The 288,358-nt window shown below is 39.3% G+C and overlaps 12 protein-coding genes across 16 annotated transcripts; 7 read left to right on the forward strand and 5 right to left on the reverse strand.

The window, feature by feature from the left end:
* Nucleotides 1–1,848: 1,848 nt before the first annotated feature.
* LOC110159461 (receptor-type tyrosine-protein phosphatase eta) lies at nt 1,849–15,460 on the forward strand. Its single transcript, XM_055156426.1, has 9 exons — nt 1,849–2,693; nt 3,285–3,530; nt 4,941–5,189; nt 6,129–6,249; nt 6,337–6,482; nt 9,096–9,347; nt 10,918–11,184; nt 13,181–13,278; nt 13,376–15,460. Exons 1-9 carry the CDS (start codon nt 2,225–2,227, stop codon nt 13,457–13,459), a joined length of 1,932 nt encoding a protein of 643 aa, XP_055012401.1. The 5' UTR covers nt 1,849–2,224; the 3' UTR covers nt 13,460–15,460.
* A 768-nt stretch (nt 15,461–16,228) lies between these two features.
* si:dkey-219e21.2 (E3 ubiquitin-protein ligase TRIM21) lies at nt 16,229–25,009 on the reverse strand. Its single transcript, XM_020924019.2, has 10 exons — nt 24,984–25,009; nt 24,067–24,117; nt 23,813–23,958; nt 23,307–23,387; nt 21,646–21,774; nt 21,059–21,181; nt 20,248–20,376; nt 19,832–19,910; nt 19,732–19,758; nt 16,229–18,780 (listed from the first exon to the last, which is right to left on the reverse strand). The coding sequence occupies exons 2-10, from the start codon at nt 24,098–24,100 to the stop codon at nt 18,218–18,220; spliced, it is 1,311 nt and encodes a 436-aa protein (XP_020779678.1). The 5' UTR covers nt 24,101–24,117; nt 24,984–25,009; the 3' UTR covers nt 16,229–18,217.
* An 897-nt stretch (nt 25,010–25,906) lies between these two features.
* capgb (capping protein (actin filament), gelsolin-like b) lies at nt 25,907–42,501 on the reverse strand. 2 transcript variants are annotated; one of them, XM_020924026.2, is made up of 9 exons: nt 42,345–42,501; nt 35,142–35,335; nt 30,577–30,731; nt 29,480–29,638; nt 27,071–27,220; nt 26,901–26,987; nt 26,527–26,659; nt 26,342–26,433; nt 25,907–26,227 (listed from the first exon to the last, which is right to left on the reverse strand). In XM_020924026.2, exons 2-9 carry the CDS (start codon nt 35,332–35,334, stop codon nt 26,162–26,164), a joined length of 1,035 nt encoding a protein of 344 aa, XP_020779685.1. In that variant the 5' UTR covers nt 35,335; nt 42,345–42,501; the 3' UTR covers nt 25,907–26,161. The 2 variants fall into 2 exon arrangements, with proteins under 2 accessions (XP_020779685.1, XP_020779687.1); XM_020924028.2 differs by having other exon boundaries at nt 42,332–42,443.
* Nucleotides 42,502–45,765: 3,264 nt separating this feature from the next.
* Nucleotides 45,766–58,787, reverse strand: polr2a (RNA polymerase II subunit A). Its single transcript, XM_020924016.2, is given in 30 exon segments — nt 45,766–48,685; nt 48,765–48,914; nt 48,992–49,105; nt 49,226–49,412; nt 49,509–49,712; nt 49,783–49,965; nt 50,040–50,144; nt 50,223–50,323; nt 50,422–50,629; nt 51,514–51,777; nt 52,311–52,516; nt 52,924–53,029; nt 53,133–53,304; nt 53,379–53,562; nt 54,019–54,241; nt 54,676–54,879; nt 54,956–55,050; nt 55,132–55,300; nt 55,383–55,592; nt 55,667–55,877; nt 55,952–56,076; nt 56,152–56,284; nt 56,357–56,577; nt 56,657–56,818; nt 56,897–56,959; nt 56,961–57,179; nt 57,257–57,430; nt 57,512–57,648; nt 57,736–57,868; nt 58,466–58,787. Coding segments are annotated over 30 exon segments (5,904 nt in total). The 5' UTR covers nt 58,553–58,787; the 3' UTR covers nt 45,766–47,531.
* A 2,509-nt stretch (nt 58,788–61,296) lies between these two features.
* On the forward strand, nt 61,297–81,024 carry zbtb4 (zinc finger and BTB domain containing 4). Its single transcript, XM_055156464.1, is given in 6 exon segments — nt 61,297–61,468; nt 61,557–61,714; nt 64,947–65,079; nt 73,570–75,752; nt 75,754–77,135; nt 77,137–81,024. Coding segments are annotated over 3 exon segments (4,872 nt in total). The 5' UTR covers nt 61,297–61,468; nt 61,557–61,714; nt 64,947–65,079; nt 73,570–73,825; the 3' UTR covers nt 78,700–81,024.
* Nucleotides 81,025–82,031: 1,007 nt separating this feature from the next.
* On the forward strand, nt 82,032–84,859 carry shbg (sex hormone-binding globulin). Of its 2 annotated transcripts, none has more exons than XM_055156436.1 (8): nt 82,032–82,380; nt 82,489–82,586; nt 82,692–82,881; nt 82,956–83,117; nt 83,208–83,364; nt 83,550–83,686; nt 83,959–84,157; nt 84,230–84,859. In XM_055156436.1, the coding sequence occupies exons 1-8, from the start codon at nt 82,285–82,287 to the stop codon at nt 84,355–84,357; spliced, it is 1,167 nt and encodes a 388-aa protein (XP_055012411.1). In that variant the 5' UTR covers nt 82,032–82,284; the 3' UTR covers nt 84,358–84,859. The 2 variants fall into 2 exon arrangements, with proteins under 2 accessions (XP_055012411.1, XP_020779668.1); XM_020924009.2 differs by having other exon boundaries at nt 82,073–82,380; nt 83,956–84,157.
* Nucleotides 84,860–84,988: 129 nt separating this feature from the next.
* On the forward strand, nt 84,989–100,166 carry neurl4 (neuralized E3 ubiquitin protein ligase 4). The gene is given in 30 exon segments (XM_055156406.1): nt 84,989–85,180; nt 86,826–87,324; nt 87,414–87,479; nt 87,574–88,049; nt 88,557–88,668; nt 88,751–88,839; nt 88,958–89,030; nt 89,100–89,373; nt 89,466–89,647; nt 89,746–89,831; nt 89,898–89,980; nt 89,982–90,055; nt 90,143–90,353; nt 90,425–90,501; nt 90,768–90,846; nt 90,920–91,089; nt 91,176–91,304; nt 91,582–91,727; nt 92,961–93,179; nt 93,814–93,912; nt 94,008–94,160; nt 94,762–94,929; nt 96,189–96,347; nt 96,454–96,633; nt 97,184–97,277; nt 97,358–97,465; nt 97,560–97,704; nt 98,048–98,160; nt 98,243–98,402; nt 98,478–100,166. Coding segments are annotated over 30 exon segments (4,794 nt in total). The 5' UTR covers nt 84,989–85,015; the 3' UTR covers nt 98,683–100,166.
* A 168-nt stretch (nt 100,167–100,334) lies between these two features.
* On the reverse strand, nt 100,335–112,411 carry hdlbpb (high density lipoprotein binding protein b). 2 transcript variants are annotated; one of them, XM_020923984.2, is made up of 28 exons: nt 112,303–112,411; nt 111,308–111,387; nt 110,949–111,050; nt 110,675–110,826; nt 110,277–110,492; nt 109,994–110,200; nt 109,686–109,901; nt 108,953–109,159; nt 107,955–108,062; nt 107,587–107,691; nt 107,418–107,496; nt 106,615–106,754; nt 106,432–106,536; nt 106,239–106,352; nt 106,066–106,152; nt 105,812–105,943; nt 105,511–105,729; nt 105,184–105,405; nt 104,884–105,102; nt 104,670–104,811; nt 104,442–104,569; nt 104,259–104,363; nt 104,037–104,171; nt 103,795–103,938; nt 102,949–103,128; nt 102,754–102,870; nt 101,996–102,151; nt 100,335–101,908 (listed from the first exon to the last, which is right to left on the reverse strand). In XM_020923984.2, the coding sequence occupies exons 3-28, from the start codon at nt 111,022–111,024 to the stop codon at nt 101,816–101,818; spliced, it is 3,804 nt and encodes a 1,267-aa protein (XP_020779643.1). In that variant the 5' UTR covers nt 111,025–111,050; nt 111,308–111,387; nt 112,303–112,411; the 3' UTR covers nt 100,335–101,815. The 2 variants fall into 2 exon arrangements, with proteins under 2 accessions (XP_020779643.1, XP_055012382.1); XM_055156407.1 differs by having other exon boundaries at nt 112,308–112,349.
* Nucleotides 112,412–113,469: 1,058 nt separating this feature from the next.
* arhgef15b (Rho guanine nucleotide exchange factor 15b) lies at nt 113,470–129,873 on the forward strand. The gene is made up of 16 exons (XM_055156410.1): nt 113,470–113,791; nt 118,025–118,497; nt 121,850–122,884; nt 122,983–123,037; nt 123,139–123,218; nt 123,390–123,637; nt 125,119–125,279; nt 125,646–125,798; nt 125,888–126,017; nt 126,309–126,383; nt 126,498–126,590; nt 126,661–126,815; nt 127,379–127,546; nt 127,963–128,048; nt 128,422–128,526; nt 129,114–129,873. The coding sequence occupies exons 2-16, from the start codon at nt 118,116–118,118 to the stop codon at nt 129,281–129,283; spliced, it is 3,096 nt and encodes a 1,031-aa protein (XP_055012385.1). The 5' UTR covers nt 113,470–113,791; nt 118,025–118,115; the 3' UTR covers nt 129,284–129,873.
* Nucleotides 129,874–132,248: 2,375 nt separating this feature from the next.
* zpax4 (zona pellucida protein AX 4) lies at nt 132,249–137,399 on the reverse strand. Its single transcript, XM_055156417.1, is given in 20 exon segments — nt 132,249–132,386; nt 132,463–132,573; nt 132,642–132,710; nt 132,713–132,759; nt 133,313–133,386; nt 133,958–134,130; nt 134,289–134,406; nt 134,482–134,687; nt 134,760–134,874; nt 135,145–135,353; nt 135,414–135,564; nt 135,646–135,854; nt 135,932–136,028; nt 136,103–136,273; nt 136,351–136,419; nt 136,493–136,633; nt 136,703–136,830; nt 136,924–137,010; nt 137,085–137,140; nt 137,205–137,399. Coding segments are annotated over 20 exon segments (2,298 nt in total). The 5' UTR covers nt 137,228–137,399; the 3' UTR covers nt 132,249–132,342.
* Nucleotides 137,400–137,548: 149 nt separating this feature from the next.
* On the forward strand, nt 137,549–141,685 carry LOC110159451 (lecithin retinol acyltransferase-like). Of its 2 annotated transcripts, XM_055156453.1 has the most exons (6): nt 137,549–137,736; nt 138,818–138,948; nt 139,024–139,129; nt 139,585–139,659; nt 139,966–140,121; nt 141,527–141,685. In XM_055156453.1, exons 1-6 carry the CDS (start codon nt 137,695–137,697, stop codon nt 141,683–141,685), a joined length of 669 nt encoding a protein of 222 aa, XP_055012428.1. In that variant the 5' UTR covers nt 137,549–137,694. The 2 variants fall into 2 exon arrangements, with proteins under 2 accessions (XP_055012428.1, XP_020779669.1); XM_020924010.1 differs by lacking the exon at nt 137,549–137,736 and having other exon boundaries at nt 138,764–138,948.
* A 692-nt stretch (nt 141,686–142,377) lies between these two features.
* rbm46 (RNA binding motif protein 46) lies at nt 142,378–165,814 on the forward strand. The gene is made up of 11 exons (XM_055156833.1): nt 142,378–142,506; nt 143,161–143,382; nt 143,924–144,104; nt 144,893–145,049; nt 145,602–145,731; nt 148,826–148,923; nt 150,536–150,724; nt 151,062–151,323; nt 158,452–158,651; nt 164,687–164,789; nt 165,615–165,814. The coding sequence occupies exons 1-11, from the start codon at nt 142,488–142,490 to the stop codon at nt 165,812–165,814; spliced, it is 1,761 nt and encodes a 586-aa protein (XP_055012808.1). The 5' UTR covers nt 142,378–142,487.
* Nucleotides 165,815–288,358: the final 122,544 nt, after the last annotated feature.

The following is a 288,358-nucleotide window of genomic DNA, read 5'->3' on the forward strand; positions in this document are numbered from 1 at the left end:
GAAGCCCATAATGGCGAAAATGTCACCAGTGGACGTCTGTGTTTTCTTCATCTGGGGTAAGTTTTTGAGTTGATTTATAGTGTTAAAATGTTGTTTAAGAATTTTCAAAAATGAAAAATGCCATGTATGATTTCTTGTCTTTTGTGTGTGTTTTTTTTTTTTTGGGATATCCATTTATTATACTTTCCCTCCCCTTTTTTCAGTTATGGTGTTGACATGGGGCTCAGCAGAAAGAGAGTACTTTCATCAACTTAATTATCAGACCTGGGCTGGTGCGAGAAACCACTGCCAGGTACATTAAATATATATGACCAGACAGGCAGGGGTTAATAATGTTACTTGTAAATGTATTGTAACAAAGTTTGTTTTGGGGTGTTACCTTTTAAAAATGTTATCTTTGAGATAGCCCTTGGAACCAGTTTTCTTTTATTACCTCCGCCAAGGAGGTTATGTTTTTGCCGGCGTTTGTCTGTTTGTTTGTTTGTTTGTCTGTTAGCAACATAACTCAAAAAATGATGGACCGATTTTGATGAAATTTTCAGGATTTGTTGGAAATGTGAAAAGGAAGAACTGATTTCATTTTGGAGGTGATCCGGAAGAAATCCTGGATTCTGGATCACTTTGAAATTTTAGTTAACATTGTGGCAAATGGGGCCAAAAATTTTGTTTCTCAATATCTTGATTAATTATTGACCAAACCCCATGAAATTTCACTCAGGGATGGACAATCGGATCCTCTTTCATATTCCAAATTGAAAGATACGAGACAAATATTTATGGAAAACACAATTAATATGAGGGGGACTGTAGTCCTTGGCGGAGGTCTGCGCTCTCTGAGTGCTTTTCTAGTTTTTCCCTTTTTTCCCAAGAAATATAATCAATAGGTGATTTTCAGATGAATATGACAATGTCCTACTCCCAGATGGGGGTCAAGCCAGTTTGTTTTCTCTGTTAATTACACTTGACTTTGTCATGAAATGTCCAAAAAATAAATGCACAAATATTATACTTGATAATTTCTATCAATGACTAGATCCAATTTACTGTACTGCAAAAGAAAAAAAAATCTGTATTTTAACAATATTAATTTTAGCAGTCCCCAATCTGGATTAAATATTAAATGCCTATAGACAGGGTGGTCAAACTCAAATTCACACAGGGTCAAAATTAAAAACTGGGACTAAGTCATGGGCCAAAATAAGTATTTATTGAAAGATTTCAATAACATCTGCATGGTTTCTCTTCTTTTGAGATATGCAATGTTAAAAATGTTTCTTATTAAATAAATGTTCAATAATAGTTTTGCTTAAATTTTGAATCCAGAACAAGCATACAATAAAAATATGATGTGTCCTCGGGTGCGCCTCCTCCGAGTCAGAGAAAGAAAGAAAGAATAATATTCTGATACGAGAACAATGTTCTGCTCTTTTTTGGCCAACAAACTATACATTTTAGGAAACCTCTGGCGCATTGCTACGTCATGGCGAGGGACCTTGGTCACTATGGGCGAGTCACATTGCACCATTTCACTTTCTGGCCACTTGAAGCATCGCTTTGCCGTACCAATAGGCCCTCGCCAGCCTCTGGTGCTCGGGCCTAATAATAATAAAATTTTAAATAAATAATGTCTCTATAGTCTATCTGTAGCTGATGGCCCAGCTCTAATACATATCTGAAATTATCTCGCGAGCCAAACATAATTATATCACGGGCCAAATTTAGCCCCAAGGCCTGAGTTTGACATGTCTGCCTATAGAACATTGTGACATGATTGTGTCATCTGAAACCCAGCAATTGTGAAGCACCTTTGAGTTGCTATGAAAAGTGATTTCTCCAGTAAAATCCAAATTATTATTATCATTTGACACAGGTTTGTTTCAAGGAACTTGTAACTCTGACTCCTGAGAATATCCAGATTGTTGTGAAGAACCTTTCCTCTGAGTTCTGGACCGGCCTCCGCAAACGTGCCGTCAACTCCATCAACCAGTCCACGATCTACCCCTTTGACGACAACTCCACCTTCTGGTCTCGTTGGGCCAACGGAGACCCCCTGACCTTTCAGAACTGGTACCCTGGATACCCCGTGTTCAAATCCCCTGAGCCCAAACAGAACTGCTGCAGCTGCTCCTGTACCTGCCCTGCCCCGCCTACCCCGCCTACCCCACGTCCTACGACCGCCGTCACACAGAATGTTACACCTACGTACAACTCATCCCTCTTCAACATGACCATGACGACACAGAGAGGTGTTTTTAATAGTAGTGTAATGGCAAATAACTCTTTCCTAGGTACTACTACTTCCCTAGAAAACACAACTTTACCAGTAACAAGTGTGGGGACAAATGACTCTCAAAGTATTCCAAGTACTAGTGTAAATGGCTCAGTTGAAAATACTACTACAGTTACAAGTATGCGTTCTTTATATGTTCTAACTGCCACTACCCAAAAAGTTAGTGTACAATTAAATTACTCTGTTGTAGGTACAACTATACTGAGGACTGTTTCGCCCCCATTTACCTCTGCTGTAGTCAGTCCCATAGAAGCTGAGTGCATGAAAACACCAATGCAGTACCAAGATCCTGAGCCTGAGCTAAACAAGAACTACATAGAGGATCCCTGCGTGGCTATACTCAGCTTTGGAGCTTGGGTTGAAAAAAAATGTGAGGAGCGTCTGCCCTTCATCTGTTATGAAGGTAAAACTCACTGTCAAAATGCCTGTTCTAGTAATAATTACTTATATACAACCAACTTTGATTCAAAGTGATTAAAGGTCCTATATTACACAAAGTGGATTGTTGTGAGCTTTAAGCTATATTACAATGTTGTTACCTGGTAAAAACATACATGGAGTTGTGTTTTGTTTCATTCACACATGTTTAACACACAAACCCTGCATATTTAGGATGACTTTTTCTCTCAAATATAAAATGCTCCATACACCTTCAATGGAATGATTTGGACCATGGAATTGCCAATTTCTACTGAACAAAAGGTAAAGGATAGCTGCTAACTTGAAACTATACCACTTTGACTTGGAACAGAGCATTTGAGCTTTTGAGCTGTAGACAGACTATTATAAAGGATTACTCAAACACGTGTGAATGAAACAAACAAAAACACAACTCCAGGTATGTTTTTGATGAAGTAGCAGCATTATAACATGGCTAAAAGCTCAAAAGAGTATTTTTTGTGTAATATAGGACCTTTAAGCTAATTTACATTTCTATGGCATTCAGCTAAAGCCAAGGGCCTGTTTCTCACCATATGTTTTTATGAAATTACAGACAGGTTCTATGGCCATGTAAATGTGACGGAAATAACATCTGAAAGTGCTACCTTGACATGGGAGAGTGGACCCGGCGATATTGAACATTACCGTGTGAAATACAATAATAAAACAATTGAAGAAAACATCACAGCATTGAATACTTCCCTCAAAGATCTGAAAGCTGGGACCTTCTACTCAGTGAAAGTGTTTCCTGTGAAATGTGGGCGACCCCTCTATCCAGAGAATGGCACCTTCTACACAGGTATCAACTGGTCTTCACTCTGTTTCAGACTCAGGCCATAGACTGTATATATAAATGGACAAAGCTAACCCTCTAACCACCGCGTTCCAGATATTAAGTGTTCATGAGGCTGCTTTTGCCTCCATCGACTCTGGCTACAATTGACTTTGCTGATAAATTGTCACCCCTCTATCTCTGTAACTGCTGCGATGAGCCTCATCATTTTGGTCCTAAAATCTGCTTATTAACCTGCTCTACATCATCCTAGTGTTTTTATTCAGCTATTTTGCATGTAAATAAACTCGCTCCAAATTTGCCGCTATAACTGTTAGCCTCGTGAGCTTCATTTGACTGGAGCTGAACGCTATGAGTGACATAGCACCCCCTTAGTTAATTTCTTTATACTGTCTATACTCAGGCAAACATTTTTTGATCCAAAGAAGAAAACTACTCGAGCTGTAGTCGACTCAAGACATGCCCTGCTGATTGCTTAGTTGACTTAAAGGGGGCATGACAAAACTCTTAAAACATTTGCGTATTTCTATATATCTCACCCAAACTGGACTCACAAGACTACACCTGCAGGGGAGTTCATGCACACTTCACTGGAGTTCATGCAAATACAACTATGTATTAAAACAGATTAATTTGTATATCATGAGTTTAATCTGCCTTTTTTGGCTAACTCTCTCACTACCTTCTCCTCTTTGCTGTTGTCCACACAAATCCTCATAATCTATACATATAAAATCATTAGTTGACAAATTTTTGTCGACTAAGGCAAAATACAGCCCTAAAAATTCCTTTGCACTGTAGCATTTAATTAGAAAGAGATAGAGAGAAAAAAGCAATAAAATTCAGAAAGAAGCACAGCACATGAAAAAAAATACTACAAGTAGCATAAAACAGTAAATATAAATATATTTACTAAGAGGTAGCGGGGTAGAGAAAAAAAAGCAAAGATGAAATGGTGATTTGTAGTGACATAGTGTTATCTATTACAGGCTGAGTTGCACAGTTGTATGGACTACACTGTAAAACTAAAATCTAGCCAAGTTAATGATGATGACTTGAATTAAGAAACTTTTGTCATGATTTGAATAAATTTCACTTGACGAGTAAAATTACCAGTGGTGCAAGACTTTTTGTGCTCATGAAAATACATCTTGCTACACTTGAGATAAGAAAATCACAATTCTTGGCACTTAAAATAAGAAACTAAATCTAATGTTGCTTGAATTAAGGTAAACACACTTATTCTGTTAGTAGATAATTTAGATAATTTTACTTATCAAGGTTGAATCTCCTCAAATAAAGTAAAATTTTCTTCATTTAAATCATTTTAATCTACGATCTAATCTAAGATATTGCTTTTTGCAGTGAATGTTTTGAGTTTTGTACTGATTTGTTTTTGTGTGTGTTTTTCTTCAGTGCCAAACCCAGTATCAGATCTCCAGGTTGTAAACATGACTGAAAGATGTGTGTATCTGAGGTGGAACGCATCTGTGGACAAAGTGGACAAGTATTTGATCCACACAGAAAAAAAAACAACTGAAACTGAGAACACAGAAGTAAACATTTGTGATTTAACCCCAGGGAATTTGCACAACTTCAAAGTCCAAGCTGGAGTCAGTGACAACTCCCAGTGGAGTGCGAACAGCACCATCTCTGCATATACCAGTGAGTAAAACTGATCTTACTCATCTTTTTAAAAACATTTACAAAGGCAACTTTTTAGAGATGTACCACTGGGAAAGCAAACATTAATGAATTGTCATTTAAAAGTGATTACAGATAATATATTATAAACCTGTGTATATTTGTAATGCTCTGTTCATTGTAAAGAGACACGCAAGTGGAGACAAACAAAAGAATATCATGTGAAATATTGTAAATTGGGGTCATGTTTTGAATGTCTGATATGCATGACTATATGCTGTGCTTTCTTACATTTGTAAGAAGTGTTCAAATAAAGTAACTCTAATAAACTAACTACATGTTTCACAGTCTAAATATAGCATGAATATGGACTTAATTCAGAATGAACAAATAATTTATTAAGAAAGATTCACCTTCGTTACTAATTCATTAATATCCTAATTCCATGAATCATGAAAGGTGTCTGTCAAATACTTTTTTCCATGGAAATCTTACTGCTTTGGCTGGAATGTTTCACACTATGGCATTAAACCTTTCTCTCTTCATGGAGACCAAACCAGACCACGTTACAGGTCAGATCTGTGAAGAGGAGACCCCTGCTCTTTGTAAGAATGCTTGTTTCTTTAGGTATTTTTGAGCTACAAAACCAACTGTAATTCAATAAATGTAAGGTAAAGCTGTTTAAAGTCATATTGTGGAGTATTCCAAGCAGAGCAATGACATATCTGTAGAAACAATCAGGTGACAGACCCCCAGTCGAAAAGTTACACAGTACACCTTTAATAAACATCTGTTCCTTGCTTATCAAGTTGATGCTCATGTTGTGTTTAGGCTGTTAAATGTGTAGTTACTATAAAGAGATACCATATTTCATTTTGAATTGTTAATTGCTATGGCAACTGTGCTTACTCTGACACATTGTATTGTATTCCCTTTATAATTGCTTCATTTTCTCATCAGAGCCTGCAAAAGTGTCTAACCTACATACGTCAGAGATCAAGGATGCGACTATTACTCTTGAATGGGACAAACCTGAAGGAAATGTCTCAGATTATTTGGTAAATTGGTCTTACTACAATGGGTAGGTAGAGTTTATCTTGGTTATTTATGCATATCTCTTGTTATTTGGTTTATAACATTACAACGCTTTATTTTGTTTTTCTACCAGGACAGATATATCATGTGATAAGGAAGAGAAAAATACTATATTCATAATCAGTAATCTTCCCAGTGGCACCAGGATTAAAATGAGCGTAATCGCACGGGCAAATCACACTCTGAAAGGAGAGAGGGTGACCGTGGTCAACTTCACAGGTATAAGATTCACATCTGCCATCTACTGGTAAAAAAAAATTCAAACAAACAGAAATGGTAGATTTAATGCCATACAGAGGAACATTCTAGTTTTAAAAAATGCATTAAAGGTTCTATATAACACAGAGGTCTTCAACGGGGGGATCACAAAATCTTTTATTGATTAGACTTTTTTTTATATTTCTTAATTTTTGAAGGATGAGGATGCACTAGTTTTCAGTGGGTTCTGTCTGTGTGCTTCTTCATCATATCTGTCTCTCTCTCTTCATTCCCTTGTCTCTTGCTCCCTGTCAAACTGCAAACACGTCAGCCTGGATTTTCTTCTAGGCTACATGTGAAGAGGTCTGTTACAGCTTTACTTTTTCACACAGTAGAACTTATGCTCCGCACATACTACCGCGCATCGGGAAAGGGTCAGGCAACTTCACTCCATTCTGAATTCGCTTTGGTCAGAGGCTTATTTCTGTCATGGACTTGTCATGACTTGAGTCTTAAACTGGAGATGGTGCTAGTTTCAGCTCAGGATTTCAGGATAAACCTGAACTTGTTAAGCAACTTAGATGGAATACCCCCTTAGTATTGAATGTGCAATAAAAGAGTAGCTGTTTATACACGACACTAGGCCCAGTTTAGTATAAAACACAATTGTATGCATATATATATATATATATATATATATATATATATATATATATATATATATATATATATATATATATATATATATAGTATATATCATATTGATATATATATATATATAATATATAGTAGCCCTTTATGTCTACATTTCCAAAGCTCAAAATACCTATATAGTGCATATACCTTTATTTATATATGGCAATATATGAGCATTATAGTTATATATTATCATATGACATATATAATATAATATGCAATAAATGTGTTAATATATATGATCATATAACATTTCTCATATGGTTTCTCTTTCACTTTCATCCAGCTCGGGCCCTCTACCAGAGGCCTGAGAGTTCTGCGCAGTTGCTGTTCCCAGTACTGGACTTTTCTGGACTGAGATGTCTGTTGTTTTTCCCGGTATCTGTTGTAGCCACTCTTCCAGTTTGGGGGTTACAGCCCCAAGTGCTCTGATCACCACAGGCACCACTGATGCCTTTACTTTCCAGGCTCTCTCCAGCTCTTCCTTGAGCCCCTGGTATTTCTCTAGTTTCTCGTGTTCCTTTTTCCTGATATTACCATCGCTTGGTATTGCGATGTCCACCACCACGGCTCTGCTCTGTTTCTTATCCACCACCACTATGTCTGGTTGGTTCCCCATCACCATCCTGTCAGTCTGTATCTGGAAGTCCCACAGGATCTTGGCTCGGTCATTCTCCACAACCTTTGGAAGTGTTTCCCACCTTGATCCTGGGGTCTCCAGCCCGTACTCTGCACAGATGTTTCTGTACACTATGCCCGCCACTTGGTTATGTTGCTCCATGTATGCTTTCCCTGCCAGCATCTTACACCCTGCAGTTATGTGCTGGACTGTCTCAGGAGCCTCTTTGCACAGTCTACACTGTGGGTCTTGTCGGGTGTGGTAGATCTGGGCCTCTATTGCTCGAGTGCCCAGGGCCTGCTCCTGAGCAGCCAGGATCAGTGCCTCTGTGCTGTCTTTCAGACCAGCCCTCTCAAGCCATTGGTAGGATTTCTTGATATCAGGCACTTCAGTTATGTTCCGGTGGTACGCCCCATGTAGGGGCTTGTCCTGCCATGATGGTCCCTCCAGCACCTCTTCCTCTGGACCCCACTGTCTGAGACGTTCTCGGAGCACCTCATCTGTCGGGGCCTTGTCCTTGATGTACTCAAGGAGCTTGGATGTTTCATCCTGGACAGTGGTTCCCACACTCACTAGTCCTCGGCCTCCTTCCTTCCGGCCTGCGTACAGTCTCAGGGTGCTGGATTTGGGATGGAACCCTCCATGCATGATCAGGAGCTTTCGTGTCTTAACATCTGTGGTCTGTATCTCCTCCTTTGGCCAGCTTACAATCCCTGCAGGGTATCTGATCACTGGCAGGGCGCAGCTGTTGATTGCCTGCGCCTTGTTCTTGCCATTGAGCTGGCTTCTTAGGACTTGCCTCACTCTTTACAGGTATTTGGCTGTAGCCGCTTTCCTTGTTGCCTCTTCGAGGTTGCCATTTGCTTTTGGGATACCAAGGTACTTGTAACTGTCCTCAACGTCTGCTATTGTTCCCTCTGGGAGTGACACCCCCTCTGTGTGGACTACCTTCCCTCTCTTTGTCACCATCCTGCTACATTTCTCAAGCCCAAATGACATCCCAATGTCTGTACTGTAGATCCTTGTGGTGTGGATCAGTGAGTCGATGTCTCGCTCACTCTTAGCGTACAGCTTGATGTCATCCATGTAGAGGAGGTGACTGATGGTGGCCCCGTTTCTGAGTCAGTATCCATAGCCAGTGCGGTCGATTATTGTGCAAGTGTCCATCAAATGTATACATATATATATATATATATACATATATATATATATATATATATATATATATAATTTTTATTTTTTTTCACCTGAAAAGTTACACAGTGCACCTTTAAACATAACATAAAGCATAAATTTATTTCTAACCCTTTGCTTTGCAGCTCCAGAGAAAATTACAAACCTAAATCTTACTAGCACAGAAGACACCATCACTGCCGAGTGGAAATACCCTGCAGGGTCCCCTAATTTTACTATTGAACTGGAGCATGAAAATCAAGTAGTTAAAACAGAAAACATCAATAAAACCAGTGTGGAGTTTCGAAATCTGAATGGTGCAGCCAACTACACTGTGACGGTCCGCAGTGTGAGCGGAGGGGTACCAAGCGATGAAGTCAAAATGTCTATCTACACCTGTAAGTGACTCTGTCAGCTCGTGGTTTTCAGATTCTTGAATGTGATCATGTCATACTAGCAGGTGGAGAAAAGTAGCGAAGTAAAAGTAGTAAAGTACTGTGCTTAAGTGTACATTTTAGGTATCTGTACATTACTTGAGTACATTTTAAAGTGGACACTTTTTATTTTTACTTCACTACATTTGAAAGCAGGTATCTGTACTTTCTAGACCACTACATTTTCAGACAGAATTGAAAAGTAAAAGTATTTTTTATTATTGTATGAGACCTGGTCAAAGTTTATTTTTAACACATTAATACAGCTAGAAAAATCAAAACAAAACAAAAAACATTCAGTTGTTTCCACTGAACAAAATTCAGCACACCAGGTGGGGGATGAGAGCCAGTTTTCCTTATTGACACACAGCACAAACTAAAATTAAAACATTTATCTTGATTTAGTAAAAGTAAAATGATCTACCAGTGGAACAAGACGTTTTGTACTTGAATATAAAAATGCAACATTTTACATAAAGATTAAAAAAGTTAAAACAAGAAACTATAGCTTCATAGTCCAATGGGGTACATTTGGACTTTCAATAATTTATGTTATTAGTAACTGTTAGTTATGCATGTTGTGTAATTAATTCACCAAGTTATAAATGAGCAATTGAAACTGTCAGGTATGAAAACAAACTCTTGGTCTGAAAAAAGAACCTAATAACATAAACTATAGCTTCAGTAGTGTCATTATTCAACCCCAAAGACATGACTGTTTTCTGTTAAAAAGACATTAAGCCCTAAGATTAATATGAAATGTGTGATGGAAATGTATATTGTGGAAAGATTTCTCTCAATCAGTCTTTGTGTAAATGAATGTGATTTCTATCTGAGACCCAGACCAGTCATTAATATGTGTAAAGACACAACTGTCCCCACCCTCAGGAAGACATTTGTTGTACTACCTCTCCTCAAATGTTAATTAAGTTGATTAGCACAAGTCAAACAAAAAGCATCAAAATAGGTAGCAAAAATACCAAGAGATTGGTGTCAATTAAGTCATAATTATATAAATGTACATGTATAAGTAAAAACAAACTATATAGAATACTAATATAGCTCAGAAAAAAACTAAAATGTTGCTATTTGGTGCAGGTGTTCCAATCAGTGAGAGCAGGTAGAGGGTACTCATGGAAAAAGAATCAAAACTTTAAACACAACGGAATCCATTCAAAAATATAGTTAAAAGGACTTTATTTAGATGGCCAAAGTCAACATGTTTCAACCAAACTGGTCTTCATCAGGGCTTGAAGCCAAGCTTTGGCCATCTAAATAAAAGCCTTTTAACTATATTTTTCCTCATGTGATTTTTACTTTTTTGGAGTTCCTGGATTTTGTTGTGTTTAAACTAATAAATCTCAACTATACACAAGAGGTCATCAGGAGAAACAGTGATTGAAGAGTGAGAAACAAATGTTTTTAATCATTCTGAAACTCATATACAGGCCCCCATCTGACATCATTAAAATTGTGACACCACCCACCCATACTCGCTTTTAACACTGTGTCTTTTACATTTCTTCGTTTTTAGTGCCAGTTACTCCCCGTAATCCTCGACTCAAAACGAAAAATGAAACTCACCTCACCTTCACGTGGGACCCCCCTCCGAATACAATGACAGTTGTCTATAAGGTGACCCTGAACTCAAGCTTCTGGAGCTTTCATCAGGAGAAGATTTTGAACAATAAGACAATGTACACTTTTGAGGGTTTGAAATCAGGGACCAACTACACCTTTACGGTTCAGACCAAAGCTGCTAAAGAGCTGAGTGAAGCTGCAACACTGAGAGCTCCTACAGGTGGGAATCTTTTAATTACCCAGTCTATATGTGTGTATGACAGGTTTTGACGATTCTCTATTTTCTACTTAATTTGGTGCTATAATACCTGCTGTAAACATAAATTATAGTTTTAAACGAGAAGCAGTTTGTGAAGAAAAGTTTAAATATATGTTGAAAATTACTGTAAATTCTGTTTTAGAAAGTCTAATATTGATGGCATCACACTAGGGAGAATTCTGAACAAAATTACAAAACACATTTTTCTGATACTTTAAACATGATTACAACTAAATAAATGTCTTTTGTTATAATTTTATTTGTCAAATAATAATCTCTCTGGGTTTTGGCCTACTCTAAATAATGTTTGCTATGTAAAAGTTATTCCCTAGTATGATGTGATGATTTTCAGCCAGGAAGTAAAATTTTAAACCTTACATCAGACTGGGAAAGAATGTGTAAAACATTTTGTAAAATCCTAAATATAATGATTGTAACTGTGTTTTAGTAAAATTGTGTTGCCCAACCTGTCATATGCACTTTAATATGAAACAGAATAACTCAGTTTGTTGATTTATTTTGATCAGGGGTCTCCAACCTTTGAGCTACCTTTACAAAATGAAAATGCCTGATTTAGATGCTCATTAAATCTGATCCTGCCTAACCAGCCAGTCCCTTCTACATTCTGTCTGAATCCAAGCAGCCATGTTTGTTTTTGACATAAACGGACAATGCATCTCTCTGATTGGTTAATCAACCTGTCACTCACATCCTCAGCTCCAGATCCAGTCATCTTTGTTTTGTCAAAAACAGTATGAATGAATAGGAAAAGGATCAAATACTGGGCCCATAAAACCCTCGAGCACAACATTATAAACCCAGACAGGTGAAGTGATACAACTGTCTCACTAGTTAAGAAAGACTAGGCTGTCTCAATCCAGATAAACTAACTTATTTTCCGGGTTATTAGACGCGCTCTTAAGCCTCTAACCCTATCAAAAAACGACCACGCGCCCCACAATCCAGAGCGCCCTATACACAAATCCACTCGGGTGTCCCAGCACGACTTCAGTAAACAAAGCTACACCACCAGCAGTGCACACAAACACGCACGGAGCAGACAGCGACCGCGCAGCGAAAAACACCAACAGCCACACTCATCACTCCACACGGATGAGGAACAGAATGAAGGAATGAACCGAAAAAACCAATGCAATGTGCCGCTTCTAGCCACAACTGAACAACTGAGTCACTGCAAACACACCAACAATCCAGCGGTCCCAGACAGCACCCTCCCTACACGCCACAACTGAACAAAGCCCAGAGTCACCGTGAACGTGCCAAACAAAGTCCCACTGACCCATCAAACTGTTGTGTTTAGTTTAAAGTCCGGTGCGGTTTATTTGTGAAAAAAGTTTGAAAATAGACCATCTAATGACAGTGCGTCTTATAATCCAGAGCGCCTAATAGCCCGGAAATACAGTAATCACGTGTTTCAGCTTCCTGTTTATAGGTGACATTTTGAGGATTTTTCACCATTCAGAAGACAGAATATTAAATTTTTTAATTGTTGATTGCTATGGCACTTTTTTTCTTTTTTTTTTTTTTTTTATCACTCCAAAACCCTTGCACAGCTGAAGAGAACAAGATGAGCGTGATATGTGTAGATTCAATAAATCAATAAAACTCTGGCTCTGTTGGTAACACTTCCTGGAGTACATGCAAAACAATAGAGGCATTTATATGAGCAAAAACAGGGCTGGGGTTTTCCACTCGTAAATTATGTTCTTACTTATTATTATTATTCTTATGGATCTATTTCATGGTTATTTATCTGTTTTTACACTGTTGTTTTTAAATTATGCTTTCATTGTATTGAATTGTAGATTATTTATTTATTTTTTTGCTATATGCCGCATTTTGGAAACAGTTTTTGTTTATGAAATATGCTCTAGAAATAAAGTGCATTGGGTTGTATTGGATTACTTACTGCTTTGTATTTTACCTTCCTCTTTAGATCCTGTTCTGAAGGAGATCACTTTGTCCATGGTTTGCTCCTCTAAACAATCTTTGCTCTGTGATGCCAGTAACACGAGAGACATCGCGCTTGAGAAGGTACAGCTCTGAAGTGGTCAAGAGATTTACAATATTTAGATTTACAAGTTTAGATTTTTTTTTTAAACTCATCTTTACATTTTGGATTTTATTTCAGTTGAACTCCCTCTTTGAAGCTCTGCTGGGGGACAGTGTTGCCTGGAGTCTGAAAAAACAGGAGTCTGTAAACCCTGGAAACTAATATACAGTATGATTGTTTCCATGGGTATGTTTTTGCTTCGTCTATGTTCCATTGTGTGACACTAAACTTAAAGCATGTATCTCCGTGGAGACCAGCAGATAACACCATCAGGCCAAGGTTCTGTGAATGTATACGGGAGAGTAAATGGAAGTTTTTGTATGTTTCACTGTGACTGCGATTAGAGATGCACTGATTCATCTTTTTCTGTTCCTATACCGATGTTGATATTTTGGCAACTTCTCTGGTGGAGGGTCCCGCACCTGCTTGTCTCCATGTTATTGCTTTGCCTGGAATGTTCCATGGTATGACATTAAACATATTCATCTAGCATGTATTAATAATAGATGTTTCTATACATGCATTCAGAATTTTGGACATCTGGTCATCGCGTAATGCATACTGGGAAGGATCCTCTGAAAAAGTGAGCATCAAACCGCCATGTTTGTTTTCCCAGTGGGATGAGTCTATTGTCAAAGCTGATCTTTTCAAGTCTTTTGAACCATATCACTTTTGTTTCTGGTTCTGATATTGTCATATTTTAGTTATGGGATTCGGACATCGTAATTATGTGATTGTTGAATGTCCTAACAGTGGAAAATGGGCTTTGGAAGTTTTCTGAACTCCATAAATGCAAAAGGGAATCAGATCTGTGTGACTGCAAACCTCCATTCAAACTGTTTCCCTTCCCAACGGAATTGGAAAAATAGTGAAAGGTGAAGGTGATGGACAGTACTGATACAAAGGAAGGACGAAAAAGGTAACCTTTGGCTGCTTAAGAAATCATCCCGAGTTTGCAGCAAACATTTTGTTTGTGGAGCGTCATCAAAGCAAAATCCCGATCCCGGTTTGATGCACACTTTTTCGGAGGATCCTTCCCAGTATGCATTGTGCTATGACCGGAAGTCCGAAATTCAGAATGCATGTATTGCTCAAAAATACATTAATTCCTTCTGTGAACAGGGGTGACTCTCCACCGATCTGAACTGTAATGTAGTGTTGTGCTATAACCTGCTTGTCTCGCTCATGATAGATCTATCAGTACTGTGGAACATTCTACACAAGCAATAGCATTTCCATGGAGACATGCAGATAGCAGACCCTGCACTAGAAATGTTACACTGTGCACCTATATCTGCCCAAACCTGATATCAACCAGTACCAAAAATATACATTTTATTTCCTTAAAATGTTTCAAATTTAGAACTGTTATTTATCATTTAAAATAACAACAAAACCGCCTTGAAAAAAAAGTTAAATAATATGTATAATAAATTTACTCTGATTTATAGACCAAAATAGAAACTGAACCGATACTTTGGGACCAATATCTGATATCTGATTGATGCATTCCAAACTGGATGTAGTCTGGTGTTTCTTGGGATCCTTGCATGTCATATGTGGGCGATGTTTTGAGTAGATTTTTTGGTAAAATTTAATAACTAATTTAATAATTGTGAGATAAGTAAGTTTAGTGCCATATATTCCTGGCAATTTAATGGTTAAAAGTGGATGGCTTGCACTAGAATAGTTACACAGTACTCTTTTAAATTACATATAAGTGTGGTGAGTGTTTATCTATAAATAATTGTTCTGTTTTATACACAATATACATATGTTATCTCATTTTCCTTGTTATTTTTATTAGGCCTGTCACAAAAGCAAATTTTTAAGTGTGGTATTTTGAAATAAACATAGACGATAAACTTTAATACTGAAACAACGCTGTAACGCAGAATTATCCACAAAAATATTCAAAATGTACAATATTGTTAAAAAAGCTAAAAATCTGATGAATAAATAGCAGAATACAACACTTAAGTAGTTAGTTTGTGTCTATAATGACTCAGAAGTTAATGAGAAGTTCATAGTTTAAACTTCTAAAGATTAAATCTCATCATAGCACAGAAAATTGACCCCAAAAAGTTATTATCGTGACAGGCCTAGTTTTTATGTTGTGTCATTTTCAATTACATATTCCACAATAAATAGAACAGTCATAAAGCTTTGTATCTGAGGTTTCATCTTTCACCTTCACCTGATGCTCTGATAGTCACAAGATAAAAAACTGCCACAAAGATCAGATTATTGATAAAATAGTTTAGCAAAAGAAGAGAAGTACAGCCCTATTTAAATGAGGACTGTTACACAAGTTTGCAAATGCTATTATAATATATACTACAAAGAAAACAAAACTAATGTAAGTGATAGAAAACACAAGTCTAAACATAACTCACCAACTATTAATACTCTGCAGCTGATGGCTTCAGTGTTCCCTGGGGACTGTAGGCTATTCTCTGTCTTTTTAGACTTTAATCTGAGCTTTATTTAACAAAATTTGACCAGAAAGAGACAATTTAGCTGGAACTGAAACAAGTGAGCTGATTGGTGCTGTTAAACAAATCTCTTATGCTTGAAATGATTGCTTTAGCCAACAGTTTTTCAGTTAATCACTCTCACCGTTTGTTAAAAAAAAAAAAAAGTTTTCAGACTATAAACTATTTTAGACTTTCAGACTTTTTTTTTAAATGAATATGTGCATTGTGTTTCCATGGTAACCCTCAAACTACTGGAAATAGCCTTACATGAAGAACACCCCCAGCACCATGTGGTCTGCACAATACAACATCAATGTCCATTCAGAAATTTCAGTTTCACAGGTTATTTATTTATTTATTTATTTATTTATTTATTTATTTATTTATTTCAAAGAAAGGAAAACAATTACATGATTTCAGGCCTTTCTGAAACAAAAACATAGGCCCACCCAGGTGCACTCTGAATCAACAACAACAAAAATATAACAACAAAAAGACATAAAGAACAGAAAATTAGACAAACAAATGACCAACATATAATATGAAGATATCAAAAAGTATTTTAAATAATACAAGAATACAGAAATATGCAAATAACAAACAAAACAAAAACAAAACAGAAACAACAGAAATTAAGATAACATAAATATAAGTGTCAGCTGGTAATGCAAACACTAGGGGGGGCTAAAAAATAGTGATAGGCCTAAAGAAGAAAATAAATTCTGTTGCTACTGTTTTTGTTTTTTGTTTTTTTTAAATATATATAAATAATAAATATAAATAACTAAATAATAAATCATTATATAAAAATATTATTAGTAGGATATTATTTTGTAAAAAGAAACACTCACTGAGGCAAGACTAAACTGAATCTGAATTTATTACAAATTTTGTAACATGGTGAGTATAATTTTTTTTTCAGTACAGGTCCAATCAATACATTTGGGACTTTGGACATACTTTGGCTTTTGACTCAAAAAGACTGAATGAGTCTGTTTTGGATCAACAGAAACAGACAAAGGGGTAGAATGTACGTGTTTTCAGTTTGTTTACTTTGGGATTAACAGAGCATTGCATTTGAACTCAGCATTTGTTTTGTAGAAAAATAACACTTTTCCAACAATGTATAGCACAGCTGTATTTACCAATATGTAAAAGACAAATACAAGACAACATCTATTTGCTCCTTTATTTTCTACTATAGCAGTCACATGCTACAATCAGAAGCACAGGCAGAAACAGCTTTTTATTAGTTACAACTAAAATAGAATTAAGTGACGCATAGGCTACACTGCCCGTCACTTAACTCACTATTAAATAACATCTCTAGTTATTACAATATATATTTACTATAGGTTACATACAATATTTTAGTCTAAATATTAAATACAAAGTTTGTAAAAGTGCGTACATGCATTAACCAACTAAGAGAATATATAGCCTAGGTCTGTCACGATAATTACTATACCCATTTATTGTTCAATATATGAAAGATGGAGCATTATTTATTTTAGGTTTCAGGGTTTTTTTTTTTTGCCTCATGATTAAATTTGAACCACAGATTGAAGGTTGCAGCTCATGTTTTTACCAGTATTATAGATTTAGAATATTTTCTGTAGCTTAAATCTGCTCTTGGGTTCTTGTGCCAGAGTTATAAATGTTTTTCAATATGATTTAACAATTAATCAGCTATTTTTACTTCAGCAATATATCGTGCTTCAAAATTTTGTATCGTGACAGGCCTATGGATGTCCAGAGCTTTCTCATGTTTTACCACATTTACATAATTGTGGCATTTACTTCAAAAAGTCTGTTCACATATTACACTGAGCAGTTTGATCTTATCTGTTACTTGCCAGCGTTACATTATTAAAGGTGCCACTCAAAGGTCCTATATTACACAAAATTGGTTCTTAAGAGCTTTTAGCCATGTTATAATGTTGTTATCTCCTCAAAAACATACCTAGAGTTGTGTTTTGTTTCATTCACATGTTTGAGTAATCCACTATAATTAGCCTGTCTACATCTCCCAAGCTCAAAATGCTCTGTTCCACCTTGTGATGTCATGAAGCTGTAGTTTTCAAGATAACAGCTACTTTTTAAAATCTTTTGTTCAGTAACGATTAGCAATATAAAGACTGAAATTTTCCAAATAATTCTAGTGAAGGTGTATGAAAAAAAAAAAAAACACACACAGTGGAGCATCTCCAGTATTAAAACATGACATTACAAAGTGGAACAGACAGCTCAAGCTAAATATTTGTGTGTTGAACAAGCTTGATTGAAACAAAATACAACTCCAGGTATGTTTGTGATGAAGAAACATTACAGCATAGATCTGAAAATATTGTAATATGGACCCTTTAACATTTGTGGCTAAAGTAATTCTAGATGTATATTACTTTAATTTCTTTCTTTCTTTACTACAGGTTTACAGCTTGGATCATAATCTGTCCCATGATCCTTGAAAATTGCCCATTTTACTGAGACTCTGAGGTACAATTCTCATGAAGGTATTCCCATCCAGTGGCGCAAACAGCGGGTACAGCTTTCCGTTGAAGCTCCCGTTGTTAAAAGAGTAGATGTGTGATTTGGTCTCCGCATTGTAAAACGAAATCTGCCCTTCTTTGTAGTCTAGATAAATCCCAATCCGACGTGGAACCAGTTTGATCGGTAGCTCTGTCTCTGGTTTGGTGCATGCGTAAAAATTTTTAGAACTGCGCCAAAGCACCCAGTATCCCTCTTTCGGACTCATGGAGAACCGTCCCTGTCTTCTGGAGTCGGCTGTGGTCAGTCCCACTCTCCACAGGCCCTTGCTGCCTATGTCCACTTCCCAGTAATGGCGTCCGTAGCTGTATCCTTCCCACGCCAAGACGCAGGGTAACGTGTCAAAGCGCTGGGCGTTTTCAGAGACGTTGGACATGGACTGGGCTTCTTGAACTGTACGCTGGTCATCTGACAATTCCAGCCAGGGATTGTGGGTCAGAGGGTCGAGTACCACATCGGCTGTGAGGAGAGACACCGATGGTTAGTATGTGGACATGCATTTGAACATGCATTTGAACATTTCAGTGATAATATTTCAGCATTCATTTACCAATATATTAAAAGTCCCATATTACACTATTTTCTGATATATATATTATAATGTTTCCTCATCACAAACCTGAGTTGTGTTTTGTTTTATTCACACACACATATTTAACACACAAACCCTGCATATTTAGGATGATTTCTTCTCTCAAACAAAAAAAACTCTCAACACACCTTCACTAGAATTATTTGGACAATTTTAGCCCTGTCTCTACTGAACAAAAGGTAAAAAGGTAGCTGTTAACATGTAGGCAGACTAATAACAAAAGCTAACTCAAACAAGTGTGAATGAAACATGCCGCCGCTCCGTTCAATTTCATTTCTCTCCAGTGACTAGATCAGGAATCGGAATACACTAGACGATTTGCAAGAACCCCAGAAGTGTGAGTACAAGCACCAGCCAATCAGCGAAGAGCCTTATATTTTGTGTTGGCAACGATTCCCAAGATCGAGAATTTAAAGCCGGAACAAAGAGAATGTTTGGTGAATTTTATCAAGGGGAAAGACGTTATTGTCCTTCTTCCTATGGAATTTGGGAAAAGCTTAATATATCAGTTAACCCCGTTAGTGGTGCATTACATAGATCACGACCAAATAGTAGTGACTGGTTAAATAAAAAAGTACCCGCCTACTGTCGAGCGAACGAATTCTAATGCTGTGAGGTCAGACGGTTTCCACAAAGTGAAACCGGCTGATGAATCAGGCTAACATTACACAACCCAAGATATTTTTTTTTGAGGAAGTAACAACATTTTAACAGGGCTTAAAGCTCACAAGAGTTGATTTTGTGTAATATTAGTCTATTTTATTTACATTTTACATTTACAGTAAACTAATAAATAAATAAATACATCTGAGCCTCACCTGCCGCACTGCAAATCCACATCCACACTGTGAACACAAACATGCATTAGAAAAACTTGTTTGGAAAATCATTAATGGTTTCTATAAAAATGATTTATACCAGAATTGGGAATGTATCTTGGTATTCCAGCTTCCCAGATCTTTTGCTTTGCTGGCAGCCACAACTGAGGGATCATTTCCTGTAACAAGCAGATAGTGGGTTATCTTTAACCTTAAGTCACAGTTATTTACAGTAAAATGAATGTCAAGGATTCAATGAACTATAGTACTCTTAAAATCTGATTTACAACTGAACTTTGGGCATATAAACATCATTCATTGCCATTTTCTATCAGCCCACTCACTGTTATCAGTTGGCAGAAGCCCAGATCACAGTGGGATTCTGTGGCTTTATTAAAGGTTCGTATGTGAATATTGTCTTTATTGGGTCAAATGATGGGTTGGATAAGATGGTTAAAGGTAATTTTTTCAGTTTAAGCTTCACACATTTCAATAGGGCATTATATTAGCACTCACCATGCTGTCTTCTCTGAGCAGGGACCATGTAATAAACTCAAGCAGTGGAAGCAGGTTTCCCAGTCGTCTCTTTTTGAGGCCCAAGAGCCGAAGAACGCGGCCCAGCTCTTCACGGGGAACACCACAAGTCTGAAAAATGAATAAATAAATAAACATGCTATAATTTTGCTCTTGTTTCTTGGCTTTTTTATTTTGTTCTGTTCATTCATTTTTTTGTGGCTGCAACCTTACTCTGAAACTATGGGGATTAAATTGTATTGGTCAAATAAATACTGAGAATGTCAATAAAATTTATCACTAAAAAGGTTGATTCCTTATGGTGAATATTACACTGGATTTGGGAGAATGAAATACTGTGATTTGCTGCCAAGTGAGCATTAAAGGTCCTATATTACAACAACAACAACAACAACAACAACAACAACAACAACAAAAAGATTCTTAGCTCCTCAAAAACATAGCCAAAGTTGTGTTTTGTTTCATTCACACTTGTTTGAGTAATCCTTAATTATTAGTCTCCAAAGGTCAAAGTGATCTGTTCCATTTTGTGTTGTTATATAGTGGCAGTTTTCAAGTTAACAGCTATCTTTTACCTTTTGGGGATTTCTAGGACTGAAATCATCACATCACAAAGTAGAACAGAGTGTTTGAGAGAAGAACTCAGCCTAAATATGCAGGTTTGTGTGTTAAACATGTGTGAATGAAACACAAACACAAAACACAACAAAGGTATGTTTTTGGTGAGGAAACCACATTATAACAGAGATCAGGAAATACCCTAATATGGGCTCTGTAAAGCTGGAGTATTTACCTCTGTAGCCTCTTGGAGCTCCTTGGCCCATCCCATGATTCTGGTCTGAGATTCCTCTTTCGGGTTCACCTCCTTATCTTGTTTTCCTGGACCTTCACCTGCTTTACGGCTTTCCTTCAAAAACTAAAAACACAAACCTTTAAGCAACAGGACTTATTTTGATCTTAAAGGTTCTGTATTATGTAGAATTAACTCTTTTGAGCTTTTAGTCATGTTGCACTTTTGTTACCTCCTCAAAAACATACCTGGAGTTGTGTTTTATTTCATTCACACATATCTGAGTAATCCTGTATTATTAGTCTTAGGCTCAACATGCTCTGTTCCACCTTATGATGTCACGAAGCGATAGTTTTCAAGTTAACAGCTGAAGTTTAAAACCACAGCAGAGCACAAATGACAACACAAGGAGGAAGAGAGAGTTTTCAGTTTGAGCTTAACTAACTCTTAACTAACTAAATATGCAGGAATGAATGGCTGAAACAAAACACAACTCCTAATATGTCTGTGATGAGGAAACAACATCATAACATAGATCAGAAAATACTGTAATATGGACCCTTAAAAAGACAGATGTATTGAGCAGTTACCTTATCAACATGGCAAAGCTCGTCAGCCCACTCCAGGATCAACTTCCTGCTCTCCTCCAGACTTCTCTCTGTCCGCTGATCTGGTGTCTCTTCTTTTTGACTGGTGCCCTCACCTGGGTCAGGTGTACCCTGCCACACAACATACACTCATATTTACTTTAAAGGTCCCATGTTACACAAACTTGATTCTTGTGAGCTTTTAGCCATGTAAGAATGCTGTTACCTCGTCAAAAACAGACCCAAAGTTGTGTCTTGTTTATTTCGCACATATCTGAGTAATCCTGTGTTATTAGTCTGTCTGCATCTTTGAAGCTCAAAATGCTCTGTTCCACCTTGCAGAGATGGACAATACCAGAGCTAAAATTATCTAAATGATTCTAATGAAGATGTGTCTCCACTGCGTTTTAAAACACAGTGGAGCACTTCGTGTCTTACTTCATGACATCACAATGTGGAACAAAGTGTTTTCTGTTTTAGAGAAGAATACCCTAAATATGCAGGGTTGCGCTACTTGGGGTATGTTTTTGATGAGGAAACAACATTATAACAGATCAGAAAATAGCGTAAAATGGGCCCATTGAGCTGACTAATTATTATGCAATTTATTTCCTAATAATTCCCAGCAGACCAGCGCACTGTGGCAAGGGCATTGAACTTCATAACTGCTTTGCCACCCTAATTGTGTGAGGTCACTGAGCTGTAAATGGCAGTAAAATCATATCAGGATTACTCTCACGCACACCATTACACTGATTCCATGGCAACGCTAAGATTTACTTTGCAAATTATTAAGTACTAATGTAGTAGTCCCTCGTAGACCTGTCACAGTAACAAATTTTGATATATTGCTATACTGCGCTAAACAAAACTAATGAAAATACTTTATGCCACTGATACAATAACAATAAATTAAGATTATCCTTGTAAACTGTTTTAAATTGGCAATATCATTCAAAAGGCACAGGCTGCAGCAAATAAACAGTAGAACAAAGCAATAATTTGCAACAGAAGTTAGTTTTTCCACCCTCTACAGCTCAAATCATATTGTATTACAACAAAAATAGCTCAAATCTCCACAGTTTTACAAATAAATTGTACATACAATAAATACTGAGCCCCAAAATATGTTGTTCCAGCTTTCATATATTGTAAGAGAAATTCATGTAGTAAATATTGTGACAGGTCTAGTCCCACAAAGTGTTCAACCAAATCCAAATCCATGTTATTTTTATAGCACATTTTACAAACAAAGCAGTTTTCAAAGCGCTGCACAGAGATCATAAAAACAACAACAATGAAGTATAATTACTAAAAACATGATCATGCTAAAAACTATAAAACCAGAAACAATAAAAACAAACAAATGCAACTGTAACTTTATAAGTTAAATTCACCAAAACTAAAACTAAAAAAACTAAAAAAAAATTATAGTTTTACATGAATCAAGAAGCAATTTGCAAAGAAAAGTTGAAAAATATGTTGAAAATTTCAGGAAGAGTTCTAACACCACACTTTAGGGAGAATTCTATCCAAAAGTGTCCAAATTGTGAAAAGAAAAGTTAAATCTTTAGAAAAATCTTAAATTTAATTAAGTGTGATTTGAAGAAATGTGTGGTCCAAGTTCACAAACACATGTATAGTTAATAACATCATGGGCCTACCTTACAGACTTGGTCCACCTGCACCTTCCAGTGTTCGATGAATTGGACACACTCCTGGAGACTGCGTAGATCTCCCAGACTCTGTTGGTGTGAAAGGTGGTGTGACACAAAAACATTTAGACTTAGACTTAGACAAACTTTACTGATCCACAAGGGAAATGATTTGGACACAGTAGCTCACACATCACAAAACAATAACAAAGAGAAAAAATATAAAAAAGTAATATAAAAAAAATATCAAGAGTCTGGTGAAATAAGGCATAGTTATATAGATGTATGTGTAAAAGTGAAAATAAAATAAAATAGAAATAACTAATAAAAATTGATTGTAAGAAGAACAGTGCAAAGATGATACTGATTACTGACAGGACATAGGGTTATCTGTTACATAATGGTGAGATGTTGTACATGAACAATATATTAGCCTAAAACCATTATCATTATTATTATTATTATTATTCATGATTTTTTTATTTGTTTATTTTTTTGTGATTGACTGTAGTTACCTGTGAAGACTTGGAGAGGGTGCCTTGTTTTGTTCTGCTCGCTGGAGCGGAGCTGTGAGCCGGAGCACTGTCCTCAGGCAGTGACCACCGGACCACACAAATGGAGCTGTGTGCAGAGCCGTCGCCATTCAACGGCCCACGGAGTCCTGCACCAGACATATCATCAATCAACCACAGCAGCCAACTATTATTTAATCACAAACACAACATTTAAATGAAATGATATTATAATTATAGCAACTGGGCTTACTTACTTCTGTCAGACTTCAGAATGCCTTTTAGCGCCATGGCACTTGGTCCCAACACTTACAGATACAAAAAGATGAAAAAATACATTAGGTTTCATTTGAGTGTCAAAGTCTGGATCCTGCATCATTGTCCATAGCAATATATAATACATATAATATGGCTATAGCTTGCTTATATTTACTATATGTATATATATACATATATATAAAGACACAGAAAAAAACACAGATTATGTCAAATTACAGTCTTGTTTTACAAAGCACATACTACTACTACTACTACTAATACTACTACTACTACTACTAATAATAATGTTTATTCAGAAATAACAATTGAGGGAGATTCAGTTTTTTGGTGAGTTTAGTTTCCTCTATGCTGAAATATATTTTTTATGTTTCCTTTTTAATATTTATTTTGTTCAAATTTTTCTCAGATAAGGACATAAGGATCATCCCTTAAAGTGGCATCTACACACACAGAATTTTCCAGTGTTCCAATTTTACAAGATTTAATCAAAAAGAACATTTTAATATAAAGCAAGACATTTAAACATAGCTCTATTAATTTTAAATTTCAATTTCAATTTTGTCAATTTTTACACAAAATAGGTTTTTATATTTATGCAAATACACAGAAGAAGTTTGATAACTCTAAATTTAAGATTTTTTCCTGTTCACCTGCATCATCTCTTAATTAAACTACAGTAAATACAATACAAATTACATTCGCTGTCTTATGCCATATATAATATAAACCTAAGTAAATGAATGAACATAAAATAGGATAAGTCAGTGCCAATGTTTCTCTTTATATTTTATACTGGTCTTGTAAACTATTGTAAACATATGTATTCTAAGCTCCCGAGGTAATAAAAATCCAATCAGTTGTAAATTACGTAATGGTCAGTTGTTGTGGGCCTTACCTGGAGGTGCAGGTGGTGCAGCTCTGATGACTCCTTAGAACTGACAGCAGTCTGAGTGTCTCAAAGCGTTTTGTTCACCTCTGTGTCTCTCTTTCCCTCCCTCCCTCCCTCCCTCCCTCTCTCTCCCTCCTTCTTTTTCTCTTTCTATTTCCTCCTCTCTCCCTCCCTCTCTTTCTGGACTCTAGACTCTTTTATAGCTTTATGGATGAAATAAGGAAACCTTGGGCTGCCAGGGCATGTTTGCTGAGGGCATCCTACAGGAGGTAAACCTTTCAACGCTGATAAATCTTCATTTTCCAGAAGTTACACACTAGCAGTTAGTGCAAAACGTGTAATCACGCTAAAATAAACTATGAGCTACTTTGTGACTCACTGTTTCACATTTGGCACACATGGACTGTAAATATAAAATATACTCTAAATGTTGATATTATTGGATGAGAATGTTTATATTGTGCATTTTCTGTGATGTGCTTTATTTGAAAAGACATTTAACATACTCATAATATTTAATATATTATAATATTTATTTACAATTAACCCCTTAAATTGGTCATCATTAGGAGAGCGGTCCCACTGACCCGCAGGCTGGCAGTGTGATTCTAACTCCCACAGATGAATGCTGTATTTGTGTCCATGGGCAAGACACTTAACTCCCCTCACCCCAGTGTGCGTACAATGGTGTATGAATGCATGTGTGAATGGGTGAGAGGTTCCTTAATGTAAAGAGCTTTGAGAGCCTTGAAGGTGGAAAAGAGCTAAAAGAAAACTCCTCATTTGTGGAAAAAAAAAAAGCTACTAAAATAATTCCAAAAATGACACGTGTACTTATTTTTCTCCTGGTTTTGTCATTAAAAAAAAATAAAAAAAATCCTGATTTGGTAAGATCAAGGAAGCAGGAAACACAAAACACAAACGCACAATTGTCCAGTTTCAATTATGTTTATTGTAACCTGTGATAGTATTGCATCTAAGTAATAAAAAAATCCAAATCATTTACTCACACTTGGTTTTTGATTCATAGGAAATGGATTTTACAAAAGTGGCATTGGATCTTCTAGTCAAAAATCTGCCACAGTAACTTAAAAATATTTACATACAAGTATAAAAAAATGTTTTAATATTGTAACTTTTTGAGTAACTTTTTTAGTCCCCAGTCCAAAATTTCTTAAAGATTCTTAATTCCAGTTTTTGAAAAATTGCTTGAAGATAATGGTCTCTTTTCCTTGAGGCAGTATCTCAACCTATTAAAAAAAAATGTACTGTGTTTTTCTGTAAGCATTCCCAGTAAAATAAACCACATTATGTAAATGTAACTGAATGAAACACTATATTTAGAAAGCAAAAAATATTATTACCTGTGTTTTCATTCGGGGATAGTTCATGCGTTCAATAAAGTTATCAGCAATTTGGAGTGCCACTCTCTTTTCTTCAGCATTTGCACCATTACCTACAAGTCAAGTTTCAGAAAATAAAACACTGGATCATTAATCCAATCAGGTATTCAGAAGTCGTCTCGTATGTTAGCGCTGTGTAGTTTTACCTTTCCAAACAAAGATTTTTCCATTGGCTCCATTGTCCAGGATGAAGCAGTCATCACGCACAAGCAGCTCCTTGGCAAACGGGCTCTTCTCTGACACTTGAGTTGTTTTCATCGATCCTGTTGCATCTGACACCTGTAAACAAAAGGCAGCTGATGTCATCCACATTGCGATGCTGACTGGAGGCACTGATCCGTCTGAGGCTTTGTCAGATTTGTCAGATCTGTGCTTTATTTTAACACAATCTGATGACAAAGAGCTGATTTAGTTGGAACTACAATATGTGATGTGCGTAAGATCCCCATTCAAGTCCAAATGTTAAAACTGCAGTACCAGTAGATTCGATAGTTCCATTTATCTGTGATTGACACTGTACCTTGTAGAGAGAGGCAGAGTTGGAGACGTCGGCTTTGCTGTCCTCCTCTGGTGTGCTCTCGGCCAGCGGCGGCATCTTCCCCAAAACCTACACCACAAAATAACAAACTTTGGTAAAAACTAACTTCATACTTTTAAATGAACATCTGGGTGTGTTTTATTTAGTTTTACCTTGAGCATCTCCTCTGGCTCTTCCCCCTCGCAGCAGTCCACTATTTTGGCTTTTCCATGTCGATCTGTGTCACGGATGAGTGATGCAATTTCTCTCACTTTCTGCTTTTCGAAGATATTAGCCTGAGAGCCGATCCAGGAGATGATAGTCTGGAAAGTACATTATGTTAGGCTAAAACCTCTGAACGGAAACTTTAAATGTTTTTCAGTAAAAAACAGGTCACATGTTATTACAGGGCCCATATTGTGCTAGTTTCTGATCTATGTTATAATCTTGTTTCCTCAACAAACATACCTGCAGTTGTGTTTTGCTTCATTCACATGTTTAACACACAAACCCTGCATACTTAGCCTCAGTTCTTCTCTTTATCTGAAAACACGCCACAATAATCCATGCACTTTCACTAGAATTATTAGGATGATTTCAGACCTGGAATTGCTGATCTGAAGCTTAACTTAAAAACTACTGCTTCATAATATCACAAAGTGGAACAGAGCATTTTGAGCATTGGAGATATCAACAGACTAATAATAAAAGGTTACTGAAACATGTGTGAATGAAACAAAAAACTCCATTCATGTTTTAGAGGAGGAAACATGGGTAAAAGTTCACAATAGTCCATTTAGCGTAATATGGGACCTTTAATAACTCATTTGAATTATGTATTTTTTTGCTTGCATGACCACAGATAAAATACTTTGACATACATAGTAACAGTAATACATTCATCTTAAAAATGTGCTTTAAATAAATAAGACCCTGCCTAGACCAGTAACGCACTGAGTCACAGTGACCAGTAATACTGACGAAGGAACTGTGACATAAGAGTTAGCTGGCACACATCTCTACCAACTCTCTATGACGTACAGTGACTGGCTACAATTAGTTTTCAAGCAAGAGTAGAGCTTTAATAGCTGGCACAGTTGAATCAAGGATACTGTTTTTATCACATACATAAATGCTGAAAAGATAAAATTGTCAAAAACATATTGTTGCTTTGTGGCCTTTTCACTTTCACAGCATTATTATATTTTTGCTCTTTGTTATTATATTATATTGTGTAACAGGTGTAAATAGTCCATATGGTTTGATATAAAAAAAAGTCTGAGGAATGCAAAAGAAAGCTCATTATGTTAAATTAGAAGGTGGGAGTAGGCTTAAATACGTTTTTCTTCTTCCCACTCCATTTTGGTCAAAATCAAAAATAACGTACGTATTATTTCCATGCTTTTTATTTGTTGTACTTTTTATTTTTGTTGATATGACCGCACTGATATCAGTATTGATCTTATTATGTTCTACTGTAAAATTGTTCTAAAGTAAAATGTTTACCTAAATAAATAAATAATAAAATAATACTGTGACGTGCAAGTTACTAATTTCCCTTGTGGATCAGAACAGTTTGATTTAGTCTAAGTCTAACATCTCAGTTCATCATCGTTTACATGTCCTAATTTAAAACATCTCACTCTCCTCCACCCAATTACCAACTGCTTCTCTTTCTCTTTTCATCCATTACCGGACTTTAACCTCCTGAACTCAAAATGCGTCACAAACCCTGCAGTATCTGTAGTCTCTTCGATAAGTGGCTGATCATTTGCATCATTTGTCTCAGTCTGCTGGCTCAGAATTCCTATTGCTTAATACAGTGCGGCTTTCCACACTGGGTACATTTATGGCCAGTGAACAATAGATAACTAGTATAATAAGATGACCCAGTTGACACTTTACAGCTGATTCCATGGTAGTGAAAATCTGCGTGAACCACCTTCTCAGAGAGTTTGAGCTCCAAGCCTGACACAGTTCAGATACCAACTGCTAAAAACCGTAGACTTGAAAATTGTGGGGTTTTTTGTCCCGCAAATGATTGTGCAATATTGTACATGTATTAACAGCATTTACCTCATTGTCAAACCATCAAAACCACCAAAAACACTATGATAAGAGCCTCTGACTTTTAGGGACGTAGTGAGGACTACGTGCCTAAATGTCTGGAACCGTTTTCTGGCCAGAGTCTGGATGATGGTTACGTAAGTTTATAATTTTGATAACTATGATTCTGTTTATATTTGAACGATTATATCTGAAGTGCCCTTCTTTTATTTCTGCACTTGTTACATTATTTCACTTTTTTACATAATTTTCCTTGTCAAAACCTGCAGAGATGTGAACAATCAGAAAGAAAGGCAAAGGGATCTGTTGCCCTGGAGTTTTAGGGACCCAGAATTGGACCCTCGTCTTTTAATTTATATTACGGGGTGGCCCATGTGAGGCTTCTTGCCCCAGGCCTCCAAATTTCTATCGATAGGCCTGTAGATAATTATCATATTTTTGATGTGTGTTAAAGGCATGTACATGTAAAGCTTTGAAGCTTTTAATTTGAAGGTGACCACGTGCTGCATACTAACATCTCCGAGGTCGAGGATGAAGCAGTCCCCCTTGTTGAAGCTGACCCAGGAGAGCTCCACCTCCTTGGCACGGATGTTGCGTTTTCCTTTGATTTGGTACAACCTGTGTACCGGCCCCGAGCCCTGAGTCCTCCTGAAGCCGGACTCCACACCACCCTCCTGTGAACAAACCCATGCTGAGTTAACTTAAAGCTCCTTATATTACACAAAATTGACTCTTGTGAACTTTTAGACATGTTTCAATGCCGTTATTGCATCAAAAATGTACCTGGAGTTATGTTTTGTTTCATTTACCAATGTTTGAGTAATTCTGCACCTTAAAACGCTCGGTTCCTTCTGACATCACAAGTTGTTTTCTTTTGTTTGAGAGAAGAACTTACCCTAAATATGCAGGATTTGTGTGTGAAACATGTGTGAATAAAAACAAAACACAACTTCAGGTATGCTTTTGATGAAGAAACAACATTATAACATAGATCAGAAAACTATGTATATAGGGTTTGAATAGCATTACCTACAGTACCTTTTTTTTGGAAATTTTTGTGAAAATTAGGTGTATTTTCAGCTTTGTGTTAAAAAATATATATATATAAAAATGGGCATGTCCTGGCTCTTGTGGCCTCTGCAATTCCAGGTAGTTGGTGACATCACAAAAGACTGCATTGATTACAGCCTGCCGTTTCTGATTACAAACACTTAGCTGCAGGGGTGGAGTCTGAAATGTGCATAAGTTGTTCGACCGATCACATGGTTCCTTGTATGTCCACACTCCGCCCATCCTCCCCCCTCACTCTCCTGGTACTGGCAAAGTTAGCAGCTCTAACTAACTGTTTTGTGGGTGGAGTTTTGGTTGTTTAATCCCACTTTAAGGTCAAGGCTGATACAGGCCTCTCCACACTGCACTCTATGCCCGGTTAATAGTACTGTGGCACGGAGGCTGCACTATAAAGTAATAAATGGATTATAATGTATTATAAAGGAAGATAAAATCGACATATATCTGAATACGAGATTAGTGTGTGTTTGTTTGCATTTGTGTGTCTGTGTGTATATGCATGCGAGATCAAAACTATTAATAAACTCAAAATAATGCTGACCTTATAGCTGACTCCTCTGGGAAACAGGGCCATGAACTCTGGTGACTCGTAGCTCTGTACCTGCCTGTGCTGCACTGGGTCTCCCCCTAGGTAGTTATCCAGCTGAGTGGACAACATCGCACACGCCACCTGCTCATCACGGGATGACTTCTCACCTGCACACATGTTTATATTTACAAGTTTCCCACATTTAAAACCATGTGAGTGTTCAGATATCGGTGTACTAGTAGATATGGTTTGACATGACAATTGTCGGTTGTCCGATCATCTTTCACTCTGTTTAACTCGTGAGCTTTAAGCCATGCTAGAATGTTGTTACCTCATCTAAACATACCTGGAGTTGTGTTTTGTTTCATTCACACTTTTTTGTTAATCCAAAGAGCAGGAATCTGTTCCACCTTGTGATGTCACGAAGTGGTAGTTTTTAAGTTAAGATCTACCTATTACTTTTAGTTCGGTGGAGATTGGCAATTCCAGGATTGAAATTATCCAAATAATTCTAGTGAAGGTGTATGGAATTTAAAACACCCCATGACATCACAAGGTGGTGGAGATTTTACAGAAAAAAAACTAAATGAATAGCCTAAATGTGTAGTGTTTGTGTGTTAAACATGTGTGAATGAAACAAAACTCCAGGTATGTTTGTGATGAGGACACAACATTATAACATCTCAGAAACTAGCATAATATGAGCCCTTTAAATTGTAATAATTCAACAACGATTCTGTTGATTTTATGCGCCTGGAGGTCAATAAAAGATAATAAAATGTGACTAAAAAATAGGAATTATTATAAAAGTTAGATTATTTTGGTGCTAAAAATATCCTTGATTCCGTGTATGACCAGCCAGTACCACATGCTTTGAAAAAACGTTACAAAGACGAGTGGATCTGGAGCTGTATCCTGTCCCCTTGATTTCAGAAGGTTTGATTGACAGGTGGATTAACCAATCAGAGAGATGCATGCTCCGTTTGCCTTAAAAAGAAACATGGCTACTTACACATAAAAAAGAGAAAAATATACATAAAAGACTGAGAAACTGTGTGGATTTTTACAGAATTAACAATCGAAGCACCAAACTATCACTTATTTCAGGTAGAAGATTTTATATGTTTTGTTCCTAATGTTGATCGAACCTAGTGTTGGTTCAGATCATCCAAGCCATGAGCTGAATTTTGACACCGAAAGTTCCAGTGAAGCTGATCGATCATAGTGATGGATGAAGTGTTTAAATTTGAATCCTGTTGACGTGGAGCAGAGAGGTTAATCCGTCAGTCACACACATCACACTGACCCAACTCACAAAAGGTGAAAGGTCATGGAAAAACAGGCACAAAAACAGAGGGTCTTTGAAGAGGGGCCAAATAGAGCCCTCTCTGAGCAGTGACAATCATCTCAGTGTTACCTAAGCACCGGATACATGCTGGAAACAACAGGCCTGTGTGAGTACTGTAACAGAACTCATGTATTTTTAATGTGAGCCGCTTCCCTGTGTCATTCGGCCATCGTCCCACTCTCTGGAGCTAAGGGTCAGCTTTGTGTCTCGTGTGTCATCAGTGTTAATGTCACGCTCATTACCTGCTCACCTGAGGACTGGGGGCACGCGCTAAAGACCACTGGACCATGGCAGATCATTCTACTATCTATTACTATTAGACCTGTATCGATAACAAATTTCGAAGTGCGATATATTACTGAAGTAAATAGAGCAGATTTAAACCACAGTTCTAAATCTAAAATACTGGTACAAAAACAACCAAAAAAACTGACTACTGACTAATATTCCATTGACTTACATTGGAATATTGTCGCCTCTCTCTATAACTGCTGTCGTGAGCCTCGTCATTTTGGTCTTAAAATGTTAGTATTAATCTACTTTATGTGATCCTGTTTTGTTTTTTTTTTAAATTGTGCGTACAATTCATTTGAGTGGAGTTGAAAGCTAAGGGTGACATCACACTCGCTTAGTCCACTTTTTTATACAGTAAAAAGTACACACGATAAATATTTACCCCAAAAAATATTGTTCCAGCTTTCATATATGATAATAAGATGATATAGTAATTATTGTGATTGTGTAATTGCTCTGCATGGCTGTTATTTATAGACAGACAGATAGATAGATAGATAAGACCACTGATCCCATAGGCAACCCACACAAATTCTAATAAACTGGTCTTATGTTATTGACGAGACTACTGGTGTTTATTTTGTTCAAGCACATCTCTTCATCGATACGTAAGTTCTGCAGTGGTCCTTGGACATATACAAGTCTGTGTGCTTTTATACTTGTTCTGAAGATCATTCTAAAGCTATTCAGGAAAAGTTCATGTCTATTGTTTACTTACTGTTTACTTACTATTAGTATCTAGTTTTGATGCTACACAGCAAAAACTGGAGAGTTAAAATTTCAGGGTAAAATATTTCAGAGTTGTTAACACAGAAAGCGTTATTTAAACTATTTGAAAGTTAAATGGGAGTTAGAGTTGTTGTTATTTGCCAGAGTTGATATAGTTGAAGTTAATTTAGCTTCCCCGACTGTTAATTCAACTTCCCCGAGTGTTAATTCAACTTCCCCGAGTGTTAATTCAACTTCCCAGAGTGTTAACTCGGCACCGCCCACCCACCACTTCAAATTCCCGCCACAGAAGACCAGTTTGAACCAGTTTGAACCAGACAGACAGTGGATTTTTCACTTTTACATGCAGCTCTTTTTGGTAAGTGCAATTTGATTTAAACTATAGACAATATTTTTTATTTTCTTCACTAATTAGAATTACAATTATAACTGTATAGGTTGAATTCTTTATCAGAGAAATTGCTAGCAGACGTAACTATAACCCATGGTCTTTTAGCTCTTTGCTTATGTCAAGGACAGTATTCTATCCTGCATATTTTAAGTAAGCTATTAAATAGTTTTTTATTCGCTAAATTGGTGTCTGTCTGTCTGGTGTATGTTGTATGTTGTAGCTCTCGGTAACATATGTTTCTCTTTTTGACAGATAATAGAAGCAGCTTTAAAAGAAAAAGCTGGTGGTGAAGAAGTGCTAAAGGAATACCAAACAACAGAAACCCTAAGTCATACTACAAGAAGGAAGTTATTTAATATACTGGTTTCTCACATGATTCAACACCATGGGTATGTTTCTGTTTGTTCACAAAATTGAATAAATTATTCTTAATGTCTCTAATAAGTTGAATTCCTGTTTCAGTAACTTCCCCTCTAAGGCTACTCGGGAACAGTCTGCCCTTGGGATTGTGATGGCGTTTCCTTCTCTCAAAGATCCATATGCCAAGAAAGGCTATGTAAGAATTATTTTGCTTTCTAAGCAATGTAAATTGTGTAAACATTCAACATTAAGTTGTATGGCATCCTTTTTACTTTTAGGAGCACCTCTATGATGCTGCGGGTGGATCAGGGTACATCTCAAGGCTGAAGACAGTCCAAAGGCGGAAAAGGCAAGTGACTCCTCAGCCACCGGACAGCCCTGTTGACTATTCTCAAGGAGTCCCAACACATCAGAGGACTGTTCAGGTTGAACAACAGCTGAACGGTGATGCCAAGAGTCTTCAGATAATGATTTGTACATAATTTCATCTTTTACAGTGTTTTAAAGAAAATAAAGGCTTTACATGCAATTAATGCGTTTTTTACAGTGTACCTTAATTTACACCTCACAGTGTGTAGTTACAACTCTCCAAGATGTTAAATTAACTCAAATTAAGTGTAAAGTGTGTTGTTTAGCTAAAACAGTATAACCCTACAAAGTGTTAACGCTTTACTCTCAAAATGTTAATTTAACTCTTGATTTTGGGGTTAAACAGTAACTTTGGTCCAGTGTTACATAATTATCATTTCCAAAAGTGTTAAATTAACTCTAGAACAGATTGGACTCATATAGACTCTGAGAAAATGTTAAAATTAACTCTGTGAGAGTCAATTTTAACACTCCACTTTTTGCTGTGTAGTTTTAGTATCAATTAGTGTCTAATAGGGATGTAACAATAACTGAAATATCGTGATATTGTATCATCAAAGTTCTCACAATAATATCGTGGACCATCACAATATATTGAATTACAAGTCTCTTTGCTTAAATTAAGAGTTATGGTGCAGCAATAGCTAAAAAAAAAAAAAAGACAGAGGGAACTACATAGTCCATTTCAGTGCAGACTACATGAAGAAATAACAGTTCTAAGCACTTTTAAGTCTTAGTTCTTTGGATTAAGTCTTGTCAAGGCATTTTAAGAGGAAAAAGTAGCATATTCACAGTTTTGTTAGCCTCCACAAAATATCGCAATAAATATCATACCGTGAGATTTATAACATGAAAATATCATACTGAGATATTTGGATATTGTTACATGCCTAATCTTGAGCCTTGCCACCATATCGTGAGCTTTCCCACGATATCGCAATAAATATCGTACTGTGAGGTTCATACCATGACAATATCGTATCGTGAGACTTGGATATCGTTACACCTCTAGTATCTGATTTTGAAATCACCAGTACATCCTGACTTAATAGATTTTATACCTGGTTAATTTCATGAGTTTCTTACCGATCCACATGTGGAGATCGGCCCCGTTCTCGGCACGGTTTTGAAGCACCAGATAAGAGTCTCCATTATAAAAGGCTCCAATTTCGGTGGGGTCCAGCAGCACGGCCTTCATCTTCTCCACCCTCCACACCCACAGGCCCGGGGTCCGGACCTCTGGACCAAACTGACCTGGGACTGCCTGCATCGGGAGCATGCTGCACAGAAATATACAAACATTAAAGGTTAAAGTTACTCAAGTAGGCTATTATTGCACGGACTATTACACTATTTTCTCATCTTTGTTATAATGTTGTTTTCTAGTTGAATACAGATCTGGAGTTGGGCTTCGTTTCATTCACACATGTTTAACACACAAGTCCTGCGTATTTAGGCCAAATTCTTCTCTCAAATGGAAAACACTCTGTTCTACCTTGTGATGTCATGCAGTAATACAGGAATTGCTCCACAGTGTTCTTAATCAGTAAATTCACTAGCATTGTTTAGATCATTTCAACCCTGGAATTGCCAATCTCAGCTGAACTAAAGCTAAAAGGAGCTGCTAACTTGAAAACTACCACTTCATGACATCACAAGGTGGAACAGAGCTTGGAGACGTAGACAGACTAAAAAACTGGATTACTGAAACATGAGTGAATGAAACAAAACACAATTCCAGGTATGGTTTTGGGGAAGTAAGAACATTGTAACATGGCTTAAAGCTCACAGAACGGGAAGATGAATTAGGAAGTGCAAAAAAAGAAAGGGTATGAAGTGATACTGGGCCTGGCATGACAAAAAACAAAAACAAAAAAACCAACAACAACAATATATTACTACAGAAATATTGCAATAAATAGTAGTTCAGTAAGATAGTAAATCCTTTTAAACCATGTTGTAAAGAAAAAATATTATCTGAAATAATATCATAGCACACTGAAACACATCAGTACACAATTAGTACTAATAACAAGTATTATTCTACTTTCTGCACCTCAAATGTTACAAAAAAGGAGTAAGTACCCCAGTAGTGCAAATAAAAAGACCAAATACTGTATATTGTGTATCTTTTATTTATTGAATTGATAGTAATTGTCATAAGAGACGTAAGACACATAAATAAATAATATTATATTTAGGGGTGTCAAGTTATCGCGTTAATTGCGATCAATTAATTACAGTCATATTTAGCGTGTTATGTTTTTTAATGACGTTAATGTCATTTTTAATCTCTAACTTTAGTGTTTCTATATGCGAGTTGCTTTATTATAAAACCTGTTTTTATGTGTGTTGTTGGGACAACACACACACACACACACACACACACACACACACACACACTTCACACAGGGTAATTCCACTCATTGCCGGAAACCCACACAAAACGCGCGCAGTAAGAGCGATGTAAACATCATGTTAACGCTGGCGGCGTCAGTCACACAATGGACGAGGTCGAAGAGCCAGTAGAACAGAGGCAGCAGTGCACAGGTAAAAACGCATTCGTGTCTTGGAAATTATTCTCCCGACGTGAAATATAAAAGAAAATAATAAATATAAAATCGCCTACAACTTAAATGTCACTGGTGAAAACAACCTGCATAGGTTCATGATGTCTGCACTACTGTCCTATAGTGACCTGCCACATGAGGGGACACGCACACAAACACACACAAACATACAAACACAAACACACACCTTCATCATCGTCATTAACCTGAGAATGCGTGGACCACGTTTCCTTCCGTAGACACTGCACGGACACCGACGTGCTCCCGTGCGCCGCGTGTGGATCGTTTTCTCGCGTACGCTGCGAAAACCGCGCTTCCTCCTGTGCGCCTCTAAACCAGAACTAACACCAAGTCTAAAACCAGGACTAATCCAGGTCTAAACCAGGACTAAACCAGAACTAAAACCAGAACTAAAACCAGGTCTAAACCAGGTCTAAACCAGGACTAAACCAGGACTAAACCAGAACTAAAACCAGAACTAAAACCAGAACTAAAACCAGAACTAAAACCAGGTCTAAACCAGGACTAAACCAGAACTAAAACCAGAACTAAAACCAGGTCTAAACTAGGTCTAAACTAGGACTAAACCAGAACTAACACCAGGACTAAAACCAGGATTAATTCATTCCAGGACTAAACTAGGACTAAAGCAGGTCTAAACCAGGACTAAAACAAGGACTAAAACCAGTGATCTCATATATAAAGCATTTCTCTATGAATAATATTTTTAATATGGTTAAGGAAAGACTAGACTTTTTATTGTCTTTAAGGAGACAAAGGTTATTATGTTCAGATTTCCTCGTCTTTGCTACTTTACAGCAAACAGTTTCTTATTCATGGAGACTTGGGCTCAACAGCCAATTTGGAGAGATTTGTTAAACAATAAATGACTTTATAAAGTCACTTTTTTTAATCTATATCAGTCTTTTGATCTGCCACAATAATGTAATAATGAATTTAAATTAAAATACCTCAAATTGAAGGCTTTTCTCAGCAATTTTTAGGTGAGATTAAAATGAGATTAATTAGATTAATTAATTACAGATCATAATTAATTAATCTCTAATTTTTTTTAATCGCATGACAGCACTAATTATATTACCAGGACAGTTCTTAGCTCATCGAATTGTATTGTCTTAAATCACTCTCAATTTTGTGGGTTTTGTGAAGAGTGTAATTACACCAAGTCTTGACACATAATGAGGTCTTGTATTACGGGGTAGATTACATCACTTTTATGTAACTTGAACCCAAAATGTCTTGATCTCATTGCAAAAAACAAGGAGTGGCAATATACAAGCTGTATCATGCTACAACTATGAATGTGAGTTTAATATATGCACTTGACCTGTCACTATGACAAATTTTCAACTATGATATATCAATGAAGAAAATGTAGATGATACACAATAATATACTGAAATTAATTTATGCCACTGACACAAAAACTCAAGAGCAAATTTAAACCACAAAAACTATTCTAAATCTACAATATTGTTAAAAAACCTGAGCTGTAATAAATAAACAGCAGAATGACACACTTTAGTACTTAATTTGCATCTGTAATGAGTCATGGAAGTAATTACCGTATTTTCCGGGCTATTAGGCGCTCTGGATTATAAGGCACACTGTCATTAGATGGTCTATTTTCGAACTTTTTTCACAAACAAACCGCACTGGACTTTAAACAAAACACAACAGTTAGATGGGTCAGTGGGACTTTGTTTGGCGCGTTCACTGTGACTCTGGGTTTTGTTCAGTTGTGGCGTGTAGGGAGGGTGCTGTCTGGGACCGCTGGATTGTTGGCGTGTTCGCAGTGACTCAGTTGTTCAGTTGTGTCTAGAAGTGGCAAATTGCACTCACTTTTTCGGTTCGTTCCTCAGTTCTGTTCCTCCCCTTCCCCTTCCGTGTGGAGTGATGAGTGTGGCTGCGGGGTTTTTTCGCTGTGCGGTTGCTGTCTACTCTACTCGCTGTCTCTAGTGTGTGTTTGCGTGTTCTGCGGGTGATGCGCCTTTGTCGTGCTGGGACACCCGAGTGGATTCGTGTATAGGGCGCTCTGGATTGTGGGGCGTGCAGTCGTTTTCTGATGTAGTTGGAGGCTTAAGAGCGCGCCCTATGGTGCGGGAAATACGGTAATTCATCCTTCTATAGCGTAAACATGCATTATATAACTTTTTCACCTGCTTGTTTCTATGGAGATGTCACTGTTATGTCTGGAATGTTCCACAGTATGACATTAAACAGCTCTACTTTACATTTGTTCAATCACAAGTAGTTTTATAGCTCAAAACTACAGAGAAAAATAAGCATTCTGACTGTGAGCAGGGTCACCTCTCCACAGCTCTGTTCTGTAACTTGGTCTGGTTTGGTTTAATGCCATACTGTGAAACATTCCACACAAAGTAATAACATCAAGCACAGTAAACATTAAAATCTTATCAAATAGCCAAAAAATAACCAAATATTTCCCAGTAGTGCAAAGAAAAAGTATATATGATAAATACTGACCCCCCAAACTATATGAGTCCTTGATAGCTTTCATATATTGAACGATAAGTCGATATACTACAGTAGTAGTAATTATCGTGACAAGCCTATATGCAGGGTGACAAATTTATTCACAGAAGGAAATGTTCACAGTGAAACCAAACCACAAATTTTGTTTCCTCTTCATCCTGTCCCAGTTTGATTAAAGCTGGTTGAAAGAGTTAAAATGAGGTGATAGTTTATGTAGCACAACCAAGACCTTAAGATCTATTGCCTTGATTAGAGAGATGTAGATAGACAAAAGGCTTTAGACGGGGTTATCTCTGAGATACCTAGAAAAGCGCCAAGGCGTAACTGCGACCAATAAACAAATGCAGAAAGACAACCCCACATTAGCATGATTAGTGGATTAGTGGCACATGTGTTACTTAGCCTTAACAAGCTCTTGGGAAATGCTTATTCTTGGTTTAATTTATTTAATTTGCTCCAATTTTGAAATTTTACATAACAAAACCAAAACAAACAAACAAACAAAAAAACAAAAACAAACTCCCACACCCCTCTCTCCACACTCAATAAACACACACACACGCACAAAAACCAAACAAAGCAACTGTCACTCAAATCCGATCTCGTCAAGATGCTGAAAAAATTATCCGCTCAAATTCTCAGAAGTTATTCTAAGTGATACAAAGTCAGCAGTACACAGCAATTACAGCTCTAACTGTCACAAGTGTGAAAGTTCAACTATAGCTCCAGCTCCTTTCCTATGTTATTTCCCTTTCAGATAACATTATCAGTATAATTATCATTATCTAAATCCCTCTTGTAGGTGAGTTTACAAGAATACAAGCCAAGACCTGCCCAGTCCTCCTGTTAAAGTGCCCCGAGACCTTTGACTGAGACACAAAGGCAATTGAGAAGCGCAGTGTAAATGTTACTGTGTCAAAACTTTAATTTCATTTGAGATCAATAAAGCATCTCTCTCTCTCTCTCGCTGAAAATTTGAAGGCATCTTGTAGGAGAGGAGGAAGATAACAGAGCAAGAACCTGTAAGGTTAGAGTTACCGTGCTTTGACAGGCAGGGTAAAAGTAAATAAAGAATTGCAAATAAATAATTAAAATAAAATTCCTCCACTTAACTGCATAATCTCATCTGGTACTTGCACTTGAGGTAAGGTCCATTCTGACTCCATCCTGCGTCCCCACGGGTCTGTACTGGCGTTAGTGTTATTGTGAGAGTGTAGGGGCCTGGTTCGCAGTTGTGTTTGCGCTCACCTGTCCTGGTTAGCTTATATGCACCAGGTAACAAGAGCCGGTGTGATGAAAGCCAAACCCGCAGCCGTGGATACGAGGCGGGCGTTGGGGGGTGGGTAGAGTCGGATTCCTGGTTCCTGGCTAAAGCTAAACACCAGACTGATAATTACTGGGAGAGCCAATCTTTCCAATGACTTTTACTATAATGACTTAACTAGCTCCAATTGTGGTCCATCACTGCCAAAAAAAAAAAAACTTGTTCGATTTCACTTTTAAAAGCTCATCTTTGAAAATGAGGTAGTACAATGAAAGTGTTATTTCTATTTTAGCTCTGTACTATATCTGTTTGAGACACAGGTTCAGAGGCAGTTGAGTCATTTATACATCTGGATCAAGTGGTATAAATGCTTTTTAAACTAATATTTTTAATTCATTTTGACTTAAAGGTCCATTGTACAATTGCCACCTGCTTGTCTCTATGGAATTATTATGACTTTGTCTAGAATGTTCCACAGTATAGATTAAACCCATCTATCACGAGGGAGACAAGAAGGTTTCAGAACTACGCTACATTACAACTCAGATCTGTGGAGAGGCGCCCCTATTCACAGAAGGAATTACTGTATTTTTGAGCAACAAGAATACAATAATGGATATGTTTAATGTCATACAATGGAACATTCCAACACAAGACGAGACAAAGCAATAACATTTCCATGGAGACAAGCAGGTAGCGGAACCTCAGCCAGAAAAGTTACACAGTGTACCTTTTAGAGCAGACATGTCAAACCCTGGCCCGGGAACCAAATTTGGCCTGCGATATAATTATATTTGGCCTGCAAAATCATATGTGTATCAAATCAAATAATAATCAAATATGTATTAAAGATGCTACACATGGGCTATAGAGAGATTATTTATTTAGAATGTTGTTATTATTTTATATGCTTGTTCTGGATTCAGTGTTTAAGTAAAACTATTATTAAACATTTATTTGAATAAGAAAATGACATATCTAGAAAGAAGAGAAAACATGCAGATGTTGTTGAAATTTTTCAGTAAATATTTAGTTTGGCCCACGACTTAGTCCCAGTTTTCAATTTTGGCCCTCTGTGAATTTGAGTATGACACCCCTGATTTAGAGTTAAGTAAAAAATGATTTAAGCATTCCTATTACCTTTGGTCCAGATATATAAATGAGTCAAGTGCAGGAAGTAGAAATGCAAGTTAAATGACAGATAGATAAATTCACTTTGGTAGCTAGCAGGCAAAACATCTCCATGGATACAAACAAGTGGCAGATCCTCTACCGGGAAGGTCACATGGTGTACCTTTAATTGCACATATTAAAACGCCACACACTGAACCTCTTGAACCTGCTTCAGTGCTTTACCGTGATTATAAAAAAATAATGAAATTTGTACTTAGTTATTTATATTTTCATTTACTTTAAGACCAAGGTTTAACTCAGACTATTTTGTGAAATATAGGTGTAAATTATGAACTACACTACTACTACACTTATAATACCCTTTTAATCACCTCTCCCATCTGCAACACTTTTGCAACCGCACGACTCACAACCTCCACCCCAGGTTTGAGGAAGTAACTGTCAGCTTTCTAAATAACTACAGTTACTAAGACTGAGATGCTGCTCAGTGACAAAAATATGAAACAAAAAACTAACTAACCAAAAAGCAAAAGTACTGTCATGCTCCCTAGATTTCCCACACTTTGTTGTTGTTTTTTGTTGTTTTGCAAAAGTACGCCATGAGTACAAATGATTTTAAAAGGTAAAAAACTGACAAGAGTTGCATGAATGACTGACTTCATTGTGCTACTTACTGCCGCATTCTTTCACTGAATTCAAGAGGAATTTGACAAGTAAACAAAAGATTGAATGGGACAATGGCTGTAGGCAGAACAGAGAGCAGAAAGAGTAGAATATAGCATATGTTTTACCTTTCAGACTTACCTTACAGAGAAATGAAACAGATGTGCGAACGGTGAGCTGAGAGTGGAGCCTCTGGTACAAGATGTGACTTGTGTTGAGGACAAATTGTGTTTTTTGCAGACAGCCCCAGATGTGCTTCCTATAGATTTTGCTGTGGCCCTGCCCTCTGACTCTGAGTCACAGCGCAAAATGGAAAAAAGCGAGGAAATGTGGTTGAATCAGCTGATAATGACTTTACACTGTTATATTTAAACAGTGATTTTAAGGGTCCGTATTACTTAATTTTCTGATCTACGCTATAATGTTGTTTCCTCATCACAAACATACCTGGAGTTTTGTTTTGTTTCATTCACACATGTTTAAATCACAAACCCTGCATATTTCTCTTCTCTCAAACAGAAACACTTCTTATGATGTCATGTAGTGATACAGGAAGTGCTCCACTGTGTTTTTAAACTCCATAAACCTTCACTAGAATATTTTGGATAATTTCAGCCCTGAAATCTCTACTAAACAAAAGGTAAAAGGAGCTGTTAACCTGAAAACTACTGCTTCATGACACCACAAGTTGGAACAGAGCATTTTGAGCTTTGGAGATGTAAACAAACAAATAATAAAGTAATGCATGTGTGAATAAAACAAAGCACAACCCCAGGCATATCTTTGAGGTAACAACATTACAACATGGCTTAAAGCTCACAAGAGTAAATTTTTGCATAATACGGGACATTTAAATAAAACACACTGAGCACATTCTGGAGATGTTTTTGCTTTGCTTAAAATATTTCACAGTATGGCATTAAAAGTATCTATTTCCATGGATACAAGCAGACAGGGATGTAGTACAAAATTCTGGGCCCACCAAGATGATTAGTAATCATCTTGGTGGGCCCATATTATTAGCCTGATTCATCAGTTGGTTTCACTTTGTGGAAAACATCTGAACTTACAGAATTAGGATTCGTTCGCTTGACGGTCGGTGGGTACTTTTTTAATTTAACCAATCATTGCTATTTGGTTGTGACGTATGTAATGCGCTGGAACGCTCAGTGGTGTCCAAGTAATTGCCGGCACAAAAGCAAACAAAGCAGAGAGTGAAAATCCTTGATCTTGAGAATCGTTGCCAACACAGAATGTATGGCTCCGTCTACATCCATCCATGTGACGTCATGGCTTCACAGCTCTTTGCCGACTGGCCGGTACGAGGTCTACAGGCACTACTCCGGAACAATGGAGGCTGGCTTCTTTTAAGGCAATTGGGTTTAACTCAGGTGCTAATTACAAAAACAGTCCAAACATACATTACAAAAATATAATAATTTTAAATTAGCAGTGTCATTCTAAATAGAACAGTTATTCCTCCTCCAAACAATGACCTTCTTAGGTCTCTGACTGGAGAGAAAACCACACAGAGGGTAATACAGTCATTTTAGAATTCTTTTACAATTTAAATGACTTTACTTTTACTATTTCCTTTTCTTTTCAGGTAACTTCAATCTGCACCTAATTTTCAATAAACATTTCTAAAACTTAGAATTTATTGACTGGCTAATTACACAGCACTGACGAGGTCTACAACTTCCGGGGTTCTTGCAAACAATCTGGTGTATTCCGATTCCTGACCTAGTCCCTGGAGAGAAATGAAACTGAGTGGATGCATTAGGTGGCGCCAGCCTGGCTACCATATTATATGTTATATGTTGAAAATGGCATATTACAGATTTTGTGAAGGGCCCCTACCTGCTCTGGGCCCTGGGTAAAGAGTACCCTTACCCCCCAGTCCAATGTCCCTGCAAGCAGATAGTACTACCAGGCCAAGTAATAGGTTATATCTGTGGAAGGAGACCCACTCACACTAAGAATGGATGTTTTTGAGCAATAAAAATCTGGATAATGAAAAAAAAAAAAAGACATGTTTAAAGCCACATTCCAAGCCAAAATATAAACGGCATGGGGACTAGTAGGTAGCCACTCCCCCACTAGAAAAGTTACACAGTCTACAGTCTCACAGTGAGTTTATAAAGTTATGAATTGTGATTGACATCTCCTTCCTTTTGGCAGTAGATTAATGAATTGGATTGTCAAATAAATAAATAAATAAATAAGTAAAATATTATAAATCATTATAAAATGTGCCCTGTGTGTATTAATATGATTGCCAATAAAATAATTAGGCAATGAATTATTGTCATTATAATTCATTATAAACAGCGATTTCACAATTACTTGGGCAACCCTCCATAAAACAGTCATCAGGCTTCCCTCTGTCACACACACACACGCGCACACACGCACACTGAAGTAATGTATATAACACTTAGCCTGTGAGTCATATTTTCCACACAGAGGCCGTATTAGTGGGCATGTGTCATGGTTTGTGCTATTGCAACCATCTAACAGCCCTGAGGTATTCTGGGTAAATCATATTGCGTTTCATTACTAGTTTAGTGCATCAGTGATCAGCAAAACACTTTCATATGCTCAGATGAACTGGCCATGGGCTAAATATTATGCTTCTTAAAAGTAAATAATGGCAATATAAAATAAAATAAAGTTAGAAATTGATCTAAGTACAATACCTAAGTGAGTTGGTGACATTTAGGGACTGGAAATCTTTTGTCCATTTCCCAGATTAGTTTGTGCATTTGCACCAGCCCTGAGGCATTCTGGGTAAACCACATTGAGATTCATTACTACTTTAGTGCATCAGTGATCACCAAAGGACTTAGATATGCTCAGATAAACTTGTCATTGGCTAAATATTATAGTTCTTATAGGTAAATAATGGTAAGCTAAAATACCTGAGGGTTGGTGACATTGTTGGTACGACTGGAAATCTTTTGTCCACTTAGATTTGGGTCATTTTGGTACCAGTTTTGAAGTTGAGATGTCTATACTTTCTCCCAGAGCACTTGTCTTTGATTTAAATCACACTGGACTGTTATCTTGTTGCAGCATCTACTCAGACAGGCTCATCTCGTGGATTATTGCTGACTATGGTGATTTGTAAGGAATGAAATCACTCACGTGTGAAGAAAAGTACCCCCTACAGGTGAAGTTGAGGCAGTGCTATAAGTCTGCTCCGTGGCTTTGTAGTAAAGTCTATGGCAATGTCTGGTGGATCGTAATTATAATCTGTAAGAATAGGCATACTTGTATATACTAAATACTGTCTGACACTATCCGTTTTAAATAACCCATTTAGAAAAAAAAAAAAAAAAAGTTATTCACCTTTTGAGACGATTAAATGAATTACTCAGGAAACTCAACTTGTTCCGAAAAGGCCTAATGTCATTGTCAACAACTACTGATTTATAGGCTTTCTAGTCAGGTCGGACATTTTATTTGTGACTATTTATGGAATATTACACGAACGAGCAACAGCGACCTCTTCAGGCCAGACTCAATCATTTCATTTGAAAAAAAAAAAAAGTCAAAAAGATATAGTAAAACGTTTTTATTAATTTTTCCAAGTCCAAAAACAAACAGAACAGAGACACAAAGAATGAGATTATGAGCTGATTTCTATACAGTGGCAATTAAGTTAAACCTTCGTCTTTGCCGAGACATGTCAAGTCTTTCTTGAACCGTGCCTGGCCTGGCACTCTCACATTCACACTGCCAGGAGTCCCGATGTCCCAAACTCACTATAAACAGCGCACTTAAGACAGCAGCAGTGGGTGCAACTGGGGGAGACTATGGAAAACATCAACCCTCCAGTTTAGTAAGTGCAGTGACCGAACCAAACTGTCGATTTAAGGCAGTCTAACTGAAAATGAAAGGCTATTAAGAATTGGGTACCCAACTACAGGACTCCCAGTAACATCAGAAACACCCACCCCACGATTTCCCTAGTCACAGGTACAAACATTCGTAGAAAAAAAAACAAAAAACAAAAAAACACTGATTTCAGAAATTGGGACCAACAGTGGATGAAGGGGAAGAGGAGAACCAGCCAATACTTCATAAAAAAGGAAATAAATATGAGTCACTTTGCAGAGGTGTTTCATTCAGACAATGTTTTCTGATGGAAACTTGACTGTTACCCTGTTGTGTGGAAAAGACGATGAAATGGCCTTTGGCATTCTAAAAATGCAAGGCAAAATTAAATGTTTTGGAAAGAACATTAGAAAAGAGTTATCCTATGGTCCCCTGACCCTTCATTCACGGTAGAGAACATGGGCCTCTTGCCAACAGATTTACAAGTCACCAAAAGCAAACAAGAAAAACAAAATTCTTATTTTGCTCTATTTGTATTCACACAGAATAATAGTTATTTGTCTTAAATAAAGTGAATTTCCCAAATAAAACAAAATGAATACATGTCAGCTATCAGAAATGGGGCAACAATTATAAAGCAGAAGGATTTTGAAAAAGATCAACCTAAAGCTTGATTAAACTGTATTAACATTTGCTACTCATGCAAACAGTAACAGAAGCAGCAACTTTGTAATCCACAAGCCCCATTTCTTTCTAGAATCAAAATTAAAGACAGAACAATCATTCTGACTTCTATTTTCATATAAACTTTTTTATTCCCATTGTAAAGGGAAGAAATATATGGAAGTGTTTTGTTTTTGCTTTTGATGCAAGACAGGAGGATGCTGGTAGATGTAACGTGACATCTTGTAGGTGTTTTAAGGGTGAGAAGTAGGAAGAGCAATGCCTACATACACTCATGTAGTTTATATGGTCTGTATTGACAAGCCCAAGCCAGTGTCTCTCTCCAGTTACTCCTGAATCTGTCATCATTGAGTTGTTGAACGTATTCTTCAAAAGTAACAGACAAATATATACTTCTGAAAACTTCAAAAACGCAAAAGTTTGGATGTCTTATTTTACTGATTCTTGACTTGCATCAGGTTGGTTTGGCAACATAGAACACTGCTGGAGAACAGTAGAGAGACAGGCTGCCGTAAACTGTAAAGTTAGACACTTTGTGCATCTTCCTCTGCATTTCAAACCCTCCTGGGCCTGTAGTTTACAACTTCAACACCCCATGTGAAAATTGAAAAAACTAGTTTCAAAAGGCAGCCTTTTTTTCTCAGGCAAAGCAGTTCAAGTCTTTTTTTTTTTTTTACATTAAAGTTTCAACTACATTTTATTCTTCAGACTGGGCTTCTCGTCCTACAGCAGGCTCAAAGACGCTGTCCTATTTGTGGAGAGAGGCCAGGGAGGTGGGGGTCCCATCAACCATTTCGGCGCCACTCAGTTGTTCTCCTCATCGCTATCATCAGGGCTGATGGCCGGGCTGTAAGTGGGCGATGTGGGGCTGTATCCAGGCGATGTGGGGCTGTAGGTGGAGCCTTTAGGACTGGTGGGGGAGTAGGTGGGGGAGGTTGGGGAGTATTTGGGTGAGGTTGGCGAATAGGTAGGTGACGTAGGAGAATATTTGGGGCTGGTGGGGGTGTAGGTGGGAGATGTGGGCGAGTAGGTGGGAGAGGTGGGGCTGTATTTGGGTGTAGTCGGTGAGTAAGTCGGAGAGGTTGGTGAGTACTTGGGCGAAGTGGGGGAATATTTTGGTGATGTAGGCGAGTATTTCGGCGATGTGGGGGTGTACTCTGGAGAGCTGGGGCTGTAGGACGGAGAGGTGGGGGTGTATTTGGGAGATGTGGGTGAGTATGACGGGGAGCTCGGGCTGTATGACGGTGAGCTGGGGGTGTAAGTCGGAGACTGCGGCGTGTAGCGCGGGCTGGAGGGCGAGTAGGATGGTGAGGTGGGGGAGTAGGAAGGGGAGGTGGGGGAGTAGTTGGGGCTGGTCGGAGTATAGTTTGGAGAGGTGGGGGAGTAAGAGGGGGACGTGGGTGAGTAAGAGGGGGAAGTGGGAGAGTAACTGGGCGATGTTGGGGTGTAGTTGGGCGACGTAGGGCTGTAGCTGGGGCTGGTGGGGGAGTAGGAGGGGGAGGTGGGGGAGTAAGACGGAGAGGTGGGGGAGTACGAAGGGGACGTAGGGGAGTAAGAGGGGGACGTGGGAGAGTATGAAGGAGAGGTGGGGGAGTAACTGGGGGAGGTGGGGCTGCTGTAACTAGGCGACGTGGGGCTGTAACTAGGCGATGTGGGGGAATAAGAGGGGGAGGTGGGGGAGTAGGAGGGGGAGGTGGGCGAGTAGGAAGGGGACGTAGGGGAGTAAGAGGGAGACGTGGGTGAATACGAGGGAGAGGTTGGGGAGTAACTGGGGGAAGTGGGGGAGTAGGACGGGGATGTGGGGCTGTAGTTGGGGCTTGTGGGGGAGTAAGAGGGAGAAGTTGGGGAGTAGGAGGGAGAGGTCGGAGAATAGCCTGGACTCTGAGGCGTGTATCCACCAGGAGAACGTGGCTCGTAGGCAGGAGAAGTGGGAGAATAATTGGGAGACATGGCTCCTCCTGGAAAAGAAGGATTGTTAAAAAATGTGTGCATTTTTTAAAACTTTGCTGCATGTTTTTCATTTAACTTGAGCCTAACCTGGAGAAGGAATGTACGGGCTTGCAGGGCCTGGTGACCCTGGAGAGCCTGGAGTGGGGGACCAGGCGGGCGAGTACCCAGGAGAGTACCCACTGGCATCAGACGCTCCACTGGGTGAAAAGCCTGCTGCTCCTGGAGTCATGCCACTTCCTGTTACGGCACAAAAGGACAGAGCTGAGTAAATGAATCTGAGAACAGCATTACAGACGAGCTGGAGATCCACTTACCAACACTGGGAGACCAGGCTCCATAGGCCGGGGTGGCTCCTGTGTTCCAGGGGGTCATGGCAGGTGACATGCCGCTCATCGGACTAGGCACTGAGCCAAAGAACATTCCAGTGGCTGCAAATAGGATTGGTATCAGTACACAGATATAAGCAATGCATTGAGTGTACATCAGTACGCATATTAAATTCAATTAAATATGTGAACAATGTATGGAAATACATATATTTCACTTACGTCCAGCCACACTGATGCCAGGTATATTTGTGGGGATTTCCATGCCATATTTGCACTTCTCAGCATCCAACAGCAAGTCAAAGCAGCCTGTTCCTGCTGGAGCAAGCTGTCCAAGCATGATGTTCTCAGACACACCCTTCATTGGATCCACCTCACCATGAGACGAGGCCTCCATCAACACATCCACCTGAAAAACACAGAAACAATACAGAAACAATACAGTTACAACAGAGTCATTTCCAATGTGAGAATAGTTTGATTTAGTCTTAAATATTGAACTCACAGTTTCCTCAAAAGAGCATTTCATGAGTGGGCCTGTGTCCTGCCGATTGATACCGTGACGTGTGATGGCCATTAAATGCCCCCTGCAGGTCATGGTGTCACAAAGCAAAGCCAAGTGACGATAGTTCACATAAGAACCGTCGAAGGAGATGACGTGGTACAACTCTCTCTCCAGAGCCTTACGCACTGCTTCAATTCCCAAAACCTACACAAGAACAATCCAGCAGTTAAGAATTTGAACTCGATATAAACTTGTTTGTTTTTGTTTTTAATACCGTAAAGATCTCCACAATGTCGTTGGAGGTGGTTCTGACAGGGTCTACGTCCTTCTCACTCAGAACTCTCATCAGACTCACGCCGTCTGTCTCTAGGATCCACTCCTGCAGGGCCTTGAACTCTCCGTCCTCTGTGATGATGATCTTCTTCTTGTTGTCTGTCTGAGGCAGATGCATGTACACCTGGGGAACATGGACTTGAGTTTAGTTGCATTTAAAGTGAGTTATTTGTATTTGTGGTTTGTCGACTGCTGTACCTTGCTGATCTGTTCAATTCCCTGAAGAGTCATGTCCGTCAGCATGTTGGACTCAATGCATCTCAGAAAAACATCATCATCCATTTTATCCACCACCTCCTCATCCTTTAAGTAACACATTGGGTTAAATTTAGTGAAGATTATGGCATTTGTAAACCGTATTTTTTTTTAACAGTCACTTACGTCTTGGAACTTGTTTTCATCGCTGTTCATAATTCTTATTCGCAACACCAACTTCTCAGCATTGTCGTCATTGAAGATACAGTTCAAATCATCTCCAAAACCTTTTCATAAAATAACTATTGATCACCATTGCTTTAAAAACTAAAAATAATAAAACAAAATAATAAACATAATCTACACATTTTATTCAGACACCCACCTGCATTGATCTTTTCTGCGATCTGCTCCATGGTCAGCTTGCGATCAGTCATGTGTTTGCGATCGAGCTCAATGCGCAGCAGCCATGGTGAAATACGAGTCACATCAAAGTCGGGCATCTCATAGTACACGTTCACCCACTCCTGGTCCTCTGCCACCACCGTGTTCTGAGGGTTGGGGTCATAGTAGATGGCAGTATTTGCAGTCACCTGAAACAAATTGATTCATATCCATTTTAACATTAAGGCCAGAGGTGGGAGAATGTGTCTATAAATGGATAATATCACAAGAGCCATTTTGGAAACAATTACTTTAGATACAGTAGCCAGCATATTAAAAAACAGTTTAGGCTGCAAAAAAATCTATAAAACTATTTTGCTGTGTAAATTTTCAAATGAGGGTATAAGGTAGTACTTGTTCCAATATTGCACCAAAAACTAATGGTAAAATGGTCTTAGCAAGGACACCTCTAATTCATTGTTGACATTACTCTGTAGTTATCGCTGGCGTCATCCAAATATTACAGAACTTGTCCTTCTTTAATATTATCAGTTGCCTTGGTCAACTTGTCTCACAGAAGCCGGTGTGTTATGTACTTCTTATTTTAACTTGGCCAGTTGATCTCTACCACTGATGACAATATTTGTGCTAAAACGCAACATATAGAGGGACAGAAGAGCTCATTCTCAAACAGGCTCCGACAGCTCTGCTCAAACAGTGAGAGATACAAAACTATATTCATACCAAACTCCATACAACTATGCAACAACTCGGTTGTTGACATCACCTGCTTGTTTCTATGAATATGTCATTACTCTGCCTGGAATGTTCCATTAAACAAATCTATCTTACATTAAATTTCAGGTGCTTCTATAGCTCAAAAATACCTAAAAAACAGGTATTCTGACTGTGAGAACGATTGTCTCTCTACAGATCTGATCTGTAACTTGGTCTCCATGCAGACAGAAAGGTTTAATACCATACTGTGAAACATTCCAGACAAAATAAGAGCATCTCCATGACAAAAAGCATTTGACAGAACCTCCACCAGAAAAGTTACACAATGCACCTTTAAATATTATGGCACACTTACCTTTCTAAGTGTTGTGTGCTCTAGTCTGCAAAGAATGTCCTTGGCGCGCTCAGCATCTCTTGCTGCTTGTCCCAACAGGAACACAGTCAGTGAAGGAGTCTTGGGCCTCTTCGAGATGTTGATCAACTCTTTTAAACGAGGCACACCCAGAGTTACGTTCTTGGCGGACACACCAGCGTAATGGAAAGTGTTCAGTGTCATCTGAGTGGCAGGCTCTCCCAAAGACTGAGCAGCCAGGGCACCAACCATCTCTCCGGGATGAGCCTGGAAATAAGGGAAAATACATGTAGTTTTATATTTATTCACCCTCATAATAACTATATTGACTCATCGTTCAATATATGAATGCTGGGACAATCATTTTTAGGGCTTAATATTTATTGATTGTAGTTTCTTTGCACAAATGAATGTTTTCTGCCATTTTTATGTGTTATCATAAGATCTGAGTTGTAAAAAGTATAATAAATAACTTCTATGCCTTTTAATGACAGTGTCAATAAAAAAATGTTTACTGGGATTATCTATTATCTTTAATTTCGTTTCAAAAATTAGGAGTTTTCTTAAGACTTCTATTATTCAGATATTTGTTTTAATGATACGGGCCATATCAAAATAGTTTACTGGGATCATCCTGCTTTATTTTTTCTTGTGTCTGTGGCATTAATTAGTTTAAATATTATCACTTATTTAATATAATAAATAAAAAATTTATATTTCTCTGTAGCAATATATTGTGATTCAAAAATTTTTATTCTGACAGGCCTTACACTTAGAATACAGTAAAGTTGAGTACATACGATTGACTGGTTGAATTTGGTCTCGATCTCTCCCAGCAGCCAATCGAAAGCCTCGGTGGAGAGACGGAACTCCTCTGTCATTCGCCGGGAGCAGAGGGTGGAGCGCAGGTGGATGTTAAAAAGCAGAGTGGCATTTTCTTGGGCCTGTCTGCTCAGAGGGTCATCGCCGTTTACAATGATCAGCTTCTTACTGAGATCCTTCAGCCCTGAGAATATGAAAAAAATAGGATCAAGTATTCATAATTAATCACCTTGAGATGATTTGAAACAGTTTGTTTTTTTTGTGATGGGGGAATAGGGAGTGCATACATCAAGGTTTGAAGGGGGTGATGGGACAATAAGAATGGCCTCTGTTCTTATATGGGAGTGTATATTCCTGCATGTGTGTGGTGAGTATGAGTAGATAATAAAAACAGAAAAAATAAAAATAAAAAATAAGAGGGAAAGGGGCAAAAAATTAAGAAACAAAACTAAAAAATAATTGAGTGAGGTTTTAATTTTTTACGTTCATTTTTTACCATGCCCTTTTCTCCTTCTCTCCCTCTCCTTCCATTACCCCTTTGTATCTTTTGTATTTTTTGTTAATTATTTTTTTGCAGAAACAGTGTCTTACCGTCAACCACTCTCAATGGATGTAGATCTGTTGGGGTTCGTGTGTTAATACGGAAGATCTTCTGAGCATTCCAGATCATTCTAGCCAAATTGCAAGGAAGGACCACCTGTACAAAAATTTTTTTTTAATGAATATTACATTATTATATAACACATTATTTAGTATTTATTACAGTTTGACACAACACAGTAAATGATGACTGAACAAACCTTGCTGTCACCAGTAGGGAAAATGGCTCTGAGGACATCGCGATCTTCTCTCATCTTTTCAAACTCTCTTTCCAAGGCACTCTGAACATGGGCATTGGTCAACACATCTTTTACAATATCTTCCTGTAGTGTCCGCCTCAGTGCTCGCTCATTGGTACAATCAAATCTGAACCTTAATAAACAAAATTAAGTTAATTAAAGCAATAGTTATTTTTGTTCAAATAATCTATAACACCCTTTACTTACTTCTTTTCAAAGGCTTTGTGTGAGGGCTTAACTGTTGCTAAGTTTTGAAACTCCACATTCTCTCCAGCCAGTCCGTCCTCACCATAACGCAGCTGTACCACTTGGTTGATTGAATTTCTGACAGTGCCGTCGTACTTTACCATGACCGACTCCATAGATTTGATCAGACGACGCTGGATGTAACCTGGTATAACAAAACAAATTTTAACTAAATGTTTAAGAGACATATCAAATTGACACCATGGACTGTATAAAGTGGACCGAGGGAGTGTGGAGTCACTCCCGACAAATAAAGCTGACAGGGCTAGCAGTTATATGAGAAAGTTTGGAACAGACTTCCATATTAGGAATAGGAATTTATTTACGGACAAAATAGTGAAATAAAAACACCAGGATCACATAGGGCGGCTTAATAGGAACATTTTAAAACCAAAATGTCGAGCTCACTGCAGTAGTTGTAGAGAGAGAGGTGAGAATTTTTAATGTGAAGTCAATTGGATTTGAATTCACCCTCATGCTCACTTCCCATTTGGAACACTGTGGCTTTCAAGTTAGCCATGTCACAGATATACACGTACACGTACATGTTCAGGTACACGCACAAGCACAAGCACAAGCACACACACTCCCAAGTACCTACCTGTCTCAGCTGTTTTGACAGCTGTGTCGATCAGACCCTCTCTTCCTCCCATGGCGTGGAAGAAAAACTCAGTTGGTGTCAGTCCAGCCAGGTATGAGTTCTCTACAAAGCCTCTGCTCTCAGGACCATAATCATCCTTAATAAAGTGGGGCAGTGTGCGGTGTTTGAAGCCGAAGGGGATTCGTTTACCCTCCACGTTCTGTTGTCCCACCACAGCAATAACCTGACAAATGAGGAATTGTTTTAATGTTGAGATCCACAATTGTAAAAATGAGGTGTGGGTGTGTAAGTGGGCAATATGCAAAATAATTAATGTAAAATTTTTGTTAGTTGTTAATTTTCTTTGAGCCAGATCATGATTTTGAGATTTATCAGGATTCACGTAGACTTAGTATTTTTATATACAACAAACTTTATACTAAGTGTTAAATAAAGTCATCTTCTTGTTCTGAGTGTTCATACTTCAATATGATTGGTTCATTCCAACTGTCACTCAGAGCCTTAGAAAGTTTTACCCACCCACTCATAATGGTCAAAGGGTTTGTATTCAACTATAAAACTGTAACCGCTTTAAACAGGTAAGCACCGAATCAATAAATTTTTTCCCCCATATCACCGAGCCCTCATGAGATGTGTTTATGTTGACAGAGAATTTACCTGTGAGATGTTAATTTTGGAACCCTTTGAACCTGCCACCACCATGGACTTGAAGTTGTTGTACTCAGACAATGACTTCTGGGCAGAGGATCCAGTTTTGTCTCGAGCATCGTTGAGAATACGATTCACCTGGTTCTCAAACGTCTGCCTTAGTGTGTTACCAGGAGTTGGTTCCAGTTCGTTATTGTGAGCTTTTTCAATAACCTGGAAGAAGACAAATATATTTAAACCTTAGTGATAAACATTCAAAACAGGAACTATAACGGTGTGTTATACTTACTTCTATCACGTCCTGTTTGGCTTTCTTGATTGTATTCTGAATGTCAAGATATGTCTTTGCATCAGCAATGGAGTCACCAATACCGATTGAATGACCTGAGCACCAATAGATAATGTCAATACAGGAAATTGCTTATAGCAACAATCTCAGCACATAGTTCCCCTGGCCCCACTTACCCTCAATCAGAAGCCAATTGTTGACCACAGTTTGAATGTTGGAGTAGAACAGTCTGGTAATATCATGACCCATCTCCAGATATGAGATGTGGACGAGAGAACCAGCTGAAGTTCCCAAGGATTTCTTGCAAAGAATTCCCATTATCAACTCGCCGTTCTCCACAATAACCTAGATCAGAGGTTCATAATACAAGTCAGTTATACTTGTTTGTAGTTGATCAGCAGTAGGTTTTATGTAACATTTTATGTACCTTGGTGTCACCAGGTGAAATGTGCTTGTATGGACCACTATCTTCATCATCTGGATGAGTGCTGTGTGTACGGATGACATTGATGTGTCCAGGAATGATAAGGCTGAAGATCTGCTTTCCTGTCCACAGAGGACGAGGTTTGAGAATGGCAGGCTGGGGCATTTTACCATCCCAGGTGGACAAGAACATGAGAAGGTTCATGACTTCACCCTGAACAAAGAAATCAGAATTAACAATCAATTTTGTTGAGAGAGAACAGTAGGCAGGTTCATTCAGGTTCATACCCGCTCTAAGAAGACATCTCTTTTGGTAAATTTGCGCACTGCTGTGAGTGTGTCCTGCACAATACCCATGACGGGTCTGTTGGACTGAGGTGTCACAATCATACGGGGCACCATGGCCAGCTCCTGGATCTCTGCTCTTGTCTCCAGAGACTGGGGCAGGTGCAAGTTCATCTCATCACCATCAAAATCAGCATTATATGGTGTGGTGACACTGGAAGAAGAAAGTGGTGGTAAACCCTTTGTCCAACAAGATACTTCACAAAAGCCAAGACTTTTATTTAGTACCTGAGATTTAGTCGAAATGTTGACCACGGAAGAATTCGTACTCTGTGCCCCATCATGGACATTTTGTGAAGTGTAGGCTGACGATTAAAGATGACAATGTCTCCATCGCACATGTGTCTTTCAACCTATACAAAAATAATCATCATAATTAGGCACAATTGTATTGTAATGTACCACCACTGCTGCCAGTGGAAACTTACCTTATAGCCAATCTGCAAATGAAGGTCACTTGGTTTTGGGTGAAATCGCAAATCAATTCTGTCTCCATTGTCTCGAATTATGTATTTGGCTCCTGGGTACTGACTGTTTCCTCTTCGCACCAGCTCTTGTAATCTGTTAGATATTAAAATAATTGAGTCTAAAAAAGGACTTTTATGAAATTGTATTTCAAGAAATGGGACATACCTGTCAATGTTGAAGGGAGTAACAATTTCAGGAAAAGTCATGTTGGCTGCTATAGATCTTGGGACACCGACTTGGTCAATTTGCAGATTGGGATCAGGTGTAATAACAGTTCGAGCAGAGAAGTCCACACGCTTGCCCATAAGATTACCTCGGACTCTTCCTTCCTTTCCCTTTAGACGCTGCTTGATGGATTTTAGAGGGCGACCAGATTTTTGCATTGCCTACAATAAAAACAAACAAAAGTAAGCCATCACTACTAATTTTTCATACTGACAAAGTTTTGTATACAAGTGTACATACCCTGGGCAGTCCTGGGAGCTCATTGTCCACCATGGTGGCTACATGGAATTGGAGAAGTTTAACATCCTCAGCAATAACATGAGCTGCAGCACCACTCTGCTCATTTCTTCTAAGCTGATTATTAATTTTGACAATATCAGCCAGTTTATGGGTCAAATCATCCTTTAAGAAAGACACAATTCATTTAAATTCATTTCGACTTTTAGTTATATGAAAATATTTCGAATACTGTAACTGTACCTGGTTGCGTGCGGAACCCTGCATGACCACAGCAGGACGAACAGCCAGTGGAGGCACAGGCAACAACAGTCACAATCATCCATTCAGGGCGAGCAAACTTCGGATCCATACCCAAGATGATGTCCTCTTCATCTGAGATGCGTTTGAAGATTTCATGGACACGCTCTGGACTAAGAAGGATTTTTTTCTCCTGAGAATCTTCATTCACGTGCTTCCACTCAGCATACAGCTCCAGACCAGATCGCCTGATGCGTGGCTGGTAACGCCCACAGCCCCCATGACCCTATATGTAATGTAAAAATAAAAGTTTACATTTTGCTTTCAACTATAGATTTGGAGTCACTCGAGTGCAACAATTACCTTTTCCTTAGTAATGTCCTCTTCAGTCTCCTGCTGCTCCATCCCAAACTTGTTGTCCATCTCCTCTCCACCTTCACAGATATTTTTGCCTTTGCAGAGTTCATAAACGTGTGTCAGTCGTTTTCTGGGTTGCCCTTTAGACTTGGCAAGAATGTCTTTGATCTTTGGATTGTTCTGGAGCAGTGAAAGAGGACATGTCAGTACCAAACCCGAAAAACATTTTATTACCAGTGAAACAAGGGGAAAGCAACTTACTGCATCCACTAACAGCTTTGAGCAAAAGAAACAGACACAGCGTAAAACCTTCATTATCTTTGTTACAAAGCCAACATGAAAAACTGGTTTGGCCAATTCTATATGTCCAAAGTGGCCTGGACATTCTGTCATGTTCCCTGCAAAACACAGACATTCAAATATTACTTCATATGCAGGTTTCAGTTTGTGAATTAAGAATTAAAAGCCAAAGATCAGTACAAAACCTGCACAAGTCTGACATCTCCCACTCCGTTCAATAACACCTTGCCTGGGGTCCATAAGGCCACCAAGTTTAGGGCGCCCACCTTCTGTTGTTTCGGGGTACTTAATTCCCCCTTCTGTAACTGACATCCGTTTCTAAAAAGAGATGAACAAAAGTGTCCAATTCAATCATATACATGCTAATACAATCCAAATACATTGTCCTTTACTTCACAAAGTCAGCAACATTTCTTCTTCAGTGTAAAAACCACATACAACAAACTAAATTTGTAAGTTATTTTTATTTATATTTATTGACTACAACTTGGAGCCTATGTGGGGTAACGGCCTCACTTTTTATTTTGTATGAGAGAAGCAAAAAATATTTAAGCAAATTACATGCGTGCATCAGTAGTACAAGTTCACAACAGCATTAAACAGTAACGTAAAATAAGTAAAATTTGCCTTATTTATGGGCCATTGCATTCTTCAATAAAAAATAAAGTGTGTTTGATTCATGAGTTAACCAGATTTATAGTTGTGTTATTGCTGTGCTTATAGTTTACAAACTTCTAGCCTGATGCTAGTTGCTAACGGAAGAAACCGCTAGCATGCTAGGCTAACAGTTTGCTTTGCAAAATAAACAAGGTAAAGGCAAGTTTAACCTCTAAACAACATACAAGTGCACCGTTAATGTATGATCGGTATATCGGAATAGTTATACAAAACCCCATTATTCCCATAAAAACCTACAAGCTCATCTGGGCTGATGATGCCGAACTGAACTCTCTTGATCGTGCGCAATGGGCATGCGCTGTCGCCGGAGGGCGGTCCGTGCATCCTGTCTATTCAAAGAGACGCGTCCTTCGTCGGCACGCCGCTTTGTGAGCAGGAACAGCCTGTAAATTGTTGCCACGAGTCTGGTCAGGCCGCCAACGGTGACCGGAAAGTCTCCGAAGGCGATGTCCCTTGGACCTCAGTGGTAGGCTGACTTTATGCTCGATTTACTTTTCTTTACTCCTAAGTTGAACGGCCACCGACCGTTCCCCTCCCTTTTCCTGATCTACACTGTGGAGCGCTCTAAGCGCTTCTGAGAGTCTAGCTGGCCAACGCTTGCTTTTATAGAGTGAGTGGCTGCCACGGGGTTACAAAGCCGTGGAAGCAGGGACTGCCTCTTCGGGAGGAGGGACTTGTTACTCTGTAGTAAAACGCTCATTGGCCATTCAGGCCCGGTCTATGAATAAATAATTTTAATACACGTACAGCCAATCAACAGGCACGTTTGTAATTTGTGGCCAATGAAAATAGAAGGCGGGCATTAGTTTAACTTAGACTGATTTTTATTGGCCTCACGAAAACACAGTAGGCGGTTCTACTAACACTTTGCATATATTATATGAATATTCATTTTGAAAGCTTGGTATTGGCCACTTTACTCATAAATATGGAGTAAAAAGAAGCAGAGAGCCAATAACTACCTAGAACAGCATTCGTTTTGAATAATTTCAACAAAATCCGCCCACTTTCCGACAATTGCCGATGTTTGCCGAGGTGATTTTCTTCCCTCTGAGCAAAAATAAAAAAAATCTCTGTTCTGCCCTTCGTCTCGCGCTGCATCAGCCTGGGCTCTAAGAAAAGGGGCTCAGTACTGAGGCCTGTTAAGTTCTCAGACAAAACAACATATGTTTGTTAAAATACACGTAAGGATACGTTGAAAATAGTTTTGATAGAGTTGTTTTAATAGTCTTTTGCGATATACGTCGAAATTCTGAACCAGCAATTTTTGTATTTTTGCATCTTTGGGATTTTGCAGCAAGCCTCGGACTCGCCTACGGCCCTCACCGGGACAAAGAAGCGGAGTTTCCCCACGCGCCTTTAGGAAAGACTCGGATAAGCCTGATGTCTAGATATTGCGTGAATTTTCACGTTCTACTTTATTCTTTTGCTTGTATGTGTTGTATTTGTCATGTTTCCATGATTGAACGTGTTCTAAAATTCACATTTGACCAAATTTCTTACAAACAAGTACAATTGTTTAAGGCCATGTTTAGCACGCTAGCAACTAGCTGTTAGCTTAATACTGAAAACAACATTGTTGTGGCTTCTATCTTTATATAGGCTCGTTTTGTAGCCCAGTTGTCAAAATATTATTTTGTCCTTTAAAAATCTGGCAACTGCTTTTTAAGAAATTTATTGGGATTTTTACTGTTCGTTAAAACAATGGCTAGTGACTTTATTAATGTTTAAAATTTTTAGAGTTGTCACTTAAAACGTATATTAGAATTTAAAAAAATACATTGGTTAGTTTATTTTAGGTTTATAACGAATTTGCCATTTCGTAAGATGTTATTGATATGTTAGGCTAACCCAAACTGGCTCGTGTAACGTGACTAGATCTCTTAAGTCACAGCCTTTGAAACCTTTGCAGATTTCATATTTTGACAGCAATTCTTTGTTATGCTTTAAATCGAAGAGGCTCTTAATCTACATCGAGGTTTATGTGATTCAACTGTCAGTTTCACCGCTTTTCTAAAGGCTGTTCGAGCCACCACTAGTTGTTGGGAGACCATCAACATGGCGGCGAGTGGCGACGTGCTTCTTGTTGTAGACAAGAAAGATGGAGTCTGGAATATTCCTGCTACTTTTTAACTTTCCAGTCACTTCACCTGCAGCTCTCTACTCAGTGTAGCTGTAACACACTCTTCTCTTCCAACGAAATAACCTAGATTGGTCCATCGGCCGAAGTTATGAAAACTGATGTAAACTTTGTTGTCCCAATCCACGAATGGGATACGCCGGCAAATGAAGCTATTTGAAGTAATCCTACTAGTGTAGTGTAAGCCTTTTAGTTTAGTGAGCCACCATTTCAGACCTTTGGATATTTTCAAAAGGTCTTTTTTGTTGAAAATGGCAATTTTGACTGGTGTCTTTGTCAAGTTGTAACCACATTAAACCAGACGACCAATTTATATTGATAATTCACATAAAAATATTCAACAAATTTACATCGTTAATCCTGTCAATACATTGTCCTAAAAGATCTTGAATCTCACCCTGTCTAGATAATATAATCAATGTGATTTGTCGTACATGAACATTATACGATCTATGAGTCAAGTAGATCCAGACTGTTATGATCATGGTTATGAATTGCATAATAAATTGTGCTGTGTGTGACGGACTGTGCATGGTCTTTAAAATATGTGTAAACTTTGAAAGATCTTCTTTCTTTAAATAAAATTTAAGTAACTTTTAAATGGGTTTGTTTCTTTTTTATTAATGCTTTAATTACTCTATGAATACAAAGTCAGCTTGGCTTTTGGGAGGGATCCGTCGATGTACAAAATAAAAAAAATATTTTAACGGAAACTAACACCAATATAAGATCTCCAAACGCTAATGTTTTACAGTGTTCAACATGTGTCAAAATTCTTTATACAAAGTGATTCCGCTAAGTAATCATGTCAGCAGATGGCGCCCTCCTCTGGCCCGTGTTGAGAATACACTGAAATGGCATTGCACAACGAAAACGTCGGTACGGAAGCAACTCCAGCGGCAGGGCGGGCTCGGCGTGGAAGTAGGCTGCCATAGGCTGCTCCCAGCCAACTGCAGTTCTGGGAGGTCAGTTCAGAGGCCATAGAGTAAGATTAATAGTGTTCTCAAATTTACTGGTGCATACAATGCTTTTTGCTCCTTTTTTGCACGCGTAACATCAAATAACCATAATTTCACCAGCTGCAGGCTATCCATGAAAAGGTAGGCCCAGGCACGCTCAGTCTTTTTGACTACTGATCAGACTATTGCCCTGCATATACTTGTGTAGACGAACATTTTTTTTATTTAGGTGTCTGGTGGGTTTGCCTACCTGAGGGTTTTTACTTTATGGACTAGGGGGAGCTCTTGTCTGATGATGATGTCAGGACATGACGCTGACTGTGCTGCCCTGGCTGCTGATGGGGAACTGCTCATGAAACAGCCCAGTGAGGAGAGAGGAAGCGCAAGGTACACACAGCACAATAAGTCATGTTGGCTATTTGATTTTAAATAATGTTGTACTGTTATGTCACAGTACAACATTATGTTAACTCATTGACTTCAGTTACATGGGTGGAGTATGGGCAGACACAGTTGTAGGTCTAATAATATAAGAAAGCCATTTAATAATTAGGCCCCTACTTTAGTTTTATTGAATTATTCTGAATCTGAAAACCATCAATAATCCTAAAATGATCTTCAAAGGTAATGATAATACAAGTGGAAAAAAAGAAAATAAAAAAGTAAAGCATAAAGTAGCATTTTTGTTTGGTGGTGTTTAAGTAAAAAAACAAAAAACAAAATCCATGACACAATATCAGAGGCATGCTTTCTTTGAAAGAATGTCAGGCGAATGTCCTGTTCTCTTTTTGTTTGTTTTGGCAAATATAGATTCCTGCTTCTACATCTTTTAGTCTTTATTTATTCATACATTCCTGTAGTCTGTAAATTCTGTCTTTCTATCTTTCTCACTACTCCATCTTCTAAGCCGTAGATAATGTACACAGGAAGACAGACAGTCTTTTGTCGTCTGAAATAAATATTACCTGCTTACGTATAATAATCAGGGTGCTAAATAAATTGTTCTTAACCACTCCTCTCATGCCAATCCTCTTACAGAGCTAATCTAGGGTCTTCTTCAGGGCAGCTAGGTTTGGTCTGGGCAGAATGCCACAATGAGCACTTTTATTTTTGTAACCAGCTCTCAGCTTCTCTTTTCCTCTTTCTTTGAACTCAGTATTGCAGAATTGTGTGTGTGTGTGTGTATATATATATATATATATATATATATATATATATATATATATATATATATATATATATATATATATATATATATATATATATATATATACACAAACAACCTTTTATTGGATTGAGAAACATTTTACAATTTACAAGGTCCAATTTTTACTCATGTTTCATTATTATTGATTGATATACATAGTTTAGTCAAAGTCTGTTTTGTTCTTCTCACTGATAACTATTATGATACACATGCTTGATTAGTCTGACTCTGTAGCGTCTACCCCAGTTTCTATTTGACTACATCGTCAGTGTGCTATTTTAAATCCCAGTCTAAAAAGAGGGGTTGTTTACTGTGCTTTAAACTACAGGCTGTCTAGAAACAGGAAGCACTGAAGACCTGAAGCGCTACAGCACAACCAACATGCAGCCACTTCCTCCTCCTCACAGCAGAGCTACAGTTCAGCAAAACAACCCCATGCTTATCACAAAATTATGCACCCCTCCCTCTCTTCCCTGCTCGGGCTGCCCTGCTGAATGGCGCACATAGACAGCAAGCTTTTCACCCCTCCGCCATGTCCTATCTGGCGTTGTCCTATTCTTTTATAGCCACACACTCCCCCTCCACACTGTCTCCCTATGCCAGTACAGCATGCCTGAGTAGCTGCCTGGAGATGAAGGAGCTAATTAATTTGATTTAGCCCTTCTCTCCAGTTCTCTGGCAGTGGAAAAACCAGCCGCCTGTCCCTTTGCTTTGCCCCCACCTCCACACCATATCAAGCACCCCTCCCAAATGAATTTCCACCTAGTCTGTTTTTGGCAGAATACACTCAAATCGCCTTCCCTATCCCCCCTTTCTTCTTCTATAATGAATGCATTGTTTACAATAGACCTCATTACAAAAAGCATGCTCGCTGTGAGTTTTATGTCTCATTTTATTTCCATCTAAATCCATGTGCATTCCTATTATCTTCTATATGTGCCTTGGTGGACGGTGTGTGTGTGACTCAGCAAAGCTCCTCTGCTGCTCAAACAAACATGATTGTTATGGTTCAATGCGTTCATTTCGTTTCAGCATTATCCAGTGTAGACCTGTCAGACGCTGTGTGATTAAACCCACTTCTGTCATCTGATACTTGGTTAAATTTATCCATTATGTAAGGCTGAAAGACCAGAATAATTGTCAAGTCACAACCAGCCTTGTGCATATGGGGAATTATGATTATGGTACAGAATGACTGAGTGTCAAAACCAAAAATAGATTGAAAACACTACACTACGACACTACTGTATTAGTTTTCTTTTTCATATTATCAATGTAGCACATTTAGGGGTTACCATGATTATTTGTTTACACCTCTCATCAGTATTATGGGATGCATAAAGCAAGATATTAACTAGTAAGTACAGATCAGTGTGCTTTGAAAACAGAGGTTAATTGTCAATATGGTGTCAGGAAAATAAATGATTAAAGATTAATCAAACATGCACAAAGCACTCCAAATACAACTTTGCGAGGAATGGCGAAACAACTATAGCATGGTTGAAAGCTCCCAAAAGTTGATTTTGCACAATAAGTCTGCTATAAGTTACGCACTGAAATACTAATGCTTAAGTGTCCAGTAGTATAAGAAACCCTAAATGATGCATAATATTATAATATGAGACTATATAAATTGACAGAGTGGGACTGTTAAAGGAAATACAATCATATATTCAGATTTTGTGAAGATAAAATGATTGCACTTGTCATGGCAACTATATATGCACAGTAAAGAGCAACTGGTAATAATGTTAATAGTGTGAAATAAATGAAAATCAAGGTGATAAAAACAGTAACACATTTATAATTTTACCTTTGTCCACTCAGCTCCTTTAGCTTGAAGCACAAAAATAGACAAAACTGTTGTCACAGACTTCATCACAGACTTCCTCAATCATGTTGGCTTGGTTTTCCTCATCTGTGATCCATGTCATTTTACTGTAGTTTGAAAGAAATATGTCATTGCCTCTTGGCCTTAATCTTAGTGCGATCTTTTCTTGGTTAGTTAAAGATTAAATAAACAAAAATTTAAATAATGTAACAAAAAATATGATAAAATAAAGTGCAAAACATAAACAACTAAACGTCCTTATTACAAACTATATCTGTATTACAGGTTGGCACAGAACATGCCTCTTTACTTATACGTTAATTTTGTAATAGTTCTTTATTGCTATCCTTATAACTTGACAGTTCACAGTATTTCTCGGGCACACACTCTTACAGTCACTGCATTAGCTTCAGACATGCCATTGCAAGCTCCTCTTTCTTGAGAGGTGTCATCGTATTGACTGGGCCCTTTTAGATCCTGCAGTAAAGTCTAATCTGCATGTGGCTCTGAATGTAAACATTTGTCATGCTTATCTGTACTTGTACTTTCAGAAATGCTTTTGCTTTGGTGTCATTTTACAGCACCGTCCCCTCATGGCTGCTCCCACGCCGCAGAAACAGGAATCGCTGCTGCTGCTTCCTCTTTAAGAAACCACTGACATTTGACCTCTTCCACTCCCCACTTTGATCTGCGTCCAAGTCAGCTGGAGAGCAGGTTAGTCAGCCCTTCTGTGAGATCACCGGGGATGTTTACAGACACTCTGGCATAACTTCGGACATGTTCACCAGCCATTAATTAAATAGTGGTTTTCTCTTGTGATCGTTTATTTAAAGCTACACTATGTAACCTTTCTGGTGGAGGGCCTGTCAAATGCTTTTCTCCGTAGAAATATTATTGCTTTGGCTGGAATGTTTCACAGTATGATATTAAACCTTTCTATCTTCATGGAGACTAAACCAGACCAAGTTGCAGGTCAGATCTGTGGAGAGGCCACCTCACTCACAGTCAGAATATCTGTTTTTCTAGGTATTTTTGACCTATAAAACCACCTATCTGAATAAATGTAAAATTGTTTAATGTCATACTGTGGAACATTCCAGGCAAAGCAATGACATATACATAGAAACAAGCAGGTGATGGACCCCCAACCAATAAGTTACACAGTGCACCTTTAAAGCCACATTGTGTAAGCTTTCTGGTGGAGGGTATGCTATATTCTATCTAATGTTCTGCAGAAAGGCATTAAATGTTTCTTTCTAGCATTTATTTACAAATGTTTTTTTTCTATTAAAAAATCTCTTGTTTTCTTATTGTGAGTGGACTCACTTTTCCACAGATTTGACCTGTAATTTAGCCTGATGATGGCATCTAAAAAGTTTCTCAGTGTTCCTTTGACTCTCTTAATACAAATACAAAATAATCCATAATATTAAGCAGGTTGAAGGTCTTATATTATGTAAAATTGACTCATGTGAACTTTAAGCCATGTTATAATGTTGTTACCTCATCACACATGTTTGCGTAATCCTGCAGTGCTCTGTTCCTCCTTATGATGTTGTCACGAAGCAGTAGTTTTCAAGTCAACAGCTACGTTTTACCTTTTGTTCAGATGAGATTGACAGTTCCAGTGCTGAAATTATGCAAATGATTCTAGTGAAGAAATATGGAGTTTAAAAACACAGTGAAGCACTTCCTATTACCACATGACATCACAAGGTGGAACAGATTGTTTTCATTTTGAGTCTAAATATGCAGGATTTGTGTATTAAACATGTGTGAATGAAATTAAACACAACTCCAGGTCTGTTTGTGATGTGGAAACAGCATAACATAGATCAGAAAATAGCGCAGTATGGGCTCTTTACTAGTTTTATTTGTTGGTCTTGAATATCATAGTGCTGCCTCATACAATGCATTTGCAAAATATAAATTGCATCACTTACACAAAGGTCTTTGCAGCACAACCACAAAGTGTGAAGCCGACAAAACACTAGGTACCTGCACCAGTTGCATGCTCAGCAATCCATACTTGATCGGTAATGTCTTGGATACATATACATATTATTCGGCTAAGACTCTGCTTGTCACGATAACATATTTTGAAGCATGATATATTGCTACAGAGAAATACTGATAGAAACGATAATTGAAACTACTTTATGCCACTGACACAAAGCTGTAATCACAATAAACCAATTTTTAAATAGACAGTATCATTAAAAGGCCAGAGCTGCAACAAATAAATAGCAGAATGATCCAGAACATTTTCTACAGAAGATATTTATTCAACCCTCTACAACTCAAATTTCATCATAGTACAGAAAAATGGCTAAATCTCCCTACTAGCAAGAAATTTAATATTTTAAAATATATAGTTCCAGCTTTCATTAAGTATCATGACAGGCCAGCTAAGATATTTTATATTTGTCATATCTTGTAGCTATATTTTAAAATCTAAGACTTTTAACTCTACTTTAAATTGGAGTATTTATTCACCTAATTGCTTTTTTTTCTTGCTTTGGTGGTTAACAACCATTATCAAAACCATCATGTTTGACAAGGGACAGTACAAGAAGTAATTTGACCAACGGTGGACTCTTTGAAGTTACTAAACATCTGAATATCTTAGTCCTATCTCATTTTAATTTGTACTTTCGTCTACACTCGTCTAGTTCACTCTTTCACACTAGCACGCCTCAAAAACACACAGAAGGGCATGAGAGAGGAGGACAAGGAGGAGAGGGAATGGGAAAAAAAAAACTTTGGCCAACTCCAAGAACCACCCCAGAGGTCACAGGAGCAGCACCCAATCCCAGAGAGGTTCCCATGGCGACAAGTGTGGCAGCGTACAATGAGGGCGAGCGAGACGAGAAAGGGGGAAAGGCCGGGGGGGGGGGGGAGAGCTGGCGACAAGGTTCAGTTGGTGGGTCTAACTGGTTTGCATGTGTGTGTGTATGTGAAAGAGAGAGAGAGAAGTATTTATCACATTGTAGGGACTAAAATCTGTACACACACTGATTTTATGGGGCCTGTCTCGCTCATTGGCACTAACATTGCTCAAAAGGACAGTGGGACGTATGATGTTTTGTAGCAGAACTGGGCTAGAACCTTTAACCCTCCACTTACTTTGATTTGTCTGCTGTCTCGATGAAGGGGAGATGAATTGTCACTGACCGTGAAAAGTACATCTAACAGCTATATAATTGTCAAGTAGTTATTGATCATTACGTAGACTCAATTGTTTCTTTTACCAAGCATCTAATTCTTTAAGTAGCTTTTGTCCGTTTTTGTTATGTATGGCCACTTAAATAATTAACTACTGGAGAATTGAATCACTGAGCCTGCATTATCAAACTGACTGAGATTTTGACGATAGGACAGCAGTATAGAGCTGTGGATTGCCAAGTACCTCATGATATGATACATATCACAGTAAATGGATATTCCTAAAAATGGCACTAAATTGTAGAATACAAAAAATACTGTAAAATACAGTGTAGAATACAAAAATATAGCAGAATTTTATGTCTTCAATGTTGTTAATATCGGAACACAATAAGTCACATTTTCAGCCCAGTAGTAGTAGTAGTAGTTAGCAGGTAGTTATGTGTATAACTCAGCAATATATAATGAAATGGCATAGATTTGAAGTATAACAATACAGAACCTCGGATCCATACCACAGACTGTATATAGAAGCGGACTAAGCTAGTGTGGTGTCATCCATCGCATTTGGCCCCAGTCAAAAGAAACTCACGCAGTTATAGGAGACATTTTGGAGCTAAGTAACATATTAGGATTATGACTTTTATTTACAGACAAAACAGCAATAGAAATAAAAAACACCAGGATCATGTAGAGCGAGATAATACGGACATTTTAAAACCAAAATGATGAGGCTCACTGCAGCAGTTGCAAAGAGAGTGGAGCCAGAGTCAATAGAGCTGGAGGTGCCCCTATGCTCACTTCCTATTTGGAACGTGGCGGGTAGTGGGTTAGGTGTGTCCTTTTATATATACAGTCTATGATCCATACTCATATTGCCAAGAAGTCTGTGACGATATGATGCAATATTGATAGTTTGAATACATTTGCAATCAATGAAAATACACTTGTAATCAATGAAAGTTAGTTTCATAAAGGAAAAGCTGTTGCATACATGGTGTACTAGTAGACACTGTGAGTCTTAACTGAAGGATCTGGTTAAGCATGTTTGCAAAATTAGTCATTCTTAAGACTTCGGCCACACAGTATCTGAGCTTTGGCATACTTTGACGCATTCTCGATGTTGTGCTGCTAGGGCCCTTACTTTGTTGAAGTGCACTTTTCAACCCAGGCAAAGTCCCCTGTAATTTTTTCCTGAGCTGCACTTGTTCCACTCTGCTGCTCTCCGCCATTTGACTCCAGCTGTTTACCACTTTGTCTGTACTTTCCTGTATTCGTCCCAGCTCACTTGTTACTCACGCCTCTGTCCGCCCGTCCATCCTAACGCACAGAGTTTGTGAGTTGGCGTGGTTCCTGTTTGTTTTCAGCCATTTTGGGGACTTGCAGTGCTGGTAACAAACTGCTTAAATGGCGTCCTCTTGCTTGCTTGCTTGCCTGCCTGCCTGTCTGCTCTCCCATTCTCCCTCCCTCTCCCTATCACTGGGCTTTGTGTATATAAAGTACTGTGTGTATGTGTCCAGAAAGAGGGAACAACACTTCCAAATAAAAGGAAGATTGGATTCAGCAGCAGAGGGGTAGAAGAGTAGAGAGAAAGGGGGGTAAAGGAGAATCGTGTGTCAGAGGCAGAAAGTAGAAAGTGTGAGAGAGAGCAGGCAAGTTTGAGTGTGAGAATCGCTCCTGCCCTCTGTCTTCACACAGAGCTGTCCGCCTGCATGTGTGTGCCTGTGTATGCGTGCACCGCCTCTCCTTGTGCTCTCTCTCCCTGACACACTCGGCCGTGCGCATACACAGAGCGCGAGGGGGAGAGAGGGAGTGTGAGGGGAGCCACCACATCGCGGCAGAGATGCAGCAGGAGGGTTTCAGAGGTACGTTCTCTCCTATGCTTGCCTTCCTGAGAGAGAGACAGACAGAATAAGAGGACTAGAGGCTGTGCTCACTAGTTTTGCTGCTTGTTTTTCCTTGCTGCTGTGACGCTGTTTTCTGTACGGTCTTGTTAGAGAGTGCGTGAGCTCAGGCTGTGTTGGTGGGTGTGTGTTTTTATGCCCTTCGTGTTTGAGAAAGGCATTTGTGTGCGTGTTTGTGCCTACGCTGGATGTGCCGTGCCTCTGCGTGTGTGCCAATAACAGGCCTCTCCTGCCTCATCCTCCCCTCTGTCGCACCACGCACTTCTTTTTCAAAAGCAATGACTCGTTTGAGGATTGTAATGAAACTTTTAATTCATTAGAGCTTCTGGCGTCTGTTGATTCACAGAAAAGAGGGGTCCCACTGGAACAGAAATTAAGTGATTTTAGCCTTTGTTGGTTAGTGGACCATCTCCCTTACCCCTGTCCATCAACTCACTAACAGCCGCTTGACTATCTTAGACAAAAAGTTGTGGATTATAGTTAACATCTGTAAACAAAGTGTTTTTGCTGTGAGGGGCGGTTATGTCTCTCCTCCATTTTTACCAGCATGCTCTTTCGCTGGTGCTGCTCTCTTGTACAGCAGCAGAGGGCATATTGATGTCACCAACCCCGTTGTTCCTGCCCTAAGCCTTACTTTTTTTCTTTCCAAAACAACAGAGCATCTGCTGCCAACTACTCCACATTCCTGGTTTCCATGGATGCCATGCTGGGTCCCTGAGCTTAATGTATGGAAAATATGATCCACTGTGCCAAAGGGGTCATAGGTCAGACAATAGGAAGTGTAGGTTCATCTGACTGTTGCTTACGTAGAGTAGTTAGCAGCGTTAGTTTCGCCTTAACATGACAAGATGGAACCAGTGTTGATTGCATCTTATAGGTTATTTGCATACTGAAAAAAAGTACATCAGTAAGTCCCTGCCTCAGCTAAAGAAGCGTGGTATTAAAATTATTTGGTAGTTTCAAGATGAAACTCCCTCGAGAATTTCACTCGTCTATAGATGTAAATGTATACACGAAGTTACCGCAAAAGTATCACCAGTGTTGTATTTCTGCCCAGATACTTCTTTACAAATCTCCCTGTGCCTTTCTTCAGTACATCCCATGATTTTTTTCTTCCAGTGAGATAAATTATAGGAAATACGCCAAGCAGAGAACTATCAGACTGTGGAGAGTACGTGGTTTTAGACATGGCAGGTTCACTGGTGTATGAAGTAGCATGCAAAACACCATGATACGACCAATTACATGTGAGGAGAGGGCGTGAGAGGGGTACACACTGCAGGGGCAGTCATGCTGAGGTGATCTAAAAGACAAGGAAACCGTGAAACACGAACAAAGCTTAAATGTGTTCAAAGTTACCTCCTTGTTCACACTAAAGTACCTCAACCTTGCTCAGTATACCCAGGTTGGATCCAAGCTCTCCTTTCTTTCCTCCTATCCCATCTGGCTGGCGCCCCTACACTACTCTGGCCGGGGGGTTGCGTAGAGTTCACTAGCTTTTTCTTACTAACGATGCCCCCCCCAATCCACACACCAGTGCACTCTGGTCATATGGACCAACTGCTGCTGCATCGGCTGGGCCCCTCTGGCTGCCCCCTCTCAGGGACTAGGCAACACCTTCCCTTTCCCGTCATGCCTCTCGCAGCTGGCTCACAGGCTGGTAGACAATGGCCCCCCATGTTCAGCCCACATAGATGCCCTAGTTACTGCAAAATATACTGTAGTAGTGCTTCATAGGCCTGTCATGATAATAACTATATTGACTTATCGTTCAATACATGAAAGCTGGAACATTTGGGGGCCAGTATTTAATATTTTTGGCTATTTTGTGGCTATAAGAAAATGATTTAAGCTGTAAAAGGTTGAATTCGTAACTTCTATGACTCATTACAGGTGCAAACTAAGTAACTCATGATTTTTTCAACAATATTGTAGATTTAGAATAGTTTTTGTGGTTTATATCTGCTCTTGGGTTATTCTGGCAGTGGCACAAATTAAGTTTCCATATTATCGTTTATCATCTATATTTACTTCAATATATCACACTTCAAAAGGTGTTATCGTGACAGGCCTAGTGCTTCACAAACTCCACATTACTGCACAGTTTACTTTTCAAATAAATGTCTTAAAAAGGATGAAAGGTAAGGAAAGTTAGAATTCGAAATATACTTCTTTTATTAAATTAACACATTTGCCACACAGTTTCATAAGATGAATATTGTCATTTATTTGAGGCATTTTCAGTGACAGACCATCAGAAACTAACTGGCCAAAGTGTTCATGTGAAAAAGCGTGCAAACTGACTCCTAATTGTTATTTGTCAGGCAGCACCAGCCTCAGTGAGAAACAAACAGATTGCTCAAACGGCTGGTTCAAGGCCTCGAGCTGCGGCACCAGCCAACTCTGTGTATCCGTTGTACAAGGCAACTTTAGCTGTGCTGTTTCCAGTCATCCTCAGAATAGTGGATTTGTCTGTAGTTAGTCATCCAGTGGGTTATTAAAACTCTTAAGGATGGATTCAAGTGCAGTTTAGATTAATCTTTTTAGCTCTGTTTTGTCAGGTTTCGACAGAGTTGTGGGAATGTGGCTGCTTTCTTTATTAAGACATTTTAATAATATGTTTTTCCTTGTATAGCTCCAACCAATAGCACATTTTCATAGGCTTTAACGCTGCCCGTCTCATTTAGACAATGTCGTGTAGGCTCTGTAGCGTGTGTGCGTCACTGGGAGATACAGAACAACACTGAGGGGGCGTCATACGCACTTCCCTGTCCACGGCGCAGGCATCAGAGGAGATGGTGAAATCTTTAGTCTTAGCGCTGTCTCTCAGTGTGTCCACCCACTTGTAGCAGAGTGCTCTCTCCATAAGGGATTTCCTGCAAATCTATCTCAGACACTGCAGCTGACGATAGTTTGATTTCATAGCAAAGGAACAGTACGTGGCTAGTGCAACAGGACTATAATAGTCAAACATACTGTGGCCTAGCTAGACTACAACGTCATTACTTAAGCTCTTTCGACCTACTAGTTAGCACCTGTACACTGTGTTCAAAGACATCTTACACTCCTTTCGGATTTGAATGTGATTTCCAAGTAAAATGACCTGGCCGAAAATGCATGGCGGCTAATACGAATACAACAATAAGTAGATACAGTATGCACTAAATATGATTTTTGTCTATGTCATTTTCAGGGCTCCTATCTGTCTGACACCCACATTGTCTCCCTCATTTCCACACTTTCTCTCCCTTTTGCTCCACCACTATCTATCACTCTCTTCCTCACCCTTTTTCCTCCCTCCTCTTCTCCCTGCAATAACAGTGCTGACCTAGTTTCTGCCTGTTCAGGGCTGCCTGTGGAATTTTACAGCGGCCTGCCTTCCTGGCTGCTTTGCTGCTTGAAAACGTAGGCAGAAAAGCATGACTGAGGATTTTTCTTTTCATCACATCACTACGGCCTCATACTGTCTCTGTTCTGATCGCAGAACACAACAAAAATAAGCCCTTTGCATATGAACTATGTCAACCACAGTCATATTGAAATAGAAATGAGACTCTCCCGTAGCTTGTCCACAGCTCAGCTAAGCTTTCAGCTTCTATGTGCTGTGCACACGCATGCAATCCTCCTCTTCTGCTCCCCCGCTGCCTTTGCCTTCACAAATAATGGTCAGAGTCATGCATGGCAAATACATGCCAGGGCCAGCAATGCTAACGAGACTCTTGCACAAATAGTAAACAGGGTCAAACTATCCGGGGTATTATTTAGAATGTGGATGCTGGTGGATACCTTTATTGTAAAGGGAATCTTGATTAAATCTAAATGTTTTCTAATTAGGCATAAAGAATGCTATGGACGAGGGTGAGATAGATTTCTGGAATGTCATTCTGTAGACTTGGCTGTGGCACACTGAAATCTAAACCAGCACTGCCGCAGATTCATTCCTTCCCCTGCCCTCACCCTTCTCTCCCCTCTCACTCACCATTCCTGACAGTAAGAGCCACAAGAGTGCAGCCTTTTTTTGGGTGCATTAGGTTCTTTTGCTCCAAGTGCTCAATGAGTATCACATCTGTAAAACCTTTTGTTTTTCTATTACACTTACATAGTGATTAATACTATGGTTTTGCTTGTCTTTCAGATTGGGAAGGCTGGTCATGGTGTCGCCAGAGAAGGTGTGGGAGCCCATGCATGCGGGCCAGTCTTATGTAAGCCACGACCACCTGGATCCTACAGCCCTTCTGCCACATACAACACAGTGCAACAGAGGAAGTACCACAGACTGAAGCTGTCATCTGGGACTTTGCATACCTGTCCCACAGCTCAGGACATTGAGTTCCACTCAATTAAAAAACACATTCTGTTGCCAGGACAGGGAACAAGGAGGTGTTGTGGAGATGAAGGCTAAAAGACATGGGTCTCGGGGAGAGGTTGTTATGGAGGACAGACTGGAGGACATGCCCGATGGACCTAAAAATGCAAAAATCACCCTCAGCTTTCCACTTAGTGCTGCACCGCTCCCCCTGACTCTGACATCTCCCAACCACTGCCGTAGTTCCTCATCGTCCTCCTCTCCTTCTCCACAACGGCGTCGCCAAACCTCCAAATGCTCAGACGAGGGGGCGCTATGGAAACTGGATTCTACCACAGACGTTAAGCACAGGCCTTTTAAGCCTCCCAGGCGTGACAGCTCTCCGTCCTCCTCTCCTTCCTCCTCCTCTTCTCCAATGACTGCTCACACACTCATGAGAAAGGACATCAAATCCCCGCCTCCACTCAAGTGCTCTAAACTGAGCCCAGACACTCCGTTTCATAGATCACCACCAAGGTCTTCCAGTGGGGCTTTGGAAGGCTGTTACGGAGGGGATGTATGGGATGAACGACACAAGCTGCCCAGCACTGCAGCCTCTCAGACCGCTCAGATCCTCTTCAGCTTGGGCTCAGCTTATAACAGGCCTGGGGACACAGAGGGAAGAGAGAAAATAACCAAGAGACCAGCTGGCAAACCAGGGGGCTCTCATGGTCCAAGTCTTCACCCGCCCTCTCTGCATCTTCCTCCCCCTTTGCCCCCACCTCCTCCATCTGAAGGCCACACTGCACCATCCCATCCGTCCTCCTATTCCCCCTCAGACAGCCTAAAGCCTGAACTCATATGTGGCGTGTGCCACCGGCTCTTCAGCTCTGCCGCTTCCCTCACAGTCCACATGAGGCTGCACCGTGGCAGCCGCGCCCTCAGCTGTCGCTACTGTGGCAAAGTGTTCATCCACAGCAAGAGGCTGCAGTCTCACGAGGCCTCCTGCAGAGTGCCAGAGCTCCCCTCTAGCAGCCTGGGCCCTCCTGCCCTCACCATGCAGCCCAAAGAGGAGCCCCTGGAGGAGGGAGAGGTGAGGGTAGAAGGAGGGGTGATCGTGGCCCAGGCGGACATCACTAAAGCACGGCCGGGAAAGAAAGCACAGAATCTCCTGGCACGAATCCAAAGTGATGATGCAGCAGCCGCAGAGCTACTAGCGGGTGATGAGCACCATTTTGTAAAGGTTGTAGACGGCAATGTCATCTACTTCTGTTCTGTGTGCGAGCGCTCCTATATGACCCTGTCCAGTCTCAAACGCCACTCCAACGTGCACTCATGGCGGCGCAAATACCCGTGCCATTACTGTGATAAGGTTTTTGCTTTAGCCGAGTACCGCACAAAGCACGAGGTGTGGCACACAGGAGAGCGCCGCTACCAATGCATCTTCTGTTGGGATGCCTTTGCCACATACTATAATCTGAAAACACACCAGAAAACCATACATGGCATTAATCCCAGCCTCATCTCCAGTGAAAAGACAGCTAATGGAGGCTATAAGCAGAAGGCAAATGCCCTGAAGCTCTACCGTCTTCTTCCTATGCGCTCCCAAAAGAGACCATATAAGACCTACAGCGACAGTTTGCATAATGGATTGCTGCTGCAATCAGCTGAAAACCCTTCTCTTGCTGTGCCTGGCCTGGACTGTGCTCTGAGCCCTGGAGATCTGCAGAGTCTCCTGAGTGGGACCCATCCTCAGACTGTTAAGCCCGACCCCGATGACTTCCCCGACAGCTTCCCTGTTACTGTGCCTGCTGAGCAAAGAGACCACTCTGGATTACCACAACTCTCTCAGACAGACATGTCTCCCATTAGAAAACATGACAGTGAGGTGGCAGAAACTGAACAGGGCAGAGCAGGTGGCAGCTTTAAAATGTCCAGTAGCAGCAGAACCAAAATGTCCAAGACAGGTAGATGCCCAGATACTAACATGCCTTCTGTGATAACATATGGCCACACAAAACCCTCTGTAATAGTACATGGGACATCTGTGTCCTCCTCTGTCATTGTGCAGCAATCAGGTCACATCTGGAAATGACAAAACAGACTGCTCTTCTTCTTTAAGTAGTAGCCAAACTTTACACAAAAACAGCCCCAAATTGATGAAGAAAAGGGACAGTCTAGAAAATCACAGAAAGCGATCTAGAGACAGTTCAGATACAACAGACGATGGTTCAAGAAGCAGACGAGACACAGACACCGGCACAAAACCATTACACAAATCACGTAAGTCGCACAGTAAAAGTGAAATAAGCACTTCAAAACAGCAGTCGCCAACTATAAGTTCACAGGGCAAAGATGCAGGGCCATTGTGCCAGATAACAGTACGCATAGGGGAGGAGGCTATAGTGAAGCGCAGCATTTCAGAGACAGACCTTAGGAGAGACAAAAGCCTTTCTCCTCCTAAAAACAAACGCAGTGACACATCATCTGGGAAAGAGGTTAAAGATTCCAGACACTCACACTCCCACCATCACCACAAACACCGCAGGGCCAGTTTAGATGCACAGGAAACACGTGAGAAAGAGGAGGTGAGGAAGCAGTACAGCCCCGATGCAGTCAGAGAATACTACTTCCGTCAAGAGGTGCGCGAGCAACAAGAGAGTGATCATGACAATGAGGACAATTTATGGAGACCGTACTACTCTTACAAGCCTAAAAGAAAGGTCCAAGCACACCTGCAGAGAGTGAAGACCTGGCAAAGAAAACTCAAATTCAAACGCTCTTTGAGGCTTAAAAGGAGAGTAGACAGACTCAAGAACCTTTCAACTAAAGACACAGAAAAGTCAAATTATGAGGAAGAGGAAGGAATAAGTGATAGGGCTGATACAATGTCAAAAACTAAAAAGGAAAAAGGTAAAAAGAAAAAGTATGATTTCTCAGTTTCAAAGGAGAAGAAGATAGATTCAGATGAGCAAGTTAAGGAAGTCCAGGCTAAAACATCTCCTCCTATTCTTGACCCCCCAAAGTCTTCTCAGTCTACCTCAACTGCCCCCACTGCAATCAAAAGGCGACCCTGGACGAATGGGAACGCAGCAGAGTGTGGTACATGTGGACGCTGGTTCTCAAGTACCAGGAAGAGAGACAAACATGAGCTGAGCCATCTGCTGGAGTTTGTCTGTCTCTTCTGTAGAGCCACTTTCCCGTCCACCGAAAAGTTGGAAGACCACCAGAAAGCCCAGCATCCCAAGCCTGTCGAGTCCCCCTCCCAGTTAGTGGCCCCTAAAGTAGCACTTACTGATCCAACTGAAGGAGCCAGGCTTAAACAAGTGCCAGCTATCACAAAATATGATGAAGATAAAGCCTCTCATGCTGTAGATCGTATTTCCAGTCCAAGTCGGTTGAGCAGAAGCACTATCTCGGCACACTTGCCCACAATGTCATAAAGTGTGCAAGACCTCGTCAGCTTTAAACAGACATATCCGGCGCCATGAGTTAAGTAGTTCCCCCGAGAGAGATGACAAAGAACCTAAAACACAAATTACTAGCAGAGAATTGCACAGTGAGAAGGAGCAGGCACCTTTAGCCCTCTCGGTTTCAGTTATAAACTATACACCATCTGAGTTAGCTAGTTCAAATGAGCATGGTTTTCAAAGTGATACAAGCAAACAGTCTAATGAGCTTAAAGTTACTGAGAAAAATGTGTTTACAGAGCCCAAAGAAATAGCCAGAGAACCTACCCCTCAAAATGACCCTGTGTTAGATCAACCCATTAATCTTACACCTAGTAAACCAGACTTTTCCCCAGCAGCGCACAGTGTCTTGATCATGAACGGATCCGAATGCCTAGATTATCGTACTCCCAGTAAGAAAAACTTAGATGCTCAGTGCCACAGACTGCCCAGCCCTGTGCAATGTCCCAACAACACCAGAATCACCACTGCTTCTCTACCGCCTGTTTCCATGACAACAACTCCCACCCCTGAGGCGGGATACAGGAACCGGGATGGGGTCATTATAGACAGAGACAGACAAAAAGGGGGGGATAGGTATTTGCACTCCAGTTTTGAGGAACCACCCCTAGTGCACCATCTGAGAGTGCAGCCTCAGTCGAGATGTGAGTCCCCCAACGAAGCACAAGACTTAACCATGTCGTCCCTACGTGCCAGAGAGAGAGAGCTAGAAAAAGAAAGGGAAAGAGAGAAACAGAGAATGCAGCAGATTAGAATTATTAAGCACGCTCAGGACAACCACAATGCTTTACTGGTGCCTAAAGAGGAGCCTTTAAGCCCTGTGCAGTCCCCCCATCACATGCCCACTCCAAACAATGTAAATGGCAACTCTGCACACAGACACACTCCCAAGCCTCCCTGTCTAACTCCCTCTGCTATGGGACAACCAGCTGAGCCCACCCGCCACGCCTCTCAGCCAGATGGGGCAGCTGCTGCTGACCGCCCCTCTGCCCATGCTCTGCCCCTCCCCAGGGCTCCACAGGCTCCACATGACACTGACAACCAGGACAATTCAAGAGATTTCCAACAGGTGGAGGACTATCCTGACCAGGAATACCCTCTACCACTCACAGTACCAGACAGCTACCGCTCTGATAAAAAGCAGGATGATGGTCTACTCGTGCCCTCTTATCCTTCTGGAACACTTCCTTTTGGTACATTGGGGAAAGTGGTTGTTCCTAATGGAGCAGACTTGAGCAAAATTCCCTTCTACCCAGATCCCTACCCTCTGCTGTACGGACCCCAGCTGCTAGCATACCCCTACAACTTAGCTGCTCTTCCAGTTGCTCTTAACATGATGGCTCCTGGTGGAGACAAAGTAGAACCACTGCCTTTCCTCCCTGCCATATTTAACTACGCCACTGGGCCCTATATGGGTGCAGCGCCACACCCCCTTGTGGCCAATACTACCCTCTACAGTACTGGCAGCAGTGAAGGCAAGAAACAACGGGACAACACCAGCAAACCATAGGACAAGACACACTGAGCAGATGTAGGCCATTTTGGAGGGACGTGACTGGTGTGGGCTTACTGCAGCAGGACCCCTCCTCTCTTGTATTCAGTAGATCTGAGCTAGGCACTTAATTAGAGGAGTGAAACTTTACTCCTGCTCGCCCTTGCACCAGTCTCTCCTGTCATTCTGTAGTGTGTAATAGTCCTAGAGCTTGATGAATCTTCCCTCGCTGTATTATCTATATTATACAAATATGAACTGCTAACAGGGTGTGTGTTGTGTGAAACATTAGTTCAGTCAGCTTCCCTTTATAGTCACTGCATAATGAGGCTCTTCTAGAGTGGCATGTGTGGGCACGACTAGACAAAACACAAGTCTTCACTTAAAACAACGTGAGGCTTTAAGCAATGACAATACTTGTATGTGTACATGGACAAGTATAAAGGGATCTGTGCATACCGAGTGGGGCTTGTACAGGTTTAGTGCATAATAGAAGTGTGCATTACTGTGAATGAAGGGGGATTTCATGAATGAGTTTATCATTCCATGTGGTTTGAAGGCACACACAAATTCCTGCTTTAGTTGGAATGGTTACTGTGTTGTGCATAGGGCATCTAAATGTTAGTCTGAGTACAAGTACATGACAATGACGTCTCAGTGGAGCTGGACAGATGAGATCAATTCTAAAGCATTCACCATAGTTTATGTCATGTGCACCAAATAGTAAAAAGGTGCCTGCTTAAATGGGGCACTAGTAGCTGCTTTGGATATGTAGCTGGTCACTGGGTAAGAAATACGACTGATAGACCATTGCACTCCCATTTTTATCATCTCATTTCTATGACTTAAAATAGTATTTACAAGTCAGCCTTTATTTTGTGAGTAGCTTTCATTTTGCTGGAACGATCATTTTCCTTGGATGAAGTCAATGACAATAATTAAGGAAGGAGAAAAAGAATTCAGGGTATTGAGGTTTTTCTGCAGAGACAAGGGCACAAAACTGTAGGACAGGGACAAACTGCCTTCTTGTTGAGGGCAGTGTAGGGCGAGGCGGAGATCTGGGGCCAAAGTGCCCCACGCTCTTCTGTTTTGGGGCTTTTTGTTCCATGTTTTGTTCTGTTTATATTTGTTTTGTTAAACTGTTTGTTAATGTTGTTTAGTCCCCTGACCTGATGGAAAGGGGATGAACCTAAAATAATGAATGTAAATCTAGTCGTGAGGTTAATGAAGTACAGCACAGCTGCATTGTTGCTAGAATCAGTCTTTTATATTATTTGATACAAATAACCAGTTAAAGTCGTATAATATCTGGTATGCATATAAACAGTAGTTCTAGAAACTTTGGTTCTGTATCCACAAAGCATGAGCAACACTTGCTTCCTAAACATGTATATCCTCACCAAGGTTGACATAGTACGCTTTAGTTTCTTTTTTTTTTCAGACTTTCATATCTAAGTTCACTCACTGTTGTTTGATAAGTATACGGACATGTGTGACAGTACTGGGATGGCTTTTGGATTGAAAAGGAATTAAACACAGTGACCAAAGGGTGCACAAATGCCCTCTCTTTACAATGGTTACAAGCCTTTTGTGATTGAGTGACAAAAGTGAAATTATGATTGAGAAAACCAAAACAGACCTACTAAGGAGCATTATTACAGTAATACATGGTCCACGTGTGTTGTTCACTTTGAGGGTTTATCTCATTGTATAAAGCCTTGCTGTATCTAATATAATATCTCAAGCCATTCCTGTAGATGCACATGTTGTATTTTGGACCATTTCTTATGCCATAGTTCACCTGTTATCATACAGACCAAAAGCATGCAAAATGATGTATTGTAGTGACTGGATTGAAATCTGGTGGTCATATAAACTATTAATTGTATGTTTTAGTTGAAATGAATGTGCCTCTGCTTTGATAACTATCTATGGTGAGAAGATTTCCAGATTTCAAGTGTTAAGGTGCCTTGTTGTGGCAAAAGAAATTTCAAAAGTAAATGAACGTTTTCTTGAAAACGGATATTATAATATGGAGAGTTTATGGCTTTGCTCTGAAGCTGTAGATGTAGGGGTGTGTGGCATTGTGTACATGTCTAGGGTAATACTGTGCCATATAGAGCTCACAGAGTATGTTAATGTTATTTTTAAAGATGTTTTAATGTTGCCTGATAACTTTGTCTTTAGATTTGATACAAAGGCTTGTAGCCACAGCTCCCCAAAGTCTGTAGTCTCCTTTTCTGACATAACTGTTCTCTATCTCCCTCCTTGTTTATGTCTACTGTTTCAACTTGCTGCAATCAAACAAAATAAAGTATTAACCTGATGACCAATCAAAAATAAGCTTTTCTCTGTAACTCATCCAAATCACGTTAAAATATGTTTGATTAGATTGATATTTAAGACCATGTTTTGTAAATTAAGGTGACATCTTGGGTAATCCAATTTATTAATTTGCAATTCATCCTTCATCAGGAAATTATTTGCCAAAACATATTTCGCAAAATGTGTGCGTATCCAAATGTTGACTCTGGTGCTTATGGGCTAATATTATGGGTGTGTTGTACTGACACCTAGTGGCTTGAAGTAAAGTTCATGTCTTATCTCGTCTTGTATTGTGGCTGTACCTGCTTGTCGATGCCTGATCTCCTCAGATCTCAGAAGCTAAGCAAGATGTGGCCTGGTACTCAGATAGGAGACCACTGGAAATACAAGATGCCACAGAGTGTTGGCTGTGGCTAACTGGAAACTGCCGGTGTGTCCTTATGCAAGACACTTCACCTAGTTTGAATTTGGTACCACAGATTGACCGCCTCACTTTGGTAAGCTGTCCCATGGCAGCTGCAGCTACAGTAGTAGCTTACCACCACCGAGAGTGGAGTGAATGAATAATACACGGTAAAGCACTTTGGGTGCTTTGAAAAGTGCTATATAAATCCAATGCATTATTATTTTTATTATTAATGTGGACTTTGCATTGACAATTCAGTCAGTGACTCAGGAAATCAATACCTAAGATTTAATTTAAAAGGTTAAAATACAAAAAAGCAAAGTCTAACAAGTCTACCATGCTATATTTAAATGTTCAGTTCAAGTGTCTGTTTGTATTACTTTATGGGGAATACCACACATTATTTAAATATTTAAGTCCCCTATCTATTGATGTTTCTGCAACCTACTGCTCAAATAGACTGCACAGTGGTGATTCAAGGTTCTTGTGTCATGGGTAAACAGCGCTGCGGTTGGACTCAGGTCGCTCACCCAATCCACTGTTTTCTCCAGCTAAATGAGTAGACTGAGTCTCATATAGGCTACACTATTAATCCTCCTAGTTGCGTGTTTAAATGTCTAGTACATTTACAGTTTGCTCACACTGCATTTATTCATAGGCTTTTTCATCTATACACGTGGACAACAGTAAAGTAACATTACCACAAAAACATGACCTCATGACTTGAGATCAATACTTTGAATCGCCCATGCCCATGTGCCCTCTGTACTCCAGGACACAGTATCAATCCCACTCAGGGCTGCAGCAGCAGGACACCTAAAGGGTGGCTGAGTGGACACTAGGGACCAAAGTGTGGAAGAAAAGGCTCAAGAATGGGACAGAATGGGAAAACAATAGCTGGGAGTCTGCTGCTCATTCTGGGGATGTTGGGACAAGGAGTACATGCACAAGGGAATGGCCGGGGTAAGGTATGTTTTGAAAACACAAACAGAAGATGCACAAGGAGCTTCCCACTGAGCTGTAAAGAATGTTATGGAATCGATAATGGAAAAAAAGTGTAAATAAATCTGTTATAGAAAGAAATCTCTGGAGCAGGAGTTTTCCATCTTGGCCAAGACAGAGACATGTGGAGGCCTCTGATCCAAATGACAGTAAACCTCAGTGAAGTCACCAGGTATGTTTCAAGACTTCAAGACAACTTCAATTAAATTTTTATTACAAAAATAAAAACATATGTTTGGGGAGATAGCCCAAAATTCTAACAAGTCTTTTCTTTCAGTATAAAGTCAACATTTCAGCTGCGTACATTTGACCCAGAAGGTACCGTTTTTTATGGAGACACTAAGGGTGGGGAGGACTGGTTTGTTTTGTCCCTAAAAGAAGGGTTCCCACTGATGCAGATCAGCAAAGAAAACATGCTGCTCAGTGTGGCAGGAGGCCCCAAACTCAATGATGGCAAATGGCACACTGTACGTTTGTGGAACAATGGTACCAAGACAAGACTTGGTTATGACTTCATTTTGTTTTTTTCTTTTACTCTTAGCTGGAAGTGAGCAACCAAGGAAAGTTTGTGGTTTTGGTAGTTGACAGAACACAGCCCCTAGTAGTTGGCCTACAACCCAAAGTGAAAGAAGAATCCCTTGCTGGTGTACTCCGACTTGCTGTTGGTGGGATCCTGATTAATAAAGCAAAGCTGCTTGTTCAGGTACTCTGTAAATGTAATATCATCCTTAAAACACAATGAACTGTCTTAACACTTACATTAAAATTACCCATAATATTTGTCTCATCAAAGTATAAGCCACAGATAGATGGCTGTGTGCGGGAGGGCAACTGGCTCAATCTGAGTACACCTTGGGAGACAGAAGAGGAAGAGATGTGGCCCTGCCATGAAAATATCAAACCTGGCAGTTACTTTGTTGGCAAAGGCTTTGCTGTTTTTAACTATTCCGGTGGGTTTATTCAATACTATTGCTTTGTGTATGTGGACAGCAACACGTTTTTCATAGGTCATGGAGAAATTAAAATTAACTTAGTATAAAGAATTGGTGATTATAATGCTAGTGTAGTTCTGAGTCAGCTAGTAAAATATATGTAACTTTTATTGTCTAATCTATATCCATCTTATTTTTTTTAGTTCTCCCCAAACAAACAGAACAAGGGATTACCCTTGAATTTTGGGGAGATATGAATGAGATGGAGGGGACCATTTGCAGCATCAAAAACCCTGATCAAGAGCCAATTTTTCATATAGTAGCTGATAAAATTACAAAGGTATGCATCTAAATTAAAGTAGTTTTATTACATGTATGTTTTTATTGTAATGACAATTTAAAGCTACTGCACCATGATACTGTTTTATGTAATGGTTTTGTGTGTGTGTGTGTTTGTGTGTGTTTGTGTGTGTGTGTGTGTGTGTGTGTGTGCGTGTGTGTGCGTGTGTGTGTGTGTGTGTGTGTGTGTGTGTGTGCGTGTGTGTGTGTGTGTGTGTGTGTGGGTGGGTGTGCGTGCGTGTGTTTGTGTGTGTGTGTGTGTGTGTGTAGAAGCTCATTCTCACCCTTGGGTCTGACAAAATCACCATGAAGAGTTCTTCCAGGAGGCTGAGGGTCACCTTTCTGACTGATGTATTAACGGTGCATCTGGATGAAATTGTGTCCGAGGCCATGATATCAGTGAGTGAGGAGAGCCAGGCTGGTTATTCAGACATTTGGACAGTAGGTTCTCTTTCCATCGGAGGTCTCCTAGGTGAGATTTTAATTTTTAATTTAGTTCATTAAACTGATGGAGCTGTTTAGTGACATGCTGTTGTATTTGAAGGTGAAGATAACACTGGAAGTCATTTCTTGACTGGGTGCCTAGAAAAGATCCAGATTCAAGGGAAGAACTTGGATATGAATTTAGCTGACAAAGAGATGTCAATCAACTCTCACAGTTGTCCTGCCTGACATGTATTTTTTGTAGTCTTTTGTGAATTTCATATTCATAATTAATAATAATTGTTATATATATGTTTCAAGTACAGTCCCTTTAAGATAGATAGAAAATTGCACTCATTCATTTCCTGGAGACTGATCCTAATTTTAACCATAATTACTCTGTACGTTACCAACCAAACCTTAACCTATATTAACCCATATCTTAACTTTGAACATTGTTGTAGCAAATGTTGAAAGGTTTATCTCAGGGGGACGTGTTTCCAATAAATAAAAAAATAAAAATAAAAATAAAAATAAAGAGCTTTAGAGTTTTAGAGTTATTTTAATAGGTCCATGCTATAGGAGTCCCCATAAGAAACTGCGCAAACTCCGGTTGTTCTCCGTGACGTGACAGATACATACAGACTTTGTCGCCATCTAGTGGATGAATATAACACTTGTAAAAATACATTTTATTATCAAACCGTTTTGAGGCAATATTTTATTTCTGCTCCATTTTCATTATTCTGTTTTCAACAGTTGTAAAATACAATAAAATAAATAAATGTACAGGTCTCCTGGGGTTATCTGTAACTGGGTGTGGTTGAAAAATATTCGCATAGACCTGCCGTATGACAACCCTACTGTCGGAAACACAGAGTGTCGTGAAATTGGCCGTCCACTGAAGATGGCGGCGGAGCTGCATCCGCGGAGCGGAAAGCTGATCGGCCTGTCCAACTCGAACCGAACCGCCCGGAGAAATCAGCCTGTCCAAGAGTTCAACCATGGCCTGGTGCTAAGCAAGGAGCCACTGAGGGACCGGGATGTCTTCACTGTCCGCATTGACAAAAAGGTAAATAAGGCAGCAGGCCGCGACAACTGTCTCTGAGTCCGATCAGAGATGAGGGCAGCGGGAATTCGCGAGCAGAGCTACTGGGCCGGGCAGGGGTCTGCCCAAGTGTCCGCTATGGGGGGCACTGACTCACGGAGCAGATCATACTGGCTCTGACAACTGATATGTTGAGTACTGGTCATGAAGCGCTTAATTAGAGTAGTGTCATTGTGGATAGGGGGACTCTGATAAACACATAACCCGAGATTATTTAACCGAGCTGATGATATCGGTGCTCAGATGCCGCTGTTAGCCGCTAATAGACCGCTCCTGGAGCTAAAGGCTGTAGAGGTCCGATGACACTGACTCTGTGTATTTATGGCACTTATAGTATTTTGATCTTAAGTGGTTGGTGTTCATTTAATTGGTGTTGTGATTGGTGATCTTTAGTGCTAGGTCCATCAGTAATATTGGGGTTGTCTCTGGGTAGAGCGAGACCAACACCAACGATGCTGCCCTCCAGTCAGCTCTTTCTATCTGTCACACACATAGTTACTTTGGGTATTATAATGTAATACTGCTGATATCTGATGAGGGAACTGCTTTTGCCCTTCCTTTTGAAACGCTGTAATTACAGTTTTACTAAGTTATTGCCTCTGCATGTCCTGCTGCTTAGCCTGCTGTTTCCCACATGAATGTGTGGTTACCACTTAGGGAGAGTGGATCAACCACACGTACCATAAACATTTATTTTATAGCATAATTACAGAAATCTTTAAGAAATCAAGGACAGCCATTGTTTGCAGTGTTTACCCATCTCTTGTGGAATGCCTCCTCATACAATTATTGTAAAAGAGAAAAAAAATCAATAACATTCCATCAAAGCGCATGATAATGACATCCACTAAGCAGATCAGCATAGGAAATGAATGCAGGAGAGTGCAGGTAAATTAATACATTTATTAGAGATTAGTCTGGGTTAATGGTTGTGCTGAAGGTTCAATAGGGCAGGAGCTGAGCCCAGTCAGTACAAAATCACTGAAACATACATACTGACACTACATCAGAAATGGCTGTGAATGTTTTTTTTGTTTTTTTTTAAACAAACAAGGCTTATTTAGTGACCTCTAAATTCAAATGTGATTAATTTAAATATTATCCCACCAGCGATCAATGAGGTGTCATGTTATTATAAACTTATGTGGAGTTTAGCATTTCTGAGAAGAAATTGATATGGTTGGTTATGTGATAGGAGTTCAGCGTCATCCAGACACCAGGATTTTTCTGTAAGCTGCTGAGATGCAAAAATAGATTTTTCTTTTTTAATTTTGTGGATCAGTGGTTTAGTTAAAGGTTTTAGGAGCAAATTATTAGATGCATATCATACCATATATAAATTGCTTCTCAAAATATCTACAGTACCATATTTCACCTACTTTTCTCTGTCCTGTTTTAGTATCAAAGAGTCTGAACAGGAGTAAAAATAACTCTATTTCACAAAGCGAGTCAAATGTGTATGGTTATGGGCTGTTTATAGCACGGTAGGACACGTGACAGATGAGATGAATACCATTTACTTTCCTTTGTAACAGATCTCTTTGAGTTGCCAGTCTTTCTGTTTGTCAAATGTTTTTTGGACGACACAACATATTTGTTTGTTTGCCAGGTGAACTCATGGAGCGGTTCTATTGAGATTGGCGTGACTGCTCTGGATCCAGCTGCGCTGGACTTTCCTAGCAGTGCCACAGGACTGAAGGGAGGCTCGTGGATTGTGTCTGGCTGCTCTGTGTTACGAGACGGGCGCTCTGTTTTGGAAGAGTACGGGCGGGACCTGGATCAGTTGGCAGAAGGAGACCGTGTGGGCATTCAGCGTAACTCTCGGGGAGAGCTACACCTCTGGGTGAACGGACAGGACTGTGGTGCAGCAGCCAGTGGACTACCGCCCAAACTCTGGGCTGTAGTGGACTTGTATGGAAAGTGTACCCAAGTCACGGTGGTGAGCTGTGAGCCACCCCCAGCCTGCGCTGAGAGAGAGACTTTGGAACAGGAAGAGGAGGATGAAGAGGAGGAAGAGGAGGTGGTAGTTTGTGGCACACGTGAAGACACTGGGATCACAGCACTGATAAATGTGGCAGCAATGAATGGATTAATGAATGGAGACGAAGGTAGAAAAGGTTGTTTATACAGTTGTTAGTAATATCCTATTGTTGTTTATTCATGATTCTGAACCCTTGTACCATGTCTGTGTGCTTAGTGCCTGAGCTTTGCTGCAGTCACAACAGACCAGACAAATTTCCCAACAACCTTGAGCCAGAAACAGGTGAAATCGTACTTTATAAAAGACCTTAACCTTTGAACAAAAACAATTTTACAATATTGCCGGTTTTAATGCTTGCTGTTGGTTTGTATTGCAGTTTTAACAGAGCACCAGCTTTTTGACGTGTTCAACAACGCCATAGTATCGTTTTACCGCTCGGAGGATGAAGGTGGAGGCGAGGATGGAGGAGGTGGAGGCGGAGGGGCCGGGGATGGGGGAGGCGGGGGCGGCAGAGTGGGGCACACAGGTAGCGAGTCGTCCTCCAGGAATGAGCGAGGGAGCAGCAGTGGAGGGACCACAGCAAACAGTGACAGTGGCTCTACAGGAGGAGGGGGAGGAGGAGTAGATGGAGGGAGTGCTAATAACAGTCCTGCGGGGAATGGAGGGAGCGGACCTGCAGCTGTGACCGGAGGCATGACCACGAATGACGCACTTCTGTTTCACGAGAAATGTGGGACTCTGATCAAACTGAGCAACAACAACAAGACAGCAGAACGCAGAAGGCCACTGGATGAGTTCAACAATGGAGTCGTCATGACCAACCGGCCACTTAGACATAACGAGATGTTTGAGGTGATTGTTCTGTTTTATAAAATGTAAAGTTTAATCACATAATTTAATTATTATAGTGTCTATATTAAGTTATTTTCTGAACTATGTTATAATGTTGTTTCTTTGTCACAGACATACCTGGAGTTTTGTTTTATTTCATTCACACATGTCTTACATACAAATCCTGCATATTTATCTAAAATCACTAGAATTATTTGGACAATTTCAGCCCTAGAATTGTCAATATCTTCTGAGCAAAAGGTAAAATGCAGCTGCTAACTTGAAAACAATCACTACATGACATCATAAGGTGGAGCAGAGCATTTTGAGATTTGGAGATATAGACAGACTAATAATGGAGCATTATTAAAACACGTGTGAATGAAACAAAACATAACTCTGGGTATGTTCTTGATGAGGTGACAACCTCCTAACATGAGTTAAAGCTCACAAGAGTTAATTTTGTTTAATATAATTAATACTTCTTCTCCACACGCTTAGTGATGTGTAATTTTAATCTGTGTTTAGATACGTATTGACAAACTGGTGGACAAATGGTCGGGGTCCATTGAGATTGGGGTAACCACACACAACCCAAATAATCTAGACTATCCTGCAACTATGACTAATCTGCGCTCAGGTAATTTCTGTATTGATGATATACATGAATTATATTTTAGTCAAAGTTTTGTGCTGATAAACATTTATTTTCTTATTTCCAGGAACAATCATGATGAGTGGCTGTGGAATACTTACAAATGGGAAAGGGACACGTAGGGAATACTGTGAATTTAGCCTCGATGAACTTCAGGTTGGTCTCATATTTATTATATTTGTCTGACAGTCATTGAAGATTAGTCCATATAATACTTTGGTGGTTAAACAGCTAGTCTATTAATAACAGCTTTAATAATTGTCATTTTCTTTAGGAAGGGGATCATATTGGCTTAATGCGTAAGGCCAGTGGAGCATTGCATTTTTACATCAATGGCATAGATCAAGGTAAGAGGACTCCTAAATGTTTCTTTCTATATGTGACGAATGAAGTGTAGTCATGAAGTCTTGTTTCAGGTGTTGCGGCAGCTCAAACCCCTGGTGTGGTCTATGGTGTGGTGGACCTTTATGGTATGGCTGTCAAAGTCACTATTGTCCACAACCACAACCACAGTGACCGTCTGCGCCGCAACAATGCCATCATGAGAGCTTTATCTCCAGACGTAGGCCGACCCAGACCTGCCCTGGCCCTCACTCCAGACACAGAGGCACCAGACCGACTGCTGTTTCACCCAAACTGTGGCCAGAAAGCTGCCATCATCAGTGACGGCCGGACAGCTTTAAGACCATAGTGAGTCCACACAACGCAGTTCTACCTGACTATAGCATGTTTCTCAATTTGACTAATTTACTAACATATATGTGAATATGATGTGGTTTCAGTGCGATTGATGACTTCAATCATGGAGTGGTGCTAAGCAATCGGCCTCTGCGCTCCAATGAGGTGTTTCAAGTTCGTATTGATAAAATGGTTGACAAGTGGGCAGGATCTATTGAAATTGGGGTCACAACACATAATCCCGCCTACCTTCAGCTGCCCTCGACCATGACCAACTTGCGTTCAGGTAAAGTTTTCTGTAAAATTTAAGTTAAGATTATATTGTTGTATCAGTGATGTAAAACAATGCAGCAGACTGATTGAAATCAATTTGATCTTTTCTAGGGACATGGATGATGACTGGTAATGGTGTGATGCACAATGGGACGACAATTTTGGATGAATATGGGCACAACCTGGACAGGCTAAAAGTAAGTCATGTATTTAATACCGGTGGCATGTTTAATTATATTAACATGTACTTTTCAATATTTTAGGCTGGTGACACAGTCGGTGTAGTGCGTAAAGAAGATGGCAGCCTTCATTTCTTTGTAAACGGAGTGCCTCAAGGCCCAGCAGCCTGTACCCCCCAGTGTGTATGCAGTGGTGGACCTCTATGGTCAGGCAGCTCAGGCCACTATTATGGACGACATGGGTGAGGAAGTGGTTTTGTCATGTGTTTAAACAGATTAACTTAAACTCTCTTGGTTTAGTTTAAAGTCTTGTTATTTATCTCTCTCAGTGGACCTCCCTCCTCTCCCAGAGGACAGCTCAGATGGGCCCACAGCTTTGTCTCCAGGAAGCCCCTGTTCCATTGCTGGAGCCACTACTACCAGTGACCTGCGTTTTCATACACTTCATGGTAATAATGCTGTGATCACCAATGGGGGACGCACCGCTCTTCGTCAGAACAGTCGGAGCGAGTTCAATGATGCTATTGTCATTTCCAACAGGTACTGTACAGACTAAATAGTGATATATGGATTTCATGATTCAAAAAAGATGAGTTTTTTATGTTTTGCAGGTGCCTTCGTGATGGAGAACTGTTTGAGATTGTTATTCAGAAGATGGTGGACCGCTGGTCGGGTTCAATAGAAGCTGGTATATAAATTACTAGGAGTCCTCAATGCTGTGTATTTAAGCACAATATTAAAACGTCAAATGATACGCACTGTTGACTCAACAAACACTCTTTTAGAGCGGTGATTTTTACTGCCATTTTGTTTACATACCAGTGAATAAGTGAAGTACAGAACATCAGTTACGGTGTGAACTGACAGTGTACATTAAACACTGCATTACTCATATGAAACCTCACATACAGATACAAAGAAAAACATAACACTGTTGACTGCTTGTGTTTCCAGGAGTGACAGCCATCAGGCCAGAGGAACTGGAGTTTCCAAACACAATGACTGATATAGATTATGACACTTGGATGCTAAGGTAAAGAAACATTCATCTTAACATTGGTATGATCTATTATATTTCATTAATCTTTTCTTTTTATCTGTTACAGTGGGACTGCCATTATGCAGGATGGTAACACAATGCGCAACAACTATGGGTGTGACCTGGACTCGCTCACTACAGGCTCTCGTATTGGGATGATGCGCACCGCCACTGGGGACCTTCACTATTACATCAATGGGGTGGACCAGGGAGTTGCATGCTCTGGTCTTCCTTCAGGTAAAAAAATCAAAATCTGTTGACCTTAGTTTTAAATTCAATACATTGTCTTTATCTGTGTTCATTTTGTGCATTTCTTTCTACAGAGGTGTTTGCGGTGATTGACTTGTACGGCCAGTGTGTTCAAGTGTCTATTACCAGCTCTTCAGGCCCTCTGGACAATAGTTTGTGTACCAGCAATGTCACAGAAAACAGCTTCCCTATCCACTACCCAGGTCAGCTTGTACTGTAACTTTATACAATAGTCAGGTTTTGGTGTGTTTTTAATGTCTTGAGAAAAGCTTATGTTAATGGCAGTGTCACCAATATTGATTATCTGTTGACTTTAGTAGGGTTTGTCCAGACTTACCTGGTTTAATCCTGGTCTATTTAGGATTAGTTTTGGATTTAGTCACAGTCCAGTTCCAAGTTTGGTGTGGTGATTGTGTAAGCATGAATGCACCCTAAAAACCTAGAGTAAAACAATGTAACCTTTTGTTGATTTGTTTTCAGTAGCAGGTGTTGCCCATCGGTTTCACAGTAAGCATGGTAAAAACGTGGTGCTGCTCGGGGAGGGCTGGCAGGCCATCAGAGTTGGAGGCTACTCACATGGGATTGTGTTCAGCGCGAAGGAACTAAAAACTGATGAACTGTTTGAGGTAGGATGGATTTGTCAAAGTACACATAGTTGCATGGTGCAACTTTTCTGGTGGATGCTTGTCTCCATGGAGATGTTATTGCTTTCCCTTGAATGTTCCGTGGTATAACATTAAACATATCCATCTAGCACTTATTCATTATGGGTGTTTCACTGACACACATCCCTTAAGTCCCATTATTAGTTTGTCAACGTCTCCAAAGCTCAAAATGCTCTGTTCCACCTTGAAGTGGTAGTTTTCAACTTACAAGCTACTTTTTACCTTTTGTTTACATGCATCCCGAATTTTGGACTTCCGGTCATTGCGCAATGCATACTGGGAAGGATCCTCAGAAAAATTGAGCATCAAACCGCTATGTTTGCATGTTTGATTTCCCAGTGGGATGCATCTATTGTCAAAGCTGATCTTTTCTGATCTTTTGAACCATAATCGCTTTTGTTTCTGGTTCTGATATTGTCATATTATAGTTATGGGATTCGGACATCGTAATTGTGTAATTGTTGGATGTCCTACATGCTTTGATGACCCTCCACATACAAAATGTTCACTGCAAACTTGGGATGATTTCAGCCAAAGGTTACCTTTTTCGTCCTTCCTTTGTATCAGTGCTGCTCATCACCTTTGCTTTTCACTGTTTTTCTGTACCATTGGGAAGAGAAACAGTTTGAACGGAGGTTTGCAGTCACACAGATCTGATTCCCTTTTGCATTTATGGAGTTCGCAAACTTTCGAAGCCCATTTCTTGAGCTGTTTTCTGCTGTTTGGACATCCAACAACCACACAATTATGATGTCCGAATCCCATAACTAAAACATGACAATGTCAAAACCAGAAACCAAAGCGACATGGTTCAAAAGACTTGAAAAGATCGGCTTTGTCAATGGAAGCATCCCAAGGGGAAATCAAACATGGTGGTTTGATGCTCACTTTTTTGGAGGATCCTTCCCAGTATGCATTGCGTGATGACCGGAAGTCCGAAATTCCAAGGCTGAAATTATCCAAATGATGAGTTTTAAAACCCAGTGAAAAAAAATCTGTATTACCATATAACATCACAAGGTGAAATAGAGTGTTTTCTGTTAGGATTTATATGTTTAACATGTGTGAATGACAACAGCAAAACACAGCTCCAGGTCTGTGTGTGATGAGGAAACCATATTATAACACAGAATCAGAAAATAGTGTAATATGAGCTCTTTAAATCCCTTGCTCAACTGTTATTTCTGTTTTCAGGTGAGGATAGATGTAGTGGATGAGCAGTGGAGTGGTTCTCTGCACATAGGGCTGACCACACTGGCCCCTCCAGATCTCCCCTCCTGTCCCCTCTCGGGCCTTTCGCCCTCCCTCCCTCAGCTTCGGACCAAAGTCACCTGGCTTCTGAGTGGCAATGAAGTCAGACGCAATGGAGTTTTACAGAGGCAAAACTATGGCTGTTCACTGGACAGGCTCACCGTAAGCAGCTCTCACCCTCATCTTACTCACCAATTTATAGTTTTACTTGAAGTTACAAAAATAGTGAAAATGTGGAAATCAAAATAATTTTATCACCACAAATCTCAAAATTCGCAAATTTCTGCAGTTATCCGATTATCTTATTTGACTAATCTGATTTTTTTTTGACTGGTTTGACAAGGAAAGCCATGCAAAAAGGGCAAACTAATGTGATAAAAACAAAATAATAATTATTTTTTAAATTATTACATTGTCTTTCAATTATAACAGTTACTGACGTTACTGTGTTATTTTTAGAGTAACTCAAAAGTGAAAAAATGCAAGCACACTCAGATAGCCGATGTGCAAAAGCTTTTAAAAAAATTTTTAAATAACATCTCGGCAAAAAAGCCTTCATCAGATAATTTTTCTTGCTTTGGACCATTGGTATACTGTAGTCCAAACAAGGACAATTATCTGGGTGATTTGGTATGTTATCAGATGTTTTTGATGATCAGGTTTCTCTTATAATCAGATTTAATTATTGGGTTATTTGATTATTCTCATTATTTGTGTTAATATTTTTTATTGGCTTTTCCAATGATTGTTCTTTAAACAACTTCTGCACAGTAACCTTTTTATGCTTGTATTTCAGGTCGGAAACCGTGTTGGGGTGAAGAGGTGCAGTGATGACACAATGCATATTTTTATTGATGGTGAGGACATGGGCCCAGCTGCCACTGCGGTCGCCAAGGTAACACACAAAAACACACACACACACACACACAGATCAGTGAAGGTTGTCCTAATGTTGTACTGAAGTCCATCCCTGACTTTGTGCTGTTGCAGAATGTGTATGCGGTGTTGGACTTATATGGCAAGATCACAGCCGTGTGCATCGTCAGTTCATCGCTCACAGAAGACGCCGAGAGTGTTAAAGCGCCATCTTTGTCATCAGACAGCTGCAGCGAAGGAGAAGAAGACAGCAGCCCCGTGAGAGAGGTGTGATGTCAACAATATTACTTTAGTGTTTAGGGTTTAGTCGATTAATTGGTCAGCATTGTCTTAGTTGGCTCTTTTAGTATTAGATACATAGAGATGCGTAATAGTTTTGAGACCGCGTCTATCATAGCCGCCTGCACCAAAGGTCTGGAAGGGAGCGGGTCCTAACAACGCTGTCAATCAAAGTTATTGCTAACCTTAGTGGGGTGAGCTCGGTAAAAGAAGGTGTCTGATTTGTCTGTTATTCATGTTCATATCTTGATATACAGACAAAATAGCAGAATAAAAACACCAGGATTATATAGAGTGGTTAAAACGAATATTTTAAGACCGAAATGACGAAGCTCACTGCAGCAGTTACAGAGAGAGGGGTGACAATCTTTCAAATGTAAAGTGAGTTGGAGCCAGAGTAAATGGAGCCGGAAGCACACCCATGATCACTTCCTGTTTGGAACGCGGTGACTAGTGGGTTAGCTATGTCCATTTATATACGTCTATGGGCAGGACATGGCTTTAGTCGACGGACAATTTCTTTTAATTCACTAGTCTTTTTTTAGTGCAATTTTTTCTGCACTTTTTGGTCATAGTTTATGTTTTGCAGGTGGAAAGTGAGTCGTGCCCATTGGTGCCCACTGTCATGACATTTTTAGAGAATCATGGCAAAAACATCCAGCTGACCAACCAGAGCCTGTCAGCCTCACGAGTGTCCAGCTACAACCAAGGCCTGCTCGTCACTGCACAGTCTCTGCCCCGACAGCAGCTTTTCCAGGTAACCTCCAAATGTAAAAATGTTTACTTTTTTTTTTTCAAAGAATTTCCCGAATTGTTCCCATTTTTTTCACCTCTGGTTAGTGACAGCATATCAGAAATGTAATTTAAAAAGAGTTTAAGGAAATTTTTTATATTTCATGAATTTAATGAATCTTGTAAGACAGGGGTCTCCTCCTTACAAGTAGCTAGCCAAGAAATTTCTAAATGATATGTACTGTAGGCAACTGAATAACTCAGATTTGATTAATAAATGGATAATGGTTTATGTTTTATAGGCATGTAACTGTACAACATCTAAGGCTTGCCCTCTTATATCGACTCAGTTTCTTGTGACCGCTAAAATGAGTAGCTCGCTGGCATTTTCATTTTGTAAAGATAGCTCACTGGACACAAAATGTTGGAGATCCCTGTTGTAAGGTGTGTAAATACAGGTGTAAAGAAATATTGAAATATCGATATATTGTATCATTTAATGTGATGATACAGTATCTATATCGGGGGCTGCTGTATCGATATATCGCTAAGACTATTTTTTTGGTATATTTGACTAAATTATTTTGTTACAGCTGCAGTTTTGTTGCTTGTTTAGATGAAAGAAACTCATTTATGCGACACATTTGACATATTCACTGTCTTGAGGATTAAATTGTTTGTGTTTCATATGAATTTTGCACATGATAGTGGTTTATGAAAGACTTTTAGTGTCACAGCCATGAGTTAGCCTTTATTTTATAGAACCATATCAAATCGATTTAAAATGTATTGTATTGAATCGAAAGCACACTGTATCGAGATATGTATCGTATCATGGCCTCTGTATCAAGGTATGTATCATATCGGCAACTTCTTAATGATTCTCAGCCCTATGTGTAAATCTCATTTTTAAAGGTCCTATATTATGCAAAATTGACTCTCTTGAGCTTTAAGCCATGTTATAATGCTGTTACCTCCTCAAAAACATACCTAGTTGAATTCACATATGTTAGAGTAAACTTTTATTAGTAGTCTTTATACATCTCCAAATCTCCATCTCCATCTCAAAATGCTCTGTTCCAACTTGATGTCATGCAGTGTTCGTTTTCATGTTAACTACCTTTTACCTTTATTTCAGTAGAGACTGGAAATTTCAGGGCTGAAATTATCCAAGGTTCATGAAGTTTAAAAACAAAGTGCAAAATAAGAAATAAAAATAATTCCACTTATCTAATGTCTCATATTTTCAGCACCTCTTAATCATTATATGCTGTACTTTTCTAGTTTCAGATTGACCGCCTGAACCCATCATGGACATCATCTCTGTCATTAGGGGTGATAGGCCACGCCCCTGATCGTCTGAACTTCCCCTCCACCGCATGCTGCTTAAAACGATCCACCTGGCTGCTGCAAAGGGACTCTGTCTTCCACAACTCATTGAAGGTGCCAGTCTGTGCCATATTGTTTTGCTGTTAATTTTAAATTTAATTTTTATTTTTAAACCTGACAAAAATCTCTCTTTATGCATTTCTTTTTTGTTTATATACAGATATGTGAAAACTATGGTCCAAATCTTGACACTTGCCCAGAGGGAACAGTACTGGGCCTGCTTGTGGATGCAAACAACTGTCTACATCTTTATGTCAATGGAATGGACCAGGGAGTGGCAGCTCAGGACATCCCTTCACCCTGTTACCCCATCATTGACCTCTACGGGCAGTGTGAACAGGTCAGGCACCCACTTTTAGACAGAACATTCAAGGAGCTACCATTTCTATTCATGAAAAATGAGCCCGAGAGGGAAAACAAACCCGATCTGGAAGATGAATCCGAGATGGTGTTGTGTTGTTTTCAAGGGACTGTGCTCATTGGTATGAAATCCTGAAAAATATTTTTTCTTCCTCATTACTTTCTGAAATCAGAAATGTGCAGTTCTGACTAAATACAGAGCTAACTGCTAGAGGGAGGCTGACGCGGGGTCAGAGCGGGGCAAGGCTAAAACTTACAAAGCTAACTTTTAGGTGCTTTGACAGTTTAAAAATTCCAAAAAGTTGATATTGTTAAAAAAAACAGACGATTCAGAAGAATCCCTACAAAATCCAACCTTTGTGAAAGCTGTGAATGGCCTATCAGCTGAACACGGGCTTTTTGATTTAGCTAAAAAAGCAATGTGCTCTTGGTCAGGTACACTAACACTGACCCTCTGTTACACTGTACTCTATGGGAGGGGGATTGTGTTATTACAGATCCATCATTTTAATAGAAATGCATCTTCTTAGGTTACCATAGTAACAAACAATGTGCCAGCTGTTGGTGGAGAGAGCGCTGAGACCCGTTTTCAGGGCGATATGGAGAAAGCTGACATGGTTGATGGTAAAGGGGTTTTTGTCATTATTTTTAGTTTTGTGTGTGTTTTTTATACTCACACTTGTTCTGTGACTTCTTGAATAAAGGAATCAAAGAGAGTGTGTGCTGGACGCCACCTCCAGAAGTCAACCCCAATAAAACGTGTGAATACCAGGCTCTGTGCTCCCGATTCAAAGACCTCCTCACTCTCCCAGGTGAGCTACTGTCAACTTTCAACTTTATTATTTATTACTGTGGAGTTGGTTTAGATTTTTGATAAATTATATTAACTCGTTTGTTGTTTTCTAGATGGCTACTTCAGTGAAGATGCCAAGTACAATCTGTGCTACTGTGAGTCGTGTCATAAACTTCGGGGAGATGAGGCATATTATAAGAGAGGAGAACCTCCAAGAGACTATGCACTGCCCTTTGGGTGGTGCCGCTTCGCCCTCAGGTAAAACAGCTTGAATATAACTTAAAGGACCCATTTTATGCTATTTATGTTGTTTCCTCATCAAAAACATACCTGGAGTTGTGTTTTGTTGATTTCACACATGTTTAACACACAAACCCTGCATATTTAGGCTGAGTTCTTCTCTCAAACAGAAAACACTCTGTGCCACCTTGCAATGATATGTGGTAATATAGGAAGTGGTCCACTGTGTGACTTAAAGCTCTCAAGAGTCAGGTTTCTGTTATATAGGACCTTTTAAAGATACATGATAGATACATAAATATATAAAGCATTTTTTTCATGGGTTCATTGACATCACTTTTCCACATGTTTATGAATGCAGGATCAAAACAAACTGTGAGGCTTCAAATGCGTTGAAAAAGTGGCACATTGCGTACCATGGCACTAGTGTAGGTGCTTTACGGAGAACACTGGACCATAACCAGCTGCTGTCTGGTAAGTCACTGAATGTCTTGTTAAAACACTGAAGTATAGATGGATTTATCCAGTGGGAGAATAAACACTTTTGCTGTTGCAGGTGCATCATCTGTGTTTTCAGTGTCCCCTGTTAAAACAGAGGGCCCAAATGACTACAGTGAACCAGATGAGAACAGTGCCCCTGGGAGAGAGGTCCCCAGGGTGCGCCTCTCCCCCACAATGCGTTACTCTGGCTTAGAGATCTTTGCTCCTAAAGTGCAGTAAGTTAGTTCGGTGCTAACATAACTTCTGATGACATGTGATGCTATGATTTAGTTAATTATTCTCTGTTGCAGATTTCAAGACCCCCGCTCTCACCGTTGCCACCAGGCACAGGTGGGCTTCCAGGTGTGTGTGCGTCCTGGGTCCTACAAAGTGGGGCCTCAGACGGTGAGCCAGAGCGAGCCCCTGGACCCCCGCTTCAGTAACACAGAGATCGAGTGGATCACTAAAGAGCAGGGTGGGACGATGCTCTATGGACTTCTCATACGAGTCGAATGAACACAAACTACATGAGGGACAGTTTGGTTTTAAGTAACTAACAACCAAATCCAAGCCCTGCCTTGAGCAAAAGACTCATCCAGCGGCCCCCTTAACAAGGGCCTTAACAAGCATTAGTTTTTCCTACTTTTGGTTGTTTGCCCTCGGACACTTTTAGGCTGAGGCTGTGGCGGTTTGAAGACACTGCCTGCACTTTATGTTTTGGACATTTGTGGGCGATTTTTTAAAAGTGAACTCATCGACACAACATGTTTGTTAATCGGCTGCAGATTATTTTTTACTTTCACTGGTCACAGATTTTGTCACTCACTTACAAGTTTTCACCTCCAGTGTTATTGTTTTAAGTTCAGCTAAAAGCTCCATCTCGAAGCTATCCCTGCCAGTCTGCACATCAACACTTCTGAAATGTTAGAAATGGACCCAGTAGTGTTTTGGAGAGTTTGACAGAAAAGAAATGTTTACTGAAGTATACGATACGCTACAGACCTCGGGCTTTGTCACATCCTTCTAGCTTGTCTCTTGAGGAAAAAACAGGTACAACTGGAAAAAGACAATGCACCTTTTTGGGAAAGTTAACTTTGGTGTATTAAGTTTCAGCCTTATGTTACAAAGATCAATTTAAATGTATTTAAAAGTAGACTTGACTAGACAACATTGTAACATTATAAAGGTGGTTTCCAAATTATTTGCCCATAAACTTATGTTTACATACATCCAGGTTTTTCAAAATCAACCGTCAAGCCATCAACACAACACGCTGTTTACAAGTGAATGTTATTTAATTAGGGCTGCTGTTTTCTGTGCATTTCTAATTGGTTTACATTTGTCAAAAATTTTGTCTGCTTTTATTTTATTTTTTACATCCACACTGACTGATTGTAACAGCAAAAAGGTTTTCAAACTAAGTGCGTTTTTTCTTATTTTTTTTCCAATCCTGTTGCCAATTTATAAATAATTATGCTACAGTACATAAAAAGATGCACAGTATCTCAAGTAGCTGTGATCCAAGTGATGAATCTATGGGGTTTGACAGAGAAAAACTTCCAATCAAAAAATGTGAATATATTTTGGGTTATTACAGCCCAGTGCTGCTTTGTATAATTTTATTTGTAGTATTTTGTTTCTGTATGTTGTGTTGTACAGGCTGTTACATATCAAATCATATCTTCCTGATTTATAAATAAAATTAAAAAACAGTATGCAAAAAAGGAAATTTATGCTAATATGACAAACAAAAACTGAAGGTTTTGGTTTCTTTATTTTCAAATTTTATTTAGGAAAAACTGGTCACTGACACGTTATTGCAGCGTTGCATACTTGACTCATTCACACCTTTCCAAAATGCTGTTGACTAATAAGGCCAAGTGTTTGTTTTATACCACTATTTCTGTCCTGACTTTAAAAAAACATGTACAAATGTAGCAGCTCCAAATTTAACTATGAAAAACAAAAGAGATATTAAAAATAATTAATCTACTGCGTAATCTTTTGGGTTGCATAGTCTCTTAACTTTGCCATCGTAGTCATTGTCATTTTCACGAGTGCATAATTGCTTAGGGAGTTGATTATTCTGCTAATATGTTAAGACTTAGTTTGATTTCTTATTGGTAAAATTTTAAGATGATCAGCGTTACTAAATTGCAGCAAAAATATTACAGAAAATTCAGCTTTAATGATTTCATCCAGCAGCATGTCTACAAGGGTAATTTTATGAGTGAAGACCATTTTAAAGGTCCTATATTACACAAAACTGACTCTTGTGAGCTTTAAACCATGTTATGTTACCTCCACAAATACACCCAGATATGTTTATGTTTTTGTTTCATTCACACATGTTTGATAAATTCTTTATTATTAGTCTGTCTATATCTCCAAAGCTAAACATGTTTTGTTCCACCTTGTGATATCATGTAATAGTAGTTTTCATATTAACATCTACTTTTCACTGTTAGTTCAGTAGTTTGACAATTTTAAGGATTAAATCATCCAGATTATTCTACTGAAGGTGTATGGAATTTAAAACACAGTGGAGCACTTGTATTACCACATAACATCACAAGGTGGAACAAGGTGTGTTTGAGAGAAGAAATCAGTCAAAATAGTCATGGTTTGTGTGTTAAACATGTTTGAATGAAACAAAACAACTCCAGGTTTGTGAGGAGGAAACCTCATTATAACATAGATCAGTAATCGTGAAATATGGACCCTTTAAACAATTGTAGAGAGACACAGACAAAATGTAAAAGTTTGGTTTAGCTTCATTCAAATATATTGACAGCACACACACACACACACACACGTTCAGTCTCCCAGGTTTGCCAGGAACCAACAAAACCTCACACAAGTTTAAAAAAATAGCGAAAAGTCCTTTGTACACTTCCACATTACAATGTTCCTCAGACACTGATGTACTGCATTCACTCTCCACTGAAGGGTTAAGCGGCAAGCTACAGAGTGCTTTTATCAAAATGTATGGTCACAGTAGTTCAAATAAAATATCTCCTTTTGGAATAAATAAATAGTTCAGAAACAGAACAAGCTTCAGTACAAACAGATTCAAGACTCCCAAATCTTTTCAATAAAAAAAAAAAAAAAACATAATACAAAAAAATCGTTTATAGAATCCATCCAAAATAAATACAATTGAAGGTGGAAATCTCTGCATCCAGCACAGCTCACAAAACAAACTGCTTTGTGAAGGGAATGAACACATAGAAAACATTATGAATGGTCAATCTCATTTAAAATTCTAATAAATATTTAAAATGAGCTAATTTCCAAGGTCGCTCCTTCACATTACTGACGGTCAGCAGACAGTTTTTAAAAAGTTCAAATCGACTAATGCAGTGCAACTGAGTGAGCATAATAGCAAGACATAACAAAAGTAAGAGCTCCCAATGTCGTCCTCGTTGCCCCAGGAAACCAGACTACACATACAAAGTAGAATGAAAAAATATATGAAGGAATAGTTTCTTCAGAAGATTCTTTGTGGCTGGTTTTTGGAGGTTGGTAGATGAAGGTTGACATAAAAACAACAGACAAAAGGAGGTTTCTAACAAGGAAGAAGGAAGGAAGGCGAGCAGCAATCAAGTTTTTTCATCTACAATACACATTTTTTCCTTTAAAGATGGTCTCAGAACTTTTTCGGGCCCCAAGCTGAGGTTTGCTTTGGGGCAATGCCAGTCCCAAACGTGGGGAAATCCTCTGCACTACTCATGTCCGGAGCCTGCAACAACAGCCAGGGAATAATAAAAGAGAAAAAAAGAGAATGACATGTAACAGAAAGCGAAATATAATGTTTGTGATGTGGTACCTTATTTCCTGCTGCGTTCCATGGGGCGTCCCGAACCACAAATCCTTTAGCAGGACCACCGTCGTCTGGTCCCCCCGCTCCCCCCGGGCCCCCTCCATATCGGGATGGGGGCTTCATGTACGCTGCCAATGTCTCCGTTTCAGTCACACTCAGCATCTGCAAAGAGAAAAAGAGAAGGTTTTCCGATTTTTCAGATCTCAGGTTCCCATCATTTTTATATCCTCAACTTTGCAACATGTGGCAAGTTTTACGTCAAAGGGGGTTGTACAATTAGATTATTGTTCTTTATTATTATTGTTCTCAATTAATAATTATCTTTTTTCCTCACTAAGAAGGAGGGTCTTAGGACAGGGGGTGCTTATGGACAGTTATGCATTGGCTTGTTTCGTGTGAATGCCAGTTACTTTATTTGACTTTTTAAAACTTTCTGTTTGCTAAAATCAGCACCAAAAAAATAAATTAATGAAAATCTGAATTTTATCCCATCTGTATTAGATATTATTGGCCTATAGAAAGCTGTGATGTCATCTGAAACCCACCAGTTGTGTCAGTATCATAAATTTGTTTCACGATTATCGTTTATCGTCTACATTATTATACTATAATATTAAATCGATCAGTATATTGCACTTTAAAATTTGTTAGGCTTATAAATAAACAAATAAACTGCTGTTGTGATTTTGGCATCTATGAAAAGAAATTAAATTATTTCTCACCAGATGTTGTTCATTTGCAAACAAAACTAATTTGGCACTCACATATTCCTCCTCTAGATTAAGCAGGTGGTCGATGGCGCTGTCCACAGTCTCTGGAAGCCCGGTCACTGTCACTTTATCCGGCTCATCAGATCCAGGCTGAGGAAACCTAATATCCACCTGGATCAAAATCCAACAGCACAGATTTGAGCAGCTGAGATACAAAGACTATTATCACATCTGAATTGGCGTGTAGACCTTAAACTCCTCCATGAGTTTGCGGATGGCTTTCCCGCGAGCGCCGATGATACGTGCGTGGGTCCGGGGGTCAAGGTGCACGTCCTGACTCACCATCTCCTGTAGCTCCGAGACCAGCTGCTGAATGGCCTGACGTGCCTCCTCCACATTACGCTCGTAGCCTGATATCACAATGAGGTCCTGTACAAACAACAAAAGTGTTTCAGTGTTTTGGATTAAAGACTCTATCTGGTAATAACAAATGGGAAACACAGATTATAGCCATACATTTTGAGACTATGGGTCCACACTTTTTGTTTTATAATTTAAAAAGGTGCATTGTGTAACTTTTCTTATAGACGGTCCATCACCAGCTTCTCTCCATGGAGATGTTGCCTGCATGGCATTACATGTATTTAGCTCTACAGAGACAGCAGGTGATGCCATAGGGTCAAGTTACATGTTAGATCTGTGGAGAGGCGAGCCCACTCACAGTAAGAATGCAAACAAAACATGTTATTGAGTAAATGCAAGATGGATACATTTAATGCCATACTGGGACATTTCAGACAAAGCAGCAACATCTCCACGGAGACAAGCATATGGCCGACCCCTCCACCAGAAAAGTTACACAATGCACCTAATCTCATTTATGGAGAAGAAATGTCACTTTTTGTAGATATTTAATCTTAAAGAAGTAATTTTATCAGTGTTGTCTCTTGTATAAGTTTTTTATGATACAATGAGCAACAAAGTATAATTATAATCCTACGTCAATATAGTCCAGGTTGTTTTTAGACTATAGGCCATAGGACCTCAGCCTCCTGTATTAAATGGGACACAATGTATAATGTATTATCTTCAAACCTGCTGCTCATCGCCTTTGTCTGGAAACTGGATACTGACATCATGGTCTTTTCTGATCTGAGAAATAACTGCTCCTTTGCGACCAATGATCTTAGGATGGAACTTAGGATCAACAGACATTGTGACCTTAAAACTGCGCAGAGCCTGGAAAGACAGGTTAAATATGTATGTATGTTAAAAAGCCTGATCATTTTCCACAAAAATGAATAATATAAAATTATATATAATAAAATAATTCATACCCTATCCTCTTGTTCAGCTTGAAGTTCTTTGACCCTTTCAAGCAAACCCAGTTTCGCTCGCTCCACATTGGCAGCCAGACCTGTCACCTTGATCACATCAAGCTGCCTCTCGGGCTGTGGTACCCAGATGTTCACCTTCACAAAAATAAAATTTCCTGCATTGTGAACCTATTTCTATACATATAATCTTCAGGTTATAAAGCTTCAGTTCAACAAACTAACCTCATATTCCTCCATCATTTTTCTGATCCCACTTCCCTTTTGTCCAATAATGTAACGGTGCAACTCATAGGACACTTTTACATCCTCTGTAATGGGCACCAGTGCCTGAACGAAAACAGTAAAGAGAAGAATTATACTTTGTCACTGAGTTAGAGCCTCTAACCAGTGTACTGAGGGCCCTACCAGCAAAGCTGCTTTTGCGACTTCGCACTTCTCCGCCCGCCCCGAGATGGTGATGATGTCACACTTTCGAGGGATGAACTCAGCCTCAGGACTGACATCACCATTTTCTTGAAGTAAAGCATCCTGGCCTGCAATAAAAACAAACAAACAAACAAAAAAAAACTATTATAATAAAAAAATATTGAATACATGAATACTGCCTATAGAAGCATGGGTGTTTAGTCTGACCTGCAGTGCTCTCTTCTCTCTCGGGGAACTTTATTTGAACCTCGTGCTCCCTGGTGATGTGCTGAATGCGGCAGCCCTTTGGGCCCATCACAGCTCTGTGGTAACGCTGAGGGATTGCAACCTCCACACTCACCTGGGACTCCTGTTCACCAAACAAGCTGTTTATTAGAAACATACTGTATAAGATTAGAAGTGTCAACTTTTTTATACTTACCAGGTCCTCAATAATCTCCTGTATTCTTTTCTTTGCGGCCTCCACGCAGTCTTTTGCCCCTTTAAGTGTAACTTTCTGACTGTTGGATCCAGTACGAGGAAAGCTCACAGCCACGCCCCCGTACTCCTCTGCCAGCTCTCTCAGCACCTGTCCTCTCCGACACACAAAGTGTCTGTGGTGTCGGATGTCCACGTTCATAGTGTCTTCAACAACATCATCCTACACAAACACCAGAGGAGGGGCTGTTGATGCTTTTGCACATTTTAATCCAAACAAGACATGGCCAAACACAATATTTACCAGGTTTTTGAGTAAACACTCCAGCTCTTTCTGTGCTTGACGAACTGCTTCCTCTTTGCCTACGATGGTGATCAGTTCTTGCTCTACGTCATCCGCTGAAGGAAAGATGATGCGTGCACCTGTTTTGTCTCGTACTTTGCGAATATTTACGCCTCCTCGGCCAATCAGGAACTTGTGGTATTCTGGCTTTGCCTGAAGCTCTGCAGTGAAGTTGTTCACTTGCTGTAGATGACCAAAGAGGAAAACAAGTGGATAAATTATAACATACATGTTTACTTGTGATAGAGGGGTGTGAGGCTGCTTTTCTTTTACATACTCCATATTTACCTTCTCCTCAGCCAGCTGCAGCAGCTGCTTCTTGGCCTTTTCCACCTCGCCCGCTGGTCCCCGGATCGTGACCTTATCTGAGCCAGAGCCTTCAGAGGGGAAGTGGATGTGAACGCCACCACAGTCCTCCATGATGGAGCGGACCAGGCAGCCTTTGGAGCCGATTAGAGAGTTGTGCAACTTGGCTGGAATAGTGACCTCTGTCTCCTTTATATTGGCCTGAGGAGGATAAGCACAAGTTAAAAAGCGGTTTTAAACAGCAGTAAAACCTCATGTTGTGTACAAATATAATTCCTCTCACCAGCTCTCTTTGTATTGCCAAGATTCGACTTCTGGCAGCCTCACAGTTGCTTTTCTTCCCTGTGATAACTATCATCTCAGAGTTACTATTTTCTGTTGGAAGGTCAATCTTAGTGTTGGTCTCTTCACGAATCTGCCAACAACAATTTGCATATCTGAAAGGATTTTCAGTATTTGACGTTTCAAACAGTACCTCAAAGGCAAACTCCATGGACTTTCCAAATAAGAGAGTGGCTAGATGCCAGTATAGGTTACCTTTTTAATGTTAGCGCCGCCTTTACCAATGATATTTTTATGAAACTGCTTGAAGATAGGAACAGAGAGCGAGAAGCTGTTTTCGATCTACAAAGAGAACAGAGATGTGAAGCTGACAGTTATTGTTTTTTGTTTGAGAGAACACATGATCAACAGCAGTGTGCGGGTCGTACCAAGTCTGCAATGATTTTCTGGAGAAACTTGGCACATTTCTCCACCTCATTCTTTGGTCCTCTCAACTGGACAATGTCACTCTTCTGTGATGGGTCAGGAAAATTAATAATGACCTAAAACATATGGAAAAATGGTATTCATTTTATGTTATGCCTGTCTGAACAGAAATGTAACGCATTTCAATAATTGTACCTCGGGGAATTTGTCTCGAACCTCCTTGATCTTCTCCCCTTTCTGCCCAATAATTGTCCGATGGTATTTCTGGTCCACAATCAGGTCTTTGGTTCTTTCATTTTCCTTAAAATTTAATAAAACACATTTCTTATAGCAAAATGTATGTGACTGGTATGTGCTCCATCTGTTCAACCCTCTCACCATTCTCTGAACCATTTCGATGAGTTCTCTTCGTGCCAGCTGGACTCCTTTGGGATCTCCTTCAATCCGGACCAGACCACTTCGCTCTGAGTCCTGGGGGATTCTGACTGATACTTTGTACTGCTCTTTGATCCGATTAACTGAAAGAGAATTTAAATAATCACATTAATAAAACTTTGTAAAAATAATTGTTTCATATAATTTAATCTAGAAACTCTTCTTTCATTGTAGTTTTTAACCTCTACAAACGCCGTGAAATGCATGATATTTCTGTCTTGCTTTAATACTTCATGTGCAAAAAGGTCCTATACTACACAAAATTGTTACTTCCTCAAAAAATACCAGAAGTTGTGTTTTGTTTTATTCATACACATTTGAGTAATCCTTTATTATTAATCTGTCTACATCTCCAAAGCTCAAAATGCTCCTGTGATGTCATGTAGTGGTAGTTTCAAGAGCTACCTTTTACCTTTAGTTTAGCAGAGATTGGCAATTCCAGGGCTAAAATGATCCAAATGATTTTAGTGAAGGTGTCTGGAGCTTAAAAAAGAGTGGAGCACTATTACTACATGACATCACAAGGTGGAACAGAGTGTTTTTGTTTGAGAGAAGAACACAGCCTAAATATGCGGGATTATTGTGTTAAACCTGTGTGAATGAAACAAAACACAAATCTAGGTTTGTGATGAGGAAACAACAACATTACAACATAGATAATAGTATGGGAGGGCTTACACTTTTGAACAGATTCATACTTTTATGTTTTTTAATCAACTCTTAACCACATAGAATGCTCTACTCACTGTTTGCTCCATTCTTCCCAATAAGATGTCTGTGAAAACGCTGATCAATGAAGACTTCAGTGTAGTCCATTCTCACCAACTAAAACATGGAAAAAACAAACAAAAAGTTAAAAGGTACATGAGAAGTTATTTGGTATTATTCATGGTAAACAAGACTGTGTATGCTGACCAGGTCCTTAATGATTTCTTGTATTTGAGCCTGCGCCTGCTCCACCTCCTCTGTGGGTCCCTCCAGACTGATGCGCTCTTCTCCGTCTGTAAACTCAATGTGCACCTACACAAGAATCAGTGACAAAATTATTGTAACTGATTTGAAAGGAAAACGAGCTTCCTACTGATCCCATGTTTACAGTCATCTCTCCCCATTCTTGTAAATCCTCTAAATTCCTTCATAATATCTTGCAGAGATTATTTCACCGTTTTGCTTCAAAGCACTTTACATTTGCTTTGAATAACAGCTTTATGTTTATTTATGTCTGTTAATAAACTTTGTATAGCACTTATCTAAACTATTGTTACAACGTCTAGTCTTCTTACCCGTGGAAGCTGCTGTGTGATTCGGCCAATGTTCTGCCCTTTTTTCCCAATGATAAAGCGATGCAACCAGGCAGGAGCAGTCACCTCCACTACCATAACACTCTTAGCCTGCACAAAAATGGTACAAAACGACAACAACAAGTATAATACCAATATCTAAAAAATATTTTATCAGTTTTTTACAAAGTATTAAAAAAAAAAACATTATTAATGATAAGGTCTTAAAGGGCGTATGACAGGTTCTGATGATGTGACTTAATCTTGTAAATATAAATTATAATGTTACACCAATCAAGAAGCAAAAGTTGAAAAATGTGTTGAAAATTACAGGAAGTAGAGAGTTCTATTTTAGAGAGTTCCCTAATGATAATATCACAATAGGAAGAATTGTATACAAAAGTTCAGCATAGTTTATGCACAAGAAACTACATTTTAGCATTAAAATTAAAATTTGAACACTATTCTAACAAATTAAAAGGTGTTTTCTCATATTTTTATTTGTCACATAATTATTTCGGTGTACATATTGGCCTATTCTACAGCATTGTTGCTAGATAACAGTTATAGAATTCCCTAATGTGATGTCAAGATTACCAACCAGGAAGAAAAATTTGAAACCTAAAAAATTGACAAACTGGGGGGAAAACATTCTAAATTTTCTGTAAAATCTTAAATATAATGTCCTAACCTGTATTAACGTGTAGCTAATGCAGCAACAACTTGATAATAGAAAAGGTTACTTGGGTCATTACAGAAATTCTGATTATGTACTGTCAATGTTAAACTGTATCGAATTTACCATTATTCATTAGTAAAAAAATCACCACTACAACAACAACTGATTAAACTGACTAGTGACTTAACTAGCAACTTTGCTCCTTTGCTCCTTTTGTGAGGATGAACCAGCTCCCGTATAATTTAAAAAGATATTTCAATTATTATTATTTAGATTACACATTTTGTAATAGATTTGATTACAATTAAAATTTGAGCCCTACCTTTGCGTAAACTTGAGTTAAAGCTGGGCCTAACTTATCCGGCTCCCCTCTCAAAATGATGGTCTCTGAGGGGGAGTCCAGTGGGGGCATCTCCACGGATACCCCTGTAGCCTCCAAGATCTCCTGCAGAGTGTTCCCTTTAGGTCCAATGATGTACTTGTGCTGAGACTTCTTCACTTCCACCGAGATCGTTGTGGTCTTCCTCTTCTGTGGAGCGGAAAATGAGATTATGGAGTGATTTAAACAACATCCGTGGAGAGAGGAACAGGAAGTCATCGACACGGTGATTGAAGAGCTCATTAAGGGATGGATGCAAGCACAACAACATATGTGAGGAATGGCAGGAAACAGACTAGAGATAAGGTGAGATTTAAAAGAGGAAAAGACAAACAAACAGATGAGCCAAGCCTGTAAGAAGTAATAAAGCAAGATGGCGAGACAAAAGGAAGAAACGGGTGGAAAAAATATGTGACCTCATATACACACAGTAAATAAAATTAGCATTCATCCTGTTATTCCAAATTTTCTTTTCATATTTTCCGATTCATCCTTCACCAGTGCTGTTGGTAGTTTACACACCTTGCAAGTTGTTTTCCATCTTTCTATCTGGCCCAAGTCAAATTCTTCTACCTTTTCCACTGGTTCTTTTTGGATAACAAATGCACAAAGCAATCTAAACAAACAAGTCACGCAGGATGTAAATGTCTTTCACCATAGGTCACAGTTTAAGCACCTTGTCCTCGTAAATGGCCCGGATGCGGTTGAGTGCCAGTGCCACAGCTTCCTTCTCTCCAGTGATGACGATCTCGTCTTTGGGCAGGCTGGGTGGGGGGATACTGATGCGCGCCCCTGTCTCCTGGCTCAACTCCTGCACCAGGCGGTTGTGCGCTCCAGCGATGAATGGGTGGAAGGCTTTTTCCAGGGATAGGCGTTCCACAGCTCGTTTGTCCTGGTGATAGGGAAAGGAATATTAAATACTAATATTAAAATATGCTGAGAAAATTGTGAAAAAAACACTGTTGGGGACATTTAGATAAGAACCTGTTCAGCAGAAATAAGGAGAATTTCATGGCGAGCCTTCTCAATTCCCTCCTTGGTGCCAGTGATGCGGATGTTAGCACTGGGATCATCAGGTCGGGGTATTGCAATCTTAGTAGCCGTCTTCAGTTCTAACTCCTGCAGTTTCTCACCATTTTTACCAATCACAAAGCGATGGTGCTCCTTGGGAATGGCAACAGTTGCTGAGGCCTAAATCACATAAAATTCATTGTATGAAGATATGGCACAAATACATGAGAAGTAATAATTGATGTTTTAAACATACTTGTGTCTGCAGACGTGCTACAATTTCTTTCCGAGCTTTCATGACAGAATCCAGTTTTCCAGTAACCATGATGGACAGCCCTTGGTCTTTAGCCAGAGAGAGTTCGATGTGGGCTCCAGTTCGTTGCATGATGTCTAAACAAACCTTGGCCTCCTCCCCCTCTCCAAACTGACTGTTGTCCTTGTATCGACGCTCCTCCAAAGGGACATGGAAGACCTTAACACACAACAAAAGAGGGTTCATGTTCTATCCATGTACAACTAGTCTTATTTGACCAACAAGATGGTTTACAAAAAAAGAGGAATGCCACAAAGCTATACCCAGTTTTTTTCTTTTTAAAAAGGAGTGTAGCTTCTTTTTTACAGACCTACAAAACACAATTTTGACAATACTTTTACCTGAGTGATAACAGAGGCTTTGATGGGCCTGATCTTGCTGCCCCATGCTGATGGCTGCTCCCCAGTTTTTTCCCCTGGTGTGCCCTTCTCTGGGAGAGGAGGGAAGGCCTCCAGGTAGGTTGGGATATAGGCTTCATCCTCCGGGACGCAACCTGCCCCAGAGAGACACATAGAGAGGATAATATATTGACAACATGCAAAAGAGAAGAAAAGGAGAAGAACAGTATGTACTGCATATATGGTACTTATATTAATGGATAAAATAATTACTTACCTGTAATCTCCTGATCCTTGAGGCCACTGCGGTGCTCCGCAAAGCTCTCCGGTGTCAACACTGCCACTGAGCTCATGGTTTAAGACTTATTCCGCTGTTCCACTGTGAAAAAGAATCACAGGCATGGACGAAACTGTACAGTCTAAAGGGTGCTACTTTGAAAGTAACTGCTGCCACTGTGACATTGCAGAACTGTACACCAACGATACCCCTAATAACAAATTACAAATCCCTGGCAAAAACATGCTGCTCTAGGGATTTTAATATCACAAGAACTGAGGACAGAATAACTCTTAATCTTGACAGTTTAAATACCTCACAGCACAATATAAATAATTCTGTGAAATCCCAAAATGTACCTGCAAAAGGTCAATTGCCAGAGAGTCCGTCCAGGTAACGTTTACCGTAAGCGCTTCAGTCTGATTTTGTTTTTCAGCTCCTGGGTGCACAGTATGAAAAACACAAAGCTATTAATACCCAAATAACACTGCACCCTCTACAGTGCCCTTATTTATCCCAGTGCTTCACAGCATCAAATACATTTTGGAAATAAGAACACCACATATTTTCAACCACGATTTACATGAGTATTACTGAAGTTGCTATATATACTTGTACTTTAATAACTGTACATGCATAACATATTGGTATGTAGGAGATCATGAAAATCTATTCATTACACATTTAACAGTTCAGTAATAATAATTACGCATTGGATCCCCGTATCGAGTTGTACATTATTATCCTGAATATTAAATGCTCAGTGTAACAATGAATCAACTCTAATAATTATAGTAAATAATTTTTAACTCATAGTAGAAACACAGAACCACCTGACAAAGGACTAACTTAACAGACACCACAAAATCAATACAAATATATGGTTAATAACAACAACCAACAGGATATATGCTACATAAAGATGAGGGCTTTGTGCAATGCGCTAGCTTACGACCCTGCGCTCTGGTCTGGCAGAATATCATTCATGGCACTAGCTTGAAGAGGCAATGCATGGCTTGTCGGGTTAGCCACGGGGCTAAATTCACCTCTGTTGTAGTTTCCGACGTAAACTTGAGAGTGCAATATCTATAAACTGGTTTGCTATGCTAACACATGAAGCCCCGTTCCGACCTCAGCCTGGGATGATTAGGCACAAGGACTTTCTGATAATCGGCTAAAAAACAAGCCAGGCGGAAAGATAGCCAGCCTCAGCTCGCTAGCTAAGGATGCTAACATTTCCAGTATCTTACTAGAATGGAAGGACCGGCATTTCCTCATCTTATTGTAATTAATGACTTTAATTATCACGACAATACAGGGATGAGTAGTAAAACAATAAATACAAAATCCCTACCGTACAGAGAGAAAATCCAGGCGAGGGTGTGTGTTTGACAGGTGATGGTGTAAACACAGATGTGATTGGTTCAGCAGCATTTCCTCTACGCGCGGAAGGACACATGTGCGCGATGCGACTCACGAGGATAAAGGAAATGCCGCAGTATCTTTGCGCAGTGGGAGCATCCACGTTAAATAGTGCCACGCAAGCTTCACACACTTTAGTCTATCTCAAAACACAAACACGTGCGCACACTAAACCATGCATCAACCTTTAACCAAACGCTTCAAATGTCTTTGCCACTGCACTGTTTCTTTATTGAGTTTCATTTACAATCATGCAGTTTCTCACGTCGTTCAAAGTAACCGGATCTACTTCTCATTCATGATCCCTACTGTGAGCTGTACTGGAGGAGCACTGAGTACACGTTGCCAAAAATATTATAAACAAAGAAATATCTACATGTAGGCCGAATTCATCTAAGCTAGTGGTAGTTTATTCTACATGGGAGACTAGAATAATTCCAGTTTTTGCCTTTCCAAAACAGGGCACTAGGTGGAGGCAGGGAACAGGAGAGGAGGGTTGAAAGTACCATAACAAACATAACGTCTATGATAATTAAGAGAAAACAGTAAAGGCTGTAAATGCAACAACATGCGAGCCTAAGTGAAGTAACTTACACATGAACAACATTATCCACCTATATGCACCTGAAACAATTAAGGAGAAATTTCACCATTATATTTGCCATTAAAGGCACACATTAAACCACTAATAAAATGCTTATTGTTATAACTACTTTCGCAATTAGATTATGGCTCATAATAAAGGGTGTAGGCTATTATAATATCTATTCACTTCATGCCAATAAAGTGCAACCACTACTACGAAGTTACTACAACCTAAGATGGCAGCAACAAAATACACTGTCCTTCAAAATAAAAGATTGAGACAGGTGGGTTGTTCAGAAAGAGAGAGCAACGTGGGAGATATTCTTACAGAAATTGACTTGCCTAATAAAACAATAAATAACTACAGAAAACACGTGTATTTATCTGAACAATCATCGTATTTTCATTTTTTTCCCAAACTGAACCACGTCGTGACTTTTATTTTGTCTTACTTCCGGGATGCTGAGCGCTGTTGTTGGGTCGTTTTGCCGGAGCCCAGAGTGGGAGAGGATCCACTGCCTCCTGCTCGCTCCTGGATCCACTCGAGCTCCCGCGGTAACAAAGAAGACAACAAGGGGGATGATGGGTGCCCACACGAGGGTACTGTCAAAACAGCAATAGCGTACTGGACTGATGGCTGTATTTCGCCGAAAAAGGAGCTTTAGTCTTTATTTTTCATGTCTACGTTCACCTTCTCGAGGCTGAAGTTAGAACTTATCAGGAGCTACATTTGATTTTTTCTGTGATCCGAATACTGCGTTTTCTCGGAGCTAACGATGGTGATCTGCTAAAATTACAGCACAGAGCAGATATTTGGAAAAATCTGGACAATATTGGTAAGTTATAGATTGGTATTTGGAGTGTCATGTGTGTACGGGTGGGACCTTTGGCACCTGTTCCCTTAAAGGAAGTAGTATGCAATGTTCGCATACTGAGCAACGCACATCATTATGCATAAAGGATAAGTTAATTAGTTGTTTCATTCCTAATCAGTTTTGATCATAGTGATGTATAAAAATACCTGTTTGACTTCTGTAATCAAGTTAATTAACTTTTACCATAGGTTCCTTTAAGTAATTAGCGAGTGACTGTGAATGACCATTAAACCTAATAGACAAAACATATTTCTAGGGCTAGGACAATCATACAAAAATGGGATGACTCATAGATTTTGTTATTCTAAATCAATCCCTTAATAAATGTCTCCTTTGCAAATATATGCGTCATACTACCCATTTCGTCTCACACCCTTTTTATCTATGCCTTAACGATCATAGGTCATCCACAGTTTATGGCCTGACCAACCTGAAATGAATATTATCTTGTATTCCCTGTGGCTGTGTGTTTTCCTTTTTCCATCAAACCTTTCCATCCGCTCTTCCTGGCCAACGTGGAGCTTCCACTGTCATCACATGTGCGTTGGTGGATATTAGCCAAACACTAAAGCCCCCCTGTACCCACCAACCCATTAGGCTGATGGTACAGTAATACAGACCTACTTGACTTATGCTTGTAAACCGTTTCTTATACTGTGCAAAATGACCCACTGACCCAGCCTCGCAGTGAAATCCTCCAGACTGGACAATCAGCTATTGAACTATTATATTAACCAGGTCAATACAGGCTAAGGAGACAAAAGAGGAGGGGGTGCAGTCAAGAATCAGGGGCATCAAGTGTATTAGTCTAGAGTGGCATAGAGACACAATAGCCATGTTGTCTATAAATGCTTTTCCAGTGAACACACCCATTTTTAAGCGGTTTTAATGTCACCCTGTGGACAATGGCTTTGACCTGGAGGCAAAAGTGTCCCTTTACGTTATACCCTTATATGCTGTCGTAGCCACTGTAAACAATGTATGTTTGGTATATTAGTTCATGATCACAACTTTTGAAGTGTGATATATTGCTGAAGAAATAATAATATTGAAAGTAATTCATGCCACTGACACAAAAGCCATAAAGCAAAATTATTTCCCCTTAAAATAATGTAAACTACCATATATTGTCTGAAAAACATGAGCTGTATAAACCAAATAGCACAATGAAATGCTTGTTTGTATCATTAATGAGTCATAGCAGTTATTTATTCAACCCTCTACAGCTCAGGTTGATACAGTATTTATTATGACAGGCGTAGGTATTATGTGATGCAGTAGTGGAAGAAATACAAAATTTTGTTCACATGAAAAAAATCTACTTTTGTAAAAGTATTAAAGTACCTGTGTAAGATTGTACTTAAAGAGTAAAAAGTAAAAGTATTTCACACATTTTTTTTTTTTTAGATCATATAAGGCTTTAAATGTAGTGATTTTGTTCAACAGAACAATTGAATCAACTACTTTTTTTCCCCTTGCTGTTTTTATTTGTATATTTTTGTTTGCTCAAATTATGAACATGTTAAAAATAAACCCTCAGGATTTTCAGCAGGTCTCAAGCTATAATGAAAAACACTTTTACTTTTCAGTCCTGGTCAAAAATGTAGTGGACTAGAAAGTGCAGATACCTACTCTCAGATGTAGTGAAGTCAAAGTAGAAAGTATCCTCATAAAAATTTACTTAAGTAACATACAGATACCTAAAATTTATACTTAAGTACAGTTCCATCACTGGTTTGATGTAATTGTAACATGAATATACTATTTTCTTATCAGAATCAGATTGATAATGAAATATGAACTTTCTCATGACCACCTGAATTGACTTAAAAACCTAAACTGATGAAGCAGTGCTTACATGTCTCTGAGACTGGTCTAACAGGCTTGTGTGCTTTCTTTGGTTACAAACAGCCAGTGCCTGACGGCGGTATTGACTCTGGAACACTCTGCTGAAAGAAACGTCACATACCCATCCAAGCTGTTAGGTGCTTGGCTTTGTTCACCTGCTGGCATTTTGCACTACATACTGATTACATTTTTTAAAAGTCTCGGGATTCATTCTATTATTAACCTCCCAATATGAAAGGGCATGAAATCTTGTGTCTGACTTTTTGACTCAGACTTAGACAAACTGAAAGTTATTTGGACAAAGTAGCACACAAATTATTATAATAAGTTATTATGATATATTGTGAATAACAATATATTATAATAACAAAAAGCAAAAATATAAATGGTAATAATGCATTCTAAATTCAAAGTAGTAAAAAAGTAAAAAAAACAGACTGGCATAATAAGGCATAATTATATAAATATATATGTACAAAAAAACCCAAAGTCTATAATAAAATTTTTTTTAAAGTCTCATCTATTATTAACCTCCCAAAATGAAAGTGCATGAAATCTTATATCTGAACTTTTGAACCTACCTTTTACAATAATCCTCTTAGTTTATCGGTTTATGGGGTTTTCTGGTCTTGTAATTTTATATGTCTTGCAATTTTATAATAGCTATAATGGTAAGGACTTATTGCATTGTAAAATAAATTTTAGTTTCGCTACTTAATATTACATTTCATTGACCATTAGTCCAGTTGTTTACAACAACTCCTACCTGTATTTGTTTCTTGGATCCTGTTAGATTTCATGCCAACACTTGCTCCAGGAACTGAGATTGCCAGTCTGTGTGACTCATCATATGACTAACTCAGAGTTAGTTGGTATTACATCAGCTGTCAGAGTTGTAAAAATATAGACGAAGAATCTGCAGCTTAAATATTTGGTCATCTGTTCGTAGTATGATTTCACTTTGGCGTCACCGTGATTCTATTTATACACAGTGGTTGGAGTATTTGACCTGTGTGGCTGCTCTAGCATAAATAATTTGACTTGGGAATGCTCCTGTTTGGGAGCGGAAATCAGTGCATGCTGAAGTGCACTACTATGTCTGTTGGTTTTAGGGGGTTAATATTAATTTTCTCTCAACATTATTAAAATAAATAAATTCATAAAAAGGTTATCAATAATTGTTTTCTGTTGCTTAGTTACAAAATTAATTAGGGCCAGATCAGTCAGTGTGAAGCAGTTATGTAATCAGTGGTCACTGAAACTATAATTATTTGTGCTTTAGAGTATTGTGCAATGTCGTATTAAACTTGTAAAACCTGAATGTTATTTTGTCAGTTTACTACTTGCCCAGAGTGTTATGGCCATTTCTCTAAACAATACATCAATATCTAATACTGCTGAGTCTGTCTCCATTATGATTCATAAAAGGTTCATGAGGAGAGTACCGGTAGATGGACTTTGAGTGGAATTTCCTGTAAATTATAAAACTATATTATTGAGTTAGTTTATAATGCAGGCTATAGCCTACTACTCATACTTTATTATAGCATTAAGATTACGCAAATGTAGTTGTGAGGCTTTAGGGCAAAGTTCAGTTTTTGTCTAAAGACTCAGCTCAGGATCTTAGCTGATTATTAATCTCACTTTAAACATTGTGGGATTTTTTCCCACTGTTATTAGGCAATAAAAATATGGATCACACTATTGTCAAAATGCAAAAATTTCAAACTTGATACCAGTACTAATTTTGACCAGAATTATAATAAAAACACTTCTGGACAACATAATGTAATGTTAAACCCAAAATAATTGTAGTTTTGTTAATGTTGTTGTCTTATACTAGTTAAGATTTATATCAAGCATTCGAATTTACAGGAAAGGCTGGAATTTTATATTGCTATAGCTTACCATTTAACTTTAGCACAATTTCTTTGTGATTTTTAAAGGGTCCATACTACGCTCTTTTTTGCTTTGTTATAATAGTTCCTCATCACAAACATACCTGGAGTTGTGTTTTGCTTCATTCACATGCAAAACCTGCATATTTAGGTTAAGTCCTTCTCTCAAACAGAAAACACACTAGAATTGCCAAACTCTGCTGACCTGAAGGTAAACCGTAGATGCTAACTTGAAAGCTACCACTACATGACTTGACGTCACAAGGTGGAAAAGAGCATTTTGAGCTTTGGAGATGCAGACAGAGTAATAATAAAGGAATATGCCAGCATGTGTGAATGAAACAAAACACAACGGATATGTTATTGATGAGGTAACAACAGTATAACATGACTTCAAATCAATTCAAGTCGATTTTGTGTAAGGAGAGTGTATTTCCTTGTTTTGCAGATGAGAAATGCCTAAAGTGACTTAACACTCCAGAACTTGACCCCTGTGTGGTCAGTGCAGGAAGTGAAAGCATCACTAAACTGAAGTAACCATGTCCAGTGTGGATACATACCCCCGACCCCCCTCACCTCGCCCAGAGATCCCCCCAAAGCCTCTGCCACTGGACTCTCCTCCGCTGGGGGAGAGGGGCAGCACTGCGAGGCGCTCTGGAGGGATGGTGAAAAGTATGGTGACGAAATTCAGCAAACAAGAGCAAGCTTCAAGTGTACCGGGTACCAAAAACATAAATGGTAAAGCTGAACCTATCTACAGACGGATTTCAAGAGCACCAACCATAAAGCCAAAACCTGGGCGTCTAAGTTTGCCTCTAATGCCCCCTCCACTGCCCATGAAGAGAAACAAAATCCTCAAAAAACAACAAAGCCTGAGGGGAAATGAGGTGCTTAGTGCCCCTGTGGAAAGAGACCGATCAGGTAAAGCCAGTTTTACTTTTTTGGGGCTTAAAGGTAAATGATAATTGAAAAGTTATTTAAAGTTGTTTTAGTAATATCCTGTCTCTGTATGGTATTATTATTATTGTGTTTCAGAGCAATAGTTGATATATATACCTACATGCTTGATCTGAAATGCATGCATTTTTTAGTTTAGTTTAGTTTATTGGTTTATTTCAACAGGGACCATAAGCAAACATATTAATCTCCTAGAAGAAGAGAGGCGTTACACCAGATTTCGGTAAAGATAGTTTCCATCTGCACTCCTATGGCAGGGGAACAACTAAAACTCTATCAGCATTTAATATAAGTCCTCTCTTAAATGTTATTGCTCAAATGTGCATTGTGGTTTGCATTCAGATCATTAAGCCATATTACTAAAAAAAGGATTTGACTCCCTGCTCTTTTATGTACATACATTATTAGATTGTAGGGTGTATGATCAGGGCGGTGTTTGACTCTGGCAGGTGTGGTGCTGCTGACTAATAAAATGTCTGTTAACTGGTTTTGTGGAGGTTACTGTGCAGGCAGGTGCATGTCATAGTGAATACTTAGGAAGCATTTACTAAGAGTATTAAGAGTATTCATTGTAACTAATCTTTGTTTTTATGCCTAACATTTAATACATTGTAAGTAATCTCTTGTACACAATGCCTGTCACATTCTGTGTGTATTTGTTGCATTTATGTATACATTTTAATTTTGTGATGTAGTTGTCTAAAGACATGTCCTGCTGATTGATTAGATGACTAAAAATGGGGTGTGGCAACAGCTCTCAAATCTACTATATATTTCTGTGTAACTGGCCCAAACTCACAGGACTACACTGTGCAGGAGTTCATACAAAAACAATTTATGCTTTACTTGAAGGTCCTATATTACGCAGCATTGATTCTTGTGAGATTTGAGCCATGTTATTATGTTGTTACCTGCTCAAAAACATAACTGGAATTGTGTTTTGTATCATTCACACATGTTTGAGTAACCCTGTGTTATTAGTCTGTCTACACCTCCAAAGCTCAAAACGCTCTGTTCCACCTTGTAAGGTTATGTTAACATCTACTTTTTACCTTTAGTTCAGTAGAAACAGACAATTCTAGAGCTGAAAGCTGAGAGCCCCAAATGATTCTAATAAAGGTGTATGGAGTTTAAAAACACAGTGGAGCACTTCCAATGACCACATGGTATCACAAGGAGTGTTTTCTGTTTGATAGAAGAACTGAGTCTAAATACGCAGGATTTGTGTGTTAAACGTGTGAATGAAACAAAACACTAGGTGTGTTTGTGATGAGGAAACATTATAACAGAACTCAGATAATAATGTAATATGGGCCATTTGATGCAAATTTTGAGACATCCAGGAATAAAATATTATCAGCAAGTAAAATGAAAACAACTGAACTAACTTAGCTTTTTTAGTACTAGTTTGTTTAACTCGCTTATAATAATTTATGCATTAAAAAGTACAATATATTTATATAAAGACAGACACAACTTGTGAATCATGAGTTTAATTTGCCTTTTGATAAATAAATATTTAAAAAATAATAATAATCTTCAACATATCAATATCAAAAAATACCAAATCTTCAGATAACTCACTCACTAACTTCTCCTTTCTGCTGTTGTCCCATCTAAATCCTTATAATCTAAATAAAATCATTTGTCAACTAATACTAATACAAACTAATTTTGGTTGACTAAGAAACCATCGACCGATTAGTCGATATTATAAATGTATTGATTCTTTTGTCTAATCAGGAACTACCACTGCATTAGCTGATGTGAAATTTAACATATATTATTACACACTTGTAGACTTGTATAATGTTTTAAATTAATTGGCTGTATCGATTCTCTGGTGCAATTTCTTTGTAGCAACCTTTCATAGCAGATATTGTTTGACATGTTTTTATTTTTGAAATATTGTGTTGCAACATTTTTAAACTTTATGTGTATGGCCAGGACTTAAAATGTAAAAATAAATAAGTAATAGTAACTAAAAATAGAGCCATGTGTGTCATAGGTGGTAGGTGCAAGCATACATTTTCTGAGCACTTAAGCCTTCAATGGAAAGTGACAATACAGGATTACTCAAACATGAAGCAAGCAAGCATGAATTCAAATATTGCTCTGAGTAAGCTAAAGAAGAAGTACCATTATAACAAGGTCAATTGCTCATCAAACAAATACATAGTGTTGTGTTTTGTTTCATTCACACGTTTGAGTAAACCTTTACTATTAGTCTCTCTACATCTCCAAAGCTGAAAATGCTTGGTCCCCTGAATTGTGATGTCATGAAGCAGTAGTTTTCATGTTAACAGCTACTTTTTACCTGTAGTTCAGTAGAGATTGGCAATTCCAGAGCTGAAATCATTAAAATGATTCTAGTGAAGATGTATGGAGTTTGAAAACACTGGAGCACTTCCTGTATTACCACATAACATCACAAGGTGGAACAGAGATTTTTCTATCTGAGAGAAGAACTCATCCTAAATATGCAGGGTTTGTCTGTTTAAAAATGGGTGAATGAAACTCCCGGTATGAGATTATAACGTAATCAGAAAATAGCACAATACGCACCCTGTTTAACCTTCTGATTCTGGTGACCATTTTTATCAGTATTTCCTTGTTTATTTATTCCCATTGTCAGTATTGTATTTTTTCTACGTGTAACTTCAATCTCCTTATTTAGACTTGCAGAACATTCCATAAATATTTGAACAAATCACTTAATTGCTGTTGCTTTATTTGTGGAGCTGAAAGGACAGTCCAGTTTGTCCAGTTCAGAGGCAGACAGGTGGGGCTTTTAGTGCTGCAGTGAAGGAGTGGGGCAGTGATGACTGTGCATAGCCTTATTTGAAACAAAAATAGAAAATCAGATACTAATCAATGCTAAAAGTAGGATAAAATTACATACTAATCATTTGAGCAAGTATCAAAAAGTCACATTCAATCATAGGACAGAAATGAACCTTTTCCTGAACAGCTTTAGAATATCTTAAGATGTATCAGAACAAGTATAAAAGCACATAGACACCCACAGACCTCTATGGAATATACCCGGACGACTGAAGGATTACACAGATATAAGACCACCTGGTAATTTAAAAGGAAGTGCTGTAATTTAATACTGAAAACTAAATTCTGTTTTTCAAATAAAGAGTGTTTGTTTTATTACCATCGTGGTATCGAAATCGAGTCTGAAATGTTAGTATTGCGACAACACTAATTCTAAATGCTTCTAAGTTGTTTTGCAATTTAATGGTTCTCTTATGCTGGTTTTGTTTTGAATACTGTTTTATGTTTTGAATACTGTTTATGTCTGATGCAGAGCCGGATGGTAAAGAGGTGGAGGTGCGAGTGTTTAAAGGGGGAGATGCTGATTCAGAGCACAGCCTGGACACTCCCCTCAGTCCCTGCTGTGACCCCTGCTGTACCTGTGTGTGCCACCTGCAGCGCCCTGGCATGATGCTCATGTGGGTCCCTATAGACTCTGTGAAAGACCACGGGGAAGAGGAGCCAGAGGAAGAGGATCCAGACATGGGTGAGGATGGAGCCGAGGACACAGAGGAGGAAGGAGAGGAGGAGGGACAGGAGGAGGAGGAGGAGGAGGAGGAAGAGGAAGAGGAGGAGGGGGAGGAGGGTCAAGAAGAGGTTCAAGAGTATGAGACTGACAATGAAGAAGAAGAAGTGGATGGGTTTCACGATGGGCCTGAGGTTTTCAAACATGACAAAACGACTTTTCAGCACAATCTGGACATAGTGCTTGGTGATGGCCTCAGGAGACGCTCAGACCCAGGACCTCACTCTGTGTTTAGCACTTTGTCAGAACTTCGCTCTGAGTCTCCTCCAATTCCTCCAAAACGCACACGCTCTCCTTCCAACGTCCAAACAAATGCTCCGATTGAAGAGGAGAACATTTATGAGGTCAATCTCCCTGTGGTTGACCCCAGCCGTAAACAGAGCACATCTGAAGGCAAAGACCTGAACATCCCTTTGATCAGAGTCAGAAAACCAGCCGAGCGACGATCAAAACTGTCCTACAGCACCTCAGATCCAACGTCAGAGTTTCAGACAGATTTTGGTCCAAGTGTGGAAGATATGCCCCCTGCCATCCCGCCTCGTATGCCCATATCACCGGATGCTCAGAGTCTGACGCGGCTGATGCGGGGAGGCTTCCAGCAGCCCACAGTGGAAGAGGCACAGTCCTTCCTGCTCCCTCCAAGAGGCCCAAGTCATCAAAGCATCACCACTCCTCCCAAAAGCCCTCTCGTACCTCACAGACCCCCACCACCACCACCCAAGTCAGATTCTCGGAGACTGAGCACTGCCTCAGTGCAATCCCTCCCAGTCACTTTGAGAAAAGGTTTGTATGTTTTATATTTCATAGTCAAATCATTTACAGATACAACCATTCAATTTAGAAATCCAGATTTAATTTGTTTTTTTTATATTGTTCCATAGAAGAAGAACAAAATGAGAAGCATGAGGAAGAAAGTGAGGACACAGCAGATGTACCGTAAGCGCACATATAGAATGATTTCTGAAGCCAAACTTTTGTAATATTTTTCTCTATTCTGTTTTATTTTTTCTTTGTTAACTATTTTATTTTTGTCTCAGGCGTCCAGCAGTTAGAACCCTATCACTAAGGAAGAAGGGAGCTTCATTGGATAGACTACAGGAGTTCAAACAAAAAGAAGGTAAATCTGAAGTTACAGTTTAAAGCTTAATACAGTGTATGAGGATTCAGATAGAGAGCTACAACTTTTTTATAGTCTTCTTTCAGTCCCAAACTCTTCATTCTTTGTCCTCATTGCATAACATACCTAAAACTACTTTCATTGATTAAATTGTTGCTGCTTTCATGACAGAGCCCTTGTACCAGACGTACCGTGACAGTGTGATCAACAAAGAGATCAGGCGGCAGACTGTATGTCCTAACATCAGTAAAACTAGTACGGACTTCTTTGGGGAAGGAGGTGTCAGTCGGCCTGCTTCGAGTAACAGATCCAGTCCAGTGCCCATCACAGCCCAGAGCACCCTGTGGCAGGACCTCCAAGCCGTACGGGACAGTGGTGCTCTGGAGAAACTCAGCCCCGAACAGTGTAAATACCAAGAGGTGAGGATTCAGGAAAGAAGGTTACCATAAATGAAAAAAATCTATATTTTTTCCACACATTAGCCTGTAGTGCAGAGCTCCGGGGTATTGAATTATATTTTAATGTAATAATATGAGGTCCATAATGTTTTATCCAATACCACTTTGAGGCAATGCCAAGTTTATGGAAGCGATTACCATCAGCTTTACTTAAGAGTATGGCTGAATATGAACCTACCTTTTACTGTTGCAAAAAATAAAATATTAAAGATATATAGAATATGCTTTAGAAGTTCCAGCATATGTAATACACATATACAATAGTGCCCGGCAGCCTCACTGTTAGCATCACTACTTCCTGTCCAATTTTATCTCTGTGGTTTTTGCTGAGTCATGCTAAAATTAATAAATATTTCAGGAGAAGGCTGCGAACAGCGAGCTGCAAGTGGATGTCACTAACAACATGTTAAAAAGTACACAAATAAAATTACTACATCACTGAAAGCCACTTCTGTGTGTAGAAAAGTAAAGATTTGTGTCTCGATACAAACACTAATGCAAATTTTAAGCATAATAAATATTAAAACTAGGGTGACCAGATGTTTCTATTTACCTGGGACCCTGTGCTCCTTGTCTCAGCAGATTTATCCAAAACCAGTGATTTGTCCCAGTTTTACACTAGAAATGTCCCAGATGTCCCTATTTTGGACCAATTTAATATTTGCTAACAGTAAAAAGGGGCATAAATTGTCATTTGTTCAGATAAAATACTGAAAAGCTGCTTAAAAACAACCAAAAAAAAAAAAAAAAGAAAATGTGTCTATACTGACTCACATATTAGGTATGAATGAGCCGAGTGCAGAACAATTCTTCTTAATTACACACTCGTGTAAGTGTGGGTGTCCCAGTTTTTTTATTTTGAAAACTGAACCACAAACTTCAATTGCCTTGCGGTTATTACCTCCGCCAAGGAGGTTATGTTTTTGCCGGCGTTTGTCTGTTTGTTTGTTTGTCTGTTAGCAACATAACTCAAAAAGTTATGGACCGATTTTGATGAAATTTTCAGGATTTGTTGGAAATGTGAAAAGGAAGAACTGATTTCATTTTGGGGGTGATCCGGAAGAAATCCTGGATTCTGGATCACTTTGAAATTTTAGTTAACATTGTGGTAAATGGGGTCAAAAATTTTGTTTCTCAATATCTCGGTTAATTATTGACCAAACCCCATGAAATTTTACTCAGGGATGGACAATGGGATCCTCTTTTATATTCCAAATGCTGATCCGGATCTGATCCAGAAGACTGATTTTATTGCAATTTATATAAAAAATGGGGGTAGTCCTTGGCGGAGGTCTGCGCTCTCTGAGTGCTTTTGTTGTTGATAATGAAATGACACTCATACTGTAGTTTTAAAGTATATAAGTCTGGACTAGCTGGTTGGGCAACGCAGACACCAGCCCAAATACTACTTCTTGAGCTCACAACTTTGATCTCTCTGGCAGAGTATGTTTGAGGTCTTGACATCGGAGACTTCGTATCTTCGGTCTCTGCGTGTTTTGACTGAACACTTCTTGGAAAACCGGGAGCTCGAGGAAACGATGGTGATCAGAGACAAGAAAGTGCTTTTTTCCAACATACTGAAAATTCGAGAGGTCAGTGAGAGGTAAGAAAACTAGCACCCGATAAAAACAGTCACACTTAAGGGCATTATGTAACTTTCTGGTGGAGGGTCTGCCATCTGCCTATATCCATGGAGATTTTATTACTTAGCCTGATTTCATTACTTAGCTTTTAAAGTTATTTCTTTTACACAAAACAAAATAATTCAATAATTGCCAGATAGATGCATTTAAAGCCATGCAGTGAAACATTCCAGGCAGAGCAATAATATCACCATGGAGACAAGCAGTAGAAGATTCTCCACCAATAAATTTATACAGTGCACCTTTAAGGGTTTTGTTATGCTGATAGTTAAGCATATTACTGACTTTTGCTTTCTATTTAATGTCAGTTGTTTTTTTCTCAACAGGTTTCTGAAGGACCTGGAAGATCGCATATTTGAGAAAATAGTCTTCTCAGATATTTGTGACATCATTCACTACCATGCACAGCACAACTTCCCCGCCTATGTGGACTATGTTCGCAACCAGATCTTCCAAGAGAAGACCTACAGCAATCTAATGTAAACAATTAACACATTTTCTTTATGCCATTTGTGAATTCAATGAATGATAGAACTGAACTGTAGTGTCACTTTGTGTATATTTACAGAAAGAACAACGCACAGTTTGCAGCAGTTATTAATCGTCTGCAGGAGTCCCCTCATTGCCAGCGTCTTCCTTTTGTGTCCTTTCTATTGCTTCCCTTTCAGAGGATCACACGACTCAAAATGCTCATTGAGGTGAGTGACGCAATAAAACATATACAGTAGCTATATTATATGTAGCTTAGTATCAAAAGGCTTTGTTTCAGTATTTTAATAATCCACAAGATGTCAATTTTCTTTATTGCTTTCACTGTATCGTATATTAAAAGATAAAATTCAATGCATTCACCTTCTCAGCAGTTCCTTCCAGTTGACTTTGTTTCTATTTATTTACTTTAACAACATACAGAGAAACCTTTGCTCAAATTCTTGGAAATATATGTCTTAATGGTGCTGATTCTTAGTTGTTGTTCTTTGGTGTTTCAGAATATCCTTAAACGAACAAAGGAGAAAACTGCAGAGGAGGAGACTGCCTCCAAAGCTTTGGCTTCTGTGTCAAAAGTAAACACTCAAGTCCTTCTAGTTGCTCTTCATTTTACGAATTTTTTTGAGTTTTTACTTCCTTTACTTTTTACTTTCCTTACTTTTTTACTTTTTACTCTTATTTAATTGTAGATAATTGATGAGTGCAACAGTGAAGTTGGCAAGATGAAACAAACCGAGGAGCTCATACAAATCTCACACACTCTCGAGTTTGAGAAGCTCAAGGTCAGATCACTATTGAGGTTCAGATGGATTCTGTCATTTACTTTGTACTAAGTAACTGTGTCACATACAGGCTGTCCCTATAATCTCCCCTACACGACGCCTGGAGAAGAAGGGGGAGCTCCAGGAAATGTCCAAAGGAGCAACTCTCTTCAACATGAGGGTCAAGTTCAGCCCTGTCTACCTGTTCCTCTTTAATGATCTTCTCCTAATTACCATAAAAAAGAGGTTAGCAGCTGGACCATAAAGACACACTTCCTTATAGTTTAAAGGTCATATATTTCACAAAATTTACTCTTCTGAGCTTTGAGCTGTTCTGTAATGCTGTTACTTCCTCAAAAACTTACCTTGAGTTATTTTTTGTTTCATTCACACATGCTTGAGTAACCAAAGCTCTCCAAAGATCAAAATGCTCTGTTACACCATGTGATGTCACGAGGCAGTAGTTTTCATGTTCACAGCTCTTTTTACCTTAGCTCCTTTACCTTTAGTTCAGTAGAAATTGGCAATTCCAGGGGTGAAATCATCCAAATGATTGTAGTGACGATGAATAGAGTTTAAAGACACAGTGGAGCACTTCCTGTATTACCACATGACATCGCAGAGTGTTTTCTGTTTGAGAGAAGAACTCAGACTAAATATGCAGGATGTGAATGAAATAAAACAATTCCAGGTGTGTTTGTGATGAGAAAACAACATTATAACAGATCAGAAAATGGCGTAATATGTGCCCTTTAAAAAGAAGAATTGGAAAAGAAATGGTTACTATCACAGTTTTTCCTGTTTTTTAGTTCAGAGCGCTATGTAGTCACGGATTATGCCCATCGCTCATTGGTGCAAGTGCAGGGACTAGATGATGTCAGTAGCAACAGTGCCATCTACGACAACTGCTTCAATCTCATTCTACTGGAAAATCACCAGAAACGCATGATGGAACGGCTACTAAAAGCTTCAACACCGTAAGTAGCAGATCTACCCATGTACTAGCAGAAGGATCTGTATTACTGTTATTCAAGACTTTATGAAGATGTGAGTTTGATTGCCGGTGAATTTCCCTGTTGAAAACACTGAAAAACATTGCTGAAAAACATAACAAGTTTTTGCTGAATCAATGAGTGAAACATTAAACTCTGTTAATCTGAGGGAAGATTTGGGAGTATTTGAGTTTATGTGTAAATCACAGAAGACCAATGAGCTTGTTTCACTGAAAGAAAAAAAAAAGAGATTGCACAATCACACTTAACCTTACTTGAGACACAACAGAGGGTGTGGAGACGGGACTGATATGAATCTGTATAAAAACAAAAGGTTATCATTTTGGATTTATCAGGAAATAAAATAATCTAATCTATAAACTATTAAATCGATTCAACAGTTCAGACATGGAGAGGTGGATGGCAGCTTTCCCCAGTCCCACAAAACCAGATGAGGATGATAGTGAAGTCATCTATGAAGACTGGGGTAAGTGTGCAATGCTATGCTTCATTATTTAAAGGAATGCTGTTGTTGCTCAGCCTGGAATGTGACACAGTATGACATCTATCTTGGATTTATTTAATTACACACAGTCCTCAAAAATACCTTGAAAAACATGCATTCTTACTGTGAGCAAGGTTACTCACTCCACATATCTGACCTCTAGCTTGGCCTGATGTCATCATGTGCTTGTCTCTGTGGAAAAGGATAAATTGAATGCTATACTGTAGAATATTCAAGGGAGAGCAATAACATCTCATGGGTAACCAAGCAGGTAGCTGACCCTCCACCAGAAAAGTGATAGTGTACTTTTTAATATAATAATACAATGTCATGTTGTATTTGTTGTTTGTGTCAGATTGTCCACAAGTGCAGTGTATAGAGCAGTACATCGCTCAGCAGGCAGACGAAATCTCCCTGGAGCCCACTGAGATTATTAATGTTGTCAAAAAAGGCAGTGAAGGTAAGAAAGTGTTTCAGTTTTTATTTAAAAGCAAAGCATAATTTTCTGTCCTTCTGATTTACAATTATAACAACCTTTGTTATGTAACTAACTGCAATGCACATTAATCTGAGGCACTGCAGGTGAATAGGAAAAAATCTAAAATAAAAAAAAAATTCTGTAGTTTACTAACATGAATTAATGGGGAAAAAAGGGATTAAGGCATTTTATGTGTAGCCTTTTAAAAAATGTATTTAGTACTTGAGTAAACTAGATCTGACAGAAAATTTCCCTTAAATTTCAAATTTCGCTTTTGATACTAGAATTGTATTTGCTCACTATTTTGAGGAGAAAAAGTTTATAATAAATGAATAAATAGAATCCACAAGTGCTGAAATTAAGTAATAATCCATAATGTTATATCAGTATATGTCTGATTACCATTAATTAACTCCCCCCTGCTTGCTTATACCCCAAATCTCATCAAATCCACACTCCCTTAACCTGAGCAGTTTATTGATTTGTTTTGACTTTCTTGCATGACCCAAAAGAGAAACCTCCCCTCTTTTTCTCTCCCACTCCTTTTCTATGCCCTCTCTTATTCCCAGGCATGTATCAAGGAATTCGCCTCTCCGATGGTCAGAAAGGCTGGTTCCCTGCAGAAAACGTCATAGAGATCACCAATGAGCACGTGCGGAGACGCAATCTGCGAGAACGCTACAGAGTCATGCAAGCAGCAAGCAACTTCACCAACAGCAGGAGTCGAACTGCGAACTAAATCAAACAACTGAAGCTAAACAAACACGCTTCTACCAGAGCAATGGTTTCTATAAGGAACTGAAAAACTGTACCAAAAGACACGATTGCAATTTTGGCATGAATAAAATGACGTTTTTAAGAAGGTGAGCAAGGAGCAAAAAAGGTATTGGATTGGAGAACAAACTGAAGACTCTTCAACAATATATTTCCTTATTTTTATATTAATGTTAATCCCAAACTTGAAGGTGAACTATGTAACTTTTTTGGTCTGCCACCTGGTTGGAGATGTGTTATTCCTTTGCCTGCTGAACTATACTGAGGAATATTTCACAAACAGGTGGTATCGTGCACCTTTGAATGAAAATGTAGCCGTTGCTGATTTTACCCATTTTCACATGAGAGCAAAGAATGTGATGAAAAAGATGCCCAAAGGAAGAGGACACTTATATAAATCTATTTCGTCAAAACACTAAAATGCATGTACAACTCAGGAGCATACTAGTTTTGTCAGGTATTGTGGAACAGCTCCCTCTGCAGTTTGTCGTTTTAATTTGTAAATGTTGTAAATAACCAGTTCCAAAGTAGTAGTGTTTTTAATAAAAATGCAGTTTTTATATTTATGACTCAAACATGGCTCTTTATTTAACCATCAACCAAAACAAAAGGGAATTTAAACACTTAAAAATACAAAATTCCACAAACAGAACCAGTACAAAATTATAAAACCAATATTTTAAGTTTGAGCAAGTCCTAGATTCAAGAGCCCACACAAAGCATCTCCTTCAGATCTGGACAATACTCTATCAGCAGGAAAATCTGTTAAATCCTTCACATTTCTGTTGATATCAGAAAGTAGCACATTGTTGCACCCGTCTGATTTTACACTGTTGCCTTCACTTGTTGCACTGAAATGAGTTAAAAGTGTGTTTGCCACTTCAAGTTCTTTATCAGACCAAAGTTTTCTAAGCTTTCCCAGACTATCCACTCTTGATCGTGCAAAATGTCTGTTCATTTGTTCATTTGCCTGAGCTGAAGTGTTGTGTGGAGCGTGGATGAATTCACTGTCCACTTGCAGCGTCTCAACTTCTGACTGGAACAGCTTCTCTTCTCCATGATGGAGTTTGAGAAGGTTAGTAATTGTCTGATCCTCCTCTTGTGTTAGCTGGAGCACTACCCGCATACGGTTGACAGGGGGTGGTATAGGGCCCATTTCCCAGGAAGAGCAGCCCAAGTTTCTAATGTGGTGCTGCCCGGTTCTGAATGGGTCAGAGTGGTTTGGAGGAGCCAAACATGCAGACATGATCGGTGGAGGAGTGTTGAGCTGGAAGCAATCAAAGTCCTAAAATAAATCAGAAATACAAGCCAGTGTAAAAGGTGACAAAACAAGATTAAACCAATGGCAGTGTGACCTCTGCTTTAGTTACCCTCTTAATCAGTGGAAACCTATGATGATGATAAAATCAAAACCATTAAAATAAGCTCTAAGAAAACTGATTGTTTTTGTCACATTGCACATGTCCACAGGCAAAGAAACTAAAAACTGGTGTTGGGGTACTGTGTCCCTGAGAGAACAGGTATGCTATGTTATTAAATCTAATCTAACAATTACTTTTCATGGGGTCCAGTTAATCCCTCCCTCCATCCCTCAGTACAGGCCAGGCACTGTTTTAATTGACCTGAATCTGACTGTCCTAACTGATCTCATTAAAATGATATAAGGTCTCTAAGCCCCTCCATAAGCCCTGCTCCCTTAGAGAGGTAGTTCCCAAAGTGGGGATCAGGATGCCCAAGGAGATCACGAAATGACAATTTAAAAACTGTTTTCGAAATAATTCTCAAATAAATGCAATTAAACTGTATTTTTAGATGTTTTGCCACTTGAAATTATTATAAGTGTCTTTTTTTCCTTTTGCAGTGGATTTGGTTATGGTTATTTTGGGGGTCCCGGTGTGAATTAGGGAGTTCCTGTCCTTGAGCGCAGGGCCGGTGCTCATATATCATGTCCTATACATCACATTTTTTCTATTGTTTAAATGCCAGAATACATAATACTTCCCCAAGCTCCCCTTACCTTCAGCTCATTCACATGGTTGGGTATTCTGGTCCCACATATCACTGTTGGATCCGTGTAGAAGAACTCTTGTGGGATCATGGGGTGGACTGTGGGGGGAAAAGGAGGAAAAAAAATCAAATAAATGATGAGACAGATACTCTGAAATCTTGTTTTCACTTAAATAACAAAAGAAAACAATATAAGTTTTTCCCAATATATTCCTTTTTGCCTGTTTGATTGTCTCCATGGCGATGCATCAGCCTTGGGTCTGAGTACAGAGACATGAAGGAGGGGTGGTACAGGGTCCTGCTGGAATAAGGAGGCAGGACTCTCCGTTTACTCTGCAAAAAGATATTAGATTGAATAACTTTCACTTTGCCTTAAATGTTATGAAATGTAAATGTTGCCGACTTACGAAGCAACACCTGTCTTCGGATTCCATGTTCTTTTGCACTCGTTTCTTCCAGTTAATCCGTTTTCTTCAACTTGATGAGACACATGTCGTGACGTAAAGTAAATAAAAGCACGGCGCACCTGCTTCCTTCTTTTCGAGGGTAATTAGCGCCCCCTGGTGGGAAATTATGTTCTCCAAATACGTAAAGGTAGGCCTGCAGTATTTTAATAAGGGTAGCGTAAAACTTTATTTTTTACTTATTAGATCCTGACATACGTAACAAATTCCATAGTCAAAATAGAAATTGATAATTAAAGTAGACCACTAATCTACATGTAGCGTTCATATAAGTGACCAAAAGTGGCTAACAGACTAGTGACTAACTAATCTAAACCTCAACATAGAAGCATTATGCAGTCCCTTTGTTTGTATTTTTATTTTATGTACATTTTCCACATTTTAGTAAGGACGTGTTCCTAATCCTATGACTTTTAGACTAAATGATTTTCACATACAATCCTCAGACAAACTTTATCACATAAACATTTTATTTTTGTTAAGACACCTTTATTCAAGTAAACATTACCATTTAAAAATGTTTAAAAAATTATTATTTTTTCAGTTATTTTAGTTAAAAGGATTTCCTTGAGTTATGTACTCGAAGTCCATCCAAACCTGGAACAAAATGTGTACAACTTAAAAAGATAAGAGAATTACAAGCAAGGTTGTACATTTAAAATAGTATATTTACGTCTTCCTCTAGGTTGGAGAGTTTTTAACCCTGAAACCTTTATGTAGCGAGATGACGAATAAAGACTTGGTTGTTGTGGCAATACTGGAGTTTTGGTGGTACTTGATTGGCCTGCATCAATAATATTGTAGTTACTGATAACAACCAATGATTTGATTGACAGGTGGGCGAGTTTGTACCTGTTGCAGATTGTGAAGTGTGAATGATGCGCCCAACACCAGGAGTGTCTGATTCAAATGTCACTGCAAGAAAAGCCGATGGAGACTAGATACGGGATATGTACACTGCAGGATCACTCTGTAAAAGGGTATTTCATCTTAAAAGGGCTCATATTACTCAGTTTTCTGGTCTATGTTATGCTCCTTCTTCATCAAAAACATAGGTGAAATTGTGTTTTGTTTCACACACATTTAATACAAACTGCATCTTTAGGCTGAGTTCTTCTCTCAAATGGAAAACACTTTGTTCCACTTTGGGATGTCATGTGGTAACACAGGAAGTGCACAACTGTGTTTTTAAACTCCATACCTTTTCACTAGAATCATTTGGATGATTTCAGACCTAGAATTGCCAATCTCAACCAACTAAAAGTAAAAGGTAGCTGTTAACTTGAAAATTATCAGTATATGACATCACAAGGTGGAAGAGAGCATTTTGAGCTATGGAGATGCAGACAGCCCAATAATCCATCATTGATCAAACATGTGTGAATGAAACAAAACACACGGTATGTTTTTGGTGAGGTAGCATCATTTTAATATGACTTAAAGCTCAAAAGAGTTGATTGTGCATAATTTAGGACCATTAATGATTATGGTTTCAAGTAAAAGTTGAGAGGCAATGCACGCACCTGTCTGCATTTTCACCAGGTAGCCTCTTAGTGTACAAGATCTCATTTTCATAGGTGACCGTTCCTGTTTCAAGCTGGAGAGAAATTAAGGTCTTCATCTTTAATAAGGTTTAGTGGGTAGGGTAGTTTTGACTCTTTTAGATTTTTACTCAAAAGCTGCATTGTGCGATTTTTCTGGTGGAGGGTCATTAAACACTTTTCCTCCTGGAGATGTTATTGCTTTGCCTGAATTGTGGAGACCAACCAGATCTATGGAGAGGCATCCTCGGTCACACTCAGGATGCCTGTATTTTTGAGCTATAAAACATAAAATTGTGTTGTTTAATGTAATACCATGGAACATTCAAAACAGAGCAATGACATATCCATAGAAACAAGTAGGTGATGGATCCTCCACCAGAAAAGTTACACAATGCAAGTATTTTTCTACTACAGTTTGCCTTTTTCACTACTTGCAGATCATTAGACAAGCTTTATTCTTCCACATCGCAATAGATTATAATAAAAGTTTGGCTGGAAATAAGACATCTATTGAAACCAGTTCAGTTGGGAAGGAGTTCAACCAAGTAAACTCATCGAAACTAGTCAAAACTACTGAAAATGAGTCATTTTAAGCATCTTTTGCTTTGTTAATGTAATGGTTACCTTGACCTTTGAGCCACAGTCATTCATGGGAAACAAGAACAAAGCCCTGGTGGAGTCGGCGTCTTTGGGCCCACACTTCTGATGCAGCAGGGTCGTTTTAGCAGGGACACCTCCACTCGCAACAGCCTGAGACAAGTCCACAACTGCTGTCATCCGCATATTGGTTGAACACACTACAGAGACAGTTTTATTAAAATTATTAACCAATCAAAGAGAGATTGTGGCTGTTGTTTTGAAGATCACCCACAAAAACAAGGTTGGTGGTTTGCCTTGTATGCTAATCACTAGAAGAAACTTATGCATTATGGAAACAATTAAAAAGTATATTTACCTAGGAGTTCATTAGTAAAGTATGGACATGTCTTCACAGTTGAACTTTGAACTTTATATGTTTCTTGATCTCGCACATGGATCTCAAAAGTACCCATAAAACCTTGCAAGCTATAATTCTGCAAAGAAGTAAAAAATGATGACTAAAAAAACCCCAAACTAGCAATGTCAAATAAAAACGATTTAAATCTTGCCTTATTGTTATATCCGTCGGAGAGTAGAGGCACGTCGAGCTGTAGCATTTGGCTGTTGTTGCTCAAGATGAATCCTTGCTTTGTGGCCAGCTCTGAAGTCAGTGGATTAGAGCCTACTGTGATCTTCCACTTGTAGTTGGACGGTTTATGATGAAGTTTAAAGCTAATGTTGCTTTCTGAACAGAATGCATCAAATTGCGGAGGAGCTGCAAAAACAAAACCGAAAATTTATGAATCGTTTACTTTTCAATTCGACTGACTACAATTTTATGGCTTACTGAGATCAGGTAAAATTGCCATAAAAGATGCAGCATGGTGGTAAAGCTGGTTTTCAGGTGTAACCATCAGTGTGTAGTTTATGTCAAGCTTGAACTCAATATTTTCTAAAGTGAACTGAAACAAAAAGTATTCTTTGGTTGGTTATGGAGCTCAACAGTGACTGCCCACCCCCTGGTTACAGAACTAAATTTTTCATTTAGTTTTCTCAGACTTTTTTGGAAAAAAAAAAACAAAAAAAAAAAACTGTACTCTTAATATTTTAATTTTTGGAAATGTCTATGGAAAAAAAATGAACGGAAAATGTACTTCTGGACCTGGAGCAAGCAGTCACTGCTGAATTCCATAAATGGGCAAGATTACACAGAGTAGAATATGCATGATTACCTGTTGAATGACTGGCAAATTGTTGAAAGGCACCTTCAAAACATAGCCATGTGTGTCATTTGGATGAACAACATTTGTGACTGAAAAGGTGCTGTCATTTTTAAGAGGTAACTGAAATTTTTGTCTATTTATCTCGACCGAAATAAGTTTAACATCTTGAGGAACATCACCAAGGTAGACTGTAAATCGTTGCTCCGCCAAGACTGTACCTGTTCAGGAAATAGATCTGAGAAAGTGCAAACTGAAATAGAAAAATAATTTTAGCATACGGTTTTCATCCAGAAATGTCCGTATCAAAAGAGGGGTGCTTATTGTCCTGTGAGTGCGAAGTCTGGTTTCTATGCCATCTTCATCCACTGACAGTTGCTCCATGTTGAAATCATAGCTAAAGAACTCATACAGCTCTACAGACACCACACTCTAAAATCGTCATGTAATACAATAATCAAAAATCAATGCCTTGACCCGTCCTTGTATTTCTTTTAGTTTATGAACCATTACCTTCCTGTGGCCTCCTTCTGCGTCATAAGGGATGCTGATTGCCACTGTGTTATTGTGTTTTTCCATTATATAACCATTTGTCTCTGCGACTGTGGGCTGCATGAGGTTACCATTGAGTCCGAAGCTGAGGTTTGTGGCATGGAGACCTGGGTACAGCACATCTGGAGTCTCCCACAACATGTATCCTTCATCCTCAAATGTGGCTTCATCTGTGTAGTATTATTCAAGGCATTCATTCACATTTATACTGGAGAAATGACTATTTACTAGTATATGTGATACTGACACACTGAGCATGCAGCAATGAGGTCTACAAGTAGAACAAGCCAGCTTTGTCGGGAGAATAGAGTAGCATGGACCGCTTCTACTGGGACCCCATCTACCTATACAAAACAATCACATTTAACATCAAACTAACTTTTCTTTTTTCTGACTGTAGATTTAATATTAGAGTTACCACTGAGGTGAAAGAGTGAGGCCCTCTGTTAGCTGTCCGAAACACAAGCCTGCCATTGGTCAACTCAAATACATAACCTTTACTGCGAGCCACTTTAAGTGAGGTAGGAGCCAACTGCTCACCTCCTTTCTGAAACGTCACCTGCCAGTCTGCAGAAGAGGGACTGTGAGCCTGCAAGCGAGGGTAGTGTTACGACAGTGAAATGCTAAATTATAAGAAAAGTATAAAGTATAAATTATAAAACACACAAGTTTAAGGTTGTCCCAGTCATTCTTCTCTGTTGAAGATGGGCAGGTGATTTCACTTCTTACAGAAATCTGTACAAATCAAAACCAATGCAGATGTGAAAATCTGTACCCTGGAAGTACTGAGTGTAGATCAGAATCATACTTCCATGTAGTTGACCTCACAGGTGACCTCTCTGAGCGACCAAGGCAGAGATGGGGAACAAGTTTTGTTCAGGGCATGTATGACCTCTTTCCCTTTGTAATGTGCAATCAAATTAAAACTAAATGTATATGCATCATCTACCTAAAAAACAAAAACAGGAAATGCTTTTATCTTTAAATATTCTGTGTGTAGAGTAAACATTGTGTTTACCTTATAGTCCATATGACAGCTGAAATAAGATGCTCGTAGCTGCACATAGTTTTTTAAAAGCATAAATCTGACGCTGTACCCACACTTGGCTGCATATTCCTCAGTAATGGGGTGGGCACCATTTCTATCTAGAAAACAGGTGTTTTTTTTGTTTTTTTGTTGTTGTTTTTTTTAAATGAAAACACTCATTCCGGATAATAATGTCACTGCTTTTGACTCACCAACTGCCTCAAAGCGGATATTCTTTCCAGTGAAGTGTTCATCAACACTGATCTTAAAGTACCGCTCATGGCACGTCATGGTGACTCCTGCAAGATGAAAATTACCCAATTCTAAGTACTGACTACATGTGAATAATCCATTTGAGCTGAAGTTAATTTACCTCGGGGAATGAATGCATATTTTGAAGTGGAACAGACCACTAGGGTTGATATGAGACTGAAAGAAAAGAAAAACATCTTTACATAGTGTCTTTAAATTGCCAAACTTAAGGGCTGTTTACCTTAAGTAGAAAGCAAAGGCCATAGCCTCTGATGTAGGAGCAGTGTATAAAACTAGCCTTTAAACTAGCAAATTACAGCTGCTGCCCAACACAAGCTCTCCTGTCCCTCTTGTAGACTCCTGCAGTAGCCTGTGTTTTGTTTGTAGGTCTGTGGCATCTTTTTACATCCTGGGATGGACTCCTCCCACACAACACTGATTTGGTCTGATTGCTCATGAGCTGCACATGTGGCGGTGAAGATTGAGGAGCTGGTCACAGAAGAAATGATGTTATAAACCCAGTGTTCCAGTGTTCAAGAGTTAAGAGCAAATCCTGTATTGTCCTGCATTAGAGGCTTTCACCTACTAATTGACCTTTTTCTAATATTATTTACAAAGAAAAAAATGTAAAATAAAGATTGCATGTTTACAGTTCAAAAGTGCACTATGTAACTTTTCTGGTGGAGGGTCTGCAACCCGCTTGTCCTCATGGAGCAGTTGCTTTGCCTGGAATGTTCTACAATATACCTCAATATAACTGGACTGTCAAACTGGTAAATGATGCCAACTGTTAAAGTTACTGATCATATAATAAATAATTGAGAAAATGCTAAATGCCTGTGTAGCATTCTGGGCAAAACAATATCATCTTCACTGAAACAAGCATGGGTGTGCTACTCTACAAGAAAAAATACACAATGCAACTTTTTTTTGATTATCTGTATTTTTTTAAATTTAAAATGTATTTTTTGTTTCTACAGTAAAGTCATGGGAAACTGCATTTAACATTAGAGGATTATGGAGAATTATTGAGAAACCACTATTTCCAAACTAAGGCATTGAACTGTGCAAGAGATCAGGAATCTAACCTACAGCCTCGTTATTGAAGGACAGGAGAGGCTAACCACTCTGCCACAGTAACATGCAGTAGCAGGCACTCTTGTTCTAATGCTGTTTTGTCTTAGGCCTCAACTGACATTCAGAAATAAACCAGGGCAAATAACCTAAAGGCCAAATGGATGTACACTCCAACTTAATTTTGCTACGTTTTTTAATATCGAGGTCCTGGGTTAGATCAAACCAGGTCAAACCCAGGACTAAACCAACTAAACTAGGTTGAACCCAGGACTAAACCATTAAACCAGGTTGAGCCCAGGACTAAACTAACTAAAGCAGGTCTACGCTAAGATCAAGACAAGACTAAACAAGGGAACTAAATAAGAACTGAACCAGGACTGAACCATGTCAAAATTCAGGACTAAAAAAACAGGACTAAATCTTATCTAACCCAGGATTTATTTATTTATTTATTTAATGAGACAGAGACAGCGCACAATTTTACCTTAACCTTAACAGGAGAGATGCATTGTACAAGGTTGTAGCACCAGTGCTATTTTCCACCTGTAGTCCTGGGCAGGATGAACCTAGGACTTAACCAAGGATCAATTCAAATATGCAATAATTATGAACTTTATTCTATTGCAGTTGAAATCCTTTAATGCTCCCAAACTCCTCCCCTCCCTCTACTTGCTGGTCATTAAAAACCTTTCAGTTGTTCAAACACAGTGTAAAGTCTGCACCATGTTCTCCCTTTGTATCTTACCGGTTTTCTTTGCTGCTTTGACCCAAAAAAAGGGGGAGAAGAAGAGCAAACAGGAAGAGGAAGTACATGAAAGTAAATACGACCTGCAGTTTAGGCGAGGAGATCTGCTGGAGGTGCCACGGACACTGTTCATTCACTTTGGGATCTACTTGGGAGGAGGCAGGTGAGACAAGACTAAACGAGGACTAAACCAAAATTGAACCAAGACTAAACCAGTCCTGGTTTCTGTCTGTTTCAGAGTGGCTCACTTCATCCCTGACATCATGCCTGTGATCAGCAGTGACCCAAAGAAGATCCAGACGATGGTCACCAACACCAGGCTCATCTTAGGGGTCATCCTCAAGGTTTGGTTTACTGAATGCATAGTTATTTTAATTATAATGATATTAAATCTATAAATATTATAGTGAATGTGAGACCAATATGAAAAAAATAACTGTGATCTAATCTTTGTGATGATCTGCTACTTTGATTTACTGCTTTTTTTTAATACAGTTGTAGGCTCAAAGACATACATGTTTCCCCACCCTCTCCTCCTATTGGTCAGCTATCAGGCACTGACTAACTGACAGATGAATTTGGTGACAGGTGATCATCAGCTTCTCTAGATTCTAAACAATCTGTATAGGCATTGGCCATGAAAAAAACAAAATATATATTTATATATTGGTCGATCTCTAGAATTTTGTTCCAGTTTAGTACCAATTTTGATGTGATATATATATGTCAAGTGTGAATGCGTGATATGAGAATATCTGGAACTGAGAGGTTACTCTCTGTAACTGTTGCTGTGTTTCAGCGTGGCAGTGTCAGAGTCGACTCTGTGGAGGACTTCGCCTATGGATCTGAAATCCTTGTCAACCCCACAGACAAGGTCCAGACCACAACTGAACAAACACAACTGAGCAAAATGAGGACTGAACCAGGACTAAGACACAGCATAACAAAACATAGACTAAAATAACTTAAAATCATTTTAAACTGGACTAAATGGACTTGATAGACAAAAGATGGACTAAAACTGGACAAAAGATGGACTAAAGCTAAATTAAAACTACATCAAGTCCAGGACCACCGCTGAATGGCAGAAAATCTGGACTGAACCTGGTCTATATGAGGATTTAAACTAGGCCAAACCAGAACTAAACCAGGACTAAAATAGGACTTGATCTTTTTCCAGGTATGCAGCAGTCATCCTCCTCTGGACCCGGAGACAGTGGCCCTGAGAGCAGAGAGACTCAAAGGACAGGTCCCCTACAGCCTCCTCTGGTTCAACTGTGAGCACTACGTTATGTACTGTCGCTATGGGACTAGCATGAGCTTCCAGACCTTCCAGGTATTCAACCAGGACTAAACCAAGACTGAAGTGGGACTGAACAGGGACCAAGCCAGGAATGAAACAGGAATGAACAAAGACTAACCCGATGCTAATTTAGGACCAAACAAGTTCTGAACAAAGACTAAAGAGAAGTTATGGAACCATCATTTAACCAGAGCTAAACCGGGACTGGCCCAGGACTAAAAAGAAGCAAACTTGAACTGAACCAGGACTCCACTGGGACTTAAACCAGAATAAAGCTTTAACTGAAAATGTGTAAATTGTGAAATAGCTGTGTCACATTCCTGGTTTCATTGAAGCAGATTAAAGGTTCTTTGGTCCTGATTGAGAAACTACAGCACATTGTTCTGTGATTAAAATGTGCTGCACAAATCTGATCTTGAGCAGTTTTAATTTTCACACAATAAATGTCTATAGAATCAAAATCTCAATTTCTGTAATTCCTACGATTATTGTATTAGTTTATCAGGTCACATTTCAGTCTTTTCTCAAATGTTGCCAATCAGCTCTAATAATGAGAAACTAGAGAGATACAGTAAAGAATGTCCTGTTCCGGCAAACATGTTGTGAGTGAAGAATTTTATTCAAGAACAGAACAGAGACAGGTTATTTGCAAATCTAAGTGCAGTACTTGTTGTCAGTAACACTTTTTCTTCAAATCATACTGCCCTAATTTTGACAGGATTTAAAAAATATACATACATTACTTTACTTTAACTTGATTTAGTCAAGATTTTGTTAAATCAATTCTTTGAATTATAATCAATTTTAGAATAGAATAGTTAGCAACCATCATGTTTCATACATTGACAATTCATTCAAGTAAAAATAAACATAGGCCTTGCACTTGGACTTTCACTTGCACTGCCGCTTACACTGGAACATTTTTTGAGCAAATACGACCTCTAGTGGTCAAAGACTGCAAACTCCCCTTCTGAGCAAAGTTCTGTCTCAATTTGACTGTTCCACATAAAACTAGTGGGTCACAACCAGGTCTAAACCAGGACCTAGCAGCTATGAAATATGTGAAGAACTGTTAAATTTGTCATGTCTTTTTCTCTTTTCCATTTTTAGTTTCTCTAAACATGGACTTAGTCAAGACTAAACCAGGTGTAAAATAGTCCTACAATGTATGATTGTTCTGGTAATGAATTTCCTTTTTTAATTTTGATTATCTCACAAATCAAACAATTATTTTAAATGCTCCTCAGAAATTTTGGTGCACTGATTTTTTCTCACTCCTGCACAAAACCAGGACTGTGCCAGATCTAAACCAGGACAAAAATAAGGTGTTATTAGTTTGTACCATTTTCATACCTAGGTGGACAAGGACTACACCAAGGCTTAAGCAGATCTAAACCAGACTAAACCAGGTCTAATATTTTACCTTTTCCATCCTCAGTTTTGTAAGACGGTCCGGAAGCTGGTGCTGAGCCGGGTGATTGCCAAGGTGATGTGGCTGCTGGGGGCGGGGCTTGTGCTGTACGTGCACGCTGCTCTGAGCCCGTGCACACTTTTGCTTTTAGTCCTGGTGCCCTTCCTTGTCTGGATGGCCTCGTGACATTACTCCTATAACAGAGATGCAAATGTTAAAAATAATCAAATAAAAGTAATATTTTTGAACATCTATAGTCTCCTGTTCAGGTGTGTGCAAGACTAAACCAAATGTCTAAATGAGAACTTAACAAAGGGGATTATAACATCATCACATACAATGGCACAGTCGTCCCTACGTAAAACTAACTGGTTTATAAGGCAAATTAAGTAGTACAAACTTAAACATTGAGCCAGAGCCAAACCAGAATGAAATGCACTTCTCATAGTTTATTCTATTAAATTAGGGTGACCAGATTTTCACAATTAAAAACTGGGACCTGGGACACTCTCGTTTGTGGTGGTTGGTAATAATAAAATTGTTAAACGAGTGCGTAATTAAGGAGAATTGTTCTGCACTCGTCGGCCCATACATGACTAACATGTGGGTTAGTACAGTCACATTTTCTTTGTGTTTTGGTCATATTTAAGCAGCTTTTCTGTATTTTACCTAAAAAATAAATAAATAAATAAAAAATCTATGTATATGCCTCGGCAAGTATTAAATTGCTCTAAAATAGGGACACCAGGAACATTTCTTGTATAAAACTAGGACAAATCACTGATTTTGGATGAATCAGCGGGGACAGGGGAATGTCCCGTGTATAAAGGGCCGCCTGGTCACCCTGCATTTCCCGCCTTTACTGTCCTCCTGTCACTCACGCCCTCATGGCCGTTGGTTTGGTTTTTCCGTGCCGCTGAAATACCGTATTTTTCTCCGCTTTGATTTCACTTTTTTTCTACTTAAACGTAATTTATAACTAAAGAAAATGGTCAAAGACAGATCTGGTAAGGTTTGTTTGTTTGTAATACATTTATATTTTCGTGCTTGAAAACTGCCCAATTGGATCAAAACTGCACTGAAGTAACGTTAGCTAGTGAGCTGACAGATGCGCTCATGTCTGTCTATGATCGCTTCTGCCATTTTATCAGCAATCTTCCACAAATTAAACTTTCATTAATGTTAAATTTAGCGTTGTCTAGTAGATTGTTGTTCAAATATGTATTCAGTTTTGGTAATAAATTCACATATTGAAAAGTGATAAATGATAATTGTCTTATTAATTTCAAGCAAGAGACCGTGTGTAAGTAATTGAATAAATATCTTTTTGGTGTTAACTTATATATAAGGTTATGTAAAGGCTAATGTAATTTGTTCAGTCGTGATTGGGGCTTTGTTGAGACGTGTCCCTTTAGGATGCTGTAACATGCTACAGCATGTATTTTTGCATAGAACATTGTAAGTTCATTTGTTCGTTTATTTTAAAAACAAAAATGACAGAAGAAGGTAATTATTAGTTTTATTTGTAGTCTTGTGCTATATGTGGAATGTTACTGTTAAAACTTTTTCTTTCATCAAGTTGTTGTTTGGTCATGAGGTCACTGATCAGTTTATATTCATGAGGTTTTTTGACATCATCCTTGTTTGTATGTTCTTTCCAGATGGAGATGTGGACTCAGACCAGACCTCAGAGCAGGACTTGGAGCAGAACTTGGAGCAGGACTTGGAGCAGGACCCAAGCAGAGTGGCCAGTCCTCTGTTGGTGGAGGATGAGTTAAGAGTGTTTTGTGCCAATGAGATGGCTCTGCTGGCTCTGATAGAGAGAACTGGCTACACCATGGTCCAAGAGAATGGCCAGAGGATGTATGGAGGACCTCCACCAGGTGGAACAACACACAGACTGGGCTTAGACCTGGTTTAGAGTTAGAATAGTTGTGTTGTCATTAATTATTGTCGTAATTATTTAGATCATAATGTAATCGCAAAGCGATTTTGATACCAATGATTTGAGACTTGATACTCAATACTGATTCTGATAGCACAATTATAATTAAAACACTCTTTAGACAATAAAATGTGATTTTCAACACTTAATCTTAGTACTTTATATTACCTTGTGGTCATCTATGTAATCCTTCAATCGTCCAGGTAGGTTCTTTGTACTTTTTAAATACAGCTCATGATAATTCTAAAGGTATTCAGGAAAGGTTAATTTCTGTCCTGTAAATGTGACTTTTTTATTATTGATGCATGCTCAAATGAGTATCTAGTTTCAATACTAGTTTTAGCATCAATTAATGTCTGTTTTTTTGAACTTATAACAACCCTATTTCAAACCACGATTAAATCAGGTGTGAAGGTGTATCCTTGTGTGACAGATACGTCTGCATTTTTACTGTCTAAACCAGTGTGAGTGTGTTTCAGGATGGGAGGGGCCACCCCCTCCTCGAGGCTGTGAGGTGTTTGTGGGGAAGATTCCCAGAGACATGTACGAGGATGAGCTCGTGCCACTGTTTGAACGCGCTGGAACAATCTACGCATTCAGACTCATGATGGAGTTTAGTGGAGACAACCGCGGCTACGCCTTTGTCATGTACACCAACAGGTACTACAACTGTACAACTGCAGGTAACAACAGGTACTACAACTGTACATAGACTGGTCACAGTAACATAATTTGAAGTATGTTACATTGCTGAAGAAAATACAGAGGATGAACAATAATACTGAATGCCATTTAGGCCACTGACATGATAACCCTAATGCAGGAACAATCTTAAACCCTAAAAAACTCTAGAAAACCCTAAATAGGGAAATTTGGCAAATGAAAAACACTCAGATACATGAGAGTGATATCAGAACATGGTGTAAAACATTTACAATTTAAGAATTTAATTTAAGAGATTATGATAGACAATTCAGATACAGGACACTTTTCTCCTCCTCCTCTCAGATCATCGTTTCCCACTCCAGGATTTGGACCATGGGAGACAGAGCCTTCTGTGTCCAGGACCCTGCACCCACACATACAATCTGCTGAAACCACTGATCAATTCAAATCACTTCTCAGTACATTTCTGTTGAATCTGTTTTTTAATCCCACCTAACCACACTCGTGTGTGTGCTTGTGTGTTATTGTATTGTACTGGGTGTCTTGAAAAGCACTATATAAATGGAAGGTATTATTATTATAATGCAACTTGAAAATGTGTATATTTCCATCTTTATTAAATGAAAAGCAAATTAACCAATATATATGTGCCTCAGAAAGGTAACCACTGATACATGCTACTCATTCAGTTAAACACTTGTTGGTGCCTATAATAATTACATAGCTGAACATCTGTAAGTAACTAATTTGAATACGCATCTCCTCATTGTATTATTGTGTAGAGACTCAGCTCAGAGGGCCATTCAGATGTTGGATAACCATGAAATCAGACCAGGCAAGTTCATTGGTGTCTGTATGAGTCTGGACAACTGCAGGCTCTTCATTGGCTCAATCCCCAAAGACAAGAAGAAAGACGAGATCATGGAGGAGATGAAAAAGGTAAAGTGTCAGAAAACTGGAAAGACTTAATCTGAACCAAGTTAGCTATCTTGGTTTGGTCCTGTTCCAGTCCTGGGCTAGTCCTGGTCTAGTCCACATTTAGTTCCTGCTTTAGACCCCACATTTGTCCCAAAAAGGACTGGGCAATATGACAAAAATTGATCCCACTAAACAAAGTATTTTTTGGAATATGAAATCTTTCCCAAATCTTTTCATGGTTTGGGTGGTCCTGCGACTCATATATTAAAATATATACTTTCACATGTTCATTATATTCACACTGACAGCCGTGAGAGGGCGCTCTAGGTTTGCGTGCCAGTACTGCAGAAAGAGCTGCTGTCCTGCTGCAAGTATTGAAGTGCAGCCGAAAACGGTAATATATACGGCTATATTCACATTTGTGGTTGCAGTTTCCACATCAAACCAGTCACACAATAATTTAAAATGTTTATGCAGATGCCCTTCCACCTATTACAGTAACTGGAGTGGGTAAATGACATATTTTCTTATATTAAATGCTGTTCTAGTTGGATCCCTGTTTGTTGTCTGCAGCTGACCGATGGTGTGGTGGATGTCATCGTGTACCCAAGCTCCACCGATAAAACGAAAAACAGAGGCTTTGCTTTTGTGCAATACGAGTCTCACAAAGCAGCTGCTATGGCCCGGAGAAAACTCATCCCAGGTAAGAATCCCTGTAGTTTGAAACTCAGCTGGTTATATGGCAATTATATGGTGGAATTTGCTGTTTAACTGTCAGATTGCAGATTTGTTGACCTGGTTAATGGTTAATATCTCTAGTTGTTGGGACTGTCCATATGAAACAAAAACTGGCATAAAGTTTCTTTGTCCATATCAGTGTTCACCAAAGTGAAATATTTTTTTCACAACAGCCTCATTTTAGGATTAATATTGCAAGTTTATGATTCTGATCTCCAAAAAAATAAAAATAAAAAATCTGAAATTGCTACCCTGTACTATACTATTAATATACTAGAACCACTGCTTCACCAACCACCTGCAGAGGGAGCAGTTGCACAGAAAACAAGCTTCACTGCTGTTGTGTCCTCATAGAGCAGCACTTGTTGCCTGGTTCAATCCTGGTCTAGACCTATTATACTCCTGATTTAGTTATGTTTCAGTCCTAGTGTAGCCCTGGTTCAGCCCTGCTTTAGTCCTTGCCCAGTCCTGGTTCAGTCCTGCTTTCGTCCTCCTTTGGTCCTGCTTTCGTCTTGCTTTAGTCTTGGTTTAGTCCTAGTCTTGGTATCAGATTTCTGCCCCAATACTGAAAAATTAGCTGGATCAGATATCGGTTCAACTAATATTCTGGTTGGACATATAAATTAATGTTTACTGTTTCCATAATGTTTGAACTTATCCTTATACAGAATTGTACTGTAGTTATTTGAGATATGAATAACAGCTAAATAACACATCTGGATTATTATTACAATTTATTTGAATGGAAAACAATACGGACTGTAAAGCCAGAGAATCGGTGCAGTGTTGACTTGTTGGTGCACATGAATTTTGAACGTTTTACACAAATGAGCTTACTTTATGTCATAAATTAGCTGCAAAACTTTTCAAATTCTCATTTAAATGACTGGGATTCCCATTTAATCGGAGGTGCCACCACATAAAGTGCGGTTTAGAAGCATTTAGAGACAAAAGTGGGCGGGGCCGAATAAGGTGAATAGCATCCCTAGTTCAGTCCTAGTTAAGCCCTGGTTCAGTCCTGGCTCAGTCCTGGAGTAGTCCTGGTTCATTCCTCTTTCAGCTTGTACTATGGTGCTGATCTGACCTTGTTCCCCTGAATCCCTCTTGTTTGAGTTAATAGCCTCTTCGTGTTGGACCTTTCTGCTATTGTTGTTTACTTCCTCGTCCCTGTGGCCTCTGAGCAACGGGAGGCATTTGGCTTTGATTCTAAATTCATGAAATGTGCAGTGCTCACACAGACTGCAGGGGGCAGGCTCTGGGCTGTGGACACTATAGAAACATACATCAACAAAGGGTCAGTGCGATTCTGCATGTTCAGTCCTGCGTCACGCAGAGATGAGAGAGTTTCAACATACACTCTGAAAACTTTATTTATTCACAAGGGAAATTACTTGAGCATATGTTATGTCAAAATTTAAGTTAATGAAGCCATGGATGTCATAAATAATGCATTTTTCCTGTTTTTTAGTATTCAACTATAACATGCAGATCATTTTTTATGGCATTTCTTTATTATGAACTGCAATATTGAGCTAAAATGACTTGGTAATAGAAATGGGTCCATTGATTTCCTGTTCAAAACTAGAGATTTGATAGACCATTCTAGTAGCATTTCACTATAGCCAGCGGTTAGTTTTATTTTTGAAAAATTGTTTTCAAAATCAATCAAATTTTTCAAATTTTTCAAAATCATACCTGGAGTCTGATTTAAAATAAAATAATCACAAGTGCTATGGATGGGTGATATATCAGTTCCAGTATCGATATCGAACAATATTTTTTGAAGCTGTCCTAGTCTCTGTACACTTGTGTCACTCCCAGTTTGTCCTCAGATTTGTCTTTTTGAACAACAGACTCACAAGTAAAAAATTAAATAGAAGTGTTATGTGGCTGTTTGTTTGCACAAACATATAACAATGATTGTTTGTCAGATAAATACATTTATAAATATTTTCACAAAAGCAGAAAGTTGATGTATGATATTTACTTCAATTTAAGATAGATTTGTGCGCCTTGCTACATATTTTAAAAGCTAAATATTGGTTATCACCCACAATTAAGAATAATACGTATATTTATATGGCACTTTTATAAATACTCATAACGCTACACAAAGAATACAGTTAAAAATAGTACATCTAAAAAAAACATAAATCAGACAAAATATAGGCATAATATAAAATACATAAAAGCAGATTCAACATTAAAAGTGGTTCTAAATAGATGAGTTTTGAGCAGTTTCTTCAAGGTGGAGAGTTCAGTGCAGTCACAGATTTGCTGAAGGACGGAGATCCACAGGGTGTGGGCTGTGATGGAGAAGGCTCGATCTCCCCAGGTTAGGAGCTTGGTCCTACAGGGGAGGGACAGAAGGTTGGCGTCAGAGGTTGTGCAGAAAGCCTGGGTGTGGAGAGCTTTGAAGGTGATGAGGAGGACTTTGAAGTGGATGCGCTGAGGAAAGGGGAGCCAGTGGAGGTTCTGGAGGACAGGGGTGTTATGTTAATGGGACTGGGTGTGTGTGAGGAGGCAGGCAGTGGAGTTGTTAATGTATTCCAGCTTGTTGAGAGTTTTTAAGCATGTGCCATAAAGAATGCTGTTGCAAGCAGCTAAACAAATGTGAGCTATAGTTATAGACAAAAAAAATCCATATCAACTTGTATTGCCCTATTACATGTATGTACAGAGCTGTAGGGGAAAAAGGGGCTAAGTGAAAACATTTGAGTAATCAAGGCTTAAATGCAGGACAATGCAGTATTATGACTCTATTGAAACACAATTTACCATAATATTGAACAAACTGGCATTTTATATACATTTTACATTGCAGTTGATTAGTCACTTATAGCTTTCTCTCAGATGGGATCCAGTAACCTGTCCAATATATTTTAACTGTTTAACCAGATTTAGTTACAAGGTACATTATCCTGTTAGAATTATAAACTAATCACACACAACATCTGCAGATTAAGTATGGACATTTTACAGCAGAATAGGAGGACATCTGACACACAGGGATATGGGAGGATGGGACGGCATCTGATTATATGTTGTGTTTATTTTAGGCACATTTCAGCTTTGGGGCCACTCAATCCAGGTGAACTGGGCTCAGCCGGAGAAGGACGTGGATGAGGAGGTCATGCAACGAGTCAGAGTGCTCTATGTAAGTAGATAACAGCTAGCATGTTATTACGCACTTTCTGATGGTCAGGCAATAAAACGTTTTCCTAATTAGATTACACAGCAGACAAATACATGAAATGATAATTTCAACCGTGTAATTTATAATCTCTACTAAACAAAAGGGTAAAACTTGAAAAGTAGCACTTCATGACATCACAAGGTGGAACAGAGCATTTGGAGATATAGACAGTCTAACAGTAAAGAGTTAGTCAAACGTATGAATGAAAGAAACACAGATCCAGATATGTATTTGATGAGATAATATATTAGACAATAATATTGGACCTTTTAATGAGAAACTCTGAAGCCCACAGGACAAAAATGTTAGAAATTGTGCTATAATGGAATAACACCATATAATCCTATTTTTATTTTTCCTCATAATGTGTCTATGGTAGCTTTTGTCGAGTTACTTTATATCTTGCCTCCCATCTGCCACTGTTTCGAAAGGCTTTCTTCTGCACCAAATCCTTTTATATTTATTTTCCCCCTTGTTTTTAATGATCTTAGACACAAACATCGAAAGTGTGATGCCAAATGATTTTCCGCTTTGCCTCCTCCGTAACTGCCCCCAATGTCCCCGCAGCAGCCATAACTGTGCCCATAAAACACACATAAACGCAAAATTACAAACAAGAAAAAACAACAAAACTTAACTGTCATGTCGTTAAAAGTGGAAACTGAGCAGGAGTTTCTGAAGGTTGTGGTTGATTATATGGAAATTATCTTGTTAGAGCAAGTTTTGACTGCCATAAAAAATAAGTACACTCCTAATTAAGTAAGTAATCAAAATCATAAAATTTAACCAGTAACTGAATCTGAAAACTCGCTGTGTACTTCAAGCTGTTACGCTGTAATTTACTAGCATTTATTTTGACAGTTAGCAGAGAATAATGTAATTTTTTTGTGTTTCTTTTTGCTGGGTGCCCTGGTTTCTCTTATCATTAAAAACATGAGCAATAGGTATCCAAATCTCAGTGGAACAGTCCTGGGTAAATAAAGTTACTTAGTTTTGAGAATAAAAAAAATTTGGTATCACAACCCAACAATGAAGATTGGTACAAAACAGTGCTCATTGATAATTTACCATGTCAATACAACATTTCATTTATGTGTTTAACTAATGTGTCTCCTAAATGCTGATGTTCATTTGAAATCCTGTTTTAATAAATTTAGCAGGCTAACTATTTGGGGCCGTGTTTAATTGAAATGATCAAAACGCAAAGTCTGCAATTATTTAGATTATAAATTGTCCTTTGCAAATACAAAGAAAATATCAAAGTAAGAATGGGATTGTATTTTGTTTAAAAAAAATCTTGTTGCACCTGTAATTTAGACCTCTCCAAACATATTCTGAAATACATGGGATTATTAGTATTTTAGTAAAACATTTTTGAGTTCATATTTTCAGTCTGCTCTTTGGAGTTGTTTACAATGTGCACTCTGAACAGAATCCTACTTTCTAAACAGATATTGCAAATCTAATACCAAAATCTGTAGCATTTTTGTAATCCTCCTTACTGTCCCTCATTTTGTTAATGGATTTCTTATCTTCTTATCGGCCTTGTCTGATCTGTATTTATTTTTTTCAGGTGCGTAACTTGATGTTGAGCACGTCGGAGGAGACTCTGCAGCAGGAGTTTTCTCGGTTCAAACCAGGAAGTGTCGAACGAGTCAAAAAACTCACGGACTATGCCTTTGTGCACTACCGTCACCGTTACGACGCCCTGACTGCTCTGGGCCTGATGAATGGAGCGCTCATCGATGGAGCCACAGTCGAGGTAGAACCCAGTGTCAGTGGAAATGACAGACACTAATGTGACAGCAGCCATCTTGAATATTGATTTTATTTTCTTGATTAAGAAAGCTGTCAGAAGCATAAAAAAGAAGAAAAAAAACATACTCAAACTTAAAAATGTATTACTGAATGGAAAACACAAAACATTAAAAGCATATTTTAGCACATTTATGAATTATTATCAGTGTTTCACTCCATATGTTGATTGCATCCATGGGTTTCAGATTGAAAAATTAGCACTGTTACCGTATAAACAGGAAGCTGAAACTCATGAATAAAAACAATATCATTCGAAACAACAAAGCGGCTCTCTTTTGCAGGTGTCACTTGCCAAACCCGCCAATGTGAACCGTGAGGGTGGGGCTAACTCTGGAGGGGGCGTGTCTAGGAAGTACCACAACAGAGGTTACCGGGGCAACAGTAACAACAGTAACCTTGTGAGCGGTGCCATGGCGAGTGCGGCAGGGGGCGGTGATGGAGCTAGAGGAGGGGCAGAGCTTATGATGCACAGGAACAACAATAGAGATGGACCAATGAGAGACCTGTCCTCCGGACTGGGGGAGCTCTACCTTGATCACACAGGTGGGAGAACACAGATCTAAGCTACATGATTAGGTTTTTGAATGCAGAACCAGAAAAGATATTTTGTTTGTGGAAGAGGTTTTGTTACTTCAAACACTGCGGCCTTTGCGATTTGCTAATTAAAATTTGAGTGTGATTAATCCTGCAGCCCCAAGGAACGCAATATTGTCTGTGTAGGCAAATCCGTCCTCTGCACTTGCCCCATCGTTAGTTTGAGACATATCTCCTGATTTTGAGTTGGGCTTGATCAGGACTACCTTAGCTGGACACCTTTTCTCATTGTGCATGTATTGGGTTGTCCCACTTTAGTCCTGGTTTAGTTTGAGTTCTGAGCATATTTTTTTGTAAATTTATGCAAATCTATACTTTTTAGATAGATAAATATTAATATAATATAAGCAAATATGTTTTTATCTTTGCCCCTCTGGTTAAACCTGACTCAGACCAAGTTAAAAGCCAGGTCTCGTTATATTTGTTATATGCATATCGTCCAGGTTTGGGTCTGGTTTAGTCCTGATTGTGTCTCCTCTCTCACTAGCTTCTCTCTTTTATATCTCTCTGTCCCTTTTTGTCTCTCTGTATATCTTTTTCTCTCTCTTCTTTCTCCTCTACCCCTCCACTCTCTCTTTCTCTCTTCATCTTTCATGACTCTGTTTCCTTTCCCTTGTTCCCCTTTCACTCCTCTCTGTTTCTTTCTCGTTCTTTCTCCTTTCCTCACTCTCCTCTCTCTCCCCATATCTTTCATCATGTTTCTCTTCTCTCTCCTTTCTCTCATCCCTTTCCCCTTTTCACTCTCCCTTATTTCTCTCTCTCTCTCTCTCTCTCCTTTTCGCTCTCATCTCTTTCTCTCATTTTCTCTCTCATCCTCTCTGCGTCATTTAAAATCCACCTGAATTAGTTTAATTTGCATTCTGTTGCCACATCTACTACTCGCCTCCTGCCTCAGTCGTCACATGGCCTTTTCCTATAATGTTAATGAACTCACTCTCTCTCTGCTCTCATCTTCCAACCCCAAAGACCTTTCACTAATTTATACAACAGCCGAACTGACTGGGCTCATCGATTTCCCTTCTGTGGTTGTTCATTGAACGTAGCTTTCTGTGCGCACAAGACTTAGCACTAAATTAAAAAAACATAAAGTGACTGAATAACACTTATGGATGCTTGGATTTCCACGTGTTAGGAATACCAAGAACCAGGACAGTGTAGTGTTGTCAAGATACTGAAGTTTCTAACTCGATTTCAGTATTAAAGAATACACTCAGTACTCATTACCGATTCTGATACCACAATGATAATTAAAAATATTACAATGTCATTTTGAACATTAAATATAGCACTTTCTTTTATATTGCCATGTGATGTTAAATCTGTATAATCCCTCAGTAATCCAGGTAGTTTCCATACTGGTCTATGTCTAGGTCTTAAACTTTTCTGATACAGCTCAAGATCATGGTGTATTTATGTCCTGTTATTGTTTGACTTTACCTGCCCAAATGAGGATCTAGTTTCTACTAGTTTTAGTAACGGTTTGTTTCTAGTTCGGTACTTTTGACAACCCGAGGACAGAACTAGAACTGATCAAACCAAACTAGATCTAAACCAGGACTAAACCACATTTCTAGTAAATTATTTCAAAATCTCATCTCATTCTCGTGGACCCTATCTTGTCTTGTCTTGTCCCATCCCTACCTAAAATGTTCCACAGTATGTCATTATATGTACTGATTTAGAATTTCTTTCACAATGGATGTTTTTATTGCTCAAAATATACGTTGAAAATGACCACTTATTACTGTGAGCAGGATCACTCCACAGATCTGACATGTAACATGGCCTAGTTGCCCCACCTGCTTGAATGCCATACTGTGAAACATTCCAGGCAATCTCAGTAACATCTCTATGGAGGCAGAAAATGTACATAGTGCACCATTAAGCATAACCCATTCTTATTCACCTGCTGTCTCAGAGCAGTGCATCGTGGGTAATGTAGTGTGACTTACGAGCTCTTGTTGACATAGAGTTTTATGATGTAGGTTATGAGGGCCGTAAGTCTGTCCTGCTCAGTCCGGATATATAAAACTCCCAACTCCAGTGTAATAGGGACATCTGTGTCAGCAAACAGCATAAATAAACACTCAATTTACACAGTCTGGGGGTCTGGACCAGGACCAAACTAGAGCTAAACCAGAAATGGACACGAATAAACCAAAATTTCACCAGGACTAAACCACAAATCAATCAAAACTGAACAAGGACTAAACAAGGTCTCAACTAGGACTAAATGAGGACAAAACCATTTAAAGTGCTTTACAGATTAAAAATACATTAAATCGCAGTACAAACAAATAAAAAAATAAATAATAATTATAAACTGAACATTGAAAGAGTAGAATAAAAACCTTAATCATATGCACAGCTGGATTTAGCCTGGATGAGCCTGGATTTAAACATTGTCAAAGCAGAAGCCTGACTCACATCTTTCATAAAGACAAATTTTAAAAATGTAAATCTGAAACACTGACTCTCCACGCTTAGTTCTGACTCTGGGCATCAGCAGGACACCAGGTCCCTGAGGTCAGGAGGTCCTCAGAGTGCAAGGTTCTTCAAAGAGTTTCATTTGGTCTTCAAATATTATATCCAAATAACTCATCTTTATTTGGATAGATTGTGAAATGGTTCATACTTGTCATGAAGCCAGTGCAGGAACCTAATTGTTTAACCTGTTGGAGGCAAAGGCACAGATAAGTCTCTCCAAGTCTGATTTAGACAGCGTGCCTTTGACTTTAGTGATGGAAGGTAAAAAAAATTGCAAATGTTATTGATTTGATGTGGCTGCTAAAGTTCAAGTCTGAGTCCATTATTACCCCTTGGTTTCTACCCTAATTTAAAGGATTTAGAGAGAGACTGGAGGTGACTGCTGACACTGAACAAAGACTAAACCAGATCTCAACCAGGTCTAAATTATGTCTAAACCAGACCTGAAGGACTAACCAGATTAGAATTCAAACAGGACTAAACCATAACAGAACAAGCACTAACCCAAGTGTCAACCAGGACTGGTCAAGACTAAACCAGGAATCAGTGATGACTAAATGAGGTCCAAACCAGGACTAAGCTATGATGAAGACTATGACAAAACCAGAACTAAAATTAGTATAATCAAAAACTAAACCAAGACTAAACTCAACTAAACTTAACCAAGTACTAAGTCTGAAACTGAAAATGCTGTGTGCCCTGTGTGGATCCATAAAACACTCCAGACCCAGCTGTAATTACATGCGCTGTAATGAGAACAGCTGCAGCAGCCCAAACCATAAATAACTACATTACCCACAATCCCACTCTCTGATTTACACAGCACCTTCCGCAGAGCACAGATTAAAAGCATTAAATCTGAGCTCAACGGACATTTATCACTGAACAGCTAGAAGTACTGTACGTACTTCACTGTGCCCTTCTGCCACTACAAAAAATGTATGATAATAAAAATACATGGATTTATAAAGCACTTTTAAGTGTTTTACAATGTTACAGTTGCCACAGCAGCCCTGGGGTAGAGGTAGGTAACAGAAGACCTCCCAACCACCGCCAACACAGTGTTAGGTTAAGTGTCTTGCCTAAGAGCACAATCATTGGATGTCATTGGATCATTGGATTAAAGGTTCTTTTATAGAGTCTAAGCTTTCTAATGAGGTATAACATGTTCACGTGGACTACGGGCAAGTATTTGCTAGAATTACACCGATAGCTGATATGTCTCCAAGTGCCATTCATATATCAACCAACTAATATGGTTGGGTTCCACTGCACACCGCCCTGGGGGCTGATCCCATATTTTGTGTTATGTGCTGTGCTGGTGCTTTACCACTCCGCCGTCCTCCAACAAAACTATTTTCTTCTCTGTTGGTGTCCTGCCAGATCCTCCTCTCCTCAGTTCAGAACACACGGGAAAGAGAATGTCCAAATACACTCCACACTGACTTGAGATTACTTATAATAGGTTGCTGCTCTGATAGTGGGGTGATAGTTGGGTTCCATACATTGTTATCTTTCACTTTATGTCACTGAAACATCACGCTGTGAAAACTTTAATTGGTTTCTTTCACTCAACAGTTTAATGCCTGATTACACTTGGAGAGGAGAAAAACATGACGTGAACTAAAGAGCGATCCCATTTAACACAGCAGTTTTTGCACTCCTGCTTTAGACTCAATATTTTGGTCTTAAATGAGAACTTTTAACTCTGCATTTGCTTTTCTTGAGGTCCTTGGGGCCTGCAGCCCTGTGCAGCCTTGAGGAGATGAAACAAGTCTTTTTTTTTTTATTTTAGAATACTCTCAATTTTAAGTGCTTGACCTTAACTAGCCTGCTGTGATACTGAGGTAATTAATATAAACTCCATGAATCCACATCCATTGGTGTGTGTGTGTGCGCGTGTGTGTGTGTGTATATATGAGAGAGAGAATTTTGCATTTTAGGTTGCCTCTACCTGTATTCAATATTATTGGCCTATATAGACTGTTGTGACTGTTTTCGCAGCGATAGTTCAGATTTGATTTACTTATTAAATTTTGGCAAAAGTAAACCAGAATATTTTCACATTTTCAACTCAAAAAGTAAAATATTCATGGTGAAATGGCCATCAAACATTTACTATCAGAGCTGAAAGGGACAGGAAAAAAAGGCAGGCTCAGATCCAAAGAGAAAAGGCTCCAGAAGTCAGATTTGGAAATGATTCTTAGACAAATATTTTAAGCTATTTTAAGCTTTATTGACAGGGAAGTGTAGAGTTTGTGGGGGAGATAGCTCTGTGTATGTCCTGCAGCTCTACTACTGAGCCACAAATATTGTCATTAAATATTAAAGCTGCAACTAAGGATCATTTTAGTAGTCAACTAGTCAAACTACTATTGAAATCACACAGTCACTATTTGTTTTTTTTGACTCACACTTCCATTTTTTTTTGTGGCTCATTTCAACTTGTTAACACTTTGATCGAAAATTACACTTGATACCACTTAATGATCATCAGATTTTTCTCTTCCCTGTGATAAGTTTGCACATATGTCACTAAAAAACTAAATACATTTTTTACTAGTGACTTGTATTGAAAAGGGCTCTCTTTACTGGACACCTTACTTTTGTGTATACAGAAGTAACCACAAGGTGGAGCCAAAGTGTCTCTTTTTAGCTATTCTTAATCTAAAAAACGTAAAAACGACTCTAACTCCATTTATCTTTCACTGTTCAGCCTTTTTAAGCAAAGAAACTTTGATATATTTTGATGGTCCATGATATTATTGTGAGACTTTTGGCGATACTATATCACGATATTTTGGTTATTGCTACATCTATAGGTCACACCTGACAAAACATTTTTTTGTCATGTTTTATAGTTTGTAGAGCCCGACCGATATGGATTTTTCTGTGGCCGATATGAAACTGATATAATGGGAGTTGGAGCTGCCGATAGCCGATATAATCGCCGATATATTTAGTGATGTAAAAATTCACTGTAAGTGTTGAATTGTTTAAAAAACTTAGATTTGGCTCTGGTGGATTTTAAATTGGGTTTATTTAGGCAACATTTATTGTAATTCTGCCTCTTTACATCATATTTACAGACAGTAGGTTGGTTTAATGGCATTTTTGCATCACATTCTGGGTATTCCAGTTCTTTTTAGAGAACCGGCTCTTTTGGCTCGGCTCACTAAAAGCTGCTGGTTCTTTTGGCTCCCAAGCGGCTCTTCAGATTGTTTTGTTGCAAGCAGGTCTAAAGCACGTCTAAAGCAGGACTGAATCAGGACTGAACCAGGTCTAAACCAGGACTGAAAAAGGACTAAACCGGGACTTATTTATTTTATGCTAAACTACAGCCAAATATGCTCCTTTTTCTAATCCTATGTACACGCAAATTTCTCAAAGTTTCGTTTTCAGACGCTGCCGCTGTCAAACCACGAGTCTGCACGTGGCGTGAAGAGAAAAAAAGTGAGAGAAAGAGAAAACACGGCTCCCAGTAAGGATCAGGCCCCCGTCGTTCGCTTCAAAGAGTCGGCTCTAAGAGTCATTTCGTTCGCGACCAACCCATAACTAGTAAAGAAACAATCGCTATTAGCCTTTAGCCGTAAATACGTGCGCGCCGCGGTAATTAATTATATGCGCAAATGTCATAATTCACACGTCTATTCACAATTCATTTACATATCAACGCAGGTCCAGTAACAAATATACGGCCAATATAGTCACTTTACAATATGCCAATAGAAAACAGCCTGTTTATGTGCGAGAGCTACAGCAGCTAATCCATAACAAATGACCAAAACTAGCTTCAAAGTCGACATATTTCCAACACTCACCGCTCACACAGGCTCCTCCTCACATCACAAGTATGCACTAATAAATGTCCTTTTAATCCAGACTCAAACCGATTGTCCGTAAAAAGAATATAATCTCAGTGTTGCGCACCGCTGCGGGTGTAAACAAACGCACGTGAGTGACGCGACTCTGTGGTGTGTTCAGGGACAGTATGGACACACACAGACAAATGACTCCGTAGATAAATACTGATGTGGAGCCACATATTAGGACATTTATCTGTCTGTAAATTGGATTAAATGAACAGAATGTAGAGAGTCTAAGATTTTTAACGATGTATCACATGCCCACGTGAAATATCGGCCCCTATCAGCAAGCATATCGGCCGATAGCCGATATGCCTCCAGGTGCCCATATCAGCCGATAATGTCGGCCAACCGATATATCGGTCGGGCTCTAATAGTTTGTATAGTCAAGACAACAACTGATTTATCAACATCCTATTTTTTGATTAGTCTTTAGTATTCCAATTAATCGCTGCAGCCCTATATAATATTGCTGTACATTTTTTATTTTTCTGAATTTTCACAATTTTCAGTTTCATTTAAATGTTTTAGTCCATATGTGTGTTCATATGTGTATATTGGTTTCTGAAATTCACTGCAAGGAGTTTCTGGCACTTCCCTAATGTAGAAGAAGTAAAACGCTGCTAGTTCTACTTCGGGCAATTAAATGACAAAATATGAAATACCGTGGCTATGTTGTCCAAACTCTGCTATCTTTAATTAAGGTCATCTTTGTCTTGGGTAGATGGTGTGGAGCGGGGCATGTACCCTCTGTTCCCCGGGACGCCCTTGAGTCCAACCAGCCTCCTGTCACTCAAACAGAGCCAGATCTGCACAGCCCAGAGTTTACTTGAGTACTTCTGCAGAAAAAACTACTGGTCTCCTCCAGAGTATCACCTCTACTCCACATCCGGGCAGGACGGAAAGCTGCTGCTACTTTACAAGGTAACAGATCAAGACTGAACCAGGACTAAATCAGGTCTGAACCAGGATTGAAACAGCACCCAGGACTAAACCAGATCTGAACAAGGTCTAAATCAGTTCTGGACCAGCACAATAATACTCTTACAAAACGTTTTGACCCTAACAGCTGCTTCTACAATATATGTGCACTGGGGCAAAACTGTTTTTTCTCAGCTGCATCAACAAAAATGGGTTTAGACTTTTTAAACTTGTTTTGACACGAACTGACCATGTGTTTCTTGGATTGACTGTGATTGACTGACAGGTTAATTCACCTGTCAAATATCATTATTTATACAAGTGATAAAATTTTGACTCTTTTTGGGCTTTTCTTTGTCCAAACCTTGATAATCTCTGAGACAGGTAGATGTAATATAATATAAAATGACGTGTGTTAGCTCAGTGATAGTGCGTATGTGTGACTGAATTTTAATATTTAATCTGAGCCCATCTGTCAGCAGAGGCAGGGGGCGAGACAGCGGGCGACTAAACCAACGGTAATTACAGAAAAATGAACCATGATTTAGTCTTTACTTCTTTTCAACTTTTTCATTTTCAAAGGGCACAACAGTGTTAAGAGAAGCAACCTTTATAATTGCATTTTTAATTTCATTGTAGTTATTCCTCGTCCTAATTATCCACTGGTTATGAGCGCTTTTCACAACTTTCAAAGACCAGAGAGGAGTTTTACCATCATGCCACTGATAACACTAACTGTCATGCTAACCGCCTGAGTCGGCGTCAGAGCACATCTACTGGAGGGGCATGGGTCACCAGCAGGGGGGGCACTGCCATTTGAGAAATATTTTAACGCGGTGGAGTCATACACAGCAGACATGCTATCAAACACGTTTTTCTTTAACAGTATTAGGCTAATTATGTGTTGTTATTAGGCCCGAGCGCCAGAGGCTGGCGATGCCCTTTAGTATCGCAAAGCGATGCTCCAAGTGGCCGAAAAATGGAATGGCGCGATGTGACTCGCCCGTAGTGACCAGGGACCCTCGCCATCATGTAGCAATGCGCCTGAGGTTTCCGAAAATGTATAGTTTGTCGGCCAAAAAAAAGTGGAACATTGTTCTCGCATCAGAATATTATTCTTTCTTCTTTCTTTCTTCTTCTTCTTCTTATTTATTTATTTATTTATTTTTTTTCCCTAACCAACTCACCCATTTTTCACCCACTAAACAATAATAAAAAGTCCTGGAAATTTTTCCATCTGGTAAAACTCGCGCTTCCCTACGTTTTGGCTATTTCCATTTTCCAAAAATAAATAAAATGGCTCGTCAGCGCCCCCAAACAACTCAAAAATGCATTAGGGAATACGAATGACACAAAAAAAAAAATTCACGTACAATCATGAAATTTGACACAGAAGCCGATCATGTCAAGACAAAGAAAAAATATTATTACCCCAACACCGTGTGCTCCACTAGGGGGCAGCAATATTGGCTTAAAGTTTGCTAAGCTTTTACGAATTCCTCCGAGGACGTTCACCCAAACGAGCTCAAATTTGGTCCACATTATCTCAAGACGTAGAACATCAAAAGTTATTCAAATTTTTCACACACGTCTTACGGTCTCTGAGCAGTGAAGCAACAAAAAATGCACACAATTTTGGAGATTTACAAATTGCTCCCATTTGCTCAAACGAACTCCAATTTCAATGAAATTTTAAACAGTTGTTAAACTCTCTGCCCTGAAACTACTTAATGTGAAAATTATTAATTTGGCGCATTAGCGCCCCCTATAGATTGAAACTAAATTTAATATGTGAGAAAATCATTTGTTCCCAAATAGTTGTTCAAAAATTTCTGAAATTTTGCACAAAATTCCATTTTGGCATCCTGATCCAAAATTCAATGACACCCATGTCATATTTTTTATGGCGTTGCCATAGCGATGACATAAACTCTCCATTGATAAAATCTACAAATTCTGGCACAAAACTTTGGCCGATTTCACTCAAATTTGAATCGTTGATTAGACCCTGAACAGATTTATATAAGAAAATCTCAGATGGGCGCAATAGCGCCCCCTAGGGCAATTGCATGGTAGTGCAAACATTAACTTTGCTGTAGATATATAAAATTTGGTACACAGATTCATGACATGGTCTTGATCAAAAAAGTCAATGACGACCCCATGCCATTTCCCATCGTGTTGCAGTGGCAACAGGCCAAACATCTGCCCTTGCCAATAGGCCCAACAAAAACTTTGGCGTAGCCAAACCAAATTTGGTACACAGATGCATCATGGGAATAGGAACAAAAAAGTATATTACGTGGTTGCTGGGCAACCAACAGGAAGATTGATGGTGCGACCTGTCCTCGTACTTGAACGAACTCGTCCTCGGGCGTTTGACCCAGACAGAATCATTCTGTATCATCTAGAAAAGTGCGACATTAAAAGTTGTTAAAAGCTTTTTAAAAGGTCAAACGGTGTTGCCGTGGCAACGGTGCAAATTTCAGGTTCGTTTTTAGGGCTCACCATCAAACTTCAACGACTGATAATTTGCACAAACTTTGTCCGATTTCACTCAAATTTTAATCGTGAGTTCACACCTCAACCCTGAACACATTGATGTAAGTAAAGTGGGTGCAATAGCGCCCCCTAGCGTTTTGCACAAACTTTGGCCGATTTCACTCAAATTTTAATCGTGGGTTCACACCCCGACCATGAACAGACTGATGTAAGAAAATACTAAAATGGCTGCAATAGCGCCCCCTAGAAAATTTGTATGTAAAAATAAGGTTTTATTTGTCACAGATATACAACATTTGGTACCCACATTTGTGACATGGTCTCGATTAAAAAACTCAATGATGCTCAAATCCCGTTTACACTGTGTTGCCATGGCAACAAGCCAAACTTGTATCCTTGCCAATGGGACGTCCTTACACAAACGTTGGCGTAGCCAAACCAAATTTGGTAGCCAGATGCATCATGGCAATAAGAACAAAAATGTATATTGTGACCACGCCCCTTTACAAACCGGAAGTTCGCCATCTTGGATAATTTTTTTGCCAAATTTTGAAAATTGTAGTGTTAAATTAAGATTTATAGGGCTAGGGTTGGGGCTATGGTTAGGATTACGATTAGGGTAAGGTTTAAGCTTTGGCTTATTATGGTCAGTGTGAGGCGCGGCGTATGCGGGGCATGCGTAAGCACGCGCGAGGGCCGATCATTGCCGCTTGCGGCTATATTTATTATATTAAGATTATTATTATTAGCTGCAATAGTTGTTGAGGCTGTGTGGTAGATGATACGCACACAAGACAATAATAAAAGGTTGAGGTTTATTAAAAAACAATAAGGCCTGCCACTGATTGTAAACATTAAACAACAGCCTCTCGTCAAAAACACCTCTGAACTAGAAATAGCCACGCATCGGACAGCACCAGGGCTGTAGTGAGCGTGGTACGCGAGGGTACGCCGTCCAGTCCTGTCCTATAGAGACCTGAGACTTGAGGGACTGGGACTAAACCAGGACTAAACCAGGACTAAACCAGGACTAAACCAGGACCAGTGGCGGCTGATGGTATCATTTTTGGGAGGGGCACCAAGGGCAAAATTATAAATATATATTATGAATAATATATGTATTATATATAGGCTGTAGTATTATAACAAATACCAGAAACAGACATTTTAGTTACTATTTGCTGAACAATATCGATCAGAGCACAATGAACAGCCAAGCGCAAACTTTACACAACAACACAACGTAACACGCCGCTCACACCCAGACCCAACAACGTCAGCAAAACTACAACTAGAAAAGCACTCAGAGAGCGCAGACCTCCGCCAAGGATTACCCCCATTTTTTATATAAATTGCGATAAAATCGGTCTTCTGGATCAGATCCGGATCAGCCTTTGGAATATGAAAGAGGATCCCATTGTCCATCCCTGAGTCAAATTTCATGGGGTTTGGTCAATAATTAACCGAGTTATTGAGAAACAAAATTTTTGGCCCCATTTACCACAATGCCCCAGTCTCGGCAGCGACTGTCCCAAGTCCGGGCGGCGACTGTCCCGGGTCGTGGCAAAGAATGTCCCGGCTCCGGCAGCGGTAGTGACAGTCCCGGGTCCTGGCGGCGGGTCTGTCGGTGTGTCTTTGACTCTGTCCTCGCCATTTCCTGTGTGGAGCTTTAGGCTAAAGTAGCAGCTGCCACTAATCGTGAAGCTGCTACGAGTTGACGCAGCAGGTTGACGTGAGTGACAGAACAGTTGTCCAATCACACTACACTAAATAAACAGAGACTGTGATATCATTGATGTCACAGTAAAGTTTGTGCCCTCAGCCCGAAGTGAAATGCGCCAATCAAAATCATTTTAAAATAGTAATAATAACGGCCTGTGCTGGGGGGGTGGGGCAACAGTGGCCGCTAGGGGGGACACGGCCCTCAAATGCCGCCCCTTGCCACCGACACCTCTAACCGCGCAGCAGCCTTCCTACCTGTTTTGCAGAATAAATTTGCTATATAATTGTATGCACTTGTAGGTCTCATTTTGACCCTGGTTTTATACAATATACTGTACTGTACTGTAATGTGCTGTACTTTTTTTTTACATTAAAAATAGAAAACTACTGCACTCTGTCTTGTACTGTATGTTAGTCTCAACTTACATTTTGTGTGCTCCTATTGGGTGTCACTCCAACCACTCCTATTAAAGACTGTTTTGCCAGCTCAGACAAAACAATTTGCGCGATATGAAGGCCTAGTTACCGAAACGTAGCTCTACTGTAAATAAAGACAGAGTGAAGGAGTTTTTCTATTTTTGATTTTGACAAGTATTACGCACACCCTCTCCAACGCATGTGGCCACAGAAAACCATTTGCAAAGTACAAAAAACTAAAATCTTAATCACATAAAAAAATGTCTGTTGCAGCCCCTTTAAACACAGATTTTGGTTTCACTTGACAATTTCTTGATTTTAAGAATATAAATATTTCTTTTACAAATTTGTAACAAGACCCAATGATGTAACCGAACCTGTTCTAAACCAGGACTAAACCAGGTCTAAATAAAAAAAATTACAGCAGTCTACCATGTATAGCAGATAAATTAGGACTAAACCAGAACCAAAACTGAACGAAAACTGAATTATTTGACTAAAATTATTTAGAACTTTGTCAGCTCAGTTCAGTTCAGGTGAACATTTGTACATGAAGTCAAATTAATGTATGGATTCTGATTTCTTCAACCAATATTCATAATTGAAAATAAATAAATAAATGCATACAAGCTTTGTAAATAATAAAATATAAGTTTTGATAAAACTTACAATTTATTCACAATTTGTTCCAACCTCGTCACGCCTATGTATGTATTGTCCTTGAGTTGTGTACATTGGTTTTCTCTCATTTATATCGTATACATGTTTTTGTCCTTGAGCACCACAAGGAGGATACTGCATACAGGTACCTTTTATATTCCCCCTTTCCATAAAAGTTTAATGCTATGTGGTTGCTGACATTTACGCCTTTACAAAACGCCAGACACTTTTATGTTTACTCTTTCTGTTCATGTTTTTCTCTTTTTCAAGGTTGTGTTAGATAACTATAAAGAGTAATGTGGGTTTATTATCTATAAACAAGCACCAAGCTGCATTTTTCTCATTCATGACTGGATATTGACATACAAGGCTGTGCAATTAAAGGCATTGCATTTCATTTTTATCATATTGAAAACATGAAAAACAGCACTGATTTTAATGTTAAACAATTTGCAGTGGTTGAGTTGTTGCTCACTTACCTCATATAGTTTCATTAGTGGAATGAACCCTGACTGTGTGTGTATGATAGCATAGCAAATATAGATTTTTCAAAACAATAAAAAGTTAACATGACGATCCAAGTACATTATGTGTTAGTTATTAATACTCTTAAATGTAATACCCTTTTTTTTTTTATTATTATGACAGGCCTCTCTGTTTCTTGTCTCTATTCTCGGGGCATATACTGTATTTGTTTTTGGGTTGTGTTTTTTACCTGCTTCTGCTGTGTTTTTTAGGTGGTTCTGTCTTCTACGCGCAGCACTTATATCCCAGACAAACTGTGTGTTCTTCTGGATGATGCCAAAGAGCTGGCTGCTCAGACCACACTCTGGAACCTCGGTAACTCCACCATCCATCAATGTCAACTCATTTTTTCTCATTAGATTAAATAAGATTTAAGCAGTAAAATCCAAAGGTGAACTATGTAACTTTTCTTGTGGAGGGCCCATGAGAATGGAGACTTTTCTACAGTAAAGCATTAAACTTATCCCATTACATTTCATCAGTTACAGTAGTTTTTAATGCTTGAAAAACATGCATTCTTAAGGTAAGCTGGATCACCACTCCACAGATCTGACCTGTAACGAGTCTGGTTGGCATCACCTCCTTTTCTCCATGGCGATACTTAAAAATAAGTTTTATACTGTTCTGTAGGCCATTTAATGAAAAGCATCTCCATGGAGACGAGAGGAGACAGTCCCTAAACTACATTGAACATATTAGAAAAAACAAAAACAATTGTAATTAATTAAATGCCAGAAGTTTAAGATCTCAGGCAAAGCAATAACATCGCCATGAGGCAAGCAGCTTATTTAAATATTTGAAAACTAGAGTAAATCAGTTGGTCTGAACTTTCAATAAATTAAATCATATTTTTAGAGAGTTTTCCTTTTGGCTTTTGCAGCAGTTTTAAACTCTAAACTGGACCAGATTTTATCACATTTTCAAATGAAACTCATTTCTGACAGTTATCAGAATGAGCTGAAAGTCAGACTCCGAGAACAGTTACACCATATCTCTCTGACCTGGGGGTAAAAATCATTGCCAGGGGTAAAGGCTCCTCTGCCGGTGGTCATTGTTACTTCTGTAAATCTATAAATCTTATAAAGTAAGAACTCATACTACTACTACTATGGCCAAAATAATATCACAATTTTCTTGTAGCGATGGGGGACTCCAGCCCTTCCCCGGCCCTGCAGACCCCGCCACCTGTCTCCAGCCCGGTGTTGACCTACGAACGACCTCTGACCCCCTGCCTGCCAATGCCTCCGCCCTTTCCTCTGTCTCCTCTGGCCCCGCCCCTTGCAGTGCCTCCCAGCCAATCACAGCGCCTCTACCTCAGCCCGCCGCCACTATTTTACTGAAACAGTGTGAGTTATATTAATGTACATGGCCACTGAACTTTTAAAACTGCATATGACAGATTAGACATTTCACATAGTTAACATCATTATGTTTAAGTTTTAACAAAAAAACTTGCCTGTTTTTTTTATTTTTTATTTTTAGTTTGTGTGGGTAGGTAGAGATATTCTGTTTCAGAACCCAACTCTGCTTCCTGTATATTGGTATTTTTCCTCTCCTCATCCTTATCCTCAATCTGCCACTTAAAGGTTGTATAGAAGATTTTTTTAAGGGAAAAGAAATACAGTGACAGATCTTTTTCAAATGTTGCGCATCTGTGACACCACCTTCCTCCTCCACCACTCCCTCTGTAGAAACATCTTCTCCCTCCTCTTTACTCTAGAAATCACACTTGTTTACATCCAGCGCATGTTCAGAATTACTGTTGAAGTGACCTCTGGAAATAATTTAGCGACCAACGCGTCAGTTTTTAGACCCTTCGTCTGCTTCGTTCGTGTAATCGCTGGAAGAGATCTCCAAGAATCATCTCAGTTTGGCTTTGCTCCTTTTTTCCTCCTCTTCTTCTTTCAGCGACCTCAAAAACGGATTTTCTCTTGCGGCGAACTGGTCATGGATTCTCGTCCGCCATCTCAATAAACTTTGTGCGAACTGCGAGGAAGCTACAGTTTAAAAAAGCCTCTAAGAACCGATGTATAAACCACGTAATCCCCGCAATGACGAGTCAGTTACACTAGAAACGTAGGGAGTTTGATTGACAATCTAACATCCAATAGAAAATGAGGGAGCTTGTTTTCTATTGGCTGATGTTTATCTGGCCTCACTACATCCACAGTTGATCAATTTTCATTCTTTTTTTTTTTTTTTGGTCATCATAATTACAAGGCTGTTGCGTCTCTATAATGGTATTTTAAACTTTCACTGACAATTTGAAACAAAAAAAATCCTCCATACAACCTTTAAATGAAGTAAAACTATGAATAAATATTTACCACAGGTATTACTTCGTCAAACAAAGTAATAATTTGAAAAGCATGAAAACCTGTCATTTGCACTTTAACTCCAAATGCACTTTCTTTATGGTGCACATTTTAGAAACAAGCAATAAAATACAACAGATGAAAGAAATGTACAACTGAATCCTGGTTTAGGCCTAGTTTGTATATCACATAAAATTTGGGACTAAATCCAGAACTAAATCTGGACTAGATCAGGACTAAACCAGGACATAAACAGAACCAAATCATGTCTACATCAGGATTAAACTGGACCAAAACAAGGACCAAACTAGGGATAGTTTAAATGTAATCCTGGGTTTAAATCAGTTTTTTCTTTATCTACTGGTGTTTTCACAATACTAAAATGTTAAAGTTGTTTTTTATTTTAATGGCTCAATACCTATTCAGATACCACAATGATAATAAAAAATACTCTTCATTTAGACAATGGACATATACTAGTCTATGTTTTATACTTCAACTCAAGATCACTCTAATTCTATTCAGGAAAGGTTCATTTCTGTCCTGTGAATGTGACTTTTTTGGTATTGATACCTCCTCAAATGAGTATCTGATTTTCAATACTTTTAAGAACCCTAATTACTACCTTCTCACTAACTTTTTGTTTTTTGTTGCATCTTTACAGAATAGATCACTGATATCTCTTCCTGGTTCAGTCTTGGTCCTAGACTTGCCCTGGATAATGGACCTGGTCTTTGGTCTTGGACTCTGGTTTTATCTCTGGACTTCAGAAGGTTTGTTTTGACAGTTCCTCCCTTCAAATCCTGTTCAGATGTTTAAAATTTTAATTCTTCTGGCGCCATGCTCTGTCTTTATCTTATTGTCTGAGTGACAGAAATGCAAATGTTTCAGACCAGGTTTAAACTGAACTTTTGTCAATGTTTTAAAAGAAAAATTTTTGACAGGCAGCGGGACTGTTCAGGGTTAACTTGAATTGTTGAAAAAATGTTTGTCAAATTGCGTTATAATTCCACAGACTGTTAAACTGGAATGTCAGAGTAGCAAATAGGACCGAGTTCTACTAAACCAGGACTAGACTAGGACTAAACCAGGACTAGACTAGGACTAAACCAGGACTATACAAGGACTAAACCAGGACTAGACTAGGACTAAACCAGGACTAGACTAGGAATAAACCAGGACTAGACTAGGACTAAACCAGGACTAGACTAGGAATAAACCAGGACTAGACTAGGACTAAACCAGGACTAGACTAGGAATAAACCAGGACCAGACTAGGGCTAAAACAGGACCAGACTAGGACAAAACCAGGACTAAATAAGGCTCTTCTCTATTAGACGGTGACTGTTGCTCCTCTGTTACTCTAAACCAGGTTGTATTTGAACACTTTTAACATGTTTTTCTCTTAAAATATTGGTTAACGTTCAATTTAATCTACATTTTATTATTTATTGCATGTATTATTGTTTGTCCAAATTGTAAATAAATAAGTAAATAACAATAGAGTTTTAAATGGGAATGGCTTTCCAATTATTTTTAGATGTTATGTAAAACTGTTCCAACCTGAAAAGATAATAGCTTCAGTGTTTTTAGATGAAAGAAGTTTGGTCTCTATGGAGTTCCAATAACCTAGAAACACGATAAGAAACTGATGAATCTCCAAACTCAAGTCTCTAAACTTTAAATTGACTCTGATTTTTGCCCAGAGAAAAACAGATTTATCATTTTCATAGATATTTCCAGGATAAATGTGGTCGTTACAGTTCTAAATAGAATATTATTTTGAATACAGAAAAAAAAAAGCGATTTAATGTAATTTAGACTAAAACTAAAATATCAGATGGAAAAAAATGCAAATAAAAATATATGTAATTTTTTTAATGCATTGTTTGAGGAATCTTTATTTACAAATGTTCCTGTTATTTCTGTTAGTTTGAGTGAGAATGAGAGTATTTTTTCAACCAAATGTGTGTTTACTTTTTAAAATACATTTTACTATTTGGTTTCATGTCTGTTTTAATTACTATTTTACTCATTTTAATTTAATTTTAAATTACCTGTGAAAATTCAGATTTGTTTTTTTCTTTTTGTGCACTTCTCAAAAAAAAAAAGATCTTCCTTTTCTTATTCCAATGAATGCAATGAGTAAATCAGTATAAATGATATTCCATTGTATGTAAGAAATGAATGCTCAATCTGAACATGTACATTAGTTATAATACAAAGATATTTAGAAAAATAGAGTTGTAATTTTAAATGGAAGTCAGTTGGAAGCTCACTTTTTTTTTGTTTTATTTTGATAAAAGCACCTTCTTGCTTTTCACTGACTTCCATTTCTATTCCTTTAAATTGTAAAAATAAATTAAAAAATAAAACAATCAGGAAATGCAAGTACTTGTAGGATAAGGGTAAAATATTGCATGAAAAACTCAAACCAATCTGTAAAAAGTGAAATATATAAGATATATTTATTTTAAATTGTATACATTACAATACAGCCCTCGTGAACCAAATAATACATGTTGTAGTCCCTAATATTAAATCCATTAAGTTAATTTACTTTTCTTTTTTCCCCCTATTGTTATAGTTGTCTTATTTTTTTAATTTATGTATCTTTGTTATTTTACTTTTACTGTCCATGTCTGAACAGTTCGAATAAAATTTGAGTTCATGTTTTTAGTAGTTGTCTCTCTAATCCCTCAGTCGCACAGGTAAGGCCAATAACAACAGAAAGAATCAAAAACAGACCCGGAGTTATGTTTTGTTTCATTCAAACATGAGTAAACCTTTAGTCTGTCTACATCTGCAAAACTCAAAATGTTTTTTTCTACCTTGTGATGTCATGAAGAGGTAGTTTTCAAGTTAACAGCTACTTTTGACCTGTGCTTCACACCAGGGCTGAATGTATCCAAATGAATTTAGCAAAAGTGTTTGGGGTTTAAAAACACATAAATATGCAGGGTTTGTGTATTAAACGTGTGTGAATGAAACAAAACACAACTCCAGGTATATTTTTAGCATATCCGCTATCTCCAGTAAAAGCCAGGGGGACATGTATCATTTTAGGGTCTGAGACGAGTATCGGAATTTTGTATCTGAGGTACTTGGCAATACCCAGCCCTACTGACAATTCTTCACGTACACAGTCAGATTCTAACAAAGCCTTTTTGTTTTGTTTTTTGGCTGGTGTTTAATCTATTCCCCGCTCCGGTGAACTCCATCAGCTGTGCTCCACTTCCCCCCAAAAGGAAACAAATCACCAAAAAGGAACAGAACTTGTTTAATCTTATTTAGCTCTAGTAGGTGGCTTTATAAATACTTTCTTTGCCAGAAACAAGGACCAAATAAACAACATTCAAAATGGAATTATTAATATCTTGCAGCGTGCATCATGAAGTTCCTTGGAGAATTGAAGCTAACTGGAGGCACTGCCCTGGCTGGTACTCAAGTTAATCTGAGTTTAGTTTTAACGCAATCAATCTAAACTTTTTTGACAGTGTTTGCTCGTGCATTCATTGTATCTCCATTGTAACTGCTGAATACTCTGCCATAGACATACATGCAGTCCCTCCCATATGATGTCACTGCAAAGTGTCAATAATTTATCATGTATTAAATGGGCTGTAAGTTTTTTTTTCATGCAAGACCACAAGTTTGTGAAATAAAAGTTCCATACAAGCCTAAAATCACAATTTATTCTGAAGCAGGAGTGCAGATAAAAATGTTTGCAGCAGTCCAAAGTTATTCTTCACTCTCCTTACACATTCTTAGCATCCTAATTATTCACTGCAGTTTTGGGACTTTTCATAACTTTTATTTTTCACTTTGTTGTCTTTTTTCCAATCTTTCTCAAACTTATGCTCATTTCTTTTTTTTTCATTTCTGATCAACACCACAGGGAGTTCACGATTCGGTTAGAGCTTTAGCCCTGCCTCCCTCTGCTCTCTAAAGATAAGACTTCCTGAAATGCTGCACGTGTCCTCTTGGGAGCGCTGTGATCAGGGTGAGGAGTTTAACATGAGGAGAGGTGATGACGAAACACCGCAGAGTGTCTGATTCATTCATCCCTTGGTCCCTAGAGTAAAATATCAAAGAACTGAGAAAGAATTAAAATATGCTAAAAAATTATGTGAATAAACGCCCTGGAGACATTGGCTGAATCACATCTAACATTTTTACACGTAGGGCAGCGCAATATATCCAAATCGAAATTTGAGTTGGTGCAATTTTCAAATCGCAAAAGCTGCATTTTTTTTTAGATAATAGACCATCTTCTGCATTTTTTATAGAAAAATTCGGTTCATATGTCAGTTTTTCTCACTGGAGTTATTTACATTGTGCACTCTGAAAAGAATTCTACTTCTAAAACATTGCCAGTCTAATCACGGTTATACGGTTTTAGACAGAAATACTGATTCTAATACTATAGCTTTAAGTATCTGCCAATACACAATATCAATCAATACCAGTGCAGAAACTGAAAACAGCATTTATTTCCATCCATCCATGTTCTTTCGCTTATCCGGGGCCGGGTCATGGGGGCAGCAGGGACTCCCAGACTTCCTTCACCCGGGACACTTCCTCCAGCTCCTCCACGGGACCCCGAGGTGTTCCAGGCAAGAGACATAGTCTTTATAGCATTTATTTCCATTAAATGAAAAAACTGATCCAAACGTGTTATGTAGCTGTTATGTATTTCAAGTAATTACAGACTCATTACTCTTATTGCATCAATTTATATGTCCAACCAGAATATCGACTGAATCGATATTGGGAAGCTGATATGAAATACAGCAAATTTTACCAATATCAGATTGGTGCATCCCTTGGAATGTAGTCAGTCTCTCTCCATGCATTTTATTGTGACTCTTGGCAAGACACTCCCAGGATAACCCGGGTACTTGTGTGCATGTAAACACACTCATTGCTCATCTGAAATATTCACTGCCATGAGTTTAAAAGTACTTTAAATTCATTTAAAAGCACACACAACTAGCATGCTAACAGCAAACTTACTGAACCATAAAATACTTTCTAATTAGATGCAGACAGGACACAGTGGTCTAATTGAGCTGCATATATTGTAGATTAAAAATATTAAAGCAGCTCTTTTACAATATATGTATACTGTGGCAAAACAGATTTTCACACACCTCAGATTATTAGCCCAGGGAATGGTTTTCCAGTTATTTTTAGATGTTATGTAAAACTATTCCAACCTGAAAAGATAATAGCTTCAGTGTTTTTAGATGAAAGAAGTTTGGTCTCTATGGAGTTCCAATAACCTAGAAACATGATAAGAAACTGATGTATCTCCAGTCTCTAAACTTTAAAATGGCTCTGATTTTCGCCCAGAGGAAAACAGATTTATCTTTTTCATAAATATGTCCAGGATAAATGTGGTCGTTATAGCGCGACTCAGAGATGGATCGGACACAACTAAAAGGTCCTAAAATAGATCAGAACTAAATGAGATAAAACTCTGTGCTCTGTGAATCTGTGGGTATTTTAGTACTTAGTTAGGTCCTAGTTTAGTTCTGGTTTAGTCCTAGTTTAGTCCTGGTTTAGGTGCAGTTTCCGCCTGGTTTAGATCCTGGTTTAGTCCTAGTCTAGGTCTGGTTTAGCCTGATTCATCAGCTGGTTTCACTTCGTGAAAACTGTCTGACATTGCAGCATTAGGATTCGTTTGATCGTCTGTAGGTGGGTACTTTTATTATTTAACCAATGCTATTTGATCGTGACGTATGTAATGCGCCACTCACGGGGCTAACTGGTATATTAAGCTTTTCCCAAATCCTCTAGGAAGAAGGGCAATAACGTCTTTCCCCTTGATAAAATTCGCTAAACATTCTCTTTGATCCGGCTTTAAATTTTCGATCTCGGGAATCGTTGCCAACACAGAATGCATGGCTCTGACCTAGCCTGACCTAGTCGCTGGAGAGAAATTAAATTGAGTGGAGGTGCTAGGTGGCACCAGACTGGCTAGGTCTGGTTTAGATTAGTTTAAGATTTAGTTTAATTGTGGTGTAGGTGTAGTTTGGACCTGGTTTAGGTCTGGTATAGTCCTGGTTTGGTCCTGATTTGGTTCTGGTTTAGTTGTGGTTTAACAAACATTTAAATTGATCATTTACTTAGATGCCCTCCCATCTTCCTGTATTCCCCGTGGTGTTTAACTGAGATGGGGCCGATGAAATGGCTCTGCTTAATCTGCAGATACTCAGTAGAGAACCAGGACTAAACCGGAACTAAACCTGGGCTAGAGCAGGTGTAACCAGGACTAAAACCTGAAGTAGACTAGAACTATTCCTAACAGGTTTAAATCAGTAGAATCAGGACTGAACCATAACTAAACATGGACTATAGCAGATCAGAACTCAACCCGGACTATAACAGGTCTAAAGCAGTTTTTTCGGTCTCCTGGTTCCTGTCATACATGCAGAATATGTTCTTATGTCAACACAGCGTCCCATTTTTAATCCCTCCGGAAAATGCCACGTGCGTTTTTTTTTTCTTTTTCTCCTCAGACACAAATCTCCTCTGACTAAAAAAAAATATATGTCCCATGTTCTGTCTCCTAAAGAAATATGACACTTTTCAACATGAGGTGAAATATATATTATAATCTTAATCCCAGTCTCCCTCATGAAGAAACATGTCACATTTTTATCCTTCTGATCCAGTTAGTCAGGAATCTATGTGAAAGCAAAGGGAAAAAAAACAGGACTATACTAGGACTATACAGGACTATACCAGGACTATACCAGGACTATACTAGGACTATACCAGGACTACACCAGGACTACACCAGGACTATACTAGGACTATACCAGGACTATACTAGGACTATACCAGGACTACACCAGGACTATACTAGGACTATACCAGGACTATACCAGGACTATACTAGGACTATACCAGGACTACACCAGGACTATACTAGGACTATACCAGGACTATACCAGGACTATACTAGGACTATACCAGGACTATACCAGGACTATACTAGGACTATACCAGGACTATACACCAGGACTATACTAGGACTATACCAGGACTATACCAGGACTACACCAGGACTACACCAGGACTATACTAGGACTATACCAGGACTATACTAGGACTATACCAGGACTATACCAGGACTACACCAGGACTATACTAGACCTATACCAGGACTACACCAGGACTCACCAGGGCTATACTAGGACTACACCAGGACTATACTAGGCCTATACCAGGACTACACCAGGACTATACTAGGACTACACCAGGACTACACCAGGACTATACTAGGACTCAACCAGGATTATACCAGGACTACACCAGGACTACACCAAGACTACACCAGGACTATACTAGGACTATACCAGGACTACACCAGGACTATACTAGGACTATACCAGGACTACACCAGGACTATACCAGGACTACACCAGGACTATAGTAGGACTCAACCAGGATTATACCAGGACTACACCAGGACTCAACCATGACTCAACCAGGACTATACCAGGACTAAAGCAGAACCCAACCAGGACTACACCAGGACTCAACCAGGATTACACCAGGACTACACCAGGACTCAACCATGACTCAACCAGGACTATACCAGGACTAAAGCAGAACCCAACCAGGACTACACCAGGACTCAACCAGGATTACACCAGGACTACACCAGGACTCAACCATGACTCAACCAGGACTATACCAGGACTAAAGCAGAACCCAACCAGGACTACACCAGGACTATACTAGGACTATACCAGGACTACACCAGGACTATACTAGGACTCAACCAGGATTATACCAGGACTACACCAGGACTCAACCATGACTCAACCAGGACTATCCCAGGACTAAAGCAGAACCCAACCAGGACTACACCAGGACTCAACCAGGATTACACCAGGACTACACCAGGTCTAAAGCAGAACTCAACTAGGACTTAACCAGGATTATACCAGGACTCAACCAGGACTCAACCAGGACTCAACCAGGACTCAACCAGGACTCAACCAGGATTATACCAGGACTACACCAGGTTTTAACTTGGGGCTAAAATAAAACTTGAGAGCACATTTAAAATAAAAATAAATAAACTTGCTATTTAATCTTTCAAATAAAGGTATAAAATGTGCCACAGTATGGCATTAAATTTATCTATCTGACATTTATTAAATTACAGCTTTATTTAAATTGCAGCTTTATTTATAGCTATAAAAAATACATTGATAACATGCATTTTTACTGTGAGCAGGGTCACCTCTCCACATATCTGACCTGTAACTTAATGGTGCCACCAGTTTCTCTTCAATAAACAAAGCATTTAATTAAGATCTTGAACGTGGATCAAACTAGGGCTAAATAAGGACTGAACTAGGACTAAATCAGAACTGAACCAGACAATTTTGATATTCAGGATAGCTTTATTTTTCTTGTGCAGCTGAATTTATGAATTGTTTTTTGTATTCCGTTTCAGTGCTGTGTTTTTGTGAAAAATGAGACACATTCAGACAAACTCAGCCATATCTCACTGTGACCTCCAGGACGATGGAAATCAGAGCAATAAATCTCTAGATAAGAACTAGTAATACAGAGGAGAGAGGGCAGAAACAGGTCTGAACCAGGTCTAAACCAACCAGGTCTAAACCAGGGGCTATATCTGGGACTGAAACAGGTCTGAACCAGGTCTAACCCAGGAGTTATCCAGGACTGAACTGGGGCTAAACCAGGTCAGACCAGGTCTCAACCAGGACTGAACCAGGTCTAAACTTGGACTGAACCAGATCTGAACCAGGTCTAAAACAAGACTAAACCAGGTCTAAGCCTGGAGTTATCTAGGACTGAACCAGGGCTAAAACAAGTCAGACCAGGTCTGATCCAGGTCTGAACCAGGTCTAAACCAGGTCAGACCAGGTGTGAACTAGGTCTAGGTCTAAACCAGGACTGAATCAGGCCTAAATCAGGTCTGAACCAAGACTGATCCAGGATTGACCCAACATTCCAGATCTGAAAACAGTACAGTCATCATGGAGACAAGCAGGTAGCACACCTTCCATGATGAAAGTTACATAGTGCACCTCTACTTATGTTTTTTTGAAAAGACATTTTTCGACCTAATTTTTTCTTCCAAACTTTAAATAAGGTGACAAAGGTCTCTTGGATGTTTGGGCTGTTCTTCATCTTCAGCTGTCTCTGCCTCACTACTATCAGGTTTAATAACAATACTGTCTGTTTGAGAAAATATTTGGAGGAAAATAATCAGTGACGCATTTCAGACATGCTCGTCTGGACACCTGCAGGACTCAGGGAGAGAGGAGGCCTTTTTGGGCAGAAGAATCTATTCCCTGTGATAAGTAGTGTCTTAAACAAGATCTAGTTTGTGTCAGTAGTTAAAGGTCAGTGTATCTGGTCCTGTTGCCGACCTGGTTTAGTCTTGTTCTAGACCTGGTTTAGTCTTAGCTCTTGTTTAGTCCTGGTTTAGTCCTGTTCTCGACCTGGTTTAGTCTTGTTCTAGACTTGGTTTAGTCCTAGATCTTGCTTAGTCCCGGTTTAGTCCTGTTGTCGACCTGAATTAGTCTTGTTTTAGACCTGGTTTAGTCTTAGCTCTTATTTAGTCCTGGTTTAGTCCTGTTCCCGACCTGGTTTAGTCTTGTTCTAGACCTGGTTTAGTCCTAGATCTTGTTTAGTCCTGGTTTAGTCCCGTTCTTGAACTGGTTTAGTCTTGTTCTAGACCTGGTTTAGTCCTAGATCTTGTTTAGTCCTGGTATAGTCCTGTTCTCGACCTGGTTTATTCCTGTTGTCAACCTGGTTTAGTCTTGTTATAGACCTGGTTTAGTCCTAGATCTTGTTTAGTCCTGGTTTAGTCCTGTTCTCGACCTAGTTTAGTCTTAGCTCTTATTTAGTCCTGGTTCAATCTAGTTGTAGACCCGGTTCAGTCCTGTTCTAGATCTGGTTCAGTCCTGTTTTAGACCTGGTTCAGTCCTGTTGTAGACCTGGTTCAGTCCTGTTGTAGACATGGTTCAGTCCTGTTGTAGACCCGGTTCAGTCCTGTTCTAGATCTGGTTCAGTCCTGTTGTAGACCCGGTTCAGTCCTGTTCTAGATCTGGTTCAGTCCTGTTGTAGACCTGGTTCAGTCCTGTTGTAGACATGGTTCAGTCCTGTTGTAGACATAGTTCAGTCCTGTTGTAGACATGGTTCAGTCCTGTTGTAGACTCGGTTCAGTCCTGTTGTAGACTCGGTTCAGTCCTGTTGTAGACCCGGTTCAGTCCTGTCTGCAGCATGACTATAGACAGACACTCGGTGAAGTCGTTTGCGGAGAGTTGTGTGGGTTTAAACTGTGGGATCCTCTCACTCTGAGCCACTGTGACGGCTCCTGCTGAGACCGAGCGCCTGCAAGTCCAACACAACAACACATCTGTCCACACAACTATACAATGACTATACAACGACTACACAAGCCCACAGGCGTCCAGAGAGGGATTAACAACACAGGAGAGACACACCGAGAGAGGGAGAGAAAGAGAGAGGGAAGGGAGTAGAAAGAGGGAGAGGAGAGAGGGGGAGAAAGAAAGAGAGACACATCTGTCCACACGACTATACAGCGACTATACAACCCTACAGGCGTCCAGAGAAGGATTAGGAACACAGAGAAGACAGAGACACAAAAAGAGAGGAGAGAGAAAGAGAGAGGGGAGAGAAAGAAAGACAGAGAGAAGGGAGAAAGAGAGACACATCTGTCCATATGGTTACACAGCGACTCTACAACCCTACAGGCGTCCAGAGAGGGATTAGCAACAGAGGAGAGAGACACCGAGAGAAGCGAGGGAGAGACAGAGAGAGAGGAGAGAGGGGAGGAGAAAGAGGGAGACACATCTGTCCATACGACTATACAAACCTACAGGCGTCCAGAGAGGGATTAACAACACAGAGAAGACAGAGACACAGAGAGAGGAGAGGGGGGAGAAAGAGAGAAAAAGAGAGGGGAGAGAAAAAAAAGACAGAGAGAGAAGAGAAAGAAAGACAGAGAGAGATGGAGAAAGTAAGACAGAAAGAGGAAAAAGAGAGAGCGGGGAGAAAAAGAAGGGAGAGAGAGAGACAGTGAAGGGAGAAAGAGGGGACAAAGACAATGAGCGAAAGAGAGGGGAAAGGGGGGAGGGAGAAAAAGAGAGGGGAGAGAGACAGAAATGGGAGAAAGAGAGACAGAAAGAGGGGAGGGAGAAAGAGAGAGAGATGAAGAGAGGGGAGAAAGACAGAGAAAGAGGGGACAAAGACAATGAGTGAAAGAGGGGAGAAAGAGTGAGATGGGTGAAAGAGAGACAGAGAAAGAGGGGAGGGAGAAAGAGAGAGAGACAAAGAGGGGAGAGAAAAAGAGAGGGGAGAGAACAAAAGACAGAGATGGAGAAAGTAAGACAGAAAGAGAAAAAAAAGAGTGGGGAGAAAAAGAGAGGGGAGAGGGAGACAGAGAAGGGAGAAAGAGAGAGAAAGAGAAAGAGGGGACAAAGACAATGAGTGAAAGAGAGGGGAGAAAGATACAGAGAAAGAGGGAAGGGAGAAAGATACAGAGAAAGAGGGGAGGGAGAAAGATACAGAGAAAGAGGGGAGGGAGAAAGATACAGAGAAAGAGGGGAGGGAGAAAGATACAGAGAAAGAGGGGAGGGAGAAAGATACAGAGAAAGAGGGGAGGGAGAAAGAGAGAGAGAGCGACAAAGAGAGGGGAGAAAGTGAGAGCCAGAGAGAGAAGGGAGAAAGAGAAAGACAGAGAAAGAGGGCAGGGCGAAAGAGAGAGAGAAGGGAGAAAGAGAAAGGGAGAAAAGGCACTGCAATATAACAGTGTATTCATATCAGCTGAATATATATGCAAAGACTATTTGTTCAGCTCAAAAATGTAAAGGTTTATTATGTAACTTTTCTGGTGAAGGTTCCAGTTAGTTGCTTTTCTCCATGGAAAGGGGAGAGATGTTATTTCTTAGTCAGGTGTGTTTCACAGTAACCTGAAAGCTGTGAAAACACAATGAAGATTTTAGATGTTAGAAATGCATAAGGTAAGAAACAACTTGAATGACCTCTGCAAACTGTTCAAAATGGACTAAAAATCTGCCTTTAATTTTAAGAGTTTATATAATCAGATTTGACTATTTGGATCTTAAAATTATTAAAACTTGAAGAGCTAATGAATTTAATCAGACAATAAAAATCCCTTGTAAGAATATGTTAAAAGCTCTATTAAGGAGGAAGTGCAGAGAGTTTCAATTTGCATTTTGAAAAATATGAATACATTTAAATAAAATATGGTCCATCTGCACAAATCCATTCAATTTAAAATGTTGAGCTGTTATTTGAAAAAAGGTAAAGTGCTCCTCATATCTTAGTATTTTATTAAAAGAAAGAAATGGCCCTGGCTAAAACTCAAGGTGAGGATTTGATGACTGACAGAGAACATGGACTCAATCTGGAGAAGGACTTTCAGCTGTTCAGACCTTGTTTGTTTGTCTTGTTCCATTCAGACCAGAGGCTGTCACTCAATCACTTTGTAGGCACACAGAGCCACTCATGATTTTACAAATGCTGTTTTTGAGGACAACAACTGCGTGGCCTTGACTGTGACGACCCATTCATCACATTTGAGGTGACAGTCACACACCAAACTCAAACCGTGCATGAACAGAATACGAGTGACTATAAACTATTAAAAGTGCACTGTGGAACTTTTCTGGTGGAGAGTCTGCTACCTGCTTGTCTCCATGGAGATGTTATTGCTTTGTCTGGAATGTTCCATGGTATGACATTAAACACATCCGTCTAGCACAGCGGTTTTCAATAAGTGAGCCCCGACACACGTAGACTAAACCAGGACTGATCGTAGAACTGAACAAGGTGAACTAAAACAGAACTCAGTGTCTGGACGGCCCTGGAGGTGCGTCCGTGTAGACCAGCGTAGAGCTTTGTGCCTCACGAGCACAGCCGTTGCTCGATCTCGCTTTGCGAACACCCTGCTCCACCAGCTCAGGGGTTCTCTCTCTCTCTCAAGTTCTGGTCTAGTTCTGGTTTAGACCTGGTTTAGTATTGGTTTAGACCTGGTTTAGATCTGGTTTAGACCAAGGTTAGTCCTGGTTTACACCTGGTTTAGTTCTGGTTTAAATCAGGTTTAGTCCTGGTTTAAACCTGGTTTAGACCTAGTTTAGATCCGGTTTAGACCTGGTTTAGACCTGGTTTAGTCTTAGTTTAGATCTGGATTAGACCTGGTTTAGACCTGGTTTAGTCCTGGTTTAGTCCTGGTTTAGTCCTGGTTTAGTCCTGGTTTAGACCTGGTTTAGACCTGGTTTAGACCTGGTTTAGTCCTGGTTTAGACCTGGTTTAGACCTGGTTTAGTCCTGGTTTAGACCTGGTTTAGACCTGGTTTAGTCTTAGTTTAGATCTGGATTAGACCTGGTTTAGACCTGGTTTAGTCCTGGTTTAGTCCTGGTTTAGACCTGGTTTAGACCCGGTTTAGACCTGGTTTAGTCCTGGTTTAGACCCGGTTTAGTCCTGGTTTAGACCTGGTTTTAGACCCGGTTTAGTCCTGGTTTAGACCTGGTTTAGTCCTGGTTTAGTCCTGGTTTAGACCTGGTTTTAGACCTGGTTTAGTCCTGGTTTAGACCTGGTTTAGTCCTGGTTTAGTCCTGGTTTAGACCTGGTTTAGTCCTGGTTTAGTCCTGGTTTAGACCTGGTTTAGTCCTGTTTTAGTCCTGGTTTAGACCTGGTTTAGACCTGGTGTCCTACAATGATGTTAAAAGTCACTTCAATTAGGTTTGCATAAAGTTGGAAATGATTTGTTTCAAAAATCAGTAATTCCTTCTGTGAATAGGAGCAACTCTCCACAGATCTGACATGTAATTGCAGTGTAGTGCTGTAACCTGCTTGTCTTTATCTGTAATGACTCTCTGACTTGTTGAATACTGAAAAAATAATCGCTGATAAGACGGTCACTAAATTTTTGTTAGTTGCAGCTAGGGTTGCCAAAAGTATCAAAAATCAGATACTAAAACTAATATCGAAATGTTACTCATTTCAGCAATATCGACACTTCAAAAAAATCACAATAACAAGGCCAAATTTGAGCTTTCTTGAACATATTTGCTGCCATTTTGAGTACAAGTATGAGATAAGACACAGAAAATACTTGTTTTGTGTATGAAAATGACATAAAAAGGGGCATTTTCATCTTCATCGTGGTATCGTAATCGCTAAAGAATATTGAGTGAATTCCTTAGTGTCGAAATTGGCTTTGAAAATTTAGGATCGTGACTAGCTTCAGCCCTACTTTGAATGGGAACACATGCCTTTTAATAATTCATTTTCTTCCCAAACATATTAATGGCACCACTTTTTCTCAATTCAATTCCGAAGCAATTTTGATTCTGGTTTTATATTCCAGTGGCATATAAGAAATGTTTTTGGTGAGTAAGAGCGTCAGAAAATCAAACACGCATTTTACGTCACTTGATTAAAAAAAAAAAAAAGTAAGGATGTGGAATTGATTTAAACTCTATAAAACTTTAAAAATTGCAAATCCTAATTATTATTTTTTTTTTTCGAACGCCGCAGGCTCCTATCACAGCTAAACAATGAAGAAACAACTGCAAAGAATTCTAACGACTTTCCAGTGAATTAATAAATAGCTTTGTTAGCCGTGTGTCCTTATATGGTTGCTTCTTGTTGTCTTTCTTAGTCCTGGTTTAGTCCAGATTGAACCAGTTTTGACCTGGATTTCCCCAGACTGCAGGATCCGTGACCCTGAATTTAAACGAAGCTATCAATGCCCTTCACTGGAGAATAAAAGCAATACCTTCTCAATATTACACCTGATTTGGATCAATCTGCTGAGCAAATTTAACTTGGTACTGGTTGAGTCATATTTGCTGTTTTAGAACCTGCTTTAATCCTCCTTTAGTCCTGGTTCTGTTTTAGTATCATATTTTGTTTCTGGTCTGATTTAATCCAGTACAGTTCTGCTCCTAATCCTGATTTTATTTTAGTCCCGCGTTAAATCTGGTTTAGTCCTGGTTTAGCTACTGGAATTTTAATGAAGCTTAATTTCTCCAGGACAGTGGACAGTGAATGTTACGCTTGATTTGGGTCATTCTGCTGAGCAAATGTAACTTTATTACACGAAAACAGACTTAGTTTAGACCGTAGTCCTGGTTTAGACCTTGTTTAGTCTTAGACCTAGTTTAGTCTAGTTTAAACCATGATGCATATTTTCATTGATAAAAGACAAGTTTAGTCCTCTTTTGGTACCTGTTTAGTCATAATTATTAGACCTGGTTTAATCCTACTTTAGTCCTGGTTCTGTTCTAGGATTATATCCCACTAAATATTAGACGTGTTATGAATGTGCAGATCATGTCTATATTGCGTCCATCGGCCCAAGACCAATTCTGGACTATAAAATGACATGCAAATTATGTCCATTATTTGGATGTCTAACTATGACCCCGCTTGGACGTCAATCTGCAGTTAAACTTTTGAACCGTGGACTAGGTGACTTTTTTGGACATCATGGGGACGTCTCACACAGGTACAGGAAAATGACTTTATTAATAATCATGGAAATTTGGCATCATGTTAGTCAGGGAAAAGTTGGTGAATTTTAAGTTTGATGTTTGAAGTTTGAAATTTGAAGGCTGTTAACTGAACCCTGCCATTTTCCTGTAGTTTTGTATAGCTCAGTTGCAGATTGAATTGGAAATGTTTTACACCTTTGTGTCTGTTTCCAGTGTCCTGCTGCTAAAACAAAATGAACTGGAACATTCTGCCACCGTCTGAAAAGCCATCACAGTTGTGCACAGAGCCTAGGAACAGCAGGCCTATAAATACAGTCTAAAATGAATTTAAATTTCACATGACCACATCGGCTTATCAAAATTTGATCCCATCAGATCTCGGCCGGGCCTGGTCAGTACTTGGATGAGAGACCGCTCTGAATTCTAGGTGCCATAAAGGGGGGCATCGTGTCCTAAGGCAAGGCACTTCACCCACATTGCTTAGCATGAAAGATGTTTCACTTTTTCTTCGCACAGTGGGATTTTACTCCTGTTTTTGGACTTGTTTGAAATCTGATTTAATCCAGTATAGTTCTACTCCTAATCCTGATTCTATTTCAGTCCTGGGTTAGACCTGGTTTAGTCCTGGTTTGCTCTAGTATTATATTTTAGTCCTGTTTCTGGTCCTGCTTTAGACCTGATTTAATCCTACATACGAAAGTTCCTGGCTCTATTTTACACCTGGTTTCATTGCTGGAATTTTAACAAAGCTCACAGTGCCCTTCATTTGCCCAGGACAGTGGAGAATTGAAACAGTCTCTTCCTAATCTTATGCCTGGTTCGGTTCATTCTGTAATATAGAGGAGATCGACTCAGGGGAAGGAGATACAAATATATTCACAATTGTACAGAAATGTGTGAACAAGGAGCTCCCTCATTTGGGATTAAAATAAGTCAGTGTAATAATACAATATTAATTTAATACTAAAATATATCCTGTCATTTCATATTCTCAATGATCAGTTTGAGTATTTTTAATGAGAGGTCTACAGCCAGTCCTCATTCAGACTTTGGAGGAAGAAATCTGAACTTTGTGTTAAACCGCACTGACTAAAGATCTGTCTTGTATATGATTGTAAATTAAATATAGAAGCCATATTAGATTTTTATGAGAAAAAAAAATGAATCCAAAATGTGTCAAGATTAGTTTAAAAGATAGTGTCAGTACAAAGAAAAGTTCCTAAGTCTTCATCTTTAGTCTTGGTTTAGAGCTGGTTTAGAATCTGGTTTAGACCTGGTGTAATGTGTCGTCCTGGTTTAGACCTGGTTTAGACTTGATGTAATGTGTAATCCATGTTTTATACCTGATTTAGACCGGTATACTCTTGGTTTAGTCTATGTTTAGTCCTGGTTAAGCAGGTCCTGACTCAGATCTCGAGCAGGGTTTGTTTAGGTATCGGTATGCAAAGATTATTAATTTAATCAATAATTGTGATTTATACAGGTCAAAATATAATTGTTAAGACTAGAAAATAATAATCTAGACAATTTTAGTTTAGACACAGTTTAATCTTGGTTCAGTCCCGGTTTAGTTCTGCTTTGGTCCTTGTTCTTCCCTGGTTTGGTCCAGATTTGGTCCTGGTTATCTGAGGTGCCTATTAGGGCAGTCCTGTGTGATGTCACATAGTACTTCAAATGTGTTGACCACTGGAGGCAGCACACACAATTTTGTTTTTGACAGTTTTTGACCAGAAAACTGCAAATTTATCTTGTTTGTCTAGAAGTGAAAAAATAAACAAAGACAGTAGACAATCCTAAATGGTAATGGTAACATTTTATTTTTGAAGTACTTTTCTATCTTTCAGAAGCTTTACATCAATCACCCACCCACACACACGCGCATACACCAGTGTACACAGATGGGCCGAAGGGGGTTATGTGTCTTGCCCAAGGACACAACACATCATTAAAACTGATTCAGTGTTTAACTCCACTTCCTTTATTTTTCTTTTCGGTCTGATCTATCTCTGCATTTGTGTTTCCTCCTCACGTCTCCTCCATTTCTCCTTTTACATTTAACTGATGGTTTTCTGTCTGAATCTGCCTCCTGCGTTTAAAAAATTGCAGATAGGAAGTTGACTCCGTGTTTATCGCTCAAACTGATGGATTGAAGGAGTTTAGATGAAATTAAGAGACATTTCAGAGGATTCATCAACACTAAATATTACTGCAGCATCGTGTGAGAGTGAAGAGGGCTCAGATTGAATCACTTAATGGTGTAACTTTTCTAATGGAGACTCTGCTACTTGGTTGTCTTCATGGAAATGTTATTGCTATGCGTGCAATGTTCTACAGTAAACATATAGATTTTGCATTTAATCGATAGATGTGACGTTATAACCTATTGAGCTGGAGGACAGGTCAGAATTCTGTCAGATTGTAGAGTTGTTGACCTGGTTTATGGTTAATATCTTTGTAATTACTGGGAATATTGACATGAAACAAAAACTGTCTCAAAGTTCAGTGCCCTCTCTGTCAATATAAATAAACAAAGCTGTTGTTTCACATGTGAGTGCTTTAAGTGGAAAGAACTTTAAGACATAAGATCAGTAATTTTGCAGTGCCAATCCCAAACAAAAAATTATTAGGTTCAACATTTGGTTGAGTTCTAATGAAGACCTAGCGTAATTCATCAGCCTTTTTGTTGACCTCGCAGCATTAGGATTCGTTCTCTCGATGGTAGGCGAGTACTTTTTTTTATTTAACCAATCTCTGCTATTTGGTCGTAATGCACCACCTACAGGGCTAATTGGTGTATTAAGCTTTTCCCAAATCCAGGAGGAAGAAGGACAATAACACCTTTCCCCTTGATAAAATTTAAACATTCTCTTTGTTCTGACTTTAAATTCTCAATCTCAGGAATCGTTGCCAACACTGAATATATGGCTCTTCACTGATTGGCTGGTGCCTGAACTCACACTTCCGGGGTTTTTGTGAACCGTCTAGTGTATTCTGATTCCTGACCTAGACGCTGGAGAGAAATGAAATTGAGTGGAGGCACTAGGTGGCGCCAGAATGGCAAATGAAGATCTAGTTTAGTCTTGGTTTAGTCCTGGTGAAGTACTGGTGTAGTCCTGGTTTAGACCTTGGTTAGTCTTGGTTTAGTCCTGTTTAGAGACTGAGGTTATCCTGAAAGTGTGTTGGACATGGTTTAGATGTAGTTTAGGCCTAGTTTCGTCTTGGTTTATTGTCATCAATGATGTTGGGGCTGGATTTAGTCCCAGTTAAATCCTGGTGGACATGTGGTATAGTCCTGCTTTAGACCTGGTGTAGCCTCGGTTTAGACCTGATTCAGCCCTGGTTTAGACCTAGTTTAGTCCTAGTTTAGACCTGATTCAGCCCTGGTTTAGACCTAGTTTAATCCTAGTTTAGACCTGATTTAGCCCTGGTTTAGACCTGATTCAGCCCTGGTTTAGACCTAGTTTAGTCCTAGTTTAGACCTGATTCAGCCCTGGTTTAGACCTGATTCAGCCCTGGTTTAGACCTACTTTAGTCCTGGTTTAGGCCTGTTAATCTCAGTTTAGTTTCTCCACTTGTCCTTTACATGCTTATCTTTTGGAGAGACATGAATGGCTTGTGGAGCGAGATGAGACTTACAGTAAGATCCACACTTCCAGCCTCATACTATGACTTCTAAGCCCTAAACGTTCACATTACGTTTATTACATTTCTGATTGATTCCGAGCGTAAAAGATCTGGTTTCTCTCCGCTCCAAAGTGCAAAGAGGCATTTTAATCGTGAGGGGAAAATGATTAAATGGGAATGACTTCGTCAGCAGGATCAGAGATGGGCTGTCTCTTACGGAGACAGGAGAGGAGCAGGGAGGAATACAGGAGCAACTCAAACGAAACAGGCCAGAGTCACGACTTAAGAATGAAACCAGCACTAAACCAAGACCAAACCAGGACTAAACCAGGACCAAATCAGGACTAAACCAGGATTAAACCAGGACTAAACGAAGACCAAACCAGGACCAAATCAGGACTAAACCAGGACTAAACCAGCACTAAACCAGGACTAAACCAGGACCAAATCAGGACTAAACCAGGACCAAACCAGGACTAAACCAGGACTAAACCAGGACCAAATCAGGACTAAACCAGGACTAAACAAGTCCAAACCAGGACTAAACCAGGTCAAAATCAGAATTAAACCAGGTCCAAAACAGGATTTAACCAGGATTACACCAGGTCCAACTCATTTCAAACCAGAACAAAACCAGGTCTTAATGAGTACTAAACCAAGTTCAAATTATCACTAAATCAAGACTAAACCAAGTCCAAATCAGGACTAAACCAGGACTGAACCAGAATTAAACTGGGTCTTTTAAACTAACACTGAACCAGAACTAAGGAAGAGGATTTAAAATAGGTCTTTTTTAAACCAACACTAAACCAGGTCCAAATCAGAACTAAATAGGTTCAAATATCACAATTAAATTAGAATGAAACCAGAGCAGAGCAAAGACCATGTAAAATCCTAAACTTGGTCTAAAGCAGTATTAAAGCTGGTCTAAATCAGGATTAAACGCCCAGGGTTTAATCAGGACTAAACTGGGTCTGGACAAGAACAAATTTGAACTATTAATTTATATTAAAAACATGACTTTCTACAATCCACCACATGCAGTTACGCATTTTTTATTTAATCTTTTGTTTAGATCTGGTTTTAGCCTTAAATCTGAGCAAATCTCCCTGCCGCTTTAGCTCGTGTGACAGAATTATGGATAAATGCATAAAACTGTTGTTGTTTTGTTCGATTGTGCGTCTCATTTTAACCTTTAGAGCGACAATTCTGACAGCGACAAATGCCACGAGACGAGAGAGTTATCATGACTGTCAATCCACCCGGGATCAGCCACAGAACACAAGAAATACTCTTTATTTACTTATGTATTTGAGCCTCCGGATTGGATTTAAATATCCAATATTATGCAGGAATTACTCTTGTGAGCATTAAGCCATGTTAGAACTTTTTACCTCATCAAAACATACCCGGATTTGTGTTTTGTTTCATTCACACATGTTTGAGTAATCCTAACCTTGAGCTACCTTTTACCTTTAGTTCAGCAGAGATTGGGAATTCCAAGTCTGAAATAATCCAAATGATTTTAGTGAAGGTGTATGGAAATTAAAAACAGAGTAAAGCACTTCCTGTATTACCACATGATATCACAAGGTGGAACAGAGTGTTTTCTGTTTGAAATAAGAACTAAATGTGCAGGGTTTCTGTGTTAAACATGTGTAAATAAAACAAAAGACAACTCCAGGTCTGTTTTTGATGAGGAAACATTATAACATAGATCGGAACTACTATTACTGACCAATGTTGTCTGCCATTTCGATTTCTCATATTATCTCGTAAGCAGCACTGAAAGATTTAATCTGTGTTTTATTGTTGCTCTATTTTGTGGACAGTGTAATAGGCACTTCATTTAAATAGAAAAATGATGAGTCCTTTCCTCTTCTCTCTCCTGGAGCCCTGACTTATCGACACAGGATCTGATTCGCTGAACAAACTGCAGACAATTATAGAGGATCGTTAACAACGCACTAATGAGCAAGGCAATTAACACACGTTTAAACACTGCACAGGTCCACCAGCTCAATGTGAAGGAGGCAATAAGGGTAAAAAGCTATTGGACTGTTCCACAGTACGGCATTCAACTTATCTGTCCTGTATTGATTCAATTAGAGCTGTTTTTTGTGCTTGAAAATACCTTGAAAAACATACCTTTCTGCAAACTCCACAGATCTGACCTTTGACTTGACCTTGTGGCATTTCTCGCTTGTCTTTATGGAAATTGATCAGTTTAACCCCTTAACGACTGAATTTATATAGCTGTATTTAAAAAATGATGTGTGTGTGTTTTTGCCTTTAAGTAGATGGTAAATTAAGTTGAGTTTATTGATTTGACTATAGCAAAATAAATAAATAGATATTTGGGTATGTTGCAAATTTTCGACAATTAGAAACAAGTGCTTGCCAAATGTTCTGAGGAAAGTGCTGCATATGCACCAGACTCCTGCACCGGGTCGGGTACCAGTGGGTTTTAACATTCAGGAATTTTACAGGCAGGTATGCAGCGGGTAGTACACATGGGCGGGTCACTAAACCAGGACTACCCCAGGACTACATCAGTACTAAACCAGGTCTAAACCAGGACTACATCAGTACTAAACCAGGTCTAAACCAGGACTAATCTTGGACTGATGAGCGAGAACCCCGTGCCCGTGGAGCAGGGTGTGTGCAAAGCACCTTTCACCTGCGGTCACCCAACGGTCTACGCGGGCACACCTGCAAGCCCGCCCCGACAGTGAGTCCTGGTTCAGTTCTGGTTTAGTCCTGGTGTAGTCCTGTTTTAGTCCTAATTCAGTTCTGGTTTAGTCCTCCTGGTTCAGTCCTGGTTCACTCCGTGGCGTGTGCGGCGCAAAAGTCCGGGATCTTTATCAGTGTTTCTTCTGCTCAGTAAATAATTCATATGAAGTGATGACAGTCTGTGAATTCATATTCATACTGAAGAAAGTGTAACTCTTTAATTTCATTTCATTTTGTGATTGTAATACTTGACGTTGTAACTTTTCAATTCATATTCTGATAAATGCTTCAGTTAGAATGCTTTTAATTTGTGTGTTATTTATCATGAGTACAGGCAGGTAACAGGTGCAATGTTAACGGGTCCGGGCGGGTGCGGATTTAACTTTGATATAATCACTGGTTTATGGGTGGGTGTGGTGCTGTGCTGCACGGGTGAGGACGGGTGCGGGTCTCCAAAAATGGATCTATGCAGGACTCTGATATGCACTAACTGGCATTGGGGGAATGTAGCCTCTACCTTGGCTTATATCTTGAGCCAAATGGTTTGCCTCATATTTGTGACAGCCGGCGTTAAGGGGTTAATGCCATACCATTCAAAGGCATCTGAAAACTTACATATTGCACCTTTATATGCAAGAACATTAAGCATAGCCCTCTACCCTAATCTCCACACTTTCTCCTGATCCTTCACTTCTCTTCTCTCTGTCCCCTGCTTCTGTCTTTCTCTCCACTCTCTCCTCTTTTTCTCCTTTACCCCTCTCTCACTACTCTATTTATTTATATGATTTATTTGAATAATTATAGATACAAAAAAATACAAAAAAACAAAACAAAACAAAACATTGACTAATTAACTTATAGCCGGAGCCAATTCACAGAGAAAGAACAGAGAAGTGAATGGACAGTGATGGAGGGAGTACAGCACTGGACACTCATGTTACAAACCCAGTACATCTGTTATACATGTTGGGAACAACAAAAACAGCATACTAAACACGAGTGCATCTGGCTTTAAATGGACAGGGAGCATATTGCATAGTATATTCTTGCAGAGAGGACTGTTTGGGCAAAAAATGTTTTATGAAAGGCCCCCACAGGGACCTTGCACAGCTCTGCGGTTTGATAACACAGCTGCTCAAAGGCTCTGGAGCAAAACCACTTACACATTTAAAACTGTTTAAGAATACTCAAGTTTTCTTCTTCCTCTCTTTCCTCTCTCCCCCTCTCTCCTCTTTTTCCTATTTCTCTCTTGCTCTTCCTTCCTCCCTCTCTCTCCCTTTCTCGTTCTCTCCTCTTTCTCCTTTCCCTCCATCTTCCCTTTCTATGTCTCTCTGTTCTCTCTCCTCTCTCTTTCCCATCCTCTCTCTCTTCTCTCTCTCCTCCCTCTCTCGTTCCCCTCCTCTCTCCTCTCTCTCCTCTCTCCCTCTGTAGACATGTGACAGATAAACCCATTATTGGTTTTAAATCTCTTCTTTTCTTCTGTTTGGTCGTGTTTTAGCCCAAAGGTCAAACCTGAACCGGGCGATTACTCTGCTCCCGAGAGTCCAGCGCTTTTGTCATTCACCAAAACACCTCCTCCCAATGCTCCTCTCTAACAGCTGATGCAGAGAAGATGCAATACACAGTAAAAGAGAGTGAATAGAAAATATAACATAAAAGGCCCATATTACACTATATTTTCTGATCTATGTTGTACTGTTGTTTTCTTTAATTCACACACGTTTAACACACAAACCCTCCATATGTAGGTTCTTCTCTCAAAAAGAATACACTTTGTTCGACTTTGTGATGTCATGAGAAAGTGAAAGAGAGAGTCAAAGAGGAAGTGCTCCACTGTGTTTTTAAACTCCATACACCTTCACTAGAATCATTTGGATCATTTCAACCCTGGAATTTCCAATCTGTACTAAGCAATAGTAAAAGGAGCTGTTAATTTGAAAACTACTGCTTCATGACATCACCAGGTGGAACAGAGCATTTTGAACTATGGAGATGTAGACAGACTAATAATAAAGGATTACTCAATACAATAAATAATACATCTCCAACACTGAAACTTAAACTCACCACAGTCAATTTAGCATAATATATGTTCTTTAAATGGCTTAAGAGAAACCAGATCTGTGACCACTAATGTTCTGCATCTGTGTAAATGTCAGTGTTGTATGTCATGATTGTGTCTTATTGTGCTGTTTCTACCATATTTGTCCTATGAATTGTCATTGACAGTTTGTCTATTGTGTGATGTTGTCTTTTGTTGTCTCTGTCTCCTTGAAAAGTTGCGTTTGGGCCAATTCTGGCGTATTTACAAGTATATGTTCATGAATACGCATTGTCCCTTTTAAATAAATAAAACAAAACAAAAAAACAACAACTAAAAACTGCATTATCAACAAACTGTTTTATAACATAAGAGGAGAAGTAAAGCTCTTCACTGGATCTTGAAAAAATATTTCCCTTGTGGATCAACAAAAGTCAACAAATGTTAGTAGAGGTGCTCAGGTGACCTCAAAACGCAGAACTGTGCTGCTGACAGGTGAAGTTAGGGTCAAATGCAGATGACCCCTTTCACTTTTAGAATAAGCTGAAAACTGTGTGGAAGAGTTGACGTTAAACTTTGCATCAGCTTGATTGATTTTAGGGAACAGAGGTCAGAACAGCTACATGAATAAACATGCCAGCCTCATTGAGATGCAGAGACCTTTCAGCTGTTCTTCCCACACACTCCTAATGGCGTGTGTTTGCATTTATCTCATGTAAAACTAAACCTCGCTTAGATACAAACATAAAATGTTTGTGAACATAAATATCATATTATATTACACAAAATGGATTCTTGTGAGCTTTAAGACACATTATAATGTTGTTACCTCGTCAAAAACATGCCTGGAGTTGTGTTTTGCTTCACACATATTTGAGTAATCCTGTTTTATTGGTTTAAGATAATATGCTCAGTTCCACCATGTGATGTCATGCAGTGGTAGTTTTCCAATTAACAGCTACCTTTTACGTTTCTGTCTTTGATGGGGATACAACACAGGTCAAAACCGTAATATGGGCCCTTTATTATAGTAACATTAGTAAGTGTAACTGGAGAAACTCAATTAAAAGTAAATTTCAGGTGTATTCTTATTCGAAGTAAATCAAAATTAAAGTATTTTTAAAGAATATTACAACAAATGAAAATAAGTAAATCATATCTGAAGGAGCAGGGCAAGTAACACAAATGTTCAAATAATTTGATTTTATCACTCTTTGTCTGTGTGTATGTGGTCCCAGCGTCTCTTGTTTCTCCAGGACTCCAGGGTAGCGATGCAACCACAGTAGTTATTTTATCTATTTATTTTTGAGGAATGAGCAGCAGAGAAGCCCATTTGTTTTGATACTTTCCAATAGAGACGACAGGTGTTTACAGTGGCTTGGCTCTTGGAACTTAGAGCAATAAATATGTAGATGGTAAATATTCATATACACATACTGATGGATTATCTAGAGGTCACTCTCTGAACATCAACATAAAAAGTTTTGTTACTTGTAAACTTACTCACAGTAGAATGAGTAACTGATACTTTTACTTAAAGGCTGAGGTGAGGACTTGCAAGATGTGACTATGAAACACTATTTTTAGGACTTTTTAGGAGAGTTGACCTGATAAAATGAACTAAGACTTGGGACTCGACTTGGACTTTATGGTCAGTGACTTGGGACTTCTACAACTCTTATATACTCTATGAATACTCAGATATAAATATACTGTGATTTTTTAAAAGTACAATTTATCTTGAAATTCATATAAATTCTAAGATATATTTGGTATTTTGGTTTAAAGACTTGAAGTGACTTGAACTTGACTTGGACTTATGGGCCAGTGACTCGAGACTCGACTTGGACTTATTTGACTTGGGACTTGACTTGGACTTGAGGCCTAAGACTGGAGACTTACTTGAGACTTGCAAAACAATGACTTGATCCCACCTATGTTTAAAGGTGTTCTGTGTAACTTTTTGGTTGGGGGTCCGTCACCTGCTTGTTTTTATGGTTATGTCACTGCTCTGCCTAAAACGTTCCACATTTTTATATATATGTATTACACATATATTATATATATGGGCTTGGCAGGAGGGCACAGATTGCTAGAGTGCACAGGTTTAATTTGGGATACGTGAAAGGTAGGATGAACACGTAGAGCTTGTGGTAGTCTAAGGCGAACAGAAACAGGATTAATCACCGGTTCGATTTCAAATGGTCCAATGAAGCGGGGCGACAGTTTCTTGGATTCAGTTTTTAAAAGGATATGTTTCGAAGATAACCAGACTTTCTGACCTGGGGTGTACTTTGGTGCTGGGCGGCGATGACGGTCAGCCAGGGACTTAGTTTGCAATGAAGTCTGCAACAGGACCTTCCTGGTCTCCTTCCAGATCTTACAACACCTCCGCATATGGGCTTGGATGGAGGGTACAGCAACTTCAACCTCGTCCATAGACAAGAGAGGAGGCTGATTGCCCAAGGAACACTGAAAAGGGGAGAGACCAGTAGCAGAGGAGGTTAACGAATTATGTGCATATTCAACCCAAGGTAAGTGTGAGCTCCAAGATGCAGGGTTGTGACTGGCCACGCAGTGAAGAGCAGATTCCAGGTCTTGATTAGCCCTTTCGGTCTGACCGTTAGTCTGTGGATGGAAACCAGACGAGAGGCTGACAGTGGTACCCAGAGATTGACAAAATGCTTTCCAAACCTGGGAGATGAATTGGGGGCCTCGGTCAGAAACCATGTCAGTAGGGATGCCATGTAGACTGAAAACATGTTGTACCATGATGTCGGCTGTCTCTCGAGCAGAGGGCAATTTTGGGAGGGCCACAAAATGAGCAGCCTTAGAAAATCTGTCTACAATGGTCAAGATGACAGATTGACCATTAGAGAGGGGTAGACCAGTTACAAAATCCACTGCGATGTGTGACCAGGGACGATTGGCAATAGGTAGAGGCCTGAGGTGACCTGAAGGCGGTGTGTGAGATGATTTATTCTGGGAACATACAGTGCAGGCAGACACAAAACTTCGAGTATCAGCGTCCATAGATGGCCACCAAAAATGATGCCTGAGGCTTGACAAGGTGCGCTTCACCCCAGGATGACAGGCCAAGAAGGAGTTATGGGACCACTGCAAGACCTCACTGCGTACAGCAGACGGAACAAAGAGTCTGTTGGGTGGTCCACCTCCTGGATCGAGCTCAACCTCCTGCGCCTTTCTCACATTGGCTTCAACCTGCCAACAGAGAGCTCCAAGAACGCAATTAACGGGAAGAATGGTTTCAGGATCAGAGTGTTCAGACGGGTCAAACTGGCGAGACAGTGCATCAGGCTTCACATTTTTGGAACCAGGGCGATACGTAATAGTGAATTGGAATCTTCCGAAGAACAAAGCCCACCTGGCCTGGCGTGAGTTTAGCCTCTTAGCGGACTGGATATAGGCTAGGTTCTTGTGGTCTGTCCATACAACGAAGGGTTGCTCTGTTCCTTCCAGCCAGTGCCTCCATTCCTCAAGTGCGAGTTTAACAGCCAGGAGTTCTGTTGCCCACATCATAGTTACGCTCAGCGGGGGCAAGCCTCCTGGAAAAGAAAGCACAGGGGTGGAGACGGGAATCTGAGTCAGAGCTCTGGGAGAGAACAGCCCCAACCCCCACATCTGAGGCATCAACCTCAACAATAAACTGCTTAGAGGGGTCAGGTTGAATCAGGACTGGAGCTGTTGTGAATAGTTTTTTTAGCTTGTTGAATGCACCATCTGCCTCAGGAGTCCATTGGAATGGAAGCTTAGAGGAGGTTAGACGGGTGAGAGGAAGTGCGACCTTGCTGTAATCCCGAATGAACCTCCTGTAAAAGTTAGCAAAGCCGAGGAACCTCTGTAGTTGTTTTCGATTACAGGGAGGTGGCCATTCAGAGACAGCCTGGATCTTCTTTGGGTCTGCTTTGACTTGTCCAGTTTGAATTATGAAACATAGAAAAGACACAGAACTGGTATGGAATTCACACTTCTCACTCTTCACGAACAGTTTGTTCTCCAGAAGCCTTTGCAGGACAAGACGGACATGTTGGCGATGTTCGGATGGGTCTCTGGAATAAATTAGAATATCGTCCAGGTACACAAAAACAAAGCGATTTAGAAAGTCCCGAAGGACATCGTTTACCAGAGCTTGAAACACGGCAGGTGCGTTTGTGAGTCCAAATGGCATGACACAGTATTCAAAATGCCCCAGAGGTGTGTTAAATGCAGTTTTCCATTCATCCCCTTCTCTGATGCAGACAAGATGGTATGCATTTCGTAAATCCAGTTTTGTGAAAATAGTGGCACCCTGCAATGGTTCAAAAGCAGAAGAGATGAGAGGCAAGGGATATTTGTTCTTAACAGTTATATTGTTCAAACCTCTGTAATCAATACATGGACGTAAGGTCTGGTCTTTCTTAGCAACAAAGAAGAAACCGGCCCCCACAGGAGACGAAGATGGACGAATAATGCCGGCAGCTAGAGAGTCTCTGATGTACGTCTCCATGGCCTCTCTTTCTGGTCGGGACAGGTTGTACAGGCGAGCAGGTGGAAGATGAGCTCCAGGAAGAAGGTCTATGGCACAGTCATAGGGCCTGTGTGGTGGTAAGGATAGTGCTTTCTCCTTACTGAAGACCTCCCCTAAGTCATGGTACTCTGGTGGAACTGATGATAAATCCGGAGTTGACATGGGTAGTTTGGATTTCTCTTCTGACGGAGGGAGAGCTGACTGCAAACAAGACTGGTGACAAAATGAGCTCCAGCTGACAATCTTATTGAGAGACCAGTCAATTACAGGATTATGAATCTTTAGCCAAGAGTAGCCTAAAACTAACGGAGTCAGAGGAGCAGAGAAAACAAAGAAACGTGTCTCTTCGTGATGGTTGCCAGACAGAATTAAATGGAGAGGAACAGTGTGGTGAGTAATTTTAGCTAGAACGGTACCATTCAAAGCATTGACCTGGATAGGCTCTGGAAGAGGCTCAGTGGAGATCCCCGCCTGCAAAATCAAATCTGAGTCCATGAAGTTTTGCTCTGCCCCGGAGTCCAGTAGTGCTTGAAGGGGAAGTGACGGTATTGAGACACAGGGTAGCAGGTAACAGAAGTCTGGGTTGATCAGTGGGGATTTTAGAAACCTCGCCCATCAGTACCCCCATTACTGATGAGCGGGCTCTTTTGGACGGACAGGACATTGAATGAGAAAATGATCACCTTGACCGCAGTACAAGCACTCGCCAGCTCGAATTCTCCGTGACCGTTCCTGAACAGTCAACTTGGCCCGGCCAATTTGCATAGGAACCTCTGGGGATAGAGAAGCGGGGGGCAGAGCAGGAACATTACCGACAGTCTGAATTCGGGCTGGAGGTGAGGAGCGAGGCACAGAGGATGTAGTGTGTCTCGCCTTTGCTCGCGCAGCCTGTTGTCGATACGAATAGAAAGAGAGATAAGTTCCTCCAGAGAGACAGGGTCATCACGGACTGATAGTTCATCTTTTAGAGTGTCAGTTAATCCCTGCCAGAAAACTCCCTTTAAAGCTGTGTCATTCCACCCAGATTCCTCAGCCAAGATTCGGAACTGAATGGAGTAGTCTGCCACACTCTTGTTTCCCTGGTGGAGATCTAGAAGCCCCTTAGCAGCATTCGCCTCACAATCTGGGTGAGCAAAAACTCTTTTAAAGACCGCTAAAAATTCTGAATAACTGATACTTTCAACGCCCCTGCCACCCAACATAGCCTCGGCCCAGTCAAGGGCTCTTCCACGTAACAACCCCGTAATAAAGGCTACCTTGGAATGGTCAGTTGAAAATGTTAAAGGCTGGCAAGTGAAAACAGTCATGCACTGCAAGAGAAAACCTTTAATTTACCCAGGTCCCCATTGTATGGCTCAGGATGAGGAACTGGAGTTTCACGGGGAGGGTGTACAGCGGAGGCACCAGCAGGGGCAGCAGCAGAGGCAGCAATGGAAGTGGGGTTACTGGGTTGAGAGGGATTCTGGGCTGAGGGTTGATTTGAAAGGTGCTCCACCAACCTGGTTAAGTTTGAGACTTGGAGACCGATATTTAGATTTGATTCCCTGAGATCCTGTAGTCACTTGTGGTGCTGGCCAAGTAGATTTCCTTGGGTGGAAATGATCTGCTCCAACTCGTTGGGGTCTGCTGGGTCCATTGTTTGGCCAGATCGTTCTGTTAAGGAATCACTGGTCGGACCCAAATATGCAGAGGGGGAAAAAAAGTATTTTATTTACAAAAATAGTCTTGGCGGGGGGATAGATTCCAGGGGAGGCAGGACGGGTCCGGGTTGGCTGCAAATGGGAGGTCTGTGGCTGGCTCCAAAACGGAAGAACACTTGGTTGACGGAACGATCTGGCACTGGAGAGCAGGTCAGCAGGTCTTTTATTGCAGGAGATGATTGATTGACGAGGATCAGGAGTGGAGCTCAGCAGGTGAGATGAATTGGGGACCCGCCCAGGAAAAGCCAAATAAGGTGAGAGAAGGGAAGAGGGAGCAGGGAAAGGAGGGGTAGGAGAGGCAGAAAGAAACCCTCACAAAAATACCTAGAAACACAGACATTCTGAATGTGAGCGATGTTGTCTTTCCACAGATCTGACTTGTAACATGAAGGTAGAAAGGTTTAATGCAAATAAAAACTCAGTGAATATTAAGTGAATACTAAAAACTTTGAATTGTTTAAAGCTATGTCAAAGGTACAAACTTTTCAGGAGGGCGGAAAGGGATTAAGATTCAGATTTCCAAATATGACAGTTGGTTGCAGATTAACCGCTATAACTGCTATCCTTTATCAGCTTCATTTGACTGGAGCTGAACTCTATGGCTGACTTCATGTTCCCTCAGTCCACAGATCTATACAGTCTATGCTCCAAATACAGGTCCTTTCATCATTGTAATTTGAGCACAAAGCTTTCTCTTCACAGCAGGGGACGTGTTCAAATCTCAACGTTTCTCCACAAACAGGAGCTCTGAACACACTTGAGTTTGTAGCCTCGATCTCGTGTGATGCCAGTGGTCATTACGGTTCTATTTTGAGTGATAATTTCCTCTTCTCGTGTGTTTGAGCTCTTTCTTCTGTTCAAAGCCTGGCTGGGGGACAATATCACGCGCAGGGAGGTTTAATCCTAATCCGTGGACAGACCATGGATCCTTGAGCGCCAAAGATTAAAAGTGAGAATCCAAACCGGCGTAATTCAATCTTGAGATTAGAAACAGTGTCTACAGACAGGCTTCAGATAGAAATGGCTGCTCCTGTTCTTTTAAGGTGCACTGTGTAACATTTCTGGTCAAATGCTTGTCTGGACAGAGATGTTATTGTTTAGTTTCACAGTATGCTTATGGTTAAACCTTTTCTGTCTTCATGGAGACCAAACCAGATCAAGTTACATGTCAGTTCTGTGGTGAGGCAATCCCGCTCACAGTCTGAATGCCTGTTTTTCTATGCATTTCTAAACTGCAGTTTAATAAATGTAAGGTAGAGCTGTTTAGTGTCATACTGTTTCACGTGGTGACATATCAATAGCAACAAGCAGGTGATGGACCCTGAACCAAAAAGTTGCACCTTTAAGCAAACATGCCCTAACAATTGTATTTGTTTTCAGTTGTGGTGTCCTTCAGTTCACTTTTTAAATGAACAATGGTAAGAAGACTGGAGACCTTTCAGCTGTGCAGTGTGGGGATCACAAAAGTGGATATCTTTTCTTTGTTAAGTTTGCTAAATGAAAGCATAATGGGTTTAATATAAAAAAAAAAGTTCTTTCAGCTATTCAGTTTGTGGACACAGTAACTCACACATCATCACAATAAATTATAATAACAAAGAGCAACAATATAAATTGTAATCATAAATTCAAAATAAGAAGCAAAAATAGCAAGAGACAGGTGTCAAATAAGGCATAATTATGTAATTTATAAGTACAAGTAAAAATAAAAATGAATACAAATGTCCTGATTGACAGGACTTTGGATTATCTATTACATAAGGCTGAGTTGTTGTACAGTTGTATGAAGTATAGAGTTTGAGGGAGAAGAGATCACATAAGTAGAGATCTCTTGGTTGTTGAGGTCACTATATGTACGTTTAATAAATAATTAAACAAATGAGGAGTTATTTCAGCTATTCAGTTTGCAATTTAAATGAAACTACATGATGAGAGCAGAGAGAGTTTCAGTTATGGAGTTTGCTGTATGAAGCTATAATGGCTGATACAAATGGAGTTCTTTCAGCTACTCAGTTTGCTATTTGAATGTACAAAAGCTGCAGAGTCAAGACCTTTTGGCTGTTGAGAAGTTGTAATAGATTTAGAACAAATTTGAGACTTTCAGCTATTCATTTTGCTTTAAACCACCTTCCAGTGTCATGTTTACAGTTTGAAAGTTTAATGAATGAGTAAAGAGGAGACCTTTCTTTTGTTCAGTCTGGTGTGTGAAGGTTAAGAGATGATGAGAGTGGAGATCTTTCACTTATTCAGTTTGCTTTTAATATAAAATCTTTTGCTCTTAGCCTTGATATAACAAAATACCACAAAAAACATGAAAAACAGCCCTAGTTCATTTTAAATGGTTTGTACTGGTCCAAAGTTATTCCTAACTTACCTTATGTATTCTGAGCATCCTCATTATTCACTGTGATGAGTTTATAAGAGCTTTTCACAACTTTCAGAGACCACAGAGGAATTTACAGTCACAGTAAACTGAGCAACAATGCTACTGCCGCACTTCCTGATTATAATATTTTAAATTACAATTAGATACACACGTAACTGACTTATTTTGACCTCAAGAGCTGTTTATGCAATACAGTATATCTGTATGTGTTAGGCTATCAGTAGCCACGTTTACATAATTTTTTTTTTTTTATTCCGAATTCATTATTCCGAATTAAATAGTTTGGAATTAAAATATCTTCCTTCCAGTTTTCATGGAAATAATAATTCCGAATTGATTGGACAGGAACACAAATGTATTTACTACCAGAAGAAAACATGCAGTTCAGCTGCTACCTTTTTGTTTTTTGTCATCTCTGTTTGTCGTTACGCATGGGGATACGCCCATACCAACTGGGAAACAGCGGTCCAAACCCAGACTCCTGAATCAGTGGGGAGCAGCCTCAGTTCAGGCCGGCTCAGATGAGCTGGAGCAGGGAGTGGTGTTAGGTGCCTTGGTCTGAGCAGCGCTTTCCCCTGGAAGAACCAAGTGCGCAGAGGACTGACCGCTCAGAACAACATATAACCAAACAGGATTCGTGCTTCTGTCTGGATGTTTTGCACCACCTCAGTACCAGCCGCAGTCCTTAAGCGCAGACAACAGGGGCAACCCACCTGGACATGTAATACACAGCACATTCTCGCGTTTGCTGCATGGATCTTGTGCGCAGAGGACGGCATGGAACCACTCAGTCCACTGTGCACTGGTCTTGCTCGCCCCGTCTAGAACCAGGACATGGAAGATGGAGCCTCCAGATGTATTTCACGACACCAATGCACGCGAAGGATGGCATAAGACCAAGTGCTGCGTGCTACAATGAGTGCTCTTGTGTCTTTATCGCTGTTGCCCAAACTCAGTGCTTCTGCTCCGGGCTGATGTGCGGTGAGTTGTGTAAAGTTCTCGGCTACATGCTGCTGTTTTATGGGTTCATGATGATAACTTGGGATGAGGACAACCCGCAATGTTAACGGGAAACATCAGTACCTTTTGCAATTTCACAGGCACCGGGGAACAGTGGGCTGACCCCAACACAAACATGATACAAACTTTTTTCACCATCTTGTGTGTCATTGCATCAGAAGGGCGACCCAACGCGCACGTGCTGAATGACCGGAATTATTTTTAAGAGGAATAAATGTTTACATAATCGCAGAATAAATTAATTCAGCTTTAAAATTGGAATAAACCCCCACTTAACTCGGATTTAAGTTTAATTCTGAATAAATTTAATCCAAATTATAATTTAAATGTTTATATGGTCATTTTAAATCAAAATTATTTTTTATTCCAAATTAAATTATCTTTAATGGAAATTAAAGCTCTCATTTAAACAGAGCAAGTGTGTTTTTGAAATGACATATTTATGTATTGGTATTGATATCAAGTTTCAAGTATAAAAATTTCAGTATATTCAAATTCTTGTGTTTGACCTTGGCTTCATTTTACAGTGCTGAAATACTATGACTTCATGGAGCTGTGCATAATTAAGCGTGTTACTTTAAATGTAAAATGGTCTTTCTCCTGTGGGCTGGAGCTGCAGAAGCTAAGTGCCCTTCTATTATTGATAAAGAGTTTAATATGTTTGAGATGAACGGAACTTATAGTGGATCATTAACTTTTAGAGTCCTGAAGGCGTGAATCCAAAAACCTCACAAATAATTCATCTCTCACATTTTGTTTGGATCTGATTTTTGACATGGTTTAGTCCTTAGTTAGACCTGGTTTAGTCCTTAGTTAGACCTGGTTTAGTCCTTAGTTAGACCTGGTTTAGTCCTTAGACCTGCTTTAGTCCTTAGACCTGCTTTAGTTCTTAGTTAGACCTGGTTTAGTCCTTAGTTAGACCTGGTTTAGTCCTTAGTTAGACCTGGTTTAGTCCTTAGTTTAGACCTGGTTTAGTCCTTAGACCTGCTTTAGTCCTTAGACCTGCTTTAGTTTCTTAGTTAGACCTGGTTTAGTCCTTAGTTAGACCTGGTTTAGTCCTTAGTTAGAGTTAGACCTGAGTTTAGTTAGACCTTAGTTAGTTAGACCTGGTTTAGTCCTTAGTTAGACCTGGTTTAGTCCTTAGTTAGACCTGGTTTAGTCCTTAGTTTAGTTACCTGGTTTTAGTCCTTTTAGACCTGGTTTAGTTCTTAGTTAGACCTGGTTTAGTCCTTAGTTAGACCTGGTTTAGTCCTTAGACCTGCTTTAGTCCTTAGTTAGACCTGGTTTAGTTCTTAGTTAGACCTGCTTTAGTTCTTAGTTAGACCTGGTTTAGTCCTTAGTTAGACCTGGTTTAGTCCTTAGACCTGCTTTAGTCCTTAGTTAGACCTGGTTTAGTTCTTAGTTAGACCTGGTTTAGTCCTTAGTTAGACCTGGTGTAGTCCTTACTTAGACCTGGTTTAGTCCTTAGACCTGCTTTAGTCCTTAGACCTGCTTTAGTTCTTAGTTAGACCTGGTTTAGTCCTTAGTTAGACCTGGTTTAGTCCTTAGTTAGACCTGATTTAGTCCTTAGTTAGGCCTGGTTTAGTTCTTAGTTAGACCTGGTTTAGTCCTTAGTTAGACCTGGTTTAGTCCTTAGTTAGACCTGGTTTAGTCCTTAGTTAGACCTGGTTTAGTCCTTAGACCTGCTTTAGTCCTTAGTTAGACCTGGTTTAGTTCTTAGTTAGACCTGCTTTAGTTCTTAGTTAGACCTGGTTTAGTCCATAGTTAGACCTGGTTTAGTCCTTAGACCTGCTTTAGTCCTTAGTTAGACCTGGTTTAGTTCTTAGTTAGACCTGCTTTAGTTCTTAGTTAGACCTGGTTTAGTCCTTAGTTAGACCTGGTTTAGTCCTTAGACCTGCTTTAGTCCTTAGTTAGACCTGGTTTAGTTCTTAGTTAGACCTGCTTTAGTTCTTAGTTAGACCTGGTTTAGTTCTTAGTTAGACTTGGTTTAGTCCTTAGTTAGACCTGCTTTAGTCCTTAGTTAGACCTGGTTTAGTTCTTAGTTAGACCTGCTTTAGTTCTTAGTTAGACCTGGTTTAGTCCGTAGTTAGACCTGGTTTAGTCCTTAGTTAGACCTGCTTTAGTCCTTCGTTAGACCTGGTTTAGTCCTTCGTTAGACCTGTTTTAGTCCTTCGTTAGACCTGGTTTAGTTCTTAGTTAGACCTGGTTTAGTTCTTAGTTAGACCTGGTTTAGTCCTTAGTTAGACCTGTTTTAGTCCTTAGTTAGACCTGGTTTAGTCCTTAGTTAGACCTGGTTTAGTCCTTAGACCTGCTTTAATCCTTAGTTAGACCTGGTTTAGTTCTTAGTTAGACCTGCTTTTTAGTTAGACCTTAGTTAGACCTGGTTTAGTCCTTAGTTAGACCTGGTTTAGTCCTTAGACCTGCTTTAGTCCTTAGTTAGACCTGGTTTAGTTCTTAGTTAGACCTGCTTTAGTTCTTAGTTAGACCTGGTTTAGTCCGTAGTTAGACCTGGTTTAGTCCTTAGACCTGCTTTAGTCCTTCGTTAGACCTGTTTTAGTCCTTCGTTAGACCTGGTTTAGTCCTTCGTTAGACCTGGTTTAGTTCTTAGTTAGACCTGGTTTTGTCCTTAGTTAGACCTGGTTTAATCTTGGTGTGACACTGGTTCATGGTTTAATTTCTCGGTCTAGTTTTAGTTTAGTCCGGATTTAGTTCTAGGTTTGTCTTACTTTCTTACTTGTTTGAGCCACAGTCCTGGTTTAGATCTTGTTTGGTCTTGGTTTAGTTCTGGTTTGTAGTGTCTTAATCCTAGTTTAGTCCCTTTTCAAACACGATTTACTTGTTTTGCTATAGTCACTCGGTTTAGTCCTGTTAACATTTTTAGTCCAGTTATAGTTTTGGTTTGGTTTTGCTTGACTCCTGGTTTGGTACTGGTTTACTCTTGATTTGATCTTTGTTTTCGGTTCTCATCTAGTAAATGTATTAAAAAAGTCAGTTTCTGTTATGTCTGTTCTGTTATTAGTTTGGCCATTACAATAAATTGCTGAAATCTCCCCCTCTCTCTGTCCCCCTCTCTCTGTTTCCATGGTGGATCCTGTCTAACCTCATAATCCTGAGAGTTCGAATCATATTTTAATAAATCAAATTTCTTCAGAGCGTCCTGATTGTGTATTCAGCTTGCATAGAGAGATGTGGACAAAACAAAACAACCATATTAAAATCAGCAGGTGGATTTACGTGCTGAGCCTTAATATGACAGAGGAGAAGGCAACAGAGGCCAGGCTGCTGTGGGGTTGTAAAAGTATCGAAAATCAGATCCAAATCAACACTACAAGTACTATCAAAAAGTCACATTCAGAGGACAAAAATGAACCTTTCCTGAATAGCTTTAGAAAGATTTTGAGCTGTATCAGAACAAGTATAGGACCACACAGACTAGTATACGCTCATGGACCACTATATAACCTACCGACTGAGACGACTGGACTACTGAGGGACTACTTATTTATTGTTGAAAATTGTATTCTATTGATTAAATAAATTATGTTTTGATTACCATCGTAGTATCAGTATTGAGTTCAGAGTATCATATTGAAATCTTGAAACTTTAGTATCCTGACAACACTAGACTGATGTGTCCAATGAGGTTCATTTAGTCTTTTGATAATTCATGCCATTAGGTTCTTTTTTCAGTCTAAGAGTTTGTTTTTATACCTGACAGTTCTGACTGCTCAGAGGAGTCTTGTGAAGTTGCTGTGACGTCTCCGCTCAGCTGATTTATACAGGTAGTGGCGCTGTCTTCCTACCGGTGAGCAGTGAGCAGTCGAAATTGTCAGGTATGAAAACAAACTCTTGGTCTGAAAAAAAACAAAAAAAAAACTAATACCATAACATAAACTGATGTGTGTCATTCATGATTCCAGTTCTATCTTGGGGAAAGCAATTGGGAAAAGTTGGAACGTCATGAGTCCACAAATGCACAAAACACTTTCTCTGCACATTTTTCAAAATAGTCCGTGGTCCCAGGTTTGTTTTGGTTCACCTTTGTTTTGCTGTGCTTCACCTTTGGCTCCCCAAAGCACACTGCTGCTCTGTGATTGGTCTGAACCACTAATTAACCGGGCAATCATAAGAGAGGTTTAGACCTGGTTCTGTCCAAATTTACGTTCCATACAACTGTGCAACAACTCACCCTTATGTAATAGATAACTCTTTGTCCTGTCAATCATTATTTCATCTTTGCACTGCTTCTCCTTACATCCTCTTGTACATAGCTGAGATATTATTTATATTATATTAACATATTTCAATATTTTATTTGTACTTGTACATACAGATTTACAGCTAAGCATGATTGTGAAAAGATTTAACTTATGGAATAGTCTTGACAAAGATATAAAAGAATCAAGTACAACAGTGGCATTTAAAAAATACATCAAATTGAATGCAATGTGTGTGTATGAACAAGAAATCTAAGCTGTTGTGCATAATACTGAAGATTTCTGTTTGCAATTGATTAATAATTGTGCCTGAACTGAAATGTAGTGATTTGAAATGTTTTAAAGTCACTATCAGTGTTGATGTTTTGTCTGGAAAAGGGAAAAGGGGCAGATCACATACGATGACTCTTCTTTCTGCTCCTTTTCATTCATTTCTTGTATGTTTGATGTTGTGGCACTGTTGATGTCTTTTTATCCTTTATGAATGAAATAAATAAGCAAAAAAAAAAAGAAAGAAATACATAATAATGTCTTATTTGACACCAGTCTCTTGCTATTTTGGCTACTTATTTTGAATTTATTATTACCATTTATATTATTGATCTTTGTTATTATAATAAATTGTGATGTGTGAGCTACTGTGTCCCTTGTGGATCAATAAAGTTTGTCCATTTGGATCGATCGGGGCTCATTCCGAATTCATCAAATTGTTCACAAAGCTTCTTAAGACAACAACCAGACGTGCATCACCGCCTGCTGTTATAAGGACTGTCCGAGGAGTGCACGGAGTTAGGAAAAGGAGCCTGCATGCTTCCTTTCACATCAGCCGTGAGGAGCTATGAGGCATCCCACAATCCAGGGCGCTTTTCCCCAAAGGTTTCCAAACACGGCTGATCTCGGCATGAAGACTTTGTGAAGCGTTAAAAGTTTCATTGCTTCAGATGTTATACAATGCATCTGTCTGGATATACCCAACTTTATATAAGAAAGCAAATAAAATTCCTCTTCACAGGCTTTATTTGGAGACGACATATTGACATAAGGGAAAATCTGTGCACATTCTTTACATTTACAGAAATAAAACTTAAATCCACACAACTATTTTGCATAAACTCCACTCTATACTCCTGCAGATGGACTTAAGGCCAGGATTTGGTGGAATATTTGTGACACAGGCTGCAGCTGATGCTAAGTCTGGAGGATATTTATTCTGTTCTGTGCATTATTATTTAGAGATGCAGACTACAGGATGAGTATTACAGAGCTTTTTTTTTTTATTCAACAGCAGAATCTTCTCTCTTGTGCAAACATTCAGGTAATTTAATGCGAACCAATTATGCAAAATCGACTTTTCAGAGCTCGTTATAGGTGTCTCCCATTCTCATTTGCCTTTCGAAGTTGTATTTGGAGTGATTCATGCATAATTGAATAATCTTTAATAGCTTATTTTCAAGACACCATAGTGCAGATCAGTCCCTGTTTTCACAGCTACTGGCATACCCCCACTGCTTCTTACTGACTTCATTCTTCAATATTATTTTCTTAGTTGGTGATATGTGAAGGCTTCGGCAGTCATTTTGATACAAATGAAAAAAAAAAGTCCTCATCTTCTGTAGTTCTAAATTGATCTAAAATGTGACTAAACCATGAATAATCATTTTTCATGAAAGGTGGCAGCCCATACTAGCCTGATTCATCAGCTGGTTTCACTTCATAGAAACCATCTGACCTCGCAGCATTAGGATTCGTTCGCTTGACGGTAGGCGGGTACTTCTTTAATTTAGCCAACTCCTGCTATTTGGCCGTGACGTATGTAATGCGCCGCTAACGGGGCTAACTGGTATATTAAGCTTTTCCCAAATCCCGTAGGAAGAAGGGCAATAACGTCTTTAGTCTTGATAAAATTCACCAAACATTCTCTTTGTTCCGGCTTTAAATTCTCGTGCCTGAACTCACACTTAAGGGTTTTTTTGTGAACCGTCTAGTGTATTCTGATTCCTGACCTAGTCGCTAGAGAGAAATTAAATTGAGCAGAGGCACTAGGTGGCACCAGCCTGGCTAAGCCTGTACACCACAGTTTGACAAACACTGGGCAGGGTTTAGACCTAGTTTTGCATTAGTTTTGGACCCCGTTTTGCCCTGATTTAGTCTAGTTCTGCGTAGTCTTGGTTTAGTTCCCTAAGTCTAAGTTTTGACTGTTTTGGTCTTGGTTTAGTTTAGGTTACAATTAGTTTTGCCCTCTTTTACTCACTATTTAATTCCTGTTTAGTCCAGGTTCACTCTAGGTTTAGAGCCTGCTGACCTTGGTCCAGTCCCAGATGATTCCTGGTTTAGTCCTGTTTTTTAGTCCTTATTGCATTTGTCCAAATTCATTTCTTCTGCAGCATGATTTCACTGGTGCTGCTGCACTCCTGTTTACACACGAACAAATGACTCTCTGTAAATGTCCGTGCTTTGGAAAATGTTTCATGTTTGTAAAAATAAATGAAACGTTGCAGCGGAAATGAGTTTTTGAACGGTAACTCAGCAACAGCACAAAACCAAATTAAAATGTCCATAAAAATGACATTTCAATGGCGGAAATAGAGAGGTTATTTTCTCACAGCAAAACAGAAAACAGAAGATTTATGTTATATTAATGCATCATTTGATTTTGGTGTTGTATTTTTATTTACATAAATATTGATTCATGATTAATTCAGAACGTTTTGGTAAAGAACTCACTGTGAAACTGAAATTACTACTTAAATAATAGAGTGGCAATAGCAATACATTATCAAAAAGGTTAACTAAACTCTAGGATGTGTTTATTTTCTCAAGGCATTTTGTATCTAATTTTAGTCAACAAAAATATTATACTAATGTAAACACTAAAAGCAAATACTAATTTAATGAGTCAGGAACATGTTTGGGTGTGAATTGCAGCCCCATCCACTTTATCCTTTCCAACCTTAGACTGTATAAAGAAGTGGACTAAGGGAGAGTGAGGTCACACATAGCATTTGGCTCCATTCAAGTGAAGCTCACGACATTATAGTATAGGGATGAATTTGGAGTCAGACCCATATTAAGAATAGGAATTGATTTACGGAATAGCAAAAATAGCAAAAATAAAAACACCAAGATCAAGTAGAGCGAGTTAATACAAACTTTTAAAGAGACAGTTTGGAATTTTGGACATAGGACCTAATTTCCTAGTGAGCCAGAGTGTTGGAGATATGTGGAAACACTTTTTAAAAATATTCCATCGAGTCCTTGTATTTGCAGAGGTCGCTGGTGCTAGGCTAGTGCATGTCAATGGCCATAGTTAGCCTGCCACTAAAAACAGTCTTACCCACTCCATAAAACACCGAAGCAAAACAATTAATACACCAGAGTGTCGATGTAAAATGTCTGTGTCGATAGAATAATTTTAGACGTAAAATCAACCTTGCATTGCATGAATTGTCTCATGTTGAGGGACTATTTTCTCAGCAGCAGCCGAAGTTTACTTTGCAGGTAAGATAGGTGCTAGGTGATATCAGTCCGCCTCTGCTAAGCTTTCTGTCAGGAAGTACAACTCGCTGCTGCTGCTCAGACATAAATCCTTCAATTGAACGTTGGTTTTAGTTTTGAAATTATTCTATCAACACAGACATTTACATCGACAGTCTGGTGTAATAATAGATTTGCTTCGGGTGTTTTGTGGAGTGGGTAAGACTGTTTTCAGTGGCAGGATAACTATGGCCATTGACATACACTAGCCTAGCACCAGCGACCTCTGCAAATACAAGGACTGGATGGGATATTAAAAAAAATGTCTCCACACATCTCCAACACTCTGGCTAACTAGAAAATGAGGCCCTATATCCAAAATTCTGGACTGTCCCTTTAAGACCAAAATGACGAGGTTCACTGCCACAGTTACAAAGAGAGAGGGGTGACAATTTTTCAATGTAAAATCAATTAGAAACAGAGCCGATGGAGCCGGTAGCGCCCCTGTGAACACTTCCTTGCTTATGTCCATCTATATGTGTATGTTTCTAACACTGTGATAATGCACCCTGACACAGAAACAAGTGCCTGCAATCACATCATGTATTTGTTTCCATACAGTTCTCCTACATCTCTACCCTCGTGTGTTGTTTTCCCACTCTTGAAGTACACCAGAGACTGCAGGAAATCAACCATATGGCATAGTGTCACGCAGTTGATTTCCCATGATTCTTTGTAAACAATATTCCTGATTGGACGAGCATGAGTAAGCCCTGTCTTTAGCTTCTGTATTAGTTTTATGCAAACAAAATGCTCTGTAAAATGCATAGGTTGTCTTTCACTCTCATACATATTAAAAAGGTTATTAATCTCAACAAGAAGAAATTAAAATCACTAAATCAGGTACAGACCCATTTAATGATGATAAATTACATTGCTTCAGCTGATGTGTGACGTGTGGTTTGGGGCTCTGGGACTGAAAAGTGGAGAACTTGGTATTTTTGGTCAACAGAAATGAAGGCAATGTTTAGTTTATTTATCATAACTTTAACAAATTACAACAAAATTATTTAAAGGTTCTCATTTGCAGTGGAGGGTCCGCCACCATCTTGTCTAAATGGAGATGTCATTGCATTGCCTAGAATGTTCCACAGTATGACTTTAAACATTTCCATCCAGCATTTATTCATTTTGGGTGTTTCTATGCTGCTCAAAAATGCAACTGTTTCTTGTGAGAACGGGGCGACTCTCCACAGATCAGAAGTGTAATGTGGCGTAGTGCTGTAACTCACATCTCCTTCATGGTAGAAAGATTTAATCAATACCTGGAGTCAGCAGCCTTAAATACTCAAAGAGCCATTTAGAGTGTCTCCCACAGAAAAGAAAACAGCCGGAGCCATGAAACCCTTTGACACCTAAAATGAGGATAACACTGCATATCATTTTTTTTTTTTTACCTGTATGTTATGTATAAAAGACTATAGAGTGTTGCAGTTATGAAATCAATGAAATGCTACAGAGAACACAGAATTTTATTTCTGCATGTAACAAAAACATTCTGAACTCCGAAAAAAGAGACACTTGGTTGATGCTTACTTTCAAATGAAATACTCAATGTCTGTTTCAATTCTCCTCATAGGAAATACAAATCCAAACTTAAATTATCCACCAGCTGCGAACCAAAAATGCTGTCTGCTTCAATGTTCCGTCATCAATTTAATGATGGAACACATTGTACTGGAGCGTGCGTGAATCTGCTCACCTAGCAGTAAACATTCTGTTTTCTTCCTTTTCTTGGATTTATCTCATCTACTCTGATTCATCAGCCGGTTTCACTTCGTGGAAACCATCTGACCTCGCAGCATTAGAATTTTTTCACTCGACAGTAGGTGGCTACTTGTTTTTAATTTAAACAGTTGCTGCTATTTGGTTGTGACATATGTAATGCGCCGCTAACGGGGTTAACTGGTATATTAAGCTTTTCCCAAATCTCGTAGGAAGAAGGGCAATAATGTTATTCCCCTTGATAAAATTCACCAAACATTCTCTTTGTTCCGGCTTTAAATCCTCGATCTCGGAAATTGTTGCCAACACAGAACGTATGGCTCTTCACTGATTAGCTGGTGCCTGAACTTGCACTTCTGGGGTTTTTGCGGATCGTCTAGTATATTCTGATTCCTGACATAGTCGCTGGAGAGAAATGAAATTGAGCAGAGACACTAGGTAGCATCAGCCTGACTATCATTTACCTACCAAATGGCTCAATAAATCATGTTGCTGGTGTAGGCACCTACCGGTACATCCGGGAGCGACAAAAAGATTAAAAACCTTTTATTTTAATGTTACAAGATCTACAAATTTAGAATTACATTTAAAAATGAAAAATTAATAAAAAACACACTGTAATTAAATACTCCTTATTTATTTTCCAAAGTCACAAGGAGCTACAACAGAAGGATGAACCAGCCACATGCAGCTTTGGAGTCAGGTTGCCGAACCTTGATCTATACTGTGGAACATTCTAGACAAAGCAATAACATTTCTATGGAGACAAGAAAGTGGCGAATGCTCCACTACAAAAGTTCCGCACTGCAGCTTTAAAGGGCCCCTATAAACACTATTTTCTGATCTGTTCTAATGTTGTCATCTAAAACATACCTAAAGTCGTATTTTATTTCATTCACACTGTTAGACCAATCACAGAGCTCCTTATAACCCCAGACCTCGTCCCTCTTCTCTCCTCTCTCTCTTCGTTCATCCTTCAGGTCTGTGCAGTTTCACAGTTCTGTTTGAAATGTGGCTGTGGGCAGAGTTTAGGTCAGGGGTGGGCAAACTTTTTGACCCAAGGGTCACAAAGGGTTCTAAAATTTGGCAGAAGGGACGGACCAGGAGCAGATGGATGGAGTTTTTTGGTAATCCACCTCATAAGAGAAACAAAAGATGGGATATGTAGAAAATAGATCCCAAGTTATTAAAATATCCCATAGTAGTCGTAGTTTGCCCACCCCTGGTTTAGGTGTTTAGTCCCACTTTAACCATATTAATTTCTGCATGCCCCCCATCTGTATTAAATATTATAGTCCAGTATGTGTTGATGTAATCTGAAACCCACCAAAAGACGTTGTTTTTACTTCATGATTATTCTATAATTCAAACACTCTTCCTCCATAACACTGGCTCTTATCACACATTTGAAAAGGTCAGACGTTTAAAAGCTCCAATCCATTAGCATCTGTTTGAAACTAAAGCCGGATCTGCTCCTTCCATTATTACCTCCGCCAAGGAGGTTATGTTTTTGCCGGCGTTTGTCTGTTTGTTTGTTTGTCTGTCTGTTTGTTTGTTTGTTTGTTTGTTTGTTTGTCTGTTAGCAACATAACTCAAAAAGTTATGGACCGATTTTGATGAAATTTTCAGGATTTGTTGGAAATGTGAAAAGGAAGAACTGATTTCATTTTGGGGGTGATCCGGAAGAAATCCTGGATTCTGGATCACTTTGAAATTTTAGTTAACATTGTGGTAAATGGGGCCAAAAATTTTGTTTCTCAATATCTCGGTTAATTATTGACCAAACCCCATGAAATTTGACTCAGGGATGGACAATGGGATCCTCTTTCATATCGCAATTTATATAAAAAATGGGGGTAGTCCTTGGCGGAGGTCTGTGCTCTCTGAGTGCTTTTCTAGTTTTCTCTGTGTCAGATGCCCGACCATCTTTATATATTCATGTGTACCAGATTCTCTTCTATTTAAATCTGCTTTGGACCTTGTTTACAGTCCTTTAATTACAGTTTTATTAGGTGCTGAACTTGATTTATACTGTCTTAAAACATGAAAACTAGCAGGCTAACAGTGCACCAGGTTTACTCCCCAATTCATGGAGGATAAAAATGCTTTATAATTAAATGCAAACAGAACCCAGAGGTCTCAGAGCGGCTTTTTACAATATCTGAGGCAAAAAAACAATTATACTTTATTGCATGAAAAAAGAGTACAGCTCCTTTAACATGCATTGTTCCCACCAATACACCAATAATAATAATTTAAAAGAAAAAAAACCTCACCTGTCTTCTTAGTGTTTTACAGTGCCAATAAATTGAAATCTTCCATTAAATCTGCCTGCTCCTGCCCGCTCCTGTCTGCTCCTGTCCACACCTGCCACTCATTTGAATAGCACATATAGGCAGAAAGGAGTTTTATTGGAAATATAATTCTGGCCCGATGGAAGTGCTGAAACCCAAGAGGAGAGGTTCATGTTTAATTCAAACATAGAAAAGCACTTGGACGGAAGCGATCGGGACAAATGTGGGAATGAATTTTACATTTGCACAAAGCAGCATTTTGCCAGTTTAATGCCCGTATCGTAATTCTGAGGTTACGAAAGGAGTTTAAATACAGAAGGGGCCTATTTATCAATTTTAGACCTGAACTTTATTCCTGGTTCAACCCGGGTTTAGTTCTAGATTAGTTGTAGTTTATGTTTGGACCTCAGTTAGACCAGGGTTACAATTGATTTTGTCCTTATTCAGTTTTGAATTTGTCACGGTTCAGTCTACTCAGGCTCACATCAGACTGAGACTGAATGTGTAACACGTTGAGTTCTACATGTTTGTCAATATGGAACGGCTCTCAGTCAAAGCAGTTAGGAAATTTGTGTGAACTCACAAATGTCACAAGAATTCATCTTGTTGGCCAAGTTAGGTTTAGATTTTTTTAAGACCTGGTTTTAGCCATTGTCCTGGTTTAGATCTGCTTAGCCTTAATTTAGTCCTGGTTTAGTGCTAGGTTAGACCTGGGTTAGTCCTGCTTTAATCCTTATTTAGTCTTCATTAGAGCTGCTTGGATCCTGGTTTAGTCCTGGTTCAGTTCTGGCAGAGAACAGTGGAGTGAGTAGAAGCAAGGAACATTGATCCCATTAACTGAGCTCTGAATAATTTATGACATTTTATGAAAGAACCAGCCTCAGACGTCCTCCTCCGACCACCAAGCCGGCCTCTCTGAGACTTCCTCCTGCGTGCACCTGTCTGCTTTGCTCCTGTCTGCCCCTCTGGCTTTGCTCCTTTGGCTCTGCTCCTGTCTGCTCCTCTGGCTGTACTCCTGTCTGCTCCTCTGGCTCTGCTCCTGTCTGCTCCTGTCTGCTCCTCTGGCTCTGCTCCTGTCTGCTGTCTGCCCCTCTGGCTCTGCTCCTGTCTGCTCCTGTCTGCTCCTCTGCTCTGCTCCTGTCTGCTCCTGTCTGCTCCTCTGGCTCTGCTCCTGTCTGCTCCTGTCTGCCCCTCTGGCTCTGCTCCTCCTGCTCTGCTCTCCTGTCTGCTCCTCTGGCTCTGCTCCTGTCTGCTCTCTGTCTGTCTGCTCCTGTCTGCCCCTCTGGCTCTGCTCCTGTCTGCTCCTCTGGCTCTGCTCCTGTCTGCTCCTCTGGCTCTGCTCCTGTCTGCTCCTGTCTGCCCTCTGGCTCTGCTCCTGTCTGCCCCTCTGGCTCTGCTCCTGTCTGCTCCTCTGGCTCTGCTCCTGTCTGCTCCTGTCTGCCCCTCTGGCTCTGCTCCTGTCTGCTCCTCTGGCTCTGCTCCTGTCTGCTCCTGTCTGCCCCTCTGGCTCTGCTCCTGTCTGCTCCTGTCTGCCCCTCTGGCTCTGCTCCTGCTGCTCCTCTGGCTCTGCTCCTGTCTGCTCCTCTGGCTCTACTGCTCCTGTAAAATCCATAAACATTTAATAAGAGTAAGTAGTGCTTATAACATTGAGCAGGATGTGCTGTGCTCAGAACCAATTACCTTCTTTTGTGTTTTAATCATTACATTTTCATAAATAAACACAATTACTTCTGACAAAAGCTTTGTCTGCTATTGTAAACATCGGCAGCTGAATGACTCGACCTTTCTCTATCACTGAAAACTCACGCAGAACTTAATTATTCTGGAGGTAAAAATCAACATTAAAAATGAAAACAAAACATGAACTTTGGGCACATTTGTGAAAGGAACAAAGATGGGATTAGCTACAAAATGTCATCTACAAATTAGCATCTCAAAAAAGCATCAAAAATTTTTAAAATGTTAAAATAAGAATTTTAAAGAGGAGGTGTTTTGTTCACTTGACTTGACTCTGTACTTACTTTACACTTATTTCAACAACAAAAACAAACTGTAGCGGCTAAACGAGGCCTGTTTTCTGTGATAGCTGCCAAGAGGTCATGTTGAGGAAAACAACTTTATCCTCTTTAGTTTCTGCTTAGATAAAAAATACACTTAAAAAAAAATAAAGTCCAGATAATTTACTTATTCCAATTTTAGAAAGTCATACTTATTCAAGGAGTTTGTGCCGACATTGCCATGCAGAGACTACATGTTTTACGCCTATACAATGATGACTTTTATAAGCAAACTATAGTGGGAGACGACCATGGTTTACACTTGGCTCCTCTTCCTTGGTACACGAGTCAGCCAGGCATCTTGGCACATTGCACAGTCCGGTCAGACTCCATCCGGGGTGTTATCTGTCTAACAAGTCATGACATCATCCGTATCAGTAGTTCTTGTCCTATTTAGTTAGATTGCTATTAGATAAAATGGAATATCATGTATTTGTCTTGACATATATCTGTAAGTCTCACAGCTGTGATCAGAGCCCTTATCTTCAAGTGACCTCAGTACAATAATGAACTATAGAAGTGACTATACAAAATAGGATAAATAACTCGGTTTAGCTAACAGTAGATCTAGGTCTAGTAAAAACTATGACGCGCTGAATTCAATGTAAAACAAAGAGGCTGGATCCAGTATGCGTTCTGTGATGGTTTAATGAATGGGCAACTGGCATATTAGTAATCACAGCAGCAATGACAACTTAAGGATGCAGACACAGAGAGCAGGAATATTGCAAAGATGAATCCCGTATTGGTAACATACAACAAGAAACAAAAGCAATGGTGGTCAACAAAAATTACAGCTACACAACTAACCTCTCTCTGAATCCCCACCACCTCTCGGGGAACACACAGACTTAAGCGCACACTGTACCCAAGTAGTGTCTCCTGTAAAAGTAATTGAAAATCTGTTGTCAGTGAAATGCCCTGCAGCGCCAGTTCTGCAGTTTTGAACAGGAAATCAATGGATTCTTTTCTATTGTTAAAGGTTCTATATAGAAGGCAAGGCAAGGCAAGGCAAGTTTATTTGTATAGCACAATTCGTACACAAAGTAATTCAAAGTGCTTTACAGAATAAGAAATACATTAAAATCATAATAAAAACAAATCAAAACATAAATAATCATGAAGATTAAAATTAAAAAAGAGAGACATAAATTGGAGAGAAGAGTGCGGAATGAAAACCTTTCAGTTATATGCACAGTTAAACAGAAATGTTTTGAGCCTGGATTTAAACAGCGTCACAGAAGAGTCTGTCTCACATGTTCAGGAAGATTGTTCCAGGTTTTAGCTGCATGAACCTGAAACGCTGACTCCCCTTGTTTAGTCGTGACTCTGGGCACCAGCAGGAGGCCGGTCCCTGAGGTCCTCAGAGTGCGAGATGGTTCATACAACACTAACATGTCACAGATGTACTTTGGTGCTCGGCCATGGAGAGACTTGTACACAAGCAGAGCTGCTTTAAAGTCTATTCTCTGAGGCACAGGAAGCCAGTGCAGAGACCTGAGCACAGGACTTATGTGCTCGTACTTCCTAGTTCGAGTGAGCACCCGAGCTGCAGCGTTCTGGATGTTCTGCAGCTGTCTCACAGCTCGTTTGGAGAGACCAGTGAGCAGACCATTACAGTAGTCTAACCTACTGGAGACAAATGCATGGATAAGTTTCTCCAAGTCTACTTTAGACAGTAAACCTTTGATTTTTGCTATGTTTTTTAGATGGTAAAAGGCTGCGGATGTTATTGATTTGATGTGGCTGTTAAAGTTCAAGTCTGAGTCCATTATTACCCCTAGATTTCTTGCCTGATTTGAAGGTTTTAGAGAGAGAGACTGGAGGTGACTGCTGACACTGTCCCTTTGTTTCTGTGGACCAAAGACTATGACTTCTGTCTTGTCAGAGTTTAGCTGGAGAAAGTTGTTTTGCATCCACACACTGATCTGTTGGATGCAGTGACCAAGAGAGTCCACTGGTCCATAGTCTCCTGCTGCCAGAGAGACGTAGATCTGAGTGTCGTCTGCATAATTGTGGTAGGACACATTATTGCTGCTTATTAACTGGCCTAATGGCAGCATGTAGAGATTGAACAACAGGGGGCCCAGGATTGACCCCTGAGGCACCCCACAGGTCAGGGCCATGTGATCTGAGACACACAGTTTCCAATTTCAACAAAATACTTCCTGTCTTCTAGATAGGACTTGAACCAGTTTAGTACAGTACCAGAAATGCCCACCCAGTCCTCTAGTCTCTGTAAGAGGATCCCATGATCGACAGTGTCAAAAGCAGCACTCAGATCTAACAGGATCAAGACTGAGACTTTGCCTGCATCAGTGTTCAGGCGGATGTCATTTGTCACCTTGATAAGAGCAGTCTCAGTGCTGTGGTGGGCTCTAAAAACCTGACTGGAAAACATCAAAGGAGTTGTTCATTTGGAGAAAGTTCGTAAGCTGTTGGTAAACAGCTTTTTCAAGGACTTTGCCAAAAAACGGCAGATTTGAGATGGGTCGGAAATTGTTCAGTACTGTGGCATCAAGACTGCTCTTCTTTAGGAGAGGCTTAATGACCGCAGTTTTCAACGCGTTTGGGAATGTTCCAGATTGAAGTGACATGTTAACTATGTGAGTGAGTGGTGAAAGTAAACTGTTGAGGACGGACTTTAGAAATCTAGTGGGTAACATGTCCAGGCAGCAAGTAGATGAACTCAGACTGGTAACGATCTCTAAAACAGTTTTGTCAGTTACAGGTGCAAAGTGATTCAGCTCTAAGTGTCTCTGTGGCTGCATGCTTGTTATTTGTGTTGTGGAATTGATGGCATTTTTGATGCCCTGAACTTTGTCATTAAAGAAAACTGCAAACTCATTACATTTAGATGTGGAAATTAGTTCTAGTGGCAGTGGAGCTGGAGGGTTTGTTAATCTGTTCACTGTTGCAAACAGGACACGAGAGTTGTTACTGCTATTACCAATAATGTCCGAAAAATACTTCTCTCTTGTTTTACTCAAAGTGTAATTGTACATATGCATTGTTCCTCTGTAAATCTCATAATGAACCTGGAGGTTTGACTTGCGCCATTTCCGCTCAGCCTTCCGGCACTCCCTTTTCTGTGCTCTGACTGAGTCATCATTCCTCCACGGAGCTTTTTGCCTCTTTAACCATTTTAACCTTTATCGGGGCGATGGCATCCAGAACATTCAAAACACTCAAAGTCACAGAGTTCAACACATCATCAACATTAGAACAGGAGGCAATTTCAAAATGTATCATTTCCATGAACAGTGCACCTGTGTTATCATTTATGCGTCTTCTTCGAACAACTGTAGGAGCAGCCGGTGGTTTGGGAATAACAGACAGGTCAAAGAAGACACAGAAATGATCAGACAGAGCAACATCAACCACATTGACATTTGAAATATTTACACCCTTTGTAATGAGCAGGTCCAGAGTGTGCCCTCTGTTGTGAGTGGGCTCACTGACATGCTGAGTCAGATCCAAAAGTTTCAAGGACAACACTAAGCTCTTTGGCATTTTTGTCACACACATTATCCACATGTACATTAAAATCACCTGTAATGACTAAACCATCAAAGTCTGTGCAAACAACTGAAAGCATCTCAGTAAAATCATCAATAAAACTTTGACAGTGCTGAGGAGGTTTGTATATGACTATGTAGAGTATGGACGGTGATTGTTTTAGCTCCATTTTGAAGGAAACATACTCAAATGATGAAAACACCCCAAATGACAACCTGTGTGTAACCAAATGATCTCTAAAGAATGCACACACTCCTCCACCCTTTTTATTTGCTCGTGTTTCAGATTCAAATTTGAAGTTGGGAGGGGTTGATTCCACTAGCACTGCATGACCTGTGTTTTTGTCAAGCCATGTTTCAGTTAAAAACATAAAGTCAAGATTAAAAGAAGAAATAAAATCATGAATTAGAAATGATTTGTTACATAAAGATCTGACATTGAGCACAGCAAGTTTCTGCTTAGTTTCAGTAGGACTGGATGTTATCTTCTTACAGGGAATGTGAACTAAATTTCTCTGATTAGACAGTCTAACTGTCCTTCTTTTAATCCGTCTACGTGTTGTAACTGGAGCTATAGCTCCATCGCAGGGCCCCAGCCTGATATTACCTTTATCATGACTGTATGTCCTGGGACAGCAGAGGCCCTGTGCGTCCTAGCTCTTGGTGATAAAACTGACTCTTGTGAGCTTTAAGTCATGTTATAATGTTGTTACCTCATCAAAAACACACCCAGTGTTTTGTTTTGTTTTATTTACACGTTTAAGTAACCCTTTGTCTGTCTGTCTACATCTCCCAAACTCAAAATGCTCTGTTCCACCTTGTGATGCCATGAAGGAGTGGTCTGATTCATCAGCCGGTTTCACTTCGTAGAAGCCATCTGACCTCGCAGCATGAGGATTAGTTCAATCGACAGTAGGTGGATACTTTTTTAATTTAACCAGTTGCTGTTATTTGGTCGTGACATATGTCATGCAGCTCTAGCGGGGCTAACTGGTATATTCAGCTTTTCCCAAATCCTGTAGGAAGAAGAGTAATAATGTCTTCCCCCTTGATAAATTCACCAAACATTCTCTTTGAATGTATGGCTCATCACTGATTGGCTGGTGCCCGAACTGTCTAGTGTATTCTGGTTCCTGACCTAGTCCATGGAGAGAAATGAAACTGTGGGAGGCACTAGGTGGCGCCAGCCTGGGTAATGAAGGAGTAGTCGTCATAAAAACTCCCTCTTATGTTTAGTTCAGTAGAGAGTGGCAATTCCAGGGCTGAAATTATTCAAATGATTCTAGTGAAGGTGGATGGAGTTTAAAAACACAGTGGAGCAATTCCTATATTACCACATGACAACACATGAATGTTTTCTGTTTGAGAGAAGAACCTAAATCTGCAGCGTTTCTGTGTTAAACATGTGACAATGAAACAAAACACAACTCTATGTATGTTTCTAATGAGGAAACATTATAACATGGATCAGAAAATAGCGTAATATGGGCCCTTTAAGATGTTTTAGATTAACACGAGTTTTTCTTTTGTTTATTAATTCATTTTTAGTAATAAATAGTCCTGAAAAGCAAGCTTCTTTAAGCAGCATGTTTAGCTCAAGACACTGCAAAGGTTTACTGTAATCATAGTAACTGTCCATGCAGTCCTATTGTGTGTTATACAGGCGGTAGTTTAAACTCGATATCTTAAAGTGCTTAGAAAAGTTGCATTTTACATTAGCCCCTTTAATCTATTTAATTTCAGTCTTCTTATTAAAAGTTGAATGTAAAGATGGGGGATTTGTGCTGAAGATAAAGTTGTGGAATTGGATCGTGGGTTTGGAGACAGTGTGGCAGAAGAGAAAATGACAAGATTAAAAAGATCAAAAGAGAAGATCCAACCAATCAGACCAGGATTATTTTTAATTCAAGATCTAATCCAGGACTACTCCAGAACTAAACCAGGACTAGAAGGACTGCAAACAAAATATTACTAGACCAGGATGACATTAGGTCTAAACCAGGACCAGAAGGACTGCAAGTTTAAACCAGTAAACCAGGACTAAACCAGGACTAAACCAGGACTAAACCAGAACTAAACCAGGACTAAACCAGTACTAAATTAGGACTAAACCAGGACTAAACCAGGTCTAAACGAAAACTACCAAGACTACTTCAAGTCCAAAGCAGTGAACCTGTATTAAGTGAGGTTTAACCCAGGACTACTTTATCTAAACTAGAACTAAACCAGGTTTGGTCTAGGTCCAAGGCCCAAGACCGGGCAAACCAGGACTTGACCAGGCCAACAGATTGACTCTAAATCTCAAATATTTTTCTATTACAGTTTCATGATAAAAGAATGAGAACACATCAATTACTTGAGACGGGTGTGTTGGAGGAGAGGGAGCAGCAAGAACAGAGAGAAAAATCACTCCATCTTAATTGCAAAATGTGAGATTTATTATCGAAATGTTGCACTGTTTGTCCTAATAAATCTCACATTTTGCAAGTAAGACAGTGTGTGGGATTTTTCTCTATGTTACATTTTCATTTCATTATCATTATAGATTTACTTGAAGACCAATTATTTCATTTCAATTCAGTTCAAATGAGACTTTTAAAAATTTAATTATTTGGGTAATTTACTTGATTTAAGCCTAAACCAGGTCTAGATCCCAACAACAGCACAGTCAAAGTTCACCTCTAGGTCTCACTAAATGATGCATTTTATGTTGTCTTTATAAACAACATAAACATCTTTGGATGATAAAATATTTAAAGTATGAAACACAATCGTAGGGTGACATATGTGCAGAAGTCTGAGTACATTCCTCCTGTGTCTGTGTGTGTGTATCCTTGTGAATGTTACAATGGACAAAACATTCTTCTTGTGTCAAAACCACTCATTTTTAATGTTGTTTTGTTCTCAAACTGTGGTGCGCGTACTACTCTACAGTTAAAGTATTTACAATGCATATGACAGGTTTTCATGTTTTTCTAATTATTGCTTGGTTTGGTGGGATAGTACCTGTGGTGAAGATTTATGTTAAGGTGCACTGCGCAACTTTTCTGGTGGAAGGTCCGCCAACTGCTTGTTTTCATGAGATTGTGTTGCCTATATGTTCTACAGTGTCTATCTATATTGCTTTAAGCGTATCTATCTCCATGGAGACAAGCAGCTGACAGCACCAGCCAAGTTAAGGATCAGGTGTGTGGAGAGGACTGCTATCTTACAATAAGAATGCATGTTTACTTTAAAAACAGCATTTGTAATTGAAAAAAATGAGTGTGTATACATGCACATCAGTATCCGGTTATTAGCCATATCACGGTTATGTCAGTATTCGGGATACTGTGTATACATGCGCACTGAGAAACCGGGATACTCATATTCCTGTGTACATGATCAAATGGGGTATCCCGGTTTCTTGACATAATCTTACAAATATGCAAGCAAAAAAATGTTACTTAATTTAAATTAATAAACCAGGAAAAATACAAACCATGAGCTCCTTTAAAATAGGAGGCTCAGGAGGTTTAACCAGCAGTAAGGAGCTATGTGATATCCCACAATCCACTGTGCAGATCAAACCCAACAGATTCTTCATTAAAATCTTCTGCATAAATAAACTCAACTTTACAAAATCTAAACCATAACCACTATAGAGCCACATCAGCTCATTTGATCATATAATTCAGCTTTGATCACATTTGTTTATGTTTTATAGAAACAAAGCTGAAAACTGCATGGCTCATTTCCATAAACTGTTAGTGCTGATAAATACAGCTCGCTCTTTGTGCCGCTGATGTGGTTCAGCTTCTTTTGGACTAAAGGACATGACTCAGTGGATTATGTGTGGTCTTTTTGTGACAAAAGAGGTGCTAATGATGGTGAGTCTCTGCTGTGTGTATATCGTGTTGGAGATAGTTCATGTTTTAGCTTTTCACAGATCATGTGCGTGCAGGTCATACGAGTGCAGATTGTACGTGTGCAGGTTTAGTGCAGCTCTTTATTTTACAGTCATTTCACTCATGTATGGTCACTTTATTTATGTTGGTCACTTTATTTATGTTGCTTCTGTAGTGGTGAAAACACTGAAAAGTGTTTCTGTTTTGGATCCATGCACACTGAGTTTTATGTTGCAGTATTTGAGATACTGCGTATATATGCCACAGTATCCCGGTCACTATCGGAATATACCAGTTACAGTTCTAATAACCTGGATACTGTCTTATTCGAGATACTGAACCGGGACACTGCGTATATGTGCACCATGACGAAACCGGGATACTCAAAAAACCCGATCATAACTGCAATAATGATGTGCATGTGTACGCACTCAATGCTAGATGATAATTATATTGCAACACTGTGGAACATTTTTAAGATAACCAATGACATCTCCATCCAAGTGACTTAGTGCAACTTTAACTGACGAACCTCATCAGTCTCATCAACACCAAACATTTCATCCAAAATACAGGAACAATTTACTTACAAAGAAGAACTTTAAGAAGTTTAATCATTCAGTTAAGAAAATATATGTGTTATCATTTTTTGTCTTAGATCAAATCAAAACTACTGTGGAATTCATATATGTTTTTAACCTTCTGGTTGCTGGGCAAGAGTTAGAGAATTACCAGTATTGCTTCAAACATATCATATTTTTTTTTCAATTATAACAGTTTTTATTGAACAAAGAAAACCTGCATTCTTATTGTGAAAGGAGCTTGCCTCTCCCCAGATCTGACCTGTAACTTGGTCTTGTGATGTCACTTGCATGTTTCCATGGGAATAAACATGTTTAATGCCATCAAACATCCCAGGCAAAGTAATAACATTTCCATGAAGACAAGCAGATGACAAATCCACCACCAGAAAAGTTGCACAGAGCACCTTTACATTTTTTTAGCATCCATTTTATTAAAACTTAACTTTTTTACCTTATTTATTTATTTATTTCTCACCATCTGTTTGTAATATGTATTTAAAATGAAACAAAGTTCCAGTCATTAAAATGTAAAAAAAAAAAAAGTTTCGCTGATGTTTTTCTATTTTTGTTGCATTAGTTCTAAAGTCCTGAGGGAATAATTATTTCTCCGAGTTTAATCTGTGCTTTGAGTTTGAGAGGAAAATGCCAGAACCTCCCAGTCCCTCAGTGAATCAAGGGCACACAAGACAGATCCTGATGGTGAAGAATAAAACTTTGAAACTCCCATGAGGCATGTTTCTGATGCACATGTCAAAACTATAAGGCCATTCTCCAAAGTACGACCCACTTTTTGACCCCACAGGCAAAAATGAGTCCAGACCCAATTTCAAAAAGTTACTGTCAAACTACTGTTTTTCAGGACAAAATGAGGAACCAAAAACAAGACAGGATTTAAAGGTGCACTATGTGACTTTTCTGGGGGAGGCTTTTCTCCATGAAGATACACTGAGTTATTGTTTTGCCTAGAATATTCCACAGAATGGCTTAAAACTTTTTGCATGACTTCATTGTATATAGTGTTTAATTGCTTCAGGCGTAACGGGGGCAAAACAGAGGCACCACCAAATCAAGTTACAAGTCAGATCTGTGGTGAGGCGACCCCTCTCACTGTAGTGTTGTCACAATATTAACATTTCAAACTTGCTTTCGGTAATAAGTAGTGTTCAACAAGTTGAATAATCACAATTTATCAATGACTGAAATTGTTGTCAACTGTTTTAATAATCAAATAATCCCTTAGTGGTCCAGGTAGGTTCCATAGTGGTCCATGTGTGTCTACTAGTCTATGTGCTCTTATACTCTCTGATACAGCTCAACATCATCCTGAAACTATTCAGAAATGGCTCATTTCTGTCCAGTGAATGTGATTTTTTCAGTATTGATACTTGCTCAATTGAGTATTTAGTTTCGATACTTGTTTTAATATCGATCAGAATCTGCTTTTCCATACTTTCTCTCTATCTCTATGGCCCATCAGCCGTATGACAATGGCAGAGGTATGTCTGTATCTGAGCTGGAGAACGTCATCTTTCTCGAAGGACACTGTCTCTCAGGAAAGGTTTCTGAATGCGCGACAGATGTCTTTGTCAAAAAAGTGCTCTTATTGATCAAGAGTTTCTGAACAGACACAATTCAATATAAAGAAACTGTGGTGGTTGCCAGATACAGTAGATGTGTTAAATGCCACACTGTGTAACTTTCCAAGTGAAGCTTTATAGGCACAGAGAGGCACATCTTTTTTCCATTTTTTATTTTTTATTTTTCAAACAGCTGAACTCCATGATCTAAACCAGGTCTAGACCAGGAATGAACCAAAAGCAGCCCTCTAAACCAGAATTAAACCAGGACCAACTGATGAAAAAAAATGAATGTCTATACTGGCACCAAACCAGGACTAAACCAGGTCTAATCCAGGACAATCTCCTGTCTCACTGTGTCACGTGCACTCTCCTGCTGTGAGCATGCATGTGTGTGGTCTCCGTGGAAACCCACAGCAGTGTATGATGGGTAATTGGTTGGTCACGGTTCAAAACATGACTCCAGGACTGCACTGTAAAAATATACAAATATACTTATGATATAACTTAAATGAAGAATATTATTTGGATGTGAATATAGTTCAGTTATTATTACTGTTTAATGAAAGTTTTAGCTACATTTTCATTTGTGGAGGGTCAGTTACCTGCTTATCTCCATAGAGAGACAAGTGTTGCCTGAAATGTGCCACAGGGTGGCATTAAACTTCAGTTCACCCATCTTGCATCATCCAGGTGTTTTACTACTCCGACCTGTGGCTTGGTCTGCTTGTCTCTCTGTCAAAGAGTCTAAACCAGACCTTTTCAAAATTCACTTTTTGGAGCTTTTAACCATGTTATAGTAGCTTCTCCATCTCATTTCCCCGAGTTATAGTTAGAGTGATTCATGCATGTTTGAGTCATTTTTATTCCTGTGTATTCAAGATGGCATTTCTATGTTTTGGTATACCCCCACTACTCTGTACTTTGTTCTCCAATTTTATTTTCTAATCTGAGATAGGGCTTCTTTCAATGTGGAGGAGCAGCAGCTCTACTCTGAGCTCCTCCCATGTGATTGAGCTCCTCACCTCTCTAAGGAAGGCCCTCGCTACTCTGCAGAGGAAACTCTGACTACCTCTATCCATAATCTCACTACTCAAAGCTCCTCTATATTTAAATTGATTATCTGGAAACAAAAAGCTTTGGATACACCAGAAAATAATTGAATGTAAAACTGTGATGTGCAGTGAATGATTGTCATGTACATTAGATACTGGTTTTGCTTCATTATAATGTTCTCGTCATGACCACATTAATAAACTCATTGCACATGCTTGTCTCCATAATTAGACTGCACTGGTTATACGCCTTCCCTTCTTCTCCACTCTCTGCTTCTCTTCCTTCTCTCACCTTCTCTCCTCCATTTTCCCCAATCTATTCTCCCTTTTATCTCCTGTTTCTCCTCCCTTCTTCCCCCTATTTTCTCTCTCTCCTCCTGTCACTTTGTCTCTTCCTCCACTCTCTCCCTTTCATTCAAATCTCTCCTCTCTCCTTTTACTCTCTCTTTTTCCCTTTCTCTTCCTGGAGGGCTTTGAGGAGCCCTCCACATCACTGTTTTATTTGTGTGTAAATAGCACAAGATGTGGATGGAATTTAATGCTTTTTTTGACAGACACAGTAAAGGTCTGTTAAAAATCTCTCCTTTCTCTCTCTCTCAGCCCCTCCACATGCCTCACATACCTCTTTCTCTCTATCTCTTTCTCCTCCGTTCCTCTCAGTACTGCCCTCCCCTCTCCATCTCTTCTTCTTCTGTATCCCTTTCTCTTCCGCCTCGCTATCTCTTTCACTACAACCTCTCACTCTCTCTCTTCCTCCCTCTTTGTTCTCTCTCTTACCCCCACACACCTTTTTCTCTCTCCCTTTCTTCCTCCTCTCTCCCTTCTCTCTTCCTTCTCTGTCCCTCTTTCCTTATATTGACAAATCAACCAACCGCTGCCTATAGCTTGCAGGTGTTTCTCTATATGTCCATAAATTGCTTTTCCATTAAATATTTTAATTAAATAGTTTAGTTGTACACATGACCTAATGTTAAAATGCATTACTATTTGTGTTATGTCCCTGTGCTTCAGATGCCCTCCCATCCTCCTGCGTTCCTGTGCAGGAGCAGGACAAATATCAATCGTTAATGGTATTGTACCTGTTTTTTACTGTCTTTAAAATGTGAAAAACTGAGTCAATTTTAAATGCTTTGCTGTGGTCCAAAGTTATTCTTCACGTATGAATTCTGAGCATGCTAATTATTCACCATTAAGTTTATAATATAGGCCCCATCCACACTAGTACTTATTCGAGTAGTTATCGTTTTGGATGCAGTGTTCATCCACACTAATCTGACTGAAAACAGCTCCAGAGACAGAACGATCTGATGACGCCAGCTCCCACGAATTTATCTGAGTATGGATCTGATCAGGCACAGTGTGGGCGCCTGAAAACATTGATACGCTGATGTAGGTCTGTACACAGTGAAGTAATTCACTGCCAAAACACTAGGAGCCTAGAATATATGTCCATTCATATATACGATCTATGTGTGTGACCTGCAGATGTATATGAGGAGACACTTCAGTTAGTTAGTTAGTTTCAGTTAGTTAGCTCCTCCCTGCAGACAGATATAAGGAAGTGTCCACCATCATCTGACCAGAACTGAAGAAGCAGCTTGGATGAGCGGCGAAAAGTCTTCAACCAAACAAACTTTTGTCCAGTCGACAAACTGAATTTTCTCCTTATGGATTCTACCTGGACGACTGAGGGATTCTTCACTGCAGACGTATAATCTCTGAAAAGTTTAACATGAACCATCTCCAATATGATAGAAGCACAGAACAGACTCACCATCAGCAGAACACCCCTTTGCCGCGCTTCTGTCAGTGTGCCCCAGGGCAGCTGTGGCTACAATAGTAGCTTACCATCACCAGGGTATAGAGTGAATGAATAATGCTGACTGAATAATGCTCTGTAAAGCGTCTTTGGGGACAGAAAATGTCTGTGAAAGCGCTATATAAATAAAGACTTACTTACTTACTTGTCACAGAAAGAACACTCATATTCCACTGAGTCCTGTCCTTTAGTCCGACAGAAGCTGGACCGCATCAGCACACAATAGCGAGCTGTTTTTTGAGTTTTTTGTTTTTAAGTTTTGTTTCTGTAAAATGTAAACAAATATGCTCAAAGCTGTGTGGATAGGGATGGCACATGGACACAGAAATGACGTGTCTGGACGCAGATGGGTTCCGATACGGTGATACGGTGATACGGTGATATGTGGATTCGTTTCAGTGTAAACGTAGTCATAGAAAAGCTAACAATATTTAGCATCCTAAGAGTGCACTTTCTGATTCTCGGATAAGAAAACACTTCTCCTGACTACAGATGTGCTCGATTGACAGGTGGATTAGCCAAACAGAGACACGCTTGGTCTGTCCGTGTCAAAACAAATATAGCAGCTTACAAGGAAAAAAAGATTGGAAAAATATCACAACAGACTAAAAAACATTGCGTATTTCTGCAGAATTGATGATATGAATCTAAAGGTGAGAGAAGTGTAATTTTGTGTGTAATGATAAAGGACCAATAAGCTGATATGGCCCCCCTTGAAAATGAGACGCTGCATCTCAAGGGGCTTTCCATGAATAAATTCAAATGTATGTGGTGCGGTTGGAGAACTACAGCGGGATAATGGACTTTGTATCTAATATTAATGATCAGGGAAAACATTAGTTGATTTCCCTTTTGGATATTTGTTCTGATAAATATATGAATAGATGAATAAATACAGAAACACAACAGCACACACTGTCACACAAACTAGCAATATGAATGAAATATTTAGAGTATACTCATGAATCATTGAGAGTCTCGTTAACCCACAGTAAACATACTTCCTCATGTATTGTCTTCAGATCAGATTGAATTTTTTACCGTCCTCATTTTAGTCTTATTTTGGATTTCTTATATATGAAGGTGTTATTATTTATACAGGATGTGTATAAATGATAATATATGATAATAATATGCACCAGGTGTTCAAATGCAAAGGTCAAATGTGGAGACAGATTTCCTCCAATAAAGCATACCTTAACCTTATATGTGTGTGGTCGGGAGCAGATAAAATCCACAAATGTTGAACCACACCGTGCATTTTTAGGAATTGATTTCACAAATTTGTTCTTTCGCTTGACAACAATCATGTCTTTATATTAAAAAACACCACCGAAAAACTCTTAAATCATTGTTGAAAGAGCAGACAAAGCATGAACAAAGTGATTTATTGTTCGATAATCAGTAAGTGCACAGTCAGCATGCTTGTTGTCATTAGCTTTATCGTAATAAAGTTGTGAAAATAATTAGGTGAATATTTAGGATACTCAGAATGCTTAAGGTAATTGAGGACTCTGGACCACTGCAAACTTTTTAAAATGAACTAGTTGTGTTTTTCTCATTTTTAAGACAAAACCAGGTACAGCACTTTTAAATGCTGAAATAAGCTCGTCTAAATCAATTCAAACTGTCAAAATGTTAACACAGTTTCACTTACTTTTCTCTTTTGTAGCAATCTGTGCCTCTGTTAATTACCTGTTAGTTTAGCAAGTACTTAAACTGTCTGCGGTGTGTCCCAGTGAGGCTGCTATAGTTCAGAAACAGGATTAGCAATAAATATTTTGTGTTTTTTTTCCCAAGTGCTGCAGAGCATGAAGGAGCAGGTGTGGGTCTGATAATTAAGGATTTTATCTTTGAATCTTAAAAGAGCCCAGTCCTCCAGAGACAGACACTTCACACACACGCCTTCAACTAAATGAGTATAAAAATATGCAGCTCACTCATTTCTATTCATGAAATGTTTGCATCTTCAGCAAGTCCCAGTCAAGTCCAGGTTTGGTCCAGGATCAGTTCAGTCCTAGTTATGTCTTTCCTATATCATGCATAACTGACTCTTGTGAGCTTGAAGTCGCGTTATAATGTTACCTCTTTAAACTGTACATACATACCTGGACTTATGTTTCATTTCATTCACACATGTTTGAGTAACCCTGCATTATTAGTCTGTCTGTATCTCCAGGCCTGAGTAGAGCACTTCCTGTATTACCACATGACATCACAATGTGGAACAGTGTTTTGTGTTTGAGAGAAGAACACAGCCGAAATATGCAGGATTTGTCTGTTAAATGTGTGACTGAAACAAAACATAACTCAAGGTATGTTGTATGTTTGTGATGAGAAAACAACAATATAACATAGGTTAGAACAGGGGTCTCCAACCTTTTTTCTATCAGTTTCAGCAGTCACAAAGAAGATGAGTAAGTATAAGAGCCCTGGTGAGCTGTAGATGAGGAACAGTTAGACCATTATCCATTTATCTCTGCCCCAAGGTAGGCATCGTAATTATACATTTACAATGATGATTAATCCGCTTTCCACTTATCAACTTTACTTATTATCCACAATACATAGAATTCAGAAATCCCTTGGCAAGCTACTTGGAAGGAGGTGGAGAGCTACTGGTAGCTCCCGAGCTACATGTTGGAGACCCCTGGGTTAGAAAATAGCGTAATACTGGTCCTTTAAATGAACTGGATGTAGCAAAAGGCACAACAATCATAACTGAACATGTATGCTTCACCTCCTAAGGCGCTGACAAGTCAAGTTTTCTCATTTGCAGTTTATGGACAGGCCTCATGTGAAAGCTCAGAGCCTCCAGAATTCCCTCCAGAAGCTGCACTAGCACTGAGTAATGATTGGATGCAGATGCTGAGGTTTAGCAATCCAAATAAAAGACTTGTGAGGCTAATTCTGCTTTCTGATAATGATGTTGAGAATTAAAATACCAAGTTTTGACATAAACAACTGGGCTGTCATGTCCAGCTTTTTTATAATTTAGAATAAATCTGCATTACAATGCGTTGTGTGCACAACAGTGCCCGGCATCCTCACTGTTAGGGTACATTCTGTCCAATTTTATCTCTATGGGGTTTTGCTGAATCGTGCTAAAATGAATAAATATTTAAAGATAATGCAGCAACAGGGAGCTGTGGGTGAATCTCACTGACAGTTTTTAGAAGTACACAAATAAAATGAATAGTTGAGCAGAGGGCACTTCTGTGTTTAGAAAGAGAGACGTTTGTGTCTCAATAATAACACTAATGCTAATTTTGAGGCATAATAAATATTAAAACAAACTGAAGTATTGTACATATAAAAATAATTGGGTAGTCTTTACTTTAATGCATTTGTATTTTAATACATTCATTTCTTTGATGTTTTATGATGTTAGATTTGAGACACAGTGAGTGATGCTGCTGTTATGTTTATAAAATCTGGAATAAATATTACATACCCTCCCTTTAAATCCTGGTTTAGTCCAAGGTTAGTCCCGGATTAGGTCAATCCTGATATATTCATGGTTCATTTGTAAACTTGTAGAGTCCTGGTTGGGTTCTGATATAGCCCGGGTTATCTCTGAGTCCAGTCCTGTCTCTCTCGCCTGTGTAAACTCAAATCCGTTTGTGGACAGTAAACCATGCAGCTAATCTGTCTCTCTGATTACATTCGCTGTTACTGCCACTCTTCTCTCCTCTCTACCTCATATTGTTCTTCACTCCTCTCTCTCCCTCTTCGCTTATCTCTCTTCTTTCTCTCTTCTCTTTCTCTTCTCTCTCCCCTCTCTCATCTCTTCCATTCTCTAATTCCCTTTTCTCATTTCCCTCTCTCTCTGTTCTTCTCTCTCTCTCTCTCTCTCACTGTACTTTCATTTTTCTCTCTCCTCCATATCATCTTCTCTTTCCTTCAGTCTACTTTCACCCCATCTTTCCACTCTCTGCCCTCCCTCGCTTGTTCCTTTCTTTGTTAGGCCTGAGCACCAGAAGCAAAGATCCTATTAGTATTGCAAACGATGCTACTAGTGGCTGGGAAGTGAAATGACACGACGTGACTCGGCCGACGTGACCAGGGACCCTCGCTGTGACGTAGGAATTACATAAGAAAAACACAAAAAATAATATTTAAGGGTTCATGTTACGGATCTAGTTTTAATCTAGTTTCCTCATCACAAACAGACCTGGAGTTTGTTTTGTTTCATTTCATTCACACGTGTTCTTCTCTCAAGGTGAAAACACACTATTCCACCTTGTGATGCCATGTTGTAATACAGAAAGTGCTCCACTGTGTTTTTAAACTCCATACACTTTCACTAAAATGTTTTGTATGATTTCAACCCTGGAATTGCCCATCTTTTTTGAACTAAAGTTAAAATAAGCTGTTAACTTGAAAATGACTGCTACATGACATCACAAGGTGGAACAGAGCATTTTGAGCTTTGGAGATGTAGACAGTTACTCAAACTCTGTGAATGCAACAAAACACAGCTCCAGGTATGTTTTTGAGGAGGTAAAAACATTCTAACATGACTAAATGCTCACAAGAATCACTTTCAAATATAGGACTTTATTTATGCCCAGTTAACCGTCTCAAACAACACCACCACCACCTAGTACATTATTGATAGTAATTTTGTCTACAGCTTCATTATAACAGACAGCACTATAAACCTGTCATGTCCTATTGTCATCTGAGTAGCAGTGGACTTAATTGTGCTTTTGTTTACAGATTGGATTCCCAGAGAAAGATCCTAAACATCTCATGTACCAGCTGGAGAGACTGTAAACTCCCAGAGAAGACGTGATGCTGACGGACGACATGGAGGAGATGGACCTGGAGGAGATGGATGTTCAGGCCATAAGAGGAAGCACCAGGGAGAGTTTCTAGTTTTGTATTTTTTTCGTTTGAGGCTCGGACTCAAAAATGTAAAGTCATAATCTTCTCAGTGTAGGACTAAAAATAAACCTGTCAGAAGTTTTTACAAGGTTGAAGCTGAATATTGGTGGGAGTCAGTTACTAGTGGTACTAATTATTGTGTGCTATGTAACTTTTCTGGAGGGTCTGCCATAGGGATGGGCATGATTAGTCGATTAATCGATAATTGATCATTAAGAATTTCATCGATTACATTCATTTTAATCGACAAACCAAATGTAGGTTGCTGTGTGTAGCGTGACCTAACGGGGGTCCGTACATGTAGCTCTCTGCACTCAGAAGGAGCGAGACACAAACAGTCGGTCAGTCTGCAACGTACCGAAGCACAAATGTGTATTTAATGATAACTTGTACAAGAAATTCCACGCTTTCTGTTGCAGTCAGGACAAGTGGGAGGCCATGTGCACAGTGTACAAAGCAGCACATATGTTTCGGTGTCCAGCGGGAAAAAGCTCACCAGGACACCGAAAACATGAAAAAGCTTTGCCCCAGAACTGAAGAAGCAGCTTGGATGAGCTGCGAAACATCTTCAACCAAACTAACTTTTGTTCAGTTGACAAACTGAATTTTCTCCTCGCCAAGGTGAGAGTAACGCAATGTCAATGACGAGTCCCCACCTCCCACCCCCCATACAGTGTCCTGGTTTTGACAAACACAAATATGGTCACACTAACCTGTATTCCACTGAGTCGTGCCGATGTGAGCACGATGTGGCTCTAGAGTGATGATGTTTATATGTCGTAAAGTTGAAATTATTTATGCAGATTAGTAGTGCAGATAGTAATAATAATGATGATAATTTTAATATAAAAACTTAAATGATTAATCAATCTCCCGACGATCGATTAAGACAAATTTTATCGAATGCCCATCCCTGGTCTGCCACCTGCTTGTCTCCATGGTGATGTTAATAACGTGCCTGGAATGTTCAGCACCTTTACTTCCTCTTATTGATTAGTTGTGATGACTTTTTAAAACTGCTCATTGGCAAAGAAACTGAAAACTTTATTTTTCCACCACCTTAATTTCTACAAAAGGTGAGTGCTTTCTGTCACTGCCCAGAGGAAAATGGAGTGAACATTAAAACACTCATTAATCTGTGGTTTTCAGATTCTACAGTGTGATGGTGTCATACTCCCAGATGGGGGAGAGACAGATTTCCCTTGAGATTCTATTGCACTTTGCCCTGAAATATCTAGAAGGGAAATGCAAAAATGTGGAACCTGTGTGTTTTTAATACCAACTACACCTAAGAAATAATCTCTCGCTGCTGGTTTCAGAGGTTTTATTGATCTGTCCATGCAGACTTAAACTGGGTAGGTATTTGTGAGATTCTCTGAACCTTGTATCATCTCAAAACAAGGTCTGAATATGCTGCTTATGGGAGCCTAAACTGGTGTGTGCCAGATTCTAAACATTGGCACACTTTTATGGAGTCTGCATGGTCTCCTTGGTCTGATCTGATCTAAACATGGACCTGATTTAAATGCTGGTAAAACATGTGATGGTCACATGGGTCTGAGACTTTGTTCAGCGCAGTTGAGCGTACTCTTACTCTACTTTTTTTTTTTTTCCTCTATTTTTTTTTTTTCCTAGAGGCTGCTTCCACATCTGTCCACAGTGTTGACACTGCCCTGGTGGAGAAGGGAGGAGGGGGTCACACATGGATGAGTTTCTTGAGTAACGTCTGGTCAGTTCCAGTTCATCCACTCTGGCTAGCTTTTCCAGAGCCATGGCCATTCTCCCATGGATCTCTTCCAGCTGGGCCAGGTACAGGTCCATGGTCTGCAGTGAGGCCTTCATCGTGTTCTCCCTCTCATTCACCTCCTCCAGATGCATTCACATATTCTCCACTCTGCAGAACGACAGACCAGGGTTAAGGCTACCAGAGACCCACAGACTGTATGAAGTGGACTAAGTGAGTGTGATGTCACCCACAGTATTCAAATGAAATTGAACTTGTTGAGACTAGCAGTTATAGACGGACTAATAATAAAGAATTAATCAAACATATTTGATTAATCACAAGAGTAAATTTGGCATTGTATAGGACCTTTTAACAATGAAAGTAAGTTAAATTAAACAGGAAATGCCCAGATGGCAAATGATCACAGTTTTAGTGCTATATTTTTGTATTATTGATGGAAATGACACGGATCATCTGCCCAGAATCAGGAAACCAAATCTTACTATGAATTTTTGTCTTATGGTCTATCGAGTCTGCAGAAACCTCCCCGTAGATCATCCAGTAGAGCATGTAGAAGACATTTCATTCCAGATACCGTGGAGGATGGCCTGACTCCAAATCTTATGAGCACCACTAGAATGATCACCACAAAGTTCATCATATCGATCATCTGAAAGAAGACATTCAATTCTGCAAGCACTGTACAGTTCAATGTAAAAGTCTATGTAAGTTAAGTGTACTATATGTAACTTTTGATATGGTGTTAAATTTCTTGCATTTATTCAATTAAAGGTGCTGTTTTTGCTCAAATACACAGTGTGTTGTTAGTGAGCAGGCTTGCATCTCCACAGATCTGACCTGTAACCTGCCCCCTGCTTGCTTCCATAGACAGTTGGGATGGGACGAGACACAAACGAGACCAGACACAAAATTAGGTCCACGAGATCAAGACAAAATGAAATCGCCACATGATCTATTATTTTAAAAAATTGCAGTTTTGGTCCAACATTTTTGTATTCAACTTTTTTAGGCCTGAGCGCTAGAAACTGGTGAAATACAAAATTTGGTACGCACCTTTGTGACATGGTCGCGATCAAAAATTGATTCTTGGTTCTTGGCAATGGGATGTCATTACTCAAACTTTGATGTAGCATCATGGCAATAGGAACAAAAATGTATATTGTGACCACGCCCCTTTATAAACCAGAAGTCTGCCATCCTGGATTATTATTATTATTTTTTTATAAACATGTGTCAAAATTTAGAAAAATGGCAGGCTTAGGATAAGGGCTATGTTTGGTTTGGGATTACAGCTAGGGTTATGTTTAAGGTTAGGCCTAGCGTCAGGTTTGGGGCTAGAGGTTAGAATCGTGGTTGGGGTTTATGGTTATTAGGGTTCGTGTGGGGTGCGGGATGTGGCGTTTGCAGGGTGCAGCATTTGCAGGGCGGGTCGCAGCGTAGGCGCACGCGAGGGCCGATCATTGCTGCTTGTGGCTATTTTTTCCTTTGTTCCATTTCTCTCTCTGCCCCCTCTCTTCCACCCCCAGTCTTTATCTACAGGTTCTCCTTTCCTCTAACTCTCTCACATCATTCTATTGCTTCCCTATCTCTCATTTTTTTCCTTTCACTTTCCTCTTTTTTCATCATCTTCCCTCTCTTTTTCTCAGGTTCTTCTGGCTCTCTCTCCTCTTTTTCTCCTTTAATCCACCCCCTTCTCTCTCTTCCTATAAGTTTTTTTGTTTTTCTTTCCTCCCTGTCTTCTCTCGTTGCTCTGTCCTCCTTCTCCTTCTTTTTTCCCTAGTGTTTTCGCTCTTCTCTCTCCTTTTCTTTTCTTTCCTCTCCCCCTCTCTCATATCACATCTCCCATTGTTTTCTTCCCTATATTTATAATTTCTCTCCTCTCTGCTCTCTTTCCTATCTTAGTTTTCCTCTTTTCTCTCTCCTCTCCTCCCTCTCTCTCTGCCTACTCCTTCCCATATTTATAATTTTGCCTCCTCTCTCGTTTCCTTCTCTTAGCTACCCAGCTTTCTCCCCTCTCTCTTTCTGTCTATCTCTCATCTGTCATCTTTCTCCATCCTTTTTTTTGTTGTTCCTTCCCTTCCTTCCTCTCTCTCTCTCACTCATATCTTTCTGTCTGTCCCCTTGTCCTCTCCTTTCTCCCTTGTTCACACAAATTTTTCCTCCTCATTTCTCTCTCCCTTCCCCTTTCTGTCTTATCTCTGTCTCTCCCTCCCTCCTCTTAGTTCTCCCCCTTTCTGTACACTCCTCTTTTTTTCGCTCCTCCGCTTTTCAGTCTTCCCTCCCCGTCTCGTCTCCTCCCTCCCTCTGTCCCTCGTTTACACATTTCTTTCCTCCCCTCTCTCCCCTCCCCTCTCCTTTGCTTATTTGCACTGCTATCTCTCTATCTTTATTCCCTTCTCCTCTCCTCCCTTCCTCCCTCTCTCCCTTCTTCTTGCTTTTACACAAATCGCATGCTTACAGATAACAGCAGGAAAACTCTAATTGGGGTCAGAGTTCACAGCGATTAGCTCTGATTGGATGAGAGGAGAGAGCGCCATCAGATGTGGAAATGGCTCGAGATTGGAGCGGACCTTTCGGGCGTTCAGTTCTGGCTGCAGCTGATACACAAATTGAGAATGGATTTTCAGGTCGTGCCCATAAAGAAAACTATAAAAAGTAAATTCAAAAATAGACAAACTTCTTTGATCCACCAGGGACATAACTTGGACACTGCAGCCCACATGTTAAAGGCCTTGTATGTCATATTTTCTCTATTTGAGCTAAATGTGTAATATATGTAACCAGTGTTGGGAAGGTTACTTTTAAAATGTATTCCCCTACAGATTACAGATTACATACCCCAGAATGTAGTCTGTAATGGAATCCCTTAAATTACTTAAAGTGAGTAACGTAATCTGAATACTTTGGATTACTTGATTTGCTGTAGAGAAGCAAAGATGAGGATATATTTGCTACTCTTATGTGAATAAGATGTTTTGTCTGCTAAAAGACAATAAAAAAGTCCAGTCTTTAAAAATATTATGGATAGAAGAGGAGGAGACATGGTCTCATGGTTTTAGACCTGGGTTTAGACCTGGTTTTAGACCTGGTTTAGTCCTGTTAAATCCTGTTTTAGAACTGGTTTAGACCTGGTTTTAGACCTGGTTTTAGACCTGGTTTTAGACCTGGTTTAGACCTGGTTTAGTCCTGTTAAATCCTGTTTTAGACCTGGTTTAGACCTGGTTCAGTCCTGGTTTAGTCCTGGTTTAGTCCTGGGTTTAGACCTGGGTTTAGACCTGGTTTAGACCTGGTTTAGTCCTGGTTTAGTCCTGGGTTTAGACCTGGTTTAGACCTGGTTTAGTGTCCGACAATGAGTGGAATTACTGAGAAAAAACAAAACAAAACGGTATAGCCCCAAATGTGAAAACAGGAAAATACTACCATGTAATCAATTTATGTCAACAAAGTAACTGTAATCCAATTACCACTCAGTGAAACAGTAACTGTAACTGAATACAGTTACTCATAATTTGTACTCTGATGGTGTAACTCTGGTACATGTAATCTGTTACTCCCCAACACTGTATATAAGATATTGTATAAGAAGCTCTTGAGGTCAAAATAAGTCTGCTGTGTGCTGTCTGCATGGAATTATAAAGATTTTTTTATTGTCAGAGAAACAGGAAGTGTGTGTTAGCATGCTATGTGTTGGTAGTGAATAAAGAGCTTATAAACTCATCTCTGTGAAAAAATTAGGATATCTGAATGCATAAAGTCAGTGAGGAATAACTGGATCATTTTAAATTGAACTGTTTCATGTTTGGTAAAAATAAATAAATAAAAAATAAAAATCAGGCAAAATAAGTAGTAATAAAATTCTAAATTAAAGTAGCAAATATAATAAAATATTTAGATCATTAAGACATTTTTTATTAAATGTTCGGACTTGTTTAACGGTTAAAGTGCAGTGGACTATGTATTTTTCTTGTTGAAGGTCAACCATCCTCTTATCTCCAGTTAGATGTTATTGTATTGCTTGGAATCTTCCATCGTCTTGTATTTTTCAATTACAGCTGTTCCTATGGCTCAAAAATACCTCAAGTTCTTACTGTAAGCGGACTCACCCTTCACAGATCTGACATGTTACTTGGCCTGCTTGTCCTAAAATGTGTGTTTAATGTTATACTGTGTCATGGAAAAAGGCAGACCACCCACTGGAAAAACTTGCATATTTATTTTTACTCACATGGTTATTGACAATAGACAACCCAACATGGTGAGTTTGTGAAACCATGACAGACAAGAATCAGGAAAATAGTTAGACATTTCTTCTTTTTGATTTTCATATTCTCCCTCATATGAATGTTAAAATCAGACTGCAGACTCTGAATATATGAGGCCTTTAGTATTCATGTTTCAGAAGAGGAGTTAAAATTACAAATCCCTCTCAAAAGTCGACCTGGTGGCGATATTCACCCGTCAAATCCAGGATAATTCCTTTATAAACGCATTACCTAGAGAGCTGAACAGCTGCAAGTACCAAGGACAAACTTTAGGTAAGAGATAAAAAGAAAAACTCAGATGGAGCAAAGGAGCTGCTTCAGAAATGATCTGTTTGGTCCTCTGCTCATTTTAGACATGTTTAGCGGTAGGTCTAGCTAGTTTTGTTGTGCTATGGTCCTGGTTTAATTGGATACTAGACCTGGTTTAGTCCTGGTTTAGTCCTGGATTAGACCTGGTTTAGTCCTGGTTTAGTTCTAGTCTTTCCCCCTCAGCGGTAAAACTCATTGCAGTTCATCTTTCTGTAAACAGCTGGAGTTGTGTGTTTAGTGCTCTCCTCGTGCGTGTTTTGTTTAGAGTTAGCCTGGGAGCTAACGCTAACTACCTTTTTATCTCCTCTCTGTACGTTTAGCCTTATCGCTCCATTACGTTTGGCTAACAACGTTTATGATAACGCACGCCATGAGATACAGAAGAGAATACGACTGGGGTCTACAAAGCTCTCTGTAGACTGAAACAAAGACAAATATTATAAAACTAAGCTTGGAGTAAGGAAAAAGATCTTACCACCCACAATAATTTTATAAAAGATGATGGCTAGATAGCAAAGCAATTTTAAATTCAATTTTCTTCTTCCAAACTTGAAAAAACAACCCAAATGACTCTTGTGCCTGTGAGCTGTGGAGAAAATGGAGTTGTGTTTTGTTTATAAATTATAATATGCTGGAATGGCTTGCTCAACAGTGTGGCTTGTATACAACAGGTTGTATGGAGGATTTTTTTTTTTAGTTTCAAATTGTCAATGAAAGTTTAAAATACCATTACAGAGACGCAGCAGCCTTGTAATTATGATGACCAAAAAAAAAAAAAAAAACAACAAAGAATGAAAATCTATCAACTGTGGACGTAGTGAAGCCAGATAAACATCAGCCAATAGAAAACGAGGCTCCCTTGTTTTCTATTGGCTGTTAGGTTGTCAATCAAACTTCCTACGTTTCTAGTGTAACTGACTCACCGGCGCACGGGGATTATGTGGTTTATGCAGCGGTTCTTAGAGGCTTTTTCAAACTGTAGCTTCCTCAAAGTTCGCACAAAATTTGTTGCGATGGCGGACGAGGATCCACGACCAGTTCGCCGCAAAAGAAAGTCTGTTTTTGAGGTTGCTGAAAGAAGAAGAGAAGGGGAAAAGGAGTAAAGACAAACTGAGGTGATTCTTGGAGATTCTTTCCAGCGATTGTGCGAATGAAGCAGACAAAGAGTCTAAAAACTGACGCGTCGGTCGCTAAGTTATTTCTAGACAGGTCACTTCAACAGTAATTCTGAACACGCACTGGATGTAAACAAGCGTGATTTCTAGAGTAAAGAGGCGGGAGGAAGGTGGTGTCACACATGCACAACATTTGAAAAAGGACTGTCGCTGTATTTCTTTTCCCTTAAAAAATCCTCTATACAACCTTTAATCTAACTTACCACCAGGCCAAGTTACAGGTCAGATCTGTGGAGAGGCAGCTCCACAGTAAGAATGTATTTTTAAAGTGTTCCAAAAAAATCTACTTTTTGAAGCGTTTTAGAAGTTAGTGACTGTGGGCGGGGAGCGTCTAAAACTAACCTGAAAAGTGTTGAATGTTTTGCACACAGATGAAACATGCAGTCGGCTTTATACAGTAGAGAAGTAGAGGACTGTGTGCTGTGGCTGCGTGTGGTGTGAATGAAAATCAGTTTGACAGTTGTAATGAAATGTTACTGTTGAGATGTGGATGTGTGTACAATCAGGGAGGCTGCAGGGCGTGCAGATGAAGGAGTTGCTGGGCCTTTTATACCCAGAGATCCACAGGGTAATAGAGAATCGTGGAAGCTCCACAGCAGCACCTCAAAAACACTAACACAGTAACAAATGATACCACAAGAGGGCCATAACACCGTATAATGAAGTGAGCTAAGGGAGTGCGACATCACTCATAGTGGACGGCTCAAATCAAACCCACTGAGGCTCGCAGTTATAAGGGGCGAATTTGGAGCCATGTTCCATATTTGGAATTCTGACCATGAGTGTCATAGCAACCAAAGAACCAATCCAGATCCAGGCTGTTGAAGGTAACGCCCCTTCCCACTTAGCAAGGCTCTTAATGGCCTTGATATTTTTTCATTCCAAATTAATTGTTCGGAATTAAAATGTTTTTCGTCAGATTTACATAGAAATAATCATGAATGAGGTTGACATGGAAAACACTTTATATCACTTTTATTTAATTCTGCTCAGTGTTTGGGGGTTGGGAAGGGTTCTGATTCTACCAGAAGAAAACACACATTTCAGCTGCTACCGGCTTTTTTGTCTTTTCAGTTTGTCGTTAGGCCACGGTCACAGACATGATCCAAACTTTTTTCGCAGTCGTTCCACGTCTGTCAGCTGAGGAGGAGAAGGGAAGAGTGTCGGAGAAAGGAGGAAGAAGACAAACTGAGATGACGGCTGCTCTACCTCAGCCCACTCCCGCATCCCGCTTGCAAATCCAAAGAGCAGTGAATGAAAGTCCGAAGCCAGAACTGGTGGACAAGGGCAACCCAATGAGTATGCTCTGAATGACCCGAATTATTTTTGAGAAGAAGAAACGTTTACATGATCGAGGAATAAATTAATTCAGCATTAAAATTGGAATAAACTACCCACTAATTAAGTTTAATTCCGAATAATCATTTTCATTAGGAACTAAGTGTTTATGGTCTTTTTTAAAGTGGAATAATTTTTTATTCAGAATTAAATTATTAAAATGAAGCTCTCATGTAAATGTGGCAAATCAAACCTGTTGCTGACTTTAGTGGATGCAACCTCAGGGAAAGAAAGTACCTGATTTGTCTGTTATTACTATTCATAGCTTGATTTATGGACAAAACAGCGAAATAAAAACAGCAGCTACGGAGAAAGGGGTGACGGTTTTTCAATAGAAAGTGAATTGGAGTTGATGGAGCCGGAGGTGTTTTAGAGGGTTAGCTATGTCAATGTATATACAGTCTATAGTTTTAAGCAACAATTTCTTCAACCAGAAAAATTACATTTGCACCTTAAATTATAACATTCCAGGTCCAAAATCCAAAGGCCTTAATAATGCACAAGATAAGACTTTAATTAAAAAGGACACAATCTCTTTTTGCATGTAATTCCCCGCAGTGTATTTATCTCAACAAACAACCATTAGCCTTCCCCATGTATTTCCTATCTTCAGAACATTCCTTTATAGACTTACATTAATCATAGACATGTTTAAAGCACAGAACATAAATCGTCCGCCCCATTTTCACCAGACTTTAACCCTTTTTTCTCCTCCCCATCTTCTGTTTGCGCCTTTGTTTGCTAATTGCTTTGGTTCTCTGTCTTTAGCCTCAGAGTTAGCCGCTTGTTGCTAATTACGTCTTCAGTGCGGCACTGATAAAGCGGCTCAAAGCTACTCCGACGCCGGGTTCAAATTAAAAAAAGGCCAACGCTAGCCGTTAGCTTCCGGACCAAAGCTAATTAGCCAGGCTGGAGTTAGTGTGGGTGGATTAAAAATGTATTTGTAACGAGACTCTTCTGAGCAGTGCCAGCAACAGAAGTAATGGTATTTCTTCAGTTATTAATTGGATGGTGACTTAATTAGAAGATAGACCTATTTTTCATGTATTCCTGGTTAGGTTCAGGTTTAGTCCTTTATTTTTAGCTCTTCTTTAGTCTACTTGGTTTAGTTCTGGTTTGGACTAAGTCTAATCCTGATTGAGACCTGGTTCTGATCTGGCCTAGTTCTCTTTAAAGATGCACTATGTAACTTTTTAGTTGGAGGTCCATCACCTGCTTGTTTCTATAGATATGTCCTTGCCCTGCCTGGAATGTTCAACAGTGTGACATTAAACAGTTCTGCCTGAATGTGTGAGTGTGTGTGCAGGCTTATGTGTATGTGGATGTGTGTGTGTGCGTTCCTGTGCAGGCAGGTGTGTGCATGCATGTGTGTGTGCATGCATGTGTGCGTGTGAATGTATGCACATGTACATTTATATCATGGAGGGGGAGCATTCAGACCAGGAGGTGGTTCATCGAGGGGCTGGCGAGCGGTCGCATGCGGGGCCGGGGGTGGTCCCCGCACTCGCCATGGGGGGCGTGGGCTTGGCTCAGCCTGCTCCAACTTGAGTGGGGACCTGAGGCAAAACTCCAACACACACTTAACTAATTTTCAATACTCAAATGAACTAGTAATAATACAGGTCAACAGTAATATGCACACACGCCCACACACACACACACACACACGCATATGCACACACGTATACACACACGCACGCATATGCACACACACACACGCATATACACACATGTACACACATGTACACACACACGCACGCATATACACACATGTACACACACACGCACGCATATACACACATGTACACACACACACACGCATATACACACATGTACACACACACGCACGCATATGCACACACACACACGCATATACATGTATTTGTATTGTCTACATATGAATATTGTATAAGTAGCTCATGAGATGAAAATAAGTTTGCGGTCTAGTGTCTGCCTCGAATCATGAAGCATTTTATTGTCCAAGATTCCAGAAGTTCACCATTATTAGCATGCTAGTTGGTGTTGTTAGTTTTTCCAGCAAAACTAAACAACTCTGGTCTCGAAAAGTTGTGAAAAGCACTTATAAATTCATCACTGTGAATAATTAAAATGTTTGGAATGATCAGGGTAAATGAGGAATAACTTGGGACCATTGCAGATCATTTAAAAGGAACCAGTTCTGGTTTTTTGTTTGTTTGTTTTTTAAGATAGTAAAAATGAGGTACAGCGCGTTTAAGGGTGTGTAAACAATCGCACATTCACCACATCAAGTTAGACTCAAACTAAAACAAAAACAAAACTAGAACAGGATTAAACCAGGATTTTAAACAGAAATAAATCAAGTCTACATCAAAACTAAACTGGCCTCAAACCAGGACCAAATTAGGGTGCGTTCCCACTTAAGTCTTTCATTTAAAGAGGATTTAATGTGAGAATATCTTCTTTTTATGTGGTTTATCAATAATGCTGTTACATACAGATTTGGGAAAAGTAGAACATGCTGTGGCTTCTTCAGAAACTTACAAACATTAAAAAAAATGTGGTAGAAATTTGTACTTATTAATTTAATTCAATATAAATCTTTAATCTTTCTCAATAATAGATGATGTGTGCATGAAGTAGGCCTAGTTTTAAATTTGTAGAAAAAGTGCATGGAAAACCAGAGGGAAATGCTTACAAGCGTATCAAAGTTTAGAATCACACATCTGCTGTCTGTGGGTTTCCGTTGTTGGTAACAGTAAAAAACATGGTGACGCTGACAGAGCCAATTTTGGTGTAAATATAGACATTTAGTTTGTGGAAATGTGAAAAGGGAAGCGCTCTGTGTATTTGTGGACGGGTAAGACACCTGAGCTTTTCTTGCATTTGGATTTAACTCAAGTTTAATGTTTCTACTTGTGCTGCTGTTGTGGAGCTTTGACCAATCAGGATGAATTTGTCTAAACGCTCTGATCATTGGTTTGAGTGTTGAACCTAATTTATCAATCTGGTGAGAGCCAGGTTACACCACTGCCATAGCAATTAACAATTCATAACGATCTTTTCAGCTGTCCTCAAATGTCATTTCTAAACAGACAATTGAAATGAGATGAAATAAGAAGCACTGTAAGGATGGAGAGGTTTTTGCTTTGCCTGCAATGTGTGAAAAATCCCTCAGTCGTCCAGGTAGAATTCATAGCAAAGGAGAAATTCAATTTGTCAAATGGACAGAACTTATTTGATCAAATACATTTCGCAGCTTGGATGAGCTGTGAAACATATTCAAATTTAATTTCTCCTTTGCCATGGATTCTACCTGGACGACTGAGGGATTTTTCACACATCTTGAGAACAACTATGAGCCAGCCACTTTTGGACTGGTAAGAAAGCTGGAAAAGGATACTAAAAGATTAGCAGAGAAGAGGAATCATTTACGCTTTAACCTGACATGTCGATAGAAACACCTTATTCCCAAGGCTTTGCAGAAGAAAGCACCAGGACATAGGGCAGCCTGGATAACCCAGTGTTACCTGAGGGGGATGCTCAGAATTGAAGCAGCAGCTTGGATGAGCTGTGAAATGTATTTGACCAAATAAACTTTGTCCAGTTGACAAATTAAATTTCTTTTTTGTCTGCAATGTTCCACAGTTTGGCATTAAACATGGGTTTATGGTTGTTTTCATTGCTTGAATATACAATGAGAAAGATATATTCTTCCAAGCAGGGTCTCCTCCACAGACTGTATGTATAAATGCACATATCTAACGCACTAGCCGCTGTGTTCCAAATAGGAACTGCACCGGCGGCTCTTCCGGCTCCTACTGACACTGGCTCCCATTGACTTACATTGGAATATTGCCAGCCATCTTTCTGTATACCTGCTGCTGTGAGCCTCATCTGGTCTTTAAAATGTTCGTATTAACCTGCGACACATGAGGCTGGTGTTTTATGTCACTATCATTTCTGTCAAAAAATACTATTAATACTATTCATAATATACAGTCTGGCTCTAAAATTTGCTCCTGTAACCTCCAGCATCACAAGTTTCTTTTGAGTGGAGCTGAAAGCTGTGGGTGACGTCACGCTCACCACTTTTTTTATACAGTCTGCGGTCTCCTCGTTACAGATCTGACCTGTAATTGGCTTGGTAGCATCACCTACTTGTCTCCATGGTGATAGATTACGCCACACAACATTCAGGCAAGGCAATAACATCTTCATGGAGACAAGCAGATAGTGGACTCTCCACTAAGCAAAATACTCGATACTCAATACTAATTCTGATACCATGATAATAAAAACATGCTTGATTTAGACAGTAGAACGTGATTTCCAACATTAAATCATAAAACCTTCTTTTATATTACCATGTGGTTTGTGTAATCCCTCACTTGTCCAGATTGGTCTCATCCTGGTCCATGTGTGTATACTAATCTGTGTGCTCTTATACTTGTTCTGATACAGCTCAAAATCATTCTAAAGCTTTCTGGAAAAGTAGATTTCTGTCCTGTGAATGCGACTTTTCTGGTATCGATACCTCCTAAAATGAGTATCTAGTTTCGATACAAGTTTTAGTATTGATTAGTATCTGAATTTCGATACTTTTGACAAACCCTAATGAAAAGAAAATGAAGACATACTGTAAGATGTAAGGTTTGAGCCTGGGTCAGCTAAAGGCAAAAGCTAAAGTAAAATGCTAATGAGTCAATCCTATATAAAGACAGATAAGCCAGAAGGAGGTCGAATGTCAATATGAGTTGTAGCCTAAAGTGGATTTAAACAACCAAGTGCCCGCAGATAACAAGAGGAATACATTAAAGTCCCTGTACCTAATTTTTTTTTCTCATGTACAAGTATTTGAGTTAATTTTATCTTGCCCCAGTACAGATATATTGCATAAAGAGCTCTTGAGGGCAAAATAAGTCTGCTGTGTACTGTCTGCATTGAATTATAGAGTCTTACTCAATCAATAGTTGCTAGCGTTACCACCACAGTAAAACATCACTCCAGTATAGATAAGTAAGTATAGATACTGGGGCAAAGTAGTGGCTGGTTAGCTCTACTGGTAAGTCACTGGACTTTCACATGGGCAACCTCGGTTCATTTGGACTCAAATTTTGCTTTTTTTTTTTTTTTTTTTTTTTTTTTTTACTGTAACATATAATTAAAGAATACAAACATTACATGGAACATACAAAGAAAATGTAGTTTATCTTGCACATTACCTGTAAATGTCATGCAAAATGTTCACTTCACTTTTCATAATATAGTTGTATGAGAAAAACTTTCAGGAGTAAACCAAACATGGCACATATTAACCTTACATAAAGATTTACTACAAAGACAGTGGTAAATTCTTATATTTTTTTCCCCAGTTTTTTTTCCATATGGGCTATCCTCCTTTATCCACTAGGTGACCCAAATTAAACCACAAACAAAAAAGGTGCTAACGTAAATAATACCAACTTGGACTTAGAAGAAATGAGCAAACATAATATTAACATAGCAAAAATATATTATTTTTAGAATCAACAAAATCAGCAAATAGCTCCTACTCCTTTTTAAAAACTTTTTAAGCTTTTTTTTTGCTCAAAGTTGGGAAGTTTCAGCCATTTCAACAGGTCTCAAACCATAAAAGAACATACAAATACTTCTTACTTTTCAGTCCAGATCTAAAATGTATTGGAGTAGAAAGTACACATACTTGAAGTAAAAGTAAAAAGTACCAATGTAAAACCTACTAAATTACAGCTACCTGAAAAATAAAAAAAGCATTGTACGTTTGGACCACTGCAAACCATTTAAATAGTACTATCAGTGCCTTTAGTAATACACAATTTATTGACATTGAAATTGCCTCGCTTCTCTTGTACTTCCTGATCTGTTTCGTTGATGTTGAACCCTCTGACAGTGAGGAGTTGAGTCTATAAGTCCTCGCCCACTCCTTGGATTCATGTTTTATTCATGTTCGAGGGTCAGACGGACTTCAGTCTTCTGCGTATTGGAATGGGCGCTGCTAGTTCTCTGCCTCGGGTAATGGTTCCTCTATATGCATAACTTATGTGCCAGGACATTATAGACATGGATTAGTCCTTATGTAGCTCTTTAATAAGTTTGTCCTGTTTAAAGGTACACCATGTAACTTTTCTGGTGGAGGGAGGGTCCCACAGCTGCTATTCTCTATGGAAGATGTTATTGCATTGTCTGAAATGTTCCACAGTATGGCATTCAACTTTTTATCTTCATGGGGACAAGCAAGTGACGTAACAACTAAAACATCTAAAAACTAAAACATCTATCAACTGTGAATAAGTTTAATGCAGTACTGTGGGGCAACTTAAACTTAGACAAACTTTACTGATCCACAATTATTTGGACACAGTTACTCATAAAATATATAATATAATAATAATAATATGTAATAATATAAATGGTTACAATACATTAAAAATAGGTAGCAAAAATAGCAACAGACTGGTGTCAAAAACAGCATAATTATATAAATGTAAACATTTAAAATATAGAACTATAGTAATACAAATCTCTCTCAGCTATATATGAGAGGTGCAAAGATGAAACAGTGATTGACAACACAGAGTTATCTATGACATAAGGGTGAGTGTAAGAGAATTTAAGTAATTTATCTTCTGACACACAAAAACTGTTGTTGAAGTTTTCAGGTTGTCCAAGAAAGGGTGGAAGTAAAAGGCTGGAGACCAACTGGATGTCTTACACAGGAGAAGTTTATTTACTGTCAATAATACTGGCCTGGGGGCACTTGAAAAGTCAACATAGTATGATTTCAAAAGAGAATATAATATGATCTTTGAGTGTTCAAGTCCCTTAACTATGCTTCCAGAGGAGGAGGTTTATAAAGCAAGTGGTCAGACTAAGAAAGCCAGTAGACACCTCTTAGACATCAAAGCAATATGCCACAATTTAGATAATGGTATGCCAATGGTATGCCAAGACAAGATCATGGTGTAAATATAACTTTTGAGAGTCAATGTTTAACTGAGATGTACGTGGAAGATAAATCACTTAAATTCTCTTACAGTGAGTCATTGTAGAGTTGTACAAAGTATGGTATAAATGTAGTCCTGTATCTCCATGGAGACACACAGAGAGCAGACCTTTAAATTTGATTTAGATCTGGTTTAGGGAGCATTCACACTTGTCCTGGTTTGGTTCCAGTTTAAGTTCTAATGTAGAAATGGTTTGACTCTGTTCTAGTTCTGGTTTAGTCCTAGTCTTGGTTAGTTTTGGGTTTAATCCAGTTAGTAGCAAGTTCGATGTGATGATTGTGGAAGTTTGAATGCACCCTTTAGTCCTTCTTTAGTCCTGGTTCAGACCAGTTTTAGTCTTGGTTTAGGCCCCATTTACACGTACATGGGTATTTTTAAAAACTTAGACATTTCTCTTCGTTTGTACTCATCTTTTATACCCAAAAGGCAAATTCACCTCTGAAAATGAATCTTTCTAAAAACTCCGGCTAGAGTGGAGATTCTGGAAAATACAGTCCAATGCTTACCTTTTGCTCTGATGATGATCATGGAGCATTCAGAGCAGCAGTCGCATTTCTTCTGGTCAAACACTTTTCATGTGTTTGCATTTGCACACACAGCTGATGTATCATATCCATGACCAGAGATGAATGGGTTTGTAGGTCAGTGATTTTGCCACTTCTTTAACATATCTATGTTTTTCAAGGTATTATTGAGTAATATTTACAATTGTAATGAAATAAATACTACAGGTTTGACTCTAATACAGGTGCTGGCATAATTATTATGGCGCTCAATGGCATATTTATGCGGGTTGATGTAAACAATAACTTTTTTGAAAACGATGCTATGTGCACGATGTTATTTTGGAAAACAAAGGGAGGAAATATTCGTTTCTCAGCATACCAGGCTATGTGTAAACATAGCCTTAGTCTTGGTCTAGTCCTGATCTCGTCCTGGTTTAGTCCTGGTTTAATACTAAGCTCTTTCTTTCCTTAATTGTTATAATTTACAGTATCTGCTTTATTAAAATGCCCGCCTGTATTCCATCAGTATTTTTTTAATCATAATTCCTGTTCCAATTGACTCTTCCTCAATGCAGCAGTACAGATAGGGCATGCCCCAGGATTATCCCAGCACTAAAGATGGCCGTGATCCAGGACTCTAATGAAAATATGTGCATTTACAAAGTCCCAGGTCTGGACTTTCTGGAACATAATGCCCCACACGACTGGTACATTAGCCAGATTAACTTTAGTTCCACAATAATAAAATCATAATCGCTAAAGCACAATTTTTAATCCCCATATGCAATTTCCCTGCATCTGTGTGGTTCTTTTACTTTCTATATGCATCTAATCCCTCCAGGTCCAACCTATATTTAACAGTAATAGCACAATATTTTAATCTATTTCTCCTATAGATAGCTTTATATTCTGCACTGGTAAATTGAGATGGGACAAATAACACAATCTACAGCAAATTTGAAAATTGTTCAGGAGATCTATGCGTTTATCCCATACTATAATATATCTAACTACAGTAAATAGATCCTTCTCCAGATTGAGACCAAACATAGACTTTATATATAAACAGACATAGCTGACCCGCTAGCTGAAATACAGTAGGAAGTGAGCATGGGGGCGCCTCTGGCTCCACCGACTGTTTCCAATTGACTTTACACTGAGAAATGTTCACCCCTCTCTGTGTAACTGCTGCCGTGAGCCTTGTCATTTTGTTTTTTAAATGTTCATATTAACCTGCTCTACATGATCCTAGTGATTTTGTTTCTCTATTTTGTCTGTAAATAAATTCCTATTCCTCTATATTCACTCGTGTTAGCGCTAGTCTCTTGAGCTTCATTAGGTGTGAGCCAAATCTATGAGTGGCACCACACTCCCATAATCTGCTTCTTTATACGACATCTATGACAGGCCTGGGCATTGTAGAGCTTTGGTCGAATCTGACCAGCCCCTTTAAGATAATTTGGAATTACAAAATAAACATATGTTATAATATTTCCTCATGCATGGACCAAAGCTGCATTGCTTTTATTTTAAAGATGTATTTTTTGCAGCCTCTCTTTCCATTGCTTAAGGCCCTGTCACACCTTGACGATTTAGCCAGTGTATGCCGATGTACAAGGGTTTCCCTAAAATGCTGGCATACACTGAACCATCGATGTTATTTTTTTTTCAATTCTGGGCGTATACGTAGCGTTCATAACGAGTTGGACCTATCCAGAACGTATTAGTAACTTATAAAGAACGTTTTGATAACTTATAGATAACTTATACCAACTAATGCTGAGCGTGTTGCCAGCGTCCACAACTTATGCCTAACGACAGTCTAACCTATGTATAGCACATAGCAGCGTATCACCAGCAATCATGTCTCGTCGCCTATTAAAAGGCTGCCGCTCGACAATTTAAATCATATCATATGATATATCATCATATCAATCTCTCTATCGATCTGTCTGCAGAGCACAGGCTGTAAAGTTGTGAGTGTGATCTCGTCAGCTGTTTCCTGTCTACAGTAAAACCACTCGCCACTGCACTTCTAGAGCTCAGAGCACTGCACTTCTAGTTTAGATACAAGACAAAACTGAGTTATTATTTGTGAAATGTGGTGCAATACTTCAGTCTTCTTATTGAGCTGGCACAATGAATTGATCGATTAGGCTATGTGGTGTTCTCCGCAGATCGCCCACATGATGCTCTTTTTTAAAATGCAAATGATTGTTTCCCACGGCTCTCAGTGAGGACATTTTCCCACTGTCTGATATCCTCTGTGGCCGAAGTATTCTCTGATCAAGTGTTTTGCATCGGTTCATATGATATATGGGAGACAAAGTCTGGAGGAGTACTGACGGTTTCCTCGTTTTTTTTATACCAATTCTCCTAAACGCTGCCAATACGCCATTATACGGTAGCTACAAGTTAGAAACACGTTCAGTAAATTCTGCATAATCTGGTTAAATCGTCAAGGTGTGACAGCTATTTACTGCTTTTTATCAAGAATTAAAATTAATATTATACAGAATTGAGTTCAGCATTTTGACCAGGCCCTCCACAATATTTTCAGTTTCTCATGTGGTCCCATAGAAAAAATAATTGACCACTCCCGGTCTATAAGAACAACCAAGACACACGAAGAACATGCAGTCTTAACAAGCCACGGACAATTCTGCGATAAGATGAGAATGCTACAACTACGCCGTCTTTGGGGTTGAATAATGGGACTATTTTCTGAAACCATTGTGAATACATATCACCTGAGTTTATTTTCACAGACAGAGAAGAAATTTTACTTTGTGCCAGTTATGTTTCATATGAATCGGCGAAGTATTTACAGAGATATTAACCATAAACCAGGTCAACAAATCGGCAAGCTGTTAAACCAGAGTCTTAAGGATTGTTGAGCGTTGTGATGTCACGTGTACTGTTTATCTGACATAGACCTAATTAGTGACCTCCTCCTGTGTTAGCTTAGCCCTGTTTTACCATAACCATGTGTTAGTGTAGCTCTGAAGTCCCGTAATCAGGCAGTACCTCCCACTGTGTCTTGTGGGAGAGACTCCAGCTGAGAAACAAGCGCGTTTAAAATCATTGTGAACTTAAAATTAAACATCTCCTGCGGCCCATAGCTTTATGTGTGCTTAAAGGGACACATTCTAGAAAATCCACTTCTGTGAGCATTTAATCATGTTATATCATGCTCCTTCAACATTAAGTGCTTAAAGTTGTTTGTCGATTGATTCATGCATGTTTGGGTAATCCTGTATTGTCCTGCATTTGAGGCTTCAGTTTAGAAAATTCCAGTTTTCACCTACCCCCTATCCCCACCCACTGGTCTGTACTTACTACTCAGAAAAGACTGACTCTGGGATGTACAATGAAGGCAGGGTTCAAAAATGTAACCTGACTTAGTTCTACTTTAAAACACGTTTAGACCAGGTTAAACTCAAATCAAAACTGGGAAAAGGTTTAAATATTTATTCCTGTTATTATCTGTGCTGCTGTTGACCTGGACCTGTGTGCAGTGTTTTGTTTCTGTGTATTTTTTTTATACTGAAATGACAAATTCCTTCTGATTCTGACTCTGGTTTACATCTGGTCTAAACCAGGTGTAAACCAGGTCTATTTGAGATATAAACCAGGTCTATATGAGGTCTAAACTAGGTCTAAATCAGTATTAAACCATGTCTAAACCATGTCTAAACCAGGTCTAAACCAGGTCTAAACCAGGTCTAAACCAGGTCTAAACCAGGTCTAAACAAGGTCTATTCCAGGTCTAGCTGAGGTCTATTTGAGGTCTAAACCAGGTCTATATGAGGTCTAAACTAGGTCTTAATCAGTACTAAACCAGGTCTAAATAAGATCTATTCCGGGTCTATTTGAGGTCTAAACCAGGTCTACGAGGTCTAAACTAGGTCTAAAGCAGTACTAAAACCAGATCTAAACCAAGTCTATTTGAGGTCTGAACCAAGTCTATACGAGGTCTAAACCAGGTCTAAATTGAGGTCTAAAATAGGTCTATAAACCAGGTCTAAACAAGCTCTATTCCAGGTCTATTTGAGGTCTAAACCAGGTCTATAGGAGCTCTAAACTAGGTCTAAATCTGTACTAAACCAGGTCTATTTGAGGTCTAAACCAGGTCTTAATGAGGTCTAAACTAGGTCTAAATCTGAACTAAAAATGGCCTAAACCAGGTGTAAGCCAAGACTAAACCAGGTCTAAACTAGGATTACAGGACTACACTGGGTCTAAACCAGGTCTAAACCAGGTCTATTCCAGGTCTGTACGAGGTCTAAACCAAATAAATTAGTACTAAACCAGGACCAAACAACATCTACAGTGCTCTGTATTTCCCATGCTCTCCTCGATTAGCGCATTTTCAAGCATATATTTTTCCGGCTCCATTTGGAATTATCTTTAACTTGTCTTCAGGGGGAAAAAAAACTGAGCTTATCCGGTTTGTCCCGCTGCTCCTGCCTAAGGGCCCAAGTGCATGTGTGTACGTGGGGCCAGAGACCACAGAGAAGAACTATAATGAGCCAGTTTCTCTTGGCTGGAGAGCGTTAGTAACGAGAAGAAGATAAGAACTATAAGGTTATAATGATTGAAGATGGTTTCACGAGTAGTTTATAATGGGAAGCTGGGGAATGTACCGTATATTTAGAAGTCAGAGGGATACGTCTGAAACCAGTAAAAAGGAAAATTTTCCAAGATCTAAAACTGTCAGAGAAGAGAGAATATGACATTTATTGACTGTATGCTTTTAGATCAGTTTAACACAAGACCAATTTACCAAGACTAAACCAGGAATTTTAAAAGGTGTAATAAACCAAAGACTCAAAAAAGTGTTAAAATCAGAGCTTCTGTACACTACGCTTTTTTTTTTTTTTTTTTTGACAGCCAGAAGAGGAATAACACAGACTTATATCTGAAATGTACTTTTTTATATGTGTGATCTCAGCTATTTCTGAAAAAATAACAATAAACAAAAAGTGCTCTGAGGCGTAGCTAAAGCTGGCGTCAACACAGAACTACTTTTTCATCATTTATTTCACTCTGGGCCTTTTTGATATGTTTTAATGATTTTTTCTGCGTACTTTTACCGTTTTGTATTCATTGTATTGGCTGCTACTTTGGCCGGGTTTCTCTGGAAAAAGAGATTCTGAATCTCAATCGGCCCCCCTGGTTAAATAAAGGTAAATAAAAGATAAAGATAATTAAATAAGTAAAAATGGCTCTTTATAATGTATATAATGTATGTATGCAATGTAAAAAACAGAGGTAATACCCAAATAGGTTTAATCCTGGTTTAGTCCTGGTTTAATCCTGGTTTAGTCTTGCTTTAGTCCTGGATTAGTCCTGGTTTAGTCCTTATTTACTCCTGCCTTAGTCCTGGTTTAGTCCTGGTTTACTCCTGCCTTAGTCCTGATTTAATCCTGGTTTAATCATGGTTTAGTCCTGATTTAACTCTGGTTTAATTGTGGTTCAATCCTGGTTTAATCCTGGTTTACTTTTGTTTTAGTCCTGATATAATCCTGGTTTAGTTCTGGTTTAATCTTGGTTTACTCCTGCCTTCGTCCTGATTTAATTCTGGTTTAGTCCTACTTTAGTCCTGGTTTAGTCCTTATTTAATCCTGGTTTAGACTTGATTTAATCCTGGTTTACTACTGATTTAGTTCTTATTTAATACTGGTTTAGTCCTGGTTTAGTTCTGCTTTAGTCCTGGTTAAATCCTTATTTAATCCTGGTTTAGTCCTGGTTTAATCCTGGTTTACTCCTATTTTAGTCCTGATTTAATCCTGGTTTAGTCCTACTTTAGTCCTGGTTTAGTCCTTGTTTAATCCTGGTTTAGTCCTTATTTAATCCTGGTTTAGTCCTGATTTAATCCTGGTTTAGTCCTGATTTAATCCTGGTTTAGTCCTTATTTAATCCTGGTTTACTCCTATTTTAGTCCTGATATAATCCTGGTTTAGTTCTGGTTTAATCCCAGGTTATTCCTGCCTTAGTCCTGGTTTAGTCCTAATTTAGTCCTGGTTTAGCCCTGGTTTAGTCCTGGTTTAGTCTTGGTTTAGTCCTGGTTTAGCCCAGAGGAAGACCATAGAGAAGATCTGTGGATGGAGTGAAAACCGAGGATAAAGATACGGTGTTTTTCTGTCGGCAGAGTTAAAAAGCTGTGTTTAATCCTCCTACGCTCGCCGTCCTCCTCGCGGGATGGAGAAAGGCATGCTGGGAAGCGTACAATAAAACAGGTTCGTTTTTCTTATATTATCATCAACAATGTCGACATATGTATTTTTAAAGTCTTTCAGAGCTCCAGGCAACAATGCAGGTCTGATCTCGTTGGCTTCTGGTTTCTTTCTATTACAACTGATTGGAACTGTTTACTATTGTTAAGTTCAAGAGGTGATATGTTTCGATCAGAGAGGACAAGATAGAGAATAAAATTAAAGGTGCACTAGGTAACTTTTCTGGTGGAAGAGTACGTTACCTTTTTGTCGCTATGGAGATATTATTGCTTAGCCTGAAATATCACAGAATGGCATTAAACTTAGAAGAATACATTGAGAAACATGCATTCTTACTGTGTCCGCAGATCTGGCCTGTAACATTGTCTGGTGGGTGACTTGGTTTTATTAGTGCAGATATAGGCAAAGCAATACATCACCGTGGAGACAAACGGATAAGTCAAGTAGAAAAGTTACACAGTGCAAAGGGAAAAACGTTGCTTTTACTCATATGTAGTCTGTGGAAGAGTCCAGCTAGACTAAGAAAATCAGATCTGGTCTGACAGTTTTAAATATTTAGAACGTGGCTGATACTAGATTGATATATGTAGACCTCTGAATTGACGGCTCTCACTAAAAGCAGTCGTGAAAAGGAGGAATAAATTCTCCAAGCTGAATCCAGTTTTTGCTAAAGGGTCTGTATTACACAATGTTCTGATCTATGTTATAACGTTGTTTACTCTTAATAAACATACCTGTACATATATTTTTTGGACAGTGTTGGGAAGGTTACTTTTAAAATGTAATCCCCTACAGATTACAGATTACACACCCCAAAATGTAGTTTGTAACGTAATCCATTAAATTACTTAAAGTGAGTAACGTAATCTGATTACTTTGGATTACTTGATATTGTCATGTTTTTTTAAACGACATGAATGTAGCAACCACATCCTGAAAATTCTTGTTTGTTGTCTTCAAATTGTTTGAGCCCAAGTCTCCATGAATAAGCAACTGTTTGCTGTAGAGAAACAAAGACCATGATATCTTAATATAAGAGGTTTTGTCTGTTAAAAAACAGTAACAAGATCAGCCTTTCCTTCACCATATTAAAAAATATTATTGATAGAGAAATTATTTTTTATATGAGATCACCTTAAATTATGTCAGCCTACTGTTTGTGTGTGTTTGTGTATAGGACAGTAGTGCAGATATTATGAGTCTATGCAGGTTGTTTTCACCAGTGCCAGTAGCTCCAGTTTCACATTTAAGTTGTAGGCGATTTTGTATTTGTTTTTTTTTATATATCTCACATCGGGAGAAGAATTTCCAAGACACAAATGCGTTTTTACCAATGCCCTGCTGCTTCCACTGTGTGACTGACACCGCCAACTTTAACATGACGTTTACGTCGCTCTTATTGCGCGCGTTCTGTTTGGGTTTCCAGGCAATGAGTGAAATTACCGAAATAAAAAAATAAATAAATGGGATGTAGCACAAAATGTGAAAACAGGAAAATACCGCCTTGTAATCCACTTATTTCAGCAAAGTAACTGTAATCCAATTACCACTCATTGAAACAGTAACTGTAACGGAATACAGTTACTCATAATTTGTACTCTGATTACGTAACGGCGGTACATGTAATCCGTTACTCCCCAACACTGTTTTTGGACTATAAATTGCACTTTTTACATGGTTTGGGTGGTCCTGTGACTTATACTTCGGTGCGACTTATATATTAAAATGTTCAAACTGACAGCCACAGGAGGGCGCTCTAGGCTTGTGTGTTAGTATCTGCTACTCCTATTACTCCTGCACCACTGTCACTTGGCTCTACTGCGCATGTCTCCTGCAGAAATACATTGTCCATTGTCCTGCTGCAAGTAGTGAAATATTCAGCTGAAAACGATAATCAAGCAGCAGAAAGAAAGTTTGGAGTGAGCGAAAAACTTGTGAGGGACTGGAGGAAAACAGGTACAGAGAACACAGCTTCACGGTAACTGGGAGGGTCATTGTCCATCCATCTAAAGTCATTGGATGGATGGACAAACCATGACAACCAAAACCATCCTGTCAGGATTCAAAAAGGCTGGAATAATTCTGACAGGAACTGATGATGAGTCTGAAGACAGCTACACAGAAGAGGAAGCGGCGCTCTGTTTCATGAATCTATGGTTTACCTCCGGACGTCGCAGATTTGCTCAGAAGTGACACTGAAGATGAAGACTTCAATGGATTTAATGATTTGGAGTGAGATGGAGAGTTTGGTAAACTTCTCATGTTCTTTTGTTTATGTTATAGTTATCTGAAGAACTGTTCATATGTGATGTTAACAGCCTGTTCTTCTCTGTTCTAATGTTATCACTATAACCTGTCTTTCAAGATGAAATGTTGGTTCCTGGTCTCTGATTTTATAAAATAAATTTGCCCCAAAAAGTGTGACTTATAGTCCACTGCAACTTATGTATGTTTTTTCTTCATCATTACACGGTTTTTGGCTGGTGCGACTTATACTCCGGAGCGACTTATAGTCTGAAAAATACAGTAATTGTGCACATGTTTAACACATAAACCCTGCATATTTGAGTTATTTTCTCAAGAAGAAAACTTTGTTCCACCCTGTAATGTAATATAGTAACACATGAAGTGCTCCAATGTGTTTTTAAACTCACCTTCACTTTCATTTGAATCATTTGAATGATTTGAGCTCTGGTTTTGCCAATCTACTAAACCAAGGATAGATAAAAAGGTCTAAGTAAGTTGTCTAGCATCACCTTTGGGTCCTCCCAAAACACAGTGCTGTGCTGTGATCGGTCTAAACCACTGTGAATTAATTTTTCAGGCCAGGCTACAATATTTATGTAATCCGTTAAATTTTGTATCTCAAGTCAAGTAGTAATGACTGAATCCACACACTAACGTCCTCTTTAGTCTTTGTCCCGAGTGAGTGAGTCTCCAAACTGCAGCTGCTCAGTTGTTTCTGCATTAGGATTACGTCGTCTCTTTGGCTTGTGCCTCTTTAATCTGGAGCATAATCCCATCAGCCTGTCCTATTATTCTTGTTACGTTTGACCTGTTTACATTTTTATATTTATCATTTATACGCCCACATTTTCCAAGGTTTGTGATCCCACGCCAAAGCATTTTATTCTGAGGGAAATTTCAAAGTCTCAATTGGAAATGTATTGTTCTAAAGCAGGACTAAAGCAGGACTAAAGCAGGACTAAAGCAGGACTAAACCAGGACTAAAGCAGACTAAAGCAGCACTAAACCAGGACTAAACCAGGACTAAACACTAAAGCAGGACTAAAGCAAGGACTAAAGCAAGGACTAAAGCAGGGACTAAAGCAGGACTAAAGCAGGACTAAAGCAGGACTAAAGCAGGACTAAAGCAGGACTAAAGCAGGACTAAAGCAGGATTAAAACAGGACTAAAACAGGACTAAAAGCCAGGACTAAATCAGGATTAAAACAGGACTAAACCAGGACTAAAGCAAGACTAAAGCAGGACTAAAGCAGGACTAAAACAGGACTAAAGCAGGACTAAAGCAGGACTAAAGCAGGACTAAAGCAGGACTAAAACAGGACTAAAGCAGAACTATACTAGGTCTAACTCAGAACTAAACCAGAACTGAACCGAACCAGGACTGAACCAGGTCTAAACCAGGACTAAACCGATCTCAGTCTTGGTCTCAGTCCCGGTCTGGTCCCAGTCTCAGTCCTGATCACCCAACAGTCTACACAGGTGCACCTGGTTCAGTCCTGGTTTAGTCCTTGTTCAGGCCATAGTGCAGCGCAAAAGTCCAGCATCACAGTTTAAGTCACAGAAACAGTAAAGGACCGTTATTAGTTTATTCATTTAAAAATCGAAAACTGAAAAAATGAATTCTTATCTGTTTTTTTTTTTTTCATTTTGGTTTTGGAGACAAATAATGAAGAAAATTGTTGTTTTTTAATTTTCTTTTATTTTTGGTTTTATTTTGAGAAACGAATGAATGACACACAGATTCCTAAAGCTCACGAGAGTCAGTTTTGTATAATATAGAACCTTTAAACCAAACCCTGTGTTAAACAATCTCCAAACCACGGCTTTTGAGAATTAAACTTTAACCCAAACCAGGACTATGCGAGAACGAAACAAGGACTAACCCAGAAGCAAGATCTAAATCAGGACTTGTGTGTAGGCTGTTTCTTTCATTATGGGATCGATTTTCCAGCTAATTGGGGCAAATTGCCATTTTAGCATCAGCGGGTAACACTAAAGAAGCTGACATTCTGCTGCTACTTTGGCACAAATCACAGCGTATGGTCCATGAAATTATTTATTTATTTTTACAGAGATATGATGAAACTTTAGGAGCAAATGTAAGCATGTCCATGGATTAATTGCTTTTCTAGAAATATTCCACAGTATGGCATTAAATACATCTACTACTCTAGAACCAGGCAAAACCAGGACTAAACAACAACCTGAATTCTAATTTAGGACTAAACCGGGACTAATCTAGAACAAAACAAGGACTAAAATGGAACAAAACCTCTGATTTAGATCTAAACCAGTAGTGAACCAGGACTAAACCAGGACTAAACCAGGACTAAACCAGGACTAAACCAGAACTAAACCAGGACTAAACCAGAACTAAACTAGGACTAAACCAGGACTGAACCAGAATAAACCAGGATTAAACCAGGTCTAAACCAGGACAAAATCAGGACTAAACCAGAACTAAACCAGGACTAATCTAGAAATAAAAAATAACTAAAATGGAACAAAACCTCAAATTTAGATCAAAACCAGGATTAAACCAGGACCTAATCCTGAACCAGGACTAATCCAGGACTAAACTAGGACTAAACTAGAACTAAACCAAGATTAAACTAGGACTAAACCAGGACTAAACTAGAACCAAATTTGTAATCTACAATTTAACTAGTAGATCGGGACTAATGCAGAATTAAACCAGGACTAACCTGAAACCAAACCTTTAATTTAGGTCTAAACCAGGGTTAAACCATGCCTGAACCATGGATCTCGTGGTGTGGGGTGAAAGGACTAACCACTCTGCCAGTCATGGTAAACTTCAGGACTTATTTAGTTCTGAAAATCTTGTGAAATCTTTGAGCTAAAGCGTTGCATAAAACCAAATCTGAAGCCGAGGAGAAAGTAGGACAGTGCATTTGAAATTCCTCCCCCTGTTTGCTAACACCGGTGGCATTTTACCAACGGATTAAATCTGGACCAGACACAAAAGATTAGATGAGCAAGAAAAGGCAATGCAAATGATATTCTGACAGGGAAGTGGTGTGTTATTTCAGTCTAAACTAAGCGCTTAAAGGTGCCGTACCTGCTTTTTAACCGTGAAAACAAAAGAAGTATTTCATTTTAAAAGATTTGTAGTGCTCTAAAGTTATTTCTCACTTACCTTTTGCATTCTGAGCATCCTCATTATTCACTGTAATGAGTTTACAAACACAACTTTGCCGTCACAGTAAAGCTAACAACACTTAGCATGCTAACAGTGCACTTCCTGATTATCAGACAATAAAACGCTTTTTAATTATTGTTACGACCCAGCTCTACAAGGAACAGAGGAAGTAACAAAAGAACCAAGATGGAGAATGGAAGATAAATGAACAAAACAGACTAAAATATATACAGAAAATAACCTAAACTAAGAAACAAAACAACAGGATTAACATACGAGTTTTGTGCCAAAAAAAAAGGGTCACGCAGGCTTATACAAACTGATTAAACTAAGGGACACACAAAACTAAAACACAAGTGCCCCAAAGTAAAACCACATAAACCCACAAACAGAATCGAGTGACAAATTTAAAAAGGCACAAAACAGAACTAAACAAAACAAAACAAGTGTCTCAACAAAACAAACAAAGTCAGACATGTACTAGTACAAAACAAGTGACTGACACAAAAGACACACAAACAAACACAAAATGTCAGACTGTCAAAAATATGTCATCACTTCAGACATTATTCATCAAGCAGAAGAAAAATCAATCAAGCTCAAGACTGCGCCTGCTTAAGTTTGTAGCAGAGGGTAAAAACAGAGTAATGGCCAACAAGGAGCTACCAACAAGTGGGTTATTAAAAATTTATTGTAAAAATGTCTTGTCTTGCCACATTGAATTCGGGAACTGAATGCTGCTGTGTAATATTGTGTAGAAATCCCTCCTCTGAACGGGAAATTGCACCTATATCTTAGTAGATAACATAGTGGTAGCCCTTTGGCTAACATCAGACGTAACGTTATCCCAGGGCTAATTAGCAAATATTGGCGTTTCTGCATGTTTAGTTTAAAACATTCACGGCTACAGTGACAGCGAGCAGTCAGAGAGTCTTAACCTTCATCTCAGCTGCATTTCTTGCATAAAATGGCACTAAAAGTTCCTTGGGACACTGAAATGTCCCAGTTTACACCAAACACTACTGGGTAGTTTCCACGTTAACAGCTACTTTTTACCTTTTGTTCATTGGAGATGGGAAATTCTAGGGCTGAAATGATCTAAATGATTGTATTGAAAACATGTGGAGTTTAAAAACACACTTGAGCACTTCCTATATAACCACATGACATCACAAGGTGGAAGAGAGTGTTTTCAGTTTGAGAGAAGAACTCAGCTGAAGCATGCAGGGTTTGTGTGTGAATGAAACAAAACACAACTCCAGGTATGTTTTTGACGAGGAAGCATTATAACATAGATTAGAAAATAGCGTCATATTAATCATAAAAATCACAAAATCAGTCATCACAAAAATGTAACTGAACTTAAATGAAAGTCCAATTTGATTGACATGGAACACTAAGCTCCACCCTCAGACGACATGCAAAGAATTTAAGGAGTCCCTCAAATTTTACAAGCACATAACATTCTGCTTTAATAACTGAATAATGGTTGAGCGAATTTTTGCTGTATTGAGTTGGTCTAAGCAATATAGCATATATCATGTGTTTCTATTACAGGTGTTTTTATTTCTCAAAACTACTGTAAAAACATGTATTTTTTACTGTGAGCGTGCCCACTTCTCCACAGATCTGACCTGCAACTTGGTCTAGTGATGTGGCCTACTGTCATGGAGACTACTCCTTCTACTACTATAAGTACTATAACTACTCGGCTACTACCGCTACTACTACAACAACTATTATTAAGACTACTACTACTAACTACTATTTCTGCTACTACAACTACTACTGCTACTGCTATGTTCCACAGTATTAAACAAATATATCTTGTATTTATACTACTCCTGGTGTCTTTATTTCTCAAAACTACAGCAAAAACATGTATTTTTACTGGTCCTGGTCCTGGTTTAGACATGGTTTAGTAATGGTGTAGTCCTGGTTTAGTCCTGGTGTAGCTTGTTTAGACCTGGTTTAGTCCTGGTTTGGTTCTGGTTTAGACCTGGTTTAATCCTGGTTTAGTAATGGTGTAGTCCTGGTTTAGACCTGGTTTAGTCCTGGTTTGGTCCTGGTTTAGACCTGGTTTAATCCTGGTTTAGTAATGGTGTAGTCCTGGTTTAGACCTGGTTTAGTCCTGGTTTGGTCCTGGTTTAGACCTGGTTTAATCCTGGTTTAGTAATGGTGTAGTCCTGGTTTAGACCTGGTTTAGACCTGTTTTAGACCTGGCTTAATCCTGGTTTAGTAATGATGTAGTCCTGGTGTAGTCCTTGTTTAGACCTGGTTTAGTCCTGGTTTGGTCCTAGTTTAGACCTGGTTTAGTCCTGGTTTAGTCCTGGTTTAGACCTGGTTTAGTCCTGTTTAAAGTTGTCTAAACCAGCCCACAGTATTTAACCATGTGTATAAAATTCTATTTCATTTGAACACACTGATAGAACTGGAATGGAAGGGCTGGAACTGCTGATATCAGATTTCTGTTAGTGTTCAGCTGAATTTCACCTGTGCTCTTTTCAAATGTCAACATAGTGAACACAATCCCAGTAATAATACATATTACCGACGTGATTATTGGCATCAAAATCAATGACTATCCATTAAGCTGATCTCATACTGTACAGTTGTTGAAGAGTAGAGTGTTGAGAAGTGAAAAATATAAACATTAACTCTAGTCACTCTCTGGTTCCAGGCCATGTCTTCAATGTGAATAAAGAATGAAAATCACCAAGTCCAGTTTAAGTTTTTATTTATGGCAGAGGTCTTCAACAGGGGGTCTCTCTCTCTCTTCATCCCCTCATCTGTCACTCTCTGTCAAACTGCAAATATGACCCGGATTTTGTCGTTTCTTGTTGAGTACATGTGAAGAGTTCCGTTCCAGGTTAAGATCCACGGAGAGACCGGTAGAGGAGGAGGAGAACAGGACAGAAGAGGGAGAACAAGAGAGGAAAAGATCAGAAGAGGAGGAGCGACTTCGATGGAATATCCCCCTAGTATTGAATCGAGAGAAAGAAGATTAGGAGAAAGATGAGAGGGAGAGAAGAGCCGCTCTTGGTCTGACCTGTCCCCCAGCACAGCTCCTGGGATCATTCAGGCACCGAAACCCCTCCACCACGGTAAGGTGACGACTCAAGGAGGGGAGGAAAAAGGAGATGACAGGACCGGACAGGACAGGAGGAAAAAAGAAAGAAAGAAAGGGAAGGGAGATAGAGAGAGAGATGGAGAGAGAAAGATAGAGAGGGAGAGAGAGAGGGAGAGAGAGGGAGAGAGAGAGAGAGAGAGAGAGAGAGAGATGGAGAGGGAGAGAGAGAGAGAGAGGGAGAGAGATGGAGAGGGAGAGAGAGATAGAGAGGGAGAGAGAGAGAGAGGGAGAGAGATAGAGAGGGAGAGAAATGAGAGAGAGAGAGAGAGAGAGGGAGACAGGGAGAGTGAGAGGGAGAGAGAGAGGGAGAGAAATGAGAGAGAGAGGGAGAGAAAGATAGAGAGGGAGAGAGAGATAGAGAGGGAGATGCAACGAGAGAGAGAGATGGAGGCAGAGAGGAAGAGAGAGAGGGAGAGAGAGAAGACAGATAGATAGAGGGAGAGAGGGAGAGATAGACACGGAGAGAGAGATTGAGACAGGGAGAGAGAGAAGAGAAAAGAGATATTGAGAGGGGGGAGAGAAAGAGAGAGAGAGAAGAGCGAGGGAGAACTGGGGCGAGAGAGAGGAGGATGAGAGAGAGGAGGAGAGATTAGGAGACAGATGAGAGGGAGAGAGAGAGGGGGAGAGACGAGAGAGAGAAAACGGGGGGATTAGGAGACAGATGAGAGGGAGAGAGAGAAGAACAAGGGAGAGAGAGAAGGTGAGAGACAATGAGGACAGAGAGAATGAGAGAGAGAGAAGGAGAGAAAGAAGGAGAGAGAAGAGCGAGGGAGAAAGAAAGAGAGAGGAAGAGAGAGATAAGAGAAAGGGAGCTAAAGAGAGAGTGAGGGGGAGAGAGAGAAGAGGGAGGGAGAGAGAGAAAAGGGGAAGTGAGAGATAGAGCGAAAGTAGAGGGAGAAGGAAGGACTGTCGCCCAACCCAAGAGAAGAAGGATCTGCAAGCAGTTACAAGAGAAAGAGAAGGAGCAGCAGGCAGAGGTGTGGCAGGAGCAGCAGGTAGGGCCTCGGTCACAGATGAGTAACGGCACGTGGGTACCTAATAAGAGGAGCAGAGCAGAGCAAAGCAGGAGCAGGAAGAGACAGACCAGAAGAGGAAGGGTTGAGCAAAGCAGGAGCAGCAGGGGGAGGCGTGGCAGGAGCAGCAAAGAGGGAAACAGTAGGAGGAGGTGCACAGGGCCTGGGGCGCCTGGCGAGAGAAGCGAAGAGGGGCACAGGAAGAGGCATCAGGAAAGGCTTAAGAGGAGGAGGAGGATGACGAGGAGGAGTGAGGTCGAGACGCAGACGCGAAACAGGAGCGGGCAGGGGCATAGCAGGAACAGCAGACAAAGGCATGGCAGGAGCAGCGGGCGAGAGTATATGCTGAGGCTTTTGTGTGTTTGTGTTAGTGTGTGTTAGTGTGTGTGTGTTAGTGTATATTAGTGTACGTTAGTGTCTGTTTGTGTGTGTGTGGACTTAAGAGTATTTATATCTTTTGTGTGTTTGTGAGTGTTTGTGTGTTGATGAGTGTGTGCTGGAGGTCTGGAGACCCCGGGGCCTGAAGCAGTCTTGGGCCTTAGCTCCCACAGACCTGTAGGGAGAAACATTTGTGTCACACATCAGAACTAACAGGACGCACATACAAGAGTACAGCAAACCCAGAGGAACAAACTGTAGAGAGCTAAATGTTTCTCGCACTGTTCTTAAATTTAAATTGAATTTGAACCAAATGGCAAAATAGCAATTGTTTACAAGTTTATTATTATTTATATACATAAAAATTGTCACTTTAGGCCCCGTTTACACGTACACGGGTATATTTAAAAACGGAGACATTTCCCTTCGTTTGTACCCATCTTTACACGCAAACGGCGACTTCGCCTCTGAAAGCGAATCTTTCTAAAAACTCCGGCTAGAGTGGAGATTCTGGAAAACTCAGTTTTCACGTTTTCGTGTAAACTGAGATAAACGAAGTTTTAGGAGCAGCATGTAGAACTTTGTATGCAACTCACCGCATATCAGACCGGAGTAGAAGCTCTGAACAGCACCAAACACACGGGAGCACGCAGCGCTCAGCCCCTTAAGACGGGGCCGAGGGTCCAGTGTTGATCAGATTGTCCAGAGGCTTCGTCCTCCACGTCCTAGTTCTAGACGGGGGCGAGCAAGACCAGCTCGCAAAGGACTGGGTCCGAGTGCGTCATCTGTGCACTGGTTCTCTGCGGGAAAAGTGAGAATGCGCTGTGGACTATAGGTCCGGGCGGGCTGCTCTGGTCCTCCGCGCTTGACCGCGGCTGGTTCCGAGGGGATGCAGCATTCGGACACAAGCGTGAATCCCGTTTGGTTCGTTATATGTTGTTCTAAGCGGTCTGTCTTTTTTTTTTTTCTTCGGGGAAAGCGCTTCTCAGGTGGAGGCACCAGACACCACTCCCTGCTTCAGCTCATCTGTTTCTTCTGCTGAAACACTTTTCATGTGTTTGCATTTGCACACAGCTGATGGATCAGATCCATGACCAGAGCTGAACAAGGGCTCGGAGGTCAGTGATTTTGCCACTTTAACAGATCTCTGGAGAGGCGAGCCTGCTCACTAATGCGCGTTTTTCAAGGTATTTGTGAGTAATACTTACAACTGTAATGAAATAAATGCTACAGGTTTGAGTCTATTAGACTATTAGACACCTGACAGTGCTCGATGGTGTATTTATGCGGGTTGATGTAAACAAAAACTTTTTTGAAAACGATGCTGTGTGCACGATGTTATTAACGGAGGGAGGGAAATATTTGTTTCTCAAAATACCCGGCTATGTGTAAACGTAGCCTTAAAGCAGCTCTATGCATACATGAACTATTATGCTACAGTATATTTAGGCTATATATGAGTACTTCAGGGGTAAGCCAGGTCTAAACCAGAACTGAACCAGGACTAAACCAGGTCTAAAGTAGGACTAACCGGGTTACTTGCTACAGTATTGGTTGTTTTTTTGTGTATGGTAAAATCCCAAGCAATTAACATATTAACAGAACACATGAAAATTCACAAACCTTTTGCTTTTTCGTCCCAAGAGTCTTGTAGTCCGAGTCAGGGGGTGGTCAGTAGCAGTTTCTGTGGAAATATTCCAAAGATCCGGCTGGTGCAGGTACAAATGTTGAGATGAAGTTTAGGACCGCAGTTTCTTGTCTCGATCAAGGTTTGCAAAGGTTTTAATGTTTAAAAAACGCACATAGCAACAAAAATAACAACAGCACGCACGTGCGCACTGACGGACGCACGCAACTGAGGGACGCACGCGTCTTGGTGCTAAACCAGGACTAAACCAGGACTAACCAGGACCAAACCAAGCTGGCAAATTTGTATAAAGAAATACCCACCACTTCAATCCAGGTTAAAAAAGCATTGTAATGGATATTACAATGAAGTTTGGTAGTGTTTGGTGTAAACTGGGACATTTCAGCGTCCCGAGGAACTTTTGGTGGCATTTCATGCGAGAAATGCAGCTGAGATGAAGGTTAAGACTCACTAACTGCTCGTTGTGGCTGTAGCCGTGAATGTTTTAATCTAAACATGCAGAAAACGCCGATATTTGCTAATTAGCCCTGGGATAACGTTACGTCTGATGTTAGCCAACTGGCTACCACTATGTTATCTACTAAGATATAGGTGCAATTTCCCGTTCAGAGGAGGGATTTCTACACCCGAATTCAATGTGGCAAGACAAGACATTTTTACAATAAATTTTAATGAACCCACTTGTTGGTCGCTGTTGTAGCTCCTTGTTGTGCCATTACTCCATTTTTACCCTCTGCTACAAACTTAAGCAGGCGCAGTCTTGAGCTTGATCAATGTTTCTTCTGCTTGATAAATAATGTCTGAAGTGATGGCGTATTTTTGACAGTAAAGTCCTGTCTGTGAATTCGTATTCGTACTGATGAAAACGTAATGTAATTCTTGACGTCATAAGTTTTCAGTTCGTATTCTGATGGATAAAATACACACAATCTATTTTATCTACCACTGGAATCATTTGAGAGTTTACAAATATTTATTTTATGCGCAACTACAGCCAAATATGCACGGATTTCCCAAATACGCACAGATTTCTATTCTATGCGCACATATTTTTGAAAGCTTTTTTACTCCATAGCCTGGGACTGTGACAATTAGATGCAGACAGTTATAGGAGCGAATTTGGAATAGGAATTTATTCATGTACAGAAAAGCCAAATAAAAACACCAGGATCATGTAGAGCATATTAATATGAACATTTTGGCTACATTCAGACTACAGGGTTTAACACTCAATTTGGATTTTTTTATGAAATTCAATGTTTTTGCAAGGTCGTTCACATTTCCAATTAAATGTGACTTGTATGTGACTCCAGTGTGAACATTAAATGGCCCAAAAGTGTCCCGCATGTGCACTGGAGGACAGGACGTCAACCGCAGCGAGCGTGCTCTGTGTTTACGGAAGTTGTCCAAACATGGACGCGAGCATTGAGCACCTGGAGATTTTAATGTTCCTCTTGTACCGGAGCCAGAACATGAACAACTTACTTGTTTTAAGGAGGAGATTGAGAAGGAGAAGGACGAGGTTTTTGGCCGTGGCGTTTTGTGGGGCAGTGGCAGCAACGTCTGTAGAAAGGAACGTGTGGATGTGGAGACGGAGCCAAGAGTGGTGAGTGGTGATGTGCTTCACTTCAGTGACATGGAGTTCATTAACAATTTTCACCTACTTCAGCGCAGAATAGTGACATTTGTGTCTTGTTGATAACGTGTAGGTCGGATGAATGCACTTTGGCCGTTCACACTGAAGTCGCATGTCAAAAGATCGGATATGTATCGGTTTTAGGACCACATGTCGAAGTGGCCTGGATCACATTTGAAAAAATCGGATCTGTGTCGTTAAGACTGTCATTAAAAGATCAGCTACAGGTGACATAGGGGCCAAAAAATCGGATTTGGGTCACTTCAGGCTGCAGTCTGAACGTAGCCTTGAAGACCAAAATGGGGGCTCACTGCAGCAGTTTGCAAAGTCAATTGCGACTAGAGTCGAAGGAGCCAGAAGCACCCCCATGCTCACTTCCTATTTGGAACGCGATGGCTAGCAGGTTAGTTATGTCCATGTATATACAATCTATGCGTAAGACAGAATTTGTGACCACAGGGCCTTTAATTAGCCTCAAAAATACTTAATTTATAATGAACTGTTGCGAATGATTCAGGCTTCAGGCTTAGTAACTACCAACTATAAGATTTTCCATGTATTTAAGCAAAATGTGTCTTGCCCCAGTACAGATATTGTATTTGATGTTACAGTGAATTAGGATGCTCTGCTCTTCATAAGGAAGTGAGCAATAACTTTGGACGACAGCAAACCACATTTGATGATTTAAGACTTTTGAAGATTTTTTAATAGGTATATGTTTCTTTACACTTACATCACAAGCCAGGAAAACATTTTGAAAGACGTGATGACAACTTCCGGCGAGCTCTGTTCGTGAGAGTAAGTCTGACAAAATCAAGGAAAATGAGAAAATGGCCCAGTTTTCTTCATATATATGTCACTGCCCATATGGAAAAGGTATAGACAAATCATACACCATTGTGACATGTTTTATCTGAATCCTAAAAGATTTGTATATGACAGTGAACACAGTTGCAAGATCTTTGGTAAATACATGCAGCATGAAACATATAAAACTTTGTAACCTGCAAGGACTGAACATGACACTAATCCCACATACAATATCCTCACAAGTGCTGGAGAAAGGTCATTTTTACCACATAATCATACCACTCTTCCACTGATATCACAGTGAACATACATGCTGTGAAAAGATTTTTACTCTGCAAAATCCTGTAGCCACTTTCCTTGTTGCCTCTTTGAAGTTGCCATTTGCCTGTGTCCTCAACATCTGCTATTGTTCTCTTTGCAAGTAGCAGCTGGTTAACTTAACTGGTAACTTTGATTTATTTATTTTTTTAACTGCAACATATAATTAAACAATACAAACATTACATGGAACATACAAAGAAAATGTAGTTTATCTTGCACATTACCTGTAAATGTCATGCAAAATGTTCACTTTATCTTCACTAGTTTTTCATAATATAGTTGTATGAGAAAAATGCAAAAGGGGCCACTTTCAGGAGTAAACCACACATGACACGTATTAACCCTATATAAAGATTTACTACAAAGACAGTGGTAAATTCTTTTTTTTTTTTTTCAGATTCCGTTATGTTCGGCTAATCAACAATTCCAACCACACCTCAGTTTTTATCATTTCCCCACTGACACATAACTCCGTGTGCACTGGGTACATGGGATTAGAAGAGATGAGGCGCCAAATTCAACATGATTACAAACAGCACATGTGTATGCAGTCTTCATTTTACTGCGGATCACATTTACTTCAGTGGGTTTGATCACAGTCGGTCGGTGAGCCCAGTGTCAGTAACTACACCAGAAGTTGTCATCGCATCTTCCTGGTTTGTGACGTAATGTGAATAGAGCCTATAGGTGACATTTAGACTCCAATGATGAAACTGCAACATGTAACTTTTGCAATGAAAAAAAAAAAAAACTGTTAATCTTTAATGAATATCTTTGATCAGTGACTTTTTTGAGAACATAGTATTATTAAACATGCAACAGTGAACAAGCATCTAACAACATCACACACAGGTTGGCCAGGACCTAGTTCAGACCTGGTTCAGACCTGGTCCAGTGTGCTGTCATAAATCTAAAATTTCAAACTTGATTTTGATGCAAAGGAAAATACTCATTACTCAATACCGATTCTGATACCACCAACAAAAATTAAAAACACTCTTTATTTAGATAATGCAAACTTAGAATGTCATTTTCAACATTAAATCATAATACCTTATTTTATATTATTATGTGGTCTTTTATCCGTGTCTGATTTTCATGCGGTTGGATAGGATGAGGAGGGCAGGATCTGTAGAGGATGCAGAGCTGAACTCAATCACATCTGTGGCTGAGAAGAGGGCTCAAGTTCCTGTCCGTCATGGATCACCCCCAGTGCCCCTGCACAGCACCATCACCGGACAGGAGAGCACCTTTGGGGACAGGCTGTGGTCCCTGTCCTGCTCCACAGACACACTCTGGAAGTCATTTGTCCCACACGCCATATGTCTGTGCAGAGCATCCCTATAACTGATGAATACACAAGGATGGACTGCAGTATTATTACATTTGTTTCATTGTTGCTGCTGATGAAAATTGTATTTCCTTCAGGATCAATATCTGTCTCTCTATCTCTCCATGTCATATTAAACAAACAGTTTTAGATTTTAGATGGAGGGCAGGGACCTATATAAGTCTGTGGAGAATCACTGTTTTTGAATGAAATATCCAAACTTATGATCCACAAATGTTAACCCTATTATTTGTTTGGGACTGGATCCTCACACCTGCAATATACATTTTCAACTGATGACAATCTTGTATCTTGTTTAAAAAATAAATAAATAAATTCAAAATCAGTTTTGTTTATAGGCCCAGTAATTACAGAGATATAAACCATAAACCAGGCCAGCAAATTCTACCACACTGACGTGTCCTCCAGCTCAGTTTAAAACTATAATGATTCTTGAATGTTGTGATGTCTCATGAAGAAAAGTGCTCAAATGCAGAATTGCCTGCTGGTATAGGATTCCCTGTTGTCCTGTTCAGGTGCAGTGCTGGATGATGAGGAGGAGAGTGTGTGAGCCCAAGAGCTTCTACCAGAGATCATTTTTATGGCTCGTTTTATTGACCAAAACTAGAGCCTGGGCTGAACCAAGGGTAATGTTACAGAATACACTTTACTTTGGCTTTCAAACACACACTTTCATGAAATGATAAAACACAAAATCCATTCAATTTTTAATTTTTCAATTTGTTAATTTTAAATTTTTTTTCAAATCCTGATAGATAGATTCACTTCACTTTGAAATTTCTTTTCAGCCAAGACTTCAAAATTTAATGATCAACTTTTACTTTTCATTATTTTTAAAATTTGTTTTAATCACCACTCAGCAACTAAGAAAATGGGAGAGTCAAACCAGAGTTGTCAGGGCCTTAACCTGCATACAGAGGACAGTATATGTGAAATATTTATGTGAAAGCTCGGAACCACCTGAATTCACTCAGTGAGCTGCAGAGGCTGCACTAGCACTGAGTCATTATTTGCTGCAGGTGTGGGGCTTAGGTAGTAAGGATACAGATTTGAGAGAGTCCTTTTAGATTTAAACCAAATGGATTTCAGCATTGTAACTGGCAAACCCAAATAAGAGACTTGTGTGAGGCTCATTCTGATTTCTGATTGGATAATATTTATGAATTTATTTTTTTAATAGCATTACAACTGGTTCAAGTAACAGTTATTTTTGTTCCTAACATGTTTACCTCGTACCTGGGGACAAAGATTTATTCATGTTTATGAAATATTAAACCATACAGCTGCGATGTTTTAACAGCATTATCTACTGGTTCTAGTCAATTGTCTAAAAGTGTGTGTTGTGTTTTAGTGGCTCCAGCAATTTCAGGTAGCTGGTGACATCACAGAACACTGCCCTGATCACAGCCTGGTGTTTCTGATTACAACCACTTGGCAGCAGGGGTGAAGTCTGAAGTGTGGTTACCTGTTCAACCAATCACACTGGTCCTTATACCCCAGACTCTCCTCTTCTCTCACTCTCTTCTTAAGACCTACAGCCACGGCACATTTTAGCAGCTCTAATTGAAATGTTGGTGTGGGTGGAGTTTAGGTATTTAATCCCACTTAATCCCACAACAAGACTAAATCATCACCAATAAAATACATTAGTTTTCTTTGTTCTGATCTCATTCCACAAAAACTAGAATGAAAGTGAAAATATTTGAATTAAAAATGGACAGAAGGAAAATGTGGAACTGCACAACAAGGATTTATGGACTTTGGAGATTCTTGTTAAGAGTTTGAGAGAGAAAAGTTTGTGCACAGCTGTGGCAATCTTATTTTATATGAGAAAAGCGAAAACAAAATCTGTCATCTGTAATAATGGTTTAGAAGCTGCTGATGACTACAACTTCAAAAACCATTTACAGAAGCAGTGTGAGCCTAAATCATGGACCAACCAAATCTACACAAGAATGACAGAAAAATAAAGGTGTATTATGTCACTTTTGTGGCGGAGAGTTATCTGCTTCTCTCTGTTCTCTGTTAATGCTTTGCCTGGAATAGTCCACAGTATGGCATTACATGTTTTGCCTTGCATTTATTTAATTACAGGTGAGTTTCCAGTTTATAAACAAAAACAAAACTTGCTTTCTTACTCTTAGTTCACCAATCCACAGATCTGACCAGTAGAGAAAGACATGTTTAATGCCTTATAGTGGAACATTCCAGGCAAATAACATCTCCAAAAGAAAGTCGCAATTGGCAATGGCTTTAGTTCTTTAGTCTCACTTTAGTCCTTGTTCAGTCCTAGTTTAATCCTGGTTTAGTCCTTGTTCAGTCCCAGTTCAGTCCTGGTTCAGTCCTGGTTTAGTCCTGTTTCAGTCTTAGTTCAGTCCCAGTTTAGTCCTGGTTCAGTCCTGGTTCAGTCCCAGTTTAGTCCTGGTTCAGTCTTAGTTTAGTCCTGGTCCAGTCCTGGTTCAGTCCTAGTTCAGTCCCGGTTTAGTCCTGGTTTAGTCCTAGTTTAATCCTGGTTTAGTCCTGGTTTAGTCCTGATTCAGTCTTAGTTCAGTCCTGTATCAGTCCTAGTTTAATCCTGGTTTAGTCCTGGTTTGGTCCTGGTTTAGTCCTGGTTCAGTCCTGGTTTAGTCCTGGTTTAGTCCTGGTTCAGTCCTGGTTCAGTCCTGGTTTAGTCCTGGTTCAGTCCTGGTTCAGTCCTGGTTTCAGTCCTGGTTTAGTCCTGGTTTCAGTCCTGGTTCAGTCCTGGTTTAGTCCTGGTTTAGTCCTGGTTTCAGTCCTGGGTTCAGTCCTGGTTCAGTCCTAGGTTCAGTCCTGGTTTAGTCCTGGTTCAGTCCTGGTTTAGTCCTGGTTCAGTCCTGGGTCAGTCCTGGTTCAGTCCTGGTTTAGTCCAGGTTCAGTCCTGGTTCAGTCCTGGTTTAGTCCTGGTTCAGTCCTGGTTTAGTCCTGGTTTAGTCCTGGTTCAGTCCTGGTTTCAGTCCTGGTTTAGTCCCGGTTTAGTCCCGGTTTAGTCCTAGTTTAATCTTGGTTTAGTCCTGGTTCAGTCCAGGTTCAGTCCTGGTTCAGTCCTGGTTCAGTCCAGGTTCAGTCCTGGTTCAGTCCTGGTTCAGTCCTGGTTCAGTCCTGGTTTAGTCCTGGTTTTAGTCCTGGTTTAGTCCTGGTTTAGTCCTGGTTTAGTCCTGGTTTAGTCCTGGTTTAGTCCTGGTTTAGTCTACTGTATGCTCTTGTCTTAGTCGTGTTTTACTTCTTTTATTCTTTCTCATAGTCGGAGTTTGACCCTTGCGTTAGCATCTCGGTAGCATTTAGCGCTAATCCCTGTGAAGTGCGTTTTAAACCCAGGGCTCAGACTTCGCTGACGCTGCTCCATTTGTTTCATTATTCAGAAAATCTTTTGTCAAAGCTTCAAACAGAGAGAGCTGAGTGTAGCACCAGAGACAGGCATCACAAAGGAGGAAGAAGAACTGCATTGCAAACAGGAATATTTAAGACTTTAAAGGTTCTGTGTCACACAATTTAAGCTTTTTAAGTTACGTTTGAGTATATTATACTTCTTAAAGTGCATATGACAGGTTTTTATGATTATCTATGTTTAACTTTGTTTAAGAAGCAATTTATGAAGAAAAGTTTAAAAATGTGTTAAATTACAGGAAGAGTTTAGAGTCCCATACTGATGACATCACACTGGGATAATTCTGTCTAAAAATTTGCACAATTCAAACACACTTTTTGATATTTTGTTTTCTTTTATTTATATTTGTCAAATAATATTTTTGTGTTCATTAGGGCAGCTTTGGTAACAGTTTTGGAATTCCCTAGTTATGATTACCAGGAAGTAAAATTTGAAACCTAAAAATAAAACTGGGAATCTTAAATCTATGATGGTGTTTTAGTACAGGGATTCCCAAACTTTTCAGACCGCAACCCCCAAAATTAGGCTGCTGGTGACCTGTAACACCCGCTACACCTCCACCACCCCCAACACACATACACACCCTCTCCACCCTGGTAACACGGTATTAAGAGAGCACATTTGTAAACACACGGCACATACAGAGGTAAAGCCAAAGCTGATGCTGGGTATTTTAAAAAGACTTACACTTTGGTGTGTACATCTCTTTAGTCTCACCTCTTTATGGACATGGTGCAAAAACAAAGCTCCTGACCTGGACGGAGACATCCAGAGCACGTACACCATGATCCAGGTGTTTTAGTCCCAAACTCCACTAAAAGCCTCTATAGGTGCACAATATCCTGTGAGTGCGTAGGCCATTTCAAACGAGTCCTCAACAGTGCACTTAAATGTAAATAGTAAAATGAAGGGTGATTTTAACACATTACACAACCAAAACCTCATGTCCGCAAGGCGCGCCCCCGCAGATAACACAGCCAGCTGCAGTGACGCACAACACATTGGTTTTAATAAGCGTGGGTTTGTGTCGGGTCCCAACCTTTGAACCTGTTTGTTCAGGTGGGGTGGGTCGAGTTCAATTCTATCTCGGGTCGGGCAGGGTGGGTCTTTATTTATTTTTATTTATTTATTTGAGACAGGGACAGCGTGCAGTTTTTACATTAACCTTAACAGGAGAGCTGCATTGTACAAGGGTCATTAAAAAAAAGCTAACCCAGGCATCACTACTGGGCACCGTACCAACTGTACAGCAGTGCAGGTGCACACAGTACGAGTTAAAGGTTTTAACATAGTCCTACATGTTGCTAAACAAAGCGCAGTGTGTTGTCTTACCAGTGAAACAGAACAGCTGAAGTAACAGCATCCCGAGATTCAACTTGTATCCACTCAAAAACACACGTGCGTGGTCTTTACAGTGTGTCAAAGTCGAATTGTTGAAGTCAAACAAATAATATGATTCGAACTCCAAAACTCCAAACTCCATCTCCTCCTCGGTCCTGGTGAAAGTGCAATTCTCAAATGCTAAATGTGCATTCTCCCGTGTGGAGCGTGTCTGTGTAAAGATCCAAATGAATAGTTTAAAAAGTTCACCATAATCCCCCTCCTCTGCCCAGCTAACCCGTGTAATAAAAGTGTAAAGTTGTTTATCAACTCTAACTTGTAATAGGTACATCTGGTCGCCACGCCCCCACGTCTCGAGCCAGAACCAAACATAATTTTTTTTCAGATTTCTTTTTTCATGTGCAACGAAGGAGCTTTTTCAGTTTTGATGCTTGTCCCTTGATTGGCTGAAATCCAATGTCACTTCAATCCTCTTTTTTTTCTCTGGGAAATTCAACAGTGACCAGACTCACATCTTCATATTGTGTTGAAGAAATGTGTATTCTGAACCTCAGGCATGTAATTCAGGGCTTTCTATCTGATGTGTTAAACAGAGATGTATTTTAAAAGGAAGTATAGACTTTAAAGGTAAAGTATGTGACATTTCTGGTGAGGAATCTGCCACATGCTTGTCTTTATTTAACCAGCGCTAAACCAGGACTGAACCAGGGTAAAATGTTACTCTTCCCACAGTGAGTAAGTCCACAAGAGACAAAGGCTTTATGTTGACAGTATTAAATGACTTGAAAATTTACTCCCTCAGATATAATTTAGTTTTTCTCATTTTTGTGTCCATCATTGGACCATGGACCTAGTGGAGCAATATTTTTTTGATGAATCCAGCCCTATGGCCCTGTATAATTCCTCCTGCCTCCCTCTGCGTTTATGTCAGATGCCCTGTCCACACTGCTCCATTAGCCTGACATACATGTAATGGAAGAGTGACAGAGGACTGAACCTGCAGAAAATATGCGCGGCGCTAGCATCATTTAGCATCGCTCGCGCCATAACTCGGCACCGCGCGGAACGTAAATTCAAAAAGAAAAGGAAAACAACAGATCGATGGGACTACAAAATGAAAAAGCAGTGAACCTGAAATGCAGATTGTCTTCATATTAATAATCTTGTATCTTAAACGTAGGGTGTATGTATATACAGTATGTTTGTATAATTTGTATTTACACTTTCTTCCTACAAGGGAAATATAGCTTTTGTTTTGATAACAATTGTGATGCTGATTGCTAATGCTGTCTGCCATTTGGGTTGCCAGTTTCAATGCGGAAATCCATTTGGTCTAAAACCTTTTAAAGAACTGTCAGATTTGAGTCGTCTCTACCTAAATCCTATCTGCAGCCAAGCATTTGTACAAGGTCATTTCTGAGCTTTCACGTGAGACATGTCCTGTCCATATACTGAGAATGAATTGTGATTGTAATACAATTTTATCATTAACAGCATTATACACCACCCTACCTTTAAAGTCCTTCCAATTAATTGAACTATGATGACTTTAAACAACTTTCTGGAGTGATTTAATAGATATTAGCCATGTAATAATAACTGAAATATATCCTATTGTCAAAAGTCTCATTAATATTGTGGGCCATCACAATATATTGAATCTCAAGTGTCTGCTAAAATTCACTGTTATGGTGCAGCAATAACTAAAAGAAACAGAGGGAACTACATAGACGATGATCCTTTATGGTGTTTCAGTCCAATTCACATGATGAAATGACTTACGCACTTTTAAATCTTAACTCTCTGGTTTATGACAGAACCAAAACATTGTCAAGCTATTTTTAAAGGAAAAAGTAGTACATTCACAATTTTGTTAGCCTCTACAAAATGTCACAATAAACATAATAGCGTGAAATGTATATCGTGAAAATATTGTACCCAGAAATTTGGACATTGTTACATCCCTAATATGTGTAAAATCCCTCACTTGTCTAGGTAGAATCCATGGCAAACAGAAAAATTCAATTTGTTAACTGGACAAAGTTTATTTGGTTGAATTTGTTTCGCAGCTATATACCTACTGATCTTGCACTGATTGCAGGGTCTTATTAGCAGAATCATTCAGGGCCATAATGGGAGCTTTCACACCTCTGTGCCTGACTTGGCTATCACTAATGTTTTCTTTGCTTGTTTTGATTTAGGTTTGAGGATGGAGTTGTAAATAGGAGATAGATGGTGTCTCTGTCCCCCATTTCTGTTCAAAGATAGATTCTCTTTCGTAACAAAAATTGCTTTTTTAACTCCCCTCTCAAAGCAATTCTTTTCTCAAGTGAAGATCTGTACCTCACTGTCCTCAAAGGAGTGGCCCGAGGATTTTAGGAAAGTGTCTTTTGGAAAGTGTCCACCAGCATTCAGACCAGAACTGAAGAAGCAGCTTGGATGAGCTGCGAAATATATTCGACCAAATAAACTGAATTTCTCCTTTTGCCTTTCATCCCTAATATTAAAAACAAACCAGGACAAAACATTTTACATTACATTTTTACAGGAAGAATTCCCCCATGTAAAACTGACCTGTTCTCCTGCTCAGTGTTACACTACAAGGAGTTGAGTATGTTGTAATGTCATGTGAATACAACACTTTTTTCTTTTTTTTTCCAAGGATGGCTTTGTAGGCGATAACTATACCACGTATGTTCCACGTCTTTCTGAATTAAAGCCCAACGTTTGATTTCTTCTGTAGATTTTTCTAATTCACTGCTGATCTTTTGAAGAGGGGAGTCCTGTCACATCGTTGGTATAATTGCCTTGTACATAAAAGAGCGCGTCAAATGGAGCCAGAGAAGAGAGAGAGAGAGACAGAGGACGTTTTCATGTTCAAACACCAAAGCTAACGAAGACGCACCCACATAAAAAAAATAAAAATAATAAAACAATTCTAAATCAAATCCAAGCAATAAAAAGAATATTTCATGAAACTGAAATTCTACGCTGATATTACGTCAGGTGATGCAAGTGATTCTGACAAAAGGGAATTGTAATTGCATTCAAATATTTGCAAGTTTGTGTTAATATTCAATTTGAGACTCTGCATGTGGCAGAGTGGTTATCCTGTCTCCTCCTCTCAGTACGGAGGTTGTGGGTTAGACTTCTGGTCTCTGGAGTGCATGTGGCATTTCGAGTGGATGGAAAAGTAAATATAACTAAATGATAAGATGAAAGTAAACCAGCAATGCCACTGTGCTTAACCCAGAAAAATTGAAAACTAAACAAATGAATTAAACTAAAAAAAAGAAAGCAGGCCTGTAAGGATAATCAATTAATCGTATGGTAACTTTTAACAAGCCCGATAACTTTTCTGACCGCAGTAATTTCTATTTGCATGCTTGTTTGTTTTCCTCATCTCTCTTGCTCTCTATGAAAGAAACTGAATATCAAAAGGCTTCTGTTGTTCGGCACTGACGCTTCGTTTCCTTAGTGTAATGATGTTTGGACAAACGTGTCAGCGTAAACTATAGACAGATTATTTGTTTATCAACACTATGGATGGGCATTCGATGAAATTTTCTTAATCGAAGAATTAACGATCGATTATCGATTAATCATTAACGTTTTTATATTAAAATGATCATCATTATTATTACTATCTGCACTACTAATCTGCATAAATAAATTCAACTTTACAACATATAAACCGTAACCACTCTAGAGCCACATCAATCCGTTTGAGATTATAATGTGTTTAATTCAGTTTTGCGCAACCCTCACAGAAACGAAACTTAAAACCTCATCGCTAATTTGCATAAACTCAGCGAAGATAAAACTACAGCTCTTGTGTCGCTGATGTGGTCAACTTCTGTCGGATTAAAAGATATGACTCAGTGGAATACAGGTTAGTGTGACCATATTTGCGTTTGTCAAAACCAGGACACCGTACGGGGGGTGGAAGGTTGGGACTCGTCATCGACATTGCGCGACTCTCACCTGGTAAAACTTTTTCCACTGGACACCGAAACATATGTGCTGCTTTGTACACTGTGCACATGGACTCCTACTTGTCCCGAACCCAACGAAAAGCGTGGAATTTCTTGTACAAATCATCGTTAAATACGCGTTTGTGCTTCGGTACGCTGCAGACTGACCGAATGTTTGTGTTTGCTCGCTCCTTCTGAATGCAGAGAGCTACATGTACGGACCCCTGTTTGGTCACGCTACGCACAGCAACCGACATTCGGTTTGTCGATTAAAATTAACGTAATCGAAGAAATTCTTAATGATCAATTATCAATTAATTATGCCCATCCCTAATCAACACAGCAGATCCGAGTGCTGTCTGTGCAGTTTACATGAAGCCACGACACTAGCACCACCATCAGAGCACCAAAACAGTTCATCGCCGTGTGACAAAACAAGTCACGATGCCAAATTAACACTAGAGAGTGGGATGCGTCTCAACCGCCACGTGTCAAATGCAGTGAGCGCAAGCGACGAAAAAAATGGCTCAAATCCTAACAGCTGACATACACCCGTACCCGATGCACACAACTAGCCTAGCGCCCGAGAAAGCCTGAAATCCACTGAAATCCCACAAGACACCGACAGGATACCAGACAGGACAGAGGCTCCTTCATAGTGAAACAGGATCATGTTAATACAAACACTTCAAGACCAAAATGCCAAGGCTCACAGCAGCAGCCACAGAGAGAGTGGCCAGTATATTCCAATGTAAGTCAATGACTAAAATCACTTTTAAGGGCAATTTTGTTACAGAGACTTAATAATCCATTTTATTTATTGTTTTGGTTGTGTTTGGTTTAACAATAGTTTATTCAAGTGCATTTTTTTTTTTTTAAGTCCTTGCTGTAAGACAGACTACCTTAGGCTATTCTTATGTTAACAAGTCTATTTTATTTAGGCCTGTTGTTTTTGTTTGTATTGCAGTTCCTGTGTTACATGTTCTTTAGAAAGTAAACTTTATTGATCTTTGAAAGAGTGTATTTGCATTTTTATTCCATTGTCATTATATTAGTTGAAAATGGTCTCAAAATGTCAATATCGTTTATCGTAATAATTTCTTGGTCAATTCTGTTATCATTACAGGCCTATTCACAGGTGTTCTTTTGTTTATATTACATTGCATAAAGCTTGAGTAAGAAGTACATTCACTTCACTTGTCTTGATTTCATTCACTATAAAGACCCAATATGTTTTCAGTCACTTTTACAGTTTGTCTCTTTCAGTTCACAGGTTTCAGTCTTCTTGTTCAGTTACAAGATTTACATTTTAATATTCAGTTCCACATTAGCGAAACAAAAGGGCAAAGAAACAAGGAGGTGAAGGCGAAACAGCCACATGCACTGCAGGATGCTGTTCAAATAAATTACACCCAGTCCAGAGGTCTTCAACCTGTAGCTCCAACCAGTAGCTCTAAACCCCCTTTCAAGTAGATGTCATTACAAACCTATTACACTGATGCCCAACTAATGCACTTATAACTGGATAATAGTTTATGTTTTATAGGTGTGTATCTGTGCCCCAACTAAGATTTGTTGTGGCTCGTACACTTTATTTTTGTCATTTTTGTTTTGTAATTGTAATTTGACAATTTGAACATATGGCTTGCAGACAGTAGGTACATGCATTTGCCCACAGTAAAGGGTTATACGAGCTAAAAAGCAAGGCCCACAGCTACAACTCTGGACTGAATTTAAAACTTTAATTAGTTCACTTAAATGTCAGAATTGAATTTCTTAAATGTCTTACCCAGCATCATGGAAGACAAAGCAGACAACCATGGATCTATTAAAATAAAAGGATAGGGTATTATTGCTTGTAGCTTCCTCCAGCTGACGTAGTGGTCACTCACTGGAACTTCAGTGGAAAAATCCCCTGGGTTGAGAGAGCGCAATGTAATCACAAACTGCTAGTGTTTGGCTGACAGGGCACATACAACTTTCAAAAATGTCAGATTTGTTGGCGATTTTGACCTATTTTTAGATCATAAACTTTTTCTCAGCTCAAATTCCTTCAGTTGTCTTAAAAAAACACTTTTATATATATATATATATATATATATAATCGTTAGCTCCGCTCTGCTCCTCTCACGTTGATTGGTCAAAGTGATCACATGATACACAAGCTCGCGCTCCGTGTGTGTGTGCTTGCGTGCATTCTCGTGTGCCCGCAGCAGAAAAGAGCACTACTGGGCATGCTCGGTCAGCGCATAGCCACCGGCAGTACCTCGTCGGGCTAAAGGCGAATCTGGAATCATGCTCCATTGAGCTCGGCCCACTGACTTGAATGGGCAGCCATGTTGAAACCCCGGGGCTTGCAGATAACACAGCAGGCGGAAGCAAGCAGGTCAGAGGAAGACCAAAGCAGCTGGAAAACCTTTATAGTTTTTGCTTCACTGCCACCTGCAGGTTACTCCACAAAGTCCACCCTGCTACATTCACATATCCTCCCTGTGTTACTGTGGCAGAGTGGTTATCCTGTCTCTTGCCTCACTGGAAGTTTTAGGGTTAGACTCCTGATCTTTCTTGAGCCCATTTTAGTATTGATGTGGGCTTGATTCGGTCCTGTTCTAGTCCATTTTGTCCTGGTCATAGACTGTAAAGAAGCAACCTAAGGCTACGTTCACACTGCAGCCTGAAGTGACCCAAATCTGATTTTTTGGTCCCTGTGTGACCTGTATCTGATCTTTTAATGACAGTCTGAACGACACAGATCCAATTTTTTCAAATGCAACCCAGGCCACTTCGATATGTGGTCCTGAAATTGATACATATCTGATCTTTTGACATGCAACTTCAGTCTGAACGGCCAAAGCGCAGTCATCCGATCTACACGTTATCAACAAGTCACAAAAGTCACTATTCTGCGCTGAAGTAGACGAAAATTGTTAATGAACTCCGTGGCACTGAAGTGAAGCACATCGCCTCTCACCACTCTTGGCTACGTCTGCGCACATCCACACGTTCCTTTCAACGGACGTCGCTGCCGCTGCCCCACAAAATGTCACGGCCAAAAACCTCGTCCTTCTCCTTCTCAATCTCCTCCTTAAAACAAGTAAGTTGTTCATGTTCTGGCTCTGGTACAAGAGGAACTTTAAAATCACGAGGTGCTCAATGCTCACGTCCATGTTTGGACAACTTCTGTAAACACAGAGCACCCTTGCTGCGGTTAAGGTCATCATGTCCTCCAGTGTGCATGCGGACACTTTTGGACCAGTTAATGTTCACACTGGAGATCACATACAAGTCGCATTTAATTGGAAATGTGAATGACCTCGCAAAAACATTGGATTTCACAAAAAAATCCAAATTGAGCGTTAAGCCCTGCAGTCTGAATGTAGCCTCATAGCGTTCGGCTTCAGTCAAATGAAGCTCATAAGGTTGGCAGTTATAGGAGTGAATTTGGAGCCAAATCCATATTAGGAACAGGAATTCATTTACAGACAAAATAGCAAAACAAAAATACCTGGATAATGTAGAGTGAGTTAATACGAACATTTTAAAACCAAAATGACAAGACTCACTGCAGTAGTTACAGAGAGAGGGTTGACAGTTTTGCAATGTAAAGTAAATTGGAAGTCGATGGAGCCAGAAGCACCCCCGCACTGCCAATTTGGAACACGGCGGCTAGCGGGTTAACTCTGTCAATTTATCTACACAGGTTCAATCCAAATTTCTAGTTTTGGGTTTAGTCCATATTTTGATATAGAGAAAACACTTTTAATCTGGAGTTAGATCTCTCTGTATAAAGTGAATGAAGTGAAGTGCCTATGTCCTCCTCGTGTTACTGTGGCAGAGTGAGTACCCTGTCTCCTCCTCTCTGCGTAATGTGATCCTTGCATTTTCAAATGTACCATTTAGCATTTATATGATATTTCACCGCCTCTTTGCAGATGTAATGAATTCGCTTTGCAGTTTTGTGAGTGGCGAAGAGAGGTGACACGCTCTCCTTCTCTGCTGGTTCCTCAGTGGCGGTGCAGCTGTCAGCTTCGCTCCATGTTCATTCTGGTTCTATCAAATCAACAGTCCAAACACACCCCAGCTACACATTGAAGTCCTCCATGTGAACAGGATCCATGGGTCATATTTAAGGTCCTGTTTTATGCATTATCCAGGGTATTAGAGCTACTGTTGCACATGTCAGCTTTGGTTTATTCATAGATTTTAATTCCCATCACTTGGCATCACTTGGATAGACAGATAGCCTGACCATTAGAATTCGTTCGCTCGACTGTAGGCAGGTACTTTTTTATTTAACCAATCGCTGCTATTTGGTCGTGACGTATGTAATGCGCAGCTAACGGGGCTAACTGGTATATTAAGCTTTTCCCAAATCCCGTAAGGAAGAAGGACAATAACGTCTTTCCCCTTGATAAAATTCACCAAACATTTTCTTTGTTCCGGTTTTAAATCCTCGATCTCGGGAATCGTTTCCAACACAGAATGCATGGCTCTTTGCTGATTGGCTGGTGTTCGGACTCGCACTTCTGAGGTTTTTGTGAACTGTCTAGTGTACTCTGATTCCTGACCTAGTCGCTGGAGAGAAATGAAATTGAGTGGAGGCACTAGGTGGCGCCAGACTGGCTAATAGACAGATGCATACATACTTTATTTGTCGGAGAGGAAATTCATTACTTACCACTTTTCAAAACAGAGAATATTTGTTAACACTTTACTATAACTACATGTATTCATAATAAAGATAGATTTAATTCATTATGGACAAATACATTATTCAAAGGCCCATATCATGCTATGTTCTGATCTATGTTCTAATGTTTACCTGGAGTTGTGTTTTGTGTTGAAAGACCTAATAATAAAAGGTTGTGCAAACGTGTGAATGAAACAAAACACAACTTTAGGTGTGTTTTTGAGAAGGTAACAGCATTCCAACATGACTAAAAGCTCACAAATATACATTTTGTGTAATAAAAGACTTTTAATATTCAACTACTAAATTAATACCATAAACTCAACCCCTAATCCCTTAGGAAAGTTGCAGTGTGCTTGTCTTTGTTCTTTGTAAATGTTAATCTATGCATAATGTTCATAATCTTCAACACACAGAATTACTCAAACATGTGCAAATTAAATCAAATATCCCATTTATGATTTTGATGAAAAAACATTACACATATTATTTATTATTATAACATATTTAAAAGCTTGATTTAGTAAAAGATTTTACTTTAAAATTCTGTTTGTGTATTCCCATTAAGAAATATCCAGTGTTTGTATTCATGAGTAGTTTCTCGTCTTTCAGGCATTCAGATCATTGACAGGAGGAAACGTGATCAAATCTTTTCTTCCATATTTACCGCTCTCTTATTCTTTTGTATTCACTCTATGTTTACTCCGAGGACTGGTCTGCATCCATTACCCACAATGCCTTGCTGTAATTGAAAAATGATGGATGGACTCAAAGGTCTCTCAAGTAACTACAGTTGCTTTTGGATACAATATTCAAGCCTGTTCAGGGCCAAAATTACCAAAAAGTGTCAATAATTTCCCTATTGTGTGACTTTATTTTTAAACACAACTGAGAAACACTAACTAAAAATCAAAACAGATTCAATAAAGAAGAGAAAAAACAGCACAAAAGTAAAATAAAAGTATTATGCTACTGCAGGACTTAACCAGATTTAAAGAGGACATAGTGCTCTGTTCCCCTGAATTCTCAAAACAGTTGTAGTAGAGGTCAGCCGATCAATACTCATGATCAATATTCCAATACTGACGTATTGGTTCTCATGCAAAAATACCCATACTTATAATTTCAAAAGAAAAACATGCCATTAAAAATGTGTGTATCATATATTTGTATTTTGGTTTATATTTTGTTTTTAAGATCAGGTCAAGCTGGGGTGGAGCAAAGATTGCAATAGTGAAACAAAACCTAGCCAAGTTAAGTTGACTTGGACGTGGAACAAGACTTTTTGCAGTTAAAATATGAAAATACGTCTTGCTAAACTTAAAATAAGAAAAACAACAAGTTTTTGCACTTAAAATAAGAAACAAAATCTAATATTGCTTGAAATAATAATAATAATACACTTGTTCCATTGGTAGATCAAGTTGAATCTACTCAAATTAAAGTAAAATGTTATTAATTCTATTCATTTTAATTTAAATAGATATTGTTTTGTTTTTTTTCCAGTGTAAAATTCTTTATGCATGTTAATACAAAACTCATTGGTATCGGTATTATTTCAATAATTGCTAACACATTTTGTTTTATTTTTAATTTATTTTTAATTTCATGAATACTTTTGATTACTCACCAAAACAAAATCATTAAACTGTGGCATTGTTGGATTTTCTAACTCAGAACCAGCTCATGATTCTGAAATGTTGCCTGAGTTTCTGACTAGAATTCTGAAACGGGTGGGTGTTCTGAAGTGAATTTACAACTGGAAACTTGGACAATCTGACCTCCAAACTTAAGTAGAATCTTAAGTCTTAAAACTCAAGAAAAAACAAACAGGAGTCTGGAGGAGTTTTCATGGTCCTGTTTAGGTGTTTGATTTTCTAGTAACTGAAAAACTGTTGGCTAATGCGAGAGAGAGTTGTTTAACAACACAAAATCTGATCACCTGTTGTAGTTCCACACTGAAAAAAAAAGGTTGCTGGATTTGCGTAAAAAAGTTATGGACAGCGGTTGCACGCAATAAAATTATGTTTAGGCTTTGAAACTTTTTTCGAACCCCTCTACACATATTTTTCTCGGAACATGAACATCACTTTTTCATGTTGATGAAATTTGAACAAATCATGCTGAATATGCATATTTATCTTATGGTACCTTATCATGAAATGTGTCTTTAGTTTTCTACAGATCTGTATTGTATTAAACAGAATCAAACACAAAGAGAGCACAGGGACAGAGACACACAGTTTGGAGCTGGACAGTGTGAAGATTTATTCCAGTGAAGACGCTCTGGTCTCTGCCTGTGGACACACGAATAACACATGATGATCACATTCTGATGATCTACTCTGTTGTACATGTTTAAATACACTTATAGCAATTATTACTACAATAACGGACCAGAACAGAATCACAAGAACATTAGAACTGTATCTGCAGAAACAAAACTCACCATGTGCTGCTTTTCTTCCTCTAAACACAGTAACAGGGAGGGCATCTGGTATAAAGTCCTCCTAATGCCACATCACCTTGTACAAGTACGATAACAGCTTCAATAGGAAGTTCATTTTGAAAAATGTTAAAATAATTTTAGTTGGTTTACTTACTTTGTTCATCTGTGCTCTGTGTTTTGTTGGTTCTCAAACATCTTCCTTTTTTCTGAAACATCAACTATAACATTCATGAACTTCCCCACAGGTCCAGCAGAGCTCTGGATATCACGCTTTGTAGACGACTCTGGAAGCAACACATTCAAATCTTAGTACAACTGTCACCCTCTTGTAGATGGACAGTCAAAAACAATTTGTTTCAAGCTGTCCTTACATTAACTCTAATTTCAAATAAAACAACACAAACATGTTTTAACAATGACGACATTCTAGGCCAGAGAAACACATAATAAAATCTTTGAAAAGTCTCACCTCCAGATCAGCTTCATAATCCTCCTGCTCCACACTGTGTGTCTCTGCTCCTGTAACTGTCCTGTGTCCTGTTACATTTGAATTTTCCCTCCAAAGGTTTTGGGGAGGAGAATTCCAGAGGGAGGAGCCTCACCAGAAATTATAATAAAGTCATGTTTCCTCAACCTGATTAAAACATGCAGGTCTCACATCGGCCACAATCAAGCGATGTTTGTAAGATTTAAACATGCTTGACAGAGAAACGTAAAAAAGTGATGTTATTGTTGTCAGATTTGTTTTTGCAATTTGAGCAACCCCTCTCGGACCATTTTTTCAGTGCAGCGAAGTCAGACATGAGTAACAGAGCTTCAGACAGAGCAGTGCCTACAGTTTGCATCACACCCCCGGGGAATGTTGATGATGGCCTGCTGGAAAGTATCAGCTGATAATAAATATTCTGTGCAAGAGGGGGGTGAAGTGAATGCATACAGTAATAAAATCTTTTCAAATCTGTATAAAAAATAAATTAATTCAATGTAAAATTCAAAAGTTTTAACAATTAAACAGATAATGTTACACGCCCGGGTGAAACAGCAGTTTGTGTGTGTATATTCTTACGTAACTCTGTTTGAAGATAAATAGGTCACGCACATGCTGAGTCTCAGGATCCAAACACAGAGAAGAGCGCGGAGTTGAAAAAAATGATCTGGTTGTACGAACAGCTGCATGGTTTCCTGCTAGAATCTTCCTGTTGGTTGCTCCCCCTGGTGCATTGTGTAACTTTTCTGGAGGGTCCGTCAAATGCTTTTCGTCAAGGAGATGTTATTGCTTTGTCTGGAATGTTTCACAGTATGAGATTAAACATTTCTTTCTTCACGGAAACCAAATTAGACCAAGTTACAGGTCAAATCGGTGGAGAGGCAATCCCGCTCACAGTCAGAGCGCCTGTTTTTCTAGCTATTTTTGAGCTATAAAACCTCACGTAATTGAATAAATGTAAGTTAGAGCTGTTTAATGTCATCTAGTGGAACATTCCAGACAGAGCAATGACATATCCATAGAATCATTGCTGATCTATCCTGCTTTAGTCCAGGTCTAGTCCTGGATCCATCCTAGATTAGTCCAACAATTCAAGTCCAAATTTGCTCAAGGATTATTTCTGTTAAAACAAGAACAAGTGACACAACTACAGACAAAAGGGTCAGTTAAAGGGCTAGTACCAGATTTTTTCCCCATGTATTTGAGCAAAGTTTGTCTTTCCCCTGTGCAGATACGAAAGAAAGATAAGCAGAAGTGTTAAATCCTGTTAAATCCTACTTTATTTGTATATTTTCAGTCATCATTCGGACCTCTGTGTTTAGTCCTGGTGTAAAACTAATTTTGCGAGTTTGGTTTAGTCCCAGTTTAGATTTAAAACTGATTTTGAACTGAAAAAAAGAAGTAGCAATTGGCATTCAAAATGTATATGTTTAAATGAGAAAAAGTCCTTAAAATGTTGCATATATAAGAGAAGCTGAAATCCATGAATTGGTTGTGTAAAAGTCTGGTTTAGACCTGGTTTAGTCCAAGACCTGGTTTAGGTTCTTGTCTAGCCTGATCTTGAAAGTATTATTACAACATCAAAGGTAATGGGCAAAACCAGGAGGTGTGGATACTCAAACTTATTTACCCAAAATACGCCGCAGTTTCATTTAGGAATGAGTCTGCTGCTGCCTTCAGGACCTGGGAAAATGCAGGAAAACCTAGCGCTGCATCGACTTAGCGCTGGCGTAAACAAAAGCAGCAGATGGCGAGGGCTGACGAGGTGAAAGTTTTACATATGCCTGATTCAAAAGCATTTTATCATCTCCACAACACAAGCTGCTCTGACAGAGAAGAACACGACTTAAGAGGTATGTGCGATTTCCCCTATACATTTTTTATCAAAGGAGCTAAATGCAACCAGGAAGACTGTATTTTACATTATCAAAACTAGATACTCATTTGAGCAGGTATCGATACTAAAAAAATCACATTCACAGGACAGAAATGAACCTTTCCTGAATAGCTTTAGAATGATCTTGAACTGTATCAGGACAAGTACAAGAGCACATAGACTAGTATACCCCAAAGGACCACGATGGAACCTAACTGGACCACTGAGGGATTAAACACATATAAGACCATATGGTAATATATGAACTATGAGTTACTGTTGAAAATAAAGATAGTTTTTAATATCACATTATCATTAAGTATCACTTTTATTCCTTA

This window comes from Boleophthalmus pectinirostris, unplaced genomic scaffold (genome assembly GCF_026225935.1).
Source record: "Boleophthalmus pectinirostris isolate CB_2022bp ecotype Guang Dong unplaced genomic scaffold, ASM2622593v1 HiC_scaffold_20, whole genome shotgun sequence".
NCBI classification, from domain to species: domain Eukaryota; kingdom Metazoa; phylum Chordata; class Actinopteri; order Gobiiformes; family Gobiidae; genus Boleophthalmus; species Boleophthalmus pectinirostris.

Coding starts and splice junctions, on each gene's coding strand:
- si:dkey-219e21.2 (XM_020924019.2), bottom strand. CDS start 24,100: ATGGCGCTAAAAGGCATTCTGAAGTCTGACAGAA. Junction 21,775..23,306: donor AGGTGGACCAAGTCTGTAAG/GTAGGCCCATGA, acceptor GTTGTGTGGCAG/GGTACACCTGACCCAGGTGA. Junction 21,182..21,645: donor AGCTTTGCCATGTTGATAAG/GTAACTGCTCAA, acceptor TTGTGTTTTTAG/TTTTTGAAGGAAAGCCGTAA.
- LOC110159451 (XM_020924010.1), top strand. CDS start 138,764: ATGTTCTCCCTTTGTATCTTACCGGTTTTCTTTGCTGCTTTGACCCAA. Junction 138,949..139,023: donor ATCTACTTGGGAGGAGGCAG/GTGAGACAAGAC, acceptor TGTCTGTTTCAG/AGTGGCTCACTTCATCCCTG. Junction 139,660..139,965: donor TTGTCAACCCCACAGACAAG/GTCCAGACCACA, acceptor ATCTTTTTCCAG/GTATGCAGCAGTCATCCTCC.
- rbm46 (XM_055156833.1), top strand. Junction 145,050..145,601: donor TCATGGAGGAGATGAAAAAG/GTAAAGTGTCAG, acceptor TGTTGTCTGCAG/CTGACCGATGGTGTGGTGGA. Junction 145,732..148,825: donor CCGGAGAAAACTCATCCCAG/GTAAGAATCCCT, acceptor TGTTTATTTTAG/GCACATTTCAGCTTTGGGGC.
- LOC110159461 (XM_055156426.1), top strand. CDS start 2,225: ATGACCATGACGACACAGAGAGGTGTTTTTAATAGTAGTGTAATGGCA. Junction 5,190..6,128: donor CACCATCTCTGCATATACCA/GTGAGTAAAACT, acceptor TTTTCTCATCAG/AGCCTGCAAAAGTGTCTAAC. Junction 6,483..9,095: donor GACCGTGGTCAACTTCACAG/GTATAAGATTCA, acceptor TTTGCTTTGCAG/CTCCAGAGAAAATTACAAAC.
- hdlbpb (XM_020923984.2), bottom strand. CDS start 111,024: ATGAGCTCAGTGGCAGTGTTGACACCGGAGAGCTTTGCGGAGCACCGC. Junction 106,755..107,417: donor TGGGAAGAATGGAGCAAACA/GTGAGTAGAGCA, acceptor ATTCTCTTTCAG/TTAATCGGATCAAAGAGCAG. Junction 102,871..102,948: donor AACTCATGGAGGAGTTTAAG/GTCTACACGCCA, acceptor ATTTTGATCCAG/GTGGATATTAGGTTTCCTCA.
- capgb (XM_020924026.2), bottom strand. CDS start 35,334: ATGCTCCCGATGCAGGCAGTCCCAGGTCAGTTTGGTCCAGAGGTCCGG. Junction 30,732..35,141: donor CGATCTCCACATGTGGATCG/GTAAGAAACTCA, acceptor ACATGTGTGCAG/GTGAGAAGTCATCCCGTGAT. Junction 26,434..26,526: donor AAAAATCTTTGTTTGGAAAG/GTAAAACTACAC, acceptor CTTGACTTGTAG/GTAATGGTGCAAATGCTGAA.
- arhgef15b (XM_055156410.1), top strand. CDS start 118,116: ATGTCCAGTGTGGATACATACCCCCGACCCCCCTCACCTCGCCCAGAG. Junction 123,219..123,389: donor GGAGTTCAAACAAAAAGAAG/GTAAATCTGAAG, acceptor CTTTCATGACAG/AGCCCTTGTACCAGACGTAC. Junction 126,018..126,308: donor GACTCAAAATGCTCATTGAG/GTGAGTGACGCA, acceptor TTGGTGTTTCAG/AATATCCTTAAACGAACAAA.
- shbg (XM_020924009.2), top strand. CDS start 82,285: ATGGGACAGAATGGGAAAACAATAGCTGGGAGTCTGCTGCTCATTCTG. Junction 83,118..83,207: donor AAGCAAAGCTGCTTGTTCAG/GTACTCTGTAAA, acceptor GTCTCATCAAAG/TATAAGCCACAGATAGATGG. Junction 84,158..84,229: donor TTCCATCGGAGGTCTCCTAG/GTGAGATTTTAA, acceptor TTGTATTTGAAG/GTGAAGATAACACTGGAAGT.